Raw genomic sequence first — 288358 nt, 5'->3', positions numbered from 1 at the left:
TTGAAGAAATATATGATCTTAATCCATTAACTACTGAAGAAACTCATGGTCTTGATAACCCGACACAGGTAGTAAAGGTAAATTCTCTCTATAGATATGATAAAGCTGAAATCCCTCCTACTAAGTTTGCTAGCCAATGTTTGGATGAGTTTGATAACTTTATGGTTAATCAAGAAGATTTTAACGCTTAATTTGGTAGACAATTAAAACAAAATGCTTATATGATTGAACACTTGAGTGATTATATGTCTAATGTTAAAGGTGAACTAAAACTTATTAGTAAACATGCTTCTCTGGTCACCACTCAAGTAGAACAAGTACTTAAAGCTCAAAATGATTTGCTCAATGAATTAAATAGTAAGAATAATGATTTTGCTGTTAGAGTGGCTACTAGAACTGGTAAAATGACTCAGGAACGTTTGTATCCTGAAGGCCACCCTAAGAGAATTGAGCAAGATTCTCAGAGAAATAGTATAGATGCACCTAGTCCTTCTAAAAAGAAGAAAAAGAAAAATGATAGGACTTTGCATGCTTCTAGTGAACCTATTGCTGAAACACCTGAGAATCCCAATGATATTTCTATTTCTGATGCTGAAACACAACCTGGTAATGAACATGAACCCAGCGATAATGTTAATGATGATGTTCATGTTGATGCTTAACCTAGCAATGATAATGATGTAGAGATTGAACCTGCTGTTGATCTTGTTAAACCACAATCAAAGAATCAACGTTATGATAAGAGAGACTTTGTTGCTAGGAAGCACGGTAAAGAAAGAGAACCATGGGTTCAGAAACCCATGCCTTTTCCTCCTAACCCATCCAAGAAAAAGGATGATGAGGATTTTGAGCGCTTTGCTGAAATGATTAGACCTATCTTTTTGCGTATGCTATTAATTGATATACTCAAAATGAATCCTTCTGCTAAGTATATGAAAGAAATTGTTACTAATAAAAGAAAGATACCGGAAGCTGAAATTTCCACCATGCTTGCTAATTATACTTTTAAGGGTGGAATACCAAAGAAACTTGGAGATCCAGGAGTACCCACTATACCATGCTATGTTAGAACTGCTTTATGTGATCTTGGAGCCGGTGTTAGTGTTATGCCTCTCTCTTTATATCGTAGACTTGATTTGAATAAGTTGACACCCACTGAAATATCTTTGCAAATGGCTGATAAATCAACTGCTATACCTGTCGGTATTTGTGAGGATGTGCCTGTTGTGGTTGCAAACGTTACTATTTTAACGGACTCTGTTATTCTTGATATTCCCGAGGACGATAGTATGTCTATTATTCTTGGAAGACCTTTTTTAAATACTGCAGGGGCTGTTATTGATTGCAACAAAGGTAATGTCACTTTTCATGTTAATGGTAATGAGCATACGGTACACTTTACGAGGAAACAACCTCAAGTCCACAGTATCAACTCTATTGGAAAAATTCCATCGATTATTTTTGGAGGTTTTGAATTTCCTCTTCCTACTGTCAAAAAGAGATATGATATTCTTATTATTGGGGATGTGCATATCCCCGTTGAGGTAACATAGTGTTATTCGAAATTTCTCCGGTTTCATGCGATTCAGAATGAGTTTGTTAACAAGACTTGATCAACCTTGTTAGTGGATTCCTTTTGATGAGCATGAGATGGATGAAATTAGAAGGCACAACCTTCTGTACCCTCTTTTTACTTTCTGTTATTTAGTTGAAATAAAGTAAAATAGTATTTTTCTGTCTGTTTTCTAAATTATCCGTGCAATATAAAAATACCCTGAAAATAAAAGTTCTCCAAATGCCCTGCCAATTTAATATGATTTTTTCTGGAATATTTGAGAATATTTGGCACTGAGAACACAGCAGGGGAGCAAGCACCTGGGCACGAGGGTCCAGGGCGTGCCCTCCCCCCAGGCGCCCCCCCTGCCTCGTGGGCCCATGGTGGCTCCCCTCCACTTATTCCTGCACCCACACACTTCTTCTTCCTCCCAAAAAAATCACCATCGAACTCAAGCACGAGTTCTAGATCATTTTGCTGTGATTTTCGATCTCCTTACTCAAAGCACCTCTCACAAAACTGCTTTGGGGGATTTTTCCTTGGTATGTGACTCCTCCATTGGTCCAATTGGTTTTTGTTCTAGTGCTTTATTCATTGCAAATTTGTGCTGCCTAGGTGACCATGTCCTTGAGCTTGCATGTCAAATTTATATGGTTCCAAGTAGTTCTAATGCATGATATAGTCTCTAGGCACTTATATGAGTAGTTGCTATCAATTTTGTTGAGCTTGGTTCACTTTTATTTGAAGCTACTAAAAATTTCAGAAATTTTCAGAAAATGATGAAGAGATTTTTGAGGGGCTCATCGAGCCGAAGCTCGAAGGAAAAACAAAGTGAAGAAGAAGAGAGGCCCAAATATAATCTGCCTCGTACCGCGGATGTTGGTCGTGTGAATGGCCTTGTGATGATTTCTTGAGAGCAGCCGGGATTTATGATGATTTTTATGAATTGGCTGAGAATGCAGGCCTCACTGACTTCCTCCGCGACCAACGCGAATAGTATCTCTTACTCACCAATACTTTTGTGCAAAACTTCTACTATTACCCTAAGGAATAACCTCCTTCAATAGAGTTTCATTTATATGATGTGGTTAAGAAGATATCACCATATGAATTTTGCAGGGTTTGCAAAATACCTTTCGAGGGTAGCTTAGAGGAACCACATCGTAGAGATATGGATGGGTTTATTGATACTATTACTGTAGGGGAAACTAGGAAGGTTTCTGATGCAAGAATCACTAGCATACACTTTCCTATTTTACGCTACTTTGCAGTATTTGCTAGTCGTTGCTTAATTGGTCGCGGAAACTGTGGAAACCTTAGTGTTCCTGATATTATTATTTTGTTCCATGCTTTATTCCGTGATGACTCTGCTAGTATGGGCGCTATTATTGCCAAACGGTTAAGTCTGAACCGTACAAAGGGCCCCATCTTTGGAGGTGTCTATGCTTCACGCCTCGCTGCATACTATAAAATACCTATTAGGCACTATGAGAAAGAAGAAAAATTGCTGCCTACTGTTTATTTAGATTATAAGAGTATGGTAGCGCATGACTTTATTGTTAAGAATAGGGAAGGGGCGCTTAAATACAAACTGTTATTTGATAAACATCACCCTGAGACTATTACCTTGCCTGCTCCTTCCTTATTTGATTTATCTGCAGGCCAGTATCTCGTTCCGCTAGAGACCGTCCAGGCGTACCGGAACCCTACATCAGCCACAGAGCCATAGCCGGAACCACAATTTGATCCTCCACGACAGTCTAATTACCAGTGGGATCCGGAGGCAATTGCCAACCAGTGGCAATTCGAGGCTTCTTCTCAGTACGACCCCAACTACAACTATGGATATCCGCCAGGCCAGCCGTGGCAATAGACCAACTTAGGCCAAAAGCCTAAGCTTGGGGGAGTACGTATTTCTCACCAACATTACATTCATGTTCACACACTCATGCTCGTTGTCGGTGCTCATACTTTTTCACTGTACTATCCATGCTAGTTTATTTTCCTTTTTATGCTTTCTTCATGTGTGTTTGATAAACCTTAAGAAAAACCAAAAAAAAGTAGTAATAGCTTTTAGCTAGTTTACTTTTCTTGTAGTAGTAATAATTAAAAAGAAAACCCGAAAAGATTTCCTGTTCTTGTTTTGCTTGTTGGGAGCTTTCTCGTGTAAATAGTTTTTATTGCTTTTCTTTTCTTTGGGGGTCGATAGGAGAAGACCATGATTAAATCGTTGAAGTGGCTCTTATATGCATTATTGTTGATTTAACCAAGAGCCCATATTGCCTTGTCTTCTCCTGTTTATTCAATGCTTGCAGATTCCAGCTTTGTCCAATGCACGTGCACTCTTATTATTATTCACATCGTTCGGTCGTGCAAGTGAAAGACAATTATGACAATATATGATGGACTGATTGAGATGAGAGAAGCTGGTATGAACTCGACCTCTCTTGTTTTTGTAAATATGATTAGTTCATCGTTCCTGATTCAGCCTATTATGAATAAACATGTTTGCAATGACAATTAGAGATTATAGTTGCTTATGCCATGCTTAATTAGCTATGAGTTATAATGGTTTACCTTGCGTGCCAACATGCTATTAAAATTGTTGTGATGTGGTATGATGGAGTGGTATCCTCCTTTGAATGATTTAAGTGACTTGACTTGGCACATGTTCACACATGTAGTTGAAACAAATCAACATAGCCTTCATGATATTTATGTTCATGGTGGATTATATCCTACTCATGCTTGCACTCAATGTTCATTAATTTTAATGCATGTTCATGACTGTTGTCGCTCTCTAGTTGATCGCTTCCCAGTCTTTTGCTAGCCTTCACTTGTACTAAGAGGGAATACTGTTTGTGCATCCAATCCCTTAAACCCCAAAGTTATGCCATATGAGTCCACTATACCTTCCTATATGCGGTATCTACCTGCCGTTCCAAGTAAATTTGTATGTGCCAAACTCTAAACCTTCAAATGAAATTTTGTTTTGTATGCTCAAATAGCTCATGTATCAACTGGGGTTGTCCGTATCTTCCATGTTAGGCGGGTTATTCTCAAGAGGACTGGACTCCGCTCCTCACTCACGAGAAAATGGCTGGTAACCGGATGCCCAGTCCCATGCTTTATGCAAATCAAATGAAAATAATTGCAAACAAAAATCCCCCTGGGACTCTTGTCAGTTGGAGGCACTCGTTGTTTCGAGCAAGCTATGGATTGATGCGCGTTGGTGGAGGGGGAGTATAAACTTTACCATTCTGTTTGGGAACCGCCTATAATGTGTGTAGCATGGAAGATATCGCCATCTCTTGGTTGTTATGTTGACAATGAAAGTATGCCGCTCAAAATATTATTTATCTCTATTTCAAAACCGAGCTCTGGCACGTCTACAAATCCTTGCTTCCCTCTGCGAAGGGCCTATCTATTTACTTTTATGTTGAGTCATCACCCTCTTATCAAAAAGCACCAGCTGGAGAGCACCGATGTCATTTGCATCCATTACTGTTAGTTTATATTGGGTATGACTATGACTGGATCTCTTTTACCATGAATTACAATGTTTAGTCAGTCCTTGATCTTTAAAGGTGCTCTGCATTTATGTTTTGCGGTCTCAGAAAGGGCTAGCGAGATACCATCTTGTTATATCATATTATGATTGTTTTGAGAAAGTGTTGTCATCCGAGATTTATTATTATTGCTCGCTAGTTGATTATGCCATTGACATGAGTAAAGATGAGACCTAAGTGTTATTGTGAATATGGTTAGTCATAATCTTTGCTGAAAACTTGAATGCTGGCTTTACATATTTACAACAACAAGAGCAAACGGAGTTTGTAAAAGTTTTGCTTTATCACTTTCAGTTTATCAACTGAATTGCTTGAGGACAGGCACAGGTTTAAGCTTGGGGGAGTTGATAGGTCTCCGTCGTATCTACTTTTCCAAACACTTTTGCCCTTGTTTTGGACTCTAACTTGCATGATTTGAATGGAACTAAACCGGACTGACACTGTTTTCAGCAGAATTGCCATGGTGTTACTTATGTGTAGAAACAAAAGTTCTCGGAATGACCTGAAACTCCACGGAGATTATTTTTGGAAAATATAAAAAATACTGGCAAAAGAATCAAGGCCAGGGGGCCCACACCCTGGGCACGAGGGTGAGGGGCGCGCCCCCCTGCCTCGTGGGCCCCTTGGAGCTCCACCGACCTCAACTCCAACTCTATATATTCATGTTCGGGGAGAAAAAAAATGAGAAAGATTCATTGCGTTTTACGATACGGAGTCGCCGCCAAGCCCTAAACTCTCTCGGGAGGGCTGATCTGGAGTCCGTTCGGGGCTCCGTAGAGGGGAATCCATCGCCATCGTCATCATCAACCATCCTCCATCACCAATTTCATGATGCTCACCGCCGTGCGTGAGTAATTCCATCGCAGGCTTGCTGGACGGTGATGGGTTGTGTTGGGGATATTACCACTGGGCGTAAACCGGCCAGGAGAGGCCGGGTTAACCCCATAAGTAGTTCATCTGTATCTGAAGTCCATGAAGGCAGACGGTGACGCTTTATGGAGGCCCAGGGCCCAAAGCCGGTTTAAGGCCTGTAGACATAAACCGGCATTGATATATAAACTTGTGTTGTAAGATAGAAGTAGCAGAGACCGAGCCGGACACGATTATGAGCCGGCCTCGGGATTCTGTAAACCGATGGGCGTCAACCCATGTATATAAGGGGACGACCTGGCGGCGGTTCAAGGAGAACAGATGACAACTCGAGACTCAGGCAAAGCGTATTCGCTCCCTGGTCATCGAAACCCCAACAATTACATCACAACTAGACGTACTCTTTTACCTTCATCGTAAGGGGCCGAACTAGTATAAAACTCTCTTGTGCCCCTTGTCCGCTTTAACCCCTTTAAGTTAACCCGTAGCGATGGCTCCACGACTAAGTCCTTTCTCTAGGACATCTGCCGTGACAAAACCACGACAGTTGGCGCCCACCGTGGGGCTATCACACGATGGTTTCAAGTTCTTGGAGGGCAACTTTGAAGGACTCAAGGGTTACGTTATGGGCCGGATGACCAAGAGTCATCGCGGTAAGCTCTACATCGACGATGCAGGCTGGGGCCCCGAGGCCGGCTCAATCGAGTATGGGTACCGGGTCCCCTTTGGCGGCATACACGTTTTCATTGGCAAGATCGGAGAACCGGGCCCAGAGTCGGACATCTGCACCGACCTCGTCGAAACGGCTCAGCGTGCGAGATCTGCCCGGGTCAAGCCTGTCATGAAGCGTGCCTTCGCGGGAGTTATCCATGGAGAGGAATCTGAGGATAGATTGGAATCTGGTGGTGAGACCGTCGTTTATTCCGGCGATGAGTCATCGACCGGAGAGACCGAGTCGTTATATCAGTTACAAGATGGCCGGATTGGTGGCTGTTCCGATGGCGACAGTATTCCGGACCCCTTTGATCTGCCAAACTGGGTTGCGATCTTCATGGCCGGTACGCGACCAGCGCTCCACTCTTTGACCGCAGTGGCGATGATTTCTGGATCGACAGCGGCAACAGCGGCCGGGGCAGGAGGCCTGTGCGACCGCCAGCCCAGGTTCTATCTGATTTGTTTGACGCGTTGGCAACGCTGATGGCGGAGGTTAACCCGGCGGATCAGGATGCACACAATGCAGAAATCACGAAAGTGAAAGATCAGATCACCCAGGCCAAAGCCGACTTAGCAGCTGAGGATACCAGGATGGCCGTGGAGCGGGCCGCTTTGGATGCACAAGCTTACCGGATTATGCTGGATCAGAGTGCGTCGAACAAAGTCCTGAAGAGGAGGTACCGATCTCGCCTGCCGCCGGTTTATGACGCTAGAAATCTCTTTAACACCCCAGGAGCAGGGACCAGTAATCCACCGGTGGTAAACCGGGCGGAGGCACCTAGAGCAGGGGTGCCGGTTCAGCCATGTTTGGTGGATCCGCCTCGTCAGAACAACATTGTAACACCGCATGTCCCCATGCCACCGGGTCATTACTCTAACCCGATGGACAACATTATCGCTGTCGCTTCACGGCTGGTGGCCATCCCGATCGAAGGTGATTCTCCGGCGGCGGTCGAGACGTGTCGGGTTAAGGAGCTTCTTCAGACAGCCTTGGTTCAACAGGAGGCTTACTCATATAGTCGCGATCGGATTCATTCCACTCCCCGTCCAAGCCGGAGTTACAGCAGGCGTATGGGTGAACCGGCAGTGTCAAGCAATGCGCGGAACCGTGATACGCCCCATGGCAATAACCCGGCGGGTGATGCTGGTGATGCTCAGGAGGTGGTGGACCGGGCTCGGGCACACAGAGAAGCCGAGTTAGCGGCGCAGCATGAAGCCCGTCAGCTTACTCCGGTTCGTCCAACCACATCGGTGGAACCTGGGGTTACCTCTAGTTCTTTGGGAGTGTCGTGTCTTGTCCCGGCGTTGCGCAATGTGCGCCTACCCAAGGATTTCAAGGGCCCACGCAAGGTGCCGAATTACACCGCCGATTTATCCCCTGAAACATGGGTCGAAAGCTATGAGATGGCCATGGAGATGCTAGAAGTGGATGATGCGGCATGTGCGAAATACTTCACCATGATGCTACAAGGGACGGCCTGCACTTGGCTAAAGAGCTTACCGGCTAATTCTATCAGGTCATGGGCCGAGTTGAGAGCCCGGTTTATTCAGAATTTCAAGGATACATGCAAGCAGCCCACGTCAATTGTGGACTTAGCTGGCTGTGTCCAGGAGGAAGGAGAGACAACAACCCATTGGGTGCGCCGGGTTTCGGAGATTTTGCATTCATCGGACCGCATCAACGCTGAGACCGTAGTTTTAACATTGGAGGGCAATTGCCGGTTTGAACCCCTGAAGTTGAAGTTGAGACGGCTCAAACGTCATTGTAATGACATGGGAACCCTCATGGCTGCACTGGTGAAGTATGCCGACTCTGATAGTACCAAGGATCCCGAGTCTGACGATGATAAGATAGGGAAGGGAAAAAGAGCGGCAACGCCAAGGGGCAGCACCACAACCCGGCAGGTCATGGAAACCACGGCAAGCGTAAGGTGGACCATGATTTAGACTTTGTGGCTAATACTAATACACATGACAAGGGCCAGCGGCGTAAGGGTAAACCGCCCCAGCGCGGTGGAGGGCCAAGTCCTAATCCGGACCGTTTGTCTTATCTGTTGAACCAGCCCTGTCCAAAGCATGGGACGAAGGAGATCCCGTCCACGAACCTCTGGAAAGATTGTTACATCATGCAAGAGTTCAAAAATTCTGATTCTTTCCGGTATGATCCTGGACCAGGAGGCGGTTTGGGCCCCGGGTCTGATGGGCCGGGTTATGGTGGAGGAAATTCCGGTTCAGGCTTCCACGGCAATCAGGGTGGACATAACAGTCAATGTAATCAGGGTAACCAAGGTGGCTGTAATCATCAGGGCAATCAGCAGCAGCAGCAGCAGTCGGGTTACCAGAGCAACCCGAAGCAGTTGAATAGCGGACAGTATCATGTCTTCACCACTAGCTTGGACAAGCGCGATCAGAAGCTTCATAAAAGGGCGGTGAATGTCGTTGAACCGGCGGTGCCCCGTTATTTGCGCTGGTCCGAGCAGCCGATTGTATGGAGTAGAGAAGATCATCCGCCCCGGGTTGACAATCCGGGTCATCTGGCTCTGGTGGTGGCACCTCAGGTGGGAGGTTATAAGTTCACTAAGGTACTCATGGATGGAGGGAGTAGTATCAATATCCTTTTCTTATGAAATTTCCGTCGCATGGGGTTAACAGATAAAAATCTTAAACCGTCCAATACGGTGTTCCATGGTGTGGTGCCTGGTAAGTCGGCATATCCTGTTGGTAAGATAGCTCTGGAGGTGGCTTTTGGAGATGAGCATGACTCGAGATCAGAAACCTTGACCTTTGAAGTCGTGAAAATTAGAAGCCCGTATCATGCCCTATTTGGACGGCCAGCTTATGCTAAGTTTATGGCACGACCATGTTATGTCTATCTGCAGCTCAAGATGCCGGGTCACAAGGGAACTATAACCGTGCATGGGAGCCGCAAGATTGCTCTGGAGTGTGAAGAAGGTGATGCGGCTTATGCTGAGTTGGTTTGTGCAATAGAAGAGTTGAAGTTTTACAAGGACAATGTTGATCCGGCAAATATGACTTCGTTGAAGAAACCAACTACAGAGCTTGATCCGGCCCTGAAGTTTAAATCGGCTGATGAGACTAAGCTTGTTGACTTCGTGCCCGGCGATTCGTCCAAGCAGTTTAGCATCAACGCTGACTTGGATCCGAAATAGGAAAGCGCGCTCATCGAGTTCATCCGTGAGAATCGGGACATCTTTCCATGGAAGCCTTCTGACATGCCAGGTGTACCGAGAGAACTCGCTGAGCACACTCTCAATGTTGATCCCAAGTATAAACCAGTCAACCAGTTTCTCCGCCGGTTCAACAAAGAAAGACGCAAAGCTATTGGAGAAGAAGTAGCCAGGCTCTTGGCGGCTGGATTTATCGTTGAAGTATTCCATCCTAAGTGGTTGGCTAATCCGGTGCTGGTCCTTAAAAAGAACGACACTTGGCGTATGTGTGTGGACTACACAGACCTTAACAAAGCTTGTCCAGCAGATCCTTTTGCCCTCCCTCGTATTGATCAAATTATTGATGCTACGGCGGGTTGCGAGCATTTGAGCTTTTTGGATGCATATTCTGGTTATCATCAGATCAAAATGGCAGTTAAGGACCAGGAGAAGACAACCTTCATAACTCCCTTTGGATCCTTCTGCTATGTGTCCATGCCTTTTGGGCTCAAGAGTGCCCAGGCGACTTATCAACGGTGTGTGCAGAATTGTCTTCATAAACAGATTGGCCGCAATGTTCACGCCTATGTGGATGATATTGTGGTGAAATCAAGGAAGAAGGAGACATTGATTGATGACTTGAAGGAAACCTTCGATAACCTGCGGGTTTACAAAATGATGCTTAATCCGGCCAAGTGCGTCTTTGGTGTACCTGCAGGCAAGCTCTTGGGTTTTTTGGTGTCTAACCGGGGTATTGAAGCTAATCCGGAAAAGATCAAGGCCATCACCTCCTTGGCCAAACCGAAGTGTATCAATGATGTTCAATGCCTGGCAGGACGGATTGCCGCGTTGAGCCGGTTTATCAGTCGCCTTGGCGAGAAGGCCATCCCTTTGTATCAGATGTTGAAGAAAACGGATAACTTCGTCTGGAGTGATGCCGCTAATGAAGCATTTGAGGACTTAAAGCGGCAGCTGGCTAATCTGCTGGTTCTCGCTGCTCCGGTTGACAAAGAGCCATTGTTGCTATATGTGGCAGCTAATGCCCGGGCTGTTAGTGTGGCTATTGTGGTGGAGCGCAAGGAGGCCGGAAAGGAATATCCGGTTCAACGGCCGGTCTACTATATCAGTGAGGTACTTATTGAGTCCAAGCATAGGTACCCGCATTGGCAAATATTGGTGTATGGGGTTTTTATGGCAAGCCGGAAGCTTAAGCAGTATTTCCAAGGTCATCCCATCACGGTGGTCAGCTCTGCTCCGTTGGGAGATATAATCCAGAACAGGGAAGCAACTGGCCGGATTGCTAAGTGGGCTATAGAGCTCGGGCCTCACGGGTTGAAATACATACCCCGAACGGCGATCAAATCTCAGGCACTTGTGGATTTCATCAATGATTGGACAGAGTTACAAGCGCCAGAGGAGAAGCCGGATCATACTTATTGGACTATTCATTTTGATGGGTCCAAGCAATTGGAGGGCTCGGGGGCTGGAGTCGTATTAACTTCCCCACGAGGTGATAAGTTTTGTTATGTTCTCCGTTTAATGTTCCCTTGCACTAACAATGCAACTAAATATGAGGCTTTACTCCATGGTCTTCGGATGGCTAAGGAGATGAACCTAAGCCAAGTTAAGTGCTTCGTGACTCGGATCTGGTGGCTCAACAAGTGTCCGGCACATGGGATTCCAAGGACCCACTAATGGCAGCATATCATCGTGAGGTGGATATTGTTGCAGGTCACTTTAAAGGTTATCAGGTGGATCATGTGGACCTGTGGAAGAATGAAGCGGCGGATGCTTTAAGCCGCCTGGGTTCACAACATAAACCGGTTCCACCTAATGTCTTCCTGGATGTTTTGCATAATCCGTCCGTCAAGCTCCCTGGTAAGAGAATTTGGCTGTTCCTGAGCCGGAGGCTTAGTTGGTGGCGGCTCTTCATGTTATCCCGGATTGGACGGTTCCATATCGGGCGTATATGAACCGGGGCGAGTTACCAGAGGATGAAACTTTGGCCAGGCAGATAATCCGGCGGTCCAAGTCCATGACTATTATCAATGGAGGTTATATCATTGCAATGTGACAGGGGCGTTTCAACGCTGTGTGTCTCCTGAGGAAGGCCGTGAAATTTTGCGTGAGATCCACGAAGGAGATTGTGGTCACCACGCCGGTTCAAAATCTTTGGTGGCCAAGGCGTTTCGTCACGGTTTCTATTGGTTAACAGCTCATGCTGATGCCGAGGACTTGGTCAAAAGATGTGATGGCTCTTAGAAATTCTCAAGGCGCGCTCATGTACTGGCTCAAGAATTGAGGATGATTCCAATCACCTGGCCGTTTGCAACTTGGGGCCTGGATATGGTTGGGCCTTTCAAGAGATCCAAGGACAAGAAGACCCACCTTTTGGTGGCGGTTGATAAGTTCACGAAGTGGGTGGAGGCAGAGCCAGTTAGTAAGTGTGATGCAGCTACGGCGGTTCAATTCATCAAAAAGGTGATCTTCCGGTTTGGCTTTCCACATAGCATTATAACAGACAATGGTACCAATCTGTCAAGGGTGCCATGAAGGAGTTCTATCAACGTGAGCACATCCGGCTTGACGTGTCATCCGTGGCTCACCTCCAGTCCAATGGTCAAGCGGAGAGGGCCAATCAAGAGATCTTGAGAGGCATCAAACCCCGGCTTATGGTTCCTTTGCAACGGACGCCGGGTTGTTGGGTTGAGGAGTTACCTTCTGTGTTATGGAGCATCACTACCACACCCAACAGATCGACAGGATACACACCGTTCTTCATGGTTTATGGAGCGGAAGCGGTTCTTCCTAGTGACATCCGTCATGACTTACCTCGTGTAGCGGCATATGTTGAAGCTGACAACGAGAAGGCATGGCAGGAATCTCTTGACCTGTTAGATGAGGAGCGTGACATGGCGGCAGCCCGTTCGGCGGTTTATCAGCAAGATCTACGTCGTTATCATAGCCGCCGGGTTAGAACCAGAACCTTTCAAGAAGGCGATTTGGTGCTTCGACTCATCCAGGATCAGACGGACATGCACAAGCTATCCCCCCCTTGGGAAGGACCCTTTGTGGTCAGCAAGAATCTACACAACGGGTCATACTATCTAATAGATGTTCCAGAGCGAAAGACTCACGTAAATCGGAGGAGGAGACCAACCGGCCGTGGAATATTGCTCATCTTCGGCCTTATTTTACTTGAGCCATAGGCTCTTCTTATGTGCATATTATGACAATGTGTATATTATGATCAATATAATAAACCGAAACCTCAGCTAAAGCGGGGTATCTGTTGATTTTCTTACATTAGGTGTGGTTACATGGAGCTTCTGTTTATAAAGCGGCATCCGGTTTACCCCTTGATTCAGCTTCTTAAAGCTTTATGTTACATCACTTGGGGGCTTGGTCGTATCCGAACCATAGCTACACCTCTTGATCGGCGCAATGCCACAACATCACTTGGGGGCTTGGTCGTATCCGAACCATAGCTACACCTCTTGATCGGCGCAATGCCACAACATCACTTGGGGGCTTGTTCGTATCCGAACCATAGCTACACCTCTTGATCAGCGCAATGCCACAGCATCACTTGGGGGCTTGGTCGTATCCGAACCACAGTCACACCTCTTGATCGGCTCAAAGCCACATCAATCCGAGGCCAAAGAGAGTGTTGTAAAACAACAGCTCAAACATAGGCACCCACTGAGCACAGCTCACAATGTTGCTTGGGGATTCTTTGCTGTCGAAATAAACTAAGAATCTACACTTGTAACAGGCTATCAAGCCATGGCTTGGAAGCCTGGTGTATACACCTAAAACCCCGGGTTAACATGCCTATTTAAGTAAGTCACTCCGCCCAGGTAAACCTGGTATGACCCTTCGAACTTTGACAAGTTACTCTAAAATGAAGACCCTGAACTTGTCAAGTTAAAACGATGATTGGTTAAGGATTGAGGACCATCTTAAAAGGCTTTGCAAAAATGGTTTAACTTAGTGGCCTGGCAGCCCATGAAAAGCCTCGAATTTGGGGCCTGGCAGCCCGTGAAAAGCCTCGACTACAACGGTTTTATTTGCCTTTTGCTAAGTTTTTCTTTCTTTTGATAAGATTTGTGATGTTTTCAAACCGGTGTTTTTCAACCCGGTTAGGCTGTCAACTACAAGTTGTCAGTACATGATCAAGTTATAATCCGGAGACTATCAGCCCGGTCTGGTTTGACTCAAAGTAACCAGTATAGAACAAACCGGTGTTTATCATAACCCGGAACAGTTTTATTGTCAACCAATATCATATAACAGGAGTTACTTATACTCCAGATTAGGGTTATGACCCTCACTACAAAGTTGGTCAGCCAACATTATGCCTAAAGGTCACAGGTATCATATATTTCCATATTTGGTTATCTTTACAACCTTGGTTATAAACCTTGGTTATATATATGTATTTGGGTGACATGACCCGCCCGGTGGTAAACCGCCAGGGCACTTTAAGCTTCTTATCTGCAGGAACAGCTTGAATAAATGGCAATGGATTATGAACATCATATCTTAAGCATGTCGGATTAAGCAAGCATCAGTCGCAGATAAATATGCGCGAAGGCATAACAGACCAAGTGTTTTAAATAGCCTATTACAAGGCGTTTCAGTGCCCAAAAGGATAATGGTTTTCTCAAATACGTGTTGCAGCATGTAGAAGACTAAACCGGCCCCCGGATTATGATTGCTTATTAGCTTGACCTGACGGCTGCAGATCATCTTGCACCGGTTCATCTTCTTCGTCTCTACCCAGCGGCTGGAAGTCAACAATTGTCCAGTCGATCCCAGTTAAAGCTTGGAACACAGCTTCGTCGCTTATAAGGGTTGACGGTTCAATATCAGGGGCATAAGTGTACTTACGGATTGGAGGGATCAGATTTTGCGCTTCAGGAGTTGGTGCAGCAACTCGTTTGTTATTGGTGTCATAGCTCGCCTGGTAAAAAGAAAGGTCAGCTTCTTCAGCCAGTTGACAAGCCAGTGGACGTACTTCCCGGTTTATGGCACAGAGATCCTCCTGATCAAATTCTGATCCGTCTTCTTTTAAGCTGGGATAGCCTTTAGCCACTTCCACTAGATCAAGGTCAGGTACCCATGCTTTTGCCCGGGTTAGTGCGGTCAAAGCACCCACCCTTGCAGCAGATCTCTTTAGCTCTTCTACCCGGGCAGGCAGCATCAACAACCTTGATAAGGTTTCCTTAATTAAAAGTGGGGGGAGGCTTGTTCTGTGAAGCGGCACAGATGATCCGTTGTGCACCGGTATATAACTGCTCTATCAGCGTGTAGGCGGATTTCAACTTCTTCTGTACATCAGAGCCTAGATGGCTAATGCGAGTTCCTGCACCATTGTACACATTAGTAAACCGACAACACATGGTAGAGATTTGTTGAAAGTATTAGGGAAAAGATGTTTTACCGAACACAGCAGCAGTCATGGCATGCATGAATCTGCCGCTTTACGCTGGTCAGTTCATCAACCACCGGTTTAAGAGCGGCTTCTGCTTTTTCAGCCCTTTTTATCAAAGCGGAATTTTCAGTCTCCCAAACCGCCCGCTCTTTGTTGAAGCCCTCTTTCAGTTTCTCCATAGCGCCTAGAGCGCAGATCAATTCTTCCTTCGCTTTGGAAGTTTCAGCTTGTTGGGACTTGAGGTTCTCTTGCAGATCAGCGGTTTGGCTTTCCTTCTTGCTCAGTTCAGCCTATAAAGAGACAGATATATTATGAGTTGACAGTATATATTTGAAGTACCAGCACATAACAAGTTATGCCCTTAGTACTTGGGGGCTAATGCATATTTGCTCTTTATCAAAAAAATTTACAAGTCCCAAGCACAATACAAGTATTAAGCTTGGCACTTGGGGGCTAATGTGTATTTGCTCTTAAAATGCTGATATGGGAATTCTTCTACAAAGTCCCGGTTCATCTTTATAAAGTTAAACCGGCCCTTGGGGGCTACATCAGTGAAGTTAAGATGCATTGTTGCAGATAGGAAATTGTTACAAAGTCCCGGTTTAAATTGGTATCTTAAACCGTCACTTATGAAGTTACCTCATATCGCTCCTTCATCATATTTACGAAACCGGCTTCATAGTCACGGCTGGTGTACAGACGGTTCAGGAAGCCAGAGTGAAGGTCTTGAACATTCAGATGGGCATAATTTGACAAATCGGCATTCCATTTGCCTTTGCCAATTGCAGAGAGCTCAACTTTGGCAGTATGCTTTGACAAAGCGACAGGATTGCCCGGAGCAGTATGGCCAGTGCCAGTAATCATAATGTCATCATCTTTGGCATCAGCAGCCATTACTGGGGTTGGCGGTTTGTCAGTATTTTTAACTGGACTTGCCGGTTTATTGTCAGTTCGGACTGGGCTGGTTGGCTGGCAGCATGGCTTGTGGTGTCAACTTCTGCCTGCTCAGCAATGAAGTCATGATCTTGAGGCGGTGGGTCATTTAGTATGGCATCAATGTTGGTCTCGTCAGGATCTGGAGTTTTCTCCGGTTCAACAGCCACGTCTTCATCAGCCGATTTATTCAACCGAGCTTTCTTGCTGGCTCTGGGCTTGGCACTGAGAAAAATAAACATGAGGATCAGTACAGTATATCAAAATAGCAACATCAAGGATAACAACAAGTGTATAGATCACCCAAGAATCATTTTGAGGGGTGGAAGTTTTGTGGCCAACGATTCGCCAGAAGATGAGTGAGAAGTACCCTGCTAATTTGAATCAGATGGGTTAAGAGGCTGGCGGAAACAACCTGTTTTGGGGCATGAAGTATCAATGGGATGAGAGACCTCTGATCGGCGTTTCCGAACCGGATTGTTCGGTAAACCGGCGGAGGTAACTACCTGGCCGCTGTGCCGGGTTGTGCGGCGAGCCTCGTGCTGCTGCGTCTTCAAAAGAAAGTTTGGGTCCAAGTAAGGAAGGGGGTGAGAAAATTTTACTTTCCGGTTTGCTTGACGGATTTTTGATGTTGTAAGAGGATCTGAATCGGAGGAAAGAATGGTTACCTCTACGTCATCAGCATGACTGCCTTCAGCATCGTCCTGATAATAATCATTGTCAATGAGATGTACGAAAAGTGAACCAAGAGAGTCAAGTTCTACCTCTGATTCCGGATTACCCACATCGTCATCAGCTGGTAGCTCGGAGGATGCAGTGGTCCTTTTCTTGGCAGGTTTCTTTGATAATCTTGGTCTTTGGACGAACTGGCTTGACTGGTCTATCTTGCGGCTTGACCAATTTGTCTTGTGGTGGTTTCTTGTTCCAGAATGGATCATCACCCTGTCAGAAAAATATCACACTTTCAGAGAATATTTGGACAAAAGGAACTTCAGATAAAAAGATTATATGATTCTTACAGCTGGCGGTTTGTTGAAAGCGCAGAAAGGGAGTAGTCCGGTTTGGGCACAGACAGCCTCCGGTTCGTTCAGCATTTTCTTTACAGCCTCAGTGACGTCTGCATCTGTAAGCTGAATGTCAATGTGCCGCTGAGCATCCTTCACACTCCCCATATACTCACACATCAAACCGGAGCGCCGGCTTAAGGGCAGAATACTCCAGCTTATCCAGCAACGTGCAAGATCACCTCCTGTCAAACCGTTCGCCATGAAGGCTCTAAGCTTTGATAATTGGGGAGCATAGTTGGCCCTTTCTTTTGCCGTGAACCTCTGAGGAAAAGGATGTGTGTTGCTAAGGCGTTCAGGGCGGTAACCCGGCAGGGGTTTTCATCAGGTGGAGATGTATCCATGCAATAAAACCAAGTCTGGTTCCACTCTTTGGGGTGACTGTGGAGTTTGGGATGAGGGAAGGTGACTTCCTTCCTTTTCTGAACCGCCATTCTGCCCAGTTCCGTATTGGGTCCATCCGAGAACTCTGTGCGACGGTTTAAGTGAAAGAAATCCCTAAACAGTTCGACTGTAGGTTCCTCTTGCAGATAAACCTCACAGAAGACTTGGAAGTGGCAGATGTTGGTCACGGAATTGGGACCGATGTCTTGAGGGCGCAGCTGAAAATTGGCTAGTACATCTCGGAAATTTTTTGAACCGGGAGGGCTAAAACCTCATCCGAGATGATCAGCAAACACGACTACCTGTCCGCCCTTGGGTGTAGGAGGACTTTCCGGGCCAGGGACCCTCCAGTGGATGACATTTTTTTGGCTAAAGTGCCCGTTTTAACAAGATTGTTTAACTTCTCTTCGATTACTCGAGAGGGAGCCCAATTGCATTCATAGACTTGCTTGGCCATGGCAATGGAAATCTGAAACATGATTATTGCCGGTTTAAGATTTATAGTGGACAACTATACAGCGGTATAAGGATGTAAGCATATTGTTAAACCAGAGTTGGTTATTCGTAAACCAGAGTCTGACAATGAAAACAGTACAATGATGAATGCATTGGCGGTTCAACAAGGGACTAATGGTATCTACTGGGTCATCATTTTGTATATGAGGTTAAACCGCCCAATCTGGTGTTAAAAGTGTATAAATGAAGGAAGAAACAAGTTTCACATCTTGCCATGGTAGTTTCAGATCTACCGCGTGTTGGAAAAACAAAATATATCCTGACCTAATTTCAAGCGCTCAAAAAGTTCAGTAAGTTCAGATGTGTTGGATATCAAGTAGGTGCCTTAACAAGAAGAAAGGATTCTACTACGAAAGGCACTGAAAATAGTCAGATCTAACTAGCCATTGGTGCTACCGAAGGAAGAACAACTTCAAGCTATGAAGAACATCGAACCCTAACGGCGGATCTAGGGAAAGAAGAAGAGGGGCTTACTGGTGCAGGAGGAAGCAGTGGAGGATCACCGCTTTTCTCTGATACCATCAGGTTGATGCAGCGGCCTTTGTCGAAGCAGAGACGAAGGACGACGGCGGCGGCAGAGCTCGAGGGTCGGTCGGCGCGAGGAAGACGATGACGTGAAAAGGCATGAGGGAAAAAAATGGAAAGACCCCCTGGCCCTATTTATAAGGGTAGCAAGATAAGCGTCAGGCGCGAAAATCGAGGAGCCAAAATTTTGGATATGAGGCGGAGCTGTCGCCTCGATTGTCGGAGGCTCATTAATGAAGGTGGATTATACACAGTTTTAAATAACAGGTGACATCACGGTGGTTTACCACGATCCTAGAAGATGATGTCACGGCGGTTTACAAGATCATGTGAAGATGTTGAAGAAGAAAATTTCTTAAGTATTGAGGATTGACATGAACCAGTTCAAATCAATCTGGGGCCTAATGTTGGGGATATTACCACTGGGCGTAAACCGGCCAGGAGAGGCCGGGTTAACCCCATAAGTAGTTCATCTGTATCTGAAGTCCATGAAGACAGACGGTGACGCTTTATGGAGGCCCAGGGCCCAAAGCCGGTTTAAGGCCTGTAGACATAAACTGGCATTGCTATGTAAACTTGTGTTGTAAGATAGAAGTAGCAGAGACCGAGCCGGACACGATTGTGAGCCAGCCTCGGGATTCTGTAAACCGACAGGCGTCAACCCATGTATATAAGGGGACGACCCGGCGGCGGTTCAAGGAGAACAGACGACAACTCGAGACTCAGGCAAAGCGTATTCGCTCCCTGGTCATCGAAACCCCAGCAATTCCATCACAACTAGACATAGGCTTTTACCTTCATCGTAAGGGGCCGAACTAGTATAAAACTCTCTTGCATCCCTTGTCCGCTTTAACCCCTTTAAGTTAACCCGTAGCGATGGCTCCACGACTAAGTCCTTTCTCTAGGACATCTGCCGTGACAAAACCACGACAGGTTGGATGAGATTTATCCTGTAATCGAGTTAGTTTTGTTAGGGTTTGATCCCTAGTATCCACTATGTTCTGAGATTGATGTTGCTATGACTTTGCTATGCTTAATGATTGTCACTAGGGCCCGAGTGCCATGATTTCAGATCTGAACCTATTATGTTTTCATGAATATATGTGAGTTCTTGATCCTATCTTGCAAGTCTATAGTCACCTACTATGTGTTATGATCCAGCAACTGCGAAGTGACAATAATCGGGACCACACCTGGTGATGACCATAGTTTGAGGAGTTCATGTATTCACTATGTGTTAATGCTTTGGTCCGGTACTCTATTAAAAGGAGGCCTTAATATCCCTTAGTTTCCTCTAGGACCCCGCTGCCACGGGAGGGTAGGACAAAAGATGTCATGCAAGTTCATTTCCATAAGCACGTATGACTATATTCGGAATACATGCCTACATTACATTGATGAATTGGAGCTAGTTCTGTGTCACCCTATGTTATGACTGTTACATGATGAACCGCATCCGGCATAATTCTCCATCACTGATCCAATTCCTACGAGCTTTTCACATATTGTTCTTCGCTTATTTACTTTTCCGTTGCTACTGTTACAATCACTACAAAACCCCAAAATATTACTTTTGCTATCGTTATCGTTACTTCCATATTACTTTGCTACTAAATACTTTGCTGCAGATATTAAGTTATCCAGGTGTGGTTGAATCGACAACTCAACTGCTAATACTTGAGAATATTCTTTGGCTCCCCTTGTGTCGAATCAATAAATTTGGGTTGAATACTCTACCCTCGAAAACTGTTGCGATCCCCTATACTTGTGGGTTATCACTTCTTTACATCGCCTCCACCAGTCGGGTGGTCAGCACAGTCATAGTTGTGGAGCGCAAGGAAGAAGGCAAGGCACTACCAGTCTAGAGGCCGGTTTATTACCTGAGTCAAGTGTTGTCCGCCTCCAAGCAGAACTACCCCCACTATCAGAAGATGTGCTACGGCGTGCATTTTGCCGCCAAGAAGCTGAAGCCATACTTTCAAGAGCACCCAATCACTATGGTCTGCACTGTTCCACTTGCTGAGATCATTGGAAGCCGAGATGCTTCGGGCCGAGTGGCCAAATGGGCCATAGAGTTGGCCCCCTACACCAACTACTACCAGCCTCGCACCGCCATCAAGTCACAAGCGCTGGCCGACTTCCTCGTCGACTGGGCGGAGACCCAGTACCTACCGCCAGCGCCGGACTCCACCCATTGGCGGATGCACTTTGATGGTTCCAAGATGCGCACCGGTTTGGGAGCCGGCATCGTCGTCACCTCTCCCAAAGGCGACAAGCTAAGATATGTGCTGCAAATTCACTTCGCCGCCTCCAATAATGTAGCTGAATACGAAGCACTCATACACGGGCTCCGGCTTTCCAAGGAACTCGGCATTCGCCGGATCCTGTGCTATGGTGATTCCGACTTGGTGGTCCAGCAGTCGTCGGGCGACTGGGATGCCAAGGATGCAAATATGGCAAGGTACCGCTTCCTCGTACAACAACTCAGTGGATACTTTGAAGGGTGCGAGTTCCTCCATTTGCCAAGAAATGACAATGAGCAAGCAGATGCTCTGGCACGGCTTGGTTCTACTCGACAAGCAATACCAGCCGGCGTCGCCCTGCAGCACCTCCTCAAACCGTCTATCAAGCCGTCGCCAAAATCAAACTCCATCTTCGTGCCGGCTCCTCCTGAAGCAGTCGGATCCGACTTGAGGACCCCAGCAGCCGGCGCGGGGACTTTAGCAGGCGGCTCGGGGATTGCAGCAGTCGCACCCGTCCCGGGGACTTCGGAACCCGGCCCGGGGACTGCAGCAGCCGGTCCGGGGACTTCATCGACTCAGCAAGCGGCAACTGACTCCAACCTGCTGCCTCCCAGCCTAACCACCCTCGTGCAAATCGTAGTTCTGCCAGTCAAAGAAATAGCAGCACCTTCATGGGCTGTCACGACCGGATTTTCGGGATATTAGTTTCCGAGAAAACGGCCTTTGTGCTCACCAGCCCCAGAATTACTGTTAGCTGATGAGGCACCAACTTGATACAAGAAATTCCAAGCAAAGTACAAAATATGTGGTACAAGACCATAGTGGCCTAGGAGTACAACACTTGGTTTCTAGTGGTTGATGGCGGAAGCAGTTTGTGGTACATCGGCGTCTATGGGACTCCATTTCCCACAAGAACAGCTGACCAGGGTAACTCCTATCTTCGCGAGGCTGCTATCGTCATTGCGTAGGTTCCGGGGCTGTCATCGCAATGCTTATCTCCAAGCAAGGAATCTGGCCAAGACAATAGCCAGGGACAAGCCAGTGAGTACGTTTGAATGTACTCGCAAACATTAAGAAACACGGGTATAATATAATAAGGGATAATCATGCTCCGAATTTTTTTCATGATGATAACGTCTGTCACGAAATAAACAAAAACCTTGATGCACGCATGCGGAAAAAAATATGAACATGCAATACGGGAGTAGGAATAGAACGTACTGATCGAGTGTCTGGAATGACTCCTCGAAAGGGTGCAAATAAATTTAACAATGCCGCAGTCGGGCATCTGAGCGACACCACATAAAGGGCTTATAAAGAATAAGTAAATAAAAAGCATGCCGCAGTCGGGCGTCTGAGCGACACCACATAAAGGGCTTATAAAGAATAAGTAAATGACAAGCATGCCGCAGTCGGGCGTCTGAGCGACACCACATAAAGGGCTTATAAAGAATAAGTAAATAAAAAGCATGCCGCAGTCGGGCGTCTGAGCGACACCACATAAAGGGCTTATAAAGAATAAGTAAATAACAAGCATGCCGCAGTCGGGCGTCTGAGCGACACCACATAAAGGGCTTATAAAGAATAAGTAAATAACAAGCATGCCGCAGTCGGGCGTCTGAGCGACACCACATGAAGGGCTTATAAGAATAATCACAGTGAACATCCAGGAGGTAGAACCGTCCCAGGGATACTCAAATATTCAAATAATGTAAATGGTTAGTCCATAATAATAATAAACATAATCCTCATATGTCACAGGACATGAGCAATATCTAGTCTAGCCGTTTCTCCATCCGAAGACCGTCGCTAGGTTCTAGTTTAGCCGTCTCTCCATCCGAATACCGTTACTATGATCCAGTTTATCCGTTTCTCCATCCGAAAACCGTCACTAGACCCATCTCAGACTGAATCCCTTACTCATGAACATGGCTATCCAAATAGATATGACCTCTGCAGAGGTGTACTCTTTTCCCACGAGTAACGGATTTATTTAGTCCATCGGGACTAATTCCGCCTACGGCCTTTTAATTGAAAACACGCCTGACCTGCACACACCAGCGTAACTTACCGGTGTCTGGAAACACCCACAACACCTGCCAAGCCAAACTCTAAGTGGGGAGGCTACAACCTCGACGTAGCATGGGATCAAATTTATATACGCGCGCTCTAAGGGGTGCCCCCCTCTCGGTCCCAACCGGAAACACCCATGCCCCCGGACCAGGTGGCATGCCTACCGGAGGCCTCCGGTATCTTCCACCATGGCCTCTCTGTACGGTGTGTGCTTTGGTAAGGGGTTGACAACTTACTGAACCGCACCCTACCTGCGGCAGGGACAAGTGGTAGAACAAAACAAGAAGGGGAAGTCACTGAACAAGACTCGACTTACGGCCGACTCAGGAGGTCCAAGCATTCTCCATAAGACAAATATATTCCCATTAACAGATAAAGTCACCACCCATCAAACCTCACCATGCCATACCGGACACACTCGTCTCGACGAGGAACTAGGGACAACTCGTGTCTACCCAAGACAGCGACCTTCCCGGCTTCCTTCCGGTATGCATGAAAAGCTCACGAGGATGACTACTATCATCAGCATGACCATTTCTACCAGCAAAGAATCTCCATTGTGCATTCATGCGAATGATTTTTATCGGCACGTAAAAATGACGTATGCTCCAAGGCAAGTGGTGTTGTAACCGTATCAAAACATCACACAAAGATATTATGCCAGAGTTCAGAATGCTTGCCTTCAAGAGTGTGCAAGGGGTGCACTTTTTGAAAGTTTTCTTCACTCTCCATTTCCTATTTTGAAGAATATTCAAATAACAAATATTTCAACACAGTACAAAAAGTTGTCTCAAATATTTTTCAAATAAATCTTAAAATAAACTAGATGAAATTTGGTAGAGGTAGGAAAAAGAATCAACTCATTTGGAGTTTTATTTTAAAAGATATAGCCAGTCAAAGTTTGGTCAAATCTCTGTTTTTAATAAAAACCAGAAAAGGAAAACGTTTCGGGGGAGAATACGCTTTCGCAGCATCGGAGACGTACTCCGGGGTTTTACGCGACCACTTAAGCCAGCATGGATGGCGCGGGGGTCACTGACAGTGGGTCCAGGGGGCCCACTGGTCAGGTTTGACTATTCCCCCCTCTCCCTCCTCTCCTCTGCCCGAACGGGAGCGGGTCTCCGGCGATTGCCGTCGACGAACAGCGGCTCCTCGGGGGCACCTGAGGGCAGGGATGGACCCGCCAGACCAGGGCGGTCCTCTCGGTGGTCGTTGGGTCTATGGTGGTGGGAGGAGTCGCCAGCGGCGAGCTCCGCGGCGGAGGGGGCTACGGGAGTGAAGTGGGTTTTGGGCTCCGGTGGTTTCCGATCGAGGCTGAGGCGCTGGGCAGCTCCGCAAGAGCAAGGGGAAGTGAGTGGTGGCGCTGGATGGGCGAGGGAGTGCCTGGTTGCGACGAATGGCACCGGAAGGCAGCGGCGGCCGAACCGGCCGGAGTTGGGGGAGATGGACTCTTCCGGTCAATCCACTGCTTGGGGAGCTCTAGGGGGAAGGCTTGAGGTCGCCTGAGCGCTCGGAGGGGCTCGGGGCCTCCTTTTATAGGCGTTTGAGGCTGGTCCCGCGGCGGCCGTGGATAAGAACGCCGGCGACCGCGGTGTTGTAGCTGCAGGGCGACGTGGCGGCGACGAGTGCGTGCCGACGGGCTCCAGGATAAGCTCGAGCTGTTCACAGGGGCAGCTGGCGCACGCGGGTGGCTTGGGCGGCACCGTCCATGGCAGGAGCTCGCTGCCGACGCCGGCGTGCCGCCAAAAGCTCTGACGGCGGCGCTATAGGGCGCCAGAGGTGGCGTGGAGAGTGGGCGAGGGTAGTGCGCTGCTCTGCAGGCGAGCAAAGGCCAAGGGCGGGACGCGGCGAGGGCAGCAGTGCGACGCGGCGACTCGGTGCGCGCGCGTGCAAAACGTGCGCTCTAGGCGCGCCCAGAGCACGCATGGGACATGCTCGACGAAATGCCAGGGCAGCCTAGAGTGCAGGAGTGAGGCTGGCAATTAACAGGACTAGGATAGGGATAGCTAGGAGCTTAGTGGACAAGGTTGCTGGGTCAGCGGAACAAGATCATAGTGCAAACTAGGAAACATGCCCAAAACTGACTGTGCACACCAAGTGTTCGACAGAATGCCAAGTGCATTTAGGCAACTCTTGGAGTGGCCAAAATCTCCAGATCAGGGTCTCTCTAGATGTAGGTGATGATGGCAAGGTCATTTGGGCAAAACCAGAAACTTGCTTGTGCAAGTTTTGCAAAACTACAGTTTTGGACAGAAAGAGAAGGGTCTCATTGCATGCACTTAAAGTCCCCCAATGGGTCCACTCTCTGGGACTTAAGGGTTTTGTAGGGGGGCTACCAGCAGGAAAAAGCTCAGGGTCACTAGAGCAGAATAAAATAGGGTTGCAGTACAAATCACCAAACTGGGCCAGAATGAAAAGGAGGTTGAATCACTCAATTTTTTCAAAGAACATTACTGGGTTTTAGCATGAAGTTGAATTATATGCATCCACTGACATCTCCAAACACTTGGAAGAATTTTTAAAGAAATATTTAAATAGGTTGTAGTGCAAAGGTGCCTACTGGACCAGATTTGAAAAGTTGATGTAGAGCTCAAAATCTTCAATAACCAAAAGATATTTTTGCATAAAAGTGATGTGGAAACATCACATGACATCCCCAAATTTTGGTGAAATTTTTAAAAGCTTTTGTCAAATGGTTGCAGTGCAAAACAGGCTCCAAATTTATGAAAGGTCATTTTAAAAGAGTAAAGCTCAAGAAAAAGCAATTATGCAATTAAATCCACTCATAAAGAATTGTTTTATAGAGAGAGTGTACAAGTCCAATAATCCTTTTGGAAAACTTCCACTTGAGGTAAAAACCCACAATATCAAAAGGTAAATCTAGACAAATGGAAAAGTTTAATTTCCTGGCAAAATTTTAATTAATAAAACAAGGTCAAAATTTTGGGGTGTCACAACACCACCCCCCTTAAGAAAAAACTCGTCCTCGAGATTTGTTATAAGCTGTTTTGAACAAACATTGCTCTTACCAAAAGAAAATATTCTACTGTGCAATAAAAATGTGGCTACAGTGAGAGGGTAATAAGTGGTGCAAAACCACAGTGTGGTAAACTGGCGTTGCGTGGAAAAATCCAAGGGTGGGGGAAAAGTGAGATATTTCTACGCGTATACAGTAATTTAGAATAAATTCTAAATTACTGAATTACGCTGGTCGCACCCGAGAGCACAGTGCTCTCTCTGGCTGACAGGTGGACCCGGGGCCCACTGTCGGCCTCTTCTTCTACCTCTGGTTCTCTCTTCTCTCTCGCGTGCTCTCCCACGCTTCCTCCACCGGCGATGCCTAGCGCGTAGGGCATCTAGGCCGTACTGCGGTAGCGCGCGGCGTGCTAGCTGCCGGTGCAGCGTGCACTCACCTCGCTGGCCAGTGCACTGTCGGCACTGCTCGCGGACTCGCCTCCGAACACCGGCGATTGGCGCTGGTGGACCTCGCTCAACGTACACCGATCTCGAGCTATAAAACGATCGTGGTGCTCCTCTCTTCTTCCTCACACCTGGCCTCGCTTCTACTCCTCCTTCCTTCTCCTCCATTGCTGTTAGCAGGAGCTCGAGACGAGGCTCTAATGGCGGAGGCGATGCCGGACTGGTATGTGGTCCTGGTGTGTGGAGGTTTGGCGGTGCTGCTGGGGTTCTCCGTGCTCCTGTGCGCGATGATCCTTGATGATCGTCGTGATGCTGCCGCTCGAGTGTTAGCTCTTCGCGGTGGCGGCGATCATGAGGATTAGGTACGGCTTCGAGTGCCAACTGCTGTCGGTGTGCTGGGGCAACTCGCGCCCGGATGATTACTCACAAATCTCTCTTGCTGAGACTGTGGTGTCCTCGGGTGTGATCAGCTAGGCGCAATAAGTGTACGAGGATTTGTGATTAGCGCACGAGGTCGAGTGGTTGTAGCTGTGAGTCTGCTGTTATGGTGCTGCGCGAATAAAAATCTATGCCGTGAAGATATATACGCTGCAGCAACTCGGGGAAAGAAAACTCATTACAAAATTTACTGCGAGTGAAAAATAAAATTAGTTAAAACAAAATTAACAGCAGTAAAACTGCCCACATAAATGAAACCAAAAATCTGATTCGTCGCATAAGTTTTTGGATAACACGTACAAGTCACAGTACATAAATAAGTACTGGGATAATAAACATAGCGGTGACATTTACAAAGAAAACGGCAAAAGGACAGGGTCCGGAGAAAACGTCTCTGGTATTGGGGCACATTCTTCTTCTATCGGGGGAAGCGGGTTGACTAGTCGATGAATGCACCTCTCCTGGTCAGGCCTCAGTGGTCTGCCAATAGCGATCTGAGGATTTAAATCAGCGAGGCTCTGGAGATAACCCATCACCCGCTGAGTCAAACGCTCTTGAGCGATAACGTACTAGGCAAGGTTGGCCAGTACTGGATCTCTCTCAATCCGTCCACCGGGAAAAGATGCAACTTCTCCGGGTGCTGCACGACTCGGAAAATAATAATATCCTCGTTCGCTGGCATAGGACACCGCGAATCGAAGACGAGCGAGTGCCTCGTACGCAGCAGCTTCTATGGCCATATGCGGAGTCGGCATGGATTTTCCCACGAAGGAAACTTCCGTTGGGTCTTGGTTTGGGTATGCGGGAGGGATGTGCACCACTGCCCAATATTTCGAGGTGGATGGGGTGATCCTCGATTTGAGCAACTCGTACTGGGGTGGATGGATGGCACTCATGGTACTGCAGGTAAAGTCCCACAATAATTTTACAAAAATACCCGGGGTTGCGTCTGGGGTTCTCAGATAAATACTGGGGGTCGGCATGGCAAAGAAATGGCTGTGAGTGTTGCGCACAAGGTGAGGGGTACTTGGCAAGGTCACGAGGTGGCCTCTTATATAGCATTGGGGCTGGGTTATCTACCGTGGTGAAGGGTAACTGGTTGTCGATCCTGTTCTTGGGTCAAAGCCACAGATATACGTATCACACAAATGTGACGCATTAGTGTGGTGGGTGCCGTCGGGGTTGGTCTTGGTAGTTGCGCCCGATATTTAAAAAAATGCAACTGTACGCCAACGTACATATGCATAGCTACTACTCCAAGAACAGGGGCGCTCAAGCAGACATCACTCAATAAAAGCGATACAGGACCACACAGTTACAAAGCGTAAGAAAACTAAGGCTCGATACTACTCAAGGGACTTAGTCTACTTTGTTAATGTCTAAGTGGGCTGGCCTGGTGGACGCCGGGGTTTCTCCACGGGTCTCACCGTCGGGATTTGCTGGTTGAGGTTGAGGGGCTGCAGGGTCGGGGTAGTGGTGATGACCATCGCGGGGGTCGCTGGCCACAATCCCGTTGGAACGAGTTCCCAAAAGGGGACGAAGCGCTTCTGGGGACACCAAAGCACTCTGGTTGATGGCTGGGGCAGACCTCAAGGGATCGATCGGGTGTCCGAATAGCACGACTGGGTTGTCGGCGTCGGGCTCCACTTCTCCTCTCGCCGGGGCTCGGCGAACCAGTTCTCCACGAGCTGCGATCAGATCAAGGGTGATTTGATCGAACAGTTGCTCTAGTGCACTTACATAGCGCACCAGATGCAATAGTGCAGGATCTGTCTCGTGATCTCCATTGGCAACCTGGGGCGGCCTACCATACCTGTCACGACTGGGGTAGTAGTAGAAAGAGCGATAGTTAACTCTAGGCGACAAGTGTCGTAGTTGAACTATAGCTTCTCGAGCTGCCAGTTGGATGGCTTGTGGCTCAAAGAAAGTTGTCCTTCCAGTGAACCTGTAGGGGCGTTCTGGCGACAGACCCCTACCATAGATGTGCACAGTGGCCCAGTACTGACGGCTCTCACCGTACATGGGTCCTTGGTACACAACATATTCAGGGGGCTCTTCTAATGCATAGGCACGGCGGGTGAGGTTTGCGAGCACGGTCACAAAACCTCCAAGGTTGGTTGCTGTGGTCTCATTGTGAACAATGGGGCCAGGCATCGTGGCTTGGTTTGGGAAAGAGGCTGTGCTGTGCTGTGTTGAGGCTAGCGTGCCCTTTTATAGGGAAAAAGGGACGGAGTCTTCCTTCGCACGCTTGCGATTGAGACGTGTAAGGTGTCGGTCACTGGCGCGCGATCGACGGGCTAGGCTGATAGGTTGGGCACCGTCTGCCGAAAGGCGTCGGGTCACTGTGGGGCTATCTTACGCGAGAAGCTTGGCCGGGGCTAGGTTAAGGTCTGGTGGTTTGGTTAACCTAGGTTTATTGACCTGGCTAACATAGGATTAGCCAATGGTCAACCTGGCTCTGATACCAAGTCTGTCATGACCGGATTTTCGGGATATTAGTTTCCCAGAAAACTGCCTTTGTGCTCACCAGCCCCAGGATTACTGTTAGCCGATGAGGCACCAACTTGATACAAGAAATTCCAAGCAAAGTACAAAATATGTGGTACAAGACCATAGTGGCCTAGGAGTACAACACTTGGTTTCTAGTGGTTGATGGCGGAAGCGGTTTGTGGTACATCGGCGTCTATGGGACTCCATTTCCCACAAGAACAGCTGACCAGGGTAACTCCTATCTTCGTGAGGCTGCTATCGTCATTGCGTAGGTTCCGGGGCTGTCATCGCAATGCTTATCTCCAAGCAAGGAATCTGGCCAAGACAATAGCCAGGGACAAGCCAGTGAGTACGTTTGAATGTACTCGCAAACATTAAGAAACACGGGTATAATATAATAAGGGATAATCATGCTCCGAAATTTTTTCATGATGATAACGTCTGTCACGAAATAAACAAAAACCGTGATGCACGCATGCGGAAAAAAATATGAACATGCAATACGGGAGTAGGAATAGAACGTACTGATCGAGTGTCTGAAATGACTCCTCGAAAGGGTGCAAATAAATTTAACAATGCCGCAGTCGGGCGTCTGAGCGACACCACATAAAGGGCTTATAAAGAATAAGTAAATAAAAAGCATGCCGCAGTCGGGCGTCTGAGCGACACCACATAAAGGGCTTATAACGAATAAGTAAATAACAAGCATGCCGCGGTCGGGCGTCTGAGCGACACCACATAAAGGGCTTATAAAGAATAAGTAAATAAAAAGCATGCCGCCGTCGGGCGTCTGAGCGACACCATATAAAGGCTTATAAAGAATAAGTAAATAACAAGCATGCCGCAGTCGGGCGTCTGAGCGACACCACATAAAGGGCTTATAAAGAATAAGTAAATAACAAGCATGCCGCAGTCGGGCGTCTGAGCGACACCACATAAAGGGCTTATAAGAATAATCACAGTGAACATCCAGGAGGTAGAACCGTCCCAGGGATACTCAAATATTCAAATAATGTAAATGGTTAGTCCATAATAATAATAAACATAATCCTCATATGTCACAGGACATGAACAATATCTAGTCTAGCCGTTTCTCCATCCGAAGACCGTCGCTAGGTTCTAGTTTAGCCGTTTCTCCATCTGAATACCGTTACTATGATCCAGTTTATCCGTTTCTCCATCCGAAAACCGTCACTAGACCCATCTCAGACTGAATCCCTTACTCATGAACATGGCTATCCAAATAGATATGACCTCTGCAGAGGGTGTACTCTTTTCCCACGAGTAACGGATTTATTTAGTCCATCGGGACTAATTCCGCCTACGGCCTTTTAATTGAAAACACGCCTGACCTGCACACACCAGCTTAACTTACCAGTGTCTGGAATCACCCACAACACCTGTCAAGCCAAACTCTAAGTGGGGAGGCTACAACCTCGACGTAGCATGGGATCAAATTTATATACGCGCGCTCTAAGGGGTGCCCCCCTCTCGGTCCCAACCGGAAACACCCATGCCCCCGGACCTGGTGGCATGCCTACCGGAGGCCTCCGGTATCTTCCACCATGGCCTCTCTGTACGGTGTGTGCTTTGGTAAGGGGTTGACAACTTACTGAACCGCACCCTACCTGCGGCAGGGACAAGTGGTAGAACAAAACAAGAAGGGGAAGTCACTGAACAAGACTCGACTTACGGCCGACTTAGGAGGTCTAAGCATTCTCCATAAGACAAATATATTCCCATTAACAGATAAAGTCACCACCCATCAAACCTCACCATGCCATATCGGACACACTCGTCTCGACGAGGAACTAGGGACAACTCGTGTCTACCCAAGACAGCGACCTTCCCGGCTTCCTTCCGGTATGGATGAAAAGTTCACGAGGATGACTACTAATATCAGCATGACCATTACTACCAGCAAAGAATCTCCATTGTGCATTCATGTGAATGATTTTTATCGGCACGTAAAAATGACGTATGCTCCAAGGCAAGTGGTGTTGTAACCGTAACAAAACATCACACAAAGATATTATGCCAGAGTTCAGAATGCTTGCCTTCAAGAGTGTGCAAGGGGTGCACTTTTTGAAAGTTTTCTTCACTCTCCATTTCCTATTTTGAAGAATATTCAAATAACAAATATTTCAACACAGTACAAAAAGTTGTCTCAAATATTTTTGAAATAAATCTTAAAATAAACTAGATGAAATTTGGGAGACGTAGGAAAAAGAATCAACTCATTTGGAACGTTTCGGGGGAGAATACGCTTTCGCAGCATCGGAGACGTACTCCGGGGTTTTACGCGACCACTTAAGCCAGCGTGGATGGCGCGGGGGTCACTGACAGTGGGTCCAGGGGGCCCACTGGTCAGGTTTGACTATTCCCCCCTCTCCCTCCTCTCCTCTCCCCGAACGGGAGCGGGTCTTCGGCGACCGCCGTCGACGAACGGCGGCTCCTCGAGGGCACCTGAGGGCAGGGATGGACCCGCCAGACCGGGGCGGTCCTCTCGGTGGTCGTTGGGTCGATGGTGGTGGGAGGAGTCGCCGGCGGCGAGCTCCGCGGCGGAGGGGGCTACTGGAGTGAAGTGGGTTTTGGGCTCCGGTGGTTTCCGATCGAGGCTGAGGCGCTGGGCAGCTCCGCAAGAGCAAGGGGAAGTGAGTGGTGGCGCTGGATGGGCGAGGGAGTGCCTGGTTGCGACGAATGGCACCGGAAGGCGGCGGCGGCCGAACCGGCCGGAGTTGGGGGAGATGGACTCTTCCGGTCAATCCACTGCTTGGGGAGCTCTAGGGGGAAGGCTTGAGGTCGCCTGAGCGCTCGGAGGGGCTCGGGGCCTCCTTTTATAGGCGTTTGAGGCTGGTCCCGCGGAGGCCGTGGATAAGAATGCCGGCGACCGCGGTGCTGTAGCTGCAGGGCGACGTGGCGGCGACGAGCGCGTGCCGACGGGCTCCAGGATAAGCTCGAGTTGTTCACAGGGGCAGCTGGCGCGCGCGGGTGGCTTGGGCGGCGCCGTCCATGGCAGGAGCTCGCTGCCGACGCCGGCGTGCCGCCAAAAGCTCTGACGGCGGTGCTGTAGGGCGCCAGAGGTGGCGTGGAGAGTGGGCGAGGGTAGTGCGCGGCTCTGCAGGCGAGCAAAGGCCAAGGGCGGGACGCGGCGAGGGCGGCAGTGCGACGCGGCGACTCGGTGCGCGCGCGTGCAAAACGTGCGCTCTGGGCGCACCCAGAGCACGCATGCGATATGCTCGACGAAATGCCAGGGCAGCCTAGAGTGCAGGAGTGAGGCTGGCAATTAACAGGACTAGGATAGGGATAGCTAGGAGCTTAGTGGACAAGGTTGCTGGGTCAGTGGAACAAGATCGTAGTGCAAACTAGGAAACATGCCCAAAACTGACTGTGCACACCAAGTGTTCGACAGAATGCCAAGTGCATTTAGGCAACTCTTGGAGTGGCCAAAATCTCCAGATCAGGGTCTCTCTAGATGTAGGTGATGATGGCAAGGTCATTTGGGCAAAACCAGAAACTTGCTTGTGCAAGTTTTGCAAAACTACAGTTTTGGACAGAAAGAGAAGGGTCTCATTGCATGCACTTAAAATCCTCCAATGGGTCCACTCTCTTGGACTTAAGGGTTTAATAGGGGGGCTACCAGCAGGAAAAAGCTCAGGGTCAATAGAGCAGAATAAATTAGGGTTGCAGTACAAATCACCAAACTGGGCCAGAATGAAAAGGAGGTTGAATCACTCAATTTTTTCAAAGAACATCACTGGGTTTTAGCATGAAGTTGAATTATATGCATCCACTGACATCTCCAAACACTTGGAAGAATTTTTAAAGAAATATTTAAATAGGTTGTAGTGCAAAGGTGCCTACTGGACCAGATTTGAAAAGTTGATGTAGAGCTCAAAATCTTCAATAACCAAAAGATATTTTTGCATAAAAGTGATGTGGAAACATCACATGACATCCCCAAATTTTGGTGAAATTTTTAAAAGCTTTTGTCAAATGGTTGCAGTGCAAAACAGGCTCCAAATTTATGAAAGGTCATTTTAAAAGAGTAAAGCTCAAGAAAAAGCAATTATGCAATTAAATCCACTGATAAAGAATTCTTTTATAGAGAGAGTGTACAAGTCCAATAATCCTTTTGGAAAACTTCCACTTGAGGTAAAAACCCACAATATCAAAAGGTAAATCTAGACAAATGGAAAAGTTTAATTTCCTGGAAAAAATTTAATTAATAAAACAAGGTCAAAATTTTGGGGTGTCACATGGGCACAGCCCATCCTCAAATTTCTGGTGAACAAAGAGCTGCCGACTGATGAGATATCGGCCCGACAAGTGCAACATTGGGCAGCAGCATACACCATTGTCAACAGAGAACTCATGAGGCGCAGTGTCACTGGTGTGTACCAGTGCTGCGTGGAGCCGGAGAAAGGCCAAGCAATCCTCAAAGATATCCACCAAGGCGAGTGTGGTCACCACGCGGCTTCAAGATCACTTGTTGCCAAAGCTTTCCGCCATGGTATTTTCTGGCCAACTGCTCTAGAAGATGCCAAAGACTTGGTCCAGAAGTGTAAAGGGTGCCAGAAGTTCCGCTCCAAGCCACATTTGCCGGCTTCTGCACTCAAGACCATCCCCATTGCCTGGCCCTTTGCCATCTGGGGGCTGGACTTGGTGGGACCATTCAAGACAGCACGCGGCGGCATGACTCATTTGCTTGTCGCTGTGGACATGGACAAGTTCACCAAGTGGATAGAAGCAAAGCCAATCAATAAGTTGAATGGTCCGACTGTTGTGACTTTCATCGCGGACATCACCATTCGGCATGGCATACCTCACAGCATCATCACCGACAACGGCACAAACTTTGCCAAGGGCGCCCTGGCCCGTTTCTGCGCGACGCAGGGCATCCGACTTGACTTAGCGTCCGTTGCCTATCCGCAGTCAAACGGCCAAGTGGAGCGAGCAAACGGCCTTATTTTGTCGGGCATCAAGCCCCGACTGGTCAAGCCTCTAGAGCGTTCGGCCGGATGTTGGCTCGATGAGCTGCCGGCCGTCCTCTGGAGCTTGCGCACAACTCGGAACAATTTAACCGGCTTCACGCCTTTCTTCCTCGTCTACGGTGCCGAAGCTGTCATCCCGACGGACATAGAATTCGACTCCCCTCGAGTCACCATGTACACCGAAGAAGAGGCAAAAGAAGCACGAGAAGACGGCGTCGATCTGCTGGAAGAGGGCCGACTGTTGGCAATCAGCCGGTCCACCATCTGCCAGCAGAGTCTACGCTGATACTACAACTGGAAGGTCAAGCCAAGATCCTTCCAATAGGGAGACCTTGTGCTCCGGCTGATCCAGCGAACAGGCGGCCAGCACAAGCTCTCGGCACCTTGGGAAGGCCCCTTCATCCTCAGCAATGTTCCGGGCAACGACTCCTACTACCTGATCGACGCTCAGAAGCCCAGAGCAGGCAAACGAGACGACTCCGGCAAGGAGACAGAGCGGCCATGGAATGCAAATCTCCTTCGAAGATTTTACAGTTCATGCAGTATGTACCATGCTATCTTTTGTATTAAGTACGAAGACTCCGGGTCCCCCGAGAAGAGCTCGGGGACTACCCTCTTTTATCTATATGATAAGTATTATGCCTATAAATGTGTTATTACATTATTCCGCCTGGCACCTGGTTCGACAAGTCGGCCCGGGGGCTCGCCGCCTTGTGCTATGTGGTGCTTCCAGCAGTCGGACAAGTAGTGTGTTGGCACCTAAACCTTCTCCTGGCAGAAGCCACAGCTCGCAGAGCGACTGTCCGGTGGGCAGGAGTCAAAGGCAGAAAGGGTGTCCACATGAAAAATGGCTGAGGACCCTAAAGCACGAACATAGCTCAAGCCGGCTTCCTGCCTCACCGACCGGCTGCCCAGCAGCCGGCCGACCGGCTTCTACTCAACTTGCTAGCGCTCTAGTCGGCTAAGTACTTGCCCTCCCAAAAGTAGCGAAGTACTTAACCCAGCCACAGTCCGCAGAGCGGCTGTTTGGTTGGCAAGACGGCAGCCAAGGGGAAGAAAGCAAGAAGAGACAGAACTCGACAAAAATATTTTGTCAAAAGGCCAATTCGCCAGCATTCAACAGAGTTTGAAATACACCCTGCGGGCGGAATTGTGCAAATTTAACAAAGTTTGTCGAGACTGAGAAGCATGAAAAATAAAAGACGACGACCTAGGGAGCAGTAGAGGGGTCCGGCTGGGTGGCGGAGTCGGTGGTGCCGGTTGGTGGAGTGCACGGCTGGTCAGTCTACGTTTGGTCGCCTCCAACAGCAGTCGGTGTGCTTGAGCGCGGCTCGTTGTTCGAGGCGCGGTCAAGCTAAGGCTGGCCGTTCGCTGCGACCTCTGGTGCATCTTCTCTGCTTTCCTCGTCCTCCCCGCCTTCTCCCTCGTCACTGGAGTCGATCACCTCGGCCGAGTCCTCGCTGACCTCCGGGTTCAGCCCAAACCACTCCGGTGGCGCCTAGGCACCATTCTCAGCCAGCTCAGGGATGAAGATGCTTGTGTGGGTGTACTCGGCGAGCGCCGCCGCCCGTTTGACAAGGTCAAGCTCCACCGCCACCACCTCTTCTTGGGCCTCCTGCCGAAACATGGTCAAATGGGCTAGATTTAGCCCAAGGTACCACTCCTTGACGAACTCCAAGGCCCGGCGCGCTCCGGCCCGGGCCGAGGAACCCTTCCAAGCCTCCAAACGGCCGGCCGCCACCTCCAGCCAGTCGGTAGTCCGACTGGGAGTGAGCGGAGCCGGCATGTCTGGCCATAGGGCGAAGATTGCCTGGGCCCCAACACGCTAAAGACGACGCACCATCCGATGAGCCGGCCGAAGGTGGGCCTAGATGCTGAGAGTTGTTCACTAAGGGTCTGGGGGGGGGGGGCGTTGGTGGCGATCTGAGCACCTTCCGCCCTCCGCTCCTCATGATAAGTATCAATGGCCTGGTTGGCGGCGCCAGAGTGGCCAGGGAAGAAGTCTTCTCGGGCAGAAAGCAAAGAATCCAGAAGTCAGAAGCTAGAAGCCATCCTGGTCAGCAGCCGGCAGCTCAAAGAAAGAAAAAAAAAGAAAGCTTACCGTCAACCATATCTTCAATCCTGCCGAAGCCGGCAGTGAGCAACGCCTCCTTGTCGGCCCAGGCGGAGCGTTCGGTGTCGAACTCAGCGAGGAGATTGAACTCTTTCACCTCCGCCTCCTTCTGGGCCTTCTGGAGAAGCTCCGCCTGCTCCGCTAGTTGCGTGGCTAGCCGGTCGCGCTCCTGGGCCAGCTTGCTGCACTCTGCCTCCTTGGCATGCAATGCGGTGTTGGCTTCACCCAGCTGCTGCTGCAGGGCGGTGTTGGCCTCTGCAAAAGTAGAGGAAGAAAAAGACGTCAACAATCAACAAGAAATAAGTGCAGTTGCCGGGGAGATCCGGCCCGACTGCTCAGCAGTCGGCCCGAATCTCAGGGACTACAGCCCGCGGGTGCGCTGTCGCGCCCCTGTAGAGAAAGAAGCTATCAACGATCATCAAAGAAGAAATGAAGTTGCCGGAGAGATCCAGCCCGACTGCTCAGCAGTCGCCCCGAATCTCGGGGACTACAGCCCGCGGGTGCGCCAGCGCGCCCCCATAGAGAAAGAAAAAGAAGACTTACTCTGGCTTTCGGACAAGTCGGCGGTCCGCTGGTCCATCTCTCGGATGTTGGAGTTGAAGGTGGCCGTGGGAAGATTAAGATAATCCTGCAGTAAAGATATCAGACAACATTAGCGCTTGGAGCTTGCCAATTAAAGTTCCGAGCCACCTGCTCAGCAGCCGGCCCGAAACTCAGGGGCTACACCCAGTGGGTGCGCTGGCGCGCCCCCACAGAGAAGTACAAGAATCAAAGATGAAGAAGTTAGAAATATACCTAGATGGCTGCTTGCGAATCCAAGAACGCCTTGTTGCACTGCTTGAGAGCGTCAACCTCAACTCGGAGTTTGGCCTGGACGTCAAGAATCACCTGGTTTAAGGCTCTCGTCCCGCCTCCACGTACCCAGTCAGCGGGCGCAGCGCTGGTTGCTTCGGCGTCTAGGATTGACGAGATCGCGGCGCCGGCTTCCAGCGATCGTGGCGCTGAGGTCGCCTTTGCAAGACAACGGTGCGTGGGTGTGTGGACCTCAGGAGTCGGGCCCGTCACCACCTCATTGCCGGCTGGTGGCGCCGGCGGGGCAGCCGGCTGCTTGTCTCGCGCCACTTCATATGGTGGTGGCGGGGGCACGACCACGTCCGGCATGACGACATCGCCGCCTTCCCTCTCCATGCCGCCTCCTTCTTCGAAGCCGCCTGCTCCGTCATCGCCGCCTATGGCGTCGTCCTCCAGGGCGGCCGCCCCCAAGTCGGGGTCGTCCACGTCGCTCACCTCCCGGTCTGGCTGGTAGTCTCCACCCGGCCCTACGACGGCAGCCGTCGCCGGAGACATATAGATCTACGTTCAAAAGACCAACTGTTCAAGACCAAGATCAAGACACAGACAAGTACTAAAAAGAAAGAGTTGAAGAACTTACCGCAGGCGGCGGGTCGGCGCGGGAGTATGGCCGCTTGCCAAACCGCCATGACCCCACCGACAGCTTGAGGTCGGCGATCTCATTCACCATCCGGGCCACCTCAGCAATCGGCATGTCCTTTGTGCACATCCGGCTCGAGTCGCGGTGCCTGCTCATCCGACAGATCAGATGAGGCCGGCCTTGGACCGGGAGAACCTGGCGCTCGACAAAGGCGATCAGCAAGTCGGATGCCACGAGGCCCCCCGCCTCCGTCAGCACCCGGAGCCGGTTGATAGCGGTTGTGGCGGCCGATATGGGCTTCGGCTTGTAGCCCCAGTTGGCCCGAGGCTCAGCCGGAGGGCTGGTTTCGTAGGGCGGCAAGTTGATGAAGTCGATTGCCGAGTCGACGTTCTCCATGTAGAAGTATGATTCCTGCCACAGTTTCACCGACTGTGACAGCTTGATGGCGGGGAAGACGTTCTTCGGCGACGGGCGGTGCACCACGACGAAGGCACCACGCTGGGCCGCCTTCTCCTTGGCGGAGATGCCCAGTTTGGTGTAGAAGAAGGCTCCCCACAACTCGATGGTGAGGAGGATGCCGAGGTTGCCCTCGCACGGCGTGACGAAGGCGGACAGCAGCGTCATGGTGTTGGGCGTCAGGTGGTGCGGTTGAAGATGGTAGAATTCCATGAAGGAGCGGAAGAATCCGCTCGCCGACAGGCCGAAGCCATGGAGGAAGTGCGAGCGAAAGACGACCCGCTCGCCTCCTTGCGGCACCGGCGAGATCTCCTCCTTCGGCGGCACGCGCACCTTGACGAAACCCTCGCCGGGCAACCGCCATGTGGCGCAGAGGAAGGTGAGATGGTCGTCGATGACGTGCGAGCCATCCCAGTCCCCTCCCCTCTCTCGCGCCATGAAGAACAGAGCGGGATCGAGCGGGAAGCTTGGAGCGAAAAGAGCCTGATGGCGCCAAGCTGCGGCGGCGCCTCGACGGAGCACGGAGGTGCGGCAGCAGCAAGAGGAGGAAGAAGGTGGAAATGGCGAAGGGAGAGGAGGGCGCGCGTGCTTCGCCGCTCCCCCTCCTCCCCCTATTTATAGCCCTCGGTCTACGAAGCCGAGGGGGCGGGGCGTGGGATCGTGGGATTAAATGCGCCCACGACCCCACGACCCCGTGTTTATTTCGCAAGTTACTGCGCAGTAACTCCCCCCGGAATCGCGACCGTTCGCCTTGGCCGCAGTGGATCCTCCCGCGTGCCAAGGCCCGGTAGTGGCGGGCCCAGCCTGCTGTCGCGTCCCGTCACGCGCGTGGGCTGGCAGGATGGCCCGGCCGGCTGACGCGGCGTGGCGTACTCGCAGCGGGCGGTGGGCCTGGAAGCTTAGAAAGCACGCCACCTGGTTCCCGCCTTGGCATTTCGAAATCATCACCCGAGGCCACCTGGTCGCGTCCGACTCCCAACAGGCGGCGCACCAGGAGACGGACAAGCACTCAGCAAGAGCACTCGGAGAAGGAAACTGCTGAGGCTTCCCGACTTATCTGCCGCGACGCCTCACCAGCTTCGGGGACTACTGTCGGAGTAATGGGCCACGGGTAGCCTAACCCGAGGCCCTGAGCCTTTCAAGACATTGGGCCGGCTGCGCCCCACAAACATCCAGAATGAAGCACCGCCTTCTGGTGGCCGGCTGACTCAAGAGGCCGGCTGCCAGAAGACGGCCAAGCTCCAAAAGACGGCACCAAGACGAGCCGTCTCCTAGCAGGCGGCCTCCAGAGAGGCCGGCTCCTAGCAGGCGGTGCACGACACCCTCAAAGTCTGCGCCCCCATTAAGAAGACAAGACAGGCTGTGGCTACAGTGTAGCCCATCTCCCCCATATCCGGGGCAGGGCGCGGCCACATTGCCCCATACAGGCGGAGATCTCCGCGCGATGCGGCACTGTTGCCACTCCACCCTTGACGTCACTCCTGTCAGGCGGAGCCCTGCTCCCACGACGGCATGTCGGTACGGCCTGCAGGCGGCAGGACCTACCAGGAAGCAAGAGCCCGGAAGACGGCGGAATCCCGACCAGCCGGACCCGAGGGAGGCCGGCCTCTAGCAGGCGGCCCGCTCCTCCCTCGGGGTCTGTGCACCATTAACCAGATGAGACACGGTGTGGCTACAGTGATCTCCCACCAGGCGGCAGGACTATAGCCACGCTCCCCTGACCAAGCATGCGTCATTAGCATTGCGGCTACAGTAATCAGCCGCCGACCAGACCCGCAAGCGGCGGTGGCGGCCTGTCGGCTCCGTACCAGACCAGTTGGCGGGGCCTACCAGGCGGCAGGCCCCAGCAGCCGGCGACCAGAGACACTGATAGCCGGGTCCTACACCCGGCCAGATTACCATTGTACCCCTGGGGGTAGGCCTATATAAACCCCCCAGGGCACCCATGCAAAGGGTTCCGAACCTGTTAGACCTAGACTCGCATATAGAGAGAGGAGAGGGCAAGCCCTGCCTTCTTCCACCTCTAGCATACAGCTCGAGGAGCACCATTGTACCCACTAGTGCCTTAGTGATCACGCGGAGACCCCACAGAGTAGGACAAGGGGTGTTATCTCCTAGGAGAGCCCCGAACCTGGGTAAAGTGCACCGGCGTTCGTGTCTACGCCTCATCCCGCTTCCAGGCACCGGGGACGTTCTACTCGCTCCCACCATGATAAGCCATCCATTGGCATATGTCGCACCCAACCCCCGACACACAGAAAATGAGAACAAGAAGAAGAAGAAGAAGATGCTGCACCAGCAGCAGGGCATTATGGATGGATGAACTATTTTCTCTCTTGTAAAAAAATATTCCTTCTCTATCTGTATTGATATAGATGGACTATTTCGAGGGTGTGCATGTATTTGCAACAAGTAGTAGCATGGGTCCGCTTGACTATAAGGAACTATTTATCCGCCTAGCTTTCTCTTCTACTCCTTCCAGTGATCGGTATGCAATGCATGTGTCCGTAGACATGACAGCTTGTCCATGGAAGTTCAACTACGGCGACCTTCACGTTTCATCCACTGCCACTCGCGATTCCCACGACGCCGCTCCAACCCACGACACCACGTCCCCCGACGTGCACCTCACCCCTCTCGACCGCACCGCCCCTCTGCCTTTGTGTGCATGCCATGTGGGCCAACTGAAATGCGGCGAGCATCAAGTTTCTACCATAGCTACACGCGATTCCCATGACGCTGCTCGAACCCATGACACCACACGTCCCCCGACCTGCGGCTCACCCCTCTCGGCCCCACTGCCCCTCTGCTTCGGGAGCATTACATGTGGACCAGCCACCAATCGGGTCCACATGTTTTTGATTCAAAGGCAGGTGTTGTAAGGCGCTGAAGCTCAGACCCGAGGGCCCGGAGAGGTAAACGTAACTCCTGCGCCAGGCCTTGTGGTGCTACCGCTGCACGAACTCGTGGCTAACTCAAGATTTGTTTCTTTACTATACATGCATGCAACGATTTAATGGACATTGTAATCTCAACATGTGATGGGGAGCTCTAAATTTGAATTTGAAACTTATAAAATGAAAAAAAATTCAAAACAAATAAACTGGGAGAGAGGGAGTATGTCGTTGGATGTGTCCCATACGAAACAAGTCCCCTGGTTTTTCACCGCGAAGATGCGATTAGAAAGGAGCACATCGTCTTCGTACTCGTACGACAACAAATCGGTCGCAGACAGCACCGTCCACCTTTGACCGCCATGTGCAAGGTTCGTGCTATCTTCTTCAATCTCAGCGTGGTTCCATCGTACCAATTCAGGTAGTGGCCCGTTGCATGGCTGATCCCAATGTTGGACAAAGGTTCTACGGGAACGGTGTCACCGTTGTAAATGTTGTGTAAATTGATGTTGGTACCCTCCCGTACATATGCAAGCCAATCTCCACTCGCACCGAGCCTAAGCTGTGAAACAGTGGGCAGGGGGAGAATTAGGAAATGGACACGGAAGTAGTCTTTAGAATGCATTTACTACGTGATCAAACTCATCTTACCTGCTCATCGCACAAAATCCGAGTGCCCCTCAACGTCGGCATCTCAAGGGGCGTCAACTTGCAACTATGGCCACGCCGCGCTGGAGAGACCCCCAAGGAAACATCCTCATGCGTTGCATAGAACATCAAGATGCATTTGTATGAGTAGTTTATCTTGTGAGAGAAAAGGATGAGCGAGGGAAGGCCTTATTTGAAAATGTGGAGAGGGATGTAGGTTTCTTTTTGCAAAATTGCCACAGTTTTCTTCCTATCCATCATATATAAATCGGACGGCCTATAAAAAAGCAGAGTTGGTGATGATGGTGTGCCTGCGATCCTGCAATATGGGTCGTCCGATCTATATCTAACGGATAGGAAGGAAACTATGACAATTTACACGCACTCCTCTCCACATTTGTAGATAAGGCCTTCCTTCGGTCATCCTTTTCTCCCACAAGATCTTGATGTTCCGTGCAACGCACGGGCATCTTGCTAGTATACACTACAAAAAAAGACACATCCATGAGATTTTGGGCCGAACTAATTTTTTTCTGTCATACATATGACACTTCTATGATGATAATTGTGACAAAACCCGGTATCATCATAGATGTGGTGGGCTCCTACTTCTATGACAAAAAATCATGACAGAAAATGGGCTTTTCGTCCTGGGCGGGCCGGAGACGCAGCTGCATGACATTCTTTGGGCCGTCCATGATGGAAAAAACCGTGGTAGAAGCGAGGTGGAGGAAAATTTTGGGGAGTTCCCAGTTACGGTGGGAGGTCAGGGGCCGAGCGATGCGCGTTTCTCTCGTACACGTACGCGCGTGTGTGCGAGGCGTTGGCTCTAACTGAACCCGAGCGAGGCGTTGGGCTCTAACTAAACCCGAGCGATTACACTGGAGGCTACGCGTTACTGAACCCGAGCGATCGATCGATGGCTGTTAACTGAACCCGATCGAGCGCTTCCTTCGCTACTGCTGCTAACTGAAGCCGATCAATGCTGCCTCTGGGATGAACAGTGGGTGTTGCAGGGGGCTTTGGATGAACAGTGAGCGGTGGCGTTGCCTCTGGATGAACAGGACCCTGTGGTGTGGTGGAGGGCTGGATGAACAGTAGACGGTGGAGGGGTGCCCGTGGAGGGGTGGTTTGTAACGCCCACGATGCGGCTATATCTCCCACGTGTCGAGGCACGACTTAGAGGCATAACCGCATAGTGGTTTTGTCGCAAGAAGGGTCATCTTCACACAATCCCATGTAATGAACAAGAATGGGATAAAGAGTTGGCTTACAATCGCCACTTCACACAATACATAATTATCATTCATACATCATCCAAAATACAATCATATAGACCGACTACAGTCAAAATCCAGATGAAAATAAGACAACCCCAAATGCTAGATCCCCGATCGTCCCAACTGGGCTCCACTACTGATCATCAGGAAAAGACACATAGTAACGACCACGTTCCTCGTCGAACTCCCACTTGAGATCGACGCCATCGTCTGCACTGGCATCGTCAGCACCTGCAACTGTTTTGGTAGAATCTGTGAGTCACGGGGACTCAGCAATCTCACACCCGCGAGATCAAGACTATTTAAGTTTGTAGGAAAAGATGGTGCAAAGAGGTGGAGCTGCAGCGGCAAAAGCATATATGGAGGCTAACTTGCGCAAATGAGAGCGAGAAGAGAAGCAACGGAACGGACGTCATCTAGCAATGACCAAGAAGTGATCCTGAACACCTACTTACGTCATACATAACACAGACCGTGTTCACTTCCCGGACTCCGCCGAGAAGAGACCATCACGGTTACACACGCACTTGGTGTATTTTAATTGGGTCGAGTGACAAGTTATCTACAACCGGACATTAACAAATTCCCATCTGCCTCATAACCGCGGGCACGGCTTTCGAAAGATAATACCCTGCAGGGGTGTCCCAACTTAGCCCATCATAAGCTCTCACGGTCAACGAAGGATAAACCTTCTCCCCGAAAGACCCGATCAGTCTCGGAATCCCGGTTTACAAGACATCTCGACAATGGTAAAACAAGACCAGCAAAGCCGCCCGAATGTGCCGACAAATCCCGATAGGAGCTGCACATATCTCGTTCTCAGGGCACACTGGATTGTCCAAGCTTCCGATAGGCGAGCCCAGAGTTGCCCCTGGTGGCCACCGGCGACTGACAGTTTGGACCAATACTCAGAGGAGCACTGGCCCGGGGGTTTAAAATAAAGATGACCCTCGGGCTCTAGAAAACCCGGGGGAAAAAGGTATAGGTCGCAAATGGTAAAACCAAGGTTGGGCCTTGCTGGAGGAGTTTTATTCAAGGCGAACTGTCAAGGGGGTCCCATAAATCACCCGACCGCGTAAGGAACGCAAACTCAAGGAACATAATCCCGGTATAACAGTAACTAGGGCGGCAAGAGTGGAACAAAACACCAGGCATAAGCCCGAGCCTTCCACCCTTTACTAAAATATATAGATGCATTAATTAAATAAGAGATATTGTGATATCCCAACATATCCATGTTCCGACATGGAACAAACTTCAACTTCACCTGCAACTAGCAACGCTATAAGAGGGGCTGAGCAAAAGCAGTAACTTAGCCAAACAACGGTTTGCTAGGAAAGGATGGTTAGGGGCTGACATGGCTAAAATGGGAGACATGATATAGCAAGTGATAGGTAGCGGAGCAAGGCAATAGAGAGAACAACTAGCAAAGCAAAGATAGAAGTGATTTCGAGGGGTGGTCATCTTGCCTGCAAGGTTCTCAGAGTTGTCGAAAGCTTGATCCTCGTAAGCGTACTCGACAGGTTCCTCGTTCACGAACTCGTCTCCAAGCTCTACCCAAGAACAGAACACAAACAAACGGAACCACAATCAACAACGAGAAAAGCGCAAGCAACATGATGCAAAACATGTATGATATGCAAGATATGATATGCGATGCATATGCGTGCTCCGGAAGGAAAATGATGAACATGGTAGTAACTTGGCAAACCAAGCATGCCACTGGAAAGATGAGATGACTTCGGTCGAAATCGATATAAAGATCACCGGAATCGGATGCACGGTTTGCAAATGGCGAGCAAAACAAGAATGACACTAATCTGCGATAAACAGCAAGATAGCACTTCAAATACAATAAGTAACAAAACTACAGCACCCCAACATAGCAACAAAGCACATGGCAGTAAACTACAGGAGATGCTTGACAAAAGATGAACACTGAGCTACGGCTAGTTCACAACATATCAAGCTCAAACAAGCATGGCAAAAGTGCAAAAGATTACAGGTTCACAGACTTGGTGAAAAACTGGACATGGCAGAAATCAGCATCAGGTAGCAATGTTCAGAGCACGAAATCAACATGCTACAAGAACTTAACATAGCAAAACAAGGCATGGTAGTGTTCTACTAAATGCACATGACAAAAGTCCCTTACTGACCATAAGCCAAAAAGGACCAGAAGATATGATGGCAAGCATGTAAACATAGCAAGTTTCGTTATCAGGTCTCAGACTTAGCAGAAAACAGAGCATGGCAGAAATATTAATATGTAGGCCTCTTTGTGAGCTTTATTCACTCACTACAGAGCAATGCATGACAAACCAAGCATACCTAAAGAAAGATGGCATGTTTATGAAGCTATCCATGGCAAGAAAAATTGCATAGCATGTATGGATCAACTACAATAAGCTTGGCAAAATTGCAAATCATGTTAAGAATCTTCCAGAAATATTTTATAGCAAAAGTACAGCAAGATTGAGTCATGCTATGGTACTCCATAATTGCAAACAATTGCAGGAATGGAGCAATTACAACTATATCTACAAAACATCCTTACTGAATATCTCCAAAATTTGCATGGATCTCTCTGTAGCATCAAGTTTACATGGCAACAAAATTACAGCAGACAAGGACTTGGAGAAATCACCAAGTCCCTGAAATCAGAAATATTATGGGGCCTACTTTGCATGCTTGTGCTAGTCACCACAGAGATCACAAAAATACATGGACTATACCACTGGAAAGATGGCATGGCATTCTTCGAAACACATGTAGAGCTCATGCTCAAAAGATGCACAGATTAAATGATACAAAAAAGACAAATCTCCAAGTTCTGTCATGAACCAGAGAATAACAGCAACTAGCCCTCTTCCAACGAAGATTTGGGCATCAAGATGACCTCTAATGAACATGGTGCAATTGAACAAAATGAATAGCATCACGGTACGAACAATTTGACATATTACACGCGCGAATCGGAGCTACATGCACAGAGTTATCGCATCGGGAACAGAAGCACATGCTGATAAAATATTACGACTTAGAAGAAAAAACGGGACTCGTGGAAAAAGTCAACGGGCTCACGATTGGATCTGGATCGAGCCGTTCCTCGAGCTCGAGCCCGACGATGGCGCTCGCTCGCGGGGGAAGAGGAGGCGGCGGCCGTGGGGAGGAAGGGCGCCAGCCGGAGGCGGTGGAGGGCGGCGCCGGCGGGCGGCGGTGGGGCGCGGCACACCGGCGAGCGGCGGCGGCTGCGGCGACGGGACCCGGCGGCGCGCGGGCACGGCGGCGGGCGCGGGGCGGCGCGCGGGCCCGCGGGGAGGCGGTGGGCCGCGGGGGCCGGCGATGGGCCCTGCGGGCCGACGGCGGGGACGAGGACGGCGGCGACGTGTCGCCACGGGATTGGCCGGGGCGCGGCGGCGGACGTGTCCGGCGCGGGCGGACGCGCCCGGCGCGGCGCGGAGGGAGAGGGTTAGGGTTCGTCTGTAGTTGTATTTCGGGATGCCCACATATTTATAGGTAGAGGGAGCTAGGAGGCTCCAAATGAGGTGCGGTTTTCGCCCACACGATCGTGATCGAACGACCTAGAGCATGGAAGAGAGTTTGGTGGGTTTTGGGCTGGTTTTAGAGGGGGTTTTTGCTGGACACTCAAATGGACTTTGCGGATGCCCGGTTAACCGTTGGAGTACCAAACGACCTCCGAATGGAACGAAACTTGACCGGTAGTCTCCGGGTGGTATATTAAGACCACTTGACAAGCCTCGGTCCATTCCGAGAAAGTTTGACACACGCACACGAAAGAAAACAAGAGGGGTGCACCGAAGGAGATAGGAGCGCCGGATTGGAAAACGGACAACGGGGAAAATGCTCGGATGCATGAGACGAACACGTATGTGAATGCAATGCACATGATGACATGATATAAAAATGCATGACATGACAAATACAAAACGAAAGACAAAACCCAACAACGGAGGGAAAAACATATCACATAGCCGAAAATGGCAAGAGTCGGAGTTACAAATATGGCAAGTTACATGCGGGGTGTTACAACACTCCACCACTATGAGAGGATCTCGTCCCGAGATCTAGGACTGAAAGAACTCCGGATATTCGGAACGGAGATGGTCCTCGCGTTCCCAGGTGGCTTCCCGGTCGGAATGGTGCGACCACTTCACTTTCAGGAATTTGATAGACTTGTTGCGAGTCTTGCGCTCAGTTTTTTCAAGAATAGCAACTGGGTGCTCATGATAAGACAAATCTTCTTGGATGTCAATCTCTTCGAAGTCGATAGTGCGCTCAGGCGTCTTGAAGCACTTGCGGAGCTGAGACACGTGGAACACATCGTGCACGTTCGCGAAGTTGGAAGGAAGCTCCAGTTGATAGGCGAGGTCGCCTCTTTTGCCAATGATCTTGAAAGGACCCACGTATCTAGGGGCAAGCTTCCCTTTGATACCGAAGCGACGAGTGCCTTTCATTGGAGAGACGCGGAGGTAGACATGGTCTTCGATCTCGAAAGCCAAATCACGATGCTTACTATCATAGTAGCTCTTCTGGCGTGATTGCGCGGCTTTGAGATTATCACGGATGACTTTACACATTTCTTCAGCTTCAGTGATTAAGTCATTGCCAAGAAGTTGGCGTTCACCAGTCTCTGACCAATTGAGAGGAGTACGGCACTTTCTGCCATAGAGAATGTCGAATGGGGCCTTGCCCGAACTCGCTTGGAAGCTGTTATTGTAGGAGAATTCAGCATAAGGAAGACAATCTTCCCATTTCATGCCAAAGGAAATGACACAAGCCCTGAGCATATCTTCAAGAATTTGATTGACTCGCTCGACTTGGCCACTAGTTTGAGGGTGGAAAGCTGTGCTGAAGCGAATGTTAGTGCCCATGGCCTTCTGGAAGGAGTCCCAAAACTTAGAGGTGAAGATGCTTCCACGATCTGAAGAAATCAATTGTGGAATGCCGTGCAAGGAGACAATTCTGGAGGAGTAGAGCTCTGCCAGCTGAGCTGCTGTGATGGATTCTTTGATTGGAAGGAAATGAGCCACTTTAGAGAGCTTGTCGATAAACGAAGATAGCATCATTTCCGCGCTTGGACTTTGGAAATCCAGTCACGAAGTCCATTTCGATATGATCAAACTTCCATTCTGGGATAGCAAGAGGTTGGAGGAGACCAGCTGGTCGTTGGTGTTCTGCTTTCACTCTTCGGCAGACATCACATTCATTCACGAATTGAGCAATTTCTCGCTTCATTCGAGTCCACCAATACGACTGGTTGAGGTCATGATACATCTTCGTACTTCCAGGATGAATGGACAGAAGAGAATTGTGCGCCTCGTTCATTATGACTTTCCTTAGATCACCTTTAGGAACCACAATCCGGACCTCGAAGAATAAAGTGTCTCTGTCATCAATGCGATAGCACTTGTATTTGGAAAGACCCTTGTCGATACCACGTTTCACCTTCTTCACTATGGCATCAAGGAGTTGTGCCTCACGAATTTGATCTTCCAAAGTAGGAGATACTATGAGGTTGGCAAGAAAGCCTTGAGGAACAACTTGGAGATTCAGCTTGCGGAAAGCTTCACAAAGATCCGGTTGGAAAGGCTTGAGAATTAAGCTGTTGCAATAAGCCTTCTTGCTTAAAGCATCTGCAATGACATTGGCCTTGCCTGGAGTATATTCGATACTCGGATTGTACTCTTGAATCATTTCAACCCATCGAGTCTGCCTGAGGTTGAGGTTGGGCTGAGTGAAGATATACTTGAGACTCTTGTGATCAGTGAAAATGTCCACTTGTCTTCCCAACAAGAGATGTCTCCACGTAATCAATGCATGGACAACTGCCGCCAACTCAAGATCATGAGTGGGGTAGTTCTTCTCGTTGGGCTTCAACTGCCGAGAGGTGTAAGCCACAACTTTCTTCTCTTGCATTAACACAGCACCGAGACCTTGGAGAGAAGCATCACAGAAAACTTCATACGGCTTGGATTCATCAGGAGGAGTCAAGACAGGAGGTGTGACTAGTTTCTCTTTGAGAGAGTTGAAAGCAACGTCACACTCAGGAGACCAGACATACTTCACATGCTTCTGTAGGAGGTTGGAAAGAGGCTTTGCAATCTTGGAGAAATTCTCAACGAATCTTCGGCAATAGCTTGCAAGACCCAGAAAACTGCGGAGCTGCTTGACATTTTGAGGAGGTTCCCAATCCAGAACTGCGGACACCTTCTCGGGGTTAACAGCGATGCCCTTGGAAGAGATCATGTGACCAAGGAAAAGAACTTCATCGAGCCAAAACTCACATTTGGAGAACTTCGCATACAATTGATACTCTCTGAGCTTGTCGAGCACCAATCGCAAATGTTTGGCATGATCCTGCTTATTCTTGGAGAAGACCAAGATATCATCGAGATACACCAGAACGAATTCATTGGTATAGGGGTTGAAGATGTAATTCATCATCCGAGAGAACACTGGAGGAGCATTGACAAGGCCGAAAGACACGACAGTATATTCATAAGAACCAAAGCTTGTTCTGAATGCTGTCTTGGGAATATCTTCTTCACGAATGCGAATCTGATGATAACCCATACGAAGGTCAAGCTTCGAGAATACTTTAGCGCCTTTGAGTTGCTCAAATAGCTCATTGATGTTGGGAAGTGGATACTTGTTCTTGATTTTCTTCTTGTTCAATGGACGATAGTCGACACAAAGTCGGTCCGTGCCATCCTTCTTCTTGACAAAAAGAACACCACAACCCCATGGAGAAGAACTCGGTCTGATCAAACCCAGACGTTCTTGTTCATCGAGCTGCTTCTTCAATTCCTTCAGCTCATTAGGTCCAAGCTTGTATGGAGGCTTGCAAACGGGTTCAGTGCCAGGCTCTAGTTCGATAACGAACTCAACTGGCCGATGAGGAGGCATACCCGGAAGCTCTTCTGGAAAGACATCTTGATACTCGCAAACGACTGGAATTTGAGAGATGGCATTCAATTCGCCCTTCTCATTGAGAGAGAAAAATCGAATGGTTTCATCACGAGCAGCAAAAATAATCACATCCTCAGACGAGTGTGTCAATTGAATTTCCCTGGCAGCACAATCAAGTTGAGCCTTGTGCTTGGAAAGCCAGTCCATCCCGAGAATAAGATCAATATCCGAGTCACCAAGAACAATTGGAGAAGACTGAAATTTATAGTCGCCCATCTTGATGGTAACATTCGGAACCATGGAACTTGCATTCATGCATTTGCCCGGAGAGACAACTGCTAACGGCCTAGGCAATCCTTGGAAATGCAATTCATGCTTGGATGCAAAAGGTCTTGATATGAAAGAAAGCGATGCACCAGTATCAAAAAGAACTTTTGCAGGAATATCATTAACAGAGAGACTACCCATTATCACATCAGTAGATTCCCCCGCTTGAGCTGCATTCATCATGTTCACCTTTGCAGACGTTGGATTATGCTTGACCACTGCATTGCTGGAAGATCTGACAGGAGGAGGAGGAGGAAGACGCCTCTGGTTGAAGCACTTGTTAGCATAGTGACCTTTCTGCTGACATTTGTTGCAAGTCACCTCTGAGAGTGGATGGTGATAAGGAGCATTGGACTTTGGAGCTTGATTCTGAGACTTGTTCTGATAGCCAGAGTTGGAAGAGTTGGAAGAACCATGGCCACCTTTGTTCTTCTGCTGATAAGGCTGACGAAACGGAGGAGGGGGAGGCAACCAGAATTTTTGTTGCTTAGCTGTCACAAGTGAGGAAGAAGAAGACTGAACTGCGTCTCTGACTCTCTTCTTAGAAGCCTCACACTTGAGCTGAGCAGCCTCTTGCTTCAATGCCATATTGTAGAATTGATCAAACTGAGTAGGCTCAACAAGAACGAGAGCTAACTGCAGATCCTCTTTAAGGCCATATCTGAAGTGATAGATCATACTCTTCTCATCAGGAACGTCTTGTTTAGCGAAGCGAGCAAGTTTCTGAAACTGAATGTTGTATTGATACACATATATGTTTCCTTGCTTGAGATTGCGGAACTCCTCACGCTTGCTCTCAACAACACTTTGTGGAATGTGGTGCGCTTTGAAGTCCCGACAGAAGTCAGTCCAAGTGATCACACGACCTCCTCTGGAATCCTTGTATTGTTGAAACCAATCAGCAGCTTGGTCCTTGAGCTGGAAAGAAGCGAACTTGACAAAGTCCTCAGGCCTGACATTGCTACATTCAAAATGCTTGGTGATGTCCACGAGCCAATCATCGGCATCCGTGGCCTCGGCACAGTAGCTGAAAGACTTGGGCTGATTTGCGAGAAACTGGTTGAGAGTGGCAAAGTGAAACTGATTGTTGCCTTGACCTTGATTGCCTTGATTGCCTTGCCCTTGAGTACGTTCTTGCAAGAGTTGCAGAATCATCTGAGCATTGGCGTTTGTGTCTGCCATGATTGCTTGCCATGACTCCGGAGGTGGAGGTGGTGGCGGAGGGTTCGCTTGACTCCCTTCAGCACGATCCGGATTCTGACGCGTTGGCGGAGCCATCCTGAAGAGGGTGACGTCCGTTAGCATCTTGATAGACAAATAGATAAGTAGAATCAACGGATAGAAATTGCAACATATAGTCTTCACAATAAACATTCGAACGAAGATGAACGAATGAATTCCATAGTAAATCATCACACTTCCATAAGTTGAGAAGCCACTTGAAAAAGATATGGAATGAACATATGAATTCGAAGCAACTCGAATACCACAATACAAAATAAAACAAAGTATTGGCTTGCAGAATAAGCCGGAACAAACATATGATAGATATTTCGTCCGAAGTTTTCGTGGTGGGGCCCACACGGGCTCCATCGTACAGTAGCATCATGTACAAGGCTGTGCACATGACATACGAAGCGTCCCCGAGTCGGCAAAGCCATGGACTCTTTAAGACACAACGAGACCACTGTAAAATCAACCGTGGAAAGGCGGACCACTAGACGTCAAACCCCAATCTCATATCATGCGTCTGTCGGAAAGATATCCTAAGGCTACTTGAATTCCCACTTATAAACTCCCGAAACTTTCTGGTTATGCAATCTGGTGTAGGGGATACAGGGGACACAAAATATATATCACCCAAACTAGCAATCCCTAGATCCAGCTGTATCCATCCGTCAACACATAACCAAGAAACCTTCGGAAATCGTTTACCTCAACCTTCGAAAAACATCCGTTATACAAGTTATGGCAATACTCCCAAACTCCCGCCCCAGTACTGGGTGGCGTCGAGGTGATCTCACCAACAACTGCATAAAAGAGATTTCGATGTCGGCGAAACTCAGGTATTCCAGAACTGCAACGATAAAATTTGTGACGACAACACCTCGGAGCTCAACTCCCAGGGACACTGCCACAACCCCTAAATGTCAGGAGGCACCAAGAACAATGTTCTTGTCACAAATCCATCGGAACGATTCCAAGATACCTGCGTGATCCTAAATTTTTTTTAGTGAAATTTGAGGAGAGAATAGTCAAAACTTCTACGTCAGGAGACCTCACCAGAGCGACGAAGGGACTGAGGAGTAAAAAGAATCCTACTCTCCGATATATATAATCCTAAGACTCAAAACATTTTTGTTCTAGACTCAACAACGCCAGCGATTCGATCAAGCAGGGGGCTCCTAAGTCGGGGATGGCTCTGATTACCAACTTGTAACGCCCACGATGCGGCTATATCTCCCACGTGTCGAGGCACAACTTAGACGCATAACCGCATAGTGGTTTTGTCGCAAGAAGGGTCATCTTCACACAATCCCATGTAATGAACAAGAATGGGATAAAGAGTTGGCTTACAATCGCCACTTCACACAATACATAATTATCATTCATACATCATCCAAAATACAATCATATAGACCGACTACAGTCAAAATCCAGATGAAAATAAGACAACCCCAAATGCTAGATCCCCGATCGTCCCAACTGGGCTCCACTACTGATCATCAGGAAAAGACACATAGTAACGACCACGTTCCTCGTCGAACTGCCACTTGAGATCGACGCCATCGTCTGCACTGGCATCGTCGGCACCTGCAACTGTTTTGGTAGAATCTGTGAGTCACGGGGACTCAGCAATCTCACACCCGCGAGATCAAGACTATTTAAGCTTGTAGGAAAAGATGGTGCAAAGAGGTGGAGCTGCAGCGGCAAAAGCATATATGGAGGCTAACTTGCGCAAATGAGAGCGAGAAGAGAAGCAACGGAACGGACGTCATCTAGCAATGACCAAGAAGTGATCCTGAACACCTACTTACGTCATACATAACACATACCGTGTTCACTTCCCGGACTCCGCCGAGAAGAGACCATCACGGTTACACACGCACTTGGTGTATTTTAATTGGGTCAAGTGACAAGTTATCTACAACCGGACATTAACAAATTCCCATCTGCCTCATAACCGCGGGCACGGCTTTCGAAAGATAATACCCTGCAGGGGTGTCCCAACTTAGCCCATCATAAGCTCTCATGGTCAACGAAGGATAAACCTTCTCCCGGAAAGACCCGATCAGGCTCGGAATCCCGGTTTACAAGACATCTCGAAAATGGTAAAACAAGACCAGCAAAGCCGCCCGAATGTGCCGACAAATCCCGATAGGAGCTGCACATATCTCGTTCTCAGGGCACACCGGATTGTCCAAGCTTCCGATAGGGGAGCCCAGAGTTTCCCCTGGTGGCCACCGGCGACTGACAGTTTGGACCAATACTCAGAGGAGCACTGGCCCGGGGGTTTAAAATAAAGATGACCCTCGGGCTCTAGAAAACCCGGGGAAAAAAGGTATAGATCGCAAATGGTAAAACCAAGGTTGGGCCTTGCTGGAGGAGTTTTATTCAAGGCGAACTGTCAAGGGGGTCCCATAAATCACCCGACCGCGTAAGGAACGCAAACTCAAGGCACATAATCCCGGTATAACAGTAACTAGGGCGGCAAGTGTCAGGACCCCGATTCCAAGTCACACCGATCTAGCCTGTAACACCTCATATAACATTGCGGCCTCACGCACGGTACTCCCACGGGTGTCGCCTTACCATGGCCCGGGACCGTTTGCGCCTTTTGGCTCACGTATATGATAATGTCGCTAGCATCCATATGACAGAGAACCCGGGCCGACATGGCTAGTCGTGAACCCAAAGCGGCACTAACGTATGGGGACAGGCATACATGAATCAACATCGAACGTGTCGGTCAGCAGCGTGTGAATCCGGGCTGTAGCACTGGGCTAACAGGACTCCGGGAACCCGGGCTGTAGCAGGCTAGGCAGGACTCCGGATGTCACCGCGTGACATTTCCCCGAAGGGACAGACACAGGAACGATATGACTCACATGCCGGCCAGTCGAGTGTCCAGAGCAGTAGTGCTGGGCTAGCAGGACTCCGGTGAACCGGGCTGTAGCGGACTACTATCGCTCAAGGAGGCACCAGACTACATTTCCCCATAAGAGAGGCTGCTAAAGATAAACAACTAGATTGTCGGATCCCACACATACCAAGCATTTCAAACATACACACAATATGCTCGATATGTGCAAATACAACAGGGCATCACAACAAAACTCTACAACTCCAAGTACTTTATTTAAAGGGCTCCGGAGAGCCTTACATAACTTGTTCATACAGATAGGGGTCACATGACCCGACACTCAAGTCATACAATCATACAAGCACATGCGGAAGCAAACTGTCTGGGTACAGACACTAGAAAGAAAGAAGGCTTGACGAAGCCTGTCTATCTACATAGGCCCTTCACAAGCCTAGATCACCACCTGGGTGGCGCGTCACTCGTCGTCGTCGAGTTCTACGTAGAACCCATCAGAAGGGGCGGTGTTGTCGTCTGAAAACAGTAATTAAAGCAACATGAGTACAAAGGTACTCAGCAAGACTTACAACAGATCCTACTATACATGTTCATTCTCAAGAAGGTAGTGGGGTTATTGCAGCAAGCCAGCTTTGACTCTTGGCTAAGCTATCCTACGATACACCACTTGTGAAATAGTTTTTCGCACACGAGTCCACTAATCACCATCTCAATACTCCACCGTGGATCCTCCCTCGTCATCCAACGAGAGGGCCATCCGCGGTACTCACACTTATCTTGAGGCTTTTAGTAGTATCCATTTACTTGTCTATGAACTGCATAAGCGACCAAGTAGTCCTTTACCGCGGACGCGGCTATTCGAATAGTTTCATACCCTGCAGGGGTGTACTTCGTCACACACGCTCTCACCACTTATCGTCGCTACACGACGTGTACTCGGCAACCTTCAAGCGGAAGCCCAACGTGGGTGTCGGCCACAGCCTACCTAAACACTCGAGTCTCTAGTCCAGGTTTATCGCCTATTCAGGTTCCATCCGCAGGGAGTCCGGCCGAGGTTTCCACATACGGCCCCGAACGATGTGTGCAGGGTTCCCGGTCACCAAACGGGCGACTCGGTACACCGGGCCACGAGCCTACCGCATCACAGCCCACCCCTTGGTCAGCGCTGTCCACGGCCTCCAGCTTACTACAAACACCAGAAACTACGTGCAACTCCTGGACAGAGGACAAGGGTGATTAAGAAGCCGAGGGGGTCCATTGGTTTCGGGCCCAATGTGTGGTAGTAGCTGAATCTTAAATCACGCATACAGATCTCAGTTCTTAGGGACGGTCTCAATGAAACAACCCACCATGTACTCCTACATGGCCTCCCATCGATACCTTTACCAAATCGTATTCAACACTTTACTCTCTTTACCGACACACACACTTTCACTCTAGTTCATCACCCTGATGAGCCAGACCTGACACGACTCTAAGCATAGCAAGCATAGCATTGTAGGAACACAACATGGCTCAATCAACTCCTACACATGCTAGTGGGTTTCATCTAGTTACTGTGGCAATGACAGGTCATGCAAATGAAAGTGGGTTCAACTACCGCAACACACGGCAGTTTGAATCGCGTTGTCTTAATGCAGTAAACGAGAGCAGAAGCCAGAAGATGGGTTTGTATCGAAATGATCAATGGGTTGCTTGCCTGACAGAGTGGTGGTCGGATACTGCCCTTCAGTTGGATACTCGTGAATATCCTCGGAGGCAGGACCTACCACAATGAACACATCGAAGCACAATGAACACCAAGCAAGTGCAACAATATGATGCATGCATGAGACATGGCAAAATGGATGTATTGGGCTAATGCAACTAAGGCCAGAAGGGTTTGGACTAATTTGAATCAAAGATTCAAATTCCAAGTTCATAAATGGCCCATATTAGTGCTTTATCTTGTTCTGTATAAAACAGTAGGTTAACTTGCTTAATCATGCATGAAACCAGTACAGATGGATAGAATGGATTTTTCTGATCATTTTTCATATATAAATCTTTTCATTCTGAGCTATAGATTATTTTCTATGATTTTTTGAAGTTTGTGATAATTTCAAGAATTCCCAATATAAGAATAATTCCAGTAAATGCTTTACTGCGTCAGCCTAACGTCAGTGTGACGTCAGCAAGTCAACGGGGTCGTCCAGGTCAAACCTGACGTGTGGGTCCCCTGTGTCAGTGTCACTGTTAGATAATTAGTTAATTAGGATTAGTTTTAACTCTAACCCAGATTTATTTAGCAAGCGGGCCCCACTTGTCAGTGACCCTGGGAGGGTCAACCCGTGGTCAAACCACGCTGACTCGCCGGCGTTTAGCCGCCGGCGACGTCCAGACGCGGCGGTGGTGTGCGGGATTGCCCCTCCGTCGACCAAAAGGATGGCGGAGAGTACCGACGCGTAGCTGCGGGCGAACCGCGTCGACTGGTGGTGGTAGTGGAGCTCGGGGTCGCCGGAATCGACGTCGGCGACGAGCCGTGCGGCTGCCGGGGTACGGGCGTGGTTGGAACCGTAGCTAGAGGGCACGGCGAGGAACGTGCGAGGGTGCTACGGGTTCCTGGCGTTGCGGTGAAGCTAATGGCTACGATGGTGTGGCCGTTGGATGGCCGGAGCCTCGTCGACGATGAGCTTGTGTGGCGGCGCGTAAGGGTGAGCTTCGTGCGGTGGCTACAGAGCTCGAGAGAGAGAGAGGAGAGGATGGGAAGGTGGCCATGCTCACGGTGGTTGCGACGGAGCAGGCGGCGAGGTCGGAGACGAGCTGTAGCAGTGGCGACGGCGGAGGGGATCTCCGACGGTGAGCGGCGAAGGCGAGGTCGGTGGCGGAGCTTCGGGGCAAACGAGCGCTCGGGGCTCGGCTTGCTCGAAGGAGTGGGCGACGGCGGTGCTGTAGGACACGGTGGAGTGGCGCGAGGTCGACGGTGGGCGCGGCTACTCCGGTGAGGTGGCTGCGGCGGCGTCGGCCATGGTGGGGAGAAGGTGAGGGAGAGGCGATGGGGGGAGAATGGCGATGTCCAGGGGATCGGGGCGCGTCGAGGGAGGTCGGCCAGCTCATCCGCGGCGAGGGCGGCAAGCAGGTGGCGCGGTGGCGAGCTCGCGCTCGCCGGCGTCACCTCTCTGCCTGCTCTGGCGAGAGCAGGCAGCTGACTGGCGCGGGCCAGCACAGTGCTGGGCCGCCAGGCGGGCTGCCAGGTGAGTTCTCTGCCTTCTGTTTCCGTTTCTCTTTTTATTTATTTCTGTTCTGTGTTTTGAAATAGTAAAAATACTATTTCATTTGGAAAAATCCTGAAAATATTCCGAGGCACCTTTGAGATTATTCCCAACAGCCTAAAAATACCTTCAAGATTATTTGGGCATTTGAAAATATTTATAGCATTTAAAATGCCCAAATGCAAATACTTGTGGCCTGTGCAAAAATCCAAGATGGCCTCCAAAAATATGAAACCATTTTTGGCAGAGGTTTTAGCCAAGACCAAAGGTGGTGAACATTTATGGAGGGCATTTCAGGTTCATTGAAAAGAATTTTAGTAAACCCTAGTTGTTCCAGGAGGGGTGCTGGGGGTTTCTGACATCCCCATTTCAGGTTTCTGTGAAATGTAGACATGATGCAACACTCTAATGCATGAACTAGCTAGGATGTGACAACTCACCCCCACTCAAAAGAATCTCATCCCGAGATTTAGGATCTGTTGGGAAGAAGGTGGGGTACTCAAGTCGAAGACGATCCTCCCTTTCCCAAGTAGCTTCTTTCTCGGAATGGTGTGACCATTGAACCTTGAGAAACTTGATGTTTTGGCGTCGAGTGGTATGCTCGGCTTGATCAAGGATGCGAACGGGATATTCCCGATATGTGAGATTATCTTGGAGATCAAGCGTTTCGTGGTCCACTCCACGGATAGGATCCGAGAAGCAACGGCTGAGTTGGGAAACGTGGAAGACCTCATGAACCTTGGAAAGATGCGGAGGTAGTTCCAATTGGTAGGCAACTTCTCCTCGCTTGGCAAGAATGCGAAAGGGTCCAATGTAGCGAGGGGCCAATTTGCCATTGATACCGAATCGATGGGTTCCCTTTAAAGGAGTCACCCGAAGGTAAGCCTTCTCGTCAACCTCAAAAGTCATAGCCTTATGTTTGAGATCATAATGGCTCTTTTGGCGAGATTGGGCTGTTTTCAATTTCTCACGAATAATGTGAACCTGCTCTTCTGCTTCCTGGATCATATCCGGGCCAAAGAGTTGTCTTTCCCCGGTTTCTGACCAGTTTAGAGGTGTTCGACATTTTCGTCCATAGAGAACCTCGAAAGGGGCTTTGCCCAAGCTAGCTTGATAACTATTGTTATAAGCGAACTCGGCAAATGGAAGGCATTTCTCCCAATCCATGCCGAAAGAGATGATAGAAGCTCGGAGCATATCCTCCAGAATTTGATTAACTCGTTCTACCTGACCACTTGATTGAGGGTGAAAAGCGGTGCTAAAAGAGAGACGAGTTCCCATGGCATTTTGGAAACTTTCCCAAAATCGAGAGGTGAAGAGACTTCCACGGTCTGAGTTAATTTCTAATGGAACACCATGAAGAGACACTATTCGAGAGATGTACAAGTCTGCTAGCTGGCTAGCGGTTATACTCTCACGAACAGGTAGGAAGTGGGCTACTTTGGACAGACGATCGACAACAACGAAGATAGCATTATTCCCTCTCTTGGTCCTGGGAAACCCGGTAATGAAATCCATACCGATTTTATCCCATTTCCATTCAGGAATAGCTAGAGGCTGAAGGGTGCCAGCAGGTCATTGATGCTCTGCTTTAACACGTCGGCAGACGTCGCAATTAGCAATGTATTGAGCAATTTCTCTCTTCATCCTAGTCCACCAAAACCTCTGGCGTAGGTCTTGATACATTTTAGTACTACCGGGATGAATGGTGAGAGGAGATTCATGAGCTTCCTTAAGGATCAATCGCCTCAGGTTGCGTACCTTGGGAACCACTAGGCGGTCTCCAAAGAACACGACACCTTGGTCATCAACGGAGAAACAATCCGCAACTCCTTTCTTGATGTTTCTCTTAATACGGGAGATTCCCGGATCTACCTTCTGAGCTTTGATGATCTGATCCGTAAGGGTAGGTTTCGCCACCAGGGTGGATAGAAATCCTTGAGGAACAATGTGAAGGTTAAGCTTACAGAATTCCTCGTGGAGAAGTGGTTGGCTTTGTTGTAACATCAAGTTGTTACAATAGGATTTACGGCTTAGCGCATCAGCCATGACGTTGGCTTTGCCCGGGGTGTAAGTTATTCCTAAGTCGTAGTCTGAGATCAACTCGACCCAACGTCTTTGCCTGAGATTCAGATCCGGTTGGGTGAAGATGTATTTCAGACTCTGGTGGTCGGTGAAAATCTCGCAACGGTTACCGAGAAGGTAATGTCGCCATGTTTTGAGTGCATGGACTATGGCTGCAAGCTCTAGATCATGTGTGGGATAATTATCCTCATGTGGACGCAACTGCCGGGAAGCGTAGGCAATCACATGACGGTCTTGCATGAATATGCAACCTAGTCCTTGTCGCGAGGCGTCGCAATAGATAACAAAGTCCTTAGAAAAATCTGGTGGTACGAGTACGGGGGCAAATGTCAGGCGTATTTTCAGTTCCTGAAAGCTGAACTCGCACTGTGGGGTCCACTCGAACCTTTTATCTTTCTTGAGGAGTTCGGTTAGAGGTTTAGCAACCTTGGAGAAATTCTCGACGAAGCGGTGGCAGTAGCTCGCTAAGCCAAGGAAACTCCGAACTTGCTTGACCGTTTCAGGGGGAGTCCAGTCAAGCATGGCTTGAACTCGCTCGGGATTGACAGCAATACCTTTACCAGAGATTACATGGCCTAGATAGGTCACCTCTGGCAACCAGAATTCACACTTGGAGAATTTAGCATAAAGGCGATGCTCTCGAAGTTTCGTTAGTACTAGCCTTAATGCTCGGCATGTTCTGCCTCGTTCTTGGAGTAGATGAGTATATCATCGATGTATACTACGACGAATTTATCCAAATACTCCATGAAGATTGAGTTCATTAACCGAGAGAAGGTGGCTGGAGCATTGGTTAACCCGAAGGACATGACTGTATACTCGTATTGGCCATAACGAGTAACAAAGGCCGTTTTAGGAATGTCCCCGTTCTTGATTTTGATTTGATGGTAGCCCAACCTCAAATCCATTTTAGAGAAGACTGAGGATCCAGCGAGCTGATCATACAGGTCGTTGATCCTGGGAAGCGGATACTTGTTCTTGATTGTGACTAGGTTGACGGGTCGGTAATCTACAACCATCCGATCCGTACCATCCTTCTTCTTGACGAAGAGGACGGGGCAAGCCCACGGAGAAGAACTAGGATGGATGAAACCCTTTTTCAAGGACTCATCGAGTTGTTTCTTAAGCTCGGCTAGCTCTAAGGGTGCCATCTTATAGGGTCTTCTAGAGATTGGGACGGTTCCTGGAACAAGGTCTATCACGAACTCAACATCCCTGTCAGGTGGAATACCTGGCATTTCTTCAGGGAAGACATCCGGGAAGTCACGGACTACCGGCACATCTTCGAGGTCTGGAAGAGGGTTGGCATTTAGTGAGTAGAGCTGACGCTTAGACACTCGGGTCAAAACATTGACTGTCTTGCCCGACGGATGGGTGAGTTGAACAGTTCTAGTAGAGCAATCAATTTTAGCATAATGGGCTGACATCCAGTCCATACCCAAGATGATGTTTATGTCCGAGGACTTGAGAGCTATTAGTGATGCAAGGAAGACCAATCTGTCAACAAGAATTTCATTGCCATGGCTTATCTTAGAGGTTTGCCACTTAGAACCAGGGGTTTGGATTACCATGGAAGTGGGCATGTCACAGAATGTGGTGTTGTGTAATCGAGCATAGCTCTCAGAGATAAATGAATGAGATGCTCCAGTATCGAAAAGAACAGTTGCCGGATGGCAATTAACAAGGAGCGTACCAAGGACGACGTTGGGATCCTCATGAGTTTCTTCAGCTGAGACATAGTTGACATGGCCATGTGCAATGGTGGCCGGCTTGGCGTAGTAAGTCTTTCCTGCTGGCTTACCACGGCCAACGGACTGTCCAGGTTGATTGAGGTTGTTTCGGGGGCACTCGCGCAAATAGTGACCCGTTTCTCCACACTTGAAGCATGTCACAATATTGGGGCGTGGAGCAGCATTAGCAGCGGGGCCACCATAAACCTTGGGCAGTGCATGCTGCTGGTTGGGGCGAGGCGCCTCGAAGGATGGCCTCGGAGTGAACCTGGGTGGCAGAGCAGTATTTGGAATCCAGACCCGGCGCTTCTGGGATCCGGAGCCAGATGAGGAACCAAAGTCACGAGAGTGCTTGCGTGTAGCGTCATAGTCAGTTTGTCCTGTCTCGGCACTGATGGCCTTATTGACCAACTTCTGGAAAGAGGTGCACTCATGCAGACGGAGATCACGGCGAAGCTCGGGGCTAAGTCCCTTGCGGAACCTTGCCTGCTTCTTGGCATCGGTGGATACCTCTTCAGGAGCATAGCGTGCTAGATTTCCAAACTCACGGCTGTAAGCATCCACGGTCAGTCTGCCTTGGGTGAAATTACAGAATTCCTCCCGCTTACGATCTATGAGACCCTCCGGAATGTGATGCTCACGGAAAGCCTCACTGAATTCAGCCCAAGTAGTGATTTGGCCAGCTGGGCGCATAGCCTCCAAGTTTTCCCACCAAAGGCTAGCAGGGCCTTCGAGGTGATAGGCAGCGTAGGTAACCTTATCAGCTTCGGCTACGTTGGCAGAACGTAGCTTATGGGTGATGCTGCGAAGCCAATCATCCGCATCAAGGGGCTCGACGGAGTGGTTGAACTTCGGTGGGTACAGCTTGATAAAGTCATTGATGGACACCAGGTCGTTCCTCTGGTGACGTGCAGTATTCTGCTCAATTCGCTCTAGCAAGCGGTTAGTCTCACGCTTGTTTCTTTCTGCCTCCAGCATAACTTCGGCCAGTGAAGGCGGTTGGGGCAGATCCTCCGCCCTGGCTGCATTGGCTTCACCCTGCGCCTGGACAACAGGGTTGTTGCGGGTGTTAACCATCCTAGGAGAAACAAAGCAGCGATTTAGACGAGGATGGCTAAATCTTGATAGGGAAAAGCGGAATGTAATGGATAACACGGAATGCAGAGATGACCATCAGTATGACATGGTAACATAGCTACATACATACACCAACGGTCATACACGCCATACATAGTTTAGTACAAGCCCAGGCTAAGGTACAACTACGATGAAAGACGATACATCTCATCAGAGGCATTCCAAGCTCCTATACATTATTTTTCTACACCTCCGGAACGTGATACACACCAAGTCGTATCCCACAAGACACGCAGGACTGTGGAGACTACAACTGTTACATTACTAGTGGAACTACTACCAACTCAGACGTCCCCGTAGTAATCCTCATAGAAGTCACCACCATGTCCTGGAAGCTGAACATGATCATCTGGAAACAGTCGGTCCTGTGGAGCTTGCGGTCCATAGGGACTCGGGTGTGGCCTTGGTCCAACAAATGGTGGCAGACGGGGTCCACGGCGAGGGGTGATGCCTCCTACATCACGCCATTCCATACATTCTGGCAGACCAGATCGCACGGGGTATATGTCCCTCATGTCCATGAACCCAGCTTGCACGGCAGGTGCAAACCGTGTCAGTGTGGCCCAGTGATCAGCACGAGCATTAAAGAGCTCCATCCGCAAGGCACGATTCTCACGGTCCTTGTCCTCAAGCATCTCGGTGGTGGTACGGAGTAGTGAGCCCTCATGGGTAGAATCACAGTAAGTGGCCTGATAGTACCCCTGTGCCCCAGGGAGTGCTGCTGGCATATAGCAGAAGTCGGTGTTCTGAAGCAAGGCAGTTCTGGCTCGCATGATAGTCATCATTGAGTAAGTTGCGTCCTGCACGGACATCTCGACAGTAACCCCAAGTCCATAATAGCAATGGAGGGGTTCAATGGCTCCAGGGTAGGATGGGTAAATCCTGACGGTGCAAAGATATTGACTTTGATTAAAGTCTCGGAACTGCTCCTCGACGGTATACTCGGGATACCAACGATAGCCTGTCTCAACCATCACTCGGACCAACATGGCCGTGTGACCAGGTACGCCGATGCACCGGGTCAGACGAACCACTTGGTTCTGGGAACGGGTGGCCATCTGAAAGCACGAAATAATGCAAGGCATTAGTATTTCTAGGAGAATTTGGACAGCATAACGGCTGTAAATGCTCGAAAAAAAGGATTTGAGACATTCGCAACAATTTGCAATACCACTCAACAACATCATGTCAAGGTTCTGGTTCAACCGACAACATACTAGGGTAATAGAAACTGAACCGAAGCATGGAACCAACAATCCTATAAGTTACTACGGATTAGTAACACGTGAACCTGATAGAGAGGAGAGAGCCTAGTCCTTAACCCGCGTAGAATGAGAAGAGTATGACTCAGATCAGAGGGCATGAGGTAAAGGAGTAAAAGCACCTTACGTTCCCTCCCACAATCAATTCCCCTACATATAACTAAAGCATTTCTAGACTCGACATCGACCAGTTTGGCTTATCGCACCTACAGGCAGTCCGGCTCTGATGCCAACGCTGTCAGGACCCCGATTCCAAGTCACACCGATCTAGCCTGTAACACCTCATATAACATTGCGGCCTCACGCACGGTACTCCCACGGGTGTCGCCTTACCATGGCCCGGGACCGTTTGCGCCTTTTGGCTCACGTATATGATAATGTCGCTAGCATCCATATGACAGAGAACCCGGGCCGACATGGCTAGTCGTGAACCCAAAGCGGCACTAACGTATGGGGACAGGCATACATGAATCAACATCGAACGTGTCGGTCAGCAGCGTGTGAATCCGGGCTGTAGCACTGGGCTAACAGGACTCCGGGAACCCGGGCTGTAGCAGGCTAGGCAGGACTCCGGATGTCACCGCGTGACATTTCCCCGAAGGGACAGACACAGGAACGATATGACTCACATGCCGGCCAGTCGAGTGTCCAGAGCAGTAGTGCTGGGCTAGCAGGACTCCGGTGAACCGGGCTGTAGCGGACTACTATCGCTCAAGGAGGCACCAGACTACATTTCCCCATAAGAGAGGCTGCTAAAGATAAACAACTAGATTGTCGGATCCCACACATACCAAGCATTTCAAACATACACACAATATGCTCGATATGTGCAAATACAACAGGGCATCACAACAAAACTCTACAACTCCAAGTACTTTATTTAAAGGGCTCCGGAGAGCCTTACATAACTTGTTCATACAGATAGGGGTCACATGACCCGACACTCAAGTCATACAATCATACAAGCACATGCGGAAGCAAACTGTCTGGGTACAGACACTAGAAAGAAAGAAGGCTTGACGAAGCCTGTCTATCTACATAGGCCCTTCACAAGCCTAGATCACCACCTGGGTGGCGCGTCACTCGTCGTCGTTGAGTTCTACGTAGAACCCATCAGAAGGGGCGGTGTTGTCGTCTGAAAACAGTAATTAAAGCAACATGAGTACAAAGGTACTCAGCAAGACTTACAACAGATCCTACTATACATGTTCATTCTCAAGAAGGTAGTGGGGTTATTGCAGCAAGCCAGCTTTGACTCTTGGCTAAGCTATCCTACGATACACCACTTGTGAAATAGTTTTTCGCACACGAGTCCACTAATCACCATCTCAATACTCCACCGTGGATCCTCCCTCGTCATCCAACGAGAGGGCCATCCGCGGTACTCACACTTATCTTGAGGCTTTTAGTAGTATCCATTTACTTGTCTATGAACTGCATAAGCGACCAAGTAGTCCTTTACCGCGGACGCGGCTATTCGAATAGTTTCATACCCTGCAGGGGTGTACTTCGTCACACACGCTCTCACCACTTATCGTCGCTACACGACGTGTACTCGGCAACCTTCAAGCGGAAGCCCAACGTGGGTGTCGGCCACAGCCTACCTAAACACTCGAGTCTCTAGTCCAGGTTTATCGCCTATTCAGGTTCCATCCGCAGGGAGTCCGGCCGAGGTTTCCACATACGGCCCCGAACGATGTGTGCAGGGTTCCCGGTCACCAAACGGGCGACTCGGTACACCGGGCCACGAGCCTACCGCATCACAGCCCACCCCTTGGTCAGCGCTGTCCACGGCCTCCAGCTTACTACAAACACCAGAAACTACGTGCAACTCCTGGACAGAGGACAAGGGTGATTAAGAAGCCGAGGGGGTCCATTGGTTTCGGGCCCAATGTGTGGTAGTAGCTGAATCTTAAATCACGCATACAGATCTCAGTTCTTAGGGACGGTCTCAATGAAACAACCCACCATGTACTCCTACATGGCCTCCCATCGATACCTTTACCAAATCGTATTCAACACTTTACTCTCTTTACCGACACACACACTTTCACTCTAGTTCATCACCCTGATGAGCCAGACCTGACACGACTCTAAGCATAGCAAGCATAGCATTGTAGGAACACAACATGGCTCAATCAACTCCTACACATGCTAGTGGGTTTCATCTAGTTACTGTGGCAATGACAGGTCATGCAAATGAAAGTGGGTTCAACTACCGCAACACACGGCAGTTTGAATCGCGTTGTCTTAATGCAGTAAACGAGAGCAGAAGCGAGAAGATGGGTTTGTATCGAAATGATCAATGGGTTGCTTGCCTGACAGAGTGGTGGTCGGATACTGCCCTTCAGTTGGATACTCGTGAATATCCTCGGAGGCAGGACCTACCACAATGAACACATCGAAGCACAATCAACACCAAGCAAGTGCAACAATATGATGCATGCATGAGACATGGCAAAATGGATGTATTGGGCTAATGCAACTAAGGCCAGAAGGGTTTGGACTAATTTGAATCAAAGATTCAAATTCCAAGTTCATAAATGGCCCATATTAGTGCTTTATCTTGTTCTGTATAAAACAGTAGGTTAACTTGCTTAATCATGCATGAAACCAGTACAGATGGATAGAATGGATTTTTCTGATCATTTTTCATATATAAATCTTTTCATTCTGAGCTATAGATTATTTTCTATGATTTTTTGAAGTTTGTGATAATTTCAAGAATTCCCAATATAAGAATAATTCCAGTAAATGCTTTACTGCGTCAGCCTGACGTCAGTGTGACGTCAGCAAGTCAACGGGGTCGTCCAGGTCAAACCTGACGTGTGGGTCCCCTGTGTCAGTGTCACTGTTAGATAATTAGTTAATTAGGATTAGTTTTAACTCTAACCCAGATTTATTTAGCAAGCGGGCCCCACTTGTCAGTGACCCTGGGGGGGTCAACCCGTGGTCAAACCACGCTGACTCGCCGGCGTTTAGCCGCCGGCGACGTCCAGACGCGGCGGTGGTGTGCGGGATTGCCCCTCCGTCGACCAAAAGGATGGCGGAGAGTACCGACGCGTAGCTGCGGGCGAACCGCGTCGACTGGTGGTGGTAGTGGAGCTCGGGGTCGCCGGAATCGACGTCGGCGACGAGCCGTGCGGCTGCCGGGGTACGGGCGTGGTTGGAACCGTAGCTAGAGGGCACGGCGAGGAACGTGCAAGGGTGCTACGGGTTCCTGGCGTTGCGGTGAAGCTAATGGCTACGATGGTGTGGCCGTTGGATGGCCGGAGCCTCGTCGACGATGAGATTGTGTGGCGGCGCGTAAGGGTGAGCTTCGTGCGGTGGCTACAGAGCTCGAGAGAGAGAGAGGAGAGGATGGGAAGGTGGCCATGCTCACGGCAGTTGCGACGGAGCAGGCGGCGAGGTCGGAGACGAGCTGTAGCAGTGGCGACGGCGGAGGGGATCTCCGACGGTGAGCGGCGAAGGCGAGGTCGGTGGCGGAGCTTCGGGGCAAACGAGCGCTCGGGGCTCGGCTTGCTCGAAGGAGTGGGCGACGGCGGTGCTGTAGGACACGGTGGAGTGGCGCGAGGTCAACGGTGGGCGCGGCTACTCCGGTGAGGTGGCTGCGGCGGCGTCGGCCATGGTGGGGAGAAGGTGAGGGAGAGGCGATGGGGGGAGAATGGCGATGTCCAGGGGATCGGGGCGCGTCGAGGGAGGTCGGCCAGCTCATCCGCGGCGAGGGCGGCAAGCAGGTGGCGCGGTGGCGAGCTCGCGCTCGCCGGCGTCACCTCTCTGCCTGCTCTGGCGAGAGCAGGCAGCTGACTGGCGCGGGCCAGCACAGTGCTGGGCCGCCAGGCGGGCTGCCAGGTGAGTTCTCTGCCTTCTGTTTCCGTTTCTCTTTTTATTTATTTCTGTTCTGTGTTTTGAAATAGTAAAAATACTATTTCATTTGGAAAAATCCTGAAAATATTCCGAGGCACCTTTGAGATTATTCCCAACAGCCTAAAAATACCTTCAAGATTATTTGGGCATTTGAAAATATTTATAGCATTTAAAATGCCCAAATGCAAATACTTGTGGCCTGTGCAAAAATCCAAGATGGCCTCCAAAAATATGAAACCATTTTGGGCAGAGGTTTTAGCCAAGACCAAAGGTGGTGAACATTTATGGAGGGCATTTCAGGTTCATTGAAAAGAATTTTAGTAAACCCTAGTTGTTCCAGGAGGGGTGCTGGGGGTTTCTGACATCCCCATTTCAGGTTTCTGTGAAATGTAGACATGATGCAACACTCTAATGCATGAACTAGCTAGGATGTGACAACTCACCCCCACTCAAAAGAATCTCATCCCGAGATTTAGGATCTGTTGGGAAGAAGGTGGGGTACTCAAGTCGAAGACGATCCTCCCTTTCCCAAGTAGCTTCTTTCTCGGAATGGTGTGACCATTGAACCTTGAGAAACTTGATGTTTTGGCGTCGAGTGGTATGCTCGGCTTGATCAAGGATGCGAACGGGATATTCCCGATATGTGAGATTATCTTGGAGATCAAGCGTTTCGTGGTCCACTCCACGGATAGGATCCGAGAAGCAACGGCTGAGTTGGGAAACGTGGAAGACCTCATGAACCTTGGAAAGATGCGGAGGTAGTTCCAATTGGTAGGCAACTTCTCCTCGCTTGGCAAGAATGCGAAAGGGTCCAATGTAGCGAGGGGCCAATTTGCCATTGATACCGAATCGATGGGTTCCCTTTAAAGGAGTCACCCGAAGGTAAGCCTTCTCGTCAACCTCAAAAGTCATAGCCTTATGTTTGAGATCATAATGGCTCTTTTGGCGAGATTGGGCTGTTTTCAATTTCTCACGAATAATGTGAACCTGCTCTTCTGCTTCCTGGATCATATCCGGGCCAAAGAGTTGTCTTTCCCCGGTTTCTGACCAGTTTAGAGGTGTTCGACATTTTCGTCCATAGAGAACCTCGAAAGGGGCTTTGCCCAAGCTAGCTTGATAACTATTGTTATAAGCGAACTCGGCAAATGGAAGGCATTTCTCCCAATCCATGCCGAAAGAGATGATAGAAGCTCGGAGCATATCCTCCAGAATTTGATTAACTCGTTCTACCTGACCACTTGATTGAGGGTGAAAAGCGGTGCTAAAAGAGAGACGAGTTCCCATGGCATTTTGGAAACTTTCCCAAAATCGAGAGGTGAAGAGACTTCCACGGTCTGAGTTAATTTCTAATGGAACACCATGAAGAGACACTATTCGAGAGATGTACAAGTCTGCTAGCTGGCTAGCGGTTATACTCTCACGAACAGGTAGGAAGTGGGCTACTTTGGACAGATGATCGACAACAACGAAGATAGCATTATTCCCTCTCTTGGTCCTGGGAAACCCGGTAATGAAATCCATACCGATTTTATCCCATTTCCATTCAGGAATAGCTAGAGGCTGAAGGGTGCCAGCAGGTCATTGATGCTCTGCTTTAACACGTCGGCAGACGTTGCAATTAGCAATGTATTGAGCAATTTCTCTCTTCATCCTAGTCCACCAAAACCTCTGGCGTAGGTCTTGATACATTTTAGTACTACCGGGATGAATGGTGAGAGGAGATTCATGAGCTTCCTTAAGGATCAATCGCCTCAGGTTGCGTACCTTGGGAACCACTAGGCGGTCTCCAAAGAACACGACACCTTGGTCATCAACGGAGAAACAATCCGCAACTCCTTTCTTGATGTTTCTCTTAATACGGGAGATTCCCGGATCTACCTTCTGAGCTTTGATGATCTGATCCGTAAGGGTAGGTTTCGCCACCAGGGTGGATAGAAATCCTTGAGGAACAATGTGAAGGTTAAGCTTACAGAATTCCTCGTGGAGAAGTGGTTGGCTTTGTTGTAACATCAAGTTGTTACAATAGGATTTACGGCTTAGCGCATCAGCCATGACGTTAGCTTTGCCCGGGGTGTAAGTTATTCCTAAGTCGTAGTCTGAGATTAACTCGACCCAACGTCTTTGCCTGAGATTCAGATCCGGTTGGGTGAAGATGTATTTCAGACTCTGGTGGTCGGTGAAAATCTCGCAACGGTTACCGAGAAGGTAATGTCGCCATGTTTTGAGTGCATGGACTATGGCTGCAAGCTCTAGATCATGTGTGGGATAATTATCCTCATGTGGACGCAACTGCCGGGAAGCGTAGGCAATCACATGACGGTCTTGCATGAATATGCAACCTAGTCCTTGTCGCGAGGTGTCGCAATAGATAACAAAGTCCTTAGAAAAATCTGGTGGTACGAGTACGGGGGCAAATGTCAGGCGTATTTTCAGTTCCTGAAAGCTGAACTCGCACTGTGGGGTCCACTCGAACCTTTTATCTTTCTTGAGGAGTTCGGTTAGAGGTTTAGCAACCTTGGAGAAATTCTCGACGAAGCGGTGGCAGTAGCTCGCTAAGCCAAGGAAACTCCGAACTTGCTTGACCGTTTCAGGGGGAGTCCAGTCAAGCATGGCTTGAACTCGCTCGGGATTGACAGCAATACCTTTACCAGAGATTACATGGCCTAGATAGGTCACCTCTGGCAACCAGAATTCACACTTGGAGAATTTAGCATAAAGGCGATGCTCTCGAAGTTTCGTTAGTACTAGCCTTAATGCTCGGCATGTTCTGCCTCGTTCTTGGAGTAGATGAGTATATCATCGATGTATACTACGACGAATTTATCCAAATACTCCATGAAGATTGAGTTCATTAACCGAGAGAAGGTGGCTGGAGCATTGGTTAACCCGAAGGACATGACTGTATACTCGTATTGGCCATAACGAGTAACAAAGGCCGTTTTAGGAATGTCCCCGTTCTTGATTTTGATTTGATGGTAGCCCAACCTCAAATCCATTTTAGAGAAGACTGAGGATCCAGCGAGCTGATCATACAGGTCGTTGATCCTGGGAAGCGGATACTTGTTCTTGATTGTGACTAGGTTGACGGGTCGGTAATCTACAACCATCCGATCCGTACCATCCTTCTTCTTGACGAAGAGGACGGGGCAAGCCCACGGAGAAGAACTAGGATGGATGAAACACTTTTTCAAGGACTCATCGAGTTGTTTCTTAAGCTCGGCTAGCTCTAAGGGTGCCATCTTATAGGGTCTTCTAGAGATTGGGACGGTTCCTGGAACAAGGTCTATCACGAACTCAACATCCCTGTCAGGTGGAATACCTGGCATTTCTTCAGGGAAGACATCCGGGAAGTCACGGACTACCGGCACATCTTCGAGGTCTGGAAGAGGGTTGGCATTTAGTGAGTAGAGCTGACGCTTAGACACTCGGGTCAAAACATTGACTGTCTTGCCCGACGGATGGGTGAGTTGAACAGTTCTAGTAGAGCAATCAATTTTAGCATAATGGGCTGACATCCAGTCCATACCCAAGATGATGTTTATGTCCGAGGACTTGAGAGCTATTAGTGATGCAAGGAAGACCAATCTGTCAACAAGAATTTCATTGCCATGGCTTATCTTAGAGGTTTGCCACTTAGAACCAGGGGTTTGGATTACCATGGAAGTGGGCATGTCACAGAATGTGGTGTTGTGTAATCGAGCATAGCTCTCAGAGATAAATGAATGAGATGCTCCAGTATCGAAAAGAACAGTTGCCGGATGGCAATTAACAAGGAGCGTACCAAGGACGACGTTGGGATCCTCATGAGTTTCTTCAGCTGAGACATAGTTGACATGGCCATGTGCAATGGTGGCCGGCTTGGCGTAGTAAGTCTTTCCGGCTGGCTTACCACGGCCAACGGACTGTCCAGGTTGATTGAGGTTGTTTCGGGGGCACTCGCGCAAATAGTGACCCGTTTCTCCACACTTGATGCATGTCACAATATTGGGGCGTGGAGCAGCATTAGCAGCGGGGCCACCATAAACCTTGGGCAGTGCATGCTGCTGGTTGGGGCGAGGCGCCTCGAAGGATGGCCTCGGAGTGAACCTGGGTGGCAGAGCAGTATTTGGAATCCAGACCCGGCGCTTCTGGGATCCGGAGCCAGATGAGGAACCAAAGTCACGAGAGTGCTTGCGTGTAGCGTCATAGTCAGTTTGTCCTGTCTCGGCACTGATGGCCTTATTGACCAACTTCTGGAAAGAGGTGCACTCATGCAGACGGAGATCACGGCGAAGCTCGGGGCTAAGTCCCTTGCGGAACCTTGCCTGCTTCTTGGCATCGGTGGATACCTCTTCAGGAGCATAGCGTGCTAGATTTCCAAACTCACGGCTGTAAGCATCCACGGTCAGTCTGCCTTGGGTGAAATTACAGAATTCCTCCCGCTTACGATCTATGAGACCCTCCGGAATGTGATGCTCACGGAAAGCCTCACTGAATTCAGCCCAAGTAGTGATTTGGCCAGCTGGGCGCATAGCCTCCAAGTTTTCCCACCAAAGGCTAGCAGGGCCTTCGAGGTGATAGGCAGCGTAGGTAACCTTATCAGCTTCGGCTACGTTGGCAGAACGTAGCTTATGGGTGATGCTGCGAAGCCAATCATCCGCATCAAGGGGCTCGACGGAGTGGTTGAACTTCGGTGGGTACAGCTTGATAAAGTCATTGATGGACACCAGGTCGTTCCTCTGGTGACGTGCAGTATTCTGCTCAATTCGCTCTAGCAAGCGGTTAGTCTCACGCTTGTTTCTTTCTGCCTCCAGCATAACTTCGGCCAGTGAAGGCGGTTGGGGCAGATCCTCCGCCCTGGCTGCATTGGCTTCACCCTGCGCCTGGACAACAGGGTTGTTGCGGGTGTTAACCATCCTAGGAGAAACAAAGCAGCGATTTAGACGAGGATGGCTAAATCTTGATAGGGAAAAGCGGAATGTAATGGATAACACGGAATGCAGAGATGACCATCAGTATGACATGGTAACATAGCTACATACATACACCAACGGTCATACACGCCATACATAGTTTAGTACAAGCCCAGGCTAAGGTACAACTACGATGAAAGACGATACATCTCATCAGAGGCATTCCAAGCTCCTATACATTATTTTTCTACACCTCCGGAACGTGATACACACCAAGTCGTATCCCACAAGACACGCAGGACTGTGGAGACTACAACTGTTACATTACTAGTGGAACTACTACCAACTCAGACGTCCCCGTAGTAATCCTCATAGAAGTCACCACCATGTCCTGGAAGCTGAACATGATCATCTGGAAACAGTCGGTCCTGTGGAGCTTGCGGTCCATAGGGACTCGGGTGTGGCCTTGGTCCAACAAACGGTGGCAGACGGGGTCCACGGCGAGGGGTGATGCCTCCTACATCACGCCATTCCATACATTCTGGCAGACCAGATCGCACGGGGTATATGTCCCTCATGTCCATGAACCCAGCTTGCACGGCAGGTGCAAACCGTGTCAGTGTGGCCCAGTGATCAGCACGAGCATTAAAGAGCTCCATCCGCAAGGCACGATTCTCACGGTCCTTGTCCTCAAGCATCTCGGTGGTGGTACGGAGTAGTGAGCCCTCATGGGTAGAATCACAGTAAGTGGCCTGATAGTACCCCTGTGCCCCAGGGAGTGCTGCTGGCATATAGCAGAAGTCGGTGTTCTGAAGCAAGGCAGTTCTGGCTCGCATGATAGTCATCATTGAGTAAGCTGCGTCCTGCACGGACATCTCGACAGTAACCCCAAGTCCATAATAGCAATGGAGGGGTTCAATGGCTCCAGGGTAGGATGGGTAAATCCTGACGGTGCAAAGATATTGACTTTGATTAAAGTCTCGGAACTGCTCCTCGACGGTATACTCGGGATACCAACGATAGCCTGTCTCAACCATCACTCGGACCAACATGGCCGTGTGACCAGGTACGCCGATGCACCGGGTCAGACGAACCACTTGGTTCTGGGAACGGGTGGCCATCTGAAAGCACGAAATAATGCAAGGCATTAGTATTTCTAGGAGAATTTGGACAGCATAACGGCTGTAAATGCTCGAAAAAAAGGATTTGAGACATTCGCAACAATTTGCAATACCACTCAACAACATCATGTCAAGGTTCTGGTTCAACCGACAACATACTAGGGTAATAGAAACTGAACCGAAGCATGGAACCAACAATCCTATAAGTTACTACGGATTAGTAACACGTGAACCTGATAGAGAGGAGAGAGCCTAGTCCTTAACCCGCGTAGAATGAGAAGAGTATGACTCAGATCAGAGGGCATGAGGTACAGGAGTAAAAGCACCTTACGTTCCCTCCCACAATCAATTCCCCTACATATAACTAAAGCATTTCTAGACTCGACATCGACCAGTTTGGCTTATCGCACCTACAGGCAGTCCGGCTCTGATGCCAACGCTGTCAGGACCCCGATTCCAAGTCACACCGATCTAGCCTGTAACACCTCATATAACATTGCGGCCTCACGCACGGTACTCCCACGGGTGTCGCCTTACCATGGCCCGGGACCGTTTGCGCCTTTTGGCTCACGTATATGATAATGTCGCTAGTATCCATATGACAGAGAACCCGGGCCGACATGGCTAGTCGTGAACCCAAAGCGGCACTAACGTATGGGGACAGGCATACATGAATCAACATCGAACGTGTCGGTCAGCAGCGTGTGAATCCGGGCTGTAGCACTGGGCTAACAGGACTCCGGGAACCCGGGCTGTAGCAGGCTAGGCAGGACTCCGGATGTCACCGCGTGACATTTCCCCGAAGGGACAGACACAGGAACGATATGACTCACATGCCGGCCAGTCGAGTGTCCAGAGCAGTAGTGCTGGGCTAGCAGGACTCCGGTGAACCGGGCTGTAGCGGACTACTATCGCTCAAGGAGGCACCAGACTACATTTCCCCATAAGAGAGGCTGCTAAAGATAAACAACTAGATTGTCGGATCCCACACATACCAAGCATTTCAAACATACACACAATATGCTCGATATGTGCAAATACAACAGGGCATCACAACAAAACTCTACAACTCCAAGTACTTTATTTAAAGGGCTCCGGAGAGCCTTACATAACTTGTTCATACAGATAGGGGTCACATGACCCGACACTCAAGTCATACAATCATACAAGCACATGCGGAAGCAAACTGTCTGGGTACAGACACTAGAAAGAAAGAAGGCTTGACGAAGCCTGTCTATCTACATAGGCCCTTCACAAGCCTAGATCACCACCTGGGTGGCGCGTCACTCGTCGTCGTCGAGTTCTACGTAGAACCCATCAGAAGGGGCGGTGTTGTCGTCTGAAAACAGTAATTAAAGCAACATGAGTACAAAGGTACTCAGCAAGACTTACAACAGATCCTACTATACATGTTCATTCTCAAGAAGGTAGTGGGGTTATTGCAGCAAGCCAGCTTTGACTCTTGGCTAAGCTATCCTACGATACACCACTTGTGAAATAGTTTTTCGCACACGAGTCCACTAATCACCATCTCAATACTCCACCGTGGATCCTCCCTCGTCATCCAACGAGAGGGCCATCCGCGGTACTCACACTTATCTTGAGGCTTTTAGTAGTATCCATTTACTTGTCTATGAACTGCATAAGCGACCAAGTAGTCCTTTACCGCGGACGCGGCTATTCGAATAGTTTCATACCCTGCAGGGGTGTACTTCGTCACACACGCTCTCACCACTTATCGTCGCTACACGACGTGTACTCGGCAACCTTCAAGCGGAAGCCCAACGTGGGTGTCGGCCACAGCCTACCTAAACACTCGAGTCTCTAGTCCAGGTTTATCGCCTATTCAGGTTCCATCCGCAGGGAGTCCGGCCGAGGTTTCCACATACGGCCCCGAACGATGTGTGCAGGGTTCCCGGTCACCAAACGGGCGACTCGGTACACCGGGCCACGAGCCTACCGCATCACAGCCCACCCCTTGGTCAGCGCTGTCCACGGCCTCCAGCTTACTACAAACACCAGAAACTACGTGCAACTCCTGGACAGAGGACAAGGGTGATTAAGAAGCCGAGGGGGTCCATTCGTTTCGGGCCCAATGTGTGGTAGTAGCTGAATCTTAAATCACGCATACAGATCTCAGTTCTTAGGGACGGTCTCAATGAAACAACCCACCATGTACTCCTACATGGCCTCCCATCGATACCTTTACCAAATCGTATTCAACACTTTACTCTCTTTACCGACACACACACTTTCACTCTAGTTCATCACCCTGATGAGCCAGACCTGACACGACTCTAAGCATAGCAAGCATAGCATTGTAGGAACACAACATGGCTCAATCAACTCCTACACATGCTAGTGGGTTTCATCTAGTTAATGTGGCAATGACAGGTCATGCAAATGAAAGTGGGTTCAACTACCGCAACACACGGCAGTTTGAATCGCGTTGTCTTAATGCAGTAAACGAGAGCAGAAGCGAGAAGATGGGTTTGTATCGAAATGATCAATGGGTTGCTTGCCTGACAGAGTGGTGGTCGGATACTGCCCTTCAGTTGGATACTCGTGAATATCCTCGGAGGCAGGACCTACCACAATGAACACATCGAAGCACAATCAACACCAAGCAAGTGCAACAATATGATGCATGCATGAGACATGGCAAAATGGATGTATTGGGCTAATGCAACTAAGGCCAGAAGGGTTTGGACTAATTTGAATCAAAGATTCAAATTCCAAGTTCATAAATGGCCCATATTAGTGCTTTATCTTGTTCTGTATAAAACAGTAGGTTAACTTGCTTAATCATGCATGAAACCAGTACAGATGGATAGAATGGATTTTTCTGATCATTTTTCATATATAAATCTTTTCATTCTGAGCTATAGATTATTTTCTATGATTTTTTGAAGTTTGTGATAATTTCAAGAATTCCCAATATAAGAATAATTCCAGTAAATGCTTTACTGCGTCAGCCTGACGTCAGTGTGACGTCAGCAAGTCAACGGGGTCGTCCAGGTCAAACCTGACGTGTGGGTCCCCTGTGTCAGTGTCACTGTTAGATAATTAGTTAATTAGGATTAGTTTTAACTCTAACCCAGATTTATTTAGCAAGCGGGCCCCACTTGTCAGTGACCCTGGGGGGGTCAACCCGTGGTCAAACCACGCTGACTCGCCGGCGTTTAGCCGCCGGCGACGTCCAGACGCGGCGGTGGTGTGCGGGATTGCCCCCCCGTCGACCAAAAGGATGGCGGAGAGTACCGACGCGTAGCTGCGGGCGAACCGCGTCGACTGGTGGTGGTAGTGGAGCTCGGGGTCGCCGGAATCGACGTCGGCGACGAGCCGTGCGGCTGCCGGGGTACGGGCGTGGTTGGAACCGTAGCTAGAGGGCACGGCGAGGAACGTGCGAGGGTGCTACGGGTTCCTGGCGTTGCGGTGAAGCTAATGGCTACGATGGTGTGGCCGTTGGATGGCCGGAGCCTCGTCGACGATGAGCTTGTGTGGCGGCGCGTAAGGGTGAGCTTCGTGCGGTGGCTACAGAGCTCGAGAGAGAGAGGAGAGGATGGGAAGGTGGCCATGCTCACGGCGGTTGCGACGGAGCAGGCGGCGAGGTCGGAGACGAGCTGTAGCAGTGGCGACGGCGGAGGGGATCTCCGACGGTGAGCGGCGAAGGCGAGGTCGGTGGCGGAGCTTCGGGGCAAACGAGCGCTCGGGGCTCGGCTTGCTCGAAGGAGTGGGCGACGGCGGTGCTGTAGGACACGGTGGAGTGGCGCGAGGTCGACGGTGGGCGCGGCTACTCCGGTGAGGTGGCTGCGGCGGCGTCGGCCATGGTGGGGAGAAGGTGAGGGAGAGGCGATGGGGGGAGAATGGCGATGTCCAGGGGATCGGGGCGCGTCGAGGGAGGTCGGCCAGCTCATCCGCGGCGAGGGCGGCAAGCAGGTGGCGCGGTGGCGAGCTCGCGCTCGCCGGCGTCACCTCTCTGCCTGCTCTGGCGAGAGCAGGCAGCTGACTGGCGCGGGCCAGCACAGTGCTGGGCCGCCAGGCGGGCTGCCAGGTGAGTTCTCTGCCTTCTGTTTCCTTTTCTCTTTTTATTTATTTCTGTTCTGTGTTTTGAAATAGTAAAAATACTATTTCATTTGGAAAAATCCTGAAAATATTCCGAGGCACCTTTGAGATTATTCCCAACAGCCTAAAAATACCTTCAAGATTATTTGGGCATTTGAAAATATTTATAGCATTTAAAATGCCCAAATGCAAATACTTGTGGCCTGTGCAAAAATCCAAGATGGCCTCCAAAAATATGAAACCATTTTGGGCAGAGGTTTTAGCCAAGACCAAAGGTGGTGAACATTTATGGAGGGCATTTCAGGTTCATTGAAAAGAATTTTAGTAAACCCTAGTTGTTCCAGGAGGGGTGCTGGGGGTTTCTGACATCCCCATTTCAGGTTTCTGTGAAATGTAGACATGATGCAACACTCTAATGCATGAACTAGCTAGGATGTGACAACTCACCCCCACTCAAAAGAATCTCATCCCGAGATTTAGGATCTGTTGGGAAGAAGGTGGGGTACTCAAGTCGAAGACGATCCTCCCTTTCCCAAGTAGCTTCTTTCTCGGAATGGTGTGACCATTGAACCTTGAGAAACTTGATGTTTTGGCGTCGAGTGGTATGCTCGGCTTGATCAAGGATGCGAACGGGATATTCCCGATATGTGAGATTATCTTGGAGATCAAGCGTTTCGTGGTCCACTCCACGGATAGGATCCGAGAAGCAACGGCTGAGTTGGGAAACGTGGAAGACCTCATGAACCTTGGAAAGATGCGGAGGTAGTTCCAATTGGTAGGCAACTTCTCCTCGCTTGGCAAGAATGCGAAAGGGTCCAATGTAGCGAGGGGCCAATTTGCCATTGATACCGAATCGATGGGTTCCCTTTAAAGGAGTCACCCGAAGGTAAGCCTTCTCGTCAACCTCAAAAGTCATAGCCTTATGTTTGAGATCATAATGGCTCTTTTGGCGAGATTGGGCTGTTTTCAATTTCTCACGAATAATGTGAACCTGCTCTTCTGCTTCCTGGATCATATCCGGGCCAAAGAGTTGTCTTTCCCCGGTTTCTGACCAGTTTAGAGGTGTTTGACATTTTCGTCCATAGAGAACCTCGAAAGGGGCTTTGCCCAAGCTAGCTTGATAACTATTGTTATAAGCGAACTCGGCAAATGGAAGGCATTTCTCCCAATCCATGCCGAAAGAGATGATAGAAGCTCGGAGCATATCCTCCAGAATTTGATTAACTCGTTCTACCTGACCACTTGATTGAGGGTGAAAAGCGGTGCTAAAAGAGAGACGAGTTCCCATGGCATTTTGGAAACTTTCCCAAAATCGAGAGGTGAAGAGACTTCCACGGTCTGAGTTAATTTCTAATGGAACACCATGAAGAGACACTATTCGAGAGATGTACAAGTCTGCTAGCTGGCTAGCGGTTATACTCTCACGAACAGGTAGGAAGTGGGCTACTTTGGACAGACGATCGACAACAACGAAGATAGCATTATTCCCTCTCTTGGTCCTGGGAAACCCGGTAATGAAATCCATACCGATTTTATCCCATTTCCATTCAGGAATAGCTAGAGGCTGAAGGGTGCCAGCAGGTCATTGATGCTCTGCTTTAACACGTCGGCAGACGTCGCAATTAGCAATGTATTGAGCAATTTCTCTCTTCATCCTAGTCCACCAAAACCTCTGGCGTAGGTCTTGATACATTTTAGTACTACCGGGATGAATGGTGAGAGGAGATTCATGAGCTTCCTTAAGGATCAATCGCCTCAGGTTGCGTACCTTGGGAACCACTAGGCGGTCTCCAAAGAACACGACACCTTGGTCATCAACGGAGAAACAATCCGCAACTCCTTTCTTGATGTTTCTCTTAATACGGGAGATTCCCGGATCTACCTTCTGAGCTTTGATGATCTGATCCGTAAGGGTAGGTTTCGCCACCAGGGTGGATAGAAATCCTTGAGGAACAATGTGAAGGTTAAGCTTACAGAATTCCTCGTGGAGAAGTGGTTGGCTTTGTTGTAACATCAAGTTGTTACAATAGGATTTACGGCTTAGCGCATCAGCCATGACGTTGGCTTTGCCCGGGGTGTAAGTTATTCCTAAGTCGTAGTCTGAGATCAACTCGACCCAACGTCTTTGCCTGAGATTCAGATCCGGTTGGGTGAAGATGTATTTCAGACTCTGGTGGTCGGTGAAAATCTCGCAACGGTTACCGAGAAGGTAATGTCGCCATGTTTTGAGTGCATGGACTATGGCTGCAAGCTCTAGATCATGTGTGGGATAATTATCCTCATGTGGACGCAACTGCCGGGAAGCGTAGGCAATCACATGACGGTCTTGCATGAATATGCAACCTAGTCCTTGTCGCGAGGCGTCGCAATAGATAACAAAGTCCTTAGAAAAATCTGGTGGTACGAGTACGGGGGCAAATGTCAGGCGTATTTTCAGTTCCTGAAAGCTGAACTCGCACTGTGGGGTCCACTCGAACCTTTTATCTTTCTTGAGGAGTTCGGTTAGAGGTTTAGCAACCTTGGAGAAATTCTCGACGAAGCGGTGGCAGTAGCTCGCTAAGCCAAGGAAACTCCGAACTTGCTTGACCGTTTCAGGGGGAGTCCAGTCAAGCATGGCTTGAACTCGCTCGGGATTGACAGCAATACCTTTACCAGAGATTACATGGCCTAGATAGGTCACCTCTGGCAACCAGAATTCACACTTGGAGAATTTAGCATAAAGGCGATGCTCTCGAAGTTTCGTTAGTACTAGCCTTAATGCTCGGCATGTTCTGCCTCGTTCTTGGAGTAGATGAGTATATCATCGATGTATACTACGACGAATTTATCCAAATACTCCATGAAGATTGAGTTCATTAACCGAGAGAAGGTGGCTGGAGCATTGGTTAACCCGAAGGACATGACTGTATACTCGTATTGGCCATAACGAGTAACAAAGGCCGTTTTAGGAATGTCCCCGTTCTTGATTTTGATTTGATGGTAGCCCAACCTCAAATCCATTTTAGAGAAGACTGAGGATCCAGCGAGCTGATCATACAGGTCGTTGATCCTGGGAAGCGGATACTTGTTCTTGATTGTGACTAGGTTGACGGGTCGGTAATCTACAACCATCCGATCCGTACCATCCTTCTTCTTGACGAAGAGGACGGGGCAAGCCCACGGAGAAGAACTAGGATGGATGAAACCCTTTTTCAAGGACTCATCGAGTTGTTTCTTAAGCTCGGCTAGCTCTAAGGGTGCCATCTTATAGGGTCTTCTAGAGATTGGGACGGTTCCTGGAACAAGGTCTATCACGAACTCAACATCCCTGTCAGGTGGAATACCTGGCATTTCTTCAGGGAAGACATCCGGGAAGTCACGGACTACCGGCACATCTTCGAGGTCTGGAAGAGGGTTGGCATTTAGTGAGTAGAGCTGACGCTTAGACACTCGGGTCAAAACATTGACTGTCTTGCCCGACGGATGGGTGAGTTGAACAGTTCTAGTAGAGCAATCAATTTTAGCATAATGGGCTGACATCCAGTCCATACCCAAGATGATGTTTATGTCCGAGGACTTGAGAGCTATTAGTGATGCAAGGAAGACCAATCTGTCAACAAGAATTTCATTGCCATGGCTTATCTTAGAGGTTTGCCACTTAGAACCAGGGGTTTGGATTACCATGGAAGTGGGCATGTCACAGAATGTGGTGTTGTGTAATCGAGCATAGCTCTCAGAGATAAATGAATGAGATGCTCCAGTATCGAAAAGAACAGTTGCCGGATGGCAATTAACAAGGAGCGTACCAAGGACGACGTTGGGATCCTCATGAGTTTCTTCAGCTGAGACATAGTTGACATGGCCACGTGCAATGGTGGCCGGCTTGGCGTAGTAAGTCTTTCCTGCTGGCTTACCACGGCCAACGGACTGTCCAGGTTGATTGAGGTTGTTTCGGGGGCACTCGCGCAAATAGTGACCCGTTTCTCCACACTTGAAGCATGTCACAATATTGGGGCGTGGAGCAGCATTAGCAGCGGGGCCACCATAAACCTTGGGCAGTGCATGCTGCTGGTTGGGGCGAGGCGCCTCGAAGGATGGCCTCGGAGTGAACCTGGGTGGCAGAGCAGTATTTGGAATCCAGACCCGGCGCTTCTGGGATCCGGAGCCAGATGAGGAACCAAAGTCACGAGAGTGCTTGCGTGTAGCGTCATAGTCAGTTTGTCCTGTCTCGGCACTGATGGCCTTATTGACCAACTTCTGGAAAGAGGTGCACTCATGCAGACGGAGATCACGGCGAAGCTCGGGGCTAAGTCCCTTGCGGAACCTTGCCTGCTTCTTGGCATCGGTGGATACCTCTTCAGGAGCATAGCGTGCTAGATTTCCAAACTCACGGCTGTAAGCATCCACGGTCAGTCTGCCTTGGGTGAAATTACAGAATTCCTCCCGCTTACGATCTATGAGACCCTCCGGAATGTGATGCTCACGGAAAGCCTCACTGAATTCAGCCCAAGTAGTGATTTGGCCAGCTGGGCGCATAGCCTCCAAGTTTTCCCACCAAAGGCTAGCAGGGCCTTCGAGGTGATAGGCAGCGTAGGTAACCTTATCAGCTTCGGCTACGTTGGCAGAACGTAGCTTATGGGTGATGCTGCGAAGCCAATCATCCGCATCAAGGGGCTCGACGGAGTGGTTGAACTTCGGTGGGTACAGCTTGATAAAGTCATTGATGGACACCAGGTCGTTCCTCTGGTGACGTGCAGTATTCTGCTCAATTCGCTCTAGCAAGCGGTTAGTCTCACGCTTGTTTCTTTCTGCCTCCAGCATAACTTCGGCCAGTGAAGGCGGTTGGGGCAGATCCTCCGCCCTGGCTGCATTGGCTTCACCCTGCGCCTGGACAACAGGGTTGTTGCGGGTGTTAACCATCCTAGGAGAAACAAAGCAGCGATTTAGACGAGGATGGCTAAATCTTGATAGGGAAAAGCGGAATGTAATGGATAACACGGAATGCAGAGATGACCATCAGTATGACATGGTAACATAGCTACATACATACACCAACGGTCATACACGCCATACATAGTTTAGTACAAGCCCAGGCTAAGGTACAACTACGATGAAAGACGATACATCTCATCAGAGGCATTCCAAGCTCCTATACATTATTTTTCTACACCTCCGGAACGTGATACACACCAAGTCGTATCCCACAAGACACGCAGGACTGTGGAGACTACAACTGTTACATTACTAGTGGAACTACTACCAACTCAGACGTCCCCGTAGTAATCCTCATAGAAGTCACCACCATGTCCTGGAAGCTGAACATGATCATCTGGAAACAGTCGGTCCTGTGGAGCTTGCGGTCCATAGGGACTCGGGTGTGGCCTTGGTCCAACAAACGGTGGCAGACGGGGTCCACGGCGAGGGGTGATGCCTCCTACATCACGCCATTCCATACATTCTGGCAGACCAGATCGCACGGGGTATATGTCCCTCATGTCCATGAACCCAGCTTGCACGGCAGGTGCAAACCGTGTCAGTGTGGCCCAGTGATCAGCACGAGCATTAAAGAGCTCCATCCGCAAGGCACGATTCTCACGGTCCTTGTCCTCAAGCATCTCGGTGGTGGTACGGAGTAGTGAGCCCTCATGGGTAGAATCACAGTAAGTGGCCTGATAGTACCCCTGTGCCCCAGGGAGTGCTGCTGGCATATAGCAGAAGTCGGTGTTCTGAAGCAAGGCAGTTCTGGCTCGCATGATAGTCATCATTGAGTAAGCTGCGTCCTGCACGGACATCTCGACAGTAACCCCAAGTCCATAATAGCAATGGAGGGGTTCAATGGCTCCAGGGTAGGATGGGTAAATCCTGACGGTGCAAAGATATTGACTTTGATTAAAGTCTCGGAACTGCTCCTCGACGGTATACTCGGGATACCAACGATAGCCTGTCTCAACCATCACTCGGACCAACATGGCCGTGTGACCAGGTACGCCGATGCACCGGGTCAGACGAACCACTTGGTTCTGGGAACGGGTGGCCATCTGAAAGCACGAAATAATGCAAGGCATTAGTATTTCTAGGAGAATTTGGACAGCATAACGGCTGTAAATGCTCGAAAAAAAGGATTTGAGACATTCGCAACAATTTGCAATACCACTCAACAACATCATGTCAAGGTTCTGGTTCAACCGACAACATACTAGGGTAATAGAAACTGAACCGAAGCATGGAACCAACAATCCTATAAGTTACTACGGATTAGTAACACGTGAACCTGATAGAGAGGAGAGAGCCTAGTCCTTAACCCGCGTAGAATGAGAAGAGTATGACTCAGATCAGAGGGCATGAGGTACAGGAGTAAAAGCACCTTACGTTCCCTCCCACAATCAATTCCCCTACATATAACTAAAGCATTTCTAGACTCGACATCGACCAGTTTGGCTTATCGCACCTACAGGCAGTCCGGCTCTGATGCCAACGCTGTCAGGACCCCGATTCCAAGTCACACCGATCTAGCCTGCAACACCTCATATAACATTGCGGCCTCACGCACGGTACTCCCACGGGTGTCGCCTTACCATGGCCCGGGACCGTTTGCGCCTTTTGGCTCACGTATATGATAATGTCGCTAGTATCCATATGACAGAGAACCCGGGCCGACATGGCTAGTCGTGAACCCAAAGCGGCACTAACGTATGGGGACAGGCATACATGAATCAACATCGAACGTGTCGGTCAGCAGCGTGTGAATCCGGGCTGTAGCACTGGGCTAACAGGACTCCGGGAACCCGGGCTGTAGCAGGCTAGGCAGGACTCCGGATGTCACCGCGTGACATTTCCCCGAAGGGACAGACACAGGAACGATATGACTCACATGCCGGCCAGTCGAGTGTCCAGAGCAGTAGTGCTGGGCTAGCAGGACTCCGGTGAACCGGGCTGTAGCGGACTACTATCGCTCAAGGAGGCACCAGACTACATTTCCCCATAAGAGAGGCTGCTAAAGATAAACAACTAGATTGTCGGGTCCCACACATACCAAGCATTTCAAACATACACACAATATGCTCGATATGTGCAAATACAACAGGGCATCACAACAAAACTCTACAACTCCAAGTACTTTATTTAAAGGGCTCCGGAGAGCCTTACATAACTTGTTCATACAGATAGGGGTCACATGACCCGACACTCAAGTCATACAATCATACAAGCACATGCGGAAGCAAACTGTCTGGGTACAGACACTAGAAAGAAAGAAGGCTTGACGAAGCCTGTCTATCTACATAGGCCCTTCACAAGCCTAGATCACCACCTGGGTGGCGCGTCACTCGTCGTCGTCGAGTTCTACGTAGAACCCATCAGAAGGGGCGGTGTTGTCGTCTGAAAACAGTAATTAAAGCAACATGAGTACAAAGGTACTCAGCAAGACTTACAACAGATCCTACTATACATGTTCATTCTCAAGAAGGTAGTGGGGTTATTGCAGCAAGCCAGCTTTGACTCTTGGCTAAGCTATCCTACGATACACCACTTGTGAAATAGTTTTTCGCACACGAGTCCACTAATCACCATCTCAATACTCCACCGTGGATCCTCCCTCGTCATCCAACGAGAGGGCCATCCGCGGTACTCACACTTATCTTGAGGCTTTTAGTAGTATCCATTTACTTGTCTATGAACTGCATAAGCGACCAAGTAGTCCTTTACCGCGGACGCGGCTATTCGAATAGTTTCATACCCTGCAGGGGTGTACTTCGTCACACACGCTCTCACCACTTATCGTCGCTACACGACGTGTACTCAGCAACCTTCAAGCGGAAGCCCAACGTGGGTGTCGGCCACAGCCTACCTAAACACTCGAGTCTCTAGTCCAGGTTTATCGCCTATTCAGGTTCCATCCGCAGGGAGTCCGGCCGAGGTTTCCACATACGGCCCCGAACGATGTGTGCAGGGTTCCCGGTCACCAAACGGGCGACTTGGTACACCGGGCCACGAGCCTACCGCATCACAGCCCACCCCTTGGTCAGCGCTGTCCACGGCCTCCAGCTTACTACAAACACCAGAAACTACGTGCAACTCCTGGACAGAGGACAAGGGTGATTAAGAAGCCGAGGGGGTCCATTGGTTTCGGGCCCAATGTGTGGTAGTAGCTGAATCTTAAATCACGCATACAGATCTCAGTTCTTAGGGACGGTCTCAATGAAACAACCCACCATGTACTCCTACATGGCCTCCCATCGATACCTTTACCAAATCGTATTCAACACTTTACTCTCTTTACCGACACACACACTTTCACTCTAGTTCATCACCCTGATGAGCCAGACCTGACACGACTCTAAGAATAGCAAGCATAGCATTGTAGGAACACAACATGGCTCAATCAACTCCTACACATGCTAGTGGGTTTCATCTAGTTACTGTGGCAATGACAGGTCATGCAAAGGAAAGTGGGTTCAACTACCGCAACACACAGCAGTTTGAATCGCGTTGTCTTAATGCAGTAAACGAGAGCAGAAGCGAGAAGATGGGTTTGTATCGAAATGATCAATGGGTTGCTTGCCTGACAGAGTGGTGGTGGGATACTGCCCTTCAGTTGGATACTCGTGAATATCCTCGGAGGCAGGACCTACCACAATGAACACATCGAAGCACAATCAACACCAAGCAAGTGCAACAATATGATGCATGCATGAGACATGGCAAAATGGATGTATTGGGCTAATGCAACTAAGGCCAGAAGGGTTTGGACTAATTTGAATCAAAGATTCAAATTCCAAGTTCATAAATGGCCCATTTAGTGCTTTATCTTGTTCTGTATAAAACAGTAGGTTAACTTGCTTAATCATGCATGAAACCAGTACAGATGGATAGAATGGATTTTTCTGATCATTTTTCATATATAAATCTTTTCATTCTGAGCTATAGATTATTTTCTATGATTTTTTGAAGTTTGTGATAATTTCAAGAATTTCCAATATAAGAATAATTCCAGTAAATGCTTTACTGCGTCAGCCTGACGTCAGTGTGACGTCAGCAAGTCAACGGGGTCGTCCAGGTCAAACCTGACGTGTGGGTCCCCTGTGTCAGTGTCACTGTTAGATAATTAGTTAATTAGGATTAGTTTTAACTCTATCCCAGATTTATTTAGCAGGCGGGCCCCACTTGTCAGTGACCCTGGGGGGGTCAACCCGTGGTCAAACCATGCTAACTCGCCGGCGTTTAGCCGCCGGCGACGTCCAGACGCGGCGGTGGTGTGCGGGATTGCCCCTCCGGCGACCAAAAGGATGGCGGAGAGTACCTACGCGTAGCTGCGGGCGAACCGCGTCGACTGGTGGTGGTAGTGGAGCTCGGGGTCGCCGGAATCGACGCCGGCGACGAGCCGTGCGGCTGCCGGGGTACGGGCGTGGTTGGAACCGTAGCTAGAGGGCACGGCGAGGAACGTGCGAGGGTGCTACGGGTTCCTGGCGTTGCGGTGAAGCTAATGGCTACGATGGTGTGGCCGTTGAATGGCCGGAGCCTCGTCGACGACGAGCTCGTGCGGCGGCGCGTAAGGGAGAGCTTCGTGCGGTGGCTACAGAGCTCGAGAGAGAGAGAGGAGATGATGGGAAGGTGGCCATGCTCACGGCAGTTGCGACGGAGCAGGCGGCGAGGTCGGAGACGAGTTGTAGCAGTGGCGACGGCGGAGGGGATCTCCGACGGTGAGCGGTGAAGGCGAGGTCGGTGGCGGAGCTTCGGGGCAAACGAGCGCTCGGGGCTCGGCTTGCTCGAAGGAGTGGGTGACGGCGGTGCTGTAGGACACGGTGGAGTGGCGCGAGGTCGACGGTGGGCGTGGCTACTCCGGTGAGGTGGCTGCGGCGGCGTCGGCCATGGTGGGGAGAAGGCGAGGGAGAGGCGATGGGGGGAGAATGGCGATGTCCAGGGGATCGGGGCGCGTCGAGGGAGGTCGGCCAGCTCATCCGCGGCGAGGGCGGCAAGCAGGTGGCGCGGTGGCGAGCTTGCGCTCGCCGGCGTCACCTCTCTGCCCGCTCTGGCGAGAGCAGGCAGCTGACTGGCGCGGGCCAGCACAGTGCTGGGCCGCCAGGTGGGCTGCCAGGTGAGTTCTCTGCCTTCTGTTTCCTTTTCTCTTTTTATTTATTTCTGTTCTGTGTTTTGAAATAGTAAAAATACTATTTCATTTGGAAAAATCCTGAAAATATTCTGAGGCACCTTTGAGATTATTCCCAACAGCCTAAAAATACCGTCAAGATTATTTGGGCATTTGAAAATATTTATAGCATTTAAAATGCCCAAATGCAAATACTTATGGCCTGTGCAAAAAACCAAGATGGCCTCCAAAAATATGAAACCATTTTTGGCAGAGGTTTTAGCCAAGACCAAAGGTGGTGAACATTTATGGAGGGCATTTCAGGTTCATTGAAAAGAATTTTAGTAAACCCTAGTTGTTCCAGGGGGGGTGCTGGGGGTTTCTGACATCCCCATTTCAGGTTTCTGTGAAATGTAGACATGATGCAACACTCTAATGCATGAACTAGCTAGGATGTGACAGCAAGAGTGGAACAAAACACCAGGAATAAGGCCGAGCCTTCCACCCTTTACCAAAATATATAGATGCATTAATTAAATAAGAGATATTGTGATATCCCAACATATCCATGTTCCGACATGGAACAAACTTCAACTTCACCTGCAACTAGCAACGCTATAAGAGGGGCTGAGCAAAAGCAGTAACTTAGCCAAACAACGGTTTGCTAGGAAAGGATGGTTAGGGGCTGACATGGCTAAAATGGGAGACATGATATAGCAAGTGATAGGTAGCGGAGCAAGGCAATAGAGCGAACAACTAGCAAAGCAAAGATATAAGTGATTTCGAGGGGTGGTCATCTTGCCTGCAAGGTTCTCAGAGTTGTCGAAAGCTTGATCCTCGTAAGCGTACTCGACAGGTTCCTCGTTCATGAACTCGTCTCCCGGCTCTACCCAAGACAAGAACACAAACAAACGGAACCACAATCAACAACGAGAAAAGCGCAAGCAACATGATGCAAAACATGTATGATATGCAAGATATGATATGCGATGCATATGCGTGCTCCGGAAGGTAAATGATGAACATGGCAGTAACTTGGCAAACCAAGCATGCCACTGGAAAGATGAGATGACTTCGGTCGAAATCGATATAAAGATCACCGGAATCGGATGCACGGTTTGCAAATGGCGAGCAAAACAAGAATGACACTAATCTGCGATAAACAGCAAGATAGCACTTCAAATACAACAACTAACAAAACTACAGCACCCCAACATAGCAACAAAGCACATGGCAGTAAACTACAGGCGATTCTTGACAAAAGATGAACACTGAGCTACGGCTAGTTCACAACATATCAAGCTCAAACAAGCATGGCAAAAGTGCAAAAGATTACAGATTCACAGACTGAAAAACTGGACATGGCAGAAATCAGCATCAGGTAGCAATGTTCAGAGCACAAAATCAACATGCTACAAGAAATTAACATAGAAAAGCAAGGCATGGTAGTGTTCTACTAAATGCACATGACAAAAGTCCCTTACTGACCATAAGCCAAAAAGGACCAGAAGATATGATGGCAAGCATGTAAACATAGCAAGTTTCGTTATCAGGTTTCAGACTTAGCAGAAAACAAAGCATGGCAGAAATATTAATATGTAGGCCTCTTTGTGAGCTTGATGCACTCACTACAGAGCAATGGATGACAAACCAAGCATACCTACAGCAAGATAGCATGTTTGTGAAGCTATCCATGGCAAGAATAATTGCATAGCATGTATGGATCAACTACAATAAGCTTGGCAAAATTGCAAATCATGTTAAGAATCTTCCAGAAATATTTTATAGCAAAAGTAGAGCAAGATTGAGTCATGCTATGGAACTCCATAATTGCAAAATATTGCAAGAATGGAGCAATTACAACTATATCTACAAAACATGCTTACTGCACATCTCCAAAATATGCATGGATCTCTCTGTAGCATCAAGTTTACATGGCAACAAAATTACAGCAGACAAGGACTTGGAGAAATCACCGTCCCTGAAATCAGAAATATTACGGGACCTACTTTGCATGCTTGTGCTAGTCACCACAGAGATCACAAAAATACATGGACTATACCACTGGAAAGATGGCATGTCATTCTTCAAAACACATGTAGAGCTTATGCTCAAAAGATGCACAGATTAAATGATACAAAAAAGACAAATCTCCAAGTTCTGTCATGAACCAGAGAATAACAGCAACTAGCCCTCTTCCAACGAAGATTTGGGCATCAAGATGACCTTTAATGAACATGGTGCAATTGAACAAAATGAATAGCATCACAGTACGAACAATTTGACATATTACACGCGCGAATCGAAGCTACATGCACAGAGTTATCGCATCGGGAACAGAAGCACATGCTGATAAAATATTATGACTTAGAAGAAAAAACGGGACTCGTGGAAAAAGTCAACGGGCTCACGATTGGATCTGGATCGAGCCGTTCCTCGAGCTCGAGCCCGACGATGGCGCTCGCTCGCGGGGGAAGAGGAGGCGGCGAGGCGGCGGCCGTGGGGAGGAAGGGCGCCAGCCGGAGGCGGTGGAGGGCGGCGCCGGCGGGCGGCGGTGGGGCGCGGCGCACCGGCGAGCGGCGACGGGACCCGGCGGCGCGCGGGCACGGCGGCGGGCGCGGGGCGGCGCGCGGGCCCGCGGGGAGGCGGTGGGCCGCGGGGGCCGGCGATGGGCCCTGCGGGCCGACGGCGGGGACGAGGACGACGGCGACGTGTCGCCACGGGATTGGCCGGGGCGCGGCGGCGGACGTGTCCGGCGCGGGCGGACGCGTCCGGCGCGGCGCGGAGGGAGAGGGTTAGGGTTCGTCTGTAGTTGTATTTCGGGATGCCCACATATTTATAGGTAGAGGGAGCTAGGAGGCTCCAAATGAGGTGCGGTTTTCGCCCACACGATTGTGATCGAACGACCTAGAGCATGGAAGAGAGTTTGGTGGGTTTTGGGATGGTTTTAGAGGGGGTTTTTGCTGGACACTCAAATGGACTTTGCGGATGCCCGGTTAACCGTTGGAGTACCAAACGACCTCCGAATGGAACGAAACTTGACCGGTAGTCTCCGGGTGGTATATTAAGACCACTTGACAAGCCTCGGTCCATTCCGAGAAAGTTTGACACACGCACACGAAAGAAAACAAGAGGGGTGCACCGGAGGAGATAGGAGCGCCGGATTGGAAAACGGACAACGGGGAAAATGCTCGGATGCATGAGACGAACACGTATGCGAATGCAATGCACATGATGACATGATATAAAAATGCATGACATGACAAATACAAAACAAAAGACAAAACCCAACAATGGAGGGAAAAACATATCACATAGCCGAAAATGGCAAGAGTCGGAGTTACAAATATGGCAAGTTACATGCGGGGTGTTACATGGTTGAACAGGACCCCGTGGTGTGGATGGCTGGATGAACAGTAGACGGTGGAGGGGTGCCCGTGGAGGGGTGGTTGAACAGTAGCCGGTGGAGTAGCGCGCGGTGGAGGCTGGATGAACAGGAGCCCGTGGAGGCTGGAGGAGGTCGACGGTAGCCTGTGGAGGCCGGAGGAGGTCGACGGTGGAGATGAACAGTATCCCGTGGAGTCCCGTTTTGCGGTATGCCACACCCCTCCCGATGAACAGGACCCCCGTTTCGACCGTAGGAGGTCCGTTTCGTCCGTTTTTCGGTACGGCACACCCCTCCCGATCAACAGGACCCCCGTTTCGACCGTAGGAGGTCCGTTTCGTCTGTTTTGCGGTACGCCAGACCCATCCCGATGACAAGGATCCCGTTTCGAACGTGGCCGGACGAACACAAGGCCGTTTCCTCCATTCTGCGGTACGCCAGGCCTCGTTTCCATCGCCTGTTCCGTCCAAGCCCTCCCGACGAACACGACCACGCATTCTGTTCCGACCCAGCCGGTTGGCTCCCACGCATTCCATTGCCTCCCGATGAACACGACGCATTCCGTTGCCTCCCCATGAACACGACGCATTCAGTTGCCTCCCCATGAACACGATGACGACGTTGTTTCTCGGTTCCGACCCAGCCATGTCAACGAGCCCTCGCCGTACGTATGCGCGAGTAGGCGTTCGAAACCCCGCCCGTATGTACACATACGTGGCCGTATTTTCTTTCTTGCACCCTGGCCACTGTACGTACGTGTACATGCTACGTGCGCGCCTCTACTACGACACGTGCGCGCCTCTACATCCACCAGTATATATGTACATACACGTTCACGACCAGAATGACAACGCTACGTACGCTTCGAACAGGTGGGTCCTGACAGTCAGGCACTTCCTTGCGTGCGAAGATGTAGCTGGTGGGTCCCAGCTCTCAGGGGGCGAATCGTTTTGTTTTTTTACCCGAACGCAGTTCCTTGCGTGCGAAGGTGTAGTTGGTGGGTCCCAGCACTCAGGGGGGAAACATTTTTTTCGCGAAATACGGTGGCCGATCCGGTGGTTCCCCGCTGTCAGGTGGAGGAATAATTATTTTGCGCGTAATAAGGAGGCACTTCCTTGCTGCGGCCGTGGACCCAGCTGTCAGCGTCTCCACGCACAGTACTCTTCCGATGGAAGTCGGTCGTTGACCACGAGAGCACCACAGCGGTGGATGACGGCGAGGCCTAGGAAGGGACGACACGGAGGCAGGGAAGACACGGCAGTTGTTTCCAACGCGGAGGGGAGTATGACTGTACGAGGGTTTACTGGTTCGTCTGCCATCGCCGGAGAATAACAGCAGGTGTGGGTGAGTAGAGGGATGGCTAGGCTAGCGATGGGAGTACGGTGGGGCGGTGAGGCCTGCGCGGCAGCACAGCCGGCCGCGGGGAGGAGGGAGCAGCCAGTCCCACCGGCACTTGTTTGAGCGGCTGGAGCAGGAAGAACAGAGATTGAAGAAGCACGACGGCCGTTGGATGGACATCCAACAGTCAGTGCTTGTGCGTCAACCTTTTTTTTAGGAAAGCCTCAAATCTATGGAAAACAGCATACAGCCCATCTGCCATTATTTCTAATAATTTACAGCCCATTTGCTAATTCTTAAGGTTTTTTTTGGAGCCCATATTCTTTTTGTTAGCATTACAACCCATATTGTGGCCACGGTTAAAACATGATACGAAATTTTGCATATTTCGATGCGGTCCGAACTATTTTTAATCCCAAAATTTCGACTCACATTCAAACTGATTTTCAAAATAAATGTATATCAATATAAAATCCAACAAATTCTCCACGAATAAAAATTAATGTAATTTAAAATCTTGAAATGAAAAAAAAGATATTTGAAACTAATTGCCGGTTTGATGTGTTTTAAAAATGTACGGCCCATTTCTCATTACTGATGGGCCATTTTCTCGGACAGCCGAATGAAAGCTCTCCTCGTCTTGAAAAATTTGCAGCCCAACAGGCCTGACAAAGCCACTTACTTGGCAAATCACAAAAAAACTGGGCTGTGGCTGTGGACCCAGTTGTCAGCCTCTCCACGTACAGTACTCTTCTGATGGAAGTGGTTCCTTGACCACGTTGACCACGCCGCGCGGAGAGCACCACGGCGGTGGACGACGGCGAGGCCTAGGAAGGGGACTACGCGGAGCCGGGTAAGACGCGGCAGTGGAAGCCCGCGCGGAGAGGAGTACGAGGGTTCACTGGTTCGGCTGCGGTGTGAGGCTGCCGTCGCCGCAGGGCCTGGCCAGCGGTGGGAATAGTAGGGGCGGTGAGGCCTCTGTGGCAGCACAGTCCGCCACGGGAGGCAGGAGCATGCGGCACGACCGGCGCTTCTTTGGGCGGCTGGAGCAAGAAGACCAGAGGTTGAAGAAGCACTACGGCCGTTGGATGGACATCGTACGGTCACTGGAGCTAGAATCGTTCATATTGACTAAGTTGACAAAGCCTTTCATCCCCGTCAACTTAGTAGGCCCACAAGTCAGCCTCCCACCAAGGTGGGTCCCAGCTAGCCGGGGGAGTATTCATTTTTTGTGCGTAATAAGGAGGCACTTCCGGTGGGTCCGAGCTGACAGCGGGGGGAATGTTTTTTCGTGAAATATGGTGGCCCGTTCGGTTGGTCCCAGCAGTCAGGGGGAAATGATTTTTTTCGCAAAATACTGGTGGCCCGTCCGGTGGGTCCCCACTGTCAGGTGGAGGAATAATTATTTTCCGCATAATAAGGAGGCACTTCCTTGCGGCTGCCGTGGACCCAGCTGTCAGCCTCTCCACGTACAGTACTGTTTCGATGGAATTCGGTCGTTAACCACATTGACCACGCCGCGCCGAGAGCACCAGGCGGTGGACGACGGCGAGGCCTAGGAAGGGGACGACGCGGAGCCGGGCAAGATGCGGCAGTGGATGCCCACGCGGAGAGGAGTACGAGCGTTCACTGGTTCGGCTGCGGTGTGAGGCTGCCGTCGCCGCAGAATAACAGGGGGTGTGGGTGAGTGGAGGGATGGCCTGGCCAGTGGTGGGAGTAGTATGGGGGCGGTGAGGCCTCCGCGGTAGCACAGCCGGCCACGGGAGGCAGGAGCAGGCGGCACGACCGGCGTTGCTTTGGGCGGCTGGAGCAAGAAGACCAGAGGTTGAAGAAGCACTATAGCCGTTGGATGGACATCATAAAGTCACTGGAGTATTGACTAAGTTGACAAAGCCCTCTGTCCCCGTCAACTTAGTAGGCCCACAAGTCAGCCCAACAATATGGTGGGTCCCAGCTAGCAGGGGGGTATTCATTTTTTGGGCGTAATAAGGAGGCACTTCCTTGCGTGCGAAGATATAGCTGGTGGGTCCGACCTGTCAGGGGGGGGGACGTTTTTTTCGCGAAATACAGAGGCCCTTCCTGTGGAGCCTAGCTGTGAGGTGGAGGAATCATTATTTTGCGCGTAATAAGGAGGCATTTCCTTGTGTGCGGCCATGGACCTAGCTGTCAGCCTCTCCACGTACAGTCCACTTCCGATGGATGTCGTTCATTGACCACGTTGACCAGGCCGCGCCGAGAGCACCAGGGCGGTGGATGACGGTGAGGCCTAGGAAGGGAACGACACGGAGCCAGGGAATACTCGGCAGTTGTTTCCCACGCGGCGGAGTACAAGGGTTTACTGGTTCGTCTGCCGTCGCCGGAGAATAACAGCATGTGTGGGTGAGTAGAGGGATGGCTAGGCCAGCGATGGGAGTACGGTGGGGCCGTGAGGCCTGTGCGGCAGCATAGCTGGCCGCGGGAGGAGGGAGCAGGCAGTCCCGCCGGCGCTTGTTTGAGCGGCTGGAGCATGAAGAGCAGAGATTGAAGATGCACGACAGCCGTTGGATGGACATCCAACAGTCACTGCTCTCGTGTGTTGACTAAGTTGACAGGGCGTTGCGTGTGCGTCAACCTTTTTTTTATGAAAGCATACGCGTCAACCTGTAGTAGGTGCACAAGTCAGCCTCAAATCTGTGGAAAACATCATACAACCCATCTGCCATTATTTCTAATAATGTACAGCCCATTTGCTAATTCTTAAGATTTTTTTGGAGCCCATCTTCTTTTTGTTAGCATTACACCCCATATTGTGGCCACGGTTAAAAAGTATACAAAATTTTGCATATTTCGGTGCGGTCAACTGTTTTTAATCCAGAAATATCGATTCACATTCAAACTATTTTGAAAAATAATTTATATAAATATAAAATCCAAATAACTGTCCACGCATAAAAATCAATGGAATTTAATATCTTGTAATGAATAAAACTTGAAGCTAATTCCCGGTTTGATGTGTTTTAAAAATGTACAACCCATTTCTGGGAAACCGAATGAAACTCTCCTCGTCTTGAAAGATTTGCAGCCCAGCAGGGCCGATAAAGCAAGTAGGCCTTGTTTGGGTATTTCTTAAAAAAAATAGAACGGGGCTAGCCATTTTCAGCAAGAAAAAAACACAACTGGGCTCATGATGTGGTAAACATAAATAAAACCCTGGCTAGACGGGCCATAGCCCCCGCACAGCCCCGTTGTTACCCTGATCCGTCGCTAAAACTAGTATAAATAACAACTGCTTGTTCCTCAAAAAAAACTGTGCGACTTGCTGGGTCCCTGGTGTCAGCCGCTCGTAGTGTAATTCTCTGATTTATTGACTACGTTGACAATGGCGTGAGCCCCAGATGTCCAACCATTAGGAGGAACCATATTTTTGGGCTTGTACTATAGAGGCACTTGCTTGCGTACTGCCATGACACTGGTGGGTCCCTACTGTCATCCTCTCCACGTACAGTCATCTCCTTGTTCCTGTCGGTTGTTGACGACGTTGACAACGCAAGAGGGCGGCGCACCGCGCACGGTGAGCGAACCAAGGCCGCAAGGCGGAGGACAACGGCGAGGCCGCGGACGGAACGAACAGGAGCCGTTGAAGATGCGCCGGTCCAGTCGCAGGCGGAGGGGAGTACGAGGGTTGACTGGTTCGGGGGCGGGTGCGTGTTGGGGCTGACATCGCCGGAGAATAACAGGACGTGTGGGGGAATAGAGGGAGGGACTGGCCAACGTTGGAGGGTACGTATGGTAGGGCGGCGGAGGCGCAGCCAGCCATGGGAGGCGGGAGCAGGCGGAGCCGACGTGGTGGTTTGGTTTGGGCGTCTGGAGGAAGAAGAAGAAGACAAGAGATAGAAGATACACGACAGATGTTGGATGTCAATCCAACGGCTGGTAGGCAGAATCGTTTGTTGACTGGCTAGTAAGTCGACACCACCTTGGATAGGCTATTTCCTCACGGGTCCCAAATGTCAGAATCCAAATCTGTCACGGTCATGCAGCCTTTCCTATGAAAATTTACAGCCGATTTGATGTGCTAGTTCAAAATAAGTTTGTGGGTGCTGGTGGGGGCTAATCACTTGGCTTCTGTAATGCACAGTGAGCTCAAGCAGCCGGCGAGAGTGATGTTATTTCCCTTGGTTGGGATTTGTTACAATATTTCACTCTAAATTAAATGAACGGCAAGTCATTTGCCTTGTTTCAAAGAAAATATGACAGTCACAGCCGAGTTGAAAAGGGCAGGAACATCTAACTCCGGCTTACAAACTGTACAAAAGCACGAGGGTTAATTGTTCATCAGGTTTACAAAAAAAACCAGATTGAAAAGGGCAACAACATCTATTAAGCCTGATGGACAATAGTAACCTCGCATTCAGCAGGAATAATGTGACAAATCTTGTGTTTGCACGGTTGGCTACATATCATTCTAGCGTTATTGTCTTCAATCGAATCTCATGAGAAGTGAGAAAATACCGATGCTTACGAATCCACCGATTGGTTATAACTTTCTTACCCCGTCCTGTTGCCTAAATAGACATGAAGATTGAAAACAGTTAAGGTCTAAAAGAAGAGTGTCGAAAGAGCAACAGCTGAACGGTTAATTCTAGTACACTATATGCGGGCTTCCAATGTGCGTGAAATTATCACCTTTATATACAACTTCTCCAGACATGGAAAGCATTGCAGCAAGCCAATAATCTTGTTCAGATCAAAACTATGCATTTGGATATATAAGATCTTGACAGAATCCAGCACCATTGATAGGCCATCCATGGAGAAACTCTTCATTGAGCATAGAACATAATATTAGTACAAAATGTGTACTCTAAGATGATATATAAATTATGCGCAGAAATTTAAAATGCAGCTTATGGTTACAAGTGTAGATGATAATATAAAGTACCTGAAGAACTGCGGAGCCAAACACCATATTGAAATGAGCACAGGGATCATGTATTACACCCAAGGTCTCCAGTTTAGGCGCAGAGAGGACGGTTATTTGCAACGGTGAATAACTAGAATCAAGGATCAACCTTTGAAGTGAAGGGGCATCTTGGATGATGAGCTGCCTTCTGTCAAAAGAAATTCCAATTCTTACAAGGTTAGGCGACTTTATTTGGAGACAACCGATTCTAACTGTGAAAACAAGCACCAAGAAATCTAGCGCAGGGCAACTGGAGTGGATGATGCTGTGCAATGAGGCCTCCGATATACGAACCCGCACAAGTGAAAGTTTCTTGAGAAATGGGAGTCGAAGGCTTAGTACCAGATTGTCTGGTAGGTAGCACAGCGCAAAGGTGGCGGTGTGGAGAGAGGACGAAAACTGCGAGATGGACATCGGTGCTGAGGGCACAAGTTCATGGCGTTCGGTATGTGGTATGTGATTTCCACGGGAATAGTAAAACTCAAGCAGCTGTAGTTCTGTGAATTCAGGGGATTTCAGCCAGGCGTCCACCGTGTAGGGCATGCTATGCTTGCTCAGGTAGCATGAAGGGGATGCAGAGGCTTTGAATGGAGCCCTAGTGGGAGGAGATGATGGCTCTAGGGATTTCAATATCATTGAAGAGAGATAGCTGACGACAGTCGAGATTAAGGGGCACGGCGCGCCATAGAGGGCACCACCGAATTGAGAGGACTTGGGTGCGGCAGCAATCCTTGGTGGGGAGAAGCGAGATGATCTCCCCAAGGACGGCGTCCGGGAGATCGCTGATGCGGTCCACCCGAGATTCTACGGGTTCCTGGGATCCGGTGGGGGTGGGGTCGCTGCTTCTCCCCGCACTGCCGGGTGCAGGATCTACAACAGGCGTCGCCGCTGGCGGGAGCCTCATCTTCTTGGAGCTGGGGTTAGCCGACTCCATTTTCCTCGAGGGCGTCGCGTCGCGCTCACGGATTTGAGCAGAGTAACGAATGACGAGCCTAGTTGTAGTGCGAGTGAAGAAGAAGGGGAGCTGGGGGTTTTCTGTAGGAGTGAGGAAGAAGGGGATCTGGGGTTTTCTGTCGAAGTGAGGTGAGGAATTTGGGGGTACGAGTGGAGCGAGCTGGCGTGAGGTGGGTGGGAGCGAGGAGGAAGAAGAGCACCCAGTGTGGATGGGCTTTTGAATTGATTTTACTATTTACTAGTGTGGATGGGCTGTTTTGTCTTGGGCCCAGAGAAACAATTACTACTAGTACAGTGGAGACACTCTATAGCTACCCAGAAAAACAATTACTACTAGTACAGTGGAGACACTCTACCGCTTCTGGCTCCTCCTAGGTCATTGAAACGTCTCCCTCTACTGAATGCCGTTATACTTTTGTTCACCGACATGCGGGCCATGCAGCACGCGGGCCCAAATGCCATCCACCAAATTAGAAGGCAGTATGCAGGCGGAGAGTCACCCCGGTCATAGCGCGGCAGTAACGAGCCGTCGTATCACAAAACCCCACCTCCCCGCAGTCTAAGTTTGACGGACGAAGCAACCATCATTTCACTCTTCGCTGAATCCCCTTCTCCCTCGGACTATCCTTCTCCCTCACTGTCTTCAAGAAAGGCAACACTCGCATCTGCCACTGTTCTTCTCTCCGAACGGAGGGAAGGTAAGCGGATCCGTGATGTTGGTATATTTTCGTTCATAAAAAAAAAGAACTTTTGCAAACCAGTAACCGATCCTCACTCTCTTTTTTGTTTCATTATCATTGCGATTGTGTTTTCCTTTCAGTGGTCTCATAGTATTCGTCAGTTTCATGATGGACCAAGGAGAACCAGACAAAGATCTGCTGATATTGCAGCAGACGCGGGAGCTGATCCCCACGAGACAGAGAGCTCCAAGAAGATGGAGGCAACCACCGAGCTGACCCCAGATACGCTCATGGCCACTACTGAGATGGTCAACGCCCCGTTTGAGGTTACAGCCCCCGTGGCACTTCAGGAGCAGTTTCCCCCCTTCGAGGATGTGCCCACCCCCTCCCCCCCCCCCCCCCCGCTGAGCTGCCCAAGGTGATTTCCTTCTTTGCCGATCTCGATTGTGGTTTTTCATCTAAGTATGTGGAGATTTTTTTTAGAAAAGGAAGTATGTGGTGATTAATAATGCAAAATTTTATTAGCTTCGATGCCATGCTATACATAGTGGTTTAAATAACTTGTGTTTCTTATACTGAAAAGTAATTCAGAATTTGTTTCTGTTTCAATTAGAGCCCTGATGCAGACAAGGATTGTGTGGTTGTACATGTCACTCGCTATGAGGCGGACGACCTGAATATACGCACTGGGAAAATAGAGTTCTTAGGCTGTTGGATCCTGGAAGCCATTTGCGGTTATACCAATGAAGAGTTGTATTCCAGCCTCACTGTTGTCAGGCGTGTTGTCCAGGGTGTACTGAAGCACAAGAAGTTCAAAGCTACTCCTTCGTTTGTGAGGCATACTGTTCTTCTCAAGCTTATGCAGGAAGATGACGTGGCATGCCTCCACAAACAAGTTTATCAGTGGCAAGGCCACAAGGTTGTCTTCATGAAGGTTCACAGGATTGAGCTGCTGCGGGATGTCCTCGATGATGTTCATGGCAAGGTTCGTCTTGTGTCCAGCCCAAATTAGATCGAGGCATGAAATAGTTGCCCCAGCTAGTGTTTAATAGTAGTTTGGATTGTGTCTAATTATCCGAACCTTGCCTGTTATCGACCCCTCTGGGCTAGTACACTGTTTGAATCCGTCTATGGAAACTGCTGCTACTTTTGTGTGCCCGTGAATCATGTGAGAACCATCGTAATTGTTGCCGAAACAGATGCGTCCTCACTAGTTTTGTCATGAATATGGCATGGTAAGACATAAGTTGTCACGGTTTATCATACGAGCAGTGTGTGTTTTGATGAAATAGAGCACTCGTTCGAGAACCGTGCGCCGACGTATACATAAGTACTTCTAAACACTGTTGGTGCTACCCCACTTGTAAGCAGTTGTGCAAAACACGACACATTGGCTCAGCTCGCTTCAACACTAGGCTATCGACTAGCTAACAATCAACAATCTGTTGTCTGACATATAATCAACTATGTATCTTGTTACAGTGGTTCATGCAGTTAATTGAGGCCACAATGTAATAAATTCCAAACGTTCACACGCTAGTCCAGCGCTCATGTGGAACACTCACATTAAACTCGTCTTCATAAAAAAATTGAAAAGCATAAGTTAAGCAATTTTATACATCTCAATGATTCATGGAACATAACAAACATATACTAGTTCACAGCAAAAGACAAAGTTGTGAGAAGGTTTACAAATCAGGAAAAAACAAGCAAGGCTTCTCTGAGCAAAGGGCCTCCCGACAGGCTTAAATTTCCTAGAGTTCACTCTGGTTTTTTCTTGTTGCCACCATTCAGGGTTAGGTTCTCTCATTCCGGAATAACCAATTATAATTGTGGAGTCAGCTGGAATGCTGAACTGAACCATGCAGTGTACTGACCAGCTGAAATGCTTGTGCATTCCACTAAATTTAAGCACCGCTATTTGCAGAAAGAAGCAGACCACAATGCCTCTTGTCCGCGCACCTATCCAAAAAACCACCGTGCAGCCGTGCCAGCTAGTCCACGGTCCATGGATGAACTGGTAGAAAGTGCATTCCGAACTAGGATGCAGTTGTTTTCGCTCGTCCCTACACTGCAATCAGGAAGTAAAATGTACGGATTAGCTTCTTTTAGATTGCGTTGGTCATTCTACCTTAGTTACTAGTACCAATGTAGGGATACCTTAAAGACGGGAGGTTAGACGACGGCAACGAGGGATAGCTATCTCATTTTGCGCAGTTGTACTAAAACTGAGGTGTGTGCTTTTGATTGCGCGGATAGAAACGATACGGAGACAGACATCCCTGTTTGCGCAAATACGAAATACAGTTATTTAAACAGTGACAGATATTACTACTTTCCCCCGTTTCCTCTTAGAATCAAGTCCTAGATTCATGCTACAGCTTTCCCACTTTCTTCCCTGTTTGAACCAACGCTTTGAGTCGACTGTATGAACTAGCTTTACTTCTAATAATAGTAGAAGTCTAGGTGGCTTTGGAACAACGAACGGAAGTAGAAAAGGATCCACACAAAGGGAGCTGGGGCAGTAGAGCAAGGCAGGTTCCAAAGGAATATATACCTGAGGGTCGTCGGCATGTGGCAAAGACGGCGTCGGGAGGACGCATCTTGGCCACAATACCGCAGGGAGGAAGAAGGGGTCGGAGGCCCTCCCGAGCCAGCGATCTCTCGGAGAGAACGGCACGGCCGCCGATCAGGACGCGCGGGCAGCAGTTGGTCTCCTCCCTCGCCGCTGACGACAGCGTGAATGATGCACCTATACCCCTGCCCCGGTCGAGGTTGTCCTGCCGGATTTGTGACCAGCCGTGAGCTGAGAGAGAGTGTGGCCGCCTATGTGTTGCTTAGATCTAGAGAGCATGAGAGAGTGAACGAGAGGAACCCTAGTAAAGCAAGCGCTAAGGCTCCTGCTTTTATATATAGTGGAGTGATTTTGTTGTACCAGCTTCAAAAAATGTGCTCCTACGTGTACCCGCGAGTGGGTGCGAGAGAACTAGTGCGTGCGTGCACCGCTTCTCTTCGTGAGAGTACAATATACTATGCCCAAATAACGTTCGCCGCAAGAGTAATAGTATAAGTGTGTGATGTGTGAGCTAAAATAAAATGTGCGCGCCGTCTTTTGTTTTTTAGAAGTTCTGAGGGTAGGGTGTGAAGAGCACATATGTGCGTGACGTCTACCTGCAGATAGACGGTGGGTGCGACGTGCGAGTCTGGGAGAGGACTCGGGAGAGTCGTGACTCGTGAGGGTGCGTGTGCGTGAGAGAGAGGGGGCACGTATCAATGCAATGCATGTGTACGTAAATCATTATCCGACAAACGTTGGCCACAAGCCTTTTCCTGACGAACGCCGTAAGAACCGTTAGATCGGCGTCCGACAGTGTCAGTTTTGCCATGTCATTTAACAAAATAGCCACTCCTCCTACACACAAATCTTCCACGTGAGTGTTAGCAACTGCTGTATACTCCCTCCGTTCCGAAATGTAGTGCATATAGCTTTATAGAAAATTCGAACCTCGCAAACTTTTACCGAGTTTTCGTGTACCAAATTGCACATGTAGAATACCATGTATATATCATTTCATTCATCTTCGAGAGGTAACTATAAAGATGGGTGAGGAGTCTACAAAGAAAGACCATCGTATCACCCGCAGCAATTTCAAGCATCCTTTAGTGTCGAGGAATATCATAGGAACTCTATATGATATGATTTTTTATAGGGTTTTTTCCTTTAGAGCCAATTGGTTCATAGGAATAGATTCATATACTCCACATTTCAAACGAAATAAACATGATATCATTTCTATAGCTTTAGACCTACTGGGTTCATATGAATGGATTCCTATACTCCCTTAATTTCAAAGGAAAATAAACATTAACGTATATTCAATAGAAAAGTTCCTATGATATGAACCAAATTACATCTCTTTTCTAATCCCTCCTCATAGGAATTGAGATACATGTCATCTCTAGATTCAATAGAAAAGTTCCTATGATGTGAACCAAATGCCATCTCTTTTCCAATCCCTACTCATAGGAATTGAGGGGCTCCATGTCATCTCTTTCCCTACAACTTCCATGTATACATCTTCTATTCCTAAATAGATAGTACAACCCACTAGTAGCTTTTTTCCAAAACATGCAACTATGGCACAAGAACTATATAGTGTGCCAATAACTTTGAAAGATGGTCGCTGGATGAAGCTAACCCGACAGTGCAGAGATAGGAAAATCCGAGCACTACTGGTCGTTGGATATCATCAACATTCCACCAGATCTGCCACATGTACAACTTAGAGGACTCCATGGTTGAACTTAAGCATAATGCACAAACCTCAAAACACAAGCACTTCTCCTTTGTTCTAGAATCTTCTGTATCATAATTGATTATTTTTTTCTAAATGAATTGCCATTATTTGTTTTTTACTTTATGATTTACAATGCACAACCTGATGAATCTTAACATTTTTATAAAACTAATTGATTTTGAATGAGATGAACTATAAGAACTAAACGAACATCTACATCATGCATATATGACTCAAAGCTTTACATGCTATAGTGTGTATTTATTCGTAGTTTGGTTTCGAAATCTCATGCGTTCAATACATGTGTACCTTACTAGTTTTGAGTAGAGTAGCAAATTTCACGCGGCCCCGGGTATAGAAAAATGCAGGGCCCATGCATCATTGCCTTTCGGTCGGACCTATGTCCACAATTTTTTGTACGTACTATATCTCCACTGGTCCCCGAACCCAAAATGCTGCCTCGTTCGCGTCAAACCAAGCGGCCCACACATATTTAAGGCGTCGACTCGAACCCGTTTACTACAACGTGGCCCCACACGCCGTAGTACTCCTACAAACCCTACCGCCGCACTCATCATCGGTTTTCTTCAGGAGGACGAGGGAGAAGCCGATTTGTAGTGGAGGCGCTTTAAAAAAAAGGATCTGTAGTGGAGACCCCTACCCTAGGGTACCCTAGGTAGCTGCCGCACGCATCATGGTTTTCTCTTTTCTTTATGCTCTTGCGCCCTAGAGTGAAATGATGGTTGCTTCGTCCGTCTAGCTTAATGCGGGAAAGGTGGGGCTTTGTGATTTGACCCCTCATCGCTCATTTTCTACTACTGCGGCGCTACGACCGGGGTGCCTCCAATTCCAACCGCTGCTCCGAATTGTAATTTGGTGCATCGCACGTGGAACAAGATAGTGGATGAGCCACATGTCGGCCAAAGGGGTCCTGTTAAGTGTATCGACATTTTGTGTGCGGACTGACCCTGCTTGAGTTGCTACGCCAACACGACAGGAGCAGCCTACCACTTGGTTTTGCTCCTTTGTGAATCCCGACTATATTGATCTAAAAAGATACGTGCTGAACTACCCTCTCCGTCTCGGTTTTTTATTTTTAGGCGTCTCGGTTTATAGGGCCTGCACGTAGTTCCAGGTCATCCATTTGACTAACTAAATATGAGTTACTATGTCACAAAAAGTATATCATTGGATTCTTAAGCGGATGTAGTTGTATTTAAAAGTCGAGGGCGGGGCTTTTCCTGCGCGGTAGGCGGGGCAATTCCGCCAAGTTGGTTCGACAGAGACGCGAGAAGACGAGGGAGTAGGCTGCTACAAAGGTAGGGCTGTGTGATTTGACAGCGAGTTACTGCTGGACAGGTGGGGCCCCGTGATTTGACTTGCCATTATCATTTTAACTGCGGCGCTACGACCGGCGTGAGTCTCCCGATTCCTAACCACCTCCATACAGGTGCCTCTCCCAATGCTCCACCATGTAGTAGAGGCTGGCTCTTGCATGAGAGCCCACTTCTCCACTTTTTCCTTGCCTCTCTTTCCTCCACATATGCAAAAATGCCATGTAAAGCGCACTATTGTACTTACTTTTACTTGCTCCTACAGGTGCTTAAGCTTGCCACATAGGCATAAAGTCTGATATGGCAAGTTAATCAAGAAGAGAGAGACTAGTTTGGTGAACCAAGGAAGAAACGGTGCTAAGCGCGTGTACCTAGATGAAAAGACATTTTTGAGTCTATAGCTAATTAAATGAAGCAAACTTAGCAACACCATTTCATTGGAAGAGGTCACTCCTTGGCAAATGTAATAAATACTAGTACTCCCTGTGTCCCATAATATAAGAACGTTTTTGGCACTACACTAGTGTCAAAAACGTTCTTATATTATGGGACGGAGGGAGTACGAAGAAAGAGATAGAGAGGAGTAAAAAAACACTTATAGCCAACCTTATAGCCAACCTTGTTGTAGTATGAGTGACTAAGTGATGACTATGTATGACATGCCAACCTCAGATAGCCTAACGCACCGTGTTAAATCTCCAAGGGCACGACCGCGCGAGCGACGCGACGGTCGTGGTAGGCGCGACCATGATACGGGCTGCTGGCAGCCCTTGGATCTGAGATCAAACGGTCACATGCTAAGTTGCTGAAAATTTGCAGAATAACCCTCATAGGTCTAGAATCACGCCATGCAACTGTTCGATCTCAAATCCAAGGGCTCTCGGAAGCCCGTATCATGGGAGAATGGAAAGCCACTACCCTGCCGTTCGCACGCTGGCAGTTCGCTCCTACTCGTCCCCGCACGTCCTTCACATTACGGCAGTTCCAGTAATCCTAACCCTCCTCCCAAATCCATGGCGTCCCAAATCTCCATGGTCGGCGGTGAGTACAAGGTTAGAACCATCACCGGTGATGAGTTCGACATCATCTACACCCGTTGTTCCGCGACGGTGAAAGGATGCCTTTCTCGCTTCCGACGCATGTTCGAAAACTCAGATGATGAGTGGGTCGCTGGGCTAGATGTTGAGTACACCACCGTCCTGGGACGAGAGAAGGATCTAAAGGACGAAGAGAGGAAGAATCCCGCCGTGATCCAGGTTTGCATACATAACGTTTGCTTGGTCTACCACATATGCCATGCCGACGTTGAGTGCCAGGATTTTAAGAACTTCCTCAAGGACAAAACAGTGAAATTCGTTACTGTAGACTTTAAGAACGACAAAGAAGTCCTTGGTCAGATAGGCCTCGTTGTAGGCAACCCCTTCGACCTCCAGAAGAATCGGCGGGGCCCTCTCGTCAGCCTTCAATGCTGACCCTGGCAGGAGCCATGGTTCATCCTTCGTACCGTAAACTGGAGAAACCTCATTACACGTTTCATCGTCATGCATGGCAGTGAAATGTACTAGATATAGACCACATCCACTACGCTGCAATGGATGGCTACCTTTGTTTCAATATCTACAAGGGTTGGATGAAGAGCAATAGCCAAGTGTGCGGTTCAAGCAAAGAAGTATCGGCCAAGAGGAAGAGGGACAAGGAAGTCGAGGACGTGGACGAGGACACCGAGTAAGGTGGCAGTGTCGTTGCTCATGGTGGTTCTAAACTTCTAATGCAGTGTCTACCGGATTAGTTGCATAGTTTAATTTCAGGTGTGCTTAGTTTAATTTGAGGGGTGTGTTGTGCTGAGCCCCCAGCAGAACTATGTTATGTTTCTTCTCGTTACTTTAACTCTTCAATATGTACATACTACTAGTATTTCTTTAATAGAATTTAGCACCCCAATTAAGCATGTACTAGCTTTTTTAATAGTACTATATGCATAATTTGGCGACGAGCGCTCTCTATATGTACCACCTTTTTTTAATTTCAATTTTTGCTCCATGGCGCAATCCATCGATAGTACTACTGTACAAAAGTATACATTTTTTAAAAGGCTAGAGTACTATTCATCACATATATAGCCAGTTAAATTCTCAACCTAGAACGACGTGCATGGCATGTAGTAAACCGATACGGAGGAAGTATAGTAAAAATGAGGTGATTTTACCGAGCGATTGGCGGGGGAGCATGGCCTGTCATGCGGTCCCACGTGTCATGATGTACCAAGGCGATGCGCGTGTCCCTCTTGAGGCAGAAGCAATACTACGTGGTTTGAGATGATGGCGAACCGAAGTGTGAAATAATGGTTGCTTCGTCCGTCTGGGAAGGTGCGGCATTGTGATTTGACGTCTCATTGCTCATTACTACTACTGGGCCGGTACGAGTGGGGTGCGTCCCCCCTGCTGTTCTGCACTGTTATTTGGTGCTTGACACGTCGACCCGGTTGCTATATGTCCCACATGTCAGCGACAGGAAGTACAGAATTCATGAAAGGGAGCGTCGACGGAGGAGTATACTACAGAATTCATGAAAGGGAGCGACTTAGTTTTGGAAAAATCTGTTTTTACGGAGTACGTACGCACTAGGGTTTATAGGGCTCATCTAAAAAACATTCGTTTTTCCATTTGATAAGTCTCAATTCTACTATACTAGTAGTAGTACCATTACATGTTGGATTTCGAGGTGCGTTAGATCACCCGACGCAAGCAGTGTCAAGAGGAAACTAACCAATGCATGTACAAGTTCATGGAAATTTAGTGGTCATTCATGCATTCGTTCTAATTAATGACTCGATAAACATAACTTCTTGAGAAAAACGAGCGTACTAATTACTTGTGCAAACTACGAAATTAATTCGACCACTCACCGTCTACCTTGGTTGGAGAGATTTTGAAATTGAGCCATAAACTGGAAAGGAGGGAGTAGTAACTTTTGTCTCGATTACTATTTGTGGCCTTGTATAGATGCAAAATGTATTTTTTTATAGTGGCCTTGTATAAGTAAATGGAGGGAGTACTAACCAAAGTACGTAGTAGGGACGAGGAGTAAATGGAGGGAGTAGTAAAATTTTCTCCTCGTGCTGCGAGCCACTGCGCGCGTGGGCGAGGGAGCGGGCGTAGAGGCGTACAGTAGTAGTAGTACTAATACTACTCGTAAGCAAGCTTCACCTCATCTTGCGAGCCACCGTGCCCGTGGGCGGGGGAGACGGCGTACTAAGCAAGCTTCTCCTCGTTCTGCGAGTTGACGGGACACATCAAAAGTACTCCAGTGTATAGAGCCTTGCCTCTAAGGTAGGCCCCACATGGTTTGCCTCTTTTTTAAATTTAACATAACGCGTCAAGTCACAATTTGTTTGTTCACCCGTGGTAGACGATCCTCCCTCCACCAAGTGGACAACCAGTACACGTGCCAAATTACCACATGGGCTGCCTTTTTCGTACAGAAATGAGCTCCACTCTGTACCCGCGCGGGTGTGGTTGGGAAAGAGACGGGAGTACGTGCGCCGTGCGTGCACCTCTTCTCTTCGTGCACGTCCCCCACCTACGTGGGTGTGTGTGAGAGAGATACAAACCTAGACATAATGCACCGTCCATCCCCATGCCTCCGCCCAGTCCGACCACCAGTCACCACCACGCCCCACTCCTCCTCACCTTATCTCTCATCTTTCTCCCTCCATTTTTATATACAAGGGACCACTATCAAAATTACAATTTGCAGATATACAAGGCCACTAACACTAATCGATGCAATATTAATGGTGTTTCCCTCGTGGTACTAGCAAAGGAGGACATTACTTATCCCTTGCGTGCATGCGGGAGTTTGTAAAAAAATGCATCTTGATGTTCCATGCAATGCACGGGCATCTTGCTAGTCCATGAAAACAACACATGGAAAAATTCCACGGCGAACGAGGGATTTGAATCTGTTGGGAGGGGCTGTTTGGATCTTGCCCGGGGTAGCCAAAATATTGGCGACCATTTTCTCCACCGGTGCCTTTGCCACCGATGAACGAGGAATGGCTCGGGTGCTCAAGGTGTCATGCATCCTCCAGCGCGTACGTTGGAGACGAGCTCGCACGAGCTGTGTTTTTTTGTCCCATAATGCCGCCCCAGCCGCCCGCAGACCGACCGGCGACCCGCAAATTACGCCATCCAACCGTAGCCGCACACATTATGACAGCAACTCAACCAACCGGACGAAATTCACGCAAACATGTAGACAAACCGATATTTCAGATAAACAACGACGGAAATCATATAAAATACTTGATTCTCATACAAACATGATGGATTTCATTACATTCAAATGAACTACGCGGTTCTAGTTCTGGACAGCACATGTATATAATACCTGGCCTAAATGGTCGCCCGCTGATCGATTTGTGTTCCTCATGTCCGGCAGCACGATCACCGGACTGCCGGGAGCCTCGGAGGTATATGCTCCAGCGCAAAGGACGGCTCGCTTCCCCACTGCCCAACTGATATCATTGGCTGGTGCCGAAGATGATGGTGGCCGGCACCGGTTCGAGTTCATCACCGGCCACTACTTCGTCATGGCCGGCACCGGCTCAAGTTCATCCTAACATTCCCCTCTTCCGTGGAGTCCATGCGGGGTCGGCGAAGGTCCTCGCAACAAAAGGATCTGGCTAGACACCTGCTGTGTACGCCAGCGTCGCCTCCGCAGTGGCCTTCATGGGACCCAAGCGGCGGCGGCCTCCCGTGTTCTACTTCTCCTCGATGATGGCGGCGGACGCGGAGGCGCTGGCCACCGACTCGTCGCTCTCCGCGCACCCGGCTTCTGTCGCTGCTTGTATGGCGCGGCCGCCGGCATGGGAGTCTCGGCCATAGAAACGGGAGACGCGGTACGAGGCGACGACGTGGACGGCAGCAACGACGCCCGTGCGCCGCTCCTCGTCGAGCTGGCCTGGAGCGGCGAGTTGCTGAACCGCGCGCCGGCTTGGGGCGGCAACTGGCTCTGTCAGGCGAGGGGAGGGAGGTGGATCAGCGAGCTGCATAGCTCGTATCCGGCGGGCTACCCAGCCGGCTTGGATGTGGAATAACTACTCTTCGTAAGCCATTGTAAGAGTGGACAAAATGGTGGAGGAGATAGCGGAGCGGCGGAGGTGTGCGATTCTTGGCCGGTGTTTGGCCTCGTTTAAATAGGAGATTCAATAGACGGCGGACGGGAGGAGCTCGGCCGGCGTTGCGTTTTAACGCCGGCTTGGTCATGAAGGGACGTGTGTCCAGAGTGGGTTTTTCGGCTTCCACACGGGCGGGTTTCATGGAGGTGTTTGAATGTGGCACGGAGGCGTGTTCAGCCGAGCGTGCCGCGAGTGGCGCCCTCAACTCTAAGCTAGGACACCGCGCCGTTCTTCCACTTACGTGTGGGCTCTTTGGGTGCATGGCCTACATGTCAGTGATCCAACGCAGACAACGCACAGCAGAGGAACCTTTGGTGGGCCAGGGCGGTCAGAAGCGGGCATTTCATAAACCGATGATTGTTCATTGAGTGTGGCGTCATCTTTTTCATGTAGATAAGCCTACTATGTTGATAGCCCGTTTGATACGTTGTGATTCATAAAGACCGCTGCAAACATCAATGTTCTGCTTATCACAGATAAGATTGATTAATACCCGTAACAATCCATGTCCTTAACAAAGGGTGCATGCACGTATAGGTTGAGCGTGTGTCTTGCGTCGTGCGCTGTGTGCATGCAGGCGTGCGAGTGTTGCGTGCGTGCAAGGGTACGTTTCAGTGTTGCATACATGGGTGCGTATGTGCGTGTGTTCGTGAGTGCATGTGTACGTGTCAGTGTTGCACGCCAGCATGCGTGCGTGTGTACGTCTCAGTGTTGCACGCCTACATGCGTGCGTGTCTTGCGTGCGTGCATGTGTACGTGCCGGGTGAGGCTACACGTCAGTCGACAGACTTTTTCATCTCTGGTCATTAGATTTTCCAGCCGTTGGATGCGAAATCAAGGGCCTCCAGTTTATCATCAAACTCCACCCCCCCTGAGCCGCCAGCCACCACCGGCCGAACCGCCCGCCCCCGCCGCCTGCGGCCGGCCCGCCCTCCCCGAAACCACTCCCCACCGCCAGTCCGCCGCCGCACCGGCCATCCCTCTAGCCCCCCCTCCCGCCGAGCTTTTTCTCCGGGGATCCCCACCCCACCGCCCAATGAACGCCCCCCAACCGCCGGTGACTGCCAACCAGAGGTCTAACGACTTCGAATACCCACCGACCACTAATTTATTACCATTTTTGTCCTTCATATACGCGCTGACGGGTGGGCCCGATGGTAATGTGCGCTGCTGAATGTGGACCGTTTGAATGGTCAATTGATCGTGTTATCAACAAATTACGGAGCTGTATGGTGAGCCAGTGACCGTATGATCACCCTAAAATGTACTTCTATTTTATTAACACAGTACAGACTCAAATTACCACTTCTTTCTTTCATATACGGGCTGACAGGTGGGCCCCATGGTTACGCACCCCGATGGTGCAACACTAGTTGCGCCACGTGGAACGTTTGACTGGTCAATTGATTGTGTCATCAACAAAATATGGAGTTGTACGGGTGAGCCAGTGACCGTATAATGATGATATGTATTTGTTTAACACGGTACAGACGCAAGGGCTCATATATACGCGCAAGCACTCACCGCTATAAGCGCACACACGCGAACCCTATCCCTATGAGCACCTTCGAGAGAGTGGGCCAGCATATATGATCTTGAGATTTTACGAAGTCACCATAGGTGCCTCGTAGTCGAGTGGAACGTCTCCTCCCACTTAACGTACATCGCCGGAAAAATACTGAAATTAACACAAGATAAATGCGAGCACCGGGACTTTAACCTTGGTGGGCTCGAGAAACCACTGTCCTCTAACCATCCAACCACATGTTGGTTAGCACAATAAAATGTATGTGGTGACCGTTATGAGCTTATTCTAAAGTCCAGTGACCATCTCGTGCTTTCGCTTCAAATACAATGACCGTAAGTGTCGTCAACAAAATACGGAGCACGCATCAAATGCAAAGTCCGTCAGTGTCATCAACAAAATATGGAGACGTATCATGAGCTATATACCGTTGTACTATGTATATGCTTATTTTCTTAGTTCCCGATTGCGTGTGTGGTGTGGTGGGCACATCATTTCTAGTTGTGGTGGGTCGACATGAAGACTCATGGGTCGGTTCCATCCTGCGCCACATATAGGTTGGACCGAAACGTGTTATACGAAGACCCATGTGGAGGACTCGCGTACAACACGAAGCTACAGAGTCGCGGAGAACTCTATCCCCACTGGTGATAAGCCGACTATATATGATTTGTAACCCTAGGCCCTTAGTATGTTATACAAGCTTGGGGGCTAGTTCGTCAATAGTATACACACATGCACAATGCCTGGTATTCACGTGTACTTTGTACACACCCCTATCACTAATATACAGTACCAGGAGTAGGCTCTTTCTTCAACTGCAAGGGTCCGATCCGAACTAGGGTAAAACTTTGCCTTGTATTACCATCCAGCCTAACAGCCAGGGGTATCCTACCGAATGATATGATGAAATCATATCTGCCAACTACTAAGAGAGAGGTGTGTCGGGGGGGCAATGTGTGCGAGAGAGGCCTAAAGATAATGTGCGTGCGGGAGACACGTACACACATATATGTGCGTATAGAGGGCTAGTAGAGACTGTGCATATGTATATATGCATGTGAGAGAAATAGTGTTTTCCAACTGAGATTAGTGAAAAGAGTGGTACCTAGTAGTCAGAAAGAGAGAGAGAGAGAAACAGAGAGAGCATGTGCGTGAGACACCCCGACACCCTGAGAGAGATTGTGAGCATGTGTGAAAGAGAAATGCCGATGCATATAAAGTGTGTGCATTTATGCGCTAGATAGAGAGATATATAACGCGTTTGTGAGAACGGGGCGAGGCATAGTGCATCTACGTGTAAAAGGCGGTTCTACGCATTAAATTAAAATATAAATGGCATTATTATTTTTGGATGAGATCATGAATTTTGCAAATTGCGTATGGACGAAAATCGGTCTATCAGACACCCATACTCTATTGAATTCTAGCATGTGCATGTGTTTATTTCATATTATCGATCCATAGAGTGAGACCGGTTTGAAATACAGGCAATGGATGCTTTTTCAATTCATATATAAACATTAATTAGTGCACTCCATGTTGTTAGTGTGAAGCACTTTATACATTTGTCACTTGCATGGATACATTCCAAATTGCTAGCTACGAAATAGAATACATGTCAAATTCAACATAAAGGAGGTTTCGAAGATTCGAATTCATAGGAAGTGCATTCATCTATTTGAACGCGAGATAATGGCATTTGTAAATCAGATGTAAAAGGGGGCATCAATCTTTGTTGTGAGTTTGAACATGCTATATATTCATACGCATATCTAACTTTTTTTGCACCCAAGGAGATTATATCTGGAACCATGCATGAACTGAGGTAAGTTGCATATTTTTTAATATATACTCGTGTATAATGTATATTCAAATGTACCCCCTCCATTCCAAAATAATCGTAGCTTTAGGATTTTCAAGAGTAAAGATTTGTGAAGTTTGACAAATCCTGAAAGTTCAATTCAAGAGAACCGAAAATGTTAATGCTTCTGCTCCCAAATATTGAATGAAGCGCCAAATAGGCCTCTGGTCACCCGAAACCGCGCGAGACTAATGTTTTGGTGGTAGGAAATTACTGTCCTGACTCTGGCCCGTGTAGCCTATCGGCCTGATGTCCAAAGGTCTAAACCGGGGTAGGTTGTAACTTCACCAAGACGCCAGTCTCAACCGCCTCCGAGAAGCATTCGTACACCGTGGGCGCCTACCCATGCGCTCGACCGAAATCTATCCCGCCCACATTTGGGACACCTCACATGACTGTTCTACCCCCAACCCGCAATATGTCCGAAATTTTAGATGGGGGCAAAGTTTGTAACTTTCCCCAAATTTCAAACAAGCACGTCTCAAACCGACACATTGTTCCACCTTGGTTCCCCGCCTCCCTCCGTTTCCCCATTCATACTCCGTGGGCACGAAAACGCCCTCTCCACCAGCCGTGAAACCCCAGCCTCCTCTGTCCTCCACCCCATAGCGGCCAATCCACCGCCGCCCTCCTCCATCACGCCGGAGCCGGTACCCCGACGTCGTCGTCCAACGCAACCGCAACCGCAACGCCCTCAAGGACTTAGCAGCTGAAGCCGAGGCAGAGCTGCCTCCACGACGCCGACGCCGACGTGCGCTGTACCAGAACCACTCCGACCATGCCGTCCTGCGCCTCACTGCTGCGGCTCCACTGTCGCAACCGTCCACCGCACCGGAGCTGTTCCCGCTACGCCGTCGTTCGCCGCCTCGGATCTGCTTCCCCGCCGCCGACAGACGGCCACCGCACCACACTCAACAACTTGGCCATGGGTTCGTCCAAGGCTGCACCGTCCTCCACAACTTCTGGTTTCCGGCGAACAACAAGAAGATCGTCGGAAAAACAGAAGGAGGACACAACACTGCCAGCAGAAAGAGGTACTCCTCTTCCCTTATTCATGCAAATATTACGTCTCCGCTCACACCGTATTCATCCCACAAAAGAAACTAGTTGAGCGCTTCTTACTGCATCTTCTTCATGATACTAAATGCACAAGGTTTCCTCCCTTTTACTATTTCACCTTTGCTAGAGGTCAGTAGCCAGCCTGGATTTCAATTCAGGGTCAGTCGAACCGCAATTAAAAGAAGCAGCACCCGCTTAGGCGTGCGGAGCACCTAGTCCGCCTGTTCCCCGGGGAAGCGGCGCATCGGTGTCTATCATAGGGGTGTGGGGCACAGGAGCTTCTTGCGCCCGATCTAGAGGTCGGCGGGGCTTGAATGGATGGCCGGGGGGGCGGTGCCAAGCACGGGGGTGCGGTGAGGTCGAGGGGAGGGCGCAGGCAGGGGAGGAATACGGGGCTGGTGGTCGCTGGCGTTTCGAGGAAGATCGTCAACACTGACTGGCTGGAGGTAGATGAAGGGGATCTGCCCGTTCTTTGTACATCGGACGGTGCAGAAAAAATGGACTGACCTATTTGCTTTCAGTCAACTGTTATTTTCATAGAATCCTGTAGTAATTTAGTGTGCCATGCATGTTGTAGAGCTATCATATGTCTCCCATCATTTATTTCTCACCGACCTGCTATTTGCTACCTTTACAATGTACTAATTGTAACATCCCAAATTTTCAATTTGGTATGTTATACATAGATCATCATTGCATATCATGTTTTATTGCATTTTGACAAATCCTCGATAAATCCTAAGCAACTCAAGGACCCTCGGAGAGAGTTGGGGATTTTCTCGAATTTTCAAATTTGATTTTTCAAACGAGGATTTTGGTTTTAATTATTTTTCTCTCCGGAAAAATATTTCATTTAAACAAACGAGAGGAGACAATATGACTTCTCCAAAACAATTGAAATACTGGAGGAAAAATGTTAAAAACATTATTTGGAATTTATTTGGATTTATTTGCAATTTTTATTGCATTAAAAAAATTGCATGTTTTCGAAGTATTTATATTTATTTACAAAAATGTTCACCCTATTCTAGATTTTCTAACTAGACGGGGAAAATATATTTCATATTTTTCTGATTTTTATTTATTTTTCTACGCAATATTTTCCGCGGATCTTATTTAAAAAAAACAGACGCGCGCCCGCTAGGCCGAGCCCAGACCGCGGCCCACCCCGTCGCACCTCTCCTCTCTACCCACGACGCCGCTGCCGGAGTCCGTCCCGGGCACGGGAGCCGCCGCCGCCTCGGGTGCCCCCTTCCCCAAGCACCTCGGACCCCCCTTCCATAAATAGCCCCCCCTCTCTTTCCTCACCACCGCCGCCGACATCGCCGCCGCCGCCCGCCCGCATCTCGCCCGCCGTCGCCGCCGCCGCCTGGAGCGCCGGAGCCGCCGCCCCTCGCCGCCGGAGTCCCCCCACCCCCCCGAGCCCCGCACCCCTCGCGCCCGAGCCCCGCCGCCGGAGCCCCTCGCCGGAGCCCGCCCGTCAAGGTACTGCTGCCGGCCATCTTCGTTGTTGACCGGTTTTCTGTAAAAAAAAACCCTAGATCGGTTTTTTTGGTTTTATTATTTTGCGAGCGTTCACCGAACCGTTCGTTCTAACGAACGCGTTCGTCGGTTTTTCTCTGTTAACGAACGTTCGTTATTTAACCGTTCGTCTATTTTTATTTTCGTCGGACTTTCTAGTTATTTTCTCAGATTCGATTTCTGATCGAATCTTCGATTCTGTTTAACTTCTCGCTCGTTTATCGGAATCAGGCAATTCAAGCGCCTAGAGTTTCGTCTCGAAATTCTCTTTCCGTTTAACCTACTCAAACAAGTTTTTGCAACAGTAAAATTTGACCTAGATCCAGATTAGCAAACGAAGTTTCTTTCTTTCGCCGTTTGACTTTCGTTGCTTCTTTCGAGTTGATTCTTTTTGTAAACCGGAGTTCTTAAGTTGAACATCTGGTTGGATCTTTCATTCGAGTTTTACCTGTGCATTAGATGAGTTCTGATTGTATGCTTGTTTGTTTGCGATAGAGTACCCGGAGTGTGCCGCTTGTTACTTCGACTCGCTAGGTTTTGCGGATCATCAGCAAGGCAAGTAACACTTTGATCATACTCTTCCATACCCAGTTTTACTGCATTAGATCTGTTTTCCTCAAACACTTGCATGATTAGGATCTAATTAAACTGTGGGTATTGGGAAGTAGTTGAGGTAGTACCTATTACCTGTTTATTTTCAAACCCTTGGGAGTTACTTCTACGTTGCTATTATATTGCCATGCTATGCTCGTAGACGTGGATTGGGTTTGAGTGATATTCATGACAGATGTGAGATTGTTAATAATGGTTCAACTTAAGGTGGCAACTAAAACTCACATCTGGGTGGATTGAGGCACCTGGAGAACCCAGTGTTGCCTGTATGTATAAGGTCCGCCACCCAGGCTCAAAGGGATCATAAGATTATTCATGCTAGAAACTTCCGTGTGTAGCCGCAAGCTATTATGGGCTCTAGCATAGCTGAGTAGGTTACAGGATCTCTTGAAGAGGTGGACTAGCAGATGTAGGGGAAAGTAGGTGTACCGGTCCATCCAGAGTAGAGAGTGAATGTTTCTGAAAGACTGTGTCTCGGTCATCCGTTTCTCAAACATCATGCAGTGCGAGAATCAAGCGGAGGTGATCGAGTCTTGTGGGGAAAAGTGCACTAACCTCTGCAGAGTGTACAAACTGATCATGATTAGCCGTGTCCCCGGTTATGGACAACTTGAGTATCTAGTACCTGGATTATCATTTGAATCTCATCACCGTGATACTTATAATTAATTTTGTTGGGTTAATGATGACACTTAATTGGGATTGAGTTGGAGGTACCTTCTCAATGTTTCAACCACCATGATAGTTAAATAAAATTTATTCCTTTGCAGTAGGATAAAATTGGCTCTTCGCAAAAATGTAACCATAGAGCTTTCCACCAGCCATATATGCATATAGTATAGCATTATCATTGTTCATTACTCTCTATGTGTTACTTTGCCAGCATATTCTATGTGCTGACCCGTTTTCGGGCTGCAACGTTTCATGTTGCAGACTTTTCAGACGACGAGTAAGGTGCCTTAGGTCGTGGTCTTATACTCAGTGATGCCGCTGGAGTTGATGGACTCACTTATCTTCCAAGTCTTCTGCTGTTATCGTTGTTAGATGGCCTTAAGCCATGTTTATCATACTCAATCTCTTTGGAGATATTCGATGTAATAAGTGTGTGATTGCAACTCTGTTATAAATCCTCCATTTGTACTGTGCGTGTCAGCATTACTGATCCAGGGATGACACTGGTGCACAGCAGCACAGGCCATTTGAGGTCTGGTCGCTACACTAATTGTGCACACACTTCACCCGTACTCACACTATTGTTTTTTTATGCATGGGTATTTCAGACTCTGACGCAGTGTTGATGAATGCAGAAAAGAAAAGACAGAAGTTGCTCCAGTGTAATTCGAAGATAAGCACTAAGCGTTTCAGCGCTCTAATGGGTGCAGTGTCAGCAGTTGGAGACAGTAAACGTAGCTCTGCAGTTGATGATCTCAATTGCCACACACAACCATCCCAGGTGCTTGCTTTAACTTCGCGCTGTAAAATGTGGTTGCATGTTGCATATGGTGTCTAGCTTGTATTGCTTCCAATTTGGTTAAATTGCATCTGCTTACTTTACACATTATACCTTTGATAATGACATGCCTTCCTGTTTTTGATACATACTACGTATGTCTATTAACCATGTTCGTACATCAAACTAATGCTCTTTTGTATCCCTCGTCAATCACTTATGATGAGACAGTCACCCTAGTGGGTTACTGTGAGACGCCCTACTCGTTTAAAGAGTGCAGTGTCATCCTCCCCACATGATTCTCAAGAAACAGCGAGGCTAAATGAAGATAGTCAATGTAGCTCTCTAGTTGATCACCGCAATTCCCCCACACCACCATCGCAGTTGCTTGCTCGTACTTGGCAGTGTGATATGTGGTTGCATGTTGCATATGGTGTCTACCTTGTAATGCTTCTAATTAGGGTAAATTGCATCTGCTTAGTTAACACATTATACCTGTGAATATGACATGCCTTCCTGTTTTTGGTACATACTACGTCTTTGTATTAACCATATTCTTACATCAAACTACTTTTCTTGTGTATCCCTCATCAATGCTCCTAATTTGTTAAATTGCATCTCCTTAGCTTACACATTATACATGTGAATATGACACGCCTTCCTGTTTTTGGTACATACTACATCTGCCTATCACACCATGTTCTTACATCAAACTACTGTTCTTGTGTATCATGCGTCTATCGCTTATGATGAGACAGTCACGCGCGTGGGTTAATATGAGACGCAATACTCTTATAAAGAATGCAATTTCATCCTGTCCACATGATTCTCAAGAAACAGCAAGCCTAAATGAAGATATTGAACGTAGCTCTGTACTTGAAGACCGCACTTCCCCTACACCACCATCACAGGTGCTTGCTCTACCTTCAAAGTGTGATATGTGGTTGCATGTTGCATACGTTGTCTAGCTTGTAATGCTTCTAATTAGGGTAAATTGCATCTGCTTAGTTTACACACTATACCTGTGAATATGACATGCCTTCCTATTTTTGGTACACACTACATCTATGTGTTAACCTTGTTCTTGTTGGGGAACATAGCAGAATTTTAAAATTTTCTACGCATCACCAAGATCCATCCATGGAGTATACTAGCAACAAGGGGAAAGGAGTGCATCTACATACCCTTGTAGATCGCGAGCGGAAGCGTTCCAATGAACGGGGTTGATGGAGTCGTACTCGCCGTGATCCAAATCACCGATGACCGAGTGCCGAACGGACGGCACCTCCATGTTCAACACACGTAGGGAGCAGCGACGTCTCCTCCTTGATCCAGCAAGGGGGAAGGAGAGGTTGATGGAGATCCAGCAGCACGACGGCGTGGTGGTGGAAGTAGCGGGGTCTCGGCAGGGCTTCGCCAAGCTTCTGCGAGAGGGAGAGGTGTTGCAGGGGGAGAGGGAGGCGCCAGGGGCTGTGGTGCTGCTGCCCTCCCTCCCCCACTATATATAGGGACCCCTGGGGGGGGGCGCCGGCCCTGGGAGATGGGATCTCCAAGGGGAGCGGCGGCCAAGAGGGAAAGGGGGGTGGCTTCCCCCCCAAGCCAAGTGGGGCGCCCCCCACCCCCAGGGTTTCCAACCCTAGGCGCAGGGGGAGGCCCAAGGGGGGCGCCCCAGCCCACTAAGGGCTGGTTCCCTTCCCACTTCAGCCCATGGGGCCCTCCGGGATAGGTGGCCCCACCCGGTGGACCCCCGGGACCCTTCCGGTGGTCCGGGTACAATACCGATAACCCCCGAAACTTTCCCGGTGACCGAAACTGGACTTCCTATATATAATCCTTCACCTCCGAACCATTTCGGAACTCCTCGTGACGTCCGAGATCTCATCCGGGACTCCGAACAACTTTCGGGTTTCCGCATACTCATATCTCTACAACCCTAGCGTCACCGAACCTTAAGTGTGTAGACCCTACGGGTTCGCGAGACATGCAGACATGACCGAGACGCCTCTCCGGTCAATAACCAACAGCGGGATCTGGATACCCATGTTGGCTCCCACATGTTCCATGATGATCTTATCGGATGAACCACAGTGTCGAGGATTCAATCAATCCCGTATACAATTCCCTTTGTCAATCGGTATGTTACTTTCCCGAGATTCGATCGTCGGTATCCCAATACCTTGTTCAATCTCGTTACCGGCAAGTCTATTTACTCGTACCGTAATGCATGATCCCATGGCTAACTCCTTAGTCACATTGAGCACATTATGATGATGCATTACCGAGTGGGCCCAGAGATACCTCTCGGTCATACGGAGTGACAAATCCCAGTCTCGATCCGTGCCAACCCAACAGACACTTTCGGAGATACCCGTAGTGCACCTTTATAGTCACCCAGTTACGTTGTGACGTTTGGTACACCCAAAGCACTCCTACAGTATCCGGGAGTTGCATGATCTCATGGTCTAAGGAAATGATACTGGACATTGGAAAAGCTCTAGCAAACGAACTACACGATCTTTGTGCTATGCTTAGGATTGGGTCTTGTCCATCACATCATTCTCCTAATGATGTGATCCCGTTATCAATGACATCCAATGTCCATAGTCAGGAAAACACGACTATCTGTTGATCAACGAGCTAGTCAACTAGAGGCTTACTAGGGACACGCTGTGGTCTATGTGTTCACACATGTATTACGATTTCCGGATAACACAATTATAGCATGAACAATAGACAATTATCATGAACAAGGAAATATAATAATAACCATTTTATTATTGCCTCTAGGGCACATTTCCAACAGTCTCCCACTTGCACTAGAGTCAATAATCTAGTTACATTGTGATGAATCGAACACCCATAGAGTTTTGGTGTTGATCATGTTTTGCTCTAGGGAGAGGTTTAGTCAACCGATCTGCTACATTCACGTCCGTATGTACTTTACAAATATCTATGTCTCCATTTTGAACACTTTCACGAATGGAGTTGAAGCGACGCTTGATATGCCTGGTCTTCCTGTGAAACCTGGGCTCCTTGGCAAGGGTAATAGCTCCAGTGTTGTCATAGAAGAGAGTCATCGGGCCCGACGCATTGGGAATCACCCCTAGGTCGGTGATGAACTCCTTAATCCAGACTGCTTCATGTGCTGCCTCTGAGGCTGCCATGTACTCCACTTCACATGTAGATCCCGCCACGACGCTTTGCTTGCAACTGCACCAACTTACTGCTCCTCTATTCAAAATATACACGTATCCGGTTTGTGACTTCGAGTCATCCAGATCTGTGTCGAAGCTAGCATCGACGTAACCCTTTACGACGAGATCTTCGTCACCTCCGTAAACAAGAAACATATCCTTGGTCCTTTTCAGGTACTTCAGGATATTCTTGACCGCTGTCCAGTGTTCCATGCCGGGATTACTTTGGTCCTACCAAACTTACGGCAAGGTTTACATCAGGTCTGGTACACAGCATGGCATACATAATAGACCCTATGGCCGAGGCATAGGGGATGACACTCATCTTTTCTCTATCTTCTGCCGTGGTCGGGCATTGAGCCGTGCTCAATTGCACACCTTGCAATACAGGCAAGAACCCCTTCTTGGACTGATCCATATTGAACTTCTACAATATCTTGTCAAGGTACGTACTCTGTGAAAGACCAATGAGGCGTCTTGATCTATCTCTATAGATCTTGATGCCTAATATATAAGCAGCTTCTCCAAGGTCCTTCATTGAAAAACACTTATTCAAATAGGCCTTTATACTTTCCAAGAATTCTATATCATTTCCCATCAATAGTATGTCATCCACATATAATATGAGAAATGCTACAGAGCTCCCACTCACTTTCTTGTAAACACAGGCTTCTCCATAAGTCTGTGTAAACCCAAACGCTTTGATCATCTCATCAAAGCGAATGTTCCAACTCCGAGATGCTTGCACCAGCCCATAGATTGAGCGCTGGAGCTTGCACACTTTGTTAGCATTCTTAGGATCGACAAAACCTTCCGGCTGCATCATATACAATTCTTCCTTAAGGAAGCCGTTAAGGAATGCCGTTTTGACGTCCATCTGCCATATCTCATAATCATAGTATGCGGAAATTGCTAACATGATTCGGACGGACTTCAGCTTCGCTACGGGTGAGAAAGTCTCATCGTAGTCAACCCCTTGAACTTATCGATAATCCTTAGCGACAAGTCGAGCCTTATAGATGGTCACATTACCATCCGCGTCTGTCTTCTTCTTAAAGATCCATTTATTTTCTATGGCTCGCCGATCATCGGGCAAGTCAGTCAAAGTCCATACTTCGTTTTCATACATGGATCCTATCTCGGATTTCATGGCTTCAAGCCATTTGTCGGAATCCGGGCCCGCCATCGCTTCTTCATAGTTTGAAGGTTCACCGTTGTCTAACAACATGATTTCCAGGACAGGGTTGCCGTACCACTCTGGTGCGGAACATGTCCTTGTGGACCTACGAAGTTCAGTAGTAACTTGATCCGAAGCTTCATGATCATCATCATTAACTTCCTCCCTAGTCGGTGCAGGCACCACAGGAACATCTTCCCGCGCTGCGCTACTTTCCGGTTCGGAAGGGGTGACTATCACCTCATCAAGTTCCACTTTCCTCCCACTCAATTCTTTCGAGAGAAACTCTTTCTCCAGAAAGGACCCGTTCTTGGCAACAAAGATCTTGCCTTCGGATCTGAGGTAGAAGGTATACCCAATGGTTTCCTTAGGGTATCCTATGAAGACGCATTTTTCCGACTTGGGTTCGAGCTTTTCAGGTTGAAGTTTCTTGACAAAAGCATCGCATCCCCAAACTTTTAGAAACGACAGCTTAGGTTTCTTCCCAAACCATAATTCATACGGTGTCGTCTCAACGGATTTCGACGGAGCCCTATTTAAAGTGAATGCGGCAGTCTCTAAAGCATAGCCCCAAAATGAGAGCGGTAAATCGGTAAGAGACGTCATAGATCGCACCATATCCAATAGAGTGCGATTACGACGTTCGGACACACCGTTTCGCTGAGGTGTTCCAGGCGGCGTGAGTTGTGAAACGATTCCACATTTCCTTAAGTGCGTACGAAATTCCTGACTTAAATATTCTCCACCACGATCTGATCGTAAGAACTTTATTTTCCTGTCACGTTGATTCTCAACCTCACTCTGAAATTCCTTGAACTTTTCAAAGGTTTCAGACTTGTGTTTCATTAGGTAGACATACCCATATCTACTTAAGTCATCAGTGAGAGTGAGAACATAACGATATCCTCCGCGAGCCTCAACACTCATTGGACCGCACACATCGGTATGTATGATTTCCAATAAGTTGGTTGCTCGCTCCATTGTTCCGGAGAACGGAGTCTTGGTCATCTTACCCATGAGGCATGGTTCGCACGTGTCAAATGATTCGTAATCAAGAGACTCCAAAAGTCCATCTGCATGGAGCTTCTTCATGCGCTTGACACCAATGTGACCAAGGCGGTAGTGCCACAAGTATGTGGGACTATCGTTATCAACTTTACATCTTTTGGTATTCACACTATGAATATGTGTAACATCATGTTCGAGATTCATCAAGAATAAACCATTGACCAGCGGGGCATGACCATAAAACATATCTCTCATATAAATAGAAAAACCATTATTCTCGGATTTAAATGAGTAGCCATCTCGAATTAAACGAGATCCAGATACAATGTTCATGCTCAAAGCTGGCACTAAATAACAATTATTGAGGTTTAAAACTAATCCCGTAGGTAGATGCAGAGGTAGCGTGCCGACGGCGATCACATCGACCTTGGAACCATTCCCGACGCGCATCGTCACCTCGTCCTTTGCCAGTCTCCGTTTATTCCGCAGTTCCTGTATTGAGTTACAAATATGAGCAACCGCACCGGTATCAAATACCCAGGAGCTACTACGAGTACTGGTAAGGTACACATCAATTACATGTATATCACATATACCTTTGGTGTTGCCGGCCTTCTTGTCCGCTAAGTATTTGGGGCAGTTCTGCTTCCAGTGACCACTTCCCTTGCAATAAAAGCATTCAGTCTCAGGCTTGGGTCCATTCTTTGACTTCTTCCCGGCAACTGGCTTACCGGGCGCGGCAACTCCCTTGCCGTATTTCTTGAAGTTCTTCTTACCCTTGCCTTTCTTGAACTTAGTGGTTTTATTCACCATCAACACTTGATGTTCTTTTCTGATCTCCACCTCCGCTGATTTCAGCATTGGATATACCTCGGGAATGGTCTTTTCCATCCCCTGCATATTGAAGTTCATCACAAAGCTCTTGTAGCTTGGTGGAAGCGACTGAAGGATTCTGTCAATGACCGCGTCATCCGGGAGATTAACTCCCAGCTGAGACAGGCGGTTGTGTAACCCAGACATTCTGAGTATGTGCTCACTAACAGAACTATTTTCCTCCATTTTCCAGCTGAAGAACTTGTCGGAGACTTCATATCTCTCGACCCGGGCATGAGCTTGGAAAACCATTTTCAGCTCTTCGAACATTTTGTATGCTCCATGTTTCTCAAAACGCTTTTGGAGCCCCGGTTCTAAGCTGTAAAGCATGCCGCACTGAACGAGGGAGTAATCATCAGCACGTGATTGCCAAGCGTTCATAACATCTTGGTTCTCTGGGATGGGTGCATCACCTAGCGGTGCTTCTAGGACATAATATTTCTTGGCAGCTATGAGGATGATCCTCAGGTTCCGGACCCAGTCCGTATAGTTGCTGCCATCATCTTTCAGCTTGGTTTTCTCTGGGAACGCGTTGAAGTTGAGGACAACGTGGGCCATTTGATCTACAAGACATATTGTAAAGATTTTAGACTAAGTTCATGATAATTAAGTTCATCTAATCAAATTATACAATGAACTCCCACTCAGATAGACATCCCTCTAGTCATCTAAGTGAAACATGATTCGAGTTAACTAGGCCGTGTCCGATCATCACGTGAGACGGACTAGTCAAGATCGGTGAACATCTCCATGTTGATCGTATCTTCTATACGACTGATGCTCGACCTTTCGGTCCTCCGTGTTCCGAGGCCATGTCTGTACATGCTAGGCTCGTCAAGTCAACCTAAGTGTATTGCGTGTGTTCCGAGGCCATGTCTGTACATGCTAGGCTCGTCAACACCCGTTGTATGCGAACGTTAGAATCTATCACACCCGATCATCACGTGGTGCTTCGAAACAACGAACCTTCGCAACGGTGCACAGTTAGGGGGAACACTTTCTTGAAATTATTATAAGGGATCATCTTACTTACGACCGTCGTTCTAAGCAAATAAGATACAAAACATGATAAACATCACATGCAATCAAATAGTGACATGATATGGCCAATATCATTTTGCTCCTTTGATCTTCATCTTCGGGGCACCATGATCATCTTCGTCACCGGCATGACACCATGATCTCCATCATCATGATCTCCATCATTGTGTCTTCATGAAGTTGTCATGCCTACGATTACTTCTACTTCTATGGCTAACGCGTTTAGCAATAAAGTAAAGTAATTTACATGGCGTTATTCAATGACACGCAGGTCATACAAAATAATAAAGACAACTCCTATGGCTCCAGCCGGTTGTCATACTCATCGACATGCAAGTCGTGATTCCTATTACAAGAATATGATCAATCTCATACATCACATATATCATTCATCACATCTTCTGTCCATATCACATCACATAGCACATGCTGAAAAAACAAGTTAGACGTCCTCTAATTGTTGTTGCAAGTTTTTACGTGGCTTGTATAGGTTTCTAGCAAGAACTTTTCTTACCTATGTAAAACCACAACGTGATATGCCAATTTCTATTTACCCTTCATAAGGACCCTTTTCATCGAATCCGTTCCGACTAAAGTGTGAGAGACAGACACCCGCTAGCCACCTTATGCAACTAGTGCATGTCAGTCGGTGGAACCTGTCTTACGTAAGCGTACGTGTAAGGTCGGTCCGGGCCGCTTCATCCCACAATACCGCCGAAACAAGATAAGACTATTAACGGCAAGAAGAATTGGCAACATCTACGCCCACAACTGCTTTGTGTTCTACTCGTGCATAGTCACTACTGATAGGCCTGGCTCATGATGCCACTGTTGGGGAACGTAGCAGAATTTTAAAATTTTCTACGCATCACCAAGATCCATCCATGGAGTATACTAGCAACGAGGGGAAAGGAGTGCATCTACATACCCTTTTAGATCGCGAGCGGAAGCGTTCCAATGAACGGGGTTGATGGAGTCATACTCGCCGTGATCCAAATCACCGATGAACGAGTGCCGAACGGACGGCACCTCCGCGTTCAACACACGTACGGAGCAGCGACGTCTCCTCCTTCTTGATACAGCAAGGGGGAAGGAGAGGTTGATGGAGATCCAGCAGCACGATGGCGTGGTGGTGGAAGTAGCGGGGTCTCGGCAGGGCTTCGCCAAGCTTCTGCGAGAGGGAGAGGTGTTGCAGGGGGAGAGGGAGGCGCCAGGGGCTGTGGTGCTGCTGCCCTCCCTCCCCCCCCACTATATATAGGGACCCCTGGGGGGGCGCCGGCCTTGGGAGATGGGATCTCCAAGGGGGGCGGCGGCCAAGGGGGAAAGGGGGGTGGCTTCCCCCCCAAGCCAAGTGGGGCGCCCCCACCCCAGGGTTTCCAACCCTAGGCGCGGGGGGAGGCCCAAGGGAGGTGCCCCAGCCCACTAAGGGCTGGTTCCCTTCCCACTTCAGCCCATGGGGCCCTCCGGGATAGCTGGCCCCACCCGGTGGACCCCCGGGACCCTTCCGGTGGTCCCAGTACAATACCGATAACCCCCGAAACTTTCCCGGTGACCGAAACTGGACATCCTATATATAATCCTTCACCTCCGAACCATTCCGAAACTCCTCGTGACGTCCGGGATCTCATTCGGGACTCCGAACAACTTTCGGGTTTCCGCATACTCATATCTCTACAACCCTAGCGTCACCGAACCTTAAGTGTGTAGACCCTACGGGTTCGCGAGACATGCAGACATGACCGAGACGCCTCTCCGGTCAATAACCAACAGCGGGATCTGGATACCCATGTTGGCTCCCACATGTTCCACGATGATCTCATTGGATGAACCACAGTGTCGAGGATTCAATCAATCCCGTATACAATTCCCTTTGTCAATCGGTATGTTACTTGCCCGAGATTCGATCGTCGGTATCCCAATACCTTGTTCAATCTCGTTATCGGCAAGTCTCTTTACTCGTACCGTAATGCATGATCCCGTGGCTAACTCCTTAGTCATATTGAGCTCATTATGATGATGCATTACCGAGTGGGCCCAGAGATACCTCTCCGTCATACAGAGTGACAAATCCCAGTCTCGATCCGTGCCAACCCAACAGACACTTTCGGAGATACCCGTAGTGCACCTTTATAGTCACCCAGTTACTTGTGACGTTTGGTACACCCAAAGCACTCCTACAGTATCGGGGAGTTGCACGATCTCATGGTCTAAGGAAATGATACTTGACATTGGAAAAGCTCTAGCAAACGAACTACATGATCTTTGTGCTATGCTTAGGATTGGGTCTTGTCCATCACATCATTCTCCTAATGATGTGATCCCGTTATCAATGACATCCAATGTCCATAGTCAGGAAACCACGACTATCTGTTGATCAATGGGCTTGTCAACTAGAGGCTTACTAGGGACACGTTGTGGTCTATGTGTTCACACATGTATTACGATTTCCGGATAACACAATTATAGCATGAACAATAGACAATTATCATGAACAAGGAAATATAATAATAACCATTTTATTATTTCCTCTAGGGCATATTTCCAACAGTTCTTACATGAAACTACCTCTCTTCTGTATCCTGCATCAATCACTTACGATGAGTCACCTTTATTCGTTGCATATTGCATATTATTTCTAGCCTGTTGCCATGTATTGCTTCTAATTTGGTCAAATACATTTGTTAGGGCACCCTTTTAATTTGGCAGAGTGATATTGGTTTCATCTTTCATATGGTTTCTAGCTTGCATCGATTCTAACAAGTTCAAGCACCTTGTGCTTAGTTTACACTTTATACATCATACATGTCAATATGTCACGCCGTCCTGTTTTTCATACATACTCCATCCTCCTATCATTCGGCTGCCTTACATGAAAGTAGTGTTCGTCAGTATCATGCATCAATGAGTTCTGAAGAGCAAATTTTATTCCTTTTTCTTGTGGGTTTGACTTGACAAGGCAAAATCAAGAAAGAGGAAGGAAAAGAGTAAGGAAGGCGATGATGGTGGTCCTCTGCACCAACGCAAACGGAGCATCTATACCGATTCTCCTTGTACTGATAGTGCATTACAAGGTCCAAGTCTCCGCTCCCCTACTCCACCATCCAAGGTGCTTGCTCTACCTTGTCAGTGTGATATCTGGTTGCATGTTGCATATGGTGTCTAGCTCGTATTGCTCCTAATTAGTGTAAACTGCATCTGCTTAGCTTACACATGATACATGTGAATATGACATGCTTTCCTGTTTTTGGTACATACTATATCTGTCTATCACACCATCTTCTTACATGAAACTACTCTTCTTGTGTATCCTGCATCAGTCACTTATGATGGGACACCTTTAAGTTGGCAGTGTGATATTGGTTTGCGTCTTGAATATGATTTCTAGCATGTATTGCTTCTAGTTTGATGAACGCCACCTATGACAAGACAGTTTTAACTTGGCAGAGTGATATTGATTGCACCTTCCATATGGTGTCTTGCAGTGTTTCTAATTTGTTGAAGTGCCTTCTGCTCAGTTACCACATCATAGGTGTGAATATGTCAAGTTGTCCATTTTTTCGTACATATTCCATCCTCGTATCATGACTTTGCCTTTCATCAGAGTAGTGTTCGTCAGTATCATGCATGAATGAGTTCTGAAGAGCGAATGATATTCCTTTTTCTTGTCGGTATGACCTCACAATGCAAAATCAATAAAGCTGAAGGAAATTGGCAAGACATTGGATGATGGTGGTCCTTCCGAGCAACTGAAATGGAGGTTCTCTACAGATTCTACTCCGTCATCCTCCCAACAAGATTCGCAAGACAACGCAAGGCTAGACAGTCAACGTAGCTGTGTAGATGATGAGCACATCTCCCCTACTCCACCATCACAGGTGCTTGCTCTAACTTGGCAATATTATATGTGGTTGCATGTTGCGTATGATGTCTAGCTTGTATTGCTTCTAACTTTGTTGAATTGCATCTGCCTACTTTACACATAACGTCTGTGAATATGACATGTGTTCCTGTTTCTACATCAGACTACTATTCTTGCATATCCCGCATCAGTCACATATGATAAGGCACCTTTAAGTCACCACTGCGATATTGGTTGTGTCTTGCATATGATTTCTAGCATGTACTGCTTCTAATTTGTTGAAACGCCATACAGTTTGAACTTGGCAGAGTGATATTGGTTGCATCTTTCATATGGTGTATAGCTTGCAGTGCTTCTAATTTGTTGAAATGCCTTCTGCTTAGTTACCACATCATAGGTGTGAATATGTCACACCATCCTGTTTTTCATACATATTCCATCCTCGCATCATATGTTTGCCTTTCATCCGAGTAGTGTTCGTCAGTATCATGCATGAATGAGTTCTGAAGAGCGAATTTTATTCCTTTTTCTTATCGGTTTGACTTCACAATGCAAAATCATTACAGCCGAAGGAAATTAGTCCGGCAGTGGATGATGGTGGTCCTTCGGAGCAACTCAAACAGGGGGTCTCTACAGATTCTACTCCGCCATCCTCCCAACAAGATTCGCAAGACAACACAAGGCTGGACAGTCAACGTAGCTGTGTAGATGATGAGCACATCTCCCCTACTCCACCATCACGGGTGCTTGCTCTAACTTGACACTATTATCTGTGGTTGCATGTTGCGTATGATGTCTAGCTTGTATTGCTTCTAACTTGAATTGCATCTACTTACTTTACACATAATGCCTGTGAATATGACACGTGTTCATGTTTCTAGAACATACGTGTACATGATGAGCACATCTCCCCTACTCCACCATCACAGGTGCTTGCTCTTACTTGGAACTGTTATACGTGGTTGCGTTTTCCGTATGATGTCTAGTTTGTATTGCTTCTGATTATGTTGAATTGCATCTGCGTAGCTTACAACTTATACCTGCAACGATCACTTACCCATAAGACACATTTAACTTGGGACTGTGATGTAGGTTGCATCTTGCATTGTCTTCTAGCTTGTACTGCTTCTAATTTCTTGAAATGGCACTTACGACGAGACATTTTTTACTTGATAGAGTGATATTGGTTGCATGTTCATATGGTGCCTAGCATTCATTTCTTCTAATTTTGTTGAAATGGCCTTCCGCTTACTGTTTTTTCATACATATTCCATCGTCCTATCGTACGTGTGAATATGAAACATTGTCTTTTTTTGTATATATTCCATCCTCCTATCCTACGCTTGCCTTACATCAAAGTAGTGTTCGTCTGTATCATGCATCAACCAGTTATGCAGAGCTAATTTTATTCATCTTCTTGTGGTTTTGACTTCATAAGGCAATATCAGAAAATAGGAAGGAAAAGAGTAAGTTAGGGGATGTTGGTGGTCCTCCGGACCGACGCAAACAGAGATTCTCTAGATTTGCCACTGCTACTGCTAATGAAGTTGAAGTCCCAAGTCTACATGATGAGTTCATCTCCCATACTCCACCATCGCAGGTGCTTGCTCTAAGTTGACAGTGTGATAATTGGTGTCATGTTGCATATGTTGTCTAGCCTGTATTTCTTCTATTTTGATTAAGTTGCACGTGCTGACTTCATACGTTATACATGTGCATATGACATGGCTCTCTGTGTCTAGAATACACTGCATCTATCTATCATACCATGTTCTTACATCAAAGTACTGCTGTTGTGTATCCCGCATCAGTCACTCATGATTGGACGCTTTTAACATGGCAGTTTGATAGTGGTTGCATCTTGCATTGATTTCTACGTTGTACTGCTTCTAATTTTTCGAATTGCCACTTATGACAAGACACTTTTAACTTGGCAGAGTAATATTGGTTGCATCTTTCATATGGTGTCTAGCTTGCATTACTTCTATTTTCTTGAAAATCCTTCTGCTTAATTTGCACATCGTAGCTGTGAATATGTCATGCCGTCCTGTTTTTCTTACATATTCCATCCTCATACGGTTGTCTTACATCAAAGTATAGCTTGTCTGTATCATGCATCAATGAGTTCTGAAGAGTGATTTTATTCTTTTGTGTTGTGGGTACAGCTTGACATGACAAAGTCAAAAAAGAGCAAGGAAAATAATATAGTAGGGAGTGCTGTTACTCATCGGGTGAAACGGAAAAGGTTCTGCCGTCGAGATTCTGCTGGTACTTATAGTGCAGTAGAAGGTCCAAGTCCACCGGCTAAATCTACAAACACAGTATCACCTGCTCCACTAGCTGCAGCATCCGCTTCAACTGTACCAGCATCTCAACCAGTTACTCGTTTGTTTGCTCCGGAACTGGCCAGTTCCCAAGCTGCCTTCACACCTAACACTACTTCCGAAGCACTGCTGACACAACAGGACTTTGCAAGATCAGATGAACCTCATGAGCATCAACACCAAGACGGTACCTGACCGAGTCAAGTTGCAGTTGCATGATCCTTTATATGTACTCTCACAGTTTGATGTACACTAACACTTTCCATATTCGTTGTTGAACTAGCACCACGGCGCAAGCGGAAACAGACATCAGGGATAATGCTTGACAGATTAACAAAATCTAAAGGAGGAAGAATGGAGATCCATTTTGAGGCAGGTTTAAAAAGGCCACGTGATGCTATAGAGTCAACCAAGTTAGTATCAGAGGCAGCCGTTGCCGTTAGGTGTCATGCACGTATCCTCCCAACGTGGATCCAGTACCGGAATGAGAAAGACAATACCCAGTTTAACACCTTCCTTGACCATTTATCCGTAAGTAATGTTATTCATCGCAATTAGTAATATTTTCTTGCTCTGTCCCATACTTTCTAGCTTCCTCCTAATAAGACTCACATTCTTTTTTCAATAGATGAGGTTCAAGTTGGATCCGAAAGATGATGCAACTAAACAAGCATGCACTCATGTTTTTCAGTCTGCTCTGCGACAGTATCGGTACCACCTTAGAAAATCTCACTTTGAAGGCAAGGCTAACAATGAAATCGCCCAAACATCTCAAGTGGAATATATTACAGATGAAGACTGGACAGCCCTCGTTAAACACTGGTCTGATCCAAAGTATCAGGTAGGCTATATGTATTTGATCAGACCACATATTGAACTTGTATTTTATGTATGTGCCTTACAAGTGTATCTTCTTCTAGGCTAACTGTTTGAAGAACAAAACCAACCGTTCTAAAGTGAAATTCCAACAGACAACAGGATCTCGTAGCTATATTGCACACTGCGAGGCTCTTGTAAATAGCTGCTACTTCCTTTTTTTGTGCCATATTATCGTATCTATATTGACTTGTTCCAAATACAGAGGAAAGCCCGTGTAGACCAAAAAGAACCTGAACCGAATGCAGTGCAAATCTTCAAGGATTGCCACACCAGCAAGATGAAGGGCATGAGCACACCAGTTCAAGCCGCTGTTGTAAGTCCTTACTCCTCCTGCTTTGAACTGATTGGTACTGTGATGTGTTCATTTAACTACTTGGTTTGCAGCCAATGTCAGTTACTCTGTTCACTTTTATTCACAATTGTCTTATCGTATCATTTCACCTTACATGATTTAAAAGAGATGACGGATATTCTTTTGGTCTTGATCTGTAATCTAGTTGTTATGTTCACGTGCGCACACAATGATAAAATAGCCTGTTTGTTTTATATCTGTTTGCCCATGATATGAATGATGTCATACTATGTTCATCCTACTTTAAACCATGTCTCTTTATCCTTAGATGTCAACGAATGTGAGGAAATAGACAATACAGTAGGCATGCTACATGGACATATGTTCCGAAAGTGATTTTATTATGTAGTTGGCACTACAATACATGCTAATGTATTACAGTAGTTCACCAAAATAAGTTATGTATAAACGTTTAACCTACTTTGTTTGTTTTTGTCTCATTAGTAACTTATCTGGTACACTAATCTACAAGTTCAAACTTTCAGGAAGCTATGGAACAAATGATTGAACAGCCACAACCACCTGTAGGTGACGAGGCTACTACAGGCACAATGTCACCTCTTGCTGCAGTGCGTCAGTATCTCTCCACTAACAGTGCAAAAAGCACCTTCCTGCGTAATTCTGGGTTGGTTGTCAAGGTAACCTCGTACAAATCGCCTACTGAACAAAATCTTCCTGCTAGATAGAGTGATATATCAGTGCTCCAGACACAAGTCCAATCCCTAATGGACGTTGTTTAGGAAACAAGAATAGTGGTTGAGAAATGTCGTCAAGATATGAATGGTTTTGAAACCAGACTATCAGACATTCGCTTCGTTGTTCAAGAGCAATGGCGGAAAAAAGGTGGAGATCGTGCTGGTCCATCAGATTCTACAGCCTGAAACATTAGCACTCAGGTCAAATGATCTGTGCTTCTATACAACTGATGGTGCTTTTATCTGGAAGGACTGTAAACTTTATGCCAACAGGCCTTTTGTTGTATGGTTGGCATTTATTTTGTTGTGATACAACATTTATGATGCTGCCTCAGGCTGCAGTAATTACGACGCTATTTTTGTATAGTGTAGGTTTATCTTAGTAATGTATTTGGCCGAAAGCTTCGTCGGTCCCATTCCAATTGGGCTAAAAACGGTTACGGGCCGAAATTGGCATGTAGCCCACTAAAAATATCTGGGCCTAAATCAGCATAAGCTTTCATATTTTTCTGGTAGGCCTGTGCCCATAGTGGGCCTTTAACAGGACTAAACATAATTTGGGCCCTCAGTAAAAATAGGCCGTTTACATGTGTAAATATCTCGAGCCCATAAAAAACATGGGCCTTTAATAGACCGAAAGTGAGATTGGCCCCTGATTGTGCCACATAACCCACTGGACTTAGCAGGCCGACATGGTGGCCCATTTACGATGCGGATCTTTGACGGGCCGAAATTCGGACGGGCCGTAAATTTGCCGACCTAATACACGGGCCTTTAACAGGCCGGAACTTCGGTCGGGCTAGATTATCGTCATTTTTATATGGGCCGTTAATGCGCCCGATATGACGTTGGGCCACATATGGCCCATGGTTTACGTCCGACGTTAACAGGCCGAAAATGACAACAGGCCGAAAGTGGCCCAAAGTTTTGTGGGCCTCTAATAGGCCGAATGTCAGACATGGCCGAATATGACCCAAATCCTTCACGGTCGTTTGTGGGCCGAAAGTTTTGATGGCCTGTAAATGGGCCCGAATGAAGCCGGACCTTTAACAGGCCGGAAATACACCGGGCCGTAATACGGCCCAATTACTTAGCGGACTGTTAACGGGCCAGAAGTGACCATGGGCCGCGTTGATGACAAGTTTAGGACAGGCCGGTGACGGGCCGATTTGCCAGAGAATATTGGGCCTTTAGCTGGGCCGGCCCATTATGGTCTGCCGAATCTTGCGGGCCTTTAGCTGGGCCGGCCCATTGTGGTCCGCAAAATCTTGCGGGCCTTTAGCTGGGCCGGCCCATTATGGTCTGCAAAATCGTGTGGGCCTTTAGCTGGGCTGGCCCATTATGGTCCTCTAAATTTTGTGGGCCTTTAGCTGGGCCGGCCCATTATGGTCCGCTAAATCTTATGGGCCTTCGGTTGGGCCGGCCCATTTAAACTTTGTGGGCCACTTTTGGGCCGGTCCACGTGTCAACATATCATAGGCTCATCTCGACCGTTGGATGAGTGACACCCTGTGCCAACGCGGAGCTGACGCGTGGATCCGTCAGCCAATGAGAATTTTACACGTGGAAAATCGGCATTGGTCATGGCTGTTAACGAGTTATCGGATCCAAAATCCGACCCGATAGCTTAACGCCGTTCCGTTACGGTGGATTCCACGTGTCGGTCACCCTTGACGAAAGCACTTCTGTGACGCGCGATTTATCGTCATGGAAGTGGACACTTCCGTGATGATAATTTTGGCAATGTCATGGAACACTTCTACGACAGCACAGGTATGACTATCTTGATTCTGTCATAAATTTGTCATGGATGTACATGCATGACAGAAAACGTGACCTACTGTGACAAACACGTATCAGCACGGAAGTGTATTTTTTTGTAGTGATAAGAGGGGTGTGGGTATTTTTTTTAAAAAGTGCCATAGTTTCCTATCCGTCAGATATAAATCAGACGGCCTATACTGTAGGATGGCAGGCACACCATCATCAACAACTCTGTTTTTTATAAGAATAAGAGTAGAGTAGAGATAGGGACTACTACTACCAATGTGCTGGCCCGTGTGTTGCAATGGATCCAAAGTAGTAGAATAATACTTGTTCATGGGCTTGAAATATGAAAACTCTAGTTTTGATATACATATATCAGTAAAAGTAAGTCATGCTTCACGCAAAATATATTCCTCGGGCTATTTTGATGTTTTGAAGGTAACAGGGTTTAAAAAAATTGGAGCTATTTTTTAAACATTTTGTAGCGTGGCACGGCATCCGATGCACCTAATCATCTGAAAAGAAAATTGAAGTTTGGGTCGGTGGCACACCCTGCGGCAAGATGCCCGTGTGGCTTTCTTCTATAACTAGCAAGATGCCCGTGCATTGCAGGGAACATCAAGATGCATTTTTTACAAAACACCTGTTGTCATTGACCCGTGCAGGAGTAATCCCATGTGTAGAAACTAATGATATCTCGAGAATTTTATCAGAAAAATGGTATATTTGGAAGAAGTTTTCTCTACTACTGCTCCTTGCAGTGAGCGGTATGCAATGCATGTTTCAGCAGACATGACAGCTTGTCCATGGAAATTGAACCACGGCGACCATCACATTTCTTGTTTCTACCACTGCCACACCCACACGCGATTCCCACGACGCCGCTCCAAACCACGGCATGGTGTCCCCCGACGTGCGCCTCATCCCTCTCGGCCCCACCGCTCCTCTGCCTTTGTGTGCATGACATGCGGGCCAGCTGAACTGCGGCCACCATTGATACGTCTCCAACGTATCTATAATTTATGAAGTATTCATGCTATTATATCATCTGTTTTTTATGTTTATGGGCCTTACTAAACACTTTTATATTATTTTTGGGACTAACCTATTAACCGGAGGCCCAGCCCAAATTGCTGTTTTCTTGCCTATTTCAGTGTTTCGAAGAAAAGGAATATCAAACGGAGTCCAAACGGAATGAAACCTTCGGGAGAGTTATTTTTGGAACGGAAGCAATCCGGGAGACTTGGAGTAGACGTCAGGGAGGCTTCGAGGAAGCCAGAAGGCAGGAAGGCGCGCCCTACCCCCTGGGTGCGCCCCACACCCTCGTGGCTCCCCTGACCGACTTCTTTCGCCTATATATATATATCCATATACCCTAAAAACATCGGGGAACAGAATATATAGATCGGGAGTTCCGCCGCCGCAAGCCTCTGTAGACACCAAAAACCAATCGGGACCCTGTTCCGGCACCCTGCCGGAGGGGGGAACCCTCACCGGTGGCAATCTTCATCATGCCGGCGCTCTCCATGACGAGGAGGGAGTAGTTCACCCTCGGGGCTGAGGGTATGTACCAGTAGCTATGTGTTTGATCTCTCTCTCTCTCTCTCTCTCTCTCTCTCGTGTTCTTGATTCGGCACGATCTTGATGTATCGCGAGCATTGCTATTATGGTTGGATCTTATGATGTTTCTTCCCCCTCTACTCTCTTGTAATGGATTGAGTTTTCCCTTTGAAGTTGTCTTATCAGATTGAGTCTTTAAGGATTTGAGAACACTTGATGTATGTCTTGCATGTTCCTATCTGTGGTGACAATGGGATATTCACATGATCCACTTGATGTATGTTTTGGTGATCAACTTGTGGGTTCCGTAACATTGTGAACTTATGCATATGGGTTGGCACACGTTTTCGTCTTGACTCTCCGGTAGAAACTTTGGGGCACTCTTTGAAGTACTTTGTGTTGGTTTGAATAGATGAATCTGAGATTGTGTGATGCATATCGTATAATCATACCCACGGATACTTGAGGTGACATTGGAGTATCTAGGTGACATTAGGGTTTTGGTTGATATGTGTCTTAAGGTGTTATTCTAGTACGAACTCTAGGATAGATCGAATGGAAAGAATAGCTTCATGTTATTTTACTACGAACTCTTGAATAGATCGATACGAAAGAATAACTTTGAGGTGGTTTCGTAAGCTACAATAATCTCTTCGTTTGTTCTCCGCTATTAGTGACTTTGGAGTGACTCTTTGTTGCTTGTTGAGGGATAGTTATATGATCCAATTATGTTATTATTGTTGAGAGAACTTGCACTAGTGAAAGTATGAACCCTAGGCCTTGTTTCCTAGCATTGCAATACCGTTTACGCTCACTTTTATCGCTTGTTACCTTGCTGTTTTTATAAATTCAGATTACAAATACCTATATCTACCATCCATATTGCACATGTATCACCATCTGTTCGCCGAACTAGTGCACCTATGCAATTTACCATTGTATTGGGTGTGTTGGGGACACAAGAGACTCTTTGTTATTTGGTTGCAGGGTTGTTTGAGAGAGACCATCTTCATCCTACGCCTCCCACGGATTGATAAACCTTAGGTCATCCACTTGAGGGAAACTTGCTACAGTCCTACAAACCTCTGCACTCGGAGGCCCAACAACGTCTACAAGAAGAAGGTTGCGTAGTAGACATCAACCATCAACTTTCTACCACAGCCACACCCAATTGGACGCGGTTTGCCTGCTCCGATCCATACTCCCGCACCATCGAATTTTCATCCAGCGGCTGTGACACATTTCGTCCCGAGCATCAATCCTCAGCTGGAGTACTTCTGTACTATAGGTAGTACCCGCCGGTGTGGCCATCTACGCCTCATAACGCCTCGACGGCCAGCTGTGGCACCCTCGCCACGGCCACGCCACCACCGGCCGGTTCATCTCGAACGAGTGAGTCGCGAACCACGCCACCACCATAAGAATGACATGTGGGCCAGCCGTATTTAAGTTCCGCATGTCATTGACTCATAGGCCAGTGCACTAAGCCACTGAAGCTCGGTCCCCTGGGCCCGGAGAGGGAAATGTGCCCGTGCGTTGTGACGGATAGGAAGGCCTTGTGGTGCTCCCGCAGATGAGATTTGGTAACCAACTAGTAAGCTACACGTGCATTGCACACATGAGATTTGGTAACCAAATCTCTACTCTCTATATCTATATCTATATCCTATATCTATATCTATCTATATCTATATCTATATCTATATCTATATACTCTTATAAAAACAGAGTTGGTGATGATGGTGTGCCTGCAATCCTGCAATATAGGCCGTCCGATTTATATCTGACGGATAGGAAGGAAACTATGGCAATTTTGCAAAAAGATGCCCACACTCCTCTCCACATTTGCAAATAAGGCCTTCTCTTGTTCATCCTTTTCTCCCACAACATAAACTACTCATACAAATGCATCTTGATTTTCCGTGCAACGCATGGGCATCTTGCTAGTTATGAATAAATAACACTATCAACGAGCCCCATCAGACACCAAATTTCTTGGCTTCCGTGCTACAGCTAGATCTTCCCCTCGTTTATGTTTTCCAACCCGGCGGCGGGCGGGGTGCAGTTTGCCAATGGTCGGTTTGCCCAACGGCAGTCCCACATGAAAGTGAAAATTCTAGGCAACATGCCTTCCCTAGCTATGTGGCGTGCCGGACGGGTCGTGGAGTACTCCCGATTCCCGGGCGTGTGGGGGTGCGACACGAACACGGCAGGCCTTTTCCTTTTACTGGTAACGTGCCCGTGCGTTCCGAAGGATCCAAAGTAGTAGAATAGTAGTACTTGTTCACAAACTTGAAAGAAATCACTCTTGTTTTCATATACTCCTAATGTATTACTTTTTACTCAAAATATATTTCTCAGGCTGTTTTGATGAGGTGAGGGAGGGGTGTGGTTGCTTTCAAGATAATAAGGGGTTTTCTGTAAATTGGAGCAGAGAAGTGGGCTATTGTTGCAAAAATGCCACAACTTACCTCATAGTCGTTAGATGCAGATCTAATGGTCAGAAACGACGGATGGCAGACACACCACCATCACCAACTGAGTCTTTTATAGGAGTAGGAGTAGAGAAAAATGTATACATTGTAACATTTGGTTCTGCTCCTTGGCACGATCGATAGATAGAAATAACGATTGGAAACGCTAGGTGGGGCTATTTCCGCCAGATAAGCAGGGTACGTAGTAGCTAGGTTGGCGCATCGTCAGTTTGGTCACATGCGGTCCGACATGTTCTAGTGTTTCTAGCAAGATGCCCGTGCGTTGCACGAAGTTGATGGAAAAGGTAAGCACAACTTATAAATTGATGGATGGAGTACTAGTTACAGTGATGGATATAATTAAGCAAAGGGATCGCACATGTCGGTATTGACTGGAACGAGAATGCAATAGCACAATAAGAATTAAATCCACGATGATGCAATCGCAGTGGTGGTTACAGGAGGCAAGAAGAAAGATGCATCCATCAACGTACGACCTCCTCCTCCTCAACTTAGGCCACCGGGCCATCGACCGGCGGCTTAGGAGCGGCGGCTTTTGTGGCAAGGTCAAGGTGCTTCTCAGCAAAGGCATCCAAGGCTTCCAACCGGTTGAGGAAGGCCAACGTCGTAGCATCCTCAATGGTCTTGTAGATACCTATGTACACGATTTGCTCATACATGTGAATGTGTAGGTCGACGAATTCTTGCAGGGAGAGGCGCCTTGCGGCGAGCACGACCTCTAGGTGGACATTCTTCGTGGCGTTGGCGGGCAGTCGCAGGGGCACCAGTGCTTGAAAGAGGTTCCGACCATGGAGGCCGATTAGGGTAGCAGGCAATGAGGAGCCCGGGCGTGCGGGCTGGAGGAGTACGACGATGTTGTCCCCGAGCTTCTTGAGGACGGTGAACTTTTTGGCGGTGGCAACGATCATCCGGTCCAACTGAGAGTCGTAGTTGGCGTCGACGGCGGCCATCCACTAGCCATTCGCGAACACTATCTGGAGATGATCCTCGGCGCCATGCCGCAGGCCGGCGTCGTGGACCATCTGGCACAGCCGCTTGCCGCTCGCGCGCATCGCCGCCATGGGTCTGAAGTGAGCACTTTTGCACTTAGTGTAGGTGCTTAGGAAAATGCTTAGGTGCGTACAATGTGGTAGATGCATTGGAATGGAGGGGCGCTTTTATATGAGTGCAAACTGCGTTACATTCACATCGTGCAGCCTCTTTTCCCGGTCCTCCTCCCATTACTTCCCTCATGCATGCACGATGCTAACTGAAGGAGGATGCATCATTGGCCGTTCAACATTTTGGGAACCGCTACCACTCCCTTGTTTGCATTAAAGCCGTATCGGGAACTGCGCCGCCCGCTGTCAAATCGAATAGTACTGCGCTGCCCGCTGCACGCCCGGCTGAACACGCCTCCTCGCCTCCATCAAACACCTCCATTAAACCCGCATGCAAACCGAGAAACCTACTCCGGCCACACGCCCGTTCATGTGCGGTCCGGAATTAAACGCAACACCGACAGAGCTCCTCTCAAACGCCCTCAGTTTAAACTAGGCCAGACGCCTGCCAAGCTCCTACCGTCCTCCCTCTATTTAAACGAGGCCAGACAGACAGCGGGCAAGAATCGCACCCCTCCGCCGCTCCCCCATCTCCTCCTCCACCATTTTCTCCACTCTTCCAATGGCTTCCCAGGAGCCATTCTCTGGCATACTACCCGGATGGGTGGCCCGCTGAGCCCTTCGGATACGGGCGAGGCCGCTCGATGCTTCATCAACCTCGCTTGGCCTGACGGAGCCAGTTGCCGCACCAATCCGCCGCGTGGTTCATCAACTCGCCGCTCTTGTTCAGCTCGATGAGGAGTGGCGAGTTGCTCCACGCCGGCACGAGCGTCGTCACTGCCGTGTCGTGCCGCGCCACCAGTGGCTGCGCCTCCCATGTCTGCGGGCGCGCCTCCTGTGCCTGCGGCAATGCGATGCAGGCAGACACAGAAGCCGGGTGTGTGGAGAGCGACGAGTCGGTGGCCAGCTTCTCCGTGTCCGCCGGCATCATCAAGGAGAAGTAGAACACAGGAGGCCACCGCCAATTGGGTCCCATGAAGGCCACCGCCAAGGTGACGACTGCGCATTCAGGTGGTTTCTTTGCTGCTTCATCTCTTCCGATGACCTTCGTCGACACCGCAAGTGTCTGTCGGACATGAGGAAGACAATGGGATCCGCGGGCGGCCATTTAGATTAGGTACTCCCTCTCCTGCTGGCGGGAAATATTTGTTCTAAGAATGCATAAATTGGATGTGTCTATAACTAAAATAAGTCTAGATACATCCATTTCTAGGACAAGTATTTCCGGACGGAGGGAGTATTAATTATACAAAGAGAGCCGGATTAGCACCTCTTAGTTCATGTAAATGTAATGAAATCCATCATGTTTATATGAAGATCCGGCTTTTTTATATGACACCTGCATGCTTATATGAAAACAGTCCGTGTTTGCACAAATTTCATCTAGTTGGTTAGAGTTATGAAAATGTATGCCGCTGGCGTTTGATGTCATCCTCCGCGGAAGGAAGCGGGAGGAAATTTGCCGGCTGCCGTTGGAGATGCTCTTATGCTGGAAATAATAGAGTCACATCCAATACATTTGAGTTAATTGCGTGTATGATTCTCCCTCTATAAAAAGTTAATTGCATGTACAGTGTACACGTGACTTGCAGGGTGGCTACAGCTTCATACAGAAAGTTAAAAAGAAACAAGTCCATCCTTAATCTTGTATTCTAAGTACTCTGTGGGTTCCACTGTCAGTACAGTAGCGAAAGAAGTAATTATCAAATAAGTAATATATAATATAAAAATCTAAAGTTAAAGACAGAATTCGAACTCAGGTCATCGCGTTGCGAGCATCCGGCGCTAACCAGTCCAGCACATTTTTGTTGTAGACCATGCTGGAGATATATCTCCATGTCTACTCTTATACTCCATCCGTTCCTAAATATTTGTCTTTTTCAGATTTCAAATAGAGTACCACATACGGATGTGTATGTAGACATATTTTAGAGTGTAGATTCACTCATTTTGCACCGTATGTAGTCACTTGTTGAAATCTCTAAAAAGACAAATATTTAGGAACGGAGGGAGTAGAAAACAGAGTTTGTGATGATGGTGTGCGTGCCATCGTGCAATATAGGCCGTCGGATTTATATCTAACGGATAGGAAGGAATCGACCGCAATTTTTCAAAAATATACCCACACCCGTCTCCACGTTTGCAAATAAGGCCTTCCCTCGTTGATCCTTTTCTCTACTCTTACTAGCAATGTGCCCGTGCGTTGCAACGGATCCAAAATAGAATAATACATGTTCACAAACTTGAAAGAAAAACACTCTAGTTTGGTGTATATATCACTAAAAATATACTCGTATTAGGTTTCACTCAAAATATATTCCTTGTGGCTGTTTTGATGAGGTGGGGAGGGATGTGGTTGGTTTCAAGATACTAAGGGGCTTCTACAAATGGAGCAGAGAAGTGGGGTCTTGTTGCAGAAATGCCATGACTTACATCATAGTCGTTAGATGCAGATCTGATGGTCAGAAATGAAGGATGGCAGACACACCATCATCACCAACTGAGTCTTTTATAGGAGTTAGAGATAAAAAACAGAGTTGGTGATGATGGTGTGCCTGCCATCCTGCAATATAGGCCGTCTGATTTATATCTGACGGATAGGAAGGAAACTATGGCAATTTTGCAAAAAGATACCCACACCCCTCTCCACATTTGCAAATAAGGCATTCCCTCGTTCATCCTTTTCTCTCACAAGATAAAATACTCATATAAATGCATCTTGATGTTCCGTGCAACGCATGGGCATGTTTCTAGTCTCTCACAACAGAAACTAGTCATACAAATGCATCTTGATGTTCCATGCAACGCACGGGCATCTAGCTAGTTTCTTTTAAAATAGTTACTGCGATAATTGGGTTCAAGTGATATATTATATGTCTGCTCCGAATGATTTCAGATTCACTAGTAGTAACAAAGAAAAGGTTGTCTTGTTAATTAACAGAAAACAGGGTGAAAACTATCACATGAGGCCGGTGAAAATAAGGCACATTGGGTTCAGCGTCATCATCACTACAGCTGTGCGCGCGCGAGAAGTCTACATATCAAGGGGGCTACGGAGAAAAAGACGTATCTCGTGTGTTTGAGCGAGGCACAGAGACACAATGTTTGAGAGAGAAATCGATTGACAGATTAAGATCAGATCGGGTTGTCACCCTTCTGCTCTCATTGTTGGGGTTGGGGGGTGGGGGAAGGGGAGGGAGAGAAAGACGTATCGAGAGTGTGCGCGGTAGGCACAGAGGCACAACTAGCGAGTGTGTGTGTGTGTGTGTGTGTTTGAAAGAGGAGTAGATAGATTACTATCAAGATCGAGGTGTCACCCTACTCCTTCGGTGTCGGGTAGTGTGTGTGTGTGTGTGTTTGAGAGAGAAGCCAGTCGATAGATTAGTGTCAAGATTGATTTGTCACCCTACTCCTCCGGTGTCGGGAAGTGTCTGTGGGTGGGTCGGGGAGGGGGCAGTGACACTTACATATCTCTTGTCTTATAAAAAACAGAGTTGGTGATGATGGTGTTCCTGCCATCCTGCAATATAGGCCATCCGATTTGTATCTGACGAATAGGAAGGAAACTATGGCAATTTTGCAAAAGGATACCCACATCCCTATCCACATTTGCAAATAAGGCATTCCCTCGTTCATCTTTTTCTCCCACAAGATAAACTAATCATACAAATGCATCTTGATGTTCCGTGCAACGCATGGGCATCTTCCTAGTAGGGAGAAGGAGTTTGTGTGACCCATATCTATATTAAGGGATAGGTAGATAGGATGTGTGCGAGGCATACTTAAAGCACCACGGAGATAAACAAACGGTGTGCATGCAAGTGCCAGAAAAAATGAAGCGATAAACAATGTCTATGCGCGCGCGCGCGTGTGTGTGTGTGATAGAGAGAGAGAGAGAGAGAGCGAGATCTCAAAACAAAAGGTGCTCTGCTGGAATCCCATTGTATGTATTCATATGGTTCCGGAACTCGAGTTAACCTTAGGTATATGTGTGAGAGACATAATTATCCTTTGAGACATTAGTGGCTGTGGGTGGGCGGAATTAAAGGGGTGGGCATGTTCGACAGAGAGAGCGTGTGTGTTTCTGTATGAGAGACTTGTAGGATAGGGTAGAAAGACGAATTCTAAACTTGACGGAGTGAGATAAATACACGAAGTGCGCGTGTGTGATTCCGATGCCCACGGGGAAATGAGATATGTATGCATGTGAGAGAGATTGCACAATTCATTCACGTATCACTATCTAGCGATCGTGGACGTGCATCGCTTGAACATAAAAAAATATCAACTTTGTATCGTGGCCAAAGGTACAATATCAATTCAACGCTATAAAGATTGGACACTCACATATCACATTTTTTTTCTATCTAAATAAACCTTTTCAATTGTGCATGCCAAAGTTACAGTGATGTTTCTTCAAACAACCAATGTAGCTATCATGTACATTGATAACCCACAAGTATAGGGGATCGCAACAGTTTTCGAGGGTAGAGTATTCAACCCAAATTTATTGATTCGACATAAGGGGAGCCAAAGAATATTCTCAAGTATTAGCAGTTGAGTTGTCAATTCAACCACACCTGGATAACTTAATATCTGCAGCAAAGTGTTTAGTTGCAAAGTAATATGATAGTAGTGGTAACGGTAACAAAGGTAACAGTAGCAAAAGTAATATTTTTGGTATTTTGTAGTGATTGTAACAGTAGCAACGAAAAAGTAAATAAGCGAAGAACAATATGTGAAAAGCTCGTAGGCATTGGATCGGTGATGGAAAATTATGCCGGATGCGGTTCATCATGTAACAGTCATAACATAGGCTGACACAGAACTAGCTCCAATTCATCAATGTAATGTAGGCATGTATTCCGAATATAGTCATACGTGCTGATGGAAAAGAACTTGCATGACATCTTTTGTCCTACCCTCCCGTGGCAGTGGGGTCCTAGCGGAAACTAAGGGATATTAAGGCCTCCTTTTAATAGAGTACCGGACCAAAGCATTAACACATAGTGAATACATGAACTCCTCAAACTATGGTCATCACCGGGAGTGGTCCCGATTATTGTCACTACGGGGTTGCCGGATCATAACACATAGTAGGTGACTATAGACTTGCAAGATAGGATCAAGAACTCACATATATTCATGAAAACATAATAGGTTCAGATCTGAAATCATGGCACTCGGGCCCTAGTGACAAGCATTAAGCATAGCAAAGTCATAGCAACATCAATCTCAGAACATAATGGATACTAGGGATCAAACCCTAACAAAACTAACTCGATTACATGATAGATCTCATCCAACCCATCACCGTCCAGCAATCCTACGATGGAATTACTCATGCACGGCGGTGAGCATCATGAAATTGGTGATGGAGGATGGTTGATGATGACGACGGCGATGAATCCCCCTCTCCGGAGCCCCGAACGGACTCCAGATCAGCCCTCCCGAGACGCTTTAGGGCTTGGCGGCGGCTCCGTATCGTAAAACGCGACGAATCCTTCTCTCTGATTTTTTTCTCCCCGAAAGTGAATACATGGAGTTGGAGTTGAGGTCGGTGGAGCGTCAGGGGGGCCCACGAGGTAGGGGCGCGCCCCCACCCTCGTGGACAGGGTGTGGGGCCCCTGACATGGATTTTTCTTCCAGTATTTTTCTTATTTTCCAAATAGATGTTCCGTGGAGTTTCAGGTCATTCCGAGAACTTTTGTTTCTGCACATAAATAACACCATGGAAAGTCTGCTGAAAACAGCGTCAGTCCGGGTTAGTTCCATTCAAATCATGCAAGTTAGAGTCCAAAACAAGGGCAAAATTGTTTGGAAAAGTAGATATGATGGAGACATATCAACTCCCCTAAGCTTAAACCTTTGCTTGTCCTCAAGCAATTCAGTTGATAAACTAAAAGTGATAAAGAAAAACTTTTACAAACTCTGTTTGCTCTTGTTGTTGTAAATATGTAAAGCCAACATTCAAGTTATCAGCAAAGATTATGAGTAACCACATTCACAATAACTCTTAAGTCTCATGTTTACTCATATCAATGGCATAATCAACTAGCGAGCAATAATAATAAATCTCGGATGACAACACTTTCTTAAAACAATCATGGTATGATATAATAAGATGGTATCTCGCTAGCCCTTTCTGAGACCGCAAAACATAAATGCAGAGCACCTTTAAAGATCAAGGACTGACTAGACATTGTAATTCATGGTAAAAGAGATCCAGTCATAGTCATACCCAATATAAATTAATAGTAATGGATGCAAATGACAGCTGCGCTCTCCAGCTAGTGCTCTTTAATAAGAGGGTGATGACTCAACATGAAAGTAAATAGATAGGCCCTTCGCAGAGGGAAGCAGGGATTCGTAGAGGTGCCAGAGCTCGGTTTTAAAGCGGAGATAAATAATATTTTGAGCGGCATACTTTCATTGTCAACATAGCAACCAAGAGATGGCGATATCTTCCATGCTACACACATTATAGGTGGTTCCCTAATAGAATGGTAAAGTTTATACTCCCCCTCCACCAACAAGCATCAATCCATGGCTTGCTCGAAACAACGAGTGCCTCCAACTAGCAACAGTCCCAGGGGGAGTTTTGTTTGCAATTATTTTGATTTAGTTTGCATAAAGCATGGGACTGGGCATCCCGGTGACCAGCCATTTTCTCGTGAGTGAGGAGCGGAGTCCACTCCTCTTGAGAATAACCCGCCTAGCATGGAAGATACGGACATCCCTAGTTGATACATGAGCTATTCGAGCATACAAAACAGAATTTCATTTGACGGTTTAGAGTTTGGCACATACAAATTTACTTGGAACGGCAGGTAGATACCGCATATAGGAAGGTATAGTGGACTCGTATGGAATAACTTTGGGGTTTAAGGGATTGGATGCACAAGCAGTATTCCCGCTTATAGTACAACTGAAGGCTAGCAAAAGACTGGGAAGTGACCAACTAGAGAGCCACAACAGTCATGAACATGCATTAAAATTAATAGACATTGAGTACGAGCATGAGTAGGATATAATCCACCATGAAAAAAATATCGTGAAGGCTATGTTGATTTGTTTCAACTACATGTGTGAACATGTGCCAAGTCGAGTCACTTAAATCATTCAAAGGAGGATACCACCCCACTATACAACATCACAACCATTTTAATAGCATGTTGGCACGCATGGTAAACCATTATAACTCATAGCTAATCAAGCATGGCACGAGCAACTATGATCTCTAATTGTCATTGCAAACATGTTTATTCATAATAGGCTGAATCAGGAACGATGAACTCATCATATTTACAAAAACAAGAGAGGACGAGTTCATACCAGCTTCTCTCATCTCAGTCAGTCCATCATATATCGTCATAATTGCCTTTCACTTGCACAACTGAACGAAGTGACTAATAATAAGAGTGCACGTGCATTGGACTAAGCTGGAATCTGCGAGCATTCAATAAACAGGAGAAGACAAGGCAGTATGGGCTCTTGGTTAAATCAACAATAATGCATATCAGAGCCACTTCAACAATTTAATCATGGACTTCTCCTATCGACCCCCAAAGAAAAGAAAAGAAATAAAACTATTTACACGGGAAAGCTCCCAACAAGCAAAAGAAGAACGGGAAATCTTTTTGGGTTTTCTTTTTAATTATTGCTACTACAGCAAGAAAGTAAACTAGCTAAAAGCTACACTAATTTTTTTTAGTTTTCTTAAGGTTTAACAAGAAGAAAGCAAGAAAAAGAAAATAAACTAGCATGGATATTACAGTGAAAGAGTATGAGCACCGACATCTAGCAATGAGTGTGTGTGAACATGAATGTAATGCCGGTGAGAAATACGTACTCCCCCAAGCTTAGGCTTTTGGCCTAAGTTGGTTTATTGCCACGGATGGCCTGTCGGATATCCATAGTTGTAGCCGGGGTCGTACTGAGATGCAGCGGCTATCGCCTACTGAGCTGCAGCATGGTGGCGAGCTGCCTCCGCCCTCCTCTCGTACTCATCTGCCTCCTCTCTTGTAATAACATATCTTCCTTTTGCCTGATAATCAAAGAAGGCAGGAGCAGGGAGAGTAATACAGATAACACGACGTCTGTCAAAGATTAAGCGATACCGGAGAGGTGATTCATTCCTCTCAACAAACTGGTGGTGAACCATAGCATTAAAGTCTAAATAAGAAGGTGGCAATTCAATATCATCCTCACGTATGTCCACACCAAGAAAATTAGCTAAGCGGGTTGCATAAATTCCTCCAAAGAAATCTACTATGATGCAACCTACGTGCAACAACGGCTCCCAAATTGTAAGATTTGTCTCCTAACACAACACTCCTAAGAATACTGAGGTCAGGGACATGTGACACCCAAAAAAAATTATTTGGTTTTATCAAAATCTTTATTTGATTTGAAGGAGGTTATTTAAATTTTTTGTTAAAAAGGACTCTCCTTCTCAAAAAATTTCTTTTATGACAAGTATTTTGTTTGGGTTCATCCAAGACTTGATCTTTGGTCTTGGAGGTTTTTCATCTTGTGATTGACTCAACACAAGTGTTCTTCCTTGGGAAAGTTTTTGAAAATCTTTTCTTTATAAATAGCCCTATGGCTTATGGGGTGATCCTTTCCCTTTCAAAACCTATCTCTTGCCATAACCTAAGTTGAAAACTCCTCCCAAAGGCCATCTCCCCACTTTGTGTCAAGTCAAACTTCCAATCCAGCAAGTTAAACTTCCCCATGATTTTTATCTCCATTTATTTTTAATCAAAATCTTTTCTGTCTCCTATTTTGGCCCTTGGAGATTTACAAAGAACCACTAGTTTTCCGTTGAGTTTTGCCTCCAAACAAGTTTCCCTGGCTAGTCCTTAGAACCCTCAACCAAGATCCATCAAGATCCACTGGACTCCAGTTCAAAATTTTCAAAATGTGCTTGCTGCAAGTTTGGGCCATATTTGCAAAATTTGGTGAAATTCATTTGTTTTCTCCTCCTAAAAATCTGAGAAAATTCAGGAAGCCTCTAGGTGCATCAAGAGGTCACCTCACCAAGTCACAGCTCCAGAAAAATTTTCCTCGTGCCCAAAACCTATCGTCGAAGACCTGGAGGGCACTGTTACTGCCAAAGTTCACAGTTCAGAGAATAGTTTCAGTAGCAGATGTCGTTTTCTTCAGAGACTCTCTTCGATCTCGCCAGTAACTGCAGTGGCACCTTGCGCCCTGTTCCTCCTTCTTATCCACCGCGCCGCACAGTCGCCTGGACGCTTGCGGGCGTCGGCGGCGAGCTGGCCGAGGTGCATCGCCCCATGCGTGGTGGCAGCAGCACCCGCTGCGGCTGCCAGAGAGGCGCAGCGTGGGACGGCGCCGTCCAGCACTGCCCAAGCCACCAGAGGCCACCGCGTGGCCGTCCCCTCAGTGCACGCTGCAGAGCCGTCGTCGTGAACTGGGAGGCATGGAGCGCGCTCCCTGCTGCTGTCGTGCCCGTACGGCCGTTCCGTCGAGGACCGGAGCATTACCCAAGTCCGACCGAGGTTTTAGCGGAGAAACGGTGCCAGTGGACCACCACGGTGATGCCAAATCACCTAAACCTCCTGCCCAACCTCTGCCTCACCATAATTGCTCGCCGGCGTTATCCCGTTCACGGCCACCTCCTCGGATTGCCTATAAAAGGAGGTCCCGAGCTCGAACTCGAACACGCACCATCACTCCACCCCACAAGAACCACGCCAAGCCACTAGGAAGGCCTCGAGGAGGTCTTCTTCCCCAACTCCGGCCACCTCGACCCGCTTCGGGATCCGGCAAGATTCGCTCCAGTGCGTGCACCCCCGCCTCTCAACTCATGCCAGTAGCCTCCTAGTGCATCCACCTCTCTAAACCTCGCCCAAATTTGGAGATTGCAGCACCCACCGGAGAGTTTCATCCTCGCCCGAACCACCGTCCGCCGGAGATAAGGCCGCCGTCACCGTGGTGCTCGCCGACGGTCAAGTCCACCAGCCACCGACGGGGAAGGACACCCTGAACCCATAGGTACCCTCCAATCCCCCTACCTCGCCATGGATCAACGCCGGCGACCACCGCAACCTTCGGGCGCCGGCGAGCCCTGTTCGGAGTTTGAACCTGACGGGTGGGACCCCCCCCCCCCGTCAGCCCCTCTTTCTTTTCCTTCGAACCGTTTTCTGAAGGCGCCTTCGGGCAAAGTGTGTTTTACTTCTGGGCTGGCGTATTTCGTACCGAAGCATTTTCTGCTTTTTCAAACAAGCCCCTGGATCTTTTCTGTTTCATCATAGATTAGTCCTTGGACTAAAACCCTTATATCTTTTAAACAAAAGGTGCTTTTTGATTGATTCTTTTTTTGTCAGTCTTATATTTTTGTCTAGTTTTTTATAGTATTTCTTTGGAAAAATTTTGGAATAATTTTTATACACGCAACGGTATTCACGTTAGTATACGGTTTCTTTATACCGTAGATTCCGGAGGAGGTGACGAAGCCGCGAACTTCGCCGAGCTAGACTCCGACTTCTCCGAACCAAGCAAGCATGTTTGAACCTTTGATATGATGAGTGTTTTGCATGTTTGCTTGAATAGTTTGTGCATGGCATATGGGCATCAGTGAGTTCTACGTTGCATGCAAGGCAACTACCAGTGTGCTTCGAAGTTTGATGTGATCTTTTGATGGGAGATGACCTGATCATGTGGTGACATGAGAGGTAATAAGATGGTATTGTTGTAGCATGCCAGTCTTATGTCAACCATTAAACTCCGACGTTGACGTGGGCCGAGCCACGTTACCGTTCGTCCCTTTCCGTGCTGCCACATGTTTTCTGCAAAGAATACGGTTTAGTAAGTTGCAAACCTCTTTCCTTGTACACACCAAATAGAGGGGCCGGGATGAGGGTTTCATGGCCCTGGATTAAAGCCAGTCATTCGGTCAGGGGGCATGGGTGTTTCCGTTTGGGACCGAGAGGGGGGCACCCCTTAGAGTGCGTGATATAAATTTGATCCCATGCTACGCGAGGTTGTAGCCTCCCCGTCTCAAGGTTTTTCTTGAACGTTGCTTGGGGTGATTCCTGGCAACGGAATGTGGAATGGGTGTGTACTGGTTAGATGTGTTTCTCCTAAAATACCGTAAACGGAACTAGTCCCTTGTGACTACTGAAATCCGTTGGCTGTGGTTAAGAGTACAAACTCTGCAGAGTCAAAACCTTCCGAGTCATCGTGTCCATGGTCAAGGACCTGGGTCAGTGTATCCAAACAGTATCCATATCAGTCTTAGTGTCAGTCCCTGTGTCAGTCTCCGTGGAAATCCCCGGTGAACAAGCTTGAGTGGTAAACCCGGTTGAATGTTATTCCTGTGGATGGACTAACCATTTTATTATTTCGTACCTGAGTATTTCCTTGAGATGATTTAACTTCATGAGCTACTGGAATATCGAGTTATGAAATATAAGCCCTTTATGTGATGTCGCTCAGACGTCCGACTGTGGCACTCTTGTTATTTACTTTTGATATAAGCCCTTTACGTGATGTTGCTCAGGCGTCCGACTGTGGCACGCACTGTCGTTTATATTCCATTATGAGCCCTTTATGTGGTGTCGCCCTGACCCCCGACTGCAGCATTGTTAATTTATTTGTACCCTTTCGAGGAGTCATTTCAGACACTCGATTGGTCTTCAGTATTACATTGGGATTTCGGGAGGACTACCGCCCGACTTCCTTTTTATTTCCCATGCAGTGCAAGTTTATTATCGGAGTGTGCATTATTAATCTGCTCGTGTGCATCATGTTTGCATTTGTTATATCTTATGTCCAAACTGTTGTGCGAGTACTTTCATAGTACTCACCTGGCTTGTTGATTTGGCCACATGTTGACGAAGGCGATCTCATGGATGATGAGTTTGATAGCGAGTCCGACGCCTAGAGGAGTCCCAGTCAGTCCCGTGCGATCCTGGATTTGGTCACTTGTATTATATACGCTTCCGCCACCCAAATAAAAGTCCTCGAGCCTCACTCCGATGCTCGACGAGCTGTAAGATTTAGGAGTCATGTCACCCACTTCACTGTAACATATCCACCACCACTTTTATTGCGAGTCAGTAGTTATGCCACCATACCCCTTGTGTCATATCCGCCTGTATGTATAATGTCGGCGTGCTTGTAATAAATTGTTGAGTAGCCTCCGCTCAACCTTGTATTATATTTAGTACTCCTGGATATTTCTGTAATCAAGAATTTGTCTACCAGTAAGAAGGATTCTTCTCTACTGGTCCGTTAAGGGGATCGGTTTCTCAATAAATGTTTTATTGGAAAACCGGTCGTGACAAACTTGGTATCAGAGCCAGGCTGACTGTAGGAAGCCACTAGGTGCGATCGCTAATCGGTTATTAGCGTTTTTAGTGCTTTTTCAGCATTTTGCAAATGTAGCTACTTTCTGTTGGTCATCATAAATTTATGATTTGACTATTCAGAATTTTTCCCTACTTTTGCAGATGGCTGGCAACGACTGCGAGTCACGGGTGTTCGCCAATGTGCCTGAGGGGTTTGTCAAGCTTCTCGTCTCCATCACCAAGCTCACGGTCGGGCCATCGACTCGTCCAGAGTTCACACTTTACCAGCACAAGCTCAGCGACGACGTGTCTATGCACCAGGCCGTGGTGCAATTAAAGGGAGGGTGTTCTGCGTCTCGCCACTTCCGTTTTGTGGGAAGGGCCATGCCTACGGAGAGGCATGCCATGCAGATGGCCGCCCGTGAGGCGATAGCTCGTCCTCGGGATGTTCTTCCTACGATGAAGCCTCGTCGCTACCGCTACCTCCCGTGCCATGTGCCATATACTTGTCACTATGCATTCGCTTGCCATAGGGGAGAAAGAGATGAGGCTATCGAGATGCTTGTTGAGTATCTCAAATCTCTTGAGGCAGCTTTCGACAACCTCGTGGACGACCTTGTGGCTGCCCGTATGGACTCGGTTCAGGGCTGTTCTGCCAACAGGAGGGAGCTTCTCCACATGGCACCGCCACTAACTTTCGTCTCGTCCTCAGCATCCTATGCACCTGCCATTTTAGCCACCGCTCGCCGTCTGCCTACCACTGAGGAGTTTGACCAAGTCATTGCTCCTACTCCAAGTAGAGTTGCACCGCCTGTCGCACCCGCACCAACTCCTCAACGCAGTGCTACGCGCTGGAGCCTATTAGGGAGGAGGAGGAGGTTGAGTCTCCTGCACCTCTGGGTCTTACCCTCGGCAGGCCGAGGGAAGTTTTCGCCATCTCCGACTGAGTGCGCCTAGCAGCCGTGTGATGTACCCGCTTGTATGATATGTTTATATGTACATACGTTTGGTGAGAAGTAGTTTGTGTGCGCATCATGTAGGAACTCGGAGAAGTGCACTAGCCTAAATAACATGTCAGGAATGTGTACGCACATCCTGAGTGATGTATTGTATAATTACGAATCGCGTGTAAGATATGTACTGAGCAGTCCTTCTCCATGCGAAATCAAGTATTTTTCTTGAAAAATCTTGGGGTCTTTTAACTTTTCGCCTTTGCAAATTTATTCCTTGTGCCACACAGTTCTTCTCATGAGTTTTGCAAAAAAATACCCCAGAGTGGAATATGCCTCGTCCCTGGACTCGTTCCATGCCAAATCCACCGGAAGAAGTTTATGGAACCTAGAGAAGCAACAACTTCACCCAGGGGCAGTCTAGTTAGCAGGGAAATGAAGCAGCATTTTCTCAAGTATGCCGCCTTTTCGAACAAAGCAAGCAGCAACATCAAGAAATGATGAATCACGTTATCAATATGGGAAATCACCGTGAACCATACCAACTGCATTCCAAGTTGTCTGAACTACAGAAGACACGTCCTCCAACGTTCGCTCACACTGATAGGCTGCTTGAGGCCGATGATTGGCTTCGAGACATCGAAAGGAAGTTGATTATTGCACAATGTTCAGATCGTGAGAAGGTGCTTTATGCACCCCACTACCTCACTGGAGCAGCTGCAGCATGGTGGGAAAATTTTCTACACATGCACCCCAATGAACATAACATCACCTAGGAAGAGTTTAAGGAAGGTTTTCGTGGGGCGCACATCCCCAGGAGCATTATAAAGATCAAGAAAAGGGAGTTTGATGACCTCAAGCAGAGAGGCATGACAGTGACTGAGTACAATAGTCAATTTGCTCAATTATCTCGTTATGCCTACGATGAGCATATGACTGAGAATAAAAAGATGGAAAAAAAATTTGAAACGCCTGGCGCCAGCACTTAAATGCCAACTGGTCGTACACACCTTTCCAGATTTCAAAACACTGGTTGACAAGGCTATTACATTGGAGAATGAGCGCCGCAGCCTGGAGGATATTCGCAAGCGAAAAAGGGACAAGACGACTCATGCTTGCAACAACCGGAGCAAGACTGATATTCAGAGGAATGAAGCGAGAAAATCCATGACCACTGCTCTAAGGCCAACCAAACATTTCCATTCAAGGGACAAGGACTTTACGTACCGCCCAGGTGTCACTTGCTATGCTTGTGGAGAGGAAGGGCACTATGCCAAACAGTGCCCAAAACCAAGGAACTCGGCCCCCAAGCCGAACAATGGTGGAAATAATCCAGCCCCCAGGCGTAATAACTTCAACCCCAACAACAATCACAAGAAGGGTCACTTGAACCATGAGACCAAGGAGGAAGCACAGAATGCCCCAGATATCGTGCTCGGTACGTTCCCTGTCAACACAATACCTGCCACGGTTTTGTTTGATTCTGGAGCTTCTCACTCGTTCATTTCGAAGAGTTTTGTTTTGCAACATGGTTTTCCGATACTTCCTTTGGAAAAGTCCATGATCATCAAGTCCCCCGGGAATAAGCAGATCACTCAGAGTTACTGCCAAGGTGTGATTATTGAGTTTGAAAGACTAAAGTTTCAGGCGAATCTCATCATGTTGGAAAATAAAGGACTGGATGTTATCCTAGGAATGGACTGGTTAACCACCAACAAGGGATTTATCGACTGCTTCAATCAGACTGTAATCCTCACTCACCATCACGGCAAAACAATAAAAGTTGCAACTCAAGAAAGACCAAAGTCACAGCAACCAAAGTTGAACAAGGTGGACATTTCAGAATTAAGAAAACTTCCAGTGGTGTGTGAGTTTCCCAACGTATTTCCCGAAGAACTGCCAGGCATGCCACCAGACCGGGAAATAGAGTTCAGCATTGAACTAGCACCTGGCACCACCCCCATTTACAAGAAACCTTATAGAATGGCACCCTCCGAGTTGGTAGAATTAAAAAAGCAAATAAAAGAATTACTGGATAAAGGATTTATACGAGCCAGCTCCTCACCTTGGGGTTCACCAGTATTATTTGCCAAGAAAAAGGATGGGACACTGAGATTGTGTATAGACTATCGAGCACTCAACATGGTCACCATCAAAAACAAATATCCGATGCCACGGATAAATGATTTATTTGACCAGCTCGCACAAGCCAAGGTGTTCTAAAAAATTGATTTAAGATTGGGGTATCATCAATTAAAGGTACGGACAGAAGATATCCCTAAGACAGCATTCACCTCCAAATACGGATTATATGAGTTCACAGTAATGCCGTTTGGACTGACGAATGCCCCGGCATATTTCGTCCACCTCATGAACAAAGTGTTTATGAAATTTATGGACAAATTTGTTGTGGTGTTCATTGATGATATTCTGGTATACTCAAAGACAGCGGAAGAACATGCTGAACATCTCAGAATTGTATTGGGAGAATTAAGGAAACATCAATTGTACGCCAAATTTAGCAAATGTGAATTTTGGCTGAGGCAGGTTGGTTTTCTAGGCCATGTATTGACCCAAGAAGGCGTTGCCGTAGACCCAGAAAAAAGTCAAGGCTGTTCTTGGCTGGAAACCGCCAGCCAACGTAACAGATGTACGAAGTTTCCTAGGAATGGCTGGATATTACCGAAGGTTTATTGAGGGATTCTCCACCGTGGCAAAACCAATGACACAGTTACTCAAGAAGGATAAGAAATTTGCATGGACTGAAGCGTGCGAGAAAAGCTTCCAAGAACTCAAAAGGAAATTAACAACAGCACCAGTTTTGGTTGTGCCGGATATACACAAAAGTTTTGAAGTGTATTGCGACGCATCCCAGAAGGGCCTCGGGTGCGTATTGATGCAGGACGGCAAAGTTGTCGCATATGCTTCCAGGCAACTACGGAAGCATGAAGAAAATTATCCTACTCATGATTTGGAGCTAGCAGCAGTCATCCATGCACTCAAAGAGTGGAGGCACTTTTTGCTGGGGAATCGTTGTGAAATATATACGGATCATAAAAGCCTTAAATATATTTTCACACAACCAGAGCTTAATTTATGACAACGACGCTGGTTGGAATTAGTCAAGGATTATGATGTCGTCATTCACTACCATCCAGGAAAAGCGAATGTAGTGGCAGACGCTCTTAGTCGAAACCCCAGCTCGGGCAACGACAGTCTACAGAATTTGAGGCCTGAATTTCAGCAGGAGTTCGCCAAACTCAACATGGTGATAGTCACTGAGGGCAACGTATCAAATCTGGAGATACAGCCCACCCTAATAGAACAGATTAAGAAGGCTCAGCATGGACATCCCAGCATCGAAGGTATAAAGAGAAAAGTGAGCCTTGGCAAGGCTTCAGAGTTCGTCGTAGACAAAGAGGGAGTATTATGGTACGGGGACAGACTTTGCGTACCAAACATTGAGGACCTCAAACTGCAAATCCTAACCGAAGGCCACACCGCCCCATATTCAATCCACCCTGGAGGAACCAAAATGTACAAAGACATTCAGGAAAGATTTTGGTGGCACGGTATGAAGAGGGATATAGCCACATTCATTGCATGTTGTAATTCGTGTCAGCGCATTAAAGCCGAGCACCAAAAACCAGCAGGGCTGCTATAGCCAAACAGGATACCTGAGTGGAAATGGGACAAAATTGGAATGGATTTTATCGTCGGACTACCTCGATCACAACGCGGAAATGATGCCATATGGGTCATCACAGATAGGCTAACCAAGGTAGCACATTTCATTCCCGTGAAGATGACCTACTCCACTCAGAAGCTTGCTAAGCTTTATCTCTCCCGTATAGTTTGTCTGCATGGAGTCCCAAAGACCATAATATCCGACCGGGGCACTCAATTTGTCTCTAAATTTTGGGATCATCTACAACAAGCTCTGGGGACGCAACTAGCATTCAGTACAGCGTACCACCCCCAGACTGATGGACAAACTGAACGCGTGAACCAAATCCTAGAAGACATGCTGAGAGCCTCTGTTCTCACCTATGGAACCAGTTGGGAGGAAAGCTTGCCATATGCCGAGTTCGCATACAACAACAGTTACCAAGCCAGCCTACAAATGGTACCTTTTGAAGCATTGTACGGACGGAGATGTCGTACCCCATTAAATTGGTCAGAAACAGGTGATAGTCGTATCTTCGGCCCAGGCATGCTCAAGGAAGCCGAGGAGAAAGTTAAACAAATCAGGGACCGACTCAAGACGGCTCAAAGCCGACAAAAGAGCTATTACGATCGAAAACATCGTAAGGTCAGCTTTGAACCCGGTGAATATGTGTACCTACGAGTGTCTCCTATGAGGGGCCTGCAACGGTTCAAAATTAAAGGAAAGCTAGCCCCAAGATTTATTGGACCTTTCTGTGTGGTTGCACGAAGAGGCATAGTAGCCTACCAGCTAGACCTACCCAAAGAGCTGTCAGACGTCCATGACGTGTTCCACGTCTCATAGTTGAGGAAATGTGTGAGCAACCCAGAAAAGCATGTATCTCATGAGAGCATTGACATGCAACCAGACCTCACCTACAGAGAGCGGCTAGTAAAAATATTGGAAGAGTCTGAAAGGAGGACCCGTCAGAAAACAATTAATTTTTTCAAGGTTCAGTGGAGCAATCACACCGAGGATGAAGCAACATGGGAAAGAGAGGATGTTCTTCAGGTAGAATACCCACATCTATTTGAGGATCAGCTGAAATCTCGGGGACGAGATTTTTCCTAAGGGGGTAGGTGTTGTGAAACCCAAAAAAATTTATTTGGTTTTATCAAAAAAATTATTTGATTTGAAGGAGGTGATTTGAAGGAGAGTTTCATCCTCGCCCGAACCACCGTCCGCCGGAGATAAGGCCGCCGTCGCCGTGGTGCTCGCCGACGGTCAAGTCCACCACCCACCGACGCGGAAGGACACCCTGAACCCGTAGGTACCCTCCGATCCCCCTACCCCGCCGTGGATCAACGCCGCCGGCCACCGCAGCCTTCGGGTGCCGGCGAGACCTGTTCGGAGTTTGAACCTGACGGGTGGGACCCCCCCCCCCCGTCAGCCCCTCTTTCTTCTCCTTCGAACCGTTTTCTGAAGGCGCCTTCGGGCAAAATGTGTTTTCCTTCTGGGCTGGCGTATTTCGTACCGATGCGTTTTCTGCTTTTTCAAACAAGCCCCTGGATCTTTTCTGTTTCATCACAGATTATTCCTTGGACTAAAACCCTTATATCTTTTAAACAAAAGGTGCTTTTTGATTGATTCTTTTTTTGTCAGTCTTATATTTTCGTATAGTTTTTATAGTATTTATTTGGAAAAAATTTGGAATAATTTTTATACAAGCAATGGTATTCACGTTAGTATACGGTTTCTTTATACCGTAGATTCCGGAGGAGGTGACGAAGCCGCGAACTTCGCCGAGCTAGACTCTGACTTCTCCGAACCAGGCAAGCATGTTTGAACCTTTGATATGATGAGTGTTTTGCATGTTTGCTTGAATAGTTTGTGCATGGCATATGGGCATCAGTGAGTGCTACGTTGCATGCAAGGCAACTACCAGTATGCTTTGAAGTTTGATGTGATCTTTTGATGGGAGATGACCTGATCATGTGGTGACATGAGAGGTAATAAGATGGTATTGTTGTAGCATGCCAGTCTTATGTCAACCATTAAACTCCGACGTTAACGTGGGCCGAGCCACGTTACCGTTCGTCCCTTTCCGTGCTGCCACATGTTTTCTGCAAAGAATACGGTTTAGTAAGTTGCAAACCTCTTTCCTTGTTGACACCAAATAGAGGGGCCGGGATGAGGGTTCCATGGCCCTGGATTAAAGCCAGTCATTCGGTCAGGGGGGATGGGTGTTTCCGGTTGGGACCGAGAGGGGGGCACCCCTTAGAGCGCGCGATATAAATTTGATCCCATGCTACGCGAGGTTGTAGCCTCCCCGTCTCAAGGTTTTTCTTGAACGTTGCTTTGGGTGATTCCTGGCAACGGAATGTGGAATGGGTGTGTACTGGTTAGATGTGTTTCTCCTAAAATACCGTAAACGGAACTAGTCCCTTGTGACTACTGAAATCCGTTGGCTGTGGTTAAGAGTACAAACTCTGCAGAGTCAAAACCTTCCGAGTCATCGTGTCCATGGTCAAGGACCTGGGTCAGTGTATCCAAATAGTATCCATATCAGTCTCAGTGTCAGTCCTTGTGTCAGTCTCCGTGGAAATCCCCGGTGAACAAGCTTGAGTGGTAAACCCGGTTGAATGTTATTCCTGTGGATGGACTAACCATTTTATTATTTCGTACCTGAGTATTTCCTTGAGATGATTTAACTTCATGAGCTACTGGAATATCGAGTTATGAAATATAAGCCCTTTATGTGATGTCGGTCAGACGTCCGACTGTGGCACTCTTGTTATTTACTTTTGATATAAGCCCTTTATGTGATGTCGCTCAGACGTCCGACTCTGGCACTCTTGTTATTTACTTTTGATATAAGCCCTTTATGTGATGTCGCTCAGACGTCTGACTATGGCACTCTTGTTATTTACTTTTGATATAAGCCCTTTACGTGATGTTGCTCAGACGTCCGACTGTGGCACGCACTGTCGTTTATATTCCATTATGAGCCCTTTATGTGGTGTCGCCTTGACGCCCGACTGCGGCATTGTTAATTTATTTGTACCCTTTCGAGGAGTCATTTCAGACACTCGATTGGCCTTCAATATTACATTGGGATTTCGGGAGGACTACCGCCCGACTTCCTTTTTATTTCCCATGCAGTGCAAGTTTATTATCGGAGTGTGCATTATTAATCTGCTCATGTGCATCATGTTTGCATTTGTTATATCTTATGTCCAAACTGTCTTGCGAGTACTTTCATAGTACTCACCTGGCTTGTTGATTTGGCCAGATGTTGACGAAGGCGATCTCATGGATGATGAGTTTGATAGAGAGTCCGACGCCTAGAGGAGTCCCAGTCAGTCCCGTGCGATCCTGGATTTGGTCACATGTATTATATACGCTTCCGCAACCCAATAAAAGTCCTCGAGCCTCACTCCGATGCTCGATGAGCTGTAAGATTTAGGAGTCATGTCACCCACTTCACTGTGACATATCCACCACCACTTTTATTGCGAGTCAGTAGTTATGCCACCATACCCCTTGTGTCATATCCGCCTTTATGTATAATATCGGCGTGCTTGTAATAAATTGTTGAGCAGCCTCCGCTCAACCTTGTATTATATTTAGTACTCCTGGATATTTCTGTAATCAAGAATTTGTCTACCAGTAAGAAGGATTCTTCTCTACTGGTCCGTTAAAGGGATCGGTTTCTCAATAAATGTTTTATTGGAAAACCGGTCGTGACAGGACACACATATGACTTGCTTCATCTTTACCATTTATGCATCTACCTATGAAGAGAGCAAAATAATGTATAGCAGGAAAATGGATGCTCCCAATGGTAGCTTGTGCTATATCTCTAGATTCCCCCACAGTTATACTAGCAAGAAAATTTTTAAATTCAGATTTGCGAGGTTCACTAGCACTACCCCATTGTGGAAGTTCACAAGCAGTGGTAAAATCCTCTAAGTCCATCGTATAAGAATTTTCATAAAGATCAAACAGGACAGTTGGAGAATTACGTGAAGATGAAAATTCAAACCTCCTCACAAATGAACTAGTGAGATAGTGGTATTGGCGGCACTTCTCTGCCTCGAAGCTCACAAGATCAGCGTTACGCAAATATGCGTTAAATTCTTCCTTGATTCCCGCTCGATCCATAAAGTTTTCTGAAGGCCATTCACAAGGCCGCACTGGAGCGTCCCTTGGTGGCTCATTGTCAGCATCACGCATTGCAAGCATGGGTCCTTGCTTCCTTGAAGAACCACCTTGGAACATTTTCCTAATCATATTTCTTCCTCTGAAAAATTTCTGAAATTTTTAGTAACTTCAAATAAAAGTGAACCAAACTCAACAAAATTTGATAGCAACTACTCCTACAAGTGCCTAGAGCCTATATGATGCATTAGAACTACTTGGAACCATATAAGACATGCAAGCTCAAGAACAAGGTCACCTAGGCAGCACAAATTTGCAATGAATAAAGCACTAGAGCAAAAACTAATTGGACCAATGGAGGAGTCACATACCAAGGAACAATCTCCCCAAGCAGTTTTGTGAGAGGTGCTTTGAGCAAGGAGATCAAAAATTGCAGCAAAATGAGCTAGAACTCGTGCTTGAGCTGGATAGTGATTTTTTTGGGAGGAAGAAGAAGTGTGTGGGTGCAGGCATAATTGGAGGGGGCCACCATGGGCCCACGAGGCAGGGGGCGCGCCCAGGGGGTAGGGCGCGCCCTCCACCCTCGTGGCCCGGTGCTTGCCCCTCCTGCTATGTTCTCAGTGCCAAATATTCTCAAATATTCCAGAAAAAATCATATTTCATTTTCAGGGCATTCGGAGAACTTTTATTTTTTGGGGTATTTTTTATTGCACGGATAATTCAGGAAACAGACAGAAAAATACTATTTTACTTTATTTCTACTAAATAATAGAAAGTAAAGAGAGGGTACAGAAGGTTGTTCTTCTAGTTTTATCCATCTCATGCTCATCAAAAGGGATCCACTAACAAGGTTGATCAAGTCTTGTTAATAAACTCATTCCGAATAACATGGAACCGGAGAAATTTCGAATAACACTATGTTACCTCAACGGGGATATGCACATCCCCAATAATAAGAATATCGTATTTCTTCTTGACAGTAGGAAGAGGAAATTCAAAACCTGCAAAAATAATCGATGGAATTTTTCCAATAGAATTGATACTGTGGACTTGAGGTTGTTTCCTCGGAAAGTGTACCGTATGCTCATTACCATTAACATGAAAAGTGACATTTCCTCTGTTGCAATCAATAACAGCCCCTGCAGTATTCAAAAAGGGTCTTCCAAGAATAATAGACATACTATCGTCCTCGGGAATATCAAGAATAACAAAGTCCGTTGAAATAGTAACGTTTGCAACCACAATAGGCACATCCTCACAAATACCGACAGGTATAGCAGTTGATTTATCAGCCATTTGCAAAGATATTTCAGTAGGTGTCAACTTATTCGAATCAAGCCTACGATATAAAGAGAGAGACATAACACTAACACCGGCTCCAAGATCACATAAACCAGTTTTAACATAGTTTCTTTTAATGGAGCATGGTATAGTTGGTACTCCTGGATCTCCTAGTTTCTTTGGTATTCCACCCTTAAAAGTATAATTAGCAAGCATGGTGGAAATTTCAGCTTCTGATATCTTTCTCTTATTGGTAACAATATCTTTCATATACTTAGCATAAGGATTCATTTTGAGCATATCAGTTAATCGCATACGCAAAAAGATAGGTCTAATCATTTCAACAAAGCGCTCAAAATCCTCATCATCCTTTTTCTTGGATGGTTTGGGAGGAAAGGGCATAGGTTTCTGAACCCAAGGTTCCCTTTCTTTACCATTTTTCCTAGCAACAAAGTCTCTCTTATCATAACGTTGATTCTTTGATTGTGGGTTATCAAGATCAACAACAGGTTCAATTTCTACATCATTGTCATTACTAGGTTGAGCATCATCATGAACATCATCATTAACATTTTCACTAGATTCATGTTCATTACCAGATTGTGTTTCAGCATCAGAAATAGAAATATCATTTGGATTCTTAGGTGTTTCAGCAATAGGTTCACTAGAAGCATGCAAAGTCCTATCTTTTTTCTTTTTCTCCTTTTTAGAAGAACTAGGTGCATCAATATTATTTCTCTGAGAATCTTGCTCAATTCTCTTAGGATGGCCTTTAGGATACAAGGGTTCCTGAGTCATTGTATCAGTTCTAGTAGCCACTCTAACAGCATAGTCATTATTCTTACTATTCAATTCATTGAGCAAATCATTTTGAGCTTTAAGTACTTGTTCTACTTGAGCGATAACCATAGAAGCATGTTTAGTAATGAGTTTAAGTTCACCTTTAACTCTGGACATATAATCACCCAAGTGTTCAAGCGTATCGGAATTGTATTTCAATTGTCTACCAAAATAAGCACTGAAGTTTCTTGTCTGACAATAAAATTATCAAACTCTTCTAAGCATTGTCTAGCAGACTTATAGTGAGGAATATCACCTTCGTCAAATCTATAGAGAGAATTTACCTTTACTACCTATGTCGGGTTATCAAGACCATGAGTTTCTTCAATAGGTGGAGGATTAAGATCATATATTTCTTCAACGGGCGGTAAATTAAGACCATGTATTTCTTCAATAGGAGGTAAATTCTTAACATCTTCAGCTTTAATACCCTTTTCTTTCATAGATTTCTTTGCCTCTTGCAAATCTTCAGGACTGAGAAACAGAACACCTCTTTTCTTCGGAGTTGGTTTAGGAATAGGCTCAGGAACTGGCTCCGGAAGTGTCCAATTATTTTCATTTGTCAACATATTATTCAATAGAATTTCAGCTTCATCCGGTGTTCTTTCCCTGAAAATAGAACTAGCACAACTATCCAGGTAATCTCTGGAAGCATCGGTTAGTCCATTATAAAAGATATCAAGTATTTCATTTTTCTTAAGAGGATGATCAGGCAAAGCATTAAGTAACTAGAGAAGACTCCCGCAAGCTTGTGGGAGACTCTCTTTTTCAATTTGCACAAAATTATATATTTCCCTTAAAGTAGCTTGTCTCTTATGAGTAGGGAAATATTTAGCAGAGAAGTAATAAATCATATCCTGGGGACTACGCATACAACCAGGATCAAGAGAATTAAACCATATCTTAGCATCACCCTTTAATGAGAACGGAAATATTTTAAGGATATATAGGTAGCGAGATTTCTCATCATTAGTGAACAGGGTGGCTATATCATTTAATTTAGTAAGATGTGCCACAATAGTTTCAGATTCATAGCCATGAAAAGGATCAGATTCAACCAACGTAATTATATCAGGATCAATAGAGAATTCATAATCCTTATCAGTAACACGGATAGGTGAAGTAGCAAAAGCAGGGTCAGGTTTCATTCTAGCATTAAGAGATTGCTGCTTCCATTTAGCTAATAACCTCTTGAGCTCGTATCTATCTTTGCAAGCTAAAATAGCTAAAGCAGCTTCTTTTTCAAAAACATAACCCTCAGGAATAACAGGCGATTCATTATTAGGGGGAGAGTCTTCATCATCACTTTCATCAATATTATCAATAATTTCATTCTCTCTAACCCTAGCAAGTTGTTCATCAAGAAATTCACCAAGTGGCACAGTAGTATCAAGCATAGAAGTAGTTTGATCATAAGTATCATGCATAGCAGAAGTGGCATCATCAATAACATGCGACATATCAGAACGAATAGCAGAAGCAGGTTTAGGTGTCGCAAGCTTACTCAAAACAAAAGGTAAATCAAGTGCAGAGCTAGATGGCAGTTCCTTACCTCCCCTCGTAGTTGAGGGATAAATTGTTGTCTTAGCGTCTTTCAAGTTCTTCATAGTGAGCAGCAGATATAAATCCCAAGTGACTCAAAGAATAGAGCTATGCTCCCCGGCAACAGCGCCAGAAAATAGTCTTGATAACCCACAAGTATAGGGGGTCGCAACAGTTTTCGAGGGTAGAGTATCCAACCCAAATTTATTGATTCGACACAAGGGGAGCCAAAGAATATTCTCAAGTACTAGCAGTTGAGTTGTCAATTCAACCACACCTGGATAACTTAATATCTGCAGCAAAGTGTTTAGTAGCAAAGTAATATGATAGTAGTGGTAACGGTAACAAAGGTAACAGTAGCAAAGTACTATTTTTGGTATTTTGTAGTGATTGTAACAGTAGCAACGGAAAAGTAAATAAGCGAAGAACAATATGTGAAAAGCTCGTAGGCATTGGATCGGTGATGGAAAATATGCCGGATGCGGTTCATCATGTAACAGTCATAACATAGGGTGACACAGAACTAGCTCCAATTCATCAATGTAATGTAGGCATGTATTCCGAATATAGTCATACGTGCTTATGGAAAAGAACTTGCATGACATCTTTTGTCCTACGCTCCCGTGGCAGCGGGGTCCTAGCGGAAACTAAGGGATATTAAGGCCTCCTTTTAATGGAGTATCGGACCAAAGCATTAACACATATAGTGAATACATTAACTCCTCAAACTATGGTCATCACCGGGAGTGGTCCCGATTATTGTCACTTCGGGGTTGCCGGATCATAACACATAGTAGGTGACTATAGACTTGCAAGATAGGATCAAGAACTCACATATATTCATGAAAACATAATAGGTTCAGATCTGAAATCATGGCACTCAGGCCCTAGTGACAAGCATTAAGCATAGCAAAGTCATAGCGACATCAATCTCAAAACATAGTGGATACTAGGGATCAAACCCTCACAAAACTAACTCGATTACATGACAGATCTCATCCAACCCATCACCGTCCAGCAAGCCTACGATGGAATTACTCACGCACGGCGGTGAGCATCATGAAATTGGTGATGGAGGATGGTTGATGATGATGATGGCGACGAATCCCCCTCTCCGGAGCCCCGAACGGACTCCAGATCAGCCCTCCCGAGAGATTTTAGGGCTTGGCGACGGCTCCTTATCGTAAAATGCGATGAATCCTTCTCTCTGATTTTTTTCTCCCCGAAAGTGAATATATGGAGTTGGAGTTGAGGTCGGTGGAGCGTCAGGGGGCCCATGAGGTAGGGGGCGCGCCCTAGGGGGGGCAGGCACGCCCCCACCCTCGTGGACAGGGTGTGGGCCCCCTGACGTGGATTTTTCTTCCAGTATTTTTCTTATTTTCCAAATAGATGTTCCGTGGAGTTTTAGGTTGAGAACTTTTGTTTCTACACATAAATAACACCATGGAAAGTCTGCTAAAAACAGCGTCAGTCCGGGTTAGTTCCATTCAAATCATGCAAGTTAGAGTCCAAAACAAGGGCAAAAGTGTTTGGAAAAGTATATACGACGGAGACGTATCATACTTGCACCATTGTTACTCTTGCATTCAAATTCATTAGTCTTGGATGATTTAAGTTTCTATTATGAAGTTATATATGTAATATTCATATTTGAATTCAACGGGTACGCAATTTATGAAATGGAGGCTATGTAATCATATGAGGTAACACTTTTAAGTAGCGGACTACAATATCCATTTCTTTTGTGGGACTACAATATCCATTTCTTTTTGTGCGCCTCTACACTAACATGTCAATGCATTATGTTTAAAGTAAATAATCAATGGCACTAAATTATCTATTTACACGACAAATACATAGGCTGAGCGTTTGATCCCTTTTTTGTGAACGTGCCTCTAAACCTGTACGATTGGTCGCGCCCGTGTGAACGTCCAACTTATCGGCGCATCATCCCGAGTTATTGTCTTTTTTCTAGGGTGGACTTCACACCAGTTATTAACTGTTGACGCGTGCCCCGTGTACACAGTCTCGCATGACCTTCCCGCTAGCACGGTCCAAAATTATTTGAAACTGGATACGAACAATGCCGCGGACGGCAAAATCTCCCGCCTCCTTCTAAAATTTCCGCCACCTAGTCTTTAGCATGCGAAATTCCCCTTTTGTCCTTGGTGCACGGAGAACAACAGTAACAACACCGCCCTCATCTACATAATAGGTCGGGGCTGCTTTGGTAACTTCCGGTTCCCCCTACCACACGGCACCCCCATTTCCTCTCCCCCTCCCGCAAAAACGACTAACTCCACAACACCAGAGCATCTTACATCACCCCGTCCGTACTTCATCGGCCTTTCTACCCCTCCCATCTCAAAACGCTAGACTGCTCATCCACCGGCGTAGCAGAGCCCATTCACTGCCAGTGGCGTCCACCTCACCGGATCTGCTTCTTCGGCCGCATCTACCCCTCCCACCTCCACTAGAAACAAGTAGGCTGCTCATCCACCACTGTACCACAGCCCATTCAGTGCCGGCCTTGTCCACGGTGCCGGATCTGCTTTGCCGGTACTCTCGTCAATCGCAGCGCTTCTGGAGCGGCTTATTCGTACTCCCCACCGGAGACGCTTCGTCCACACCCCCCGGAGCCGCCCCACCGACGGCCTCCGATCCTCTTCGCCGACACCTTCCTCAACCCTACCGGAGCCGCTTCGCCGACACCATCGTCAACCCTAACAGAGTAGCTTCACCTACACATTCTCAACCCTACGGGGCCGCTTTGCCAACTCACAAGTCCACGGCCACGGATCCGCTTCGTCGCACCCTCATCCAAGCTACCGGAGCAGCTTCTGACGCCCCGTCTATGGCCGCAGATCCGCATCGTCGACACCATCCTTAACCCAACCACCGGAGCAGCTTCACCGATGCCCTCGTCCATGGACACAGATCTGCTTCGCCCACACTGTAGTCCACCCTACCGGAGCCGCTCCACAAACACCTACTCGACGGTTCTAGATCTCCTTACCGGACCCCGACAGCCAGCGCAGCGTCATCACCCTTGACGTTTCTAACCTGATTCCCACCGTCTGGCAAGATGCCAACAACGCGCCATGGCCTAGGTACTTGTCACCTTTAAACTCATCCAGCATCACCTGCCCGATGTACTTCAAATATACTAACAGGTAAATGTTACCTTTATGCAGCTACCAAAAACTACAAGGACGATGTTCCTTCTGGATCTAACATCTTGGCCAACCAAGATCCTGGACTGAGGCATTGCTATGATCTTGTAAGTGTGTGTCTCTCTCTCTTGTATTGTTGTGTGCCTGCCAGCGTGCTTTGCTAGAATTTTCGACCAGTAATCCCTTTGTGAAGACAATGATTTCTACTACTGGCTGCTAAATTAGATATGTAGATGTCATACATGATACTACCTCGTACCTCCGTTCCTAAATATAAGTCTTTCTAGAGATTCCACTATAGGCTACATACGGAGCAAAATGAGTGAATCTGAACTCGAAAATGCATCTATATACATCTGGATGTGTTCCATACTAGAATCTCTACAAAGACATATATTTAGGAACAGAGGCAGTACATTAGACAAAATCGTAGGTGGCATGTAAGAATTCTAGTGCACTACATTAGGCTCCCTTAGAGTGCCTGCTAGTCCAGCACACAGAGTCATGGCTAGTTTATGCTACGCACACAATCATTAATAGGTGGTTTAAATATGCGCAAGGGATATGCAATGTATTATCATGTAGAGATGTCTGAAATTATCCGTGTCAACTTGTAGATAGGGTTACACAATGAAAAAGTACAAGATGTATGTGGCAATTTCATGGAACATCGCAAAAAAAGGAGAGGCAGCGGTGAGCCTATACAGTGTGCTATGGTAGGTCACTCCTCCATTGCAATCATCGTGACATGTTATTTGTATGTCAGTTCTATTGGCCAAGTTTCGTAGGAACAGTTATTACGAGTTACCTTAAGAAAATAAGCACCTGTGAATATAAGCTCCAGGTAATAAGCCAACCAGTTCTTTTCATTGCCTTCCTTTTCAGCTTATCTTTGGTATGATCAGTGAAAATTCTAGATTGCATTATATTTTTTCATTTTGCTGCCCATATGAAAAATAATTTGACTTGCAAACATCACAAATTGAACCCAGTGCAGTAATTAATATGATAGGAAAACATGCCATCACTATTTGTTCAAAATGCAAATACAAAGATACCATCTACTTGGCACAATCTACTTTGGTCAATGTCTTCCATAGAGATCTCATTGCCTAATTTAAACGAAGAATGCATGACCCACATTTAAATAAATAACAATTATTTATTGAAACTCGATGGTCCAACTGGCTGGTTATTATCATATAGCAGCAGCACCCGAAAGCATCATATAGCACCAGTAGCAGCTCATAGCAACTCATCATACAACAGCAGCAGCAGTGTGCAATTCATCATATACCAGTAGCATCTCATAGCTATTCATCATATAGCAGCAGAAGGAGCAGCTCATAGCAATTAATCATATAGCAGCAGCAGGAGCAGCTCATAGCAATTCATCATACAGCAGCAGCAGGAGCAGCTTATAGCAACTCATCATATAGCAGCAGCAGCAACTCATAGCAATTTATCATATAGCAGAAGCAACTCATAGCAATTCATCATATAGCAGGAGCAGGAGCAGCTCATAGCAATGCATCATATAGCAGCAGCAGGAGCAGCTCATAGCAATTCATCGTATAGTGGATCAGAATGAAAATTTGGCAAAAAATCAGAGGAGATCCTCACCTTGTTGGATGAGCTCATCCTTCAACAGCACCTCAAGGGCATGGCCTGGGAGGAGGGGAGGGGGAATAAGGTGCCTTCTGCTGCAGCGTGGCATCAGCCGTAGTTGTGCGGCGCCCGCCGGAGTAGTGCGTTGGACGGACCACAGTGGAGTAGCTGCCGGAGACCATGAGAGGGAGGGGCGGCGCCAGAGGGAGGAGTAGCCAGGGAGATTTGCCCCTACCTGCCGGCCATGTAGCCTAGCTGGACAGAGCATCGTCGAGGACCAGGCCAGATGGGACCAGAGGCGACGGCTCGCTGGAGGAACCCTAGGGCTGGTGGTAGGGGATCAAGGTAGAGGGGAAGGGGAGAGGAGATGCAAGCGGGCAGGGCAATGAACGCTTGCGTGTTTGTTTTTACTTGGCGGTCAGGTGTGACGCAGGCGTGATCAGTTGCATTTTGAGTGTAATACAGGAAGACAATAGAGTCATTTCAGTATTCCCCTTCCCTTCATTTTTTAGTGAGCTTCTACCCGAAACACCCCCCTCCAAAGCGAAATAAGTTAAGCCCAAGCCCATAACTCAAAAATGACTTCTTTACATCTTTTGGCTTATTCTGACAATAAGCCCTGAAAAGGCGGAATCAAACTGTCCCTGAACCTTCAATTCAATTGTCCGTGCAATGATGAATCACTCCTGCCTGCTATAGTGTACATTTAGGCATCATCATACATGGCATAACCTAATACATGTGCATTCCATTGGAGAATCTGGAATATGCAATGTTTATTTTAGTTCATACGTTGCACATGATGTTTAAATGCCCCTTATATCTGGTCAGTCAAGTGATGGTCTTTAAGCCTCCTTCTTTAATTATTTTTTTGATATGTAAGATTTGCTCACACATCTATTCAATTGTTGTTTGCATCAGCCAACCATACTAGGACTGTTTGCTTTGATTACTTGCTGTTCTTGACCTAACACTCTAACAGAGCTTGTCAACGATTTAAACACTAAGGGCTGCTGTAGTGGGGCGTTGTCTAACTCATAGGTGACATAAAGGTTTGCTGTACACTAAAGTAGGCTCTCCAAGAGTACCTGGAGATCCAATTCGAAGGTATGCCAAGTTTTTACATAGTGCAGACATAGTAAATGCTCATTGTTGGAAATATGCCCTAGAGGCAATAAAAAATGGTTATTATTGTATTTCCTTGTTCATGATAATTGTCTATTGTTCATGATATAATTGTATTAACTGGAAACCGTAATACATGTGTGAATACATAGACCACAACATGTCCCTAGTGAGGCTCTAGTTGACTAGCTCGTTGATCAATAGATGGTTATGGTTTCCTGACCATGGACATTAGATGTCATTGATAACGGGATCACATCATTAGGAGAATGATGTGATGGACAAGACCCAATCCTAAGCATAGCACAAGATCGTGTAGTTCGTTTGCTAGAAGCTTTTCTAATGTCAAGTATCATTTCCTTAGACCATGAGATTGTGCAACTCCCGGATACCGTAGGAATGCTTTGGGTGTACCAAACGTCACAACATAACTGGGTGGCTATAAAGGTGCGCTACAGGTATCTCTGAAAGTGTCTGTTGGGTTGGCACGAATCGAGACTGGGATTTGTCACTCCGTATGACGGAGTGGTATCTCTGGGCCCACTCGGTAATGCATCATCATAATGAGCTCAATGTGACTAATGAGTTAGCCACGGGATCATGCGTTACGGAACGAGTAAAGAGACTTGCCGGTAACGAGATTGAACAAGGTATAGGGATACCGACGATCGAATCTCGGGCAACTAACATACCGATAGACAAAGGGAATTGTATATGGGATTGATTGAATCCCCGACATCGTGGTTCATCCGATGAGATCATCGTGGAACATGTGGGAGCCAATATGGGTATCCAGATCCCGCTATTGGTTATTGGTCGGAGAGGTGTCTCGGTCATGTCTGCATGGTTCCCGAACCCGTAGGGTCTACACACTTAAGGTTCGGTGACGCTAGAGTTGTTATGGGAAATAGTATGGTGTTACCGAAGGTTGTTCGGAGTCCCGGATGAGATCCCAGACATGACGAGGAGCTTCGGAATGGTTCGGAGGTGAAGATCGGTATATTGGATGAAGGGTATTGGAGATCGGAATCGTTCCGGGGGTACCAGGCTATGGCCAGCATGTCCGAAAGGGGTTTCGGAGGCCCCGGCAAGCGTTGGGGGGGCTTATGGGCCAAGGGCAAGGTGCAAACCAGCCCACTAAGGGGCTGTGCGCCCCTCCCAACCCCTCTCACTTAACCAGGAGAGGTGGGGGCGCCACCCCTAGGGCAGCCGCCCATCCCGGCTTGGGGGGCAAGTTTCCTAGGGGGTGGGGGCGCCCAAACCCATCTAGGGTTTCCCCTGGCCGCCGCCTCCTCCTCTAGATCCATCTAGAGGGGTCGGCCCCCTCTCCCCTTCCCCTATATATAGTGAGGGGGTGGGAGGGCAGCCACACCCTTCCCTTGGCGCAGCCCCCTTCCTCCTCATACATCTCCTCCTCCTCCGAAGTGCTTGGCGAAGCCCTGCCGGAGAACCACGAGCTTCATTGCCACCATGCTGTCGTGCTGCTGGAGTTCTCCCTCAACTTCTCCTCTCCCCTTGCTGGATCAAGAAGGAGGAGACGTCCCCGGGCTGTAGGTGTGTTGAATGCGGAGGCGCCGTCTGTTCGACGCTAGATCGGATCTTCCACGATTTGAATCGCCGCGAGTACGACTCCATCAACCGCGTTCTTGTAACGCTTCCGCTTAGCAATCTTCAAGGGTATGAAGATGCACTCCCTCTCTCTCGTTTCTAGCATCTCCTAGATTGATCTTGGTGACACATAGGAAAATTTTGAATTATTGCTACGTTTCCCAACACTTAGTTCATTGTGTGCAAGTGCAAGAGATGTGGCATGTTTCATTATGTGGTATTGTTTTGTTATCATCTCATCCTTTTGTGTTGTTCACAGACTGGAAAGTATGCATATTTATCTTCGAAGGAGACGAGTAACTAGTTTGTGTGACCTTGTAGAGGGCGTGCAATGAAGATAAGATTGAGGATTTCCAAGTACAAGATGTTAGGAAGGAGCCTTGCAAGAGAAGTAGGCGCTGCGCTGAGCCTGTTCAACCAGTTAAGGTAAGTCACTGTATCCAACTCAACAGTTCAATTCCACAAATCCCTCTACTGTTCATTAGCCTAGTATTAACCAACTATTATTGCATGAGGCTTACAATCTAGTTTATACTAGGCTAATGATTGCATAGTTTTGCTTGCTCTAGTAGGTTTGTATGAATCCCTCTGTTGTTCATTATGCTCCCTAAGACTTTAATTGAGCTACAGAATGGCCAACTACTTGCTTACTTATACGCAACATGCTGTCCAAATTTGTAACTTGTCCGTGTTTTGGATTGGGCCCCAACATCATGCTCCTCTGGTGAGCTAAGAGAGATTTCTGTATGCAGGCTGCACAGACAACCTTTTTTATAATTTTTAAAATATCACCTGCTTATGCTTTATGATGTGTACCATTATTGTTAGTCCTGTTTTGCCATGTACAAAATAATCTGTCTTGCTCGCTTCACTGTTGTAACTATATTTTTGCCCTAGTCATGTGTACTTAAAGAAACATTTCAGGATGAAGTGACATCAACACAAAGATCTGCGAGCAATGCGACATGGCCGTTACCGAATGATTATGGATTGGAATTGGAATGTGCTGATGTTCTCGAGCATCAAGTAGAGGTGGCAAGACAACGTGTACATGATTCTCAACGTACAATCAACAAGTTGAGACTGGACATGCAGGTATTAGATGCAGGAGTCGAAAAAATGAAACAAGACACTGAGGTAACCACGAAGGAATTGGAGATTTTGCAGACTGAAATTTGTGCTATCTGAATCCGGCCAATCCTTTTCTCTGAAGAGATTATAGTTCAAATGGTAAGTTCTGTTGATGCGTATCCATGATGTATGAGCTTTATTTGTCCAGTGTATGTAATTTGCTGTTTGTGTATGCTTTATAATCACTGGTGCCGAACTATAATGCCCAGTGGGTATATTCGGCTGTAATTTTTTTATTGTATAGTGTAGGATTATTCTACGTTTCTATGATTTTTATTGCATAGTGTATGTTTTTTGGAGGCGATAGTATAGAGTAGGATATTTGTTGGATATGCTATATCATTGAAACGGGGGCCAACCCGCCCAAACATTTCCTGGACGCCATACAAACGAACTGTGCAGTCAAAGCGGGCCTTAATTGGGCTGGTCAAAATAATATTAAGTGGATCCGAAATGGGCCCGCCGTAACAACGGCTCTTAGTAGGCTGTCAACAGGCCTAAAGCTTGATAGGGCCGTATAAATGGAAATGGCCTACGGACCTTTAGCGGGCCGAAATAAATGTCAATTTTGTCTCGGCCCTTTTACTTTACGGGCCAGTAAGAGGCCAAAAGTATTATGGGCCAGAGGAGGCCCAATTTGCGAACTAGGCTTTTAACAGGCCAAAAGTCGCGTTGGGCTGAAATGATGCCCTGCGGAACATGGGCCCCTAATGGACCTAAAGTCAAAAGCCCAACTGTTGTGCGGGCCCTTAACAGGCTGAGAGACAAAATGGGCTATGAGTTGGCCCCTTTATTGAATGGGCCGAGGACAGGCCTAAAGTCACAGCGGGCTAGAATTGGCCCAACTGCAAAATCGGCCGAGAAAAGGCCGAAAGACGTTCCGGGCCGTTAACGGGCTGGAACTGACGATGGGCTGCTAACAGGCCGAAAGAAGCTCGGGCCGCAATTGGGCCCAAAACATAGTGGGCCGTTAACGGGCTTAAACTGACGATGGGCTGGAAATTGTCGAATCTAGAATGGGCCTTTGATGGGCCGATTATGTGTAACTTGTATGGGCCGTACTTGTAAATGGGCCTGACTCAAGTAGGCCGCTAATGGGCCGGCCCGCTTATTTTGACAGGCCCGGCCTTTTTCACTGGAATGGGCCTCTGTTGGGCCGTGCCATGTGTCGACGTATCATAGGCTCCTCCTGTCCAATGAGTGGATGACATCTGTCCGAACGTTGAGCTGACGTGTTTCCTCCGGCGAATGAGAATTTTACACGTGGAAAATTCCCATTGGTCCGGGCTGTTAACGGGTTATCGGATCCAAAACCGGACCCGATAGCTTAACGGCGTCCCATTACGGTGGATGCCACATGTTGGTCACCCTTGACGAAAGCACTTCTACGACGCGCGATTTATCGTCATGGAAGTGGACACTTCCGTGATAATAATTTTTGTAATGTCATGGAACACTTCTTTGACAGCACAGGTATGACTATCTTGATTCTGTCATAAATTTGTCATGGATGTACATGCATGAAAGAAAACGTGACCTACTGTGACAAATACGTATCATCATGGAAGTGTCTTTTTTTGTAGTGGCTGAGTGCGGCAAATTCCTGTTCAGAAAAAGTTGGAGCGCACATGGCCTCTTTGAGTCGATGGTGATTCATTACGCTCTCCACCTCGGAATTCATGACAGATACATCATCTGAATTCTCATGAGGCGGTGGAATTGGCGTTGCATCAGCCGGATTGGCTGACACCCGGCTAGCAGGCCGTTTTCCCACTGGCTGCCATGTGCTCCTCCTAAACCAAAGACAGAATGGAACTTTAAATGAACTGAACTCATGCCTAGGCACGTATTAAACGGACGTACCTCTTCAAATACTGTGAGGTTTCTACGGCGCTCCCGGTATCCTTTCGCTTTGAACGATTACCCTGCGTAGGGGCCGCCCTCGAGGGGGTGCGGCCTGCCGAGCGCCGATCCTATAAAGTACGGCTTAATATGAGGAATAAAGGTGCAGGTAGGGACTTCGTTTTCGAGAAAAGCTCTTTGAATACTTACGATGGAGAAGGGATAGGGGCGCGGGTAGTCGGCTGTAATAGCCACTTCCAAGCCATCAAGGCTCGTTTGATAAAATACCCCATCATCAAACCCTATGTATATATCAGGATCCTCTCGGAAGCCAGGGTCTTCGTCGTGATTGTGATCCTCTGGCTGTGGGGCAGGACAGTGAACGTCCTCGATCATCTCCTTCCATGACTGTTTTGTAACAACAAAGAACAACTGGATTAGTGTACCGTGACAGCAATAAGGCAGCACATGTAATCGAAATCTCACCCATCCAATGGGATTGTACATGGAGTAAACTTCCCGACAGTTTAAGCGGAGGAAGTCTTCCTTTTCGCCCTTATACAGATCGGCCAAGATCACGGCCTGTTTGGCTGGGGTATCCAGACCCTTGCGTCTGTAGCGGGATGCGTCGTCTTCTCCGTTGTGACACCATAAGGGAGTTACTCTAGATTGGAGAGGCTAGACACATCTTTTTATTGCAATGGCCATGACCTCGATTATCGATAGCTCGATATGGGCTAGTATTCTGACCTTGCTGACCAATCTTTTTATTTCTGCACTGTCCTCCTCTTTAGGATTTTGGGGACGCCAGTCGAGGTGTTTCTTTAGGGGAGCGCTGGAAAATTTAGGAAGGCTGCGCCGAACTGGGTCCAGCAGTGGGACGTCATCTATATAAAACCACTCCGAAGACCACTATGGATATACCTCTTTGGTAGTTCCAACGGGGTATCCGGATCCGGCTATGCGCCATACTTCAGCACCGCCCACTTCAAATATAGAACCTCCTCGATGGCGGGGGACTAGGCAAAAGAACTTTTTCCATAGTTCGACATGGGCCTCGATGCCCAAGAACAGTTCGCAGAGAGCAACGAAACCTGAGATGTGCAGAATCGAACCTGGGGTGAGGTTGTGCAGCTGGATGCCGTAAAATTCCAATAGACCCGTGAGAAAGGGATGGATTGGAAATCCTAAGCCCCGCAAAAGGAATGGAATGAAGCACACCCTATCCTCCTTATTGGGGTTGGGGAAACTTTCAGCCATCACATCATTGCCGATTGAGGCCAATCCCGCTTGAACGGAGACTAGATATGCGAGGGTAGATGTCCCTGCGTCTAGAGTTGACTCAGCTGAAGATGAGGCACTGAGCAGCTCTGCCAATCTCCCTCTTGAGGGCCATGGGGCGTGAAGAAGAGCTTGGGCGCTGGCCATGTTTGGAATCTTTTTCGTGGCTAATCTTGGTGTTTTTTCTGTGCGGTGTGGATGGCACTTGGAGGATATGACCTGTTTATATAGGCGCTGTCCCTGTGTGACCGGGTATTTTCTTTTTAATAAAAAAATTTGGACCGTTCGCATTCGCCCAGCGTGTGGAAATCGAGGCGACAGGGAAGGAGTCATAAAGGTGGAACAAGGGAGCCAGGGCCGAACTATTATCCTCCCTGTTGGGGATATTACCACTGGGCGTAAACCGGCCAGGAGAGGCCGGGTTAACCCCATAAGTAGTTCATCTGGATCTAAAGTCCATGAAGACAGACGGTGATGCTTTATGAAAGCCCAGGGCCCAAAGCCGGTTTAAGGCTTGTAGACATAAACCGGCGTTGATATGTAAACTTGTGTTGTAAGATAGAAGTAGCAGAGACCGAGCCGGACACGATTATGAGCCGGCCTCGGGATTCTGTAAACCGACGGGCGTCAACCCATGTATATAAGGGGACGACCCAGCGGTGGTTCAAGAAAAACAGAAAACAACAACTCGAGACTCAGGCAAAGCGTATTCGCTCCATGGTCATCGAAACCCCATCAATTCCATCACAACTAGACGTAGGCTTTTACCTTCATCGTAAGGGGCCGAACTAGTATAAAACTCTCTTGCGTCCCTTGTCTGCTTTAACCCATTTAAGCTAACCCGTAGCGATGGCTCCACGACTAAGTCCTTTCTCTAGGACATCTGCCGACAAAACCACGACAGTTGGCGCCCACCGTGGGGCCATCGCACGATGGTTTCAAGTTCTTGAAGGGCAACTTCGAAGGACTCAAGGGTTACGCTGTGGGCCGGATGACCAAGAGTCGTCGCGGCAAGCTCTACATCGACGATGCAGGCTGAGGCCCCGAGGCCGGCTCAATCGAGTACGGTTACCGGGTCCCCTTTTGTGGCATACACATTTTCATTGGCAAGATCGCCGAACCGGGCCCTGAGCCGGACATTTGCACCGACCTCGTCGAAACGGCTCAGCGTGCGAGATCTCCCCGGGTCAAGCCTGTCATGAAGCGTGCCTTCGTGGGAGTTATCCATGGAGGGGAATCTGAGGATAGATCGGAATCTGGTGGTGAGACCGTCGTTTATTCCGGCGACGAGTCATCGACTGGAGAAACCGAGTCGTTATATCAGTTACAAGATGGCCGGGTTGGGGGCTGTTCCGATGGCGACAGTATTCCGGACCCCTTTGATCTGCCAAACCGGGTTGCGATTTTCATGGCCGGCACGCAACCGGCGCTCCACTCTTCGACCGCAGCGGCGATAATTTCCGGATCGGCAGCGGCGGCAGCGGCTGGGGCAGGAGGCCCTGTGCGACCGCCAGCTCAGGTTCTATCTGATTTGCTTGACGCGTTGGCAACACTGATGGCGGAGGTTAACCCGGCGGATCAGGATGCACACAATGCGGAAATCACAAAAGTGAAAGATCAGATCACCCTGGCCAAAGTCGACATAGGAGCTGAGGATACCAGGATAGCCACGGAGCGGGCCGCTTTGGATGCACAACCTTACCAGATTATGGTGGATCAGAGTGCGTCGAACGAAGTCCTAAAGGGGAGGCACCGATCTCGCCTGCTGCCGGTTTATGACGCTTGAAATCTCTTTAACACCCCAGGAGCAGGGACCAGTAATCCGCCGGTGGTAAACCGAGCGGAGGCACCTGGAGCAAGGGCGCCGGTTCAGCCACGTTTGGCGGATCCGCCTCGTCATAACAACATTGTAACACTGCATGTCCCCACGCCACCGGGTCATTACTCTAACCCGATGGACAACATTGTCGCTGCTGCTTAACGGCTGGCGGCCATCCCGATCGAAGGCGATTCTCCAGCGGCGGTCGAGACGCGTCGGGTTAAGGAGCTTCTTCAGACAACCTTGGTTCAACAGGAGGCTTATTCATATAGTCGCGATCGGATTCATTCCTGTCACGCCCAAGATGCGACCCTATCCTAAAGGAACTCGACGGTCCCACCAAAGGATAGAAGCGCATCTTGAAGACGCTTTTGCAAGGTGGATATCATTACATCAACATTACATAATATTTGGGGATACATACAAGGCATACAAATGCCGCAAGAATACATCAATACATCACACATAAGATCAACATCCGACTACGGATGAAACATAAACAGAAACTCAAACGACATCCACCCTGCTAGCCCAGGCTACCGACCTGGAACCTATCCCCTGAACGAAGAAGAAGCAGAAGAAGAACTCCAAACAAGTAAACATCGCTCTCGCATCATGATCATCACAAAACCTGTACCTGCAACTGGTGGTGTAGTAATCTGTGAGCCACGAGGACTCAGCAATCCCATTACCAAGGGTATCAAGACTAGCAAAGCTTAAAGGGAAAGGAAGGGTAAAGTGGTGAGGTTGCAGCAGCGACTAAGCATGTATGGTGGCTAACTTACACAAAGAAGAGCGAGAAGAGAAGCAACGGAACGGTCGTTAAACTAGCAATGATCAAGAAGTGATCCTGAACTCCTACTTACGGCAAACATAACCCAGAAACCGTGTTCACTTCCCGGACTCCGCCGAGAAGAGACCATCACGGCTACACACGCGTTTGATGCGTTTTAATTAAGGTCAAGTGTCAAGTTCTCTATAACCGGATATTAACAAATTCCCATCTGCCACATAACCGCGGGCACGGCTTCCAAAAGATAATACCCTGCAGGGGTGTCCCAACTTAGCCCATGATAAGCTCTCACGGTCAACGAAGGATATTCCTTCTCCCGGGAAGACCCGATCAGTCTCGGAATCCCGGTTACAAGACATTTCGACAATGGTAAAACAAAACCAGCAAAGCCACCCGATGCGCCGACATCCTGATGGGAGCTGCACATATCTCGTTCTCAGGGCAACACCGGATGAACACTACGTACAACTAAAACCAGACCTCAAGTTTCCCCGAGGAGGCGCTGCAAGTGGCTCTAGTTTGGTCCAACACTCCGAGGAGCACTGGCCCGGGGGGGTAAAATAAGATGACCCTCGAGAGAGCGACTCCCTAGGGAAAAGAAATAGGCTGAGCAAATGGTAAAACCAAGGTTGGGCCTTGCTGGAAGAGTTTTATTCAAGGCGAACTGTCAAGGAGGTCCCATAAATCACCCAACCGCGTAAGGAACGCAAACTCCGGGAACATAACACCGGTATGACGGAATCTAGGGCGGCAAGAGTGGAACAAAACACCAGGCATAAGGCCGAGCCTTCCACCCTTTACCAAGAATATAGATGCATTAATAATATAAGAGATATTGTGATATCCCAACATAAACATAATCCAACATGGAGCAATCTTCATCTTCACCTGCAGCTAGCAACGCTATAAGAGGGGCTGCGCAAAGCGGTAACATAGCCAAACAACGGTTTGCTAGGAAGGTTGACAAAGGTTAGAGGTTCATGGCAATTTGGGAGGCTTGAAGAGCAAGAGAATAGGTAGCGCAGCAAAGCGATAGAACGAAGCAACTAGCATAGCAATGATAGTAATGAGATCCAAGGTGACGGTCATCTTGCCTGAAATCCCGCTAGGAAGAAGAACGAGTCCATGAAGAAGATGAAACCACGAAGACGAACGAATCCTCACGATCGCAACGACACGGGAACTATCGAGAAGAAGCACACAACAAGGTAAACACACCACACATGAACAAGGCATGCTGCTCAACCAAGTATGATGCATGACAAGGCTATATGAGGCTACTCATGACAAGAGATGATGCATACAAGAACAACACATCAAAGCAAGTTTAAATGAGGCCGGAATCAACATATAACAATTCCAGTAAGTCCTCATATGCAAATTTCGAAATTGGTCCAGAACTGAATAAACCTTATGTTCAAGTTGTTAAACAGCAAGTTAAAGAGCACCATGATGATCTACACGAAAATCTAGTCAAGTTACATATAAAGTTTATTAGATTCGGAGCTACGGCCTAGAAGATATGAGCAAGACAAGATAACCATGGCATTGATGCAAAATGTATACAAACATCAAGCAAACACCTCAAAATAAGGATGCAACAAGATAATATGGAACTACATACAATTCTAAGCAAGTTTCATATAGAGCATGCTCAAAACGGAGCAACGGTGCAACACATACACTCCAAACAATTCATAGCAACAATCTGTCCAAAACAGCAACGAGGCATAATGCAAGCATCAAAACAGTATGCTATAGCACCTCAACATGAGAAAAAGAAGGCATGGACATGATGTACAGGTAAAGCATAACAAAACATGAACAATGAGCTATCTCCAGAAATCACTTGAACATGCTCAAAAGGACATGGCAAGATTGCAAAATAATAACAGGTTCACAGACTTGGTGAAATTACTGGACATGGCAGAAATAACATCAGGTAGCAATGTTCAGAGCACAAAATCAACATGCTACAGGAACTTAACATAGCAAAACAAGGCATGGAATGAATCTAATCAAAGCACATAACAAAAGTCTCTTACTGACCATAAGCCAAAAAGGAGCAGAAGATATGATGGCAAGCATGTAAACATAGCAAGTTTCGCTATCAGGTTCTCAGACTCAGCAGAAAACAGAGCATGGCAGAAATATTAATACGTATGCCTCTTTGTGAGCTTGATGCACTCACTACAGAGCAACGCATGACAAAACAAGTACACCTACAGAAAGATGGAATGTATATGAAGCTATCCATGGCAAGAACAGTAGCATAGCATGTATGGATCAACTATAACAAGCTTGGCAAAATTGCATATCAGTTAAGAATCTGCCAGAAATATTTTATAGCAAAAGTAGAGCAAGATTTAGACATGCTATGGCACTCTATAATTGCAAACAATGGCAGGAATGGATCAATTACGACAATAGCTACAAAACATCCTTACTGAACATCTCCAAAATATGCATGGATCTCTCTGTAGCATCAAGTTTACATGGCAACAAAATTACAGCAGACAAGGACTTAGTGATCCAAGTCCCTGAAATCAGAAATATTACGGGACCTACTTTGCATGCTTGTGCTAGTCACCACAGAGATCACCAGAATACATGGACTACACCACTGGAAAGATGGCATGGCATACTTCAAAACACATGTAGAGCTCATGCTCAAAAGATGCACAGATTAAATGATACAAAAATGACAAATCTCCAAGTTCTCATAAGAACCAGAGATTAACAGCAACTAGCCCTCTTCCAACAGAGATTTGGGCATCAAGATGGACTCAAATGAACAAGGTGCAACTGAACAAAATGAAGAGCATCACGAGACGAACAATTTGACATATTACACGCGCGAATCGGAGGTACATGCAAGAAGTTACACACAGTTGAACATGCATATATATTAACAAAATTCAGGGACTTGAGATATTTCGACCTCGAGGGGGGGGGGGGACGAAGTCAACGCCGGTTCGGCAGTGCAGATCGGGCTCGGGGTCACCGGCTCGAGCTCGGGGGTAGAGGCAGGGGTGCTCCGGTGGCCGGAGGCGGCGGAGGTCGGGGCGTTGAGGCCCGAGGCGGCGGGGTTGGCGCTGGGGGCGGCCGGCGGCGAGGAAGAGGACCGGGCGGCGGCCATGGCGGCGGGTGGAGGCGCGGGCACGCCGGCGGGCGAGCGGGAGCCGAGGGGCGGCGGCCATGGCGGCAGGTGGAGGCACGAGTGTCACAGCCCCAGATCAGCCCTTGTCTGACTTTGCTTGTTCCTCATGTCATCATGTTTAATTTTCAAAGAAACTTGAAATGGGGATGTTGAAACCCTAGCACCAAATGCATTCAACTAGGTTCAAGTAAACAAAATTTTCAATGAACCCAAATGCCCTTTAGAAAAGTTCATGATTTTTGTTAAAGGTGAAAACCTCTGCCAAAAATGATGCACCTATTTCTAGGCCATCCTGGATTTTTGAATTAAATCTTATTGTATTTGACTTTTGGGCATTTAAATGCTATAAATAATTTAAATGTTCAAATAATGTTGGAACTATTTTTGGGCCACTGAAATAATTCAGCAAGTGTCCATGAATATTTTCAGGATTTTAGGAAAAGCCTTGGTATTTTTCCTAAGCTCAAAACAGAGGCAAATAATTAGAAAACAAAAACAAATTAGAAAACAGAAGAGAGAGAGAACCTTACCTGGGCCTTACCTGCAGCCCAAGTGGCTAGGCCAGCCCACCTGGCCCATGCCAGTCACCACCTACCTTTGCCAGTAGGCAGAGGAGGGGGATAGCGCACCGCCGCCGAGCACGCGCCCGCGCCACCTCCTGCTTCCCCGGCCCCTCCTGGTGACGCCACGACGACGCCCCGAAGCCCCTGTCTCCTCTCCCTCACTCTCTGCTCTCTCCCTCGCCCTCTGCTCCCTTTCCCGAGCACACCCGAGCGGAGCTCGTCGACACCACTCGCCGTAGCCATGGCCACCGGCCACCCCTCGCCCCGCCGATGAGTCCACGAGCTCTGCCTCGACGCCTTGAAGCTCCCCCTCAACGCGAGCATCGCCGGACGCCCTGTCGCCTCGCCATCGACCCGCCGTCTCCGCGCACGGCCGTGCATCGCCGCCGTCAAATTCCGACGCCGTCCGTGCCTCCCCGAGCTCGCCGAGAACCTCTTCGTGACCGCGGTGAGCCCCCGGTCATTTCCCCCTAACCCTGTCCCCGTTTGGTTGCCGTAGCACCATTCCCCACGAGCACCGAAGCTCGCCGCCGCCATTGCCAACGAGCTCCGTGCTCCTGAGCTCGGCCGCTCGCCCGAGCATCACCAGCGTGCTCGCCGCGCTCCTGTGAACCTGAAGCACCCACGGGTTCGCCCTGCCGTGCCCTATAGCGCCATCTCCACCGTTGCCCGAGCTCCGGCGGCCGCCCAAGTGCTCGCCGCCGGCGAACCAGGCCACCCCGCGACCTTCTGACACCTCCCCTGGATGCGGAAGAGCGTGGGCTACCTCCTGGTGGTTCCCGCGCGTCCAACCGCCGTCTGTAGCTCAAGTCCGGTGAGTTGCCACCGCAGTTTTGGTTGTCGCCGGCGAAACTCCGGCGACCGATGACGTGGCTCCGTCATTAGAGGCTAATCCCTTAACTAGCCACCTCACAGCCACTGACAGTGGGCCCCACCACAGGGTCAAACCCAATCAGCGCTGGTTTTGACCGGGATTAGTCCCCGTGTCACTGACGTGTGGTCCCCACACGTCAGGTTTGACCTGGACGACCCCGCTGACCAGCTGACGTCATCCTGACGTAGTGCTGACGTAGTACTCTAATTACCGGAATTATTCTTATACAGGAAATTCCAGAAAATAGTGCAAACTTCTAAAATTCATAGAAATTCAACCGTAGCTCCAAATCAAATAATTTATATATGAAAAATTATCAGAAAAATCCAATCTATCCGTTTATGCTACTTTCATGCATGAAAAACCAACTTATACCTGCTGTATAAGTGAAAACATTCAAATGGCATTTTAAATGCTCAAACTAGAGTTTGCATTTGAACCTTTGGTTCAAATGGACTCCCTTGCACTTGTTGCTAGCTGCATTAGCTCAATTCACAGCATATTGCCATGTCACATTCATGCATCATACTGTTGCATTGCATTGATTGATTTTCCCCTCTGTTGTCGGTGTTTGTCCCCCTCGGTAGACGATGTTCCGACGTTGTGATTGTTGACACTAATGAATACTCAATGCTATCTTCAGAAGTGCCAGGCAAGCAAAACCCCTTGTTCATTCCGATACAATCCCACTCTCTCGCTCCTGCTCTCTTTTACTGCATTAGGACAACAACGATTCAACTGTTACATGCTGCGGTAGTGGAACCCCTTATCCTCTGCATGACCTGTCATTGCCATAGTAAATAGATGAAACCCACTAGCATGAGTAGGAGTTGTTTGAGCCCTGATGTGCCTACTCATTCATGCTTGTTTGTCATGCCTGCTACTGCTTAGAGTTGAGTCGGGTCTGATTCATCGGGGATGAATTGGAGTGGTGATGAACATGTCCTACTGTGTGTGAGCTAAGTGTGTGAACACGATTTGGTAAAGGTAGCGGTGAGAGGCTATGTAGGAGTACATGGTGGGTTGTCTCATTGAAGCCGTCCTCAGGAACTGAGTTCTGTGTTTGTGATCCATGATACAGTTACTACCACGCATTGGGCCCGAAACCAATGGACCCTCTCGGCTTCTTAATCACCCTTGTCCTCTGTCCAGGAGTTGCAAGTAGTTTCTGGTGTTTGTAGTATGCTGGAGGCCGTGGACAGCGCTGACCGAGGGGTGGGCTGTGATGCGGTAGGCACGTGGCACGGTGTACCGGGCGCCCGTTTGGTGTCTCGGGAACCCTGCACACATCATTCGGGGCCGTATGTGGAAACCTCGTCCGGACTCCCTGCGGATGGAACCTGAATAGGCGATAAACCTGGACTAGAGACTTGAGTGTTTAGGTAGGCTGTGGCCGACTCCCTCGCCAGGCTTCCGCCTGAAGGTTGCCGAGGTACACGACGTGTACATGGTGGTAAGTGGCGAGAGCGTGTGTGACGAAGTACACCCCTGCAGGGTTAACATGATCTATTCGAATAGCCGTGTCCGCGGAAATGGACTTCTGGGTTGCCTATAACAGTTCATAGACAAGTGAAAGTGGATACTCTAAAATGCGCAAGATAAGCGTGAGTGCTATGGATGGCGTTCTCGTAGGGAGACGGGAGCGGATCCATAGTGGAGTATTGATATGGTGAATATGTGGACTCGTGTGCGCCACCTCAAAGAGTTGCTTGCAGTCGTAGTTCAGGTTAGCCACTGAGTCAAAGCTGGCTTGCTGCAGTTAAACTCCACCACCCCTCTTGTTGATACCGATGCATATGTAGATAGTTCTGATGTAAGTCTTGCTGGGTACATTTGTACTCACGTTTGCTTATTGTATGTTTTGCAGAGAGACGTCAGTCTCGCTAGTAGTTCCGTGTGGACTTCGACGTTTAGCTTGATACCTCAGCTACGATCTTGTGCCCTCGGCAGGATCTAGTAAATAGTCAGGCTTCTCAGCCTTTTTCATTTGTAGATGTCTGTACTCAGACATGTTAAGCTTCCGCATGTGTTTGACTTGTATGCTCTGAATGTTGGGTCGAGAGACCCATGTTTGTAATATCTGGCTCTTCGGAGCCTAATGAATAAATACTCTGAGTCGTAGAGTCTTGTTGTGATGCCATGTTGTATTTGCACATATCGAGCATATTGTGTGTATGATTGAAATGCTTGGTATGTGTGGGATTCGACAACCTAGTTGTTTATCCTTGGTAGCCTCTCTTATGGGGAAATGTAGTCCTGTGCTTCCATGAGCCATAGTAGTCCGCTACAGCCCGGTTCACCGGAGTCCTGCTAGCCCAGCACTACTGCTCCGGAACACTTGACTGGCCGGCATGTGTTTCACTTCGTTCCTGTGTCTGTCCCTTCGGGGAAATGTCACGCGGTGACATCCGGAGTCCTGCCTAGCCTGCTACAGCCCGGGTTCCCGGAGTCCTGTTAGCCCAGTGCTACAGCCCGGATTCGCACGCTGCTGACCGACATGCTCGATGTTGATTCAGGTATACCTGTCCCCGTAAGTTAGTGCCACTTTGGGTTCACGACTAGTCATGTCGGCCCGGGTTCTCTGTCATATGGATGCTAGCAACATTATCATATACGTGAGCCAAAAGGCGCAAATGGTCCCGGGCCATGGTAAGGCGACACCCGTGGGAATACCGTGCGTGAGGCCGCAAAGTGATATGAGGTGTTACAGGCTAGATCGCTGTGACTTAGAATCGGGGTCCTGACAGCGAGGGGCGCCGGCGAGGCGGACGGGCGCCGGCGGGGCAGAGGAAGGCGACCCGGGCGGCGGAGCCGAGGTGGCCGGCGAGCGGCGGACGGGCGGCGGGGCTCGGGCGGCCGCGCGGGCCTGGGCGGGCCGCACCTGGGCCCGGCGGGCCGCGGCGGCGGGGACGGCGCGGGAGGCTGAGGTGGCGCACTCTGAGTGGTGGAGGGAGGCGGCAGAGGCGACGTGGCGATCCACAATTGGTTGGAGTGAGGTGGCGGGTGGACGCGTCCGGCGCGGGCGGACATGTCCGGGGGCGCGAGGATGAAGATGACTAGGGTTTCATCCGCGAATTTCGGGAAGGGGCACCTATTTATAGGTAGAGGGAGCTAGGAGAGTCCAAACGAGGTGCGGTTTTCGCCCACGCGATCGTGATCGAACGGCCGAGAGCATGGCGGAGACTTAGAGGGGTTTTGGGGCTGTTAGAAGGGGGGTTTTACTGCAATGCCAAAACGGACTTCGCGGATGCCCGGTTAACCGTTGGAGTACCAAACGACCTCCAAATGGAACGAAACTTGACCGGTGGTCTACCGGTAGTATACCAAGGCCACTTGACAAGCCTCGGCCCATTCCGAGAAAGTTTGACACACGCACACGAAAGAAAACAAGAGGGGTGCACCGGAGGAGATAGGAGCGCCGGATTGCAAAACGGACAACGGGGAAAATGCTCGGATGCAAGAGATGAACACGTATGCAAATGCAATGCACATGATGACATGATATGAAATGCAGATGATGACATGGCAAAATGCAACACGCAAGCAAATGACATGGCAACGACAGCGAATAACTGGCAGACACCTGGCGCATCGGATCCGGGGCGTTACAATTCCACTCCCCGTCCAAGCCGGAGTTACAGCAAGCGTATGGATGAACCGGCAGTTTTAAGCAATGCGCGGAACCGTGATCCGCCCTATGGCAATAACCGAGCGGGTGGTGCTGGTGATGCTCAGGAGGTAGTGGACCGGGCTCGGGCACGCAGAGAGGCCGAGTTAGCGGCGCAGCATGAAGCCCGTCAGCTTACTCCGGTTCGTCCAACCACATCGGTGGAACCAGGAGTTACCTCTAGTTCTTTGGGAGTGCCATGTCTTGTCCCAGCGTTGCGTAATGTGCGCCTGCCCAAGGATTTCAAGGGCCCGCGCAAGGTACCGAATTACACCACCGATTTATCCCCCGAAAGATGGGTCAAAAGCTATGAGATGGCCATGGAGATGCTGGATGTGGATGATGCGGCATGTGCGAAATACTTCACCATGATGCTAGAAGGGACAGCCCGCACTTGGTTAAAGAGATTACCGGCTAATTCTATCAGGTCATGGGCCGAGTTGAGAGCCCGGTTTATTCAGAATTTCATGGATTCATGCAAGCAGCCCATGTCAATTGTGGACTTAGCTGCCTGTGTCCAGGAGGAAGGAGGGTCAACAACCCATATGGTGCGCCGGGTTTCGGAGATTTTGCATTCATCAGACCGCGTCAACGCTGACACCGCAGTTTTAACATTGGAAGGCAATTTCCGGTTTGAACCCCTGAAGTTGAAGTTGGGACGGCTCAAACGTCATTGTAATGACATGGGAACCCTCATGGCTGCGCTGGTGAAATATGCCAACTCTGATAGTACCAAGGATCCCGAGCTAACGATGATAAGACAGGGAAGGGAAAGAAGAGCGGCAACGCCAAGGGGCAGCACCACAACCCGACGGGTCATGGAAACGGCGGCAAGCATAAGGCGGACCACGGTTTAGACTTTGTGGCTAACACTAATACACATGACAAGGGCCAGCGGCCTAAGGGTAAACCACCCCAGCGCGGTGGAAGGCCAAGTCCTAATCCGGACCGTTTGTCTTATCTGTTGAACCAGCCCTGTCCAAAGCATGGGACGAAGGAGGACCCGTCCACGCACCTCTGGAAAGATTGTTACATCATGCAAGAGTTCAAAAATTCTGATTCTTTCCGGTATGATCATGGACCAGGAGGCGGTTCGGGCCCCGGCTCTCATGGGCCGGGCTTTGGCGGAGGAAATTCCGGTTCAGGCTTCCACGGTAATCAGGGTGGACATAACAATCAAAGTAATCAGGGTAACCAACGTGGCTATAATCATCAGGGCAATCAGGAGCAGCAGCAGTCGGGTTACCAGAGCAACCCGAAGCTGTTGAATAGCGGACAGTATCATGTCTTCACCACTAGCTTGGACAAGCGCGATCAGAAGCTTCATAAGAGGGCGATGAATGCCGTTGAACCAGCGATGCCCCGTTATTTGCGTTGGTCCGAGCAGCCGATTCTATGGAGTAGAGAAGATCATCCACCCTGGGTTGATAATCCGGGTCATCTGGCTCTGGTGGTGGCACCTCAGGTGGGAGGTTATAAGTTCATGAAGGTACTCACGGATGGAGGGAGTAGCATCAATATCCTTTATTATGAAACATTCCGTCGCATGGGGTTAACATATAAAAATCTTAAACCGTCCAATACGGTGTTCCATGGTGTGGTGCCTAGTAAGTCGGCATATCCTGTTGGTAAGATAGCTCTGGAGGTGGCTTTTGGAGATGAGCATGAGTCGAGATCAGAAACCTTGACCTTTGAAGTGGTGAAAATCAGCAGCCCATATCATGCCCTATTTGGACGGCCAGCTTATGCTAAGTTTATGGCATGGCCTTGTTATGTCTATCCGCAGCTCAAGATGCCGGGTCACAAGGGAACTATAACCGTGCATGGGAGCCGCAAGATTGCTCTGGAGTGTGAAGAAGGTGATGCGGCTTATGCTGAGTCGGTTTGTGCAACAGAAGAGTTGAAGTTTTACAAGGACAATGTGGATCCGGCAGATATGACTTCGTTGAAGAAACCAACTACAGAGCATGATCCGGCCCTGAAGTTTAAATAGGCTGATGAGACTAAGCTTGTTGACTTCGTGCCTGGCGATTCGTCCAAGCAGTTTAGCATCAGCGCTAACTTGGATCCGAAATAGGAAAGCGCGCTCATCGAGTTCATCCGTGAGAATCGGGACATCTTTGCATGGAAGCCTTCTGACATGCCAGGTGTACCGAGAGAACTCGCTGAGCACACTCTCAATGTTGATCCCAAGTATAAACCGGTCAAGCAGTTTCTCCGCCGGTTTAATGAAGAAAGGCGCAAAGCTATTGGAGAAGTAGCCAGGCTCTTGGCGGCTGGATTTATCATTGATGTATTCCATCCTGAGTGGTTGGCTAATCCGGTGCTGGTCCTCAAGAAGAATGGCACTTGGCGTATGTGTGTGGATTACACAGACCTCAATAAAGCTTGTCCAGCAGATCCTTTTGCCCTTCCCCGTATTGATCAAATTATTGATGCTATGGCGGGTTGCGAGCGTTTAAGCTTTTTGGATGCATATTCTGGTTATCATCGGAACAAAATGGCAGTTAAGGACCAGGAGAAGACAGCCTTCATAACTCCCTTTGAAGCCTTCTGCTATGTGTCCATGCCCTTTGGGCTCAAGAGTGCCCAGGCGACTTATCAACAGTGTGTGCAGAATTGTCTGTATAAACAGATCAGCAGCAACGTTCACGCCTATGTGGATGATATTGTGGTAAAATCAAGGAAGAAAGAGACATTGATTGATGACTTGAAGGAAACCTTTGATAACTTGCAGGTTTATAAAATGATGCTTAATCCGGCCAAGTGTGTCTTTGGTGTACCTGCAGGCAAGCTCTTGGGCTTTTTGGTGTCTAACAGGGGCATCGAAGCTAATCCGGAAAAGATCAAAGCCATCACCTCCTTGGCTAAACCGAAGTGTATCAATGATGTTCAACGCCTGGCAGGACGGATTGCCGCATTGAGCCGGTTTGTCAGTCGCCTTGGTGAGAACGCCATCCCTTTATATCAGATGCTGAAGAAAACGGATAACTTCGTTTGGAGTCGCCGCTAATGAAGCATTTGAGGACTTAAAGCGGCGGCTGGCTAATCCGCTGATTCTCACTGCTCCAGTGGACAAAGAACCATTGTTGCTATATGTGGTAGCTAATGCTCGGGCTGTTAGTGTGGCTATTGTGGTGGAGCGTAAGGAGGCAGGAAAGGAATATCCGGTTCAGCGGTCGGTTTACTATATCAGTGATGTACTTATTGAGTCCAAGCAGAGGTACCCGCATTGGCAAAAATTGGTGTCTGGGGTTTTCATGGCAAGTCGGAAGCTTAAGTAGTATTTCCAAGGTCATCCCATCACGGTGGTCAGCTCTGCTCCTTTGGGGGATATAATCCAGAACAGGGAAGCAACTGGTCGAATTGCTAAGTGGGCTATCGAGCTCGGGCCTCACGGGTTGAAATACTTACCCCGAACGGCGATCAAATCTCATGCACTTGTGGATTTCAGCAATGATTGGACAGAATTACAAGCGCCAGAGGAGAAGCCGGATCACACTTATTAGACTATTCATTTTGATGGGTCCAGGCAATTGGAGGGCTCGGGGGCTGGAGTCGTATTAACTTCCCCACTAGGTGATAAGTTTTGTTATGTTCTCCGTTTAATGTTCCCTTGCACTAACAATGCAGCTGAATATGAGGCTTTACTCCATGGTCTTCGGATGGCTAAGGAGATGAACCTAATCCGAGTTAAGTGCTTCGGTGACTCGGATCTGGTGGCTCAACAAGTCTCCGGCACTTGTGATTCCAAGGACCCACTAATGGCAGCATATCGTCGTGAGGTGGATATCGTTGCAGGTCACTTTAAATGTTATCAGGTGGATCATGTGGACCGGCAGAAGAATGAAGCGGCGGACGCTTTAAGCCGCCTGGGTTCCCAACGTAAACCGGTTCCACCTAATGTCTTCCTGGATGTTTTGCATAATCCATTCGTCAAGCTCCCTAGTGAAGAGGATTTGGTTGTTCCTGATCCGGAGGCTCGGTTGGTGGCGGCTCTTCATGTTATCCCGGATTGGACGGTTCCATATCTGGCGTATATAAACCGGGGCGAGTTACCAGAGGATGAAACTTTGGCTAGGCAGATAACCCGGCGGTCCAAGTTCATGACTATTGTCAATGGAGAGTTACATCATTGCAGTGTGACAGGGTCGTTTCATCGCTGTGTGTCTCCTGAGGAAGGCCGTGAAATTTTGCGTGAGATCCACGAAGGAGATTGTGGTCACCATGCCGGTTCAAAATCTTTGGTGGCCAAGGCGTTTCGTCACGGTTTCTATTAGTTGACAGCTCATGCTGATGCCGAGGACTTGGTCAAATGATGTCATGGCTATCAGAAATACTCAAGGCGCGCTCATGTCCAGCTCAACAATTGAGGATGATTCCAATCACCTGGCCGTTTGCAACTTGGGGGCTGGATATGATTGGGCCTTTCAAGAGGTCCAAGCACAAGAAGACCCATCTTTTGGTGGCGGTTGATAAGTTTACGAAGTGGGTGGAGGCAGAGCCAGTTAGTAAGTGTGACGCAGCCACAGGGGTTCAATTCATCAAAAAGGTGATCTTCCGGTTTGGCTTTCCACACAGCATTATAACACACAATGGTACCAATCTGTCAAAGGGTGCCATGAAGGAGTTCTGTCAACTTGAGCACATCTGGCTTGACGTGTCATCAGTGGCTCACTCCCAGTCCAATGGTCAAGCGGAGAGGGCCAATCAAGAGATCTTGAGAGGTATCAAACCCCGGCTTATGGTTCCTTTGCAACGGATGCCGGGTTGTTGGGTTGAGGAGTTACCTTCTGTGTTGTGGAGCATCAATACCACAGGGTACACACCATTCTTCATGGTTTATGGAGCGGAAGCAGTTCTTCCTAGTGACATCCACCATGACTCGCCTCGTGTAGCGGCATATGTTGAAGCTGACAACGAGAAGGCATGGCAGGAAGCTCTTGACCTGTTAGATGAGGAACGTGACATGGCGGCAGCCCGTTCGGCGATTTATCAGCAAGATCTGCGTCGTTATCATAGTTGCCGAGTTAGAACCAGAACTTTTCAAGAAGGAGATTTGGTGCTTCGGCTCATCCAGGATCAGACGGATATGCACAAGCTATCCCCCCCTTGGGAAGGACCCTTTGTGGTCAGCAAGAATCTACACAACGGGTTGTACTACCTAATCGATGTTCGAGAGCGCAAAGACTCACGTAAATCGGAGGAGCAGACCAACCGGCCGTGGAATGTTGCTCTTCTTTGGCCTTACTATACTTGAGCTATAGGCTCTGCTTATGTACATATTATGACATTGTATATATTATGATCAATATAATAAACTGGAACCTCAGCTAAAGCGGGGTATCTGTTGTTTTTCTTACATCATGTGTGGTTACATGGAGCTTAGAAAGCGGCCTCCGGTTTACCCCTTGATTTAGCTTCTCAAAGCTTCATATTACATCACTTGGGGGCTTGGTCGTATCCGAACCATAGCTACACCTCTTGATCGCCGCAATGCCACAGCATCACTTGGGGGCTTGGTCGTATCCGAACCATAGCTACACCTCTTGATCGGCGCAATGCCACAGCATCACTTGGGGGCATGGTCGTATCCGAACCATAGCTACACCTCTTGATTGGCGCAATGCCACAACATCACTTGGGGGCTTGGTCGTACCCGAACCATAGCTACACCTCTTGATCGACGCAATGCCACAGCATCACTTGGGGGCTTGGTCGTATCCGAACCACAGTCACACCTCTTGATCGGCTCAAAGCCACATCAATCCGGGGCCAAAGAGAGTGTTGTAAACAACAGCTCAAACATAGGCACCCACCGAGCACAGCTCACAATGTTATTTGGAGATTTTTTGCTGTCGAATTTAGGGCCTGGCAGCCCGTGAAAAGCCTCGACTACAACGGTTTTATTTGCCTTTTGCTAAGTTTCTCTTTCTTTCGATAAGATTGGTGATGTTTTCAAACCGGTGTTTATCAACCCGATTAGGCTGTCAACTACAAGTTGTCAGTACATGATCAAGTTATAATCCGGACACAATCAGCCCGGTCTGGTTTTGACTCAAAGTCACCAGTATGGAATAAACCGGTGTTTATCACAACCCGGAGCGGTTTTATTGTAAACCGGCATCATATAACAGGAGTTACTTTTACTCCGGATTAGGGTTATTACCCTCATTACAAAGTTGGTCAGCCAACACTATGCCTAAAGGTCACAGGTATCATATATTTCCATATATGGTTATCTTTTACAACCTTGGTTATAAACCTTGGTCATGTATATATTTGGGTATCATGACCCGCCCGGTGGTAAACCACCAGGGTGCTTTAAGCTTCTTATCTGCAGGAACAACTTGAATAAATAGCTATGGATTATAAACATTGTATCTTAAGCATGGCGGATTAACACGCATCAGTCGCAGATAAATATGCACGAAGGCATAACAGACCAAGTGTTTTAACTAGCCTATTACAAGGCGTTTTAGTGCCCAAAGGGATAATTGTTTCTCAATAAGCATTGCAGCAAGTGGAAGACTAAACTGGCCCCGGATTATGATTGCTTATCAGCTTGACCTGACGGCTGCGAATCATCTTGCACCTGTTCATCTTCTTCGTCTCTACCCAGCGGCTGGAAGCAACAGTTGTCCAGTCGATCCCAGTTAAAGCTTGGAACACAGCTTCGTCGTTTATAAGGGTTGACGGTTCAATACCAGGGGCATAAGTTTGCTTACGGATTGGAGGGATCAGATTTTGCGCTTCTGGAATTGGCGCCGCAACCCGTCTGTTCTTATCATCATAACTTGCCTGATAGTATGAGAGATCAACTTCTTCAGCCAATTGACAAGCCAGTGGAGTTACTTCCCGGTTTATGGCGCGGAGATCCTCCTAGGCAAATTCCGATCCGTCTTCTTTTAAGCTTGGGAAGCCTTTAGCCACGTCCACCGGATCAAGATCAGGCACCCACGCCTTTGCCCGAGTTAGAGCGGTCAGAGCTCCAGCCCTTGCCGCAGCTTTCTTTAGTTCTTCAACCTAGGCGGGCAGCATGGATAGCCTTTCTAAGATGTCCTTGATCAATGTTGGAGGAGATTTATTGTGTGAAGCGATACAGATGATCCGCTGCGCGCCGGTATACAGCTGCTCTATCAGAGTATAGGCCGCTTTCAACTTCTTCTGTACATCAGAGCCCAGATGGCTAATGCGAGTTCCTGCATCATTATAAACGTCAGTAAACCAGCCACACATGGGAAGATATGTTGAAAGTATAAAGCCAGGATGCTTACCAAACACAGCAGCGGTCATAGCATGTACTTGCCGCTTTACACCAGTCAGCTCGTCTACCACTGGTTTGAGGGCTGCTTCTGCGTCTTCAGCTCTGTTCCGCAAAGCGGATTTCTCTGTGTTCCAATCCGCCCGCTCCTTGGCGAAGCTCTCCTTTAGTTTTTCCATAGCGGCTAAGGCGCTCGTCAGCTCATCTTTTGCTTTGAAGTTTCGGCCTGTTGGGACTTGATGTTCTCTTGCAGATCAGTGGTTTGACTTTCCTTCTTGCTCAGTTCAGCCTATAAAGAGACAGATACATAATGAGGTAACAGGACATATTTGAAGTACCAAGCACATAACAAGTTATGCCCTTGATACTTGGGGGCTAATGCGTATTTTCTCCTTATCAGAAATTTCTACAAGTCCCAAGCACAATACAAGTATTAATCTTAGCACTTGGGGGCTAATGTGTGTTTGCTCAAAAAACTGTTGGTATGGGAATTCTTCTACAGTCCCGGTTCATCTTTACAAAGTTAAACCGGCCCTTGGGGGCTATACCGGTGAAAGAGCATTATGGAAAATTTGAAGGAACCGGATCATCTTAAAAAGGTAATCCAGTCCCTGGAGGCTAAATATGCAAAGTTAAGTTATGACAAAAGTCCCGGTTTAGATTGATATCATAAACCGTTACTTGGGGCTACTAGGAGTTGATAAATTGCAGTTAGACAAAAGAGAAAAATAGTAGTTACCTCATATCGCTCCTTCATCAAGTTTACCAAACTAGCTTCATAGTCACGGCTGGTATACAGATGGTTCAAGAAGCCAGGGTGAATGTCTTGAGCATTGAGATGGGCGTAGCTTGATAAATCGGCATTCCATTTGCCTTTGCCGATAGCAGAGAGCTCATCCTTGGAAGTATGTTTTGACAAAGCGACAGGATTGCCAGGAGTGGTGTGGCCAGTGCCAGTAATCATAATGTCATCATCTTAGTCATCAGCAGCCTTCACTGGAGTTGGCGGTTTGTCAGTATCCCTAACTGGACTGGCCGGTTTATCATCAGTTCAGACAGGGCTGGTTGGCCGGTCTGCATGGCTTGTAGTGTCAACTTGCACTTGTTCGGCAAGGAAGTCATGGTCTTGAGGCGGCGGATCGTTAAGCATGGCGTCAGCGTCGGTTTCTTCCGGATCTGGAGTTGTTTCTGGTTCAGAAGCTACATTATCATCAGCCGGTTTGCTTAACCGAGCCTTCTTGCTAGGTCTTGGCTTGGCGCTGAGAAAATATAGACATAAGGATCAGTACAGTATGTAAAGATAACACATCAAGAATAAAGACACGTGTATAGCTCACCGAGGAACTATTTTGAGGGGTCAAAGTTGTGTTGCCGATGACTCGCCAGAGGATGAGTGAGAAGTACCCTGATAATTTGAATCAGATGGGTTAAGAGGCTGGCGGAAACAACCTGCTTTTGGGCATGAAGTATCAATGGGATAAGAGACCTCTGATCAGCATTTCCGAACCGGACTGTTCGGTAAACCGGCGGAGGTAACTACTTGGCCACTGTGTCGGGTTGTACGGCGAGCCTCGTGCTGCTGCATCTTCAAAAGAAAGTTTGGGTCCAAGTAAGCAAGAGGGTGAGAAAATTTTACTTTCCGGTTTGCTTGACGGATTTTTTGATGTTGGCAGAGGATCTGAATCGGAGGAAAGAATGGTTACCTCTACGTCCTCAGCATGACTGCCTTCAGCGTTGTCCTGATAATAATCATTGTCAATGAGATGTACGAAAAATGAACCAAGAGAGTCAAGTTCTACCTCTGGTTCCGGATTACCCACATCGTCATCAGCTGGTGGATCGGAGGATGCAGTGGTCCTTCTCTTGGCAGGTTTTTTAACAATCTTGGTCTTTGGACGAACTGGTTTGACCGGTTTGTCTTGCGGCTTCGCCGGTTTGTCTTGTGATGGTTTCTTGTTCCAGAACGGATCATCACCCTGTCAAAAATAATCACACTTTCAGAAAATATTTGGACAGAAGCAACTTCATATAAAAATATTATATGAATCTTATAGCTGGTGGTTTGTTGAAGGTGCAGAAAGGGAGTAGTCCGGTTTGGGCACAAACAGCCTCCAGTTCGTTCAGTATCTTTTTTACAGCCTCAGTGACTTCTGCATGTATAAGCTGAATGTCAATGTGCCGCTGAGCATCCTTCAAACTCCCTGTATACTCACACATCAAACGGGAGCACCAGCTTAAGGGAAGAATACTCCAGCTTATCCAACAACGAGCAAGATCAACTCATGTGAAACCGTTTGCCATGAAAGCTCTAAGCTTTGATAATTGAGGAGCATAGTTGGCCCTTTCTCTTGCAGTCAACCTCTGACGAAAAGGATGTGTGTTGCTCAGGCGTTCAGGGCGGTAACCCGGCAGGGGGTTTTCATCAGGTGGAGATGTATCCATGCAATAAAACCAAGTCCGGTTCCACTCTTTGGGGTGAGTGTGGAGTTTGGGATGAGGGAAGGTGACTTCTTTCCTTTTCTGAACCGCCATTCCGCCCAGTTCCGTGTTGGGTCCATCCGAGAACTCTGTGCAACGGTTTAAGTGAAAGAAATCCCTAAACAGTTCGACAGTAGGTTCCTCTTGCAGATAAACCTCACAGAAGACTTGGAAGTGGCAGATGTTGGTCACAGAATTGGGACCGATGTCTTGAGGGTGCAGCTGAAAATTGGCTAGTACATCTCGGAATTTTTTTGAACCGGGAGGGCTAAAACCTCGTCCGAGATGATCAGCAAACACGACTACCTCTCCATCCTTGGGTGTAGGCGGATTTTCTAGGCCAGGGACCCTCTAGTGGATGACATCTTTCTTGGCTAAAGAGCCCGTTTTAACAAGATTGTTTAACTGTTCTTCGGTTACTCGAGAAGGAGCCCAATTGCATTCATAGACTTGCTTGGTCATGGCAATAAAGGATTTGAAACATGATTATTACCGGTTTAAGATTTACAGTGGACAACTATACAGCGGTATAAGGATACAAGCACATTGATAAACCGGATTTGGTTATCCGTAAACCGGAGTCTGACAATGGAAACGGTGTAATGCATTGACGGTTCAACAGGGGACTAATGGTATCTACCGGGTCATCATTTTTTTCTGTGAAGTTAAACCGCCCAATCTGGTATTCAAAGTGTGTAAGTGAAGGGAGAAACAAGTTTCACATCTTGCTATGGTAATTTCAGATCTACCGCGCGTTGGAAAAACAATATATATTCTGACCTAATTTCCAGCGTACTAAAAGTTCACCAAGTTGAGATGAGTTGGATATCAAACAGGTGCTAAAACTACTACCGCGCGAGATCTATGTGGTTTTTGGATCTAATCCATGGATATAAATAAGGATAAAGAAGGGCGGCGATGAACACTGATGAACGACAGAAACCCGAAGTGCAGATCTATGGTAAGAGAAAGGGGAGACTTACTATGGCTGTTGAGCAGCGGCGGCGCGCGGACGAGCTCTGGTACGTTCAGGTCGATGCAGCGGCCAAGGTTGGTGCAGCAGTCGAAGGTTGACGGCGGCGGCCGAGGTCGAAGGTTCGGGCGTCGCGAGGATGACGATGAAGCGAAGAGGCACGAGGGGGAAAATGGAAAGACCCCCTGGCCCTATTTATCATGGCAGAAAGATAAACGTCAGGCGCGAAAGTCGAGGAGCCGAATTTTTCGATATGAGGCGGAGCTGTCGCCTCGATTGTCGGAGGCTCATTAATGAAGGTGGATTATACACAGTTTTAAAAGAAACAGGTGACGTCACGGCGGTTTATCATGGTCCTAGAAGATGATGTCACGGCGGTTTACAAGATTATGTGAAGATGTTGAAGAAGAAGTTTTCTTAAGAATTGAGGATTGACATGAACCAGTTCAAATCAATCTGGGGCCTAATGTTGGGGATATTACCACTGGGCGTAAACCGGCCAGGAGAGGCCGGGTTAACCCCACATGTAGTTCATTTATATCTGAAGTCCATGAAGACAGACGGTGACGCTTTATGAAAGCCCAGGGCCCAAAGCCGGTTTTAGGCCTGTAGACATAAACCGGCGTTGCTATGTAAACTTGTGTTGTAAGATAGAAGTAGCAAAGACCGAGCTGGACACGATTATGAGCCGGCCTCGGGATTCTATAAACCGTCCGGTGTCAACCAATGTATATAAGGGGACGACCCGGCGGCGGTTCAAGAAAAACAGAAAACAACAACTCGAGACTCAGGCAAAGCGTATTCGGTCCTTGGTCATCGAAACCCCATCAATTCCATCACAACTAGACGTAGGCTTTTACCTTCATCGTAAGGGGCCGAACTAGTATAAAACTCTTTTGCGTCCCTTGTCCGCTTTATCCCCTTTAAGCTAACCCGTAGCGATGGCTCCACGACTAAGTCCTTTCTCTAGGACATCAGCTGTGACAAAACCACGGCACTCCCAGTATACAGTGAAGAACCAACCTTGCAAAAGCCGAAGACGTAAGTCGGATACTGCATCATCGTTTCAAGGTCAGTCCGGGGGCTACTAAGGGAGTCCTGGATTAGGGGGTCCTCGAGTGTCCGGGCTACTGGATGTGGGATGGACTAATGGAGCATGAAGATACAAAGCAGAGGGTCCCCCCCTTGTCCAGCTAGGACTCTTCTATGCGTGGACAACAAGATTGGTGTCCGGATATGTAATTTCCTTCTTCCACGAATCGACTCTGTACAACCCTAGGCCCCTCCGGTGTGTATATAAACTGGAGGGTTTAGTCCGTAGAGGCTATCAGATTCACATAGGCTAGACAGCTAGGGTTTAGCCATTACGATCTCGAGGTAGATCAACTCTTGTAACCCCTATACTCATCAAAGACAATCAAGCAAGACGTAGGGTTTTACCTCCATTAAGAGGGCCCGAACCTAGGTAAACATCGTGTCCCCTTTGTCCCTTGTAACCTTTGATCCTCAGACGCACAGTTCGGGACCCCCTACCCGAGATCGGCCAGTTTTGACACCGACACCGGGGGCCGTAGATTTCACTAGTGGCTTCTCTCGAGAAAACTAGCATACGACGGGTGAACTAATTACTGTTGGGCAATTGATATAACTTCAAATAATTATGACGATATCCAGGCAATGATTATTATATAGTCATCACGTCCAAGATTAGTAGACCGACTCCTGCCTGCATCTACTACTATTACTCCACACATCGACCACTATCCGGCATGCATCTAGTGTATTAAGTTCATGGAAAAACGGAGTAGTGCAATAAGAACAATGACATGATGTAGACAAGATCTACTCATGTAGAAATAGACCCCATCTTGTTATCCTTAATAGGAACGATACATACGTGTCATGTCCCCTTCTGTCACTGGGATTGAGCACCGTAAGATCGAACCCATCACAAAGCACCTCTTCCCATGGCAAGAAAAATTGATCTAGTCAGCCTAATTAACTAAACCAAAGACTCAAAGAAGAAATACGAGGCTATAAGCAATCATGCATATAAGAGATCAAAACTCAAATAACTTTCGTGGATAAAATAGATCTAATCATAAACTCAAAGTTCATCGGATCCCAACAAACACACCGCAAAAAGAGTTACATCAAATAGATCTCCAGGAGACTGTATTGAGAATCAAAAGAGAGAGAGAGGAAGCAATCTAGCTACTAACTACAGACCCATAGGTCTAGAATGAACTACTCATGCATCACCGGATAAGCACCAATGAGGATGATGAACCCCTCCGTCATGGTGTCTAGATTGGATCTGGTGTTTCTAGAGCTTGCGGCGGCTGGAATTGTGTTTCGTCGACTCCCCTGTAGTTTTTGGATTTTCGGGGTATTTATAGAGCAAAGAGGCGGTGCGGGAGGCGGCCGAGGTGGGCACAACCCACCAGGGCGCGCCTGGGCCCCCAAGCGCGCCCAGGTGGGTTGTGCTCCCCTCAGAGCCCCCCTTTGGTACTTCTTTGGCCCAACTTGTGTCTTCTTGTCCAAAAAAATTCTCCAAAAAGTTTCGTTGCATTTGGACTCCGTTTGGTATTGATTTTCTGCGAAGTAAAAAAACAAGCAAAATACAGCAACTGGCACTGGGCACTATGTCAATAGGTTAGTCCCAATAAATGATATAAAGTTGCTATAAAATGATTGTAAAACATCTAGGAATGATCATATAACAGCATGGAAGAATAAAAAAATATAGATGCGTTGGAGATGTATCACTACGTTGAAGCACAAGTGTGGAAAAGGATAGTAACATTGTCCCTTCTCTTTTTTTCTCTCATCATTTTTTTCTTTTCTTTTTTTGGATCTTTGGCCTCTTTTTTATTCTAAGTCCCAAGTCTCATCCTGACTTGTGGGGGAATAATAGTCTCCATCGTCCTTTCCTCACATGGGACAATGCTCTAATAATGATGATCATCACACTTTTATTTACTTACAACTCAAGAATTACAACTCGATACTAGAATAAAAATATGACTCTATATGAATGCCTTCGGCGGTGTACCGGGATGTGCAATGATTTAGCGTGACATGTATAAAAAAATATGAACAGTGGCCAAGCCACAAATACTATGTCAACTATATGATCATGCAAAGCAATATGTCAATGATGATATGTGTCATAATAAAACAGAACGGTGGAAGTTGCATGGCAATATATCTTGGAATGGCTATGAAAATGTCGTATGGTGGCTATTTTGAGGAAGATATAAGGTGTCTTATGTGTGAAAGAGCGTATCATATCATGGGGTTTGTATGCACTAGCAAAGTTTGCACCACAACTCAAGGTGAGTAAGGCCAATGCACGGTACTGGAGAGGCTAGCAAAATGCGGAAGGGTGAGGGTGTGTATAATCCATGGACTCAAAATTAGTCATAAAGAACTCACGTACTTAATTATTGCAAAAGTTTATTAGCCCTCGAATCAAAGTAATACTACGCATGCTCCTAAGGCTATAGATTGGTAGGAAAAGACCATCGCTCGTTCCCGACTGCCACTCATAAGGAAGACAATAAAAATAAATCATGCTCCAATTTCATCGCATAACGAGAGACCATAAGTGCATGCTTCGGGAATCACAAACCTTAACACAAATATTCGTACTAAACCACAATTACTTACTATCATGACTCTAATATCACCATCTTTATATCTCAAAACAAATGCAAGGAATCAAACTTCTCATATATTCAATGATCTTCATGAAAGTTTTTATTATATCCCTCTTGAATACCCATCATATTAGGACTAAATTCATGACCTAAGAAAATTGCCATACTATTGATAAGACTCTAAAAATAATATAAGTGAAGCATGAGAGTTCATCAATTTCTTCAAAATATAACCACCACCATGCTCTAAAAGATATAAGTGAAGCACTAGAGCAACTACCTAGCTCAAAAAATATAAGTGAAGCACATAGAATATTCTCACAAATTGACGATTGATGTGTGTCCCTCTCAAAAGGTGTGTAGAGCAAGGATGATTGTCGCAAACTAAAAAGCAAACGAAGCAAAGACTCATATAATACAAGACGCTCCAAGAAAAACACATATCACGTAGTGAATAAAAATATAGCCTCAAGTAATTTACCGATGGATCGTAGACAAAAGAGGGGATGCCATCCGGGGCATCCCCAAGCTTAGATGCTTGGTTGTCCTTGAATATTACCTTGGGGTGCCACGGGCATCCCCGATCTTAGGCTCTTGCCACTCCTTATTCCATAGTCCATCGAAACTTTACCCAAAACATGAAAACTTCACAACACAAAACTCAACAGAAAGCTCATGAGATTCGTTAGTGAATCAAAGCAAATAACCAATTTTAGGTACTGTTGTAAACTCATTCCAATTTTATATTTGAATTATATCTATTGTATTCTAACTTCACCATGGTTCTTCATACCCCCCCCCCCCCCGATACTACCCATAGATTCATCAAAATAAGTGAACAACGCAATGAAAATAGAATCTGTCAAAAACAGAACAGACTGTAGTAATCTGGACTTTATCCAAACTTTTGTAACTCCAAAAAATCTTTAAAATTATGAAATGTAGGAAATTTGTATATCAATCTTGTGTAAAAATTTCAAAATTTGTCATGCGCCAGAAATTTTTAACAATTCTTCTACTGGATGCAAAAGTTTTTGTTTTCAGCAAAATCAAATCAACTATCACCCAAATCATCCCGAAGGTCTTACTTGGCTCAACACCAATTAAAACACTAAAACACAATCATAACATAAGTATAATTGAATATTTATTTAAAAACAGAAGCAAAACAAAAAAGCAAAAATTAAATTGGGTTGCCTCCCAACAAGTGTTGGGGAACATTGCATGGAAAACAAAAAAATCTACACACACGCAACATCTATCCATGGAGATGCATAGCTACGAGAGGGGAGAGTGTGTCTACATACCCTCATAGACCGTTAAGTGCAGGCATTTATCAACACGGTTGATGTAGTCGAACACCTTCATGATCCAACCGATCAAGTACCGAACGTACGACACCTCCACGTTCAGCTCGATGACGTCCTCGCCTTCTTGATCCAGCAAGATCGGCGAAGTAGTAGATGAGTTCCGGCAGCACGATGGCGTGGTGACGGTGGTGATGCAACTATCTCTACAGGGCTTCGCCGAGCACTACGAAAATATCACCGCGGATGAACTAGAGGGAGAGGGGCGCCGCACATGGCTAGAGAATCGTGGTGTGTCTTTCCCCTCTCCCTCCACACATATATATATATATATATATATATATATATATATAGGTGGGAGGAGGAGGGAAGGCAGCCTAGCACTGGTGCACGTTGGTCCTAAACAAACGGTTTTTAACCCCTTTCCACGACGGCATTTGGAACCGTCGCCAAGTGAGTGTGGGTGATAGGGGGGTCCTTCCCACACGACCCAGAAACCATTGGGGATATGCCCTCCTGGCACACACATTCGGCAAAATGAGGTCGTGTGCGACCGGCGAGCGCTCAAATATGGAAATACGTACAATCGAGCTAAAAAATACAATTATACAGCGAAATTGTTTCCAGTCGCAAGTACATCCCACACAGTCATTACCCGCTAAACATTTCCATTCGTATGTACATCCCACACAGTCGCTTCAAGGAAAACGTTTCCGTTCACAGGTACATCACACACAATTTTTCCCGTTAAATCATTTGTGATAGCGTTGCCATTGCACACGATATTAATAATTTTATCGTTTGCGTTATTGAATGCATCACACACGGTGCGTAGAAGAAACTGTGTGGCAAAGGTTGTCCATCACACACACTTTTTATGTGATAAACGTTTGCGCAAGGTGGCCTAACGCAAACAGTTTTCAAGAGAAACTCATGTGCGCAGTGGAGATTAATCGCACACGTAGTGGATCATAGAAACGTTTCTGATCTCCACGTATATCGCAAACGTTTCGCTTTCGCAAACCGTGTGCACTGTAATCCCTAATTAATCCATAATTAATCCAATTAATCCCTAATTTAAAAATCACATGTTTTCAATTTGAAAGTAGGCAATCACTTATATCATATCCAACCATGTTTATTACAAATATAGGTTCAACCACGAATCCATAATTCAATGCACAGGTACATATACTGAAGAACTACAGAAGCACCAAGTAAAGAATGATGAACCACAGTTGTACTAAAGACTATAAAGAAAGAGGCGAAAGATATTCTAGTTGCTGGAGAAGGTGAAGCAGAATGCCCATACTGTGCCCTCCTCCATGTGTAACGCGCGCACGACTCTAGGCCAACCCCTTGTGATGGCCACCTGTCCATCCTTCACTGTCTTCATTAGGACTTCTCAATGCTCACTGTAGTCTGGATGAAATACTTTAACCTTCATTGTGTGTCCACCAGTCATGTACTTTGCAAGGCAATCTTGAGTGAACTGCTTCGGGAACTACTGGGAACGAAAAAGATTCAGACATTGTTGTCTAACAACTCATTATGGGCAGTAAAAAGAGAAGGCTGCAGAGTTTGTACTTACCATCCTACAGCTCACTGTTGTGTTGGATAGAGCATAAACAAATAATTTGCTTGCCACCATTCATATCTTTTTGCTAATAATCCTTATGAGTTTCCTCACTTGATGCTTGTTCATCAATATGTCATTGCCCCATACGCAAAAAGGGTCGATGCATGGATCCTTGCCAAGGGAATGCATATGTACCTACAAGAAACAAGTCAATATTAGAAGCTAACTAGTGTCCAGGCCTAGATCTATATGCCCTACATTATGGAACGACGGGGGGAGTACAAGCCGAGGGATGAAGCTAACCTCGGCGGAAAATGGTGGCCACTCCCGTTGTTGTCCTGCATAAGTAGTGGAAAGGCATGATAAGTACAGCAATCTTAACATCAAACAAATATAGCAAAGGTAAACAACATCATCTCCAAATGGTAGCTTGAATGTGTTGGCTTCAGCATGCTGTTAAAGCAGATATAAAATGGAAGGCAATGTTACCGACAGGCTTAACAGCCATCAAATATTGCAATTCAAACTGGTATTGTTGAAAATGAATAGAACGTAGGTAATGCTTAAACATCACACTGGATAAATGTGTAGAACTGAAATAAAGGGCATGTGTTAACTACACCAGGAATAACTCGAACCAAATATAGCCGTTCAAACTGGTATTGATGTAGTCAAGCGGTACAGTTCTGACTTGCACATAATGAACCACACACTGTGAATTACTGAATAAACAAGGCATAAATGACCAGTATAACAACCAAATATAGCCATTGAAAACTAGACAGAGTCTCACTGCAACCAACCTAACAAGCAGATAAAGATAAACAAGGCATCTGCTTGATAACTGGAGAAATGCTAAAAAAAGCAACCTAGCAACCAAATACAGATAAACAAGGCATCTGCTTGATAACTGGACAAATGCTAAAAAAGCAACCTAACAATCAAATACAGATAAACAAGGCATCTTCTTGATAACTGGACAAATACTCACTGCAACCAAACTAAGAACCAAATACAGATAAACAAGGCATCTGCTCGATAACTGAAAAAATGCTCACTCCAACAAACCTAACAACCAAATACAGATAAACAAGGCATCTACTCACTATAGACAACCAAATATAGCCATTCGTGAAACTTATGTGGACAATTCATACTTAAACATCACATAGACCTATTGAACAATACATTTTTGCATAACTGAAATAATTAAACACGGCACAGTTAAAGCACCGCACGACAAATGCTACTACAAGTACGGGTTGGCAAGCTAGAAAAGGTAAGATTTGCTGATAGAATGTTGCCTCACATTTCATGGACGGGATCCTTTCAGTTGGAAGAGCACAGACCCATGGTGCGCTCCCTGATGTCACAGATGGGCTGTTTCACCATGGAAGAACCTCCGTGGGTGCCCTCCTCATGGTCGTGGTCGTGGTCGATGAGATCTGACTTGGCAATTGAGGATCCCAAGCCGCCGCCGTAGAACGTGTCCTTCAGAAGTGACAAAATGGGCTCGATGTCGTATAAAGCTCGCAAATCCTTGACCGCTTGGCGGAGGAGATCAGCGGCAGGGCCGTCGAAGAGATCGATGGCGGTTGAACCAGAGGGGTTGGGGATGGACCACGTAATACTACAAAAAAAATACACTTTCGTGATGATACGTGTTTGTCACAGTAGGTCGCGTTTTTTGTCATGCATGTACATACATGACAATTTTATGACAGAATCAAGATAGTCATACCTGTGCTGTCGTAGAAGTGTTCCATGACATTACCAAAATTATCATCACGGAAGTGTCCACTTCCATGACGATAAAATCGCGCGTCACAGAGGCGGTTTCGTCAAGGGTGACCAACACGTGGCATCCACCGTAACGGAACGCCGTTAAGCTATCGAGTTCGGTTTTGGATCCGATAACCCGCTAACAGCCCCGACCAATGGGGATTTTCCACGTGTAAAATCATCATTGGCTGGAGGAAACACGTGTCTGCTCACCGTTGGGACAGATGTCATCCACTCATTGGACCGAAGGCGCCCATGATACATCGACATGTGGCACGGCCGAATAGAGGCCCATTCATGTGAAAAGGCCAGCCCGTTTGACTTGGTCAAAAGGTGGCGGGCCGGCCCACGGAAAGCCTGTTAACGGCCTGTTCGCATATAGCCCATTTACAGCCCGCTAACCCAGGGCTCGTTACGACCTATCCGAATTAGGCCTAGTAGCGTCATCTGGGCCGTCCAATATGATTCCAGCTCATTTTAAGTTCTGGCCCATGTATGGCCCATGAAGTCTTTTGGCCCATATGAGGCCCTCTGTAACTCTTGGCCCATTAATGGCCCGTGGTGAAACTGGCACGTAATGAACAGTGTATCACTTTATACTCTTTAACGGCCTATTAATCCATTGGGCCGTTTGCAGCCCATGTTATCTTTCAGCCTTCTCAGGGCCCATTTATTCTTGGGCTCATTTCCAGCATTTGGTTACTTATGGCCCGTTACTGCCATTTTCTGCTTGTGGGCCAAATTCAGCCCGTGGTTACAGTCGGCCCGTTTGTGGCCTGTTAATACGTTGGGCGTTTTCATAGCGTCATCAGATACGACCTATTAACAATGGTCCGTTATGGTCGGCCCATGAACGGACGACTCCAACTCTAGCCCATTTATGGCCATAATGCGGTCTGTTTTTGGCCCATGTTTGGCCAATCGATCATACGGCCCGTCTAAGGCCCATTGATGATACGGCCCGTAGAAGGCCCATTGTTTCTACGGCCCGTAGAAGGCCCATTGTTTATACGGACCGTAGAAGGCCCATTGTTTCTATGGCCCGTAGGAAGCCCAGTGTCACTACAGTAAATATGTAGCCATGGCCAATTAAAGGCGGGAAACTACTATAGGTTTAGACCTGCTAATGGCCCAAGATGATTATAGGCCCACGTTTTGGCCCATATGAGTAACGGGCCGGCCTCAAGACCGACAACACTGAGATCCACTGAACCTTTCGGCCTAAATTACAACATACTGACCAAAGAATAAACCTAGACTATACAATAAATAAATTACGACATTTTACATCCACTGGGAATCAAAGTTTGCTACCGATGATAATAAAGAGCAACATGACCGCGGATTACATACACTGGGCATCAAAGGTCGCCACCAGTGCATATAAACATGCTGAAAAAATAATATACAAAACTGAGAGCACTTCAGAAGGCACTAGACCTGGCTAGCTCGGGCCCCACAAGCAGCCAAACAAGCAGATGAGACCTCAGTTGTGTCAACGATAGATGCTTCATCCCTAGCTGTATGGCACCATAGTGCGCAAGGCAGTCCCCTGACATCTTCATTACATCTTTGACTTGAAGTCGGAGCTGAGCTGAAGCAAGCCATTCCGCTTTGAGTTGATGTCGGTTCAATATCCGGCGTATCTCTTAGTTGGGGTCCTAAGCTAGGCGTCTTGGAGCGATGGTAACATGGATACGGGGTTTTACCCAGCTTCGGGCTCTCTTGATGAGAAAATACCCTACATGCTCCTTTTGATTGTATTCATATGGGTGTAGTACAGAGTACACGTATCTACCACGAGATTGTAGTAATGAATGAGATTGTCTATTGACTAGCCTGGCCCCGGTTTATATAAGACACCGGAGGCCTAGGGTTTAGGAGAGTCCTTGTCTTGGGCGCCAAGTCTTGTGGAGTCTTCCTTGTATGCGGCAGGGGTTGTCCGAACTGGCCCATGAGTATACGGCCATGGGGGTCCTCGGCCCAATCCAACTGATCGGGAGACGACGTGGTGAGTACCCCCTAGTCCAGGACACCGTCAGTAGCCCCCTGAACCGGTCTTCAAGTTGGGGACGCTCCTCAATTCTTCCGAACTGTTCTTCACCTTCGGTCGTTGGTCTTGAAAACTGGTTCAACAAATCTTCTCGACTTTGATCTTGAGGATCGCCGTGGTGACTTCGAAGAGTTTACACGTCGGGTATCCGAGGAGCCCCTTTAAGTTTCCGGCCTTTATCAATGCCTTGTTATTTTTATGGCATACCCTGGGTTTGAAGTTGTTCCCGAGCGGCAACGTCCTCTTCCGTCCGAGCTCCAACGCCGGACTGCATTCGAGGTATCTTCAGCAGCCGAGCACCAAAGTCGGACCGCTTCCGAGCTCCAATGCCGGAATGTATCCGAGCTCCAACGCCGGACCATGTCCAAGCTCCAACGCCGGACTGTATCCGAGCTCCAACGCCGGACTATGTCCAAGCTCCAACGCTGGACTATGTCCAAGCTCCAACGCCGGAGTATATTCGAGGTGTCATAGATCACCTTGGTTCAAAAAAGTTGAAGGAGTTTAGTCAAGCTTAATGTCGGAAATGGCCTCTACGGAGCCAGCCACTGGCGTCCGAGCTTTATGCCGGACTGCTTCCGGGGTGTCTATTGTAGTCGAGCACCAACACCGGACTGTATCCGAGGTGGTGCACCACCTCGACCATGAGCTGATTTTTATGAATTTAAATCCGAATTGTGCAATGTAATCTCTACCGAGATGTATAGCCAATAGCCCTCAAGGTGCGTGTTGGCCTAATATCCGGGATGCACCTGAAGGAAAAAAACCGCTGACCCTAGTAGCCCCTGAGACTTAGGTCGATTCATAAAACTAGCCTGAGGATCAGTTTCCAGCTCGGCAGCATATTTAGGAATAGAAACACGGTGTGCAAAGTCCTCGAGACTCAGGTTGGGTGCGGCCGACCAACCTGAGGATAATAATCTCCTCAAAAACTATATTGCGCTTTAAATTTTCTGCATTGGATTGCCAATGCAGTAGCCCCCGAGACACTGGTCGGGTGGCAACACCAGATCAGGGGATCGATGTGCCCTTTTAATATTTGTAAATAATAAGCCCGAAGCCTAGTAGCCCCCGAGCCTTAATGCGGGCATGGGAGGCCGAATTAAGGATCGATATCCATAGTAAAATCACAAATTATGTGTAATGACTCTATGTATCCAAGTACTTTACATCATTAATGCTCGGATCCGCATTGTACAAAACTTTGTTGACCGACCATCGGCTTCAACCTCCTCGGCCAGCAACCGAGGAGTGTTTGTCCTACTTTATAAAGCCTTTATGAGGGCAAAGATTTACGGCAAACAACGCAATCCGGCCATACGGTTTTATAAACAAAGGTACGCAGAGAGACATGCTATATTATTGTTTAACATAAGAAACATCGTCCAAAGAAAATAGTCCCGTTATCGGTTCCTATATTTGGGTTGTCATGCTAAGCATGATCATGAAACCTCAACTCCGGTCAATGTGGGAGGAAAATACCGAGGATTTAGTTCGGGGAAAGCTTCCAAACTCTATGGTCTAAATGAACCCAAATTTTCACTTCCGTTGCGACCATTTATAATCTTAAAGTAACCCATCGTCGGCTTCTACCCCCTTGTAGATACTACACAGGGTGTTTCCGAAATAAAAAAACAACCCTTAGCCGACGTCTCGGTGCCTGAAGGCGGTTGTGTTGGCGGAAGCGAGGCAATCAGATATGCAGGCTTTATAACTTTCACTTAGTCATAGGAGCTTAAAGTTGGGAGGCCAGCAAGTAGCCCCCCGGTTAGTGTTCGGCGACAGGCGAGGTCAAGCCGTAAACACTTCGGCCAATGTTATGAACGGCCCGTCATTTAATATAGTCATCGGACCGCTGACCAATTTACGCTTATTGTGACAGTCAGTTTTCGGCTTTCTCCACTGCGGTGCTTAACCATGCGAGCTGGAAGCACAATTGCAGTGGTTCTCCCTTTGCACACCTAGCCGAACGAAGCGTAACATAGGAGGCAAGCACAGGAGCCGGGCAACCCAACTATTGACCGAAGACACAATTCAAAACTGATGCATATATAGCAATATCCGAGAATTTTTGCCGAATCTCTAAAGGTGTCTGGCGTTGCACTGCGAGACTTATGCGGAAAACACACAAATAGTTGAAAAAGTGCCGTAGGATTGGAAAACCAAAAAACGTCCGGAAAAACTCGACGTCCGAACTAGATCAAGTGTTCGGTGCCAATCTGAAAATTGGTCTTAGAAAAAAGTGCATATGTCGTGTTTTAATATGACACATCCTATCTCAAGACTTCAAGCTTCAACCTCCTATCACTAAGGTGGGGTACTTCTCGTTAGGCCAATTTAGCAAACTAAACTCTAGCGGCTTTGAGAGAGAAATTAGGCTCCCCGGCTATTGACCACACACTCGCGTCGAAAAAGGAGTGATAGAAAAAGACTTTGCAACGACTAGGACGAAATCATTTATTATAAAACGGCTCATATAAATTTAAGAGCCCCCAAGTGACTTGGGTAGAAGAATTTTTATGTATAATGATCGTATGTACCGAAGTACTTGTATCATATCTGTGTTCACCCGAACTTTAAACGCGTCTTAACCGACTGTCGGCTTCTCCCTCTTCGGTCAAGGACCGAAAAGTGTTATGTACTCCACCCGTCGAGAATATCAACGGTGTTTCCGATAACCAAGCAATCAAGCCATAAGGCTGTAACAGACAAAGCACGATTAGGGAACTTATGCTATATTACTAACAAAGTGTAAGAAGCATCTTTGAAGAAAATAGTACCCCCACCGATACCTTTCTTGGTTGCTCATTGTTACTATGAGACTTGTGCAATAGATTTTTTGTACTAATGAGTTCTGTTGTGTGCCGACCATAATTGAAAACAATAAGAGCGCTAGCTTTCGGCTTCACCCAGTCTGAGGTCCGGCTCGGATGATCCGATCGTGACAATCGCAGAGGTGCTCCCTTTACTCCCTAGCCAAACAATCGGGAATGTAGGGGTAAACACAGGAGCGAGGCAACCCAGCTTGCAAATCGCTTAAGTCAACATGGTGCATATTGTGGCGTAATACACGAACAAGGAACGAAGCCGTACAAGTATAATCATTTGCAAGAGGAAAGGCTTCATAAAGGAAGCCCCCAATTAAACGGGGTATTTGAATTTGTGTGCCACAAGCAAGGTTTTGACCAGGAAGTTTTCACAAACAACTTTTGCCAAAAAGGTATAATACTTGGTCGAATCGGACAAAATTTTAAAACTGGTAGTTTTTGAGCATGAAAGTGACTTAGCTGGTTAATGTGTTTGTCATCGATGACGCGGTCCGAGCTTGGTGCGGGACAAGGTCTCACCCCCCAAGCCCGATGTGGCCGAGCGAAGAGCTCGGCACTTCGAAGAGGTGAAGCCTCCAAGCCCGATGTGGCCGAGCGAAGAGCTCGGCACTCCGAAGAGGTGAAGCCCCCAGTCTAGCCGAGGTAATGGAGCAGGTCGGCGGGTGACACCGGGGTCTCGGGCTGAGTAGCTAGGTTGACGAAGTGACGACGCGGGGTTGCCAACAAAGGGCAGTGCGCCAAGGTGACAACACAATTTGGTCGATGGAGGCGACAGCGCGGCTCAGTCTAAGTCGATTGGCTGCACAGATAAAATAGTGCCAACCAAAAGTAATGGCAGATAATAATGTATATAAAAAAGGGTCTTTTACATCTGTGTCCCTAACTCGAACCCACTACTCACATTTGCCCCTAATTCAAAAGCCTGCTCAAAAATGCCCCTCCGGCGTTAGGTGCCCTTAAAGAAATACCCTTCTGCGTCGTTACCGTCCGGTCAAAGGGCTTTGACCGTCCTGAAAAAATAGAAAAAAATCTAAAAAATCTGAAATTTTGTGAGATCAAAGATACTCAGGTTCACAAGATGCATGCAAATTTTTGTGCTGTTTGGAAATTCCAGGAGGTCGTGGCAAAGAAAAAATAGTAAATATATATGCTTGTGAACAGTAAATTCAAAAAAATTGCAACAAAATTCAAAAAAATATGAAAAAATTTGGCATCAAAGAGGCTCGGGTCTGCAAGGTGCGTGCAAATTTTTGTTGTGTTTGGACACTGTAGGAGCTCGTGGAGAAAAAAACAAAATTTGGCTTGGGAAAAAACTTTGGAAAAAATGACTATTTTATTTTTTTGCTAGAGCTCCTCGCATGTCAGATCACAAAAACTTGCAAGCACCTTGTCCACCCAAGCCTCTTTGATGAAAAAACATTTTATATGTTTTTTGAATTTTCTTGCTATTGTATTTCTAATTTATTGTTCACAAGAGTACGGATTAACTGTTTTTCCTCGCCACGAGCTCCTGGAATGTCCAAATAGCAAGAAAATTTGAACGCACCTTGCGCACATGAGTAATTTCGATCTCACAAAATTTTAGATTTTTTTTCTATTTTTTTAGGATGGTCAAAGCTCTTTGACCGGACGGTAACAGCGCAGAAGGGCATTTCTGTAAGGGCACCTAACGGCGGAGGGGCATTTTTGAGCAGGCTTTCTAATTAGGGGTATATCTGATTAGGTGGTTCGAGTTAGGGACATAAATGCAAATGGCCCTAAAAAAATCTTCTACTTAATTAATATAAGTGAAGTAAAAAATAAAAGGAATATGGACGGAGCGCCGAGGTTGTGGCGGAGCAGAGATGTCGATGCAGGGCGGTCATCCGCGGGGCGGCATCAAGTGGATGATATTGTGACCAAGTTAGTCGCGAAACTTGAAGCCGCCAGCAGACGATGCTGACCTAGGGTGGTAACGGCGAGGCCAGGTTGTACGCGATAGTGACTAACCTGTGGAAAAACATAGGCGACCAAAGTAATAAATTCTAAAAATTGTTCGTACAACATTAGTACTAGGAAAATATCACCTGGATGTTTAACGTGAGGATAACATGGACAAGACAAAGCCCTTTTTTTCTTAATCATCCTTGATTGAAGTGCCACAACTAGCAGCTCTGGTTAATTGCTCCATGATTTAGAAAGATAGAAAAAGCATTAAGGAAACGTGGGCCATCTAGCTGCTGGATTTATGAATAAAAAGACAAGAAATCTTCCCTGGATTCACGCCGCTTTGAGCCGGATTGTTCTCCGCTTCGAGTAGCACTAGTTGCCGTGTCTACTAGCCTTTTGCTAGCTGTTCGTACGGACAGATCATGGTTTGCCGAACTTTCCGTGGTACGCGGAAGCAACGGAGCTCGATCGCTGGGCACGGCCGCTGCCGCAAAATCTCTTCTTAATCTTGATCTGATACTGTGTTCATAGTACGAGGCCAACAATAAAAACTTCAAAGAAATTAACTACTGCAAGATAATCTAATTGAAAAAATAGCACCTGATAGGGTGTTGGTTGAAGATCCCATCGAGCCATGATGACACCTTAGCAGGCTCTCAATAAAAGCACCAATGTCAGTTCAATATCCGGCGTATCTCGTAGTTGGGGTCCTAAGCTAGGCGTCTTGGAGCGATGGTAACATGGACACGGGGTTTTACCCAGCTTCGGGCTCTCTTGATGAGATAATACCCTACATGCTGCTTTTGATTGTATTCATGTGGGTGTGGTACAGAGTACACGTATCTACCACGAGATTGTAGAAATGAATGAGATTGTCTATTGACTAGCCTGACCCCGATTTATATAAGACACCGGAGGCCTAGGGTTTAGGAGAGTCCTTGTCTTGGGCGCCAAGTCTTGTGGAGTCTTCCTTGTATGCTGCAGGGGTTGTCCGAACTGGTCCATGAGTATACGGTCATGAGGGTCCTCGGCCCAATCCAACTGATCGGGAGACGACGTGGTGAGTACCCCCTAGTCCAGGACACCGTCAGTAGCCCCCTGAACCGGTCTTCAAGTTGGGGACGCTCCTCGATTCTTCTGAACTGTTCTTCACCTTCGATCGTTGGCCTTGAAAACTGGTTCAACAAATCTTCTCGTCTCTAATCTTGAGGATCGCCGAGGTGACTCCGAAGAGTTTACACGTCGGGTATCCGAGGAGCCCCTTTAAGTTTCCGGCCTTTATCAATGCCTTGTTATTTTTATACCATACCTCGGGTTTGAAGTTGTTCCCGAGCGGCGACGTCCTCTTGCGTCCGAGCTTCAACACCGGACTGCATTCGAGGTATCTTCAGCAGCCGAGCACCAAAGCCGGACCGCTTCCGAGCTCCAACGCCGGAGTGTATCCGAGCTCCAACGCCGGACCATGTCCAAGCTCCAACGCCAGACTATGTCCAAGCTCCAACGCCGGACTGTATCCGAGCTCCAATGCCGGACTATGTCCAAGCTCCAACGCCAGACTATATTCGAGGTGTCATGAGTATACGGCCATGGGGGTCATCGGCCCAATCCAACTGATCGGGAGACGACGTGGTGAGTACCCCCTAGTCCAGGACACCGTCAGTTGAGACTGAAGAAGTCGAACTGATTGAGGCAGCGACTGCATAGAGGTTGTCTCACACCTGCTGGTGAGTAGCTTCAACTCACTGTCTTCATCAAGACAGGACCTTGGGGTCATCTCGCTGTCCTCAAGATGGTTTGGCTCACTATCTTTCCTAATGTTCTGCCTGGCATAAGAGATACGACTCTAAAAGAGAAACAAGGAGACACGTAACAGGTTTCACAATTATATAAGCAAATAAATGGATCTGTTCTGCATAAGGAACATGTTTTTACAACTACAATTTAAAACTGGTAGTTGTTGCAAACATCCAATCAGATATAAACAGCTGTTGAGGAAATGATGCCTATCCAAATCTATACTAGAACAAAGTTTGAAGGCTTCAGAAGGATGAACTTACATTACATGTTAACACGGGCTAGACAAAGCCCTTCTCCATGTTGATGGAAAGATAATTCAATAAATTCCCCAAAGAAAATTCTTTATAAGCGTTGCCATTATTCTACATTTTGCAAAGAGTAAATATAGATCAAATAATATTGGAAGAAATAGATGATAATGAAGCTCAGGTGCAGACTGATGATACATAATCAAATAGCAATTAATTAAGTACAGCGCTACCAGGCAAAAGGTACTGACAAGAGGAATGCAGACATCAATGTGTGAAGTGGCATTGGCTTTATTCAACATTTTGGTAAGAGTAAATGTAGATGTGATAATTTGGAGAAAGTGGAGGGTAGGGCAGATAAGATGCAGAGTAATGCTAGACAATCAACTATCTCGCGATGCATGTACAGTAATACCACCACCGTCCGTTATTAGTTGTCGCTCAAATGGATGTATCTAGCACTATTAAGTTCTAAATACATCCAATTGATCAACAATTAATTCGATACAGAGGGAGTACATGACAATAGGTACTTACATGAGCAATCCAAAACTTCATAACCATTGTGTTAATTCTACATTTATCTAAGAGTAAATATAGATCTTATAATTTCAAGCAATGGGAGAATAAAGAAGCGAACATTTGCAGTGATGCTACATAATCAAACAACAATGAGTGTAAGTATGCTGACAAAGGGGCAAGAGGTACTGACAAGAGCAATGCAGAGCCTAGTATTGTCGTGAGATCCTATGATCCTTTGAGCAAGGAGATTCATCTGAAATTAGTTTTCATACAAGAGAGAAGGTAAGGCACATGCAGAAATTTAGGAGTTCAAATTTTGAATTGATATCATAGACAGTACCTAACGCTGGGCTGTCAGCAGTTCTAATAGGGGTTTGGCCACTGGAGTAGGGGTAAAGTCTGTTACAGTTGGGCCTGTGTTTTCTGTGGCTGATGATCTATCTGATTTAAAGGTATCACTACCTTTTCCAAATACCTAGTTTGTACTCCTTGAGTATCTGCAATCACCCTCTTCCTTTTGGACATCTATTACGAAAGAACAACATTTGACTGGAAAAACATAGTATGACGACACATGGAATAGGTACAGAAAATGGATAGGTATGGCATATACTCATATATGATGCTTAAACTAAGCAGATGGTGTAACAAAGTAGAAGTAATGCAAGAGGTTGGATGCAAAATATGTGCGACCAATACAACCTTGCCAAGTTAGAGCATGCACGTTGATGGATGAATAAGATAGGCCATCCTCCACCATGCCAAGCTTGTTAGCCAGTGGATTGTTCCGCAATATTCCTCTCGTGCGCCCATTCTCATATTCATTTTGATAATGTTCAATACCCGGCATGCATGAAAACATAAAAACAAGTGAGATTATCTTCGTAATGCAGAAGTGATTCTAATCCAATACTTCCTCCTTGTAAACCCCTTTGTGCTATCTCTACAATTCTTCTAAGAGGTGCCATGCATGTTGTAATTTGGTGTGTGCATTAATATAATGTGTCCTACAACTCAAAACATGAGAGCTCCAGAAGTGATGATACTTTGCAGATGACAGCTTCAACATATAGTAAAGAAGAACAAGTCGACTTGACCTGACAGATTCAAAATATACTAAGGGAGAATAACTCGACCTGACCAGTCGACCGCAAGAGAAGAGGATCATCTTAAAGAAGAGCAGAAGAGCAAGCAGATTGAAGATATTACAAGTCTTTCTATACAATGTCGGTTGGCCACCCATGATGAACCAGAGTGCACAGAGAAATACTATTCCTTCCGGTCTCTCCATATGTGGCTCACATGCATTTAAAAACTAAAGTAGGAACATTTAGCTGATCAATTAAACATCTCTCAGTTTTACTAATATATATCAGCATAATATCATATTTGAATTTGTACAACTAAGCTTGTTTAGCTCGATGGGTGGAGCAGTGCTATTACGACACGAACCACGTAGGCTGATCGTGGTCATCATAAAATGGGGAAACCGTAAGCATGATGAGTATAGTATTGACCGTGGCAGTGGGATGGCAGATTTGAAGCTGCAAACCGCGCAAAGGGTAGTTAGCAACCGATATTTTCTTTGAAATAACAACTAAGATTTGGTATGGACAAGAAAGTACAGTCAACAATTGACAAAGAAATGCAATTCTGCTGTCTCTCTATATGTCGCGACATGCATTTGGAAACTCAAGTGGGACCTTTAGCTAACCAATTAAATGTGTCTGTTAACTAATATCAGTATCATATCACAATCATATTTGAACAACTAAGCTTTGGAATCTTGAGTGTTGTGTTGTTTAGCTTGAAGGGTGGAGTAATGCTAGTATGACAGAAAGCATCTACGCAGATCATAGTAGAGTATATAAAAGGGGAAAACCCTAAGCATCAAGAGTAAAATCGGGAAAGTGGAACTAGCTGGACCAGTGGGTGGCGCACATGCTTTTCGAAACGAATATAGGAACATTAGGTGACCAATTAAACGTTCTCTATTTTAGTAATATGAGCATCATATCAGATTCGTATTTCAAGACGTAATCTTTGGAATTATGAGTGGCATGTTGTTTCGCTTGATGGGTTGAGGTCTTGAGGAGCAGTGCTAGCACGACACGAAGCAGTGAAGCACCTACGATGATGGTAGTGAATATAAAGGGGGGAAACCATCAGCTTTATGAGTATAGTGACCATGACATGGCGGATCTGAAGGTGCAAACCGGACAAAGCTACTTCGCAACCAATGTTTGCATTCAACTAGCCACTATGATTTGGTATGGACAAGAAAAGTATAGTAAACAATTTAAGATATATTTTCCGGGTAAGATCAATAACTTAAGCACATATGGAAGAGTACCACCTCTCTTGCGACGCCGTGTAGGCCCCTACTGATAAATCGAGGGTGCTGCGGGTGCGATGGCTGTCGGCGGCAGGGAAGAATACTTTAGATGGTAGACGGCCGGGTCGGGGGATAAATCCTGTTGCCGTGGACGAGGCGGTCGTAGGAGCGGCAACGGCAAAGTGGACGACGGCGCCGATGAAGCGAGACGACGCGATGAAAGGATCCTGGTCCGGCGCCGTGGATGAGAGAGGTCCATCTCTTGCAATGGACGACGGGGTAGGGGTAGCGGCTCCGGCAAGGTGGAGGATGGGGTGGCGGACGGAGGAGGCTGGCCGCGGTGGGGAGGTTGTTGTGGCGCCGACGGTGAATGAATGGGTAAATGGAGGGGGAGGGGGGATCTCAAACTTTGGGACGCGCTTGTCTGAAATGTGGGAAAGTTACAAACTTATCCCCCGTTTAAAATTTCAGACATCACGTCGGTTGGGGATAGGACGGTAACCTCGCATCTCCCAAATATTTGCCGGTAACGATTTCAGGCGAGGAGAGGGTGTTTTGCCGCCCACGATTGGCGCCCACGGTGTATGAACGGGGCTGATAGGTAGGGCGGTTGTGTCACGTCTGAGGGAAGTTACACATCTGTCCTATTTAAAATATTAGCCTACATCGATTTCGGAAGAGGAGAGTTTGTTTTGCCACCCACCGTGGATGAATGGGGAAATGGAGGGAGAGACACATGTCTTTCAGACAAGGTTGAATCAAATGTGTTTTGCCGCCCATGTTTGGTGCCCACCGTGTCTGAATGGGCTCAGAGGCCATCATGTCACGTCTGATTGAAGTTACTAGTCTACCCCTATCGACAGCAGTGTAAATCCGGTCGATAAGGATGTCAAGTGTCAGGGGTAGACAGTAATTTCCATCTCACAAACACTTGCTTCGGGCAGCCCACAAATGATAGTGGGTGTTTAGCCGCTTCGTTCAAAACTTGGGAGAATTAGCATTCACGTTTGCCCTGGGCCCTGGCAACTAAATCCAAATCCAATTTTTATTCGATTACGAATATCCACAGATAATTCTACGTTTTGTTATTTATTTCTTCAAAACCACTACAAAGATTTATTCCACCTTTATATATGATTATGATTTAGATATGCCGTGATCTTCGAATTCAGTAGGTTGGATACACTTTGAGTCAAACAGTTATTTCATCCAATACAATATGCTCACATGAAGAACAGTTCACCTTATGTCAATCATACAAGTACTGAGGATTACCTCGCCTAAAAAATTCAGATCAATACAACACATGGACAACATAGGGGGTCTTACAACATAATCCATTCAGAGACATGACACAACATGCAAGTACAATAATCTAATGAAAATTTCAACTGCGATCTAAAGAAGAACTGGGATTACCCTGGGCTTCAGATAGCAGAAGCAGTAGGACCTCCTCCATCTTCAAATGCAACATTCTTGCTTCCTCTAATTCTTGGGTTGCTTGCATAATGCGTGCAGCTAATTGCATAATTTCCAGCTTCAAGATCGAGATTACCTAATTCATGGCAACCACACCATCTCTTTATGCCTCTAGTAGAGCCTCAAGAACTATAATATATGTGCTCAGACTGCTCTCGATGGTGTTGCCTCTGAACTGCTACCATCTGGTAACATGGATGGCACACTGCTTCCACAAATAGATTCTGGGGTTGTACATTGTGTCCTAGTGTGAACGGCATCCTGAAAGGTTTCCGCTGGACATAATTAAGAGATAGTTATCGCATGATCCAGGCAGTAAGCTTACATGGTAAACGACATATGAATTATTGCCGAGCATGGCAAGCTATATTTAAATGGTTCGAAGCAGCATCAGCCGAAAAGAAATTAAAATGGTAAGATGAAACTAGGGATGTAAGTGGCAAATAAATGACATCCGCCAGTCCCATCTAGTTAGTTTTTCCTAGCTCCCTGGTTCATTTTCCTCAAAAAACAAAAACTCTTTTGAACTATCATACCACTAGTGGAGTTTAATCGGGATTAAATGGGACCCAGTGGACATCCCTAGTTGAAAGGGAGTGTACCACCGCTATATTTAAGTTGCCAAGGCATCTAAGCAGTTGAAATAATCTGAGAAAGCACTTAACAGTGTGGCCTCATATAAACTACAAAGACAGTCTTGTGATGAAGTACAGATGAAAAGTTAAGGACTCAAATGAACTAGGCATGCATTTCTTTACGATAGTACAGCAGGCACTGCTGACATATTGGCCAACTCAGGTATAGCGTAACAAGTAATAAACAAGCATTCGAATCAAGCAATACAGCAAAGCAGACAACTGAACTATTTGTTATTCTGTAGGATTACAGGTTGAGGGCACAAGCCAAGAAAGCAGCCCACACGCATTACATTTCACATGTACTAAAACACACGGGCTTACCATATGTTGCTGTGAAGCCTCACTACTGTTGCAATGTTCTTTGAAGATATCGTCAGCATCCCGTGGTTGCAAATCTACTTGTTGTAGTTTATTTTGCACCTTCTATTTAGGTAAAATTAATTTTAATCGCATGCACTGGTTCGAATTGATCATCAATGGTTCATCTAAACTAATGAAAGAAGGGTGTGTGCATACACGACAATATATCTGCTTCCCTCTATTTTTATGCTTGTTCGAGGTGCCAGCCCCAAAAGAACAAATATTTTGCTTGATGGGGTTGGCAGCTCCATAATTAATAGAAGCATCAAATTAGTCATGCAACTTGGGAAGATCAAGAACACACAAAAAAGTAATGAACAGAGGCTCGTAGCAGTGATGTTATAGCTAGCATCACAAAATGTAGGGTAAAACGAACAAAAACCAGCGGAACCACATGCTAGTTTGCTGATGTGTAATTAAGCATAGAGAACATGAAGCAGTCTGATGGAACCAACAGGTGGCATCAGAACAACACCATTATCATAAATATAGCATGCAAGAAGTAAAATAGTAGGCAGTGATATCTAGGAAGTATAGTAATACTTAGGACAAAACTAAAGCATATTAACTATATGTGCACTGGTATGTAATTTAGCACATGTAACATGTTCACTGCCAGAAGTATGGCCCTACAGGTGCAAGCAGAATAACGCGTCTCATGAAAAACTGAATGATGCCCTGAAGAAATTCAAAGGTGCAGTGCTTATGCTAAGAAAGTGAATGTAGGCGCCGGCCGTTGGATAATAGTACCTGATTCTCGGCGGCGTATGGGTATCGTTGGCATACTTGATAGCTAAGGATCGTCGATAGTGCTCGTGTTGCGGTTGAGTTTGGGCCGGCTGTCGCCGTCGCTGAAGCGGCTCCGGTGCTACGGTTGCGGCGCCTGTCGACATACAAGAAAGCTCATCTGTGGTAAGTGAACAGTTGCACGATAAAGAGAAAAATCGAAGGAGTATAGATCGAAATAACCTGATGAGGCTGCGGCGTCGGTAAAGCAGGGCCGGTGGAGTTGAATATGGCATCCGTGGAGCGGGTCTGGTGCAGTGGACGAAGGCTTCGGCGGGCGCGTTGTACAGTGCTTTCGGTGAGGCGGATCTGTTGCGGCCGACAAGGGCTTGTATGAAGGGCCAGCAAAGGGACGGACGAGGGAGTCAGTGAAGGGCCTACACTGTGGTGGATGAGGGCGCCGGTTAAGAAGATCCGGTGCAGGTGGACCATGATGGCGGTCAAGGAGATCTGGAGCGGTGTACAAGCCAGTCGCTGAAGCGGCTCCGGTGAAGTGGTGAGTTGGCAGTTGGGGGTTCCAAGGTGCGGAAGGTAGATCCGTCGGGGTGTGAGGTCCACCGCTGCGCGGAGGACTAGATTCGGCGGCTTGCCGTGGTTGGGGGGTCGGGAGGGGAAGGGGAGGGGCTCTGGGGAAGAATGTTGGGGGCAAAGAGGAGAAAACAATGGAGTTACCAAAGCAGCCCTTTTTCGTTCATGTGGCAGGGGTAAAACAAGAATATCGCAGGGCTAAACTTTCGGGCGCGAGATATTTTGATGTGAGCAGGAAGTTTGAAAGATTTTGGTGCCTGAAATTATATTCTGCTCTTGTACGGCCGACTATGATATCCTGGCCGTGAATTTGTTTGTTTTGCACGTAAAAAAAGTGCAAGTTTTGAAAATCAATGTCTCCAACTCGAAACTTAGATTGTCCATTCAATTCAAATATGGATCATTGAGCTACTACAAGCAAATACCATCACATGGTCCAATTCAAATGAAATTCCAAATGTGTTTATCCTAAATATGATGACAAAAGCAAAAATGTGTATGTGTATGAATAAAGTGGATGATTATAAAGTTTGAACATGCCCGTATGTGTATATCTCTAGGTTTGATATATGAATTTGAAATCACGAAATCCCGGCTTAAAAATGTACCTCCGTTTAAATGAATTACAAAAGCTAATGATGGAGTCGAATTCCAAAATTCCAATCTTAGGTTTGTAATTCTGGTACATGAAAGTATATCACACATGTTCAAAAGTATCGTTATCTCATAGTCCAAACTGTGAAACAAATTGATCAACCTTGAGTGCACACACTATTGACCATGTATATCTCAATTACGCTAAAGTCCCTCAAATATAGACACCTCACTCTTTATCTGAAGCCAACCCCCCCACCCCTCGTCGCCCCCCCACACACACACAGAAGTTCTCTCCCCCAAACACCAACACACAAGCACATTAACACCCCTCTCTCTTCTAAAGTCCGGACCCCAATATAGGTCTCTATCACTTTGTCTCTTGGGCATGCGCACATCTCTTCCCCCACTCTCTAGCTAGGTCTCCCGGCATCTCTCTTTCCCAAGCACACGCACTATGTAGAGTGTATCTTTCCCATACACACAAAACGTCGCCCCCAAACGTCTATCTCCCTAGTTATTTGGTTCTCGCACACTCACCTCACACACACCACCCCCACTGCAAAACAAGCACACTTGGTCTCCTTGTGCACCACTCTCCTCTTTCTATCTCTCCCACATGCGGACCCGCCCCAGCTCCTCCCTGTATACATATATGTCGTGACTCTTTCCATAGCTCCCTAATGTATCATCGTTCTCGATCTCGCACATTGTTCTCTACACCATCTATTCTAGATCTCTCATGAAGTCCCTATCACACACACACGATGACTCGCTTCCCTTGCGTCTCCGTACATAGGCCAATTTCAAACAACATCAACATTGTCTCCCTATCTATACGCCATTTATGGACACAAACGCCCCCTCTCTTCCTCTCTCTCTCTCTCTCCGTCGCTAGCTCTCTCTCTCTCTCTCGCTCGCTCTCACACCCCTCTCCCACACACACTCGATGTCTCTTCCAAATAGTCTGCTCCCCCCGCCCGCACCCATGGTATCCCGCTATTACACATGTCACACCATTCCCCCTTCCCTTATTCTAGGTTTACATCATTAGTGGTCTCTCTACTCCACATACACACACTCCCTCTCATACACAAACGCGCACACAAACACACACAGACACGCACAAACACCCATTAATCTGGATCCTCATCTCTCTCCATGTCCGCATGTGTATCTCGCACACTCACTCTCTAATTATGTATATGTGTCTCCACGTTACACAACACAAATCCCCATGTACATGTCTCTCTCTATCCTCCACACACATAGACACAAAGAATCTGTTATCATTGCCTCAGTCTCTAGACATATCACACACGCACACTGTCTCTCTCTCTCTCGCAAACACGCTCAACAAGGGTTTCCCCGTGAATAACTTACCGTCTATTCATCAATAGTCGTGGCAGTACGGCGAACACGAGACGTGAAAAAGAATAAATATACACGTGCTTAGACCACCTAGTATGACTACTAGGACTAGAGCAAGCCAAAAAGCGTGCCGCCGTCACCCCCTCCTTATCGGCGACGGGAAAACCTTTGTTTTACACAGTCGAGAAGTCATTGTGCTAAGGCCTCACATGCTGTGGCGTTGAATAGAATGTAGATGCTAGTTTACGGAAACAAGTATCGATAATATGTTTGTATCTCCATACTTATATTTCTTCTCTTATAAAAAACCGAGTTGGTGATGACGGTATGCGTGCCATCTTGCAATATAGACCGTCCGATCCATATCTAGCTGATGGAAATTAAACTAAAAGATACCCGCACCCCTCTCCACATTTGCAGACAAGGCCTTCCCTCGTTCATCCTTATCTCCAACAACCTCATTGCTGAGAAATTAAGAAAGGAAGCCTCTGGAACAAACTGGCCTGGTGGGCGCTGCCGGCGTCGTCAATCCCCATGCCTTCGCTCAGTCAGACAACCAATCACCACCACGCCCCACTCCTCTTCACCTTATCTCCTATTTCTCGAGATATCATTAGTTTTTACACATGGGATTACTCCCGCATTGGTCAATCACAACGAGTGTTTTTATAAAAAAAATGCATCTTGATGTTCCGTGCAATGCACGAATCTTGCTAGTACTCCTACAGAAGACTAAGTTGGTGATGATGGTGTGTCTGCCATCCGTCGTTTGTGACCATTAGATCTACATCTAACGACTGTGAGGTAAGTTGTTGCCTTTTCTCACAAACATCCCAGTTGTCTACCAATTTGCAGAAAAACCCATAATTAGTATCTTAAAACCAACCACATCCCTCTCTGACCTCACCAAAACAGCCCAAGGAATATATTCTAATTGAAACATAATATGTCTCTAGTGATATATGTATATCAAAATTAGAGTGTTTTCTATCAAGTTTGTGAATAAGTATTATTCCAATTATGATTCGTTGCAACGCACATGAACATTGCTAGTATTTCCAACCATGCAATTTTTTCCCTAGTATTCCATAGTTTCGAGTTTTCCATCAAGATATTAGTCACTCATGGTTGATATTTACTTTCAATCATGTACACATATGCACTATCTAACTAGCCTTGCTTATTGGGTTCCAAAGCTTAACTTTCACTCCTACTTACAATATGTAGAGTAAAAAAAACTACCACTTTCAACCAGCCCTAGGAAGAATCTATTATACAAAAAATAGCAAAAACATACCCAAAATTTCTTAATCCACGCCAAAAACTACTACCTACCGATTAGGTTAGTTTAAACCCATTTATGACAGGGTTGGCCCACACGTCCGTCCTGACGAGGCAGCTTAAACCAACACATTTTGTTTGACCGTTGACACGAGGGACCCACATATGACCTTCTATCCTGTTATTCCCCCTCAAATCATTATTTTTCCTGAACATTACTTCAAACAGTACTGATGCGTGTTCGTCGGTGGCACCGGTGATTAGCGAGTTGACCGCCGCTCCGCCGGACGGGCCGGACGCCGCGCTGGCCTCCGCACGGGTTGGCAGGCTAGCCCGAGCGTGACTCACGAGTGAGCAAGCCGCCGCACTGGCCTTCGCTCGAGCCAGATGGCTAGCCTTAGCGCGGCGCGCGCGAGCAAGCCGTCGTGCCGCCTTGCCAATCTAGCTAGCAAACCTTGCAGACAAGCAGCTGGACGGAGCTATCTTGGCTAGCTAGCGGCCGCGAGCGCCGGACGGAGCTGGCATCCGGGCTGCCGCAAGATGGGCTCCGCACCGCCGGCGGTTTTGACCTCGCCTTCTGCCGGCGGCGGTAGCTACGTCCCATGGCCGAGGATGACTAGGTGGACGGGCCGGAGGTAGGAGGTCACTCGGGGATTTTTGTGCAGACTGACATGTAGGTCCCACAAGTCATAACGCCCGGTCGAATAGAAGGCGTTGACTTAATGGGCGACATGGGCCCTCTTTGGATACTCTAGGTCAGAGGTTAGATTCTAACCCTGAACTAACTCTAACCAAAGTGGTGTTTGGATGGCAGGGTTAGATTGACAACAAGTGTATCCAAACAGGGCCATGGGTTGAAACGTGCCTATAACTACACTTTGTAGAGTAGTCGTTTCTTGGTAGGGCTGGTTGGTAAGAGCATGTACAATGGTTGATAAGGTAGTCTTATCTTAAGTCTGCCACGTGTGCAAGTGGTAGTAGTTTCTTGGCATTATTAGTGGTTTCTTGCATTATTAGGGGTTTCTTGTAAGGAACAATGTACTACTACCGACAAAAGGCGATTCTAGGTTGCGTTGTACTCCAACGAGTACTACTAGTGGTCGCGGGAGTGTATACCTCTTTTGTGGGTTCGATCCCGGCTGTCGTGGTTTTGTCACGGCAGATGTCCTAGAGAAAGGACTTAGTCGTGGAGCCATCGCTATGGGTTAACTTAAAGGGCTTAAAGCGGACAAGGGACGCAAGAGAGTTTTATACTAGTTCGGCCCCTTACGATGAAGGTAAAAGCCTACGTCTAGTTGTGATGGAATCGCTGGGGTTTTGATGACCAGGGAGTGAATATGCTTTGCCTGAGTCTCGAGTTGCTGTCTGTTGTCCTTGAACCGCCGCTGGGTCATCCCCTTATATACATGGGTTGACGCCCGTCGGTATATAGAATCCCGAGGCCGGCTCATAATCGTGTCCGGCTCGGTCTCTGCTACTTTTATCTTACAAGACAAGTTTACATATCAATGCCGATTATATCTATAGGCCTTAAACCGGCTTTGGGCCCTGGGCCTCCATAAAGCGTCACCGTCTGTCTTCAAGGACTTCAGATACAGATGAGCTACTTATGGGGTTAACCCGGCCTCTCTTGGCCGGTTTACGCCCAGTGGTAGTATCCCCAACATTAGGCCCCAGATTGATTTGAACTGGTTCATGTCAATCCTCAATACTTAAGATATTTTCTTCTTCAACATCTTCACATGATCTTGTAAACCGGCGTGACATCATCTTCTAGGATCATGGTAAACCGCCGTGACGTCACCTATTATTTAAAACTGTGTTATATCCACCTTCATTAATGAGCCTCCGACAATAGAGGCGACAGCTCCGCCTCATATCCAAAATTTAGGCTCCTCAATTTTCGTGCCTGACGCTTATCTTTGTACCCTTATAAATAGGGCCAGGGGGTCTTTCCATTTTCCCCCTCGTGCCTCTTCATGTCGTCGTCTTCCACGCACCGACTGACCCTCGAGCTCTGCCGCCGCCATCGTCCTTCGTCTCTGCTTCGACAAAGGCCGCTGCATCAACCTGATTATATCAGAGAAAAGCGGTGATCCTCCGCTGCTTCCTCCTGCACCAGTAAGCCCCTCTTCTTCTCGCCCTAGATCCGCCGTTAGGGTTCAATGTTCTTCATAGCTTGAAGCTGTTCTTCCTTCGGTAGCACCAATGGCCAATTAGATCTGACTATTTTCAGCGCCCTTTGTAGTTTAGAATCATTTCTTCTTGTTAAGGCACCTGCTTGATATCCAACTCATCTGAACTTACTGAACTTTTTGAGTGCTTGAAATTAGGTCAGGATATATTTTGTTTTTCCAATGCGCGGTAGATCTAAAACTACCATGGCAAGATGTGAAACTTGTTTCTTCCTTCATTTATACACTTTTAACACCAGATTGGGCGGTTTAACTTCATATACAAAATGATGACCCAGTAGATATCATTAGTCCCCTGTTGAACCGCCAATGCATTCATCATTGTAATGTTTCCATTGTCATACTCCGGTTTACGAATAACCAATTCCGGTTTAACAATATGCTTACATCCTTATACCGCTGTATAGTTGTCCACTATAAATCTTAAACCGGCAATAATCATGTTTCAGATTTCCATTGCCATGGCCAAGCAATTCTATGAATGCAATTGGGCTCCCTCTCGAGTAACCGAAGAGCAGTTAAAGAATCTTGTTAAAACGGGCGCTTTAGCCAAAAAAGATGCATCCACTGGAGGGTCCCTGGCCCGGAAAGTCCTCCTACACCCAAGGACGGAGATGTAGTCGTGTTTGCTGATCATCTCGTACGAGGTTTTAGCCCTCCCGGTTCAAAAAATTTCCGAGATGTACTAGCCAATTTTCAGCTGCGCCCTCAAGACATCGGTCCCAATTCCGTGACCAACATCTGCCACTTCCAAGTCTTCTGTGAGGTTTATCTACAAGAGAAACCTACAGTCGAACTGTTTAGGGATTTCTTTCACTTAAATCGTCGCACAGAGTTCTCGGATGTACCCAATACGGAACTGGGCGCAATGGCGGTTCAGTAAAGGAAGGAAGTCACCTTCCCTCATCCCAAACTCCACAGTCACCCCAAAGAGTGGAACCAGACTTGGTTTTATTGCATGGATACATCTCCACCTGATGAAAACCCCCTACCGGGTTACCGCCCTGAACGCCTTAGCAACACACATCCTTTTCCTCAGAGGTTGATGCCAAAAGAAAGGGCCAACTATGCTCCCCAATTATCAAAGCTTAGAGCCTTCATGGCGAACGGTTTGACAGGAGTTGATCTTGCTCGTTGCTGGATAAGCTGGAGTATTCTGCCCTTATGCCGATGCTCCGGTTTGATGTGTGAGTATACGGGGAGTTTGAAGGATGCTCAGCGGCACGTTGACATTCAGCTTACAGATGCAGAAGTCACTGAGGCTGTAAAGAAAATGCTGAACGAACTGGAGGCTGTCTGTGCCCAAACCGGACTACTCCCTTTCTACGCTTTCAACACACCGCCAGCTGTAAGAATCATATAATCTTTTTATCTGAAGTTGCTTTTGTCCAAATATTCTCTGAAAGTGTGATTTTTTCCTGACAGGGTGATGTCCATTCTGGAACAAGAAACCACCACAAGACAAACCGGTCAAGCCACAAGATAAACCGGTCAAGCCAGTTCGTCCAAAGACCAAGGTTATCAAAAACCTGCCAAGAAAAGGACCACTGCATCCTCCGAGCTACCAGCTGATGACGATGTGGGTAATCCGGAATCAGAGGTAGAACTTGACTCTCTTGGTTCATTTTTCGTGCATCTCATTGACAATGATTATTATCAGGACGACGCTGAAGGCAGTCATGCTGATGACGTAGAGGTAACCATTCTTTCCTCCGATTCAGATCCTCTGCCAACATCAAAAATCCGTCAAGCAAACCGGAAAGTAAAATTTTCTCACCCCCTTGCTTACTTGGACCCAAACTTTCTTTTGAAGACGCAGCAGCACGAGGCTCGCCGCACAACCTGTTACAGCGGCCAGGTAGTTACCTCCGCCGGTTTACCGAACAGTCCGGTTCGGAAACGCCGATCAGAGTTCTCTTATCCCATTGATACTTCATGCCCCAAAACAGGTTGTTTCCGCACGCCTCTTAACCCATCTGATTCAAATTATCAGGGTACTTCTCACTCATCTTCTGGCGAATCGTTGGCCACAAAACTTCCACCCCTCAAAACGGTTCTTGGGTGAGCTATACAGTTGTTGTTATCCTTGATGTTGCTATTTTGATATACTGTACTGATCCTCATGTTTATTTTTCTCTGTGCCAAGCCCAGACCCAGCAAGATAGCTCGGTTGAATAAACCGGCTGATGAAGACATGGCTGTTGAACCGGAGAAAACTCCAGATCCTAACGAGACCAACATTGATGCCATATTGAATGACCCACCGCCTCAGGATCATGATTTCATTGCTGAGCAGGCAGAAGTTGACACCACAAGCCATGCTGACCAACCAACCAGCCATGTCCGAACTGAAAATAAACCGGCAAGTCCAGTTAAAAAAACTGACAAACCGCCAACCCCAGTAACGGCTGCTGATGCCAAAGATGATGACCTTATGATTATTGGCACTGGCCATACTGCTCCGGGCAATCCTGTCGCTTTGTCAAAGCATACTGCCAAAGATGAGCTCTCTGCAATCGGCAAAGGCAAATGGAACGTCGATCTGTCAAATTATGCCCATCTGAATGTTCAAGACCTTCACTCTGGCTTCCAGAACCGTGTGTACACCAGCCGTGACTATGAAGCTGGTTTGGTAAATATGATGAAGGAGCGATATGAGGTAACTTCATAAGTGTTTCTCTCTTATATTTAATTGCAGCTTATCAACTCTAGTAGCCCCCAAGTGACGGTTTAAGATACCAATTTAAACCGGGACTTTGTAACAATTTCCTGTTTGCAACAATGCATCTTAACTTCTAGGTTGCGTTGTACTCCAACGAGTACTACTAGTGGTCGCGTGAGTGTATACCTCTTTTGTGGGTTCGATCCCGGCTGTCGTGGTTTTGTCATGGCAGATGTCCTAGAGAAAGGACTGAGTCGTGGAGCCATCGCTACGGGTTAACTTGAAGGGGTTAAAGAGGACAAGGGACGCAAGAGAGTTTTATACTAGTTCGGCCCCTTACGATGAAGGTAAAAGCCTACGTCTAGTTGTGATGGAATTGCTGGGGTTTCGATGACCAGGGAGCGAATATGCTTTGCCTGAGTCTCGAGTTGCTGTCTGTTGTCCTTGAACCGCCGTCGGGTCGTCCCCTTATATACATGGGTTGACGCCCGTCGGTTTATAGAATCCCGAGGCCGGCTCATAATCGTGTCCGGCTCGGTCTCTGCTACTTCTAACTTACAACACAAGTTTACATATCAATGCCGGTTTATGTCTACAGGCCTTAAACCGGCTTTGGGCCCTGGGCCTCCATAAAGCGTCACCGTCTGTCTTCATGGACTTCAGATACAGATGAACTACTTATGGGGTTAACCCGGCCTCTCTTGGCCGGTTTACGCCCAGTGGTAGTATCCCCAACATTAGGCCCCAGATTGATTTGAACTGGTTAATGTCAATCCTCAATACTTAAGAAATTTTCTTCTTCAACATCTTCACATGATCTTGTAAACCGCCGTGACATCATCTTCTAGGATCATGGTAAACCGCCGTGACGTCACCAATTATTTAAAACTGTGTATAATCCACCTTCATTAATGAGCCTCCGACAATCGAGGCGACAGCTCCGCCTCATATCCAAAATTTAGGCTCCTCGATTTTCACGCCCGACGCTTATCTTTCTACCCTTATAAATAGGGTCAGGGTGTCTTTCCATTTTCCCCCTCGTGCCTCTTCATGTCGTCGTCTTCCACGCGCCGACCGACCCTCGAGCTCTGCCGCCACCGTCGTCCTTCGTCTCTGCTTCGACAAAGGCCGCTGCATCAACCTGATTGTATTAGAGAAAAGTGGTGATCATCCGCTGCTTCCTCCTGCACCAGTAAGCCCCTCTTCTTCTCGCCCTAGATCCGCCATTTGGGTTCGATGTTCTTCATAGCCTGAAGCTGTTCTTCCTTCGGTAGCACCAATGGCCAGTTAGATCTGACTATTTTCAGCGCCCTTTGTAGTTTAGAATCATTTCTTCTTGTTAAGGCACCTGCTTGATATCCAACTCATCTGAACTTACTGAACTTTTTGAGTGCTTGAAATTAGGTCAGGATATATTTTGTTTTTCCAATGCGCGGTAGATCTGAAACTACCATGGCAAGATGTGAAACTTGTTTCTTCCTTCATTTATACACTTTTAACACCAGATTGGGCGGTTTAACTTCATATACAAAATGATGACCCAGTAGATATCATTAGTCCCCTGTTGAACCGCCAATGCATTCATCATTGTACTGTTTCCATTGTCATACTCCAGTTTGCGAATAACCAATTCCGGTTCAACAATATGCTTACATCCTTATACCGCTGTATAGTTGTCCACTATAAATCTTAAACCGGCAATAATCATGTTTCAGATTTCCATTGCCATGGCCAAGCAATTCTATGAATGCAATTGGGCTCCCTCTCGAGTAACCGAAGATAAGTTAAAGAATCTTGTTAAAACGGGCGCTTTAGCCAAAAAAGATGTCATCCACTGGAGGTTCCCTGGCCCGGAAAGTCCTCCTACACCCAAGGACGGAGAGGTAGTCGTTTTGCTGATCATCTCGGACGAGGTTTTAGCCCTCCCGGTTCAAACAATTTCCAAGATGTACTAGCCAATTTTCAGCCGCGCCCTCAAGACATCGGTCCCAATTCCGTGACCAACATCTGCCACTTCCAAGTCTTCTGTGAGGTTTATCTGCAAGAGAAACCTACAGTCGAACTGTTTAGGGATTTCTTTCACTTAAACCGTCGCACAGAGTTCTCGGATGGACCCAATACGGAACTGCGCGGAATGGCGGTTCAGAAAAGGAAGGAAGTCACCTTCCCTCATCCCAAACTCCACAGTCACCCCAAAGAGTGGAACCAGACTTGGTTTTATTGCATGGATACATCTCCACCTGATGAAAACCCCCTGCCGGGTTACCGCCCTGAACCTCTTAGCAACACACATCCTTTTCCTCAGAGGTTGACGGCAAAAGAAAGGGCCAACTATGCTCCCCAATTATCAAAGCTTAGAGCCTTCATGGCGAACGGTTTGACAGGAGTTGATCTTGCTCGTTGCTGGATAAGCTAGAGTATTCTGCCCTTAAGCCGGCGCTCCGGTTTGATGTGTGAGTATACGGGGAGTTTGAAGGATGCTGAGCAGCACATTGACATTCGGCTTACAGATGCAGAAGTCACTGAGGCTGTAAAGAAAATGCTGAATGAACCGGAGGCTGTCTGTGCCCAAACCGGACTACTCCCTTCCTACGCTTTCAACAAACCACCAGCTGTAAGAATCATATAATCTTTTTATCTGAAGTTGCTTTTGTCCAAATATTCTCTAAAAGTGTGATTTTTTTCTGACAGGGTGATGATCCATTCTGGAACAAGAAACCACCACAAGACAAACCGGTCAAGCCAGTACGTCCAAAGACCAAGGTTATCAAAAAACCTGCCAAGAAAAGGACCACTGCATCCTCCGAGCTACCAGCTGATGACGATGTGGGTAATCCGGAATCAGAGGTAGAACTTGACTCTCTTGGTTCATTTTTCATCCATCTCATTGACAATGATTATTATCAGGACGACGCTGAAGGCAGTCATGCTGATGACGTAGAGGTAACCATTCTTTCCTCCGATTCAGATCCTCTGCCAACATAAAAAATCCGTCAAGCAAACCGGAAAGTAAAATTTTCTCACCCCCTTGCTTACTTGGACCCAAAATTTCTTTTGAAGATGCAGCAGCACGAGGCTCGCCGCACAACCTGGCACAGTGGCCAGGTAGTTACCTCCGCCGGTTTACCGAACAGTCCGGTTCGGAAACGCCGATCAGAGGTCTCTTATCCCATTGATACTTCATGCCCCAAAACAGGTTGTTTCCGCCAGCCTCTTAACCCGTCTGATTCAAATTATCAGGGTACTTCTCACTCATCTTCTGGCGAATCGTCGGCCACAAAACTTCCACCCCTCAAAACGGTTCTTGTGTGAGCTATACACTTGTTGTTATCCTTGATGTTGCTATTTTGATATACTGTACTGATCCTCATGTTTATTTTTCTCAGCGCCAAGCCCAGACCCAGCAAGAAAGCTCGGTTGAATAAACCGGCTGATGAAGACGTGGCTATTGAACCGGAGAAAACTCCAGATCCTGACGAGACCAACATTGATGCCATACTGAATGACCCACCGCCTCAAGATCATGATTTTGTTGCTGAGCAGGCAGAAGTTGACACCACAAGCCATGCTGACCAGCCAACCAGCCCTGTCCGAACTGACAATAAACCGGCAAGTCCAGTTAAAAATACTGACAAACCGCCAACCCCAGTAACGGCTGCTGATGCCAAAGATGATGACATTATGATTACTGGCACTCGCCATACTGCTCCGGGCAATCCTGTCGCTTTGTCAAAGCATACTGCCAAAGATGAGCTCTCTGCAATTGGCAAAGGCAAATGGAACATCGATTTGTCAAATTATGCCCATCTGAATGTTCAAGACCTTCACTCTGGCTTCCTGAACCGTGTGTACACCCGCCGTAACTATGAAGCCAGTTTGGTAAATATGATGAAGGAGCGATATGAGGTAACTTCATAAGTGTTTCTGTCTTATATTTAATTGCAGCTGATCAACTCCAGTAGCCCCCAAGTGACGGTTTAAGATACCAATTTAAGCCAGGACTTAGTAACAATTTCCTGTTTGCTACAATGCATCTTAACTTCACTAATGTAGCCCCCAAGGGCCGGTTTAACTTTATAAAGATGAACCGGGACTTTGTAGAAGAATTCCCATATCAGCATTTTATGAGCAAATACACATTAGCCCCCAGGTGCCAAGCTTAATACTTGTATTGTGCTTGGGACTTGTAAAAATTTCTGATAAAGAGCAAATATGCATTAGCCCCCAAGTACTAAGGGCATAACTTGTTATGTGCTTGGTACTTCAAATATGTATTGTCAACTCATTATAAATCTGTCTCTTTATAGGCTGAACTGAGCTAGAAGGAAAGCCAAACCGCTGATCTGCAAGAGAACCTCAAGTCCCAACAAGCTGAAACCTCCAAAGCGAAGGAAGAATTGACCTGCGCTCTAGGCGCTATGGAGAAACTGAAAGAGGGCTTCAACAAAGAGCGGGCGGTTTGGGAGACTGAAAAATCCGCTTTGATAAAAAGGGCTGAAAAAGCAGAAGCCGCTCTTAAACTGCCCGGCGTAAAGCGGCAGATTCATGCCATGACTGCTGCTGTGTTCGGTAAAACATCTTTTCCCTAAAACTTTCAACATAGCTCTCCCATGTGTTGTCGGTTTACTGATGTGTACAATGGTGCAGGAACTCGCATTAGCCATCTGGGCTCTGATGTACAGAAGAAGTTGAAAGCGGCCTACACGCTGATATAGCAGTTATATACCGGTGCACAACGGATCATCTGTGCCGCTTCACACAACAAGCCTCCCCCCACTTTAGTTAAAGAAACCTTATCAAGGTTGTCGATGCTGCCTGCCCGGGTAGAAGAGCTAAAGAGATCTGCTGCAAGGGCGGGTGCTTTGACCGCACTAACCCGGGCAAAAGCATGGGTACCTGACCTTGATCCGGTGGAAGTGGCTAAAGGCTATCCCAGCTTAAAAGAAGACGGATCAGAATTTGATCAGGAGGATCTCCGCGCCATAAACCAGGAAGTACGTCCACTGGCTTGTCAACTGGTTTAAGAAGCTGATCTTTCTTTTTACCAGGCGAGCTATGACACCAATAACAAACGAGTTGCTGCACCAACTCCTGAAGCACAAAATCTGATCCCTCCAATCCGTCAGCACACTTATGCCCCTGATATTGAACCGTCAACCCTTATAAGCGACGAAGCTGTGTTCCAAGCTTTAACTGGGATCGACTGGACAACTGTTGACTTCTAGCCGCTGGGTAGAGACGAAGAAGATGAACCGGTGCAAGATGATCCGTAGCCGTCAGGTCAAGCTGATAAGCAATCATAATCCGGGGGCAGGTTTAGTCTTCTACATGCTGCAACACGTATTTGAGAAAACCATTATCCTTTTGGGCACTGAAACGCCTTGTAATAGGCTAGTTAAAACACTTGGTCTGTTATGCCTTCGTGCATATTTATCTGCGACTGATGCTTGCTTAATCCGACATGCTTATGATATGATGTTCATAATCCATAGCCATTTATTCAAGCTGTTCCTGCAGATAAGAAGCTTAAAGCGCCCTAGCGGTTTACCACCGGGCGGGTCATGATACCCAAATACATATGTATGACCAAGGTTTATAACCAAGGTTGTAAAGATAACCAAATATGGAAATATATGATACCTGTGACCTTTAGGCATAATGTTGGCTGACCAACTTTGTAGTGAGGGTCATAACCCTAATCTGGAGTATAAGTAACTCCTGTTATATGATATTGGTTGACAATAAAACTGTTCCGGGTTATGATAAACACCGGTTTATTCTATACTGGTGACTTTGAGTCAAAACCAGACCGGGCTGATAGTCTCCGGATTATAACTTGATCATGTACTGACAACTTGTAGTTGACAGCCTAACCGGGTTGATAAACACCGGTTTGAAAACATCACAAATCTGATCAAAAGAAAGAAAAATTCAACAAAAGGCAAATAAAACCATTGTAGTCGAGGCTTTTCACGGGCTGCCAGGCCCCAAATTCGAGGCTTTTCATGGGCTTCCATGCCACTGAGTTAAAACATTTTTGCAAAGCCTTTTAATATGGTCCTCAATCCTTAACCAATCATCGTTTTAACTTGACAAGTTCAGGGTCTTCATTAGAGTAACTTGTCAAAGTTCGAAGGGTCATACCAGGTTTACCTGGGCGGAGTGACTTACTTAAATAGGCAGGTTAACCCGGGGTTTTAGGTGTATACACCAGGCTTCCAAGCCATGGCTTGATAGCCTGTTACAAGTGTAGATTCTTAGTTCATTTCGACATCAAATAATCCCCAAGCAACATTGTGAGCTGTGCTCAGTGGGTGCCTATGTTTGAGCTGTTGTTTTACAACACTCTCTTTGGCCCCGGATTGATGTGGCTTTGAGCCGATCAAGAGGTGTGACTATGGTTCGGATACAACCAAGCCCCCAAGTAATGGTGTGGCATTGCGCCGATCAAGAGGTGTGACTATGGTTCGGATACGACCAAGCCCCCAAGTAATGGTGTGGCATGGCGCCGATCAAGAGGTGTAGCTATGGTTCGGATACGACCAAGCCCCCAAGTGATGTTGTGGCATTGCGCCGATCAAGAGGTGTAGCTATGGTTCGGATACGACCAAGCCCCCAAGTGACGTTGTGGCATTGCGCCGATCAAGAGGTGTAGCTATGGTTCGGATACGACCAAGCCCCCAAGTGATGTAACATAAAGCTTTAAGAAGCTGAATCAAGGGGTAAACCGGACGCCACTTTATAAGCAGAAGCTCCATGTAACCACACATGATGTAAGAAAATCAACAGATACCCCGCTTTAGCTGAGGTTCCGGTTTATTATATTGATCATAATATACACATTGTCATAATATGTACATAAGCAGAGCCTATGGCTCAAGTAAAATAAGGCCGAAGATGAGCAATATTCCACGGCCGGTTGGTCTCCTCCTCCGATTTACTTGAGTCTTTGCGCTCTCGAACATCGATTAGATAGTATGACCCGTTGTGTAGATTCTTGCTGACCACAAAGGGTCCTTCCCAAGGGGGGGGGTAGCTTGTGCATGTCCGTCTGGTCATGGATGAGTCGAAGCACCAAATCGCCTTCTTGAAAGGTTCTGGTTCTAACCCGGCGGCTATGATAACGACGCATATCTTCCTAATAAATCACCGAACGGGCTGCCGCCATGTCACGCTCCCCATCTAACAGGTCAAGAGATTCCTGTCGTGCCTTCTCGTTGTCAGCTTCAACATATGCCGCTACACGAGGTGAGTCATGACGGATGTCACTAGGAAGAACCGCTTCCGCTCCATAAACCATGAAGAACGGTGTGTATCCTGTCGATCTGTTGGGTGTGGTATTGATGCACCATAACACAGAAGGTAACTCCTCAACCCAACAACCCGGCATCCATTGCAAAGGAACCATAAGCCGGGGTTTGATGCCTCTCAAGATCTCTTGATTGGCCCTCTCCGCTTGACCATTGGACTGGGGGTGAGCCACGGATGACACACGTCAAGCCGGATGTGCTCACGTTGACAGAACTCCTTCATGGCACCCTTTGACAGATTGGTACCATTGTCTGTTATAATGTTGTGTGGAATGCCAAACTGGAAGATCACCTTTTTGATGAATTGAACCGCTGTAGCTGCATCACACTTACTAACTGGCTCTGCCTCCACCCACTTCGTGAACTTATCAACCGCCACCAAAAGGTGGGTCTTCTTGTCCTTGGATCTCTTGAAAGGCCCAACCATATCCAGGCCCCAAGTTGCAAACGGCCAGGTGATTGGAATCATCCTCAATTCTTGAGCCGGTACATGAGCGCGCCTTGAGAATTTCTGACAGCCATCACATCTTTTGACCAAGTCCTCGGCATCAACATGAGTTGTTAACCAATATAAACCATGACGAAAAGCCTTGGCCACCTAAGATTTTGAACCGGCGTGGTGACCACAATCTCCTTCGTGGATCTCACGCAAAATTTCACGGCCTTCCTCAGGAGACACACAGCGTTGAAACGCCCTTGCCACACTGCAATGATGTAACTCTGCATTGATAATAGTCATGGACTTGGACCGCCGGATTATCTGCCTGGCCAAAGTTTCATCCTCTGGTAACTCGCCCCGGTTCATATACGCCAGATATGGAACCGTCCAATCCGGGATAACATGAAGAGCCGCCACCAACTGAGCCTCCGGATCAGGAACAACCAAATCCTCTTCACCAGGGAGCTTGACGGACGGATTATGCAAAACATCCAGGAAGACATTAGGTGGAACCGGTTTACGTTGGGAACCCAGGCGGCTTAAAGCGTCCGCCGCTTCATTCTTCCGCCGGTCCACATGATCCACCTGATAACCTTTAAAGTGACCTGCAACAATATCTACCTCACGACGATATGCTGCCATTAGTGGGTCCTTGGAATCCCAAGTGCCGGACACTTGTTGAGCCACCAGATCCGAGTCACCGAAGCACTTAACTTGACTTAGGTTCATCTCCTTAGCCATCCGAAGACCATGGAGTAAAGCCTCATATTCAGCTGCATTGTTAGTGCAAGGGAACATTAAACGGAGAACATAACAAAACTTATCACCTCATGGGGAAGTTAATACGACTCCAGCCCCCGAGCCCTCCAATTGCCTAGACCCATCAAAATGAATAGTCCAATAAGTATGATCCGGCTTCTCCTCTGGCGCTTGTAATTCTGTCCAATCATTGATGAAATCCACAAGTGCCTGAGATTTGATCGCCGTTCGGGGTATGTATTTCAACCTGTGTGGCCTGAGCTCTATAGCCCACTTAGCAATCCGGCCAGTTGCTTCCCTGTTCTGGATTATATCTCCCAACGGAGCAGAGCTGACCACCGTGATGGGATGACCTTGGAAATACTGCTTAAGCTTCCGGCTTGCCATAAAAAACCCATACACCAATTTTTGCCAATGCGGGTACCTCTGCTTGGACTCAATAAGTACCTCACTGATATAGTAGACCGGTCGTTGAACCGGATATTCCTTTCCGGCCTCCTTGCGCTCCACCACAATAGCCACACTAACAGCCCGGGCGTTAGCTGCCAGATATAGCAACAATGGCTCTTTGTCAAACGGAGCAGCGAGAACCGGCAGATTAGCCAGCTGCCGCTTTAAGTCCTCAAATGCTTCATTAGCAGCGTCACTCCAGACGAAGTTATCTGTTTTCTTCAGCATCTGATACAAAGGGATGGCCTTCTCGCCAAGGCGACTGATAAACCGGCTCAACGTGGCAATCCGTCCTGCCAGACGTTGAACATCATTGATACACTTCGGTTTGGCCAAGGAGGTGATTGCCTTGATCTTTTCCGGATTAGCTTCAATACCCCGGTTAGACACCAAAAAGCCCAAGAGCTTGCCTGCAGGTACACCAAAGACGCACTTGGCCGGATTAAGCATCATTTTGTAAACCCGCAGGTTATCGAAGGTTTCCTTCAAGTCATCAATCAATGTCTCCTTCTTCCTTGATTTCACCACAATATCATCCACATAGGTGTGAACATTGCGGCCGATCTATTTATGAAGACAATTCTGCACACACCGTTGATAAGTCGCCTGGGCACTCTTGAGCCCAAAAGGCATGGACACATAGCAGAAGGCTACAAAGGGAGTTATGAAGGCTGTCTTCTCCTGGTCCTTAACTGCCATTTTGATCTGATGATAACCAGAATATGCATCCAAAAAGCTCAAACGCTCGCAACCCGCCGTAGCATCAATAATTTGATCAATACGAGGGAGGGCAAAAGGATCTGCTGGACAAGCTTTGTTAAGGTCTGTGTAGTCCACACACATACGCCAAGTGCCATTCTTTTTAAGGACCAGCACCGGATTAGCCAACCACTCAGGATGGAATACTTCAACGATAAATCCAGCCGCCAAGAGCCTGGCTACTTCTTCTCCAATAGCTTTGCGTCTTTCTTCATTGAACCGGCGGAGAAACTGCTTGACCGGTTTATACTTGGGATCAACATTGAGAGTGTGCTCAGCGAGTTCTCTCGGTACACCTGGCATGTCAGAAGGCTTCCATGCAAAGATGTCCCGATTCTCACGGATGAACTCGATGAGCGCGCTTTCCTATTTTGGATCCAAGTTAGCGCTGATGCTAAACTGCTTGGACGAATCGCCAGGCACGAAGTCAACAAGCTTAGTCTCATCAGCTGATTTAAAATTAAGGGTCGGATCATGCTCTGTAGTTGGTTTCTTCAATGAAGTCATATCTGCCGGATCAACATTGTCCTTGTAAAACTTCAACTCTTCTGTTGCACAAACTGACTCAGCATAAGCCACATCACCTTCTTCACACTCCAAAGCAATCTAACGGCTCCCATGCACGGTTATAGTCACTACAAAAAAATACACTTCCGTGATGATACGTGTTTGTCACAGTAGGTCGCGTTTTTTGTCATGCATGTACATCCATGACAAATTTATGACAGAATCAAGATAGTCATACTTGTGCTGTCGTAGAAGTGTTCCATGACGTTACCAAAATTATCATCACGGAAGTGTCCACTTCCATGACGATAAATCGTGCGTCACAGAAGTGCTTTCGTCAAGGGTGACCGACACGTGGCATCCACCGTAACGGAACGCCGTTAAGCTATCGGTCGGGTTTTGGATCCGATAACCCGTTAACAGCCCCGACCAATGGGGATTTTCCACGTGTAAAATCATCATTGGCTGGAGGAGACACGTGTCAGGTCCGCGTTGGCACAGGTGTCACTCATCCAATGGGCGAGACGTGCCTATGATATGTTGACACGTGGACCGGCCCATTAAGTTATATGGGCCGACCCAACTAAAGGCCCACAAGATTTTGTGGACCATAATGGGCCGGCCCAGCTAAAGGCCCACGAGATTTTGCGGACCATAATGGGCTGGCCCAGCTAAAGGCCCACAAGATTTTGGGGGCCATAATGGGCCGGCCCAGGTAAAGGCCCACAAGATTTTTGTGTGCCATAATGGGCCGGCCCAGGTAAAGGCCCACAAGATTCTTGCGGATCATAATGGGCCGGCCCAGCTAAAGGCCCACGAGATTTCGCCGACATTAATGGGCCGGCCCAGCTGTAGGCCCATAAGATTTTGAGGACCCTAGTAGGCTGGCCCATTAACTGGCTGCCATGTTTTGGGCCAAATGCCGGCCCATATTTGATCCGGTCCATTAATGGCCTGCCACGCTCCGGGCCTAATAGTGGCCCATATGAGATCCGGCCTGTTAAAAGCCTACCACGTTCTGGGCAAAATTAACGGCCCAGATCAGGTCCGGCCCTTTAAGAGGCTTTGGGCTCAATTATGGCCCATATCAGATTTGGCCCGTCAACTGGACACTATGCTTTTGGGCCCACTTGCTAAAGGCCCACTTAGTAATTCGGCCTGATATTAGTTTTGGCCTGTTAAAGGCCCGTTTAACATTTCGGCCCTATATTAATTTCGGCCTGTTAAAAGCCCGTCATATTGTTGGGCCTAACTACGGCCCAGTTTGCATCTGGCCTGCTCGCAACCGATATCTGATTGGGCCAAACAAGGACCGAGACAATTTTGGCCTGTTAAAAGCCCGTGATTTGATTCGCGCAATCATGGGACGGGGTTCATTTCGGGCTACTACCGGCCTGTGAGCTGTTCGGCACGTTTCAGGCCCAACCTACATCGTGATTGCATGACGGCCCGATTATGTACCGTAATTTTACAGTTTGGCCGGTTTACTGCGAAGACAGGATATATATACAGTAAAATAACTGCAGCATCGTGAATAAGAAAATACCTAGACTATACAATAAAGAAATTACGGCATATTACATCCACTTGGCATCAAAGTTCGCCATTATGATAATAAAGCACAAGCAGACAGCAGATTACATACACTGGGCATCAAAGATCGCCACCAGTGCAAATAAACACGCCGACAAAATAATATACAAAACTGGCAGCACTTCAATAGAGTTCAAGAAAGGTTAGCCCTGCTGGGGAGCTGCAGCGCAAGAAGCTGAGCAAGATGATGAGACTGCGCTTGTTCAACACTTATATCTTCCTCACTCTAAAAGATAAAGAAGCAGACAGATGATAGGTTTTGCACATAAAAGTATCAGTGCTGACAGTTCATCACATTTCTTACTGACGAATAAAGTGACACAGTTTAAAATTGCATTAACACAATATGGTATTGTTCAGGTCAAGACATGGCAGGAAATGACATTGTGAAGGAGTTGGCAGCTCACGACACCACTGGATTACAGATCAAGAACTCATAAGTATCAATGGTTTGTGTGCTGTCAATTTATACCATTTCAGATTGGCAAATAAAGAGACGGTTTAAATAATAGTAGAATGATCTGACATTGTTCATAGTTAAGACATTGTAGAATATGACATTGTGCTGTAGTGGGTAGGTTCACCACACCACTGGATTACGGATGAAGAACAGAAGCATACATGTAGTGCAAAAGAAGATCACTTGCTCTGTATAGTTTAATTTAGATGGTATGAAGAAGGAACTTGGTTGTACAATTGAAAACTTAAATTGAGAAAGGACAAACTTTTGTTTATGGACTACATAATAAACTTTAAACAAGCAATTTGATGCAAACACCAAAAATAAAAATCTGTTGCAGTCATGCCTAACCAAATATATACAACAAAGTTTGAAGGCTTCAGATGGACAAACTTACATTATTGGTGAAGACAGGCTCTATAAAGGCCTTGTGCATGCTGATGGGGGGGCAATTCAAGAAGTTTACCATAGAATTTTCTTGAAAAGCATTGACTTTATTCTACATTTTGTTAAGAGTAAATATAGATGTGATAATATACGAAAAAATGAAGAATATTTAAGATAAGATGAAGAGTGATGCTACATAACCAAGTAGCTATAAATGTAAGTGCAGCGATACAGGCAAAAGGTACAGCCAAGAGCAATACACAGCTAAACTTCTTCAGTACCAACCTTATGGTAAGAGTAAATATAGATCTGATGTGTAGAAAATGGAGGGCAAAGGAAAATAAGCTGCAGAGTGATGGTACATGAACAACTACCTGTCATTATAAGTACACTGATAAATGATAGCATGTACTTACAAAAACAATGAAGAGCTAAAAAAATTGGCATTGGATATATTCTACACTAATGTAACCATTCATACAGATCAGATAATTTGGAGCGAACAATTGATAAGCAAGCTATCATGCATACTGCTGTCACATAATGAACCAGGTATGTATGCAAGTACAGTGATACAGGACAACAGGTACTAACAAGAGCAAAGCAGCGGGTGGCATATTTGCGATATCCTGTCGTTCTTGTCAAACCGGAATTCTTCTTCGAGCAGATTTCCTGCAAAAAAGATCCGTAAGGCACATGCGGAAAAGTAGAAGTTCAAATTGTCATGTGATTTCATAGACAGTACCTCATCCTGGGAATGAGACCGGTGCATAATAAGGTTTTTCCATTCAATGTCTTCTAAATTTAGCACAGGAGACTTCACCGGAAATTCGTTTATAGACTTGCCATCAAAGTGTGATTTCCTCAGGTAACACCGATACTGCTGCAATGCTTCCTTGAAAAGCACAAGCAAGCTTTCCTCGTCATGACTATCCAGATTGACCCTCGCCTAGTTACAACAATGTAATGTAAATCATTGATGTGTTCAATTAGCAGAAAACAGGAAAATAATAACCATGAATAATAGCACTTACACGTAAGTTGGACAAGAAGATGTGAAAATGGTGTTTGTCTTCACAATAATCTTCCCATGATGGGAATATATGCACGTAGTCCCTAACAACATTGAAAGCATTGTCTTTTAAACTGGGAATAAATGGAATGGGGTTCCAATCTGCAAGAATTGGCCGTCTCTGCAGTTGGGATAGGTCTTCGGCCGGTGGACTTGCTGTACTTTTTGCTGGAGTGGGATTTTTCTATGGTACAGCTGGTGCTATGGCAAATGAAATCGGTATACCTTTTGCTGGAGTGCAGGTCCTGTGTGGTGGGGCTAGTGGTGTCGCCAGTGAAGTATGGGTACAGTCTGCTGGAGTCGGTCCTACGTTTTGTGTCACTGGTTGTACAACCAATATAAGTGGGGTGTTGTCTGATTTCTCCGGCACCACCACGTTTTTCAAGGACTTTGCTGCTGCTCCTTCAGGTTCAGCAATCACCCTCTTCCTTTTTTATGTCTGATGCACAAGAATAGCATTTGAGTGGAAAAACATGGTATGATGACAGATGGAATATGTATTGATAATGGATGGGCATGGCATCTCGACATATATGATGAGTAAACTAAGCAGATGGCAGTGCAACAAAGTAGAAGAAATGCAAGACGACATACGCAAGATACCCGCAATCAATAAAACATTGCCAAATTAGAACAGGCACCTTGATGGGTGAACAGGACAGGCCATCTGCCTTTGACTCCTCGAGGTTAGAATAGTCATTAGGATCATATTCTGAACAAGAATCAACAGGTGGGGAGCGTATGAGTTTCATTGCATCCAGAATGGCACTCAATGCCTTGGTGCCAATTTTTTAAGTCATTGCAGTGTTTAGCTTCAAGAGTGGACTGCTGCCAGTGCGACACAAAGCAGCTACACAGATCATAGTGTAGATATAACGGGAAAACCTTAAGCATCAGAGTAAAATCAGCAAAGTGGAACTTGCTGGAATATATGTGCTAGTATTGCCGGTACGGCTAGAAAGGCTTCGGATACCAGCTCTCTTCCAGTGAAGGTGCGGTACTGTTAATATCAGTGTAACTCTCAAAGGCGACACATCTCCCCGCATTTCCTTGCTATTCTTATAGGATTCAAGTGGGCAGGCCACTACAAATCCTATTCCTATGTTTACAAGATCCTACGAATCAAAGAGGCTCAAAGTGTCCATCACAGCCGACCGTACAGACCTCTACACTGCAAATGTCCCTGCTCATCTTCAGTACAAGGAACATATTGTACTACTATCATACTCCCTCCGTTCCAAAATATAAGTCTTGGTAGAGATTTCCACTATGGATCACATACAGATGTATCCAGATACATTTTAGAGTGTAGATTCACTCATTTTGCTCCATATGTAGTCCATGGTGGAATCTATACAAAGACTTGTATTTAGGAATGGAGAGAGTACATATTAAAGAAGAACGGAAGAGGAACATGGTAAAGAAGAGAAAGCAGATTTTGGATAATAAAATGTTGGTTGCGCAGTGCCCACACATGATGAACCAGAGCGCATTAAGAATGCAACTCCCAGCTGTCTCTCGACCATTTCAGGCGGTTGGATGAAGATCCTACGTCTCCTAACCCTTCTTCTTCCTTGTCTCTGATTCTTCCCATACAGAACACCGCACGGGCCGCCGGCCGGACCACTGGCCCCCACCGCCTGTGTTCCTCCACCACCCCCACCCCCCACCCTCGCCCCAACCCCCACCCGCGTCAAGTTTTCTTCGTTCGGCGAGGCCCCACAACCACCCGAGCCCCTTCGATCGCACCGGCGAACTCCGACGAGCTCTGAAAAATCGACTGACCCAATTTTGAAATTTAGTCTACTGTGATTTAACTAGTGTGGAATATAAAAGGGGAAAACTAAAAGCATTGGGAGTATAGTGTTGAGCGTGCCATGGCGGATCTGAAGGTGCAAACTGAACAAAGGCAACTTCGCAACCAAGACAAGAAATCAGAGTAAAGCAGTGGCGATCTATTTTCTTGTTGCGATAAATAAGTTGAGCAGATACGAAAGAGTACCGCCTCTGTTGCGGCGCCGTGTACGCATCTGCTGAGAATTTGACGGTGCTGCGGTAGCGATGGCTGTCAGCGGCGTGGAAGCAGATCTAGGAGGGTAGACGGTGGCGGCGGGGCGCGGTGGACGAGATGGTCGTAGGAGCGGCGCTGGCAAGGTGGACGACGGCGGGGATGAAGCGAGAGGACGGGATGCAAGGATCCCGGTCCGAAGCCGTGGATGAGAGAGGTCGATCTCTTGTAATGGACGGCGGCGTTGGGGTATCAGCTCCGGCATGGTGGAGGAGGACGGCGGTGGATGGGGTGGCGGACGGCGGCGGACGGAGGAGGGTTGGGTGGAGAGGGTGTTTTGGCGCCCACAGAGTACGAATGGGGAAAAGGGAGGTAGAGAGGAAGGGGGGAACCATGTATTCAGGGCGCGCTTGTCTCAAATGCAAGGAAATGTACAAACTTAGCCCCCGTTTCAAATTTCTACTACATCACAGCAACATTAGTCGGTTGGGGATAGGACGATAATCTCGCATACACCGAATATTTGCCGACGAGAGTTTGTTTTTGGCGCCCACCGTGTATGAATATCAATCGGGGAGGGAGTCGATTTCGGCCGAGGACACATTGTGTTTTGGCGCCCACCGTGTATGAATCCGGGTGAGGGGCGGTTACGTCATGTTTGGGTGAAATTACAAACCTACCCAGCAGAAAGGCTTTGCGTGGCAGGGATAGGCAGTAGTGATTTTCATCTCGCAGATTTTGGTTTCGGGCGGTTACTGCGACTTTCCCCGCTTCATTCAAATTTTGTAGAGTGCACGTTTACCGTGCCAACTCAATTCGAATCCCGTTTGTATTCTATTTTTTTCGGGCGGGATCCATTTTCAATTGGAATTACATTCTATATACATCATTTTTTATATATACTTTCAAAAGCACAACACCATTTATACATAAATATGGTTTACAAATGGCATGATCTCAGATTCATAAGGTTGTATCCATCAATTTGGATTTTCAAATATTTGAAACCACTTTATGTTGAAATCCAATGTATGCATTCCTCGCTAACTGTCTCCAATTAATGTGTGTTTCATGCGGGTTTTTTTTACTTCTCAAACATGTATGTGTTTCACACACGCAACATATAGTGTAATCCCGTTTAGACATTAATTGCATATAAACCATGCATTGTTTGTAATTGAAGAATCTATGGATCACCAATATTGATAAACTATATAACATTACACGTGTGCCAAAATTCAAATGAATATGCATGTTTGATACACCAATTTGCGTTATGATATTATCGATGTCGTGATATCCAGTTTAAATATTTGAATCCCCTTTAGTCCAGATATTCGTCTCATATAGCTATCACTCATGCTTATATAGGACTATCTCTCTGGACCTATACGCGTTCATCGTCTCTCAGGTATCTCTCGTGCTACCTGTATGTCGACAATGATCTTTTATCTTCGTAACACACTGACGGTACTCTCTCCCTCGACCTTCATCACTCTATCTCTCTCTAAGTATATCTCGCTCCCTGCTATGTGTCTCTAACTATGATTCTCCATGTGGAATCTCTTTCTCTCACACAAACACAAAACTTTGTCTCCCGGGGTCTCATTTCTCTCTACTATTCCAATGTGTGCCACTGGCACACCCCTCATACAGAGATGTCTTTCGCTCCTTAGATATGAGAACCTACGACTCTTCCTCTTCAATATCTCTTTCTCACACACAAACACAAACTCTGTCTCCCAGGGTCTCATATTTCTCCATTGTTCTCTTGTATGTCGCTCACACACACCCTCTCTCCCTAGAGATATCTTGCGTTCCCCTCGTATGTCTCTCTAGCTATCACTCTCATTGTGAAATATCTTTCTCTCTCGCAGACACAAAACTCCGTCTCTCTAGATCTCATTTCTCTCTGATATCTGTTTGTATGTGACTCACATGCACCCTCTCTCTATCTCTCTCACACCCACACACATAACCCAGCCTTCTGATCCACTCGACTCCTATCTCTAACGCACACTAGCTAGCATTTTTATCTTTCTATTTACCTGTTTCTCCATCAACCTTCTTTCTCGCCCTCACTCTTGATTCCTATCATGCACACTACATATGTTTGTCTCTACATGCAGTCAAGTGCCCTCTCACACACATATATAACTTCACCCTTTGAACCATCCGACGGTCATCTCCAACACCCAAACTAGCGGATGTCCCTCTAGCTAGCATCTCCATCTCTGTATCTATCTGTAGTTTCTCCGTCAACATTTCTTTCTCGCACGGAGTCCTCCTTCCTATCACCCACACTATATATGTCTCTCCATACATATGCATTTATAGGTTGGTCTCTTTTGCACAATCGTTGCGCCTCACTCCCTCTGCTTGCCATAGATGCATGCTCCAGCCCACATCACTATCTCTTAAAGACAAAAACACATGCTCAATTGTCGGGCCTTCTTCCCTGCATTCTCACATGCATGCATATAGTCATATCGATCCGTCTCTCCCATGTCGTTGATCTTATGACTTATGTCTTCTTTCTTTTATCTCGATCATGCGCGCGCACACACACACACATCCCACGTATACATGTATACCTCTCACACATGCACGTTCAAGGTCTCTATGTCTCCATACGTTTAATTACCATCAATCCTAACGCCACATCGCATTGTTCTCCTCTTTTGTGCACATAACTTCCGCCTGGATGGGTAAAACACACTCTCACACTTAACAATCTCCTTCTAGCTACCCCCCCCCCGCCTCTCACTCTTCCCCTATATCCCCGAAACCAATAAGACCATCCCTTTGTTTAATTCTCGCCTACATGCACCATCGATATATAGTAGTCTTCCTCGGTGTCTCTCGAACAAACACGTTCTCTGGATGTCAACTCCTCTCACGCGCACACACCTTCTCTTCCCTCTCTACGGGCATTTTCTCTCTGGCACCCCATCGTTGGTGGCCTCTGCCATACACATCACCTCTCTATGATGAAGCCATGCACACTTAAATTACATCCTCCACAGAGGACCCCGTGACACACACACACACGCGCGCGCGCGCGCGCACGCACGCACCCCCCCACACACACATGCAAACTAAGACTCCATCTCTCTCTCACACACACACACACACAAACACGCACACACGCACACGCACGCACGCACACCCCCCCCCACACACACTAAGACTCCATCTCTCTCTCTCTCACACACACACACAAACTAAGACTCCATCTCTCTCTCCTCTCTCTCTCTCTCACACACACACCCCACACACACACTAAGACTCCATCTCACACACACATGCTCTAGGCAGAGCATTGGTTCCTACCACCCTTCATCCAACCTTACCCGTATGATAAACAATCACCTTTATTTACTTGCATAACATGGACAAATTCCACTTTACTTTAGTAGTCAGCAAACTTATCATCTGTACCCTTATAAAAAACGAGTTAGTGGTGATGGTGTGCCTGCCATCTTGTAATACAGACCGTATGATCCCACGTATATATGTATACCTCTCACACATACACGTTCAAGGTCTCTATGTCTCCATACGTAGTTAATTACCCTCAATCCTAACGCCACATCGAATCATTCTCCTCTATTGTGCACATAACTTCCGGCTGGATGGTTAAAACACACACTCACACTTAACAATCTCCTTCTAGCTACCCCCCCCCCCCCCCCGCCTCTCACTCTTCCCCTATATCCTCGAAACCAATAAGACCATCCCTTTGTTTAATTTCCGCCTACATGCACCATCGATATATAGTAGTCTTCCTCGGTGTCTCTCGAACAAACACGTTCTCTCGATGTCGACTCCTCTCACGCGCACACACCTTCTCTTCCCTCTCTATGGGCATTTTCTCTCTCGCACCCCATCGTTGGTGGCCTCTGCCATACACATCACCTCTCTATGATGAAGCCATGCACACTTAAATTACATCCGCCACAGAGGACCCCGCGACACACACACACACACACTAAGACTCCATCTCACACACACACACACACACACGCACGCACGCACGCACGCACACCCCCCCCCACACACACACTAAGACTCCATCTCTCTCTCACACACACACATATACAGACACAAACTAAGACTCCATCTCTCTCTCTCCTCTCTCTCTCCCTCTCTCTCTCTCTCACACACACACACCCCACGCACACACTAAGACTCCATCTAACAGACACATGCTCTAGGTGGAGCATTTGTTCCTACCACCCTTCATCCAACCTTACCCGTATGATAAACAATCACCTTTATTTACTTGCATAACATGGACAAATTCCACTTTACTTTAGTAGTCAACAAACTTATCATATGTACCCTTATAAAAAAACGAGTTAGTGGTGATGGTGTGCCTGCCATCTTGTAATACAGACCGTATGATCTATATCTGAGGATAGAAAGCAAACTATGATAATTTTACAAAATATACCCGCACCTCTCTCCACATCATTATCTCCCGCAACCTCACTGCTCAACAATTAAAAAAGGAATAAGTCTCTGGAACAATCTAGCATGCATGGTGGCCGCTGCCGCCTGACGGCGCCGTCCATCCCCATGCCTCCGCCCATTCCGACCACCAGTCACCACCACGCTCCACTCCTCCTCGCCTTATCTCTCATCTTTCATTTTTTCGATGACATTCTCGAGATACCAGTTTTCCAATAAAATTATCGAGATATCATTAGTTTTTACACATGGGATTACTCCTGCATGGGTCAATCACAACAGATGTTCTGTAAAAAAATGCATATTGATGTTCCGTGCAATGCACGAGAATCTTGCTTGTAATTATATAACGCAAATCACGAGCAGGAAGTGACATTTTTCTGACACAACCACGTTAACATGGCCACGTAAATCACTAGCTAAAGTAAATACCATTATACTTATATCCCGATGCAAAAGGTTGAGTACATGTCCGAAGAGTAGAGTCGCACACACGCACTCTGTCTCTCAGAATCTCTCACACACACACCAGTTACGTGACGCCCACTTAAGCAGACACGTATGTTACAATTTGTGCAACCACGGGTACACGTGATGCTGCGCATTTATTTAAGCCGGAAGGCGAACCCAAACAGTAGCTGCATTCATTTCCCTCCCGCCGCCTCTTCTCTGGTCGCCGTCGCTCGGTAGCCATGGGCCGGCCGAAGGTAACAACATACGCCATACTCCCGCCGGAGCGGCGCTTTAATATGGAAATTTTAGTGGTCATGCATGCATCTTTTTGTGCTAGCACTCCTATATAAGGGTTGACCGGTCGCTTCCCGCGGACGTGTGCGGGCGGTGGAAGAGGAAGGAGAAGGGAAGCGGGCTGTGGAGTAACGTTTTTTACCACAATTTCTTAGGAACTGAGTGCAATAATTGAGTAGTTTTGCAAACTACCAGTACTACACCTAAAACGGTTCAAAACCTATATTCCCTTGCCAGCGCGCGCTTCCCGCGTGAAACGGTCAGCGTCGCCCTGGAGCGTCAGTGCCGCATTAATGCCCGGCCAGAGCGGAGGCGACCTCTCACTGGCGCCGGCTTTGAAGTGGCGCGACGGCCGAGAGAGCGCCGCTTCCCGGTGCACGCGACTGCTCCCCGTCGAGACTGGCCATAGGCCCTGTTTGGATCCATGGGTTAGAGTTAGTTTGAGCTAGCTGGGGCTCAAATAGCCCTAAAGTATCCAAGCATGAGGGTTTAAATTGGAGCAAGTTGCACCGAACCCACCAAAAAAAACTATCCCACCCAAGAGGTGCTAACTGGAGATAGTTCTCATTAGGACCACTAAAAAATCACTTTTCTCTCTCCATGAAGTGCATTTATTTAAAATCTAACCCTGTCACCCAAACACCTCTTTGGCTACAGTTAGTTCAGGGTTAGTCATGAGTTAGTCTAACCTCTAGCTAAGTTAGAGTATCAAACAGGAGCAGTATAGGACATGCAAGTTGCTCAAAGCATACAGGCAAATTCGTACTTAAAAGGATTTTTTTTCTTTTTGAAAAGGAACGTGAAAGGAATTTTTTTAGAATGCTCTTGGCATGTCGCTAACATGTGATAGTTAACCGACCTCAATAGACGGCAGAAACGCCAGCCCGCCGCACTTTGATAGAGACGAGGAGGGAGAAGCTGTAACGCCCCGAGACCGTCGCTTCAGAAGACTTCCTTTTTTTCGTGATCACCGCGTGTCTCTTTTGGTGCTTGCTCTTTTATTTTTGCATTGCATCATGTCATCATGCCATCATGTCATTAATCTTTGCATAAAACTCATCTAAATAAAACTGTATGGATCTTCGGTCCATTTAAATCGAGGGATATTCACAATGGTGATTTCTCTTTATAACATACCCTCCCAATATAAGGGAGCTATAACAAAATATTCCATTTATTGGAGGCCCTCGAAACAAACTTGCATTTGAAATCTCTCTCGTTTTCAAATATTCTATGTCTTGATCTTTCTCCAAATACTTAAATTCCAGTTGTGGCACTTTGAAATATGTCAAAGTAGCTCAATGCCAGTTTTCAACTCAACTTGTATTTATTTTGCCCTCCAAAGAGATATTTTCTTCTATCTCTTTTCTGTAAATAGAGAAGGATTTTCCCCTTCTTTTCTTTTAATCCAGCCTGCTAGGTCTCCTGGCCTTTCCCCCTCCACCGAAATGGCCCAAGGCCCACCTAAGCCTAACCCTAGCCGCCAGGGACCGAGCCCATCATCTCCTCTCGCTCTCTCCTCTTGATCCCTCCAGCGCCGCCAAAGGGGAGGAGCCCCTCGTACTAGTGCCCGATCCCCTCGCGACCTCCTCCTCGCTGCCCTTGGTGCCGCGCCACCGGACCTCCCCGTCGCCCTCGTCAACGATCAGCGCCGCGGCCTCCTCCCGAGCGCCCCTCCTTCCAGCAAGCGCGCCAGCCGGCGTCGACCACCACCACCAGGAGCTCCGCCGCCCCTCTGCTCCTGCTTCCTCTCCTGCGCCTCCGCCGGCCTGGTCCGCCTCGCCGCTGCCTCCGCCGGCCTCCCTCCGTCTCGTCCCCGCCGCCAAGTCCTTCGCCACCCTTCTGCACATCACCGCCTGCCCGCCATGGCCTCCTGCCATGGACCAGAGGAGCTGCGCCCCGCTCCTCCCTCGACCGCGCTAGTCACCGCAGCCGTGATGGCTGCCGCCCCGTGGCCGCTCCATGCCTCACCGTCCCCTGTGTGTTCCGTCGCCTCGCACCCATCGGCTGGCCAGCTGCGGGCCAGCGCCACCGCCCATCGACCTCCTCTGCCATGGCCTTCTCCTCGTCCGCGCCGACAGATGCCAGCAGCGCCGGCCGCTGTCGTCCTGTTCGTATTCCAGCGAGGCGAGGCACCGAGCTCCGCCGCAAGTCCCTCTGCTGCTCTGCGTCGCGCCGCTGCTCTGCTTCACGGAGAACCTCGACGAGAGCCTCGCTCGCGCCCCCTTTGTCCCGTCGCCAAGACCCGTAAGCGGACTGTCAAGCATCGCCTCCGGGGTTTTGCGTCAAGTACCCCACCGGCAAGACCGACACCCGTACCTGTACACCGGCGCTGTGGTTTCGTCAAGTCCTTCGACGACCGACGCTTAGTACCACTACGTTTTCCATGTACATCTACACCAAGACCGGACCGACAAGTACCCCGACAACGTGTGTACCTCTACCGTCGATCCCGTGGACGTCAAGTCCCTCTTCGAGACGTATAACACTACTTCCCTCGACGAACTCGACCCGTTCCAAAAAGGCACGCTTCGAAGGTATATTGACGAGTCGACGCCCGTGAACGAATGTATGAGTGTTTTATGAGATGCCCGTGGTTGCACCATTTCCGTTGTCGTTGCCGTGGCACCTTTTCCGTTGTCGTTGCCGTGGCACCATTTCCGTTGTCGTTGCCGTGGCACCCCTTTCGTTCCGCCATGGTGGCCAAATGCTTCATAACATGCTCTTGTCCACATTTTCATAAAATTTCTTAAACCTCGCATATGTCATCCGCATCATGATAACAACATTTAAAATGTAAATAATTGATGTTTGCATTAAAATTGCTAGATGACATGAGGATTTTCCGGTATTGTCGTTTGTTATTTCCGGCCTCATTCAAACTTGCCTTCATAGATAGTTTCCATATGCTTCACCTCTTGCCATGGTTAAAAACATTTAATATTGTTGTGTCCATAAACGAGAGAGAACTAAATAATTGATGTGGTGTTTCGTCAATATGCAACTCGTTGCATATTGAACTCCACTTAATTTGTAGTATTGTTTGTTGCACTTTGCCATGCATATTCAAACCGGACATGCATCATACTTGTTTGTGCATCATGCCATGTGTATGTGGTGGTTGTTTACTATGTTGTTTGTCTCTTTCCGGGTTGCTTCTCTCGATAGCTTCGGTCTCGTTCCGGAGTTGTGAGGATTCGTTCGACTACATCCGTTTGTCTTCTTCACGGACTCGTTCTTCTTCTTTGCGGGATCTCAGGCAAGATGACCATACCCTCGAAATCACTTCTATCTTTGCTTGCTAGCCATTCGCTCTATTCTTATGCCGCGCTACCTACCTCTTGCTATTTCATGCCTCCCTTATTGCCATGTCAGCCCCTAACCTTTTCACCCTTCCTAGCAAACCGTTGTTTGGCTATGTTACCGCTTTTGCTCAGCCCCTTCTTATAGCGTTGCTAGTTGCAGGTGAAGTTGAAGATTGCTCCATGTTGGATTATGTTTATGTTGGGATATCACAATATCTCTTATATTATTAATGCATCTATATATTTGGTAAAGGGTGGAAGGCTCGGCCTTATGCCTGGTGTTTTGTTCCACTCTTGCCGCCCTAGTTTCCGTCATACCGGTGTTATGTTCTTTGATTTTGCGTTCCTTGCGCGGTTGGGTGATTTATGGGACCCCCTTGACAGTTCGCTTTGAATAAAACTCCTCCAGCAAGGCCCAACCTTGGTTTTACCATTTGCCTACCTAAGCCTTTTTCCCTTGGGTTCTGCAGACTCAAGGGTCATCTTTATTTTAAACCCCCGGGCCAGTGCTCCTCTGAGTGTTGGTCCAACCTGTCAGTCGCCGGTGGCCACCAGGGGCAACTCTGGGCTGGCCTACCGGAAGCTTGGACAATCCGGTGTGCCCTGAGAACGAGATATGTGCAGCTCCTATCGGGATTTGTCGGCACATTCGGGCGGCTTTGCTGGTCTTGTTTTACCATTGTCGAAATGTCTTGTAAACCAGGATTCCGAGACTGATCGGGTCTTCCTGGGAGAAGGTTTATCCTTCGTTGACCGTGAGAGCTTATGATGGGCTAAGTTGGGACACCCCTGCAGGGTATAAACTTTTGAGAGCCGTGCCCGCGGTTATGTGGCAGATGGGAATTTGTTAATATCCGGTTGTAGAGAACTTGACACTTGACCTTAATTAAAACGCATCAACCGCGTGTGTAGCCGTGATGGTCTCTTCTCGGCGGAGTCCGGGAAGTGAACACGGTTCTTGTGTTATGTTTGACGTAAGTAGGAGTTCAGGATCACTTCTTGATCATTGCTAGTTCACGACCGTTCCGTTGCTTCTTTTCTCGCTCTCTTCTGCGTATGTTAGCCACTATATATGCTTAGTGCTTGCTGCAGCTCCACCTCATTACCTCATCTTTCCTATAAGCTTAAATAGTCTTGATCTCGCGGGTGTGAGATTGCTGAGTCCTCGTGACTCACAGATACTTCCAAAACAGTTGCAGGTGCCGATGAGACCAGTGCAGGTGACGCAACTGAGCTCAAGTGGGACCTCGATGAAGATCTTGTTCGTTGTGTTGTTTTCTTTTCATTTTGATCAGCAGTGGAGCCCAGTTGGGACGATCGGGGATCTAGCAGTTGGGTTGTCTTCTTTTATTTTGGTTCCGTAGTCGGACCTATGTGTGTACTCTGATTGATGTATGACTTATTTATGTATTGTGTGAAGTGGCGATTGTAAGCCAACTCTTTATCCCTTTCTTGTTCATTACATGGGATTGTGTGAAGATGACCCTTCTTGCGACAAAACCACAATGCGGTTATGCCTCTAAGTCGTGCCTCGACACATGGGAGATATAGCCGCATCGTGGGCGTTACAGAAGCGATACAGGCTGCTGGATTACTAGAGATAGGTGTCGCACGGAAGCCAAGAAATATGGTGATAGCGTGGGTTAGCCATGTACTAGTATGATGTAACTACACTGGGCTGCCGTGTTTCGTACTCTTCCAGTCCACTATGGAGATGATTGGTTAATTTTATATCGCTGAATAACATTAAATATTATGAGTGCAGACGCTCCACCACGAGGTTCCTTGCTCCTTCTCGGTCATCCGGAATCTATGTTCTTCCACTCTAATTTTTTTACGTGAGCTTTGTTCATCCTTTTGCCAACACGCGAGACATCTAGCATCAAGGTGCACGTGTTATGCAAGGATCGTTCAATCTATATGAAGAACACATGGGACTGGAACTACGAGACGGACATGTACCCAGGAGTGGACGTACGAACCTGAGTAATGTAGCACAATAAGTGAAGTAGAAAGGCACAAATTGTTGGAAATATGCCCTAGAGGCAATAATAAATTGGTTATTATTATATTTCCTTGTTCACGATAATCGTTTATTATCCATGCTAGAATTGTATTGATAGGAAACTCAGATACATGTGTGGATACATAGACAACACCATGTCCCTAGTAAGCCTCTAGTTGACTAGCTCGTTGATCAATGGATGGTTACGGTTTCCTGACCATGGACATTGGATGTCATTGATAACGGGATCACATCATTAGGAGAATGATGTGATGGACAAGACCCAATCCTAAGCCTAGCACAAGATCGTGTAGTTCGTTTGCTCAGAGCTTTTCTAATGTCAAGTATCAGTTCCTTAGACCATGAGATTGTGCAACTCCCGGATACCGTAGGAATGCTTTGGGTGTACCAAACGTCACAACGTAACTGGGTGGCTATAAAGGTGCACTACAGGTATCTCCGAAAGTGTCTGTTGGGTTGGCACGAATCGAGACTGGGATTTGTCACTCCGTGTAAACGGAGAGGTATCTCTGGGCCCACTCGGTAGGACATCATCATAATGTGCACAATGTGACCAAGGAGTTGATCACGGGATGATGTGAGTTACGGAACGAGTAAAGAGACTTGCCGGTAACGAGATTGAACAAGGTATAGGGATACCGACGATCGAATCTCGGGCAAGTAACATACCGATGCACAAAGGGAATTGCATACGGGATTGATTGAATCCCCGACATCGTGGTTCATCCGATGAGATCATCGTGGAACATGTGGGAGCCAACATGGGTATCCAGATCCCGCTATTGTTTATTGACCGGAGAACGTCTCGGTCATGTCTGCATGGTTCCCGAACCCGTAGGGTCTACACGCTTAAGGTTCGATGACGCTAGGGTTATAGGGAAAGCATGTACGTGGTTACCGAATGTTGTTCGGAGTCCCGGATGAGATCCCGGACGTCACGAGGTGTTCCGGAATGGTCCGGAGGTAAAGATTTATATATGGGAAGTCCTGTTTTGGTCACCGGAAAAGTTTCGGGTGATATCGTTAATGTACCGGGACCACCGGGAGGGTCCCGGGGGTCCACCAAGTGGGGCCACCAGCCCCAGAAGGCTGCGTGGGCCAAGTGTGGGAGGGTACCAGCCCCAGGTGGGCTGGTGCGCCCCCCCCCCCCCCACCAAGGCCCAAGGCGCATGGGAGAGTGGGAGGGGGCAAACCCTAGTCCAGATGGGCCTTAAGGCCCACCCTAGTGGCGCCCCCCCCCCTCTCCTCCCCTTGGCCGCCCCCCTTGGATGGGATCTAGGGCTGGCCACCTCCTCTTGGGGTGGGAACCCTAGAGGGGGGCGCAGCCCCCTCCCCCCCTATATATAGTTGAGGTTTGGGCTGCCCAAGACACACGAGAATGTCTCTCTTTCGGCGCAGTCCTACCCCTCTCCCTCCTCCTCCTCTCCCGCGGTGCTTGGCGAAGCCCTGCGGGATTGCCACGCTCCTCCATCACCACCACACCATCGTGCTGCTGCTGGACGGAGTCTTCCCCAACCTCTCCCTCTCTCCTTGCTGGATCAAGGCGTGGGAGACGTCACCGGGCTGCACGTGTGTTGAACGCGGAGGCACCGTTCTTCGGTGCTTAGATCGGAATCAACCGCGATCTGAATCGCTACGAGTACGACTCCTTCATCCGCGTTCTTGCAATGCTTCCGCATCGCGATCTACAAGGGTATGTAGATGCACTCCCCTTCCCCTCGTTGCTAGGTTACTCCATAGATTGATCTTGGTGATGCATAGAAAATTTTGAATTTCTGCTACGTTCCCAACACAAATGGTATGAACATGCGTGGCATATAGGGTGTGTTTGGTTGCGTTCTCGTCTCAACATAGTGTTCCCTCTTCATGCATGCTCAACTCAACACCCCTCTTCATGCATGCTCTCTTCATGCATGCTTCTAGTGTATTTGTGCTAAACTAGTGTGGACTCATGCACCCTCCATACACTCTACCAAACACCCAAAAGTAGGTCGAGAAGGGAAGTCTTGGGCGGCATTTGTCTCTTACTACGTACTACCACTAAATCTTGTACGTGCAATGCACGGTGATGTTATGGAGTACGTGCCTAAGTACTCTACTACTACTATATTAGCTGGAGGCACATATTAACTTTTATATTTGTTTACGTGTATGCCCCGAGACCTTCCAACTAGACGTGTCTTTCTCTCCAGGTCGCACTTTGTATCGTTCATACCACTAAGTACTACTACGTGTGGTCTCCGACCCAGAAGTGGAAGAAGTGGAAGAAGTGGAGACGCTCTACCACGCTGTTTTTTTTACGCTGGGCTCTACCATGCTGCTCATGTCCCACTCCTTCCGCTGACGTGTGGGACATCCAGCACGTGCCGTGTTTGGTACCCTTCGTCGTAAGAGTTGAAACGCTAGCATTCATCAGAAATAAAAAATAATTATAAATTAGCAGTGATACTATTTTTTGCGAACCAATCAGCAGTGATACTATACCATGCGGTTTCCTTGCTCCTCGATATCGAAAAGAATACTTCCGTTCGCCAACATGTGGGACGTCGCCCATCCTGGTCCACTTGCCATGCACGCAGAACTCCATGGGAGGGTCACCCAGGTCGTCGCGCCGCAGTAACAATGACAAATGAGCCGTCAAATCACAGGCCCACTTCCCACTTTGAAGTTGCTCGGACAAAGGAACCATCATGACTTCGTTGAATTCCGCTTCTTGAAGGAAACTACTGTACCAGCAGTACTGCTAGCTACAGTAGTTACTCCAACAGAGGCCTCCTTTCGTTCTTAGGATAGGAATATGAAAATCATAGGAAGTGAGATGACATGCATCTCAATTCCTATAGAGAAAGAGATGCCATTTGAAGCTTAGGATAGGAATTTTTCCATTTAGTCTAGGCTAATGTAGTGGTAATTTGCTCTAAAAACTACAGTAGTAACTAGTAGTATTGGTACATGCTCGTACTCAGACACAGACACACACACTAACTACTAGTACTACTACTTCTCACATGCTGGCCAGACGCCGTCGTTCTCCTTCCCGGCTTTGTCGGCGACACCCCACCGTGCCTGGATCTCCGCCGACCTCTCCGCAGCAGCGCGTGCGTCCTTTTCTTTCTTGCGGCGGCGGGCCTCTCTTTTCTTGAGTGCTTTCTGACTTTTCCGCTCCCTCTGTGCGGCTTTGGCCGCCTCTTGCTCTACCGCCCATTCGGCCTTGGCATCTTCAAATTCCTCCCACATAGTTGTGAGGTCGCGAGCGGCGACGAACTCGGCACGGAGGGATGCCATCGCTTTCCTACCATTTTGTGTGCGGTCGTGGGCGGCGAGGAACTCGGCGCGGCGGGATGCCATCGCTGCCTTACCGGTTAGTGTGCAGCGCGGTGGCATGAACGACGCTTGGTGAGAGCTCTGGGGTGGAGTGGCCGGACAACCGTATAGTGCATTGGTTTGTCAAGAGCTCAAGGACAGAAGACGAAGCAAATTTGGATTCCCCTTCAATCCTGGTCATTTATTACCGAGTAAAATGCATTGGCGGTCATCGAACTTGTCTTGATAGCTCTCTTTGATCATTCTATACGAGATATGGTGATTATACGGTCACTGACTCAGCGTATAGCTCCGTATTTGTCTGGTTGACCAATCAAACAGTCCGCATGCGCCTCATCAGCTCGTGTTCTTTATCTATATACGCGGGCCTACCTGTCAATGTAGAAAGAAATACTGTAAAAACCAAAATTATGCGTATGTGGGGAATCAAACCACGGACTCGTCGCTGCAACGCACCCTCGTCAGCCAAATGAAAATGAAACACTTCGCGTCAGACACTCACGCTCACGCTGTCAAAGCATGCTAATGCATGCACGTCGCCCTCTAAATTAAAGTCCTACTCATGGCGCAACGCAAATGGCGAGCCCATCACCTGCGCGCCCTGGCGGTGCCTGGCATTACTGTTTAGATGTTTGATGGAGGCCTACGCAAATGCCGAGCATGTATTCACCTGGCTCAACACCAACGATCATACTCGGACCGCCTTGCTCATGTATATCGTCCATCACAACGACAATCTATAAAACAGCCTAAGCTAGAGAGGGTACTATGGTAGTATGGTATGGAGTATGTACTATCGTGAGCGACCGATCTTAGTGCAACTGCACACCGAAACCCCTTCCATCGCTAGCGCGCGCTTCCCGCCTGAGACGGTCACCGTCTCTCCAGAATGTCAATGCCGCATTCACTGGACTTAACTGCAGGTGCAATTGGTGTGTCACTGACATGTGGGCCAGATGCCCGTTGGGCCCACATGTCAGTAACCCAAACACATCTACAGTTAAGTCACTGAAGCAGCGTCCGCATTCACACCCGATGAACCTACTCCGGCGCCAGTTGTCCATCCGTCTGCCGCGGCTCATTGCAATTCGCCCGCTATATTAACTTGAGCCCTAGCTCCCAGCCATAGCCAAAGACCCACACTTATTCTCCTCCGATCCCTTCCTTCTGTCAGCACCACTTTAACCATGGCCTCCTGGCGCTCCGAAGCTCTCTTGGACCTACTGTCGCAGGAGCAGACGAGGGACATCAGCGGCTCCGCTCCGGGCGCGCTCCAAAGCTCTCTTCGACGTATTGTCGCAGGAGCAAACGAAGGAGATCGCCGGCACCCCCCCCCCCGGCCGCCCTTCGCCGCCACGACCATGAAGCCGGTGCGCGTGCGCGGGCGCAGCCGGCAGCGAGGAAGAGTAGTACACGGTAGGTCGCCGCCGCTCTGCTCCCGGGAAGGCCACCGCTACTCCACTCAGTCGACGCCAAGCTTGGTGGGGAAAACATCGGCGGCCGATTAGCCGCTTGACGGTGACGTGGAGGCGGAAATCTTCAGAACCTTGTGCTCCGGAGGAGGAGGTTATCGAGGCGGATGAGGAGGAGGCAAAGGCAATGGCTGGCTTTCTCGGGTTCATGGCCGGACATGGTGGTCGGGCGCCGGCGATCGTTTAGATTAGGTTTACAGTAGGTTTTAGTACGGTTTGGGTGAAATATGTAATGAATTTCATCCAGTTTGTAGGAAATTTTTTTGAAATGTAATGAATTTCATCTGGTTAATTTGAAACTTGCTTTGTTTGCATGAATTTCGTCCGGTTAGTTCATATAGTTGTCGAAAGGTATGCGGGCAGCATCGGATGGCATCCATCAGTGTCCTCGGACAGATGCCGGTGTAAATTTGTGGGCCACCGCTGGAGATGCCCTAACTATCATGCTATAATCGCTAACAATCCTCCATTATTTGGCAGGGAACAGTTATCCCGCGATCAAAATCAGAGCCGCGGTGTTTCGCACTCCTCCCGCGTAAGAGTGTAAACTCTTTCTTACATAAAAATGGAGCAAGTGGACGGCACTGTAGCACATCATATCACTCGAACTAGCCCGCCTAACGAGCGGGAAAGCACCGCCCTCGTCATTTTGTTCTGGATTTCTATGGATCGATCACGCGAAAATGTTACGCTTCATAAGTTCTAAAGGAAAAGGCGGCACACTTACGACTCGTACGCGTCGCAACCCCGACAGTCCGGCTGGCACGCCGCTCACCAGAGGGGACACGCGTTGTCTTGCAATTTCACTGACATGTGGGACCGTAATTGAATAAACCGTCGATAGCCGAAATCTAATCGCTCGGCGAGCGTCGGGTGAGAAGAGAGAAACGGGGGAGGGAGAAGAGATCGCCCGCCCGCCATGCACGGACTCCAAGAAATATATGGTGATAATGTGAGGTGGGCCATGCTGGAGTCCGGACCGCTTCCGGAGCCCGCTCTCACCGCCCTGGCCCCTCAAGACGCTAGCTGCCCGCCGCATGCATGCATAGCAAGTAGTACTCCTTATGTGGAGGAGAGAGGCATTGACAAAGTCAAGGAGTGGGCTCTGCGAGAGCCCGTCTCTACACGTGCTCCTAGGTATAAAAAAATAATTCTAAAAAAAGGTATAAAAACAATTGTGTCTTAAAAAAGAAAGGTAAAAAACATTTGTGAGGAAATAGATAGAGAGAAAGTGAGAAAAAGCTGTAACCTGGGCATTACATGAGGAAGGAGGGAGTGGTGCACATGCCAAGTTCACTGGGCTGCCGTGTTTCACACTCCTCCGTCGTAATAGTGGAGACAATAGCTTTCATCAAAAATAAACAATGAATACTCGTTGCTCGTCCTCTATATCGGAAAGAATACTTTCATTCGCCGACATGTGGGACGTCAACCATCTTGGTCCACCTGCCATGCACAAAATTATCCTGGTCTACCCCGGTCGTATCGCTGGCCCAACCTTTCCCACTATAAGTTGTTCGGACGAAGGAACCATCATGACTTCATTGAATTCCGCTTCTTCTAGAAAACTTACTGTACCCGCAATACTGCTACCACACGCGAAGACTGGACAGCACTTTACCACGTCATATCACTGAAACCCACTAGGCCAAACTAGCCCACCTAGGTCATCGATTTTGGAACGCAGGGAGTACGTCTCTGCACTGCTATGATTTTGTGTTGCATGTTCTCTGTACTTTTGCTACGATTTTCCTACCCTATGAACCAAATGAGGCCTGAATGTATGTCAACCATTGTCTGATCGATCGCTAAGCCTACAATTTTAGGAGCTAGGGCTATTGGTCGATCGATGAGGGATAAGTATAAGCGTACCACGAGCTCATCAGCCCCAACGTTTCTCTTCGGTGAGTGTTTTGCAAGTACTATAGCTCGCACAGTAGCTAGCCTACTAACACCAAGAATCATCAAACAAGCCCTGCTGATATGATAAACAGTTCAAACTTACATCTAAGCATGTCATATATTACATAAAAAGCTGGTGAGGATACATATGTTTCCATAACTCGGAGAGGGTTCGCATGATTCATCGCATGATTCACAATCAAACAAAAGTAGCAAGATCCGCCCACACAAGACAGTGCACTAGCTAGCCCTAAGATGGTTTGATAACACGCACCGTTATGGTAATTAAACACAGGGCAATGCAAACTACCCTGAAGGATTAGCGCGACCAACTATTTCTTGTCATCGATCTCTCGGGCAATGACCACAGCACGGACAGCGGCATGGGAATCGATTTCTGGGGCGATGTCCACAGGACTGACCGCTACATCGAAATCGATCTCTGGGGCGATGTCCACAGGATGGACAGCGGCATCGGAATCGATCTCCGGGGCGATGCCAACAGGACGGGCCACGACATCGGAATCATCAAGGACGTCCACCGGCACCTTCACAACCCTAACATATTAGCAAGCACATTGCAAATAATCAAAAACCACAACTATGGTGATAAGCCATTACTTTTTACCTTGTGCAGCTCATCGGGGGATCTTCAAGAAAGGGAAAAAAGGGCTTGAACGAGCGTTCCAGTGAAATGATGGTTGCTTTGTCCAGTCCAACTTGGAGGCCACCTTACCACTGCTGGTAAAGGTGTGGGTTTTGTGATATGACGGGTCATGACGGCCACACCGGGGTGACAGGTGAGTCTCGACTGTAGCACCTCGTTGTGATTTGGTGGATGGCACGCGGGCCCGGATGCTTTGAAATGTCCCGCATGTAGATAGAGCGGCTAGTCATATAGGAGTGCTCAATATTGTGCACCGCGACCAAGGCGGAGAGGAAAACGAGAGAACTACGTAATTAATGCATGAGTTTAATTAGGGTAGTTTTGTAAAGTACGAGATACATTCCTCCAATCGCAAAATGCCTTGGTTCATGAGATTTGAGATTTGAGCCCTATAAACCGGAAGGGAGGGAGTACTGCACACGGCGTAGTCTAGTCACTTGTTGAAATCTCTAGAAAGGCAAATACTCCTTTCCGGTTTACAGGGCTATACTACTCCCTCCGTCTAGGTGTGTAAGTCATCTTACGAAAACCAAATAGTCCCAAAACACTTAGGCGCGGTGCATTAACTTCTACCTTGTTTCTTGTTTCTTGACATATCAACCAATAAGAGATGAGAGGTGTGCATGCTTTTAATGACTTGCAATGGCTAGTTCATTGCATGCAATGCTATTAATTAGCAAATAAACATTGGTGACACCATGAGGAAACGGTGCTAAGCGCGTGGACCTATGCAGAATGAGTATCAACCAATGGATAATGGAGTTTAATTGTTAAACAATAGCAATTTTGTCTCATGCAAGAGCCTGGCTAGTACTCCAAGGAACCGCACCACGCGAGCGTTCGGAACTGCCACGTTCGGGTTGCGCTAGGCTCTTCGCCTCTTCGAGAAGACGAACAATGATGTTACTCCTACTTCTACAGTATCGAATCCACTGCTGCATGTCCGTCCACCTCGTGCGGAAGGGATAGCGTGTAGCGAAAGCTTCTACTTACTGCTCCTGCCTTTGCGTCTATGACAGGTGGGCCCAACAGGTGGTTGGCCCTCCTGTCATGCAGCCAAAGGCAGGTGCAGTTAAGGCACCGGAGATCAGTCCGCGAGGGAGAGGGCATTGTAGTAATCAAATTTCTCGGTCTTGTACAAGTTGACGCGACACATCAAAGCACTGCACTCGATACAAGTCTTTTTACACATTTCAAATGGGCTACTTCGTATGTAGGAGTAGACATATTCTGCTTCGTATGTAGTCACTTGTTGCAATCTCTAAAAAGACTTATATTTGGAAACGGAGGGAGTACAACGCATGTATGCATGTCGTGACTTCCCTTTTGATACTTGCATGTGTTGATTTGATGCACCTTGCCAAATTTTGACTATAAATTTAACTAACCAAATCTTCATGCATGTCACAAAAAATTACGGGGCTGTTTGGATTGTGATTATGTTTGTCTTATGTTGCCACGTTATTTTTCCCACACTTGCCAAACTTGCCTAACCTGAGTTGCTCAAATTGTTAGACACACTTTGGCTTGCCTAAGGGAATCTTGCCACAATTTTTGTGTCGATGACATGTGGGGTTCACTGCTAATAAAAAAAATCTTGTCTTAGGTGTGGCTTATAAAAAAGACTTATATTTAGGAACGGAGGGAGTAGAAAATATAAATAATAATGCATGTTGGGGCAACCCACGTTTCCGCTAATTTTAGCCATGGGCTTGTTCACAATTTTTACGAGGGGGTGGTTGTTCATTTAATGGAGGGACTTGTAGTACCAGACTTGAACGATACAAAGTGCGACCTGGCACACCGCAACACCACTTGGAACAAGCGGGTAGCTATCTCAAAAAACAATCAACAACTAAAAAAAACCGCGACCTGGCATGTAGTAGTACACAATTTTAAACGATTGTTTTGATGGAGTGAAAAAGGAAAACTACCCCACTACGTATATATAGGCCGGAGCCTCTGCGCTTGCTTGCTAGGGTTGCTCTATTCACATACTCTCATCCTCTCCAGATCTAAACAAGATAGGGGTAGTAACACTGTCTTTCTCCCTTCAAAAAACACTGGCTTTCTATCCTCACCGTTGGTTACAGATCCGGACGTATCCCCCTCTGCCGGTGAAGGGGAGGAGGGGCACCATTTAGGCCGTCGTCGACAGCGAGGGAGGAGACCCACTGCCGGCCGCACCGTTATCTCTGGCCGAGCGCCGGCACGGGAGGTCCTCCGAGCCCTTCGTCGTTGCCTGTGGGCGGATCCGGCCTCCCGCCGCCCACCTATCCACATCCCGACGACCTTCAGGTATATCTTCGTTCGAAACCGCCTTAGCTCTACTTCCCTAGCTCGCTACGTCGCTGCATGTGCATCATTTTCTACCTCTCAGCCCCTCTCGATCGGATGGTCCAACGTCACATATTTATTTTCTTCTATTGTTAGAGGTAAAGCTACTTCATGGAGTCGAATCTTGTACTCCCTCCGTCCGAAAATACTTGTCATTGAAATGGATGTATCTAGATGTATTTTAGTTCTAGACACATCCATTTTGATGACAAGTAATTCCGAACGGAGGGAGTACTTGGTTCAAACAAGAAATAAAGTGGGGGTGGGGGAATTTAGTATGTACATCGGACTTGGTACAAACAGGAAGGAAAGGGGGTGAAAGTAGTATAGACTGGTCATCCAACCAGTCTCTTGGTCGAAAGGGGAAATATAGGGGTAACGCTGTACACAGTGGTATGACCGGGACTAGATTTGCGATCCACACATAGGAGTAGGTGGCTAGAGTGAACAAAAATGGGACCAACCCAGATATGTTTCTTGGATGTTTGTTTCTCGGAGCAACAAACTATGAATCACCACTTTATGCCCCTGTTTACGTACATGGTGCTGGACTGCTGGTGCACCCACTGTCCCATGCCCTTATACCAAATATTTAGGCTCCGTTCGGAATAAAGGGGCAAAAAACATAGGTCTTGATGAAAATAGAGGAATAGGGAAGGAATGTAGGTATAAAACTATGGAACAGCGAACCGGAGGAAACTCTCAAGAGAATGTGTTCGGATGGACTACGAAATGTACAGATTTATTTTTTTAGAGTAGCATGCTTGGCACTATGAGATGCTATTTGTTCATTCAGCTGCACAGTAACTACTCTTGTCCTCACCTCATGTACCACACATAGGTTGATTTTTTTATTCTGGCAACACAGCACAACAACCTGTCTAACGCATGGCAGCGAGCGCCTGCCTCGGGCTTCTGCCCAAAAATGAGCAACGCGTGGATGTTTCTAATCCTATGGAATCAGTACTACCAGACCAGCTTTCCTATGAAACACTATTCACCTTTCCCGTGTTCCGAATGGTTGGAAGGGAAAGAATACCGTAGGAATTGTGTTCATACGAAAATCCTGCACCAAACCTGTGAACCGAACGCAGCCTTAGATGTTCTTAATCTAATGTCCCTGGTAAAAATGAAGCCATGCCACTGTTACAAGCCATGACAAGTTTAGCCAAATGTTTTTGCCTGTAATTGTTTGAGACTCTGACTGTTTCCTCTGTGCCTTTTTGTGCAAATAGGGATATCCAATTCACCTGGTTGTTGTTGTGACCTTTTGGTGCACTGCACAAAACTCTTCTTAAAAGAAGTGACTTTTGTGTTGTTTAACTGGAATGTCAGAATGGAACAGTTGGTTCATTTTGGTGGAACTGCACAAAGAGAGATCTGTGTTCCAATCCTCATCATCCATATTGGCGCCATAACCTTCCTTTAGGTAAGAATGATATTTAATGCATGTGTTCATCTCTATATTCCGACTGCCATGAGAAAATAATGCTATTTTTTACTAGTACACTTGTACTCCCTCACTGACAAAACCAATTCTGAATTAGAAGGCCAATCATGTACTTGGTTTCACCAACTGGTGAGGAGAAAGAGAAACAGAGCATGAAGAGGAAGAAGAAGAAGAATAAACAGTGCCAAGGCGATCTTGCTGAAGCCAGAGGCCTCAGTCGAGGCCATTCAAGGGCTCCGGCAACGACTACCTTACATGTGAGACGACCCTCCAGGGAGCCCTTCCACTTCTGCTGTCTCACTTAATTAATTAGGAGTACTTAAGTACCACTAATTTGTTACTGCCTAATTTTCCTGTTGGAGTTAAACAAATCTTTAGTAGGACCCTATGCCGAATCATGTACGTGTGTATGTTTGTCTATGGAGGTGAATCATGTGGTGGAGCAGGGAGGGAATATTATTAGTGTCATGACATAATAGTGCTATTGTTTTGCATGTCAATTTATTGCCATTGGTTCAATGAGGCAATGTTTTGCGTATTGTCCATCATGAATTTGATGCTACTGTTTGAGTAATATGCTAATGTCTTCCTATCCTTTCTCATTAAGCTAATTAAGGTTTCACCTTGTTCCTACTTGTGCAAACAGGGATCATGTTGTGCCAATCATATATTTTAGTGGAACTACACAAGACAATACAATGAACTGTATCCCAGCCAGTGCTTTAACTCTACTGGACGTTCTTGATAATCTTTCGATATAATCTCAGCACTGTAAACAAGAGTGATTTCAACCATACATTTGAAGTGCACAAAAATATATACTATTGTGTGATTCCAGTGAGTGCTCTATCATCTCTTATGGGACTACATGAATAAGCTTTTTTCTCAGGTTGGTACGGGCCTAAGGCCTTCATCCATATTAGTTCGCTGTCATCTCTATTTGTATCGTGCTACTGTCATGAGAAACTCCTTTATCTTTGCACGTTAAAGTTTTGCAACCTATGATAAATGGCAATGCTTTGAGTGTTGAGTTGAGCTAATTGGGACTGATTAAATAAACTAATACCTCTCTTTAAGCAAGACTACTATGTTGCTAACTTTACCCATTAAGATAATGAGGGTGCTTCTATTTGTTAGTGTATGTTTCATCAACTAGTCCCACTATTACAGTAATCTCACTCTCTCAATATATGTGCCAACAGGGATGCTCGATTTTGGTGGAACTGCACAAAAACTTTGGGTGCTTCATTGCCTCGACAGCTTCCGTCCTTTCCTGTCAGTCGCTAATCTCCGCTTGCTTTCTTCCTTTGCTGTCAGTCGCTTGGCTTATCTCGGCTTCGAGTCAAAGGAAATAGTAATTGATATGCTACCTCACACAGGTTGGTACTGGTCTTTATCCTGATTATTGTGCCTGTCATATGTATTGGTAATTTGGTATTGTGCTACTGTTTGCCAATTTCATAAAGGAGTAATTTGGAGCCTGAACTCACAGGCAAATCATTACATCGGGTGATTTCAGTAGAACTGCACAAAATGATCAGATGGACCAGTACTTATGCTGCTGCTATGTACTCCAAAGTTCACTCAGACAAGCATCGATGTTGACAAGAAGTGCCTATATTCATTCGAGTATCAACCGGCGTCAACCAATTGTCAAACTCCAAATATTAGGAGAGTGAACGCCAAAAATATTGCTTGGTGCATAGCCCAGAAAAACGCAGTCCAGTCTTTGGTCCCAACTTGTGCCTTTTGGTTATCGGCACATATGGTAGCGAACTATATGGCATGGAGTCTAGAGATTCCAGACAAGTTGGTTGACGCGTATATTCATCTGGAACTTAATCAGTCTGCACGCCAAGGATACTCCATTTCAGTTGAACTGCACAAAAAATTTGGGTGGTTCATTTTCTCAACCGCCTCCTTTCTCGCCTGCAATGTAGAATTTTGGCGCGATACAGGACCAAGATGAGCCACTAAACTAGTTGGATGAAAGTAGTGTCCAAGTTGCTCAAACCTCCCTCGGCACGAGGCCACTATTTGAGGATAAACCTACAAGCAAAGTTCAGATTGTCTGTGCTGCCTCTTATGTACTCGAAAGTTTACTCGTACAAGAACTAATTTTAGCAGGAAGTACCTCCGATTGAACACCATTTACCAGTCTGTACCCTAGATAATTAAAGTTCGTCCATGGATCATATTGGTTGGGATCTCAATCATTTGGAAGCATAAACATACTGAACATGTGTATATCTGAATCTTTTTGTGAATTATGTATGAATATTGTCGTGTGATCTATCCATCATTTGGATGCATAGATATGCTGAGCTTGTGTATATATGAATCTTCTGAGTTGTTGATAGTGAATGTTGGCTATGAATACGAACGTGTCCTGTGAACCTAAGTTTGATATGAATGTTTACCTTTTCTGTTGTATTTGTGTGTGAACTTGTTAGTATGCCTACTGTGGGGTATAAAACGCATGTCTCTTATAAAAGTAATGTTGTGTCCAATTTATGTTTTCCCTTCTAACCACATTATATATATTTATATTATTACTATTATCGCATATTTTATAGAGACTTATATATACATTATAAAAACATCCCACGTGTTATTAACTTATAAAAGTAAATGTTTAACGGAAGTAGGCAAGGAAAATCCTGGTTGTTTTTGACTCACAGGCAAGGAAAATCCTAGTGATTGCGTACAAAAGCTTGCGAAGATTTTAAGGACCAATTTAATAATAACGCGCTCATTTTTATTTTGAGCAATAACTCGCTAATTTCTTAATTATATATATAAAAAATGCACCTCTCCGGTTTATTCATTGATATTAATTTCTCCTTTAACATAACATTATATATATAACGAGCCCACCTAATACGTGTATTTCAAGGAAGTGCAAATGGGCTGGGATTTCTTGGAAAATATAAATGGGCCTGATTGATGCGAAATTATTTGTTCACCCAGCCCAGCAAATGGACTATACATTCTAGAAAACATGGGTTAAATATATGCCACATTTTTGCAGGATGACATGTGGGCCAATAGGTCGAAGACTACGCAGGGCGTTGTCAACTTGGTCAACAAATGATTGTGTCATCCACAGCCATTGGATTTATATCCAACGGCCGGCATGCACCTTCAATCTCTCGTCTTCTTCCTCCAGCGTCGCCGGGACCGCCTGGTCCGGCCTCCGGCGGCTAGCGGCTCTGCTTAGCACGCATCGCTGCGAAGCGCTACCCCACCGCCGGCTAGGCTATCCCTCCACCCCTCGACACCTCCTGTTATTCTCCACAGACTACAGCCCCACGCCGCAACAGAACCAGTTATAACCCTTCTCCTCCTCTCAATCTGCGACTCCACTGCCATGTTTTCCCATCTCCGAGTTGTTCCCGTCCGGGGCCTCGCCGCCGTCCACCACCTCGCTGCGTTCGGTGTGGCCTGGTCAACAAACGAGAGTCATCAGAAGAGGATTGTACGTGGAGAGCCTGACGGCAGGGACCCACGAGGTCATGGTCGCACGCAAGGAATGTTCCTCCTTATTAAGCTGAAAAAAATGTTTCCTCCACATGACAGCTGGGACCCACCGGCTGTATCTTCGCATGGAAGGAAGTGCCTCCTTGTTTTGCGAAAAAAATTATTGATCCCGTTGACAGCTGGGACCCGTCAGATTTGGTGACTGACTTGTGGGCCTACTAAGCGGACGTGTACGCACGGCTTTGTCTACTTAATCAACAAATGATTCTAGCAGCTGGACCGTTGGATGTTAATCCAACAGCCGTGCTCCTTCTTGAACCTCTGTTCTTGCTCCTGTCTCCCGTGGGCGGCACCACGGCTGTGCTGCCGCGCACCCGAACCAGTGAAGTTTCCCACTCCTCCCCATCTGCGACTCCACTGCCCCGTCTTCCCCATCTCCGGGTCGTTCCAGTCTGGGTGCGCTCGACACGGTGTGGTTAACGTGGTCAACAACCGAGAGTCATCGGAAGATGACTGTATGTGAGAGGCTGACAGTGGGGACGCACCACGCCCAATGGACGCATGCATGCAACGGAACGCGGCAAGGTCAACATGGTCAAGGAACGACTTCCATTGGAAGTATACTGTACGTGGAGAGTCTCAGCTGGGTCCACGGTCGCAGCAAGTAAGTGCCTCCTTATTACGCAAAAATAATGATTCCTGCAACTGACAGCAGGGACCCACTGGATGGGCCACCGTATTTTGCAAAAAAAAACATTTGCCTCCTTATTGCGCACAAAAAATGAATACCCCCCTGCCAGCTGGGACCCACCACAGTGGGAGGCTGACTTGTGGGCCTACTAAGTTGACAGGGATGGAGGGCTTTGTCAACTTAGTCAATATGAACGATTCTAGCTCCAGTGACCGTACGATGTCCATCCAACGGCCGTAGTGCTTCTTCAACCTCTGGTCTTCTGGCTCCAGCCGCCCAAAGCAGCGCCGGTCGTGCCACATGCTCCTGCCTCCCGTGGCCGGCTGTGATGCTGCGGAGGCCTCACCGCCCCCTACTATTCCCACCGCTGGCCAGCCCCTGCGGCGACGGCAGCCTCACACCGCAGCCGAACCAGTGAACCCTCGTACTCCTCTCCGAGTGGGCTTCCACTGCCGCGTCTTCCCCGGCTCCGCGTCGTCCCCTTCCTAGGCCTCGTCGTCGTCCACCGCCGAGGTGCTCTCCGCGCGGCGTGGTCAACGTGGTCAAGGAACGACTTCCATCGGAAGAGTATTGTACGTGCAGAGGCTGACAGCTGGGTCCACGGCCACAGCCCAGTTTTTTTGTGATTTGCCAAGTAATTCGCTTTGTCAGGCCTGTTGGGCTGCAAATCTTTCAAGACGAGGAGATCTTCATTCGGCTGGCCGAGAAAATGACCTATCAGTAGTGAGAAATGGGATGTACATTTTTAAAACACATCAAACCGGCAATTAGTTTCAAATTTCTTTTTTTCATTTCAAGATTTTAAATTGCATTGATTTTTATGCGTGGACAATTTGTTGGATTTTATATTGATATACATTTATTTTTAAAATCAGTTTGAATGTGACCCGAAATTTCGGGATTAGAAACAGTTCGGACCGCACCGAAATATGCAAAATTTCATATAATTTTTTAACCGTGGCCACAATATGGGTTGTAATGCTAACAAAAAGAATACGGGCTCCCAAAAAACCTTAAGAATTAGCAAATGGGTTGTAAATTATTAGAAATAATGGCAGATCGGTTGTATGATGTTTTCCACAGATTTGAGGCTTTCCTAAAAAAAGGTTGACGCACAAGCAGTGATTGTTGGATGGCCATCCAACGGCCGTCGTGCTTCTTCAATCTCTGCTCTTCCTGCTTCAGCCGCTCAAACAAGCGCCGGCGGGACTGCCTGGTCCCTCCTCCCCGCGGCCGGCTCTGCTGCCGCGCAGGCCTCACCGCCCCACCGTACTCCCATCGCTGGCCTAGCCATCCCTCTACTCACCCACACCTGCTGTTATTCTCCGGCGACGGTAGACGAACCAGTAAACCCTCATACAGTCGTACTCCCCTCTGCGTGGGAAACAACTGCCGAGTCTTCCCTGCCTCCGTGTCGTTCCCTTCCTAGGCCTCGCCGTCGTCCACCGCCCTGGTGCTCTCGGCGCGGCCTGGTCAACGTGGTCAACGACCGACATGCATCTGAAGTGGACTGTACGTGGAGAGGCCGACAGCTGGGTCCACGGCCACACGCAAGGAAATGCCTCCTTATTACGCGCAAAATAATGATTCCTCCAGCTGACATCAGGGACCCACCGAAAGGGCCTCTGTATTTCGCGAAAAAACGTTACCGCCGCTGACAGCTCGGACCCACCAGCTATATCTTCGCACGCAAGGAAGTGCCTCCTTATTACGCACAAAAAAATGAATACTCCCCTGTTAGCTGGGACCCAGTATTGTGGCAGGCTGACTGTGGGCCTACTAAGTTGACGGGGACGGAGGGCTTTGTCAACTTAGTCAATATGCATGATTCTAGCTCCAGTGACCGTACGATGTCCATCCAACGGCCGTAGTGCTTCTTCAACCTCTGGTCTTCTTGCTCCAGCCGCCCAAACCAGCGCCAGTCGTGCCTCGTGCTCCCGCCTCCTATGGCCGGCTGCGATGCGGCGGAGGCCTCACCACCCCCTACTACTCCCACCGCTGGCCAGGCCATCCCTCTACTCACCCACACCCCCTGTTATTCTGCGGCGACGGCAGCCTCACACCACAGCGAACCAGTGAACCCTCGTACTCCTCTACGTGTGGGCATCCACTGCCGCGTCTTCCCCGGCTCCGCGTCGTCCCCTTCCTAGGCATCGCCGTCGTCCACCGCCCTGGTGCTCTCGGCGCGGCGTGGTCAACATGGTCAAGGAACGGCTTCCGTCGGATGTGGACTGTACGTGGAGAGGCTTGCAGCTGGGTCCATGGCCGCAGCAAGGAAGTGCCTCCTTATTACGTGCACAATAATCATTCCTCCATCTGATAGCGGGGACCCACCGGACGGGCCACCGTATTTCGCAAAAAAATGTTTGCCCCTGACTGCTAGGACCCACCAGCTACATCCTCGCACGCAAGGAAGTGCGTCCGGGCAAAAAAAACGATTTGCCCCCTGACTGCTGGGACCCACCAGCTACATCTTCGTAGGCAAGGAAGTGACTGACAGTCGGGACCCACCTGGTCGAAGCGTATGTAGCGTTGTCATTTTGGTCACGAACGTGTACGTACATATATACTGGTGGATGTAGAGGCGCGCACGTGTCGTAGTAGAGGCGCGTACGTGTCGTAGTAGAGGCGCGCACGTAGCATGTACACGTACGTACAGCGGCCAGGGTGCAAGATAGAAATTATGGCCACGTATGTGTACATAAGGGCGGGGTCTCGAACGCGTACTCGCGCATACGTACGGCCAGGGCTCGTGTACATGGCTGGGTCGGAACGGAGAAACAGCGTCGTCATCGTGTTCATGGGGAGGCAACGGAATGCGTCGTGTTCATGGGGAGGCAACAGAATGCGTCGTGTTCATCGGGAGGCAACGGAACGCGTGGGAGCCAACCGGCTGGGTCAGAACGGAATGCATGGTCGTGTTCATCGGGAGGGCTTGGACGGAACAGGCGATGGAAACGAGGCCTGGCGTACCGCACAACGGAGGAAATGGACCTCCTACGTTTGGAACGGGGTCCTGTTGATCGGGAGGGGTCTGGCGTACCGCAAAACGGAGCAAACGGACCTCCTAAGGTCGAAACGGGGGTCCTGTTGATCGGGAGGGGTGTGCCGTACCGCAAAACGGACGAAACGGACCTCCTACGGTCGAAACGGGGGTCCTGTTGATCGGGAGGGGTGTGGCGTACCGCAAAACGGACGAAACGGACCTCCTACGGTCGAAACGGGGGTCCTGTTCATCGGGAGGGATGTGGCGTACCGCAAAACGGGACTCCACGGGATACTGCTCATCTCCACCGTCGACCTCCTCCAGCCTCCACGGGCTCCTGTTCATCCAGCCTCCACCGCGCGCTACTCCACCGGCTACTGTTCAACCACCCCTCCGGGCACCCCTCCACCATCTACTGTTCATCCAGCCCTCCACACCAAGGGGTCCTGTTCAACCACCCCTCCACGGGCACCCCTCCACCGTCTACTGTTCATCCAGCCCTCCACCACACCACGGGGTCCAGTTCATCCAGAGGCAACACCACCGCTCACTGTTCATCCAACCCCCCCCCCCAACGCTCACTGTTCATCCCAGAGGCAGCATCGATCGGCTTCAGTTAGCAGCAGTAGCGAAGGAATCGCTCGATCGGGTTCAGTTAACAGCCATCGACAGATCGCTCGGGTTCAGCAACGCATAGCCTGCAGTGCAATCGCTCGGGTTCAGTTAGAGCCCAACGCCTCGCTCAGGTTCAGTTAGAGCCAACGCCTCGCACACACACGCGTACGTGTACGAGAGAAACGCGCATCGCTCGGCCCCCGACCTCCCACCGTAACCGGGAACTCCCCGAAATTTTCCTCGCCCTCTCTTCTACCACGGTTTTTTTCCGTCATGGACGGCCCAAAGAATGTCATGCAGCTGCGTCTCCGGCCCGCCCAGGACGAAAAGCCCATTTTCTGTCATGATTTTTTGTCATACAAGTAGGAGCCCACCACATCTATGATGATACCGGGTTTTGTCACAATTATCTTCATAGAAGTGTCATATGTATGACAGAAAAAAATTCGTTCGGCCCAAAATCTCACGGATGTGTCTTTTTTTTGTAGTGAGTTCCCTTGTGACCCGGCATCTTGAGCTGCAGATAGACATAACAAGGCCGTGCCATAAACTTAGCATAAGCTGGCCGTCCAAATAGGGCATGATACGGGCTTCTGATTTTCACCACTTCAAAGGTCAAGGTTTCTGATCTCGAGTCATGCTCATCTCCAAAAGCCACCTCCAGAGCTATCTTACCAACAGGATATGCCGACTTACCAGGCACCACACCATGGAACACCGTATTGGACGGTTTAAGATTTTTATCTGTTAACCCCATGCGACGGAAAGTTTCATAGTAAAGGATATTGATACTACTCCCTCCATCCATGAGTACCTTAGTGAACTTATAACCTCCCACCTGAGGTGCCACCACCAGAGCCAGATGACCCAGATTCTCAACCCGGGGTGGATGATCTTCTCTACTCCACACAATTGGTTGCTCGGACAGCACAAATAACAGGGCACCACCGGTTCAACGGCATTCACCGCCCTTTTATGAAGCTTCTGATCACGCTTGTGCAAGCTATTGGTGAAGACATGATACTGTACGCTATTCAACTGCTTCGGGTTGCTCTGGTAACCCGACTACTGCTGCTGCTGCTGATTGCCCTGATGATTATAGCCACCTTGGTTACCCTGATTACTTTGATTGTTATGTCCACCCTGATTGTCGTGGAAGCCTGAACCGGAATTTCCTCCACCATAACCCGGCCCATGAGACCCGGGGCCCGAACCGCCTCCTGGTCCATGATCATACCGGAAAGAATCAAAAAATTTGAACTCTTGCATGATGTAACAATCTTTCCAGAGGTGCGTGGACGGGATCTCCTTCGTCCCATGCTTTGGACAGGGCTGGTTCAACAGATAAGACAAACGGTCCGGATTAGGACTTGGCCCTCCACCGCACTGGGGCGGTTTACCCTTACGTCGCTGGCCCTTGTCATGTGTATTAGTATTAGCCACAAAGTCTAAACCGTGGTCCGCCTTACACTTGCCGCCGTTTCCATGACCCGCCGGGTTTTGGTGCTGCCCCTTGGCGTTGCCGCTCTTTTTTCCCTTCCATGTCTTATCATCGTCAGACTCGGGATCCTTGGTACTATCAGAGTCGGCATACTTCACCAGTGCAGCAATGAGGGTTCCCATGTCATTACAATGACGTTTGAGCCGTCCCAACTTCAACTTCAGGGGTTCAAACCGGCAATTGCCCTCCAATGTTAAAACTGCGGTGTCAGCGTTGATGCGGTCCGATGAATGCAAAATCTCCGAAACCCAGCGCACCCAATGGGTTGTTGACTCTCCTTCCTCCTGGACATAGGCAGCTAAGTCCACAATTGACATGGGCTGCTTGCATGTATCCTTGAAATTCTGAATAAATCGGGATCTCAACTCGGCCCATGACCTGATAGAATTAGCCGGTAAGCTCTTTAGCCAAGTGCGGGCCGTCCCTTCTAGCATCATGGTGAAGTATTTCGCACATGCCGCATCATCCACATCCAGCATCTCCATGGCCATCTCATAGCTTTCGACCATGTTTCAGGGGATAAATCGGCGGTGTAATTCGGCACCTTGCGCGGGCCCTTGAAATCCTTGGGCAGGCGCACATTGCGCAACGCCGGGATGAGACACGGCACTCCCAAAGAACTAGAGGTAACCCCAGGTTCCACCAGTGTGCTTGGACAAACCGGAGTAAGCTGACGGGCTTCATGCTACGCCGCTAACTCGGCTTCTCTGCGTGCCCGAGCCCGGTCCACCACCTCCTGAGCATCACCAGCACCAACGCCGGGTTATTGCCACGGGGCGAATCACGGTTCCGCGCATTCCTTGACACTGCCGGTTCATCCATATGCCTGCTGTAACTCCGGCTTGGACGGGGAGTGGAATGAATCCGATCGCGACTATATGAATAAGCCTCCTGTTGAACCAAGGCTGTCTGAAGAAGCTCCTTAACCCGACGCGTCTCGACCGCCACCGGAGACTCGCCTTCGATCGGGATTGCCGCCAGCCGTGAAGCGGCAGCGACAATGTTGTCCATCGGGTTAGAGTAATGACCCAGTGGCGTGGGGACATGCGGTGTTACAATGTTGTTATGACAAGGCGGGTCCACCAAACGTGGCTGAACCGGGGCCCCTGCTCCAGGTGCCTCCGCCCGGTTTACCACCGGAGGATTACTGGTCCCTGCTCCTGGGGTGTTAAAGATATTTCTAGCGTCATAAACCGGCGGCAGGCAAGATTGGTACCTCCTCTTCAGGACTTCGTTCGACGCACTCTGATCCAGCATAATCCGGTAAGCTTCTGCATCCAAAGCGGCCCTCTCCGCGGCCATCCTGGTATCCTCAGCTGCTAAGTCGGCTTTGGCCTGGGTGATCTGATCTTTCACTTTCGCGATTTCCGCATTGTGTGCATCCTGATCCGCCGGGTTAACCTCCGCCATCAGCATTGCCAACGCATCAAACAAATTAGATAGAACCTGGGCTGGCGGTCGCACAGGGCCTCCTGCCCCGGCCGCTGTTGCCGCTGTCGATCCAAAAATCATCGCCGATACGGTCGAAGAGTGGAGCGCCGGTTGCATACCGGCCATGAAGATCGCAACCCGGTTTGGCAGATCAAAGGGGTCCGAAATACTGTCGCCATCGGAACAGCCCCCAATCCGGCCATCTTGTAACTGATATAACGACTCGGTCTCTCAGGTCGATGACTCGTCGCTGGAATAAACAACGGTCTCACCACCAGATTCTGATCTATCCTCCGATTCCTCTCCATGGATAACTCCCACGAAGGCACGCTTCATGACAGGCTTGACCCGGGCAGATCTCGCACGCTGAGCCGTTTCAACGAGGTCGGTGCAGATGTCCGGCTCAGGGCCCGGTTCGCCGATCTTGCCAATGAAAACGTGTATGCCACCAAAGGGGGCCCGGTACCCATACTCGATTGAGCCGGCCTCGGGACCCCAGCCTGCATCGTCGATGTAGAGCTTGCCACGACGACTCTTGGTCATCCGGCCCACAGCGTAACCCTTGAGTCCTTCGAAGTTGCCCTCCAAGAACTTGAAACCATCGTGCGATAGCCCCACGGTGGGCGCCAACTGTCGTGGTTTTGTCACGGCAGATGTCCTAGAGAAAGGACTTCATCGTGGAGCCATCGCTACGGGTTAACTTAAAGTGGTTAAAGCGGACAAGGGACGCAAGAGAGTTTTATACTAGTTCGGCCCCTTACGATGAAGGTAAAGCCTACGTCTAGTTGTGATGGAATTGCTGGGGTTTTGATGACCAGGGAGCGAATACGCTTTGCCTGAGTCTCGAGTTGTTGTCTGTTGTCCTTGAACCGCCGCCGGGTCGTCCCCTCATATACATGGGTTGATGCCCGTCGGTTTACAGAATCCCGAGGCCGGCTCATAATCATGTCCGGCTCGGTCTCTGCTACTTCTATCTTACAACACAAGTTTACATATCAATGCCGGTTTATGTCTACAGGCCTTAAACCGGCTTTGGGCCCTGGGCCTCCATAAAGCGTCATCGTCTGTCTTCATGGACTTCAGATACAGATGAACTACTTATGGGGTTAACCCGACCTCTCCTGGCCGGTTTACGCCCAGTGGTAATATCCCCAACACCAGCCGAGCGCACGGTGGCCTTTTTTTAAATAGTAACTTTGCCGCGAGCCAATATTTTACACGAGCAGTTTGAGTTTTGAAGTCAAACGGACGTGCGGCACCACAATCTGGGTGCACTGGATAGCCTAGCCACGTGAACGGGTTTTCCTTCCCAACATGTCGTGGCTCGCGTGCTCGCCCTAGCCACACCTCGCTTGCAGCTTCCTCATCAGCTAGTAGCATATTTAAACTAGCGCCTCCCAATTAAGCCCGAGGAGCCGGAAAATCCTGGCGGGGCATTGGGAACTGTGCAATATGGCTCTGTACATAAAGTGCTCTAGTACTACTCTGTAGCTTGTGGCGTTGCACGCATGGACTTCACTCCATTATCGGCTCTACTATAAAAGAAATTCCTCTTGACGTGTTTTTTTTTTAAACGGAGGCAAAAGCTTTGCTTCATCTCATTCATAAAGAAGGAACTACTAACAAATTTCGACAAGATCCATTACACCTCCACAAATGGAAGCAAAAAGCCTAGTCTCGCTGTATCAAATAACTCAAATGTTCTGCCCCCGCACTAACCATCGCTGATAAACAGGCTGCTAGTGTGTGCATGAGAGGAGCGGCTGAGTAGGCCAGCTACGTGAGAGGAGCGGCTGAATAGAGCACCGAGAGTACCCACTAGGCCACTACGCAGGTGTACTTTCCCTGCAGTGATAGTACAGTGATGATTCTAGAGAACAGTAGTACCCTCCACTTCCAACTGTAGCTCCTTGGCCCTGAGATTCAAGAGTTCAAAACTGGTGCACTATACTAGAAGTACAGTACATCGCACTACTAGTTGAGAAAGTAGTACTAGTACTGCTACAGTACGAGTACGTACTCCTCCATCACATAATGTAAGACGTTTTTTGACACTAGTTAGTGTGTACAAAAAATAGCAAAAACATACCCAAAATTTCTTAATCCACGCCAAAAACTACTAGGTAGTGCCAAAAATTTCTTACTAGTGCTATTATTTACAGTATAATGCAATCCCATAACGTCCCATAATGCTAGTACTAGTAGTAAATAATAGCCTCACCCCTTCGCTAAGGAATGATCTACAGTTGGAAGGGACGAGGCCCTGCGGTTACTACGCTCTTATCTCCTCCTCGGCAGTTCCCCTCCCCCCGAAGAGAAGGCAGTTCGTCGGTGCTCCCACGGATTCGCTAGGTGGTTCTCCACCTCGTCGGGGCTGGGAGACCTTGGACGACGATCCTCTGGGAGAAATCGCACACCGCTCCGACGTCCTCACCGCCGCAAGACTCGGTCTTTCCTGCACCAACTTTTTCAAGACGGTGCTTAAAATGGCTTGGGAAAAGGCCATGCTTGTTGGTCTTCCATGCGTCCTCGAGGAGAAGGTTCTTCTATAGGACAATCCTTCGAACATTCCACCGCTCCCTGGCCATGGTTGCACATTGACTCCGCTAGAGTTGCCGACGTTGAGAGGTAGTCGGATTTTGTCCGATGAGCAGGTTAGTAATGGAGTTTGATCATGTAGTACTTAGTTATTCCATTTCCATCCCGTAATTTCTCCGCTGGCCACCGTCTTATATATAGGTCTGGGTCGGTGCCAACGAAGATTGGCTTGCATACCCCGGCCGGATACCACCATCATTTTGCACAACATCCACAACAGTGCGGCCGTTCCGGTAGACCCCTTCTCCACCATTGGGATCGGCCTTCCGGACTGGCTGGGCTTGAATACGTATGATGATGCCTACATGAGATTGAAGAAGATAGCAATTGCGGACCCGCCGACAAAGCGACGCGGCTATGACGATTACTATCTCATCGCGGTGTTCGACATAAGGATTTCCATCAATGCAAGAGGAAGTAACGGCAGAGGCTGGCGCATGTTGGCGGTGGCAGATTTGTACCCCTACATGTTCGAAGACGCCATGCGCCATCTAGGCCGCATCTTTGCGGTGACAAGCCAGGGGACTTGTTTCATCTGGTTGCCATCCTACGATACGGGAGATTACAAACGGAATGCACAAACCATCATTTGCATCCCTAACGGTACTCCATTATTTTGTACGGACCAGTCATCCCGCGATCAAAATAAGATCACCGATCCTGGATGTGCATTTGCATCCGCGATTCGGTCTAACCTGGAACCTTGTTGCTGACTTTGGCATATTGGGATCGACTATCTTAGCAGTCGTTACACATGGTACCACTGATGTGCAACATGGTCACACAATCTACCACGATCGGACCGTCACCATCTGTCGGTGTACAAAAAGAGGGGTGCGTTTTTGTACCCCAATACCTGTGCACAGGCAGTCAGAGCGGCGCCCGCGGCCACACCAGGTAGAACAGGGGAGGTGAACCAAGGTAAAACCGAAGCCCAAGACGACCAGAGCAACGCCAAGGCCAAGACCACAAAGAGCAGAGGGACGAAGCAGGTTCCCCGGCAAGACCCTTGCCGGGGGCAGCCCCGGCAAGACCCTTGCCGGGGCAGCTCGCCCCACACCAACAGAGCGAGCCACCCTTGAGCCCACAGTCCCCAATGCCATCATCGACGTGGGGCCAGGGCTCGGGAAGGCGCCTCTGTGGTGGCATGCAGATCTTTGTGAAGACATATTCAAGATCAGATGAGGATTAGGAGACGACGATCCTCGGCAAGATACTTGCCGAGGAAGGCCACCAGACCCCCGGCAAGGCCCTTGCCGGGGACGACAGCGCGCCACGGCAAGACCCTTGCCGGGCCACACAGCAAGACCCTTGTCGGGCCACCCGACAAGGCCCTCGCCAAGAACGCCAGCAGGGCCACCGCCAGGCCCACGTCAACCAAGCTTCCACCCCTGTTCACATGCAGCTGCCAGCCCAACCACCTGGGCGGGCACCTGTGTGGCAACATGCAGCTCCCAGGCCAACTCATCGAGCGCCTGCGTGGCGGCATGCAGATCTTCGTGAAGGCTCCACCACCGCGCCACCTCAGCTGCCTGCCTGCCTACATGGCGCCACGCGCATCACTGGCCGAGGCGCGTGTCAAAGCGATGAGGAGCGGCGATGGACGGGACGGGCCTCGCCCCCGTCCCCAATAAAGCAAGGAGACACCTAAGCTACGCATTAAATGCGTCTTGTCCTGTAATACGAGCGATAAGCTCAGGGCACTGTACGCCTTTCCACCTCCTATGTGCCACTGTGGCAGCCCCTTCCGACTATAAAAGGAGGCCCATGGCATACTGGAGAAGGATTCGGCTCTTTCGAACCACGCACTCACTACAGCTAGTTCGAGAGCTCAAGAACTCTCTGAAATACACCCACCAAAGCAGGACTAGGGTTTTACGCATCCTCGCGGCCCGAACCTGGGTAAACGATTCTTGTGCTATCTACTAGCCCTGCTCTTCTCGCAACCCCGCGCCCCGGCAACCGTAGTAGGGATTCTTGTGATCCCATAGGTGTCGTTCCACACCGACATCTTTGGCGTGCTAGGTAGGGGGCGCAATTGTGAGAATTTGTTCTAGTAGTTAGCCTAGCAGTTCTTCGTCGCCATGGCTCCTAAGAAGAAGACGGCCATGGCGATCGGCTCATTGGGAGCCGAACGGCCCGTGCCGGTGCGGACGAGTAGTGGACCGGTCGTGGAGAGGACCCGGGCCGCGGTCCGCGAGCACCAGCATCACCCAAGCAGTCAGAGCCTGGCGAGCGGCGTCATTCGCGCGCCAGACGACCGGCCGCACGCCGCCAGATCCAAAGACGAAGCCGGGCCCCCCTCAGGTGGCGCGGGGCCCTCCAGGGGTGTCGTTGTGACACCTCCGGGCGGCGCAGCGACCTCCAAGACGCTCACACCGGCGACCACCGCGCGCTCTTCCCATGGTGTGCACGCCGAGCAGCGTCACCACGTTGGTGACCTTGGGCACCACCGTGGGAAGAGCCCTGTGCGTCACCCGCAAGATGAAGGGTTCAGCACGCTCGCCGAAGCGCTGGCGGAAATGGCACGCAGCCGCTGGGTCGTAACGGAGCTCCTTCTAACGTAGTTAGAAGTCGAAGCGCGCCGCGATCCACGCAGTTGTCGCTGCCGCCCACGCCAGTGGAAGCTTTGGCGCGCGCACAACTGCTCCTCGACTGCCCTCCTGCTGCGGAGAAGCTCGACGAGTGGAGGGCCACCATCCGGAGCCTCGTCGCCGTCGCAAACAAAGACGATCCGCGACCGGCGGGGCCCTCGGGTCGGCGCTCCACCGAGCCACCACATGCTGGTGCTGGGAGGACCAGGGGAGCTGCGGCCACGGTGCACTCTCCTCCTCCTCGCCAGCCGCCGCGGGCGTCGACCTGTCGCGACGACGCTTGTGATAACATCTCCATAGCGTCGTCTGACCCGCGGACCCTCCGCGACCAGCGCCAGGTCCTTCGGGAGCGAGCTCACAAAGACGCTCGAACCATCGTCGAGCGCCGGCGCGAAACGCGCCGCCCGTCGGACAAGCGGGCGGGACCCGCTATGGACCACCCGACACCGGGGGGCCCCGGCGGCCTACCTTACGAGGTGGGCTGCCCGGCTTTTACCCGTGAGCTGCGGCAGTTCCAGTGGTCGTCCCACCGCACGTTCAAGCCCGACGTCAGCGGGAAGTACACTGGCAAGACCCATCCGTCCGAGTTCCTCAGCATCTACACCATCGCGATGCAGGCTGCTGGGGCTCGCGATGATAAGGTGCTTGCCAACTAGTTCCCGCTGGCGCTCAAGCCCAATGTGATGTCTTGGTTGATGCTCTTGTCGGTGGATTCCATTTCTTCTTGGTCGGATCTATGCCATGAGTTCGTTGGCGCCTTCACAGGAGGCCACCAAGCTCATGGCCAGGCTAGTGATCTGCATATCATTCTTTAGAAGGAAGGGGAGACCCAGCGCAAGTACATCCAGAGATTCAGCCGCGTGCAGTACAACATCCCCGACGTTCATCCCGCCGCTGTGATTAGCGCGTTCCACCAGAACGTGCGCAATCGCAAGATGCGCGAGGAGCTGGGGATGACCAAGGTTAAGGATGTGGCCGAGCTCTACGTTCTGGCCGGTAGGTGCGCCCGGGCTGAAGAGGGAAGGAAATACCCCGGCGAAGATGCCGGCGCGAAAACCGACTCTACCGATGAAGACGCCGCCACCCCGGCGAGGAAGAGCCGGTGTCGCAACAGGAAACGCAAAGGCAAGGACGTGCTTGCCATTGAGGGATCTGACGATACCGGTGCCGGCAAGAAGGTCAAGGCAGACGCCCCCAGCAAGGAGATTGCCGGGTGCGCCACCTGCCGGGCCTTGGCGGCTACCGACAAGCCAGGAAGCTCCGGCAATCAATACTGCAAGATCCACCACACCAAGGGCCACGACCTCCAGAACTGCCGACAAGTCGAGCTGCTTGCTGAGAAGCAAAAGGCTGAGTACGAGAGGCGGGACAAGGAGAAGGACCAGGACGGTGTTGAGGGATCCGGCAAAAAGCGTGGCGGCCAAGGAGGCCGCCCCGGCAAGGATAGCCAGCAACAGAGGCCCGCCCGGGGCCGCGACAAGAAACAAGAAGACGATGATCACGACGAGGACGACGAGTCTGGTGAGCAAGGGTTCCAGAAGGCTACGGAGGCCATGTGCGTCAATGGCGGCGCCTCACTGCATACCTCTCACCGCCAGCTCAAGCAGTGGGCGCGTGAGATTACAGCAGCAGAGCCGTCGTTCGACGCTCAGAAGCCGCTGAAGTGGTCCAGCACGCCCCTCATCTTTGACACCGAGAACCACCCTGACCGCACTACCGCGGTCGGGTGTTTGCCATTGTTGGTCTCGCCAATGATACGCAACCTCAAGGTGAACAAGATGTTGGTTGATGGCGGGGCCGGCCTAAACCTGATCTCGCCTGTCGTGATCAAAAGGTTGCAAATCCCTGATGGAGACCTCGAGGAAATGGGCACGTTTCAAGGGGTCAATCCGGGGAGGAGCTAGCCGAAGGGAAAGGTCACACTGCCCGTGACGTTTGGAGGAGAGTTGAACTACAGGACGGAGAGGATCGTCTTCGACGTGGCCGAGATCCCCTTGCCCTACAATGGGATCCTCGGCCGCCCGGCACTAGCCAAGTTCATGGCGGCGTCACACTACGCCTACAACATGCTAAAGATGCCCGGGCCGTTGACCATCATCTCCGTCCCCTCCGACAAGAAGGACGCGCTGATCTGCGCCGACCAACTCTACCGGGAAGCAGTTGCAGCAGCTGCCGTCAAGGCACCTGCTCCTGCCGCTGAAGGCCCGGGAGGGAAGAAGGAGCCCGGCAAGACCTCTCGCACCCACTCCGGCAAGCGCACCTCCTCGAAGTGTTGTGCTACCGTTGAGGACGTGCCAGAGAGCTCTACCGACAAGAGCAAGAGATCCAGAGCCGAGCCACCGCAGACCAAGAAGGTGCCCGTCGGGGAGGATGGCACGGGAGGGGCCTTCACCATAGGCTCCACCCTCGACAGCAAATAGAAAGGCGCGCTCGTCACCTTCCTGCGGGCAAATGTCGACGTATTTGCATGGCAAGCGTCCGACATCCCCGGTGTTCCCAGGGAGGTGATTGAGCACCACTTAGCTGTCTGCCCCCACGCGTGGCCCGTCAAGCAGAAGGTCAGAAAGTAGGATCTGGAGAGGCAGGAGTTCATCACAGAGGAGATCAGGAAGTTGGAAGCGTCAGGTTTGGTGAGAGGAGTGCTCCACCCGACGTGGTTGGCCAATCCGGTAGTGGTGCGCAAGGCGAATGGGAAGTGGAGGATGTGTATTGATTACACAGATATTAATAAGGCTTGTCCTAAGGACCCCTTCCCGTTGCCACGCATCGACCAGATTGTTGACTCCACAGCCGGGTGTGATATGTTATCATTCCTCGACGCCTACTCAGGCTACGACCAGATCTTCATGACAAGAGAGGATGAAGAGAAGACATCGTTCATCACCCCATGTGGTATGTATTGCTTTTTCGGATGCCTTTCGGGTTGAAGAGCGCTGGCTCAACATTTGCAAGAGCAGTCCAGATTGGTTTTGAACCTCAGATCCATAGAAATATGGAGGCCTACATGGTTGACATAGTGGTCAAAACCAAAGACGGGCCAACTCTTGTACAAGATCTGGATGAGACGTTTGCCAACCTGCGCAAGATCAACCTCAAGCTGAACCCTGAGAAGTGTGTCTTCGGCGTTCCGTCTGGCAAGCTTCTTGGGTTCTTTGTGTCACAGCGTGGCATCGAGGCGAACCCAGATAAAATCAAAGCTATTGAGCAGATCGAGGCTCCCAAGCGGATCAAAGATGTGCGTCGGCTCACCGGCTGCGTCGCCGCCATGAGCCGGTTCATCTCCAAGTCCGCTGAGCGCGCCCTTCCTTTCTTCAAAATCTTGAAGAAGGCGGGCCCAATGGAGTGGACCCCAGAAGCTAAGGCAGCATTGCAGGATCTGAAGAAATACCTTTCCTCCACGCCAATACTGGTTGCGCCTAAACCACAAGAGCCGTTGCTGCTATATCTGGCGGCGACGAATCAAGTGGTCAGCGCCACACTGGTGGCACAGAGGGAGGTCGACGAGGAGGCAGTGACGGCGGCAGAACCAGCGGGTGGCAAGCCAAAGATTCCCCCGGCAGGGCCTAGTGTCGGCAAGGCGCGGCCCCCGGCAGAGTCTGATGCCACCAAGGCAGTGCCCGCGCAGTCGAGTGAGGTGATGCAGAGGAAGAAGATGATGCAGCACCCAGTTTACTTTGTCAGCTCCCTCTTGCAAGGAGCTAGATCGAGGTACTCCGGTGTGCAGAAATTGCTCTTCGGCCTCCTTATGGCCTCGAGGAAGCTGCGTCATTACTTCCAAGCCCACGAGATCACTGTCGTCACCCGCCTCCCATTGCAACGGATACTGCACAACCCGGATGCGACTTGAAGGATTGTGGAATGAGCCTTGGAGTTGTCAAGCTTTGGTTTAAGGTTTGAAAGTACCTCGACAATTCAGAGCAGAGTCTTGGCAGAGTTCATTGCAGAATGGACCTCGATGCCTGACGAAGAAATCCAGGAGACCACTCTCCCCGGCAAGGTAGCAGACCGCGACAGGATCATGTACTTTGATGGGGCTTTCTTGCTGCAAGGCGCCGGCGCCGGTGTGCTGCTCGTCGCACCCACCGGAGAGCACCTCAAGTACGTGATCCAGATGCACTTCCCCAGGGAGATGTCCACCAACAACACTGCTGAGTACGAGGGATTGCTTGCCGGTCTCAGGATCGTGGCAGACCTCGGGGTTAAGAAGCTCATCGTCAGGGGTGACTTGCAGCTCGTTGTCAGACAAGTCAACAAGGATTATCAGAGCCCATTGATGGAAGCTTACGTAGATGAGGTGAGGAAGCTGGAGGAATGCTTTGACGGTATCCAAGCGGAGCACATCCACCGAGTGGAGAACGACATCGCCGATTACCTGTCAAAGCGTGCTGCATTCAAGCTACCTGTGGAACCAGGTACCTTTTTGCTTCGGCTAACTCAACCATCCGTCAAGCCATCAACGAGGCAGAACAAG

The sequence above is a fragment of the Aegilops tauschii genome, chromosome 1, assembly GCF_002575655.3.
Source record: "Aegilops tauschii subsp. strangulata cultivar AL8/78 chromosome 1, Aet v6.0, whole genome shotgun sequence".
Classification (NCBI taxonomy): domain Eukaryota; kingdom Viridiplantae; phylum Streptophyta; class Magnoliopsida; order Poales; family Poaceae; genus Aegilops; species Aegilops tauschii.
The sequence above is the reverse complement of the archived record's forward strand: the minus strand, read 5'-3'. Positions refer to the sequence as shown.